This window comes from Xyrauchen texanus, chromosome 40 (assembly GCF_025860055.1).
Source record: "Xyrauchen texanus isolate HMW12.3.18 chromosome 40, RBS_HiC_50CHRs, whole genome shotgun sequence".
NCBI classification, from domain to species: Eukaryota; Metazoa; Chordata; class Actinopteri; order Cypriniformes; family Catostomidae; genus Xyrauchen; species Xyrauchen texanus.
Genome location: NC_068315.1, coordinates 16,334,384 through 16,573,308, shown reverse-complemented (window position 1 = coordinate 16,573,308; position 238,925 = coordinate 16,334,384). Strand labels below are relative to the sequence as shown.

General features: G+C 38.9%; 4 protein-coding genes across 9 annotated transcripts; 3 read left to right on the top strand and 1 right to left on the bottom strand.

The window, feature by feature from the left end:
* Positions 1-21,510: 21,510 nt before the first annotated feature.
* Positions 21,511-99,133, top strand: LOC127633284 (supervillin-like). 3 transcript variants are annotated; one of them, XM_052112279.1, is made up of 45 exons: positions 21,511-21,547; positions 42,023-42,083; positions 42,604-42,695; positions 48,204-48,264; positions 48,454-48,602; positions 48,756-49,440; positions 50,212-50,295; positions 57,732-58,613; positions 59,135-59,302; positions 59,863-59,897; positions 60,862-60,926; positions 62,193-62,329; positions 62,820-62,915; positions 64,004-64,289; positions 64,936-64,998; positions 66,405-66,786; positions 71,615-71,822; positions 73,534-73,666; positions 75,412-75,462; positions 76,327-76,395; positions 77,306-77,356; positions 77,878-77,913; positions 78,070-78,238; positions 78,373-78,468; positions 78,621-78,707; positions 78,810-78,987; positions 80,043-80,215; positions 80,465-80,620; positions 81,439-81,575; positions 82,297-82,444; positions 82,593-82,738; positions 84,155-84,330; positions 84,703-84,850; positions 86,477-86,670; positions 87,956-88,038; positions 88,514-88,662; positions 88,805-88,910; positions 89,541-89,748; positions 89,854-89,987; positions 90,289-90,444; positions 90,674-90,817; positions 91,988-92,109; positions 92,355-92,510; positions 92,901-92,921; positions 96,508-99,133. In XM_052112279.1, the coding sequence occupies exons 1-45, from the start codon at positions 21,538-21,540 to the stop codon at positions 96,592-96,594; spliced, it is 6,978 nt and encodes a 2,325-aa protein (XP_051968239.1). In that variant the 5' UTR covers positions 21,511-21,537; the 3' UTR covers positions 96,595-99,133. The 3 variants fall into 3 exon arrangements, with proteins under 3 accessions (XP_051968239.1, XP_051968240.1, XP_051968238.1); XM_052112280.1 differs by lacking the exon at positions 21,511-21,547 and adding an exon at positions 25,774-25,939; XM_052112278.1 differs by lacking the exon at positions 21,511-21,547 and adding an exon at positions 34,693-34,762 and having other exon boundaries at positions 71,633-71,822.
* A 2,562-nt stretch (positions 99,134-101,695) lies between these two features.
* LOC127633285 (proteasome activator complex subunit 4B) lies at positions 101,696-133,482 on the top strand. Of its 2 annotated transcripts, XM_052112281.1 has the most exons (47): positions 101,696-102,154; positions 103,718-103,858; positions 104,747-104,863; positions 105,365-105,418; positions 107,304-107,348; positions 107,446-107,595; positions 109,788-109,851; positions 109,993-110,067; positions 110,149-110,271; positions 110,383-110,475; positions 111,310-111,575; positions 112,564-112,750; positions 113,196-113,285; positions 113,375-113,439; positions 113,541-113,691; positions 114,282-114,380; positions 114,469-114,538; positions 114,621-114,688; positions 115,597-115,812; positions 116,212-116,369; positions 117,566-117,661; positions 117,754-117,809; positions 117,970-118,026; positions 118,126-118,181; positions 118,319-118,417; positions 118,779-118,841; positions 118,949-119,044; positions 119,142-119,273; positions 119,378-119,587; positions 122,284-122,420; positions 122,525-122,578; positions 122,681-122,810; positions 123,224-123,305; positions 123,447-123,600; positions 123,694-123,760; positions 124,791-124,916; positions 126,662-126,814; positions 127,772-127,876; positions 128,287-128,378; positions 128,500-128,631; positions 128,743-129,037; positions 129,179-129,307; positions 130,206-130,361; positions 130,459-130,621; positions 131,029-131,162; positions 131,281-131,419; positions 131,922-133,482. In XM_052112281.1, the coding sequence occupies exons 1-46, from the start codon at positions 101,958-101,960 to the stop codon at positions 131,413-131,415; spliced, it is 5,538 nt and encodes a 1,845-aa protein (XP_051968241.1). In that variant the 5' UTR covers positions 101,696-101,957; the 3' UTR covers positions 131,416-131,419; positions 131,922-133,482. The 2 variants fall into 2 exon arrangements, with proteins under 2 accessions (XP_051968241.1, XP_051968242.1); XM_052112282.1 differs by lacking the exon at positions 105,365-105,418 and having other exon boundaries at positions 101,697-102,154.
* A 286-nt stretch (positions 133,483-133,768) lies between these two features.
* Positions 133,769-136,816, bottom strand: LOC127633300 (putative glutathione-specific gamma-glutamylcyclotransferase 2). The gene is made up of 3 exons (XM_052112312.1): positions 136,331-136,816; positions 136,168-136,203; positions 133,769-135,130 (listed from the first exon to the last, which is right to left on the bottom strand). Exons 1-3 carry the CDS (start codon positions 136,463-136,465, stop codon positions 134,756-134,758), a joined length of 546 nt encoding a protein of 181 aa, XP_051968272.1. The 5' UTR covers positions 136,466-136,816; the 3' UTR covers positions 133,769-134,755.
* Positions 136,817-139,242: 2,426 nt separating this feature from the next.
* LOC127633294 (ankyrin repeat and SOCS box protein 3-like) lies at positions 139,243-145,871 on the top strand. 3 transcript variants are annotated; one of them, XM_052112304.1, is made up of 9 exons: positions 139,243-139,846; positions 140,061-140,219; positions 140,373-140,485; positions 141,862-141,994; positions 142,245-142,422; positions 142,800-143,006; positions 143,104-143,373; positions 143,513-143,646; positions 145,621-145,871. In XM_052112304.1, exons 1-9 carry the CDS (start codon positions 139,633-139,635, stop codon positions 145,782-145,784), a joined length of 1,572 nt encoding a protein of 523 aa, XP_051968264.1. In that variant the 5' UTR covers positions 139,243-139,632; the 3' UTR covers positions 145,785-145,871. The 3 variants fall into 3 exon arrangements, with proteins under 3 accessions (XP_051968264.1, XP_051968265.1, XP_051968266.1); XM_052112305.1 differs by lacking the exon at positions 140,061-140,219; XM_052112306.1 differs by lacking the exon at positions 140,061-140,219 and having other exon boundaries at positions 139,708-139,846; positions 140,220-140,485.
* Positions 145,872-238,925: the final 93,054 nt, after the last annotated feature.

Sequence of the window (238,925 nt, the reverse complement as noted above, 5' to 3'; positions counted from 1 at the left end):
ATATTTGACCTAATCAAGAACACGTCCAAGTTATTTTATGCAGTGGCCTAATTGTGTTCTTGAATATTGGAATTTAACTTCGGCATTTGATGATGACGTTGCACGAGTCCATGAGAACGTAAGAACACCTAAGAATGCACATTGAGAAACAGCCTAGATATGCTGGTAACCAACTATGCTGATCTTTTCTAAGTCTCTAGAGCAATTGTTTTCTAACACACAGTAAATTCCACATTTCTATCTGTTACCATGTAAATCATCACAAACACAAACTATATATGTTCACAGAACAATCTGCTTCTCTTTCCCTTGTTTCTCAATTATGTAATTTGACAATAACTCATAAAGTATAATTATTCATGTCTATGTTCACAGCTTATGTTACTTTTTTTATTAGATGAAACCAAACCAGAGCCATATCCAGTGTTCTGTTAATAGATCACCAATATCTTTCCTGGAACTATTTAAAAGTAGAGAGAGGGTCACTCTCTTGCTCATTTTCTCTCCTTTTTCAATCTCTCTATTATGTTCCTTTTTGTCAGTTTCTCTTTTTCTCCCACTCTAATTTTTCTATGATTAGTGAGTGGGTGGATGTCTTTAAATTATTTAGTGAGAGTAACCGGGGGCCACATACAGGATGAAGTCTCTCAGCCTCTCAATGGGCTTGACTGAATAATGTATATCAGAGAGTTGAAACTGGATGAGACTGTTTGACATAAAAACAATAAAGCCATAGGGATGCAATAACATTATTATGATGTTTTACTCAATGAAAGGAGGGGGTTCACATTCAAAGTCTTTGTATTCCTTTCTTTTGTGTTTTATTAGGTTAACGCAGGCTTTGCCTCGGCGGGGGCACAAGGTATTTGACGCTTAACAGCATCAAAACATAAAACATTTACTGATACAATTTTTATTAATTTTCTCAATCATGTGAGACATTATCCATTACAGATTCAGGCAATTTAGTCATCTAAGACATGGGGTGAATTGCCCATATGGAATTAACCTGCAGTTTTGTACTGTCTGTGTTTAGGTAATGTGTAATACTTAGTGTCATGTACCGACTGTTTTAAATATATTATTTCACAAATGTTTTCCATTGTTTTTAATATGCCATTGTATTTCTGTTTAAGTGTTTAAGGTTGTAAGCAGGGTTGTAGCTAGCGGGGTGAAAGGTAGTAACGATTCTGGTGGCCCACAGGTCCAGGGAGCCCCACAACAAATTCTAAACTGCAAATTTTAAAAGGAAAGGGGCCAGGATCAATGTACAGTCAGGGGGCCCAGATTACCTTGCTACGGCCCTGGTTGTAAGAATCAAAAGAGTTAAAGATTTTACTTAAATCCTCAAGTTGTAATGTGAAGGTGAAGTGTGTAATTTTTAAAATGTTACAATTCTTTCTCCTATCACAGTGTACATAGAAAACTCTAAGAAAGCCATTTGTATTCCCCAGATAAATGTAAACACTGTGGCTCCATAGCGCTTTCAAAAATAAATGTTTTGAGCGTCCTGACCAGCAATATTTACTCAACCAATGGCGTGAGTTTGGAATGGGGCATCTGTTCATGCGGCCACTTGAAAAGTGTTGGGAGTCCACAGGAAACCTGTTTGAAAGGTAATTTTTTTTGCAATTCGATTTGGTGATGTTTGTGGTGCAGAAATTACACACTTTACATTTAAAGTCAAGTTTAAACTAGATGGGTGGGACATCATGGTTCTTATCTCATTTTTATCTGTTCAACAGAGAACCTGAACAACGTTCAAGTTATTTTTTGGCCATGTGAGATTAATGCATCATAAAGTTGAGGCTAGCAGATGGGTGTGTATGCAAACTGCCAAGGACAAGCGGTCAACAAGACATACTCCATCAGGTTTTATATTTCTCAAGTCAACTAGAACCCATGATTCATGGTTTTTGCCCTCAAAGGAAGTATATTCCCCATTATCTGGATATTTTAGTGTGTTGAAACCTGGATCCATTAGGTTTTTTTTTTTATTAGGCTTTTTGTCTTCTCACTTCACTGTTATGCCTGATCTAATAGCATCGAACACCCATAAATCCACAATGCATGGCGATTCATTGTTGTAGGCAAAATAGAACTCCCATCTCTTACACAGTTTGTGCCTCTCATTCTCTCCTCTAACCCAGAGACTCATCTAATGCATGTAATAAGTTCTGTTGTTGTCACCCTCATTTCACACTTCATCTGTGCTTATTCATTCCTTTCTGCTTAGATCCCTTCCTCTTTTTCCCTTGTGCGCTATCTATCCCTTGCTGTCTTTCTGACATGCAGCCTCAAAACAAGGCCTCCTTAGAGCTTGGGTTGTGCAGTACGCTGTTTTCAAGGGGCTGTCACCGAGATTATCACAATGTGTAAAGCTAATGAATAATTCATGTTTGTCATTTTCTTTCTTTATATGGTGCTCCCAATCGACAGCATTCATGATTTTCACTGTGCTGCATGGAATTTTCAAGAGTTGCTTTAATTGAAAAATAAAGGCATCCATCATAGCCTTATCTCGCAATGACTTAGCAAGATGGCTAGTTTGTTGCTTGATTTTAGTATTCTTGCATTACACAGTGAAGTGAGTTGAGGCATTCAAGACTGAGAGTAAAAGTTGATCATTGTTTTTTTCAGTTTTTATTGGTGAAGCCAATATTAATACAGTGTAAATCTTATGAATGAATATGCGCTCTGTGTGATTTCAATTTCATCCAACGGCCGCGTTCTTGACTCATTTTTAGTCTGCTTCAGTCTCAGAAATCTAATCTGGTCAAGGTTATCATTAGCCAAGATACTAAATCATACACAATTACCACTTCTTAAAATGTCTGTTAACACATTAACACCAACTGCTGCACAAAATTCACACGTAAGGATCCATAAACCAACCTGAGCGTGATGTTGAATTCCTGACCAGAGTAGTGACATTTAATAGCGGAGCTCCTCTGTCCATCTCTTAAAGCTGACCACATTTATTTCCACATCACAAATGAAGATAATTGCATTTAGCCTTTATTCCCAAACAGTTGAAATCCTCCATAGATGTTTAAATACTTGTAAATTTAAATCGATTGCAGAGAAACAAACATGCCCATTGTCCCCACTTTTCTCTTCTATTAATCTATAGTGGCTTGCTCTTGCAGTTTATTCCCTTGCATTTAGCTAATTCTGCACATGTAATTTAACTAGATAATTATGTCATCCACATTATGTGCACACAAAATAAGCTTCGAGCATAGCCTATCAAAAACATTTCTGATATAAATGTACGGAGCTTTCACCTGCTTGTTGGCTTAATTAATTTGTTCACATTTATTTAATGTTTGCATTTGTATTTAATTGCATTTCACACCTCATTGATTGATTGACACATCATGCCTCCAGAATAACATTGGCTGTGTCTCATTTGGAAGGCTGCGTCCTCCGGAGGCCGCATACGTCATCGAGGCTATCTCGTTTCAGAAAAGCGAGTAGGACACTCCAAATGCAGCCTTTGAATGTGACCTTCTTTCATGGGAATTTGGAGGATGCATGAGGTGTATCCTTCGTGGACACTCACAACCCACAATTCTTTGCTTTAACAGAAATGTCTAAAATAATAACTCCAGGGACAGGAGTTGAAAATTAGCATTAGCTATAAACTCTATATGCTGCGCATCAGTTACAGGCTTTGTATTGTAACTATGTTTGACTGTATGGTCCCTGTTAAATAAATAAATAAATAAAATAAATAATAATAATAACGCCAATTTTCTCGTAAATATGACGTTCAAACGCAAGTAATGTTAATTCCCAAGATAAAGTACCTCAGTACATGGGTGTAGATTATATAATATGTATAATTATATTAATATATAATTAAAATAAAGTATTTGACTAAATGTACACCTGTAAATACAATTTTCTTTTCTCTCTACATCATTATAGCTCTCTTAAAATGTACCTTACATCCCCTTCTAAATGGACTTTGTTCCCTTCTCACTTGAAGTGCTCCTGCTTGTTAAAGAGCAGTGTGCTGTCATAGCAACCATGCTAAGTTCCATTTGTCCTAAGAAGGCCATCTCCTTTAAACAAGATTTGTTTTAAGGAGGATGCTCAGTATATTGTTGCCTTCAAAGGACATGTCCTACCTAGCAGGCAGCCTTCGAAACAAGACACAGCCCTTGTTACTTGCACACAGCACATAAACAAACATATACTTGCAAATTGCAGACATAAACCAAAATTCTGCTTCAGCAAATGTCAAAAATAACAGGAGAACCAAAAGCTATAAACAAATTACACAGTTAATGTAGCCTACATTTTCAGCTTCATCTGGTAAGAAAAAATAAAGAATATATCAATAATATAATTAAATAATAATAATAGTTATTATTATTACAATTATTATTATTAATAATAATAATAATAATAATAATAATAATAATAATTAAATAGGCCTATCCAAGGCATATTTTATTTACAGAAACTATAGATGTAAGAGAGTTACATTTCAAAATTAGTTAGAGGCACTTCCGGTTCAAGCCACACCCACATCCTGTTCTATCCGAATACAGAGACATCATTTTTTGGTCAAAGCAACAGATACAAAAACAGATACAGATAATGGCTTCGCAGCACACCCCCACTGACTCTGTCTGATTCTTCTTCATGACATTTGATTGCAGTTACCCTTTAAACTGGGTAATTTTCTACCAAGCTTTTACAACACTACTGAAACTGAAATAACATTGAATTAATGAGGTGGGCTTGCTCATACAGAACTTGTTTTCTGTCTGTTTGGTGTAATTATCTTTGCTGCACAAAACATTATTTCTCTGTACATGTACAATATGTCTCTGTGTGTCTGTGGCACTGTATGAAATGTCTTTGTTATTTGAGTTTATTTTTAGAAATGCATTATGTGTCGGCTTTGTCTCTGTCTGGCCATTTATTTCCTTCATAAATCAATTTCTCATATACTGAGGATATGAGACACTGCCCGAAATTAGCAAAACCTCTATGGCCATCATAGTACACTTGTGGCACAACAGTCAAAAGTCAAAAGAGCATTGTTAAACAGTTATTGGCTGAAAAACAAGAACTGATCTTATTGTATTCTTATTTATTTATTTTTTCAAATGTTTGCAGCTGATGGTTTGCCTATTTTAGTGTGTTTTGTTTCTTCTCTTTCTATTTCAACCTCTCTTTGTCTTTTCAGCTTTAAAACAGAACAGAAAACAGGAAACACAAAGTAATTTTTATGACATAGCACCATGCATTATTTAATTTATATTTATTTATTTTTAGATGCAGTATGTACAGTCATTTTTATGTATGCTTTATAGAGACTTCAGCAATGTCATCTGGTAAGCATAAAGACCAAAATCCCAGATCACAGAAGACCCAGATCACATCTGTTTTCTCTGTATCAAAATGCCAAATGGATTTGCAATCAGATTCCTTTCTGGTGCATGTTAGATGACAGTTTACACAACAACATTGTTTTCAGTGTTCAACAGCTGTATTTTGTTTATTCACACGACAAGGATTAAGGTGGGTCTCAGAGCTCAAGCCAGTCCCACACTTGAGCCCCTCTGCTTTGGACAGCACGTCAGATATGTTTACCTTAATACACTCCTGGACTATTTGAACCAGCGAACTTGTGAGTTGTAGAAAAAGCTCCTACACTAACTTGTCTGTTAGAACTTGTTAGAACTTATTATTTAAACTGTAAAGTTGTTTAAATCATAATTTACCATGATTACAGGGTTTACAGCATTACATTGTCATGGCAACAAAGTTGTAAAATTGGATTTAACTTTTCAGTTTGTTAGCAATTGTAACACAGGTTAAGGATGAGAAAGGAGCAGACGGGAACTGGCTGAACAGTCAAATGTTTTAATACGAACTTAAACAAAAAGACACAAAAACGTAAACACACGACCGCTGCATGTGGCTCTCTCTCTCTCGAACTGCCGTATTCCACTGCACTTTTCCCTCTCCACTGCTAATTAGCCCAATTGGGGGCTGGGCGTGTGACCTTCTGGCCCCATCTGCCAGCAGGCTTTTCCCTGCCTCTCTAGGGCTGGGGAGGGGGATGAGGGGTGGGGAAAAAAAAAAAAAGAGGAAAGAGAAAGGGCAAGGCGGAGCTACAGTGAGTGAGAGAGAGAGAGAGAGAGAGAGAGAGAGAGAGAGAAAAAAAACTTGCTCACCAGTTTCCAGACACGCTGTCGCCTCGTCCTAGATCACTCCTCCACCCTCTGGCGGATGACAGCCATTCCTTCTCGACCGCTGGTGGATGTAACGCCCCTCTGAGTTTTGGTGGCCGGTAGGGAACTAGTGGTCATTTGGTAATTTTTGGGGAAATTCTGTTTAGAACGTCCCTACAGCTTGGCTACCTTTATTATTCATCCATCGAAAACCTACGAGTCTGTTTTGGAATGTTCATAATTTCAAACTTCAGCTGTCAAAACCTACACACAAGCCCTTTAATCTTCTTTTAGATGCTCTCTTCTTTTTCTTTTTCTTTTTCTTTCTTTCTTTCTTTCTTTCTTTCTTTCTTTCTTTCTTTCTTTCTTTCTGTAAAACCTGTAAAAACGTCAAGAATTTAAAACTATTTTAACCTTTCAGACAAGGTTTTTGTCATTAAAGGGTAACTAAACCCTAAACCAACTTTTTTTTAAAGTGTTTTAATTCTACAATATATGGTGTAAAAACGTCTGAGTGCTGCCCTCTTCAGGTTGAACGGTGGCTACTGCAGTTGAATTTTCCTATTGGCTGTTGCGGTACTTCGTGACGTAAGCGGTGACAGCTGACGTAATCAGGTTCCAGCTCACCACGCCAGATTCATGTACATGTCGTCTTGCGACCGTGTGAGGAATAATAATAACATAGAGTCTGACAGCAGCTGTCAATTAATCCGTCACTACGAGTCTCAGGTGCCCCCCCCCATTCCCGCACTCGGTTCGTTCCCTCTGTCCCCGCCGGGGTCTGCCCACTTTTCCTGCATTTTCAAATATTTCTAGTGGGTGGAGTCAGACTCTGAGCAGGTGTTTAGTTACCCTTTAATATTTGTCTAGACAAATTTTACATATCTAGTTAAATCAATACTTGTGAACAACACAATCAATATTTTTTTTCCCAGCCACCTAAGCAAAGGTTTTTTTTTTTTTTTTTTTTTTGCAATGTAGGGCAAACATGCAGTTATAGCAATGAGTAGTATAATTCATGTTTTTGTTCACTAGCCCTTTTATACAATGAATAAAGCTTACCCAAATAAAGCCTAACATATGAAATAATAGACAGAAAATTATATATTTTTAAACCTGTTTAAACCTTTTTTTTTTCCTATAAAATATTATGACATTTTAAGCACATGTTGATTGAATTCAATAAATTGTCATTTTGAAATATCAGTAACAATGTAAACATTATTGTAAATTTTACTTGATCAAAATCAGCAAAGATTTCACATAAAAAAGATTAGTGCATCAAAACATGATGGTAGCTATTTTGGAAATTATATTACAAGCAGGGCTGGACTGGTAATCCGGAAACTTTCACCAGGAGAAAGTAGATATCTCATACACATCGTAATGATGATGCTAACTCAGAGGCTTTAGAAAGTCATGTTTCAAATATGATACATGCAGCGTTATAAGGTTAAAGATTTGCATTTAATTAGAATCAGGAAGGCAAAAGGGTCCTATAAGAGGGCTGGGCCCCTCATAGTCACATGGCCCTTTTGAGGGGGCCATGTATAAACTCTGGGGGCCACATATTTACGCATATATAAACATTTGTTTTCAAAGTTGATGGGACTCGAGACCTTGCAGCCCAGGGCCCCTGATAGTAATTCACCTATGCATAAGAATGATCACTTATGAATGGAACGCCCCCTTTGACTCAGGTTTTCTCCATCCATAGTCTCATATGAGGAAACCGCATGTTTTCCCTGATCAAATTTGGTTTGCTGTCATGATGTTTCAATTCACGTCACAGTTAAATCATTGTCTTTTCAAACTTCAGATCTCTGAATACAAAGACGTCTTTTTCTCTCTGAATTTGCATTGCAAAACCACAATGATGTATCTACCAGTATTCACTGAACATAATGAATAATGAGACTGACAATAAGGGAGAAACTGTTATGTTAATAAGGTTTTGGAGGCAGAAAAATTATATTTAGAGAATTTCTAGGAGTTCACATCAACGTCAAAATGTTCCTCTCATCACGATCAAGCAGGCGAGGTGGTTGTGCTCTCATGGTTTGGCCCTTTAAGAGTAGACTCACGTCGCCGGAAGCTGCCGCTCAGGACAAATGTAAGCAAGTTCGAGGCGCGCGCGAGCGAGTGTGAATGACAGGCTGACACGCGCTTTCTTTTCACGCAAATCATTCGTTTGTCCTTATATGTTTGTTTGTTGAGATAGTCTTTGACGACACTTGTTTATTCACAAACTACGGCTGGGAAATAACTCCGCAGGAAACATCGCTGGAAAGTTGCCCTTGGGTAAGTTGCCAAATGAATTAACAGCATGCGTGAATTTTGTTGGGTGCTTCGCCTTTTGAAACATTATTTCGCTCATGCGTCATTTCCCAGTTGACTTTTGTCATGTTTTTAACAAACAGTAAAACAGATAAGCAAACCATCAACAGGTCTGTGGTGGAACACCCTTAATTAATAAGGTGATTAATTGCCAAGGCTGTTCTCTACAAACAAAAGAGGTTGGTTTGTTTTTGTTTTGGTAAGTTTTCTATTCACTCTCAGAGTGAATTATTTTTATTTTATTGTACTTTAAGTTTCTAGAGTCTGTACTGTTGAATAGGACTATCAATTTGGAAGTGTTTCTTGAGTTTCCATAAAGGTGTCTTGAACAATTTGCGCGCAGTAATTTGTTCATTATTGCGCTCACAGTTGCAAAGTGTGCAGAATAACTCATAAAGTAGCGTAGTAAACTCTACTGAGGTATATCTGGAAAGCAGTAGGGTAAGTTTGAGAAGCGTTATATAAAGACTGCCCAATTCAATTGTTTGTTTGTCCACTTCATTGTGACTAAAGGAAGGGTCGCTCCCGTTACTTGATATACACTTTTTCTGTTTATGAGGCGCGCTCCTGAAGAGACGCACCTCACCTGGTAGAGCAACTAAAATGACACGTTTGATTTATTATTTTTTACAGTAAAATATAGGTTGGAGAAACACAACAACTGTAGTTTGTGCTCCACTGGTTCTGATTGTTTTATGATTCAGTCTGATCTGCATTGATCTGTTATAACAGAAGCAATGCTGCATCATCACTTGCTGTGGTTCCTTTTTGCATCTGGTTTTACAAGAAACAACTTCTGCTTCCACTTACAGAAATTGTTGATCATGCCAATGAGATTTGCCTTTTATTAAAAAAAAAAACAAAATAAAATATTGCAGTTTATGAAATGTGCCTTTTACTCTTTCCCCTTTATAATTGTTTATTTGGAGAATGTGACCTAAATGCAAATGGTTGATATTAATTTACATGTGTGATAGTGATAGTCCGTCCTAACATAGAGCTCTACTGTAATCCTATAGCAGCATTAAATAGATGTTTAATAATGTGCTCACATTTGAAATGGGCTATAAAACCTTGTTTTGCATGTCATTTATGCAGGTGAGTATAAGAAACAAATTCACAACTATTTAAGACTTATTGTGCAGTATTTGTTTTTGCTGACGTTTGTTTTTATGGACTCTTTATTCAGTTATAATTGTTGAGAAATGGCTTATTTCGAAAGATAAGCAAATAAGAGCATAATCCTATCAATTCCTTTACTTGTTTTCAGGGTGTACCTGGGTTAGCATTTGGAAGCCCTCTGTAGATCTCCTGCTTGGCCTTTAAAAGCTGTTTTTCATAGGTTTTGTAATGCTGACATTTAATAGCATACAGTAGATATTAAATGAGAGAGAGTGAGAGTGAAAGAAAGTGAGTGAGTGTTGGCCCAATAATGCAGATCTGTGTTATAAAAGGCAAAGAGATACTTACTGCATGCCAGTCTCACCAAGTGAGAGAAAGTAAGCTAAAATTGCTATTGATGAACTTTAACGATGCATCCTAAAGCACAATTATATTTTATATAGCTATATTTTACATCTATCTTTCTACTTATATAATGTGCTTCTAAATCTTTAGAGTTCATTCCTAGACTTTTTCAAAATATTCTCAAAATGTATATTTTATTGACACAAATGGCAGATGTTTTATCCAGTGCCGACTCCACTAATGGGCAGATACTCCTCTCTGTTTTCACTCTCTTAACTAGTCAAAAGGGACATGCTGTCCACCCATATCAGTGTTGATCACAGTGATCTGGAGAGATTTGCCTCGTGACTGATCATAGCTCTTATGTTTCATAACATAGCTCTTTCCATAAGCTGTTCAATATTTCTGCAACACCAGGCAGTGGAAGGTGCATGATGTGGATTAGTGCACAGGATGGCAGGTAAGTTTATGGTTAACCTCACTTTCTGTTGGCACCAATTAAGATATGTGGTGCTCATAGTCTGATGTAATGCAAGGCCTATATGATTTGCTCAAAGCTAATTTCTTGTCTGCTTCAAAACATTTTCAATATATTATTGTTGTGATGTTGCTCAAGTTAGGAAACATGTTTTCAAAGTTACATGTCAGGAACAGCAATGTATGTCTCGTATTTATCATTTAGGTGATTATGTGGACAGGCTTAACCTTCTCTTGTTCTTCCTTTTTTTAATATAAACCTACACTTTGACAAAATGTTTGATAAATCATAATTTAACATTAGCAATTAATTTACAGTGGGACTGTTGTTTGGCAATTTTATGCAATGTTTATTTCTTTTAAGTGAAATATGTTATATGTGAAATTGCACAAGATTAGTAGGCTCAGATTGTGTTCATTCATGTGTTTTGGTCAATCCCTATGCAGTAGTTCCACTTAATTGGTGTATGAAGCAGGTGCAGAGTTTGGCATGGTAACATAGGCCCATCATTCAGCAGGAATAACCTCCGGGGCCTTCTGAAGCAACTGCTCATTAAGCAAGAATCACCCTCTAAACAAGATTTGATAATAGCAACTTCAGTTCTGCTCTGTCCTGTACAGGGAGAGGCCACAGAAGCACCCCAGTGGGTCTCTGTTGTTTTCATTGAACCAACAGTACTTCTTGTGTTACCTTTTGATTAATATTACAATTTACTTCTCAATGGCTAACACTGTGCTATTAATATGACAGAAAGGCAGTACATATTACATACATTTGAGTTTCTAACATTACCTCTCACCTTTTTAAAGATTACTTTTTAGCCATCCCTTCAGTGCTAGTCGCTGAGGGGCTATTCCTCACTGACGTGGAATGAAAATGAGAACATGTAGACTACAAGTCAATATTTACTTTTAGTCTGCTCACATAATGATAAAAACATAACATGCACATATAAAGTTACTGATAAATTACAGATGTTTTGAATATTAGTCTTTTAAAAAAAAAGAGCTAAATGTTCCCTTTCTAGTATACCCCTGAACTTTGTTACACTGTCCCTCTGTTATCCCAAAGCAGAACATCCTTGTAGATCCTTCTGCTTTCTGTCTGAATCACAGCTGACCCTGTTGCATAAGCACAGGGGCTGACATCATTGTTAGAGACCCAGCACTGGGGTTACGAAGGCAGAGCGAACTGGTGTGGGGCCTCAATCTACCCCAAATCTCCCCCTGCCCTGGGATGAGAAACAGCTGGCACCCCTGAGATGTTGCCCTCACTGTTGTGTGTGTGTGTGTGTGAGTGACTGTGTTTGTGTTTGGCTTAGTCTTTAGTTTCTCCATTTGCTCGCACATAACCCTTGAGAAATACATAAAGTTTGTAGAGAAGAATGTAAACATTTAAAATGCCAACACATGTACACTTGTGGTTTACAAATTACAGACCTAAACACATTACATTACAAAATGCTCAGGCTACTCATTAGTCTTTGAGCTGTCAAAACTCTTTAATATCCTATAGCCTATACATAGAAATGCATAATTTTAAAAGGTTTTTCAAAGGCTGCCTGATCTCATTGAAATTATGTGACTGGATTTATTGCAAAATGACATGACATGTATTCATTACATGTATTGCAACAGTTATGTTGTAAAATGTCTGTGTGTAGCATTAAAAGTGAGTTAAATGCTATCTAAATTAGAAAAAGTATAATGCTCTGAGTTTAAATCAACAAAACCTACCTCCCTACCCTAAACCTGAATCTTCTGTGATGCTTCTGGCTCATGTATCAACTTGCATGCTCTTGAGGACTCATACCACAGTTCTTTGCATCTCAAGTGCAGTGCACTATCAGTTGAAGCTACTGTGCAATTTGATTGCTTTTCAAACATGCAGCGAGTCAGCACTGGAATTACTTGTCAGTCAATATACAGTTGTGACAAGTCTCTTGCTCTTTTATGGAGGAAGCAGGGGACATGTGAACAGTCCACGTATTTCTTTATTTTTATCACTTTTCAGCGTAAACACACAAAATGAGGCTTTTCAGCCATCGACTGAACACACACACGCCGTTTTGTGTGTGTCTTTCTCTCCCCTCTAGTGGTTTGAACTGCCCTTTTACTTCCTCCAGCTCTCGCTGCAACACAAAACTGCTGTTAGAGGTGATTTCCCACAGGTGTCAATCCTTACCATCTTGCAAGTTATTATGGATGTTTGCACATTTGAGTCTTACATCTGTGTGTGCTTGAAAGTTATTTTCCCTCCAAGTGGGATTTTTCAAGTGCATTGCCTCTGGTGGGTCAGGTCCCGTCTTTCACTGGACCACGTTGACATATTTATTTTGCTAATCAAAAATGCATGCCCAGAGTAAGTAGTCTAGAAAATTTATATTTTAGGTTAGGTAAGCCATTTTTTTTTTATTATTATTATTTTTACCCTGCTAATCAAGAAGGCTATTTTAAAAGATGTGCCGACTGCTTAACTTGTGCACATCATATTTAGAACATAACATTAGGTTTATTGTACATTTCTCACAGGCCTATTTTTTTCTATCCTTGCTGTTTTACTTTTTACATCATAACTGTTATTGTGATGTTAATGTCATAATGCACGTAGTGTAATATGCACACATTTTCAGCTAATTTTTTTTCTTGGCTTTCCTGTAGATTTTTTTCAGCTACGTCCTGACTGTTTAAAAGTAACTTTTACTTGGTGAAATTTGTTTAGAAAAGGCTGTTTGGGATGCTCTAATGGTCCTGCACTTTTCATTCAATTGTTTTCAATAAATATGTCTGTATTGTTGGCTGTATATGTCTGTAACGTTGATTCAGTAAATTCATGTTATGTTCTTTATTTAATGTACAATGATCATAATGCAAGGCAAGCATTTCACTGATAAATGCCCCCTTTCAGCTAACGTTAGTGTTGGATTTGGCGGTTTGAAAAGATTTTATTAAGTATTTTAAATGGGTCACATATACTGTACACACAATGTTTATTGATTTTTTTCTGAGAATTTCTTACTTTTTAGACTGATTGACTCCAAAATGTATGTTTAAACATCAATGAAATTAGTAATCCTGCACTTTCATATTTACAAGTCATGCGCTACAGTATAAGTGTTTTGATGTCATAAGATAGCTTTGTGTGAGGAACAGGGCGAAAATTGTTTATGAACTGAAAATATGTCGTTTTTCTCATAGTTTGTTTAAAAATTAATACAATTGGTTGTTGGTAGTGTCTCTAGTGTTGATTTATGTATGTGTAAATTCATCTGTCTTTGGCCGGAAAGTTGTGGAAATATGGAATGCGACATTTTTGCAGCTGAGTTTCAATTAGGGTTGCGTGTTTTACCGGTACTAACAAAGTAGTATCGTGATTAGGGCTGGGATAAACGATTATTTTTTAAACTATTAATCTAGCGATTTATTTTTTTCGATGTATCGATTAATCTAACGATTCATTTTTTCAGTCCGATTCGATTTCGATTAATCGACTTGTGACAACACCGGTAATACCGGTTTCATCGGGGGTGGGGGTGTATAAAATGTAAAAAAAAAAAAAACAAACATTTGCCGGGAGTTTGATTGACTGGCGATCTGATCAATCATAATACGCCATTTTTGTCCGACAAAGTAGTCAGGAGAGAGAAGATTAACGTCAGTGGATTTGAATTTGAATAATGGATTGTAGGCTACTGTACTGACATCTTTCCTACATCCTTCTGATGTAGGCTACATTCATGTTTAGCCTATTTGATGCTATAAATTAACCAAGGAAAAGATGATCGGTTCACGAGCAGCTTTAACTGAGGCAATCTGTCACGACACATTAAAGAGACACAAAATAGTAGGCCTATTTATGGTTTAATTTTCTTTGAATGACCAAATTTGAAAGTTGAGACTTTATTAAATGTTACCTGCTTGGTCCTGCCTGTCAGCGCGTTGTCAGTGTCCTCTATGTATTTTTCACGACATTCATAGCTATAAGCGCATTATTAATAGCTATAAGCGAAAACTTTAGGTGTCGACAATGTATTATAGCCTACTCCAACATCGAGTGCAAAGTGGGGAGTTGAAAAAAAACTTACGGTGCTCTGTCATCTGCAGCTGCAACCGGGTGGCGCCTCTTAAGGTGCTGGTGCATTGCCGTGGTGCTAGAGTGGAAGGCCATCTCCGTTTTGCAAAGACGACATATCACGGAATTGTTTCCTTTTAAATTAAAGAATTCCCATACTTTAGAGGAACGAGTGCATGCCGCCTTGCACTTCTGATAGTCTGAGGAGCCACTCATGTTTCTACTACTTGCCGGCGCCGCCATCTTTGTTTTGGGTCCGACGAATCAACGCTCATATTTTTTGCGTCGACGTCATCGATGACGTCGACGCGTTGTCCCAGCCCTAATTGTGATACCAAGAAAAATTAAAACGGTACGATATCATCTTGTTGCTGACTTCGGTACCATATTACATTATGCTGCCATTAGCAAAGTGATATAAGATGTGACAGTTTTGCGATGAAATCAATGACATTTTGAAAATAAAATAAGAAACCTCTGGATATGGCCAAGTGTGATCATTAAACAGCAGAAGGATGTAATTTAATGAAATAATATTCAGTCACATATGTTGCATGCTACAGAATGAACAAGAGGTGCCGTCCTGTCATCTGCCACACACACACACACACTATTGGTGCTTAATTTTCATGCAGTGTGTATAATGTATAAACTGCTTTTAACACTTAAATGAACTCCTCCGGTGCAGCTGGGAGATTTTAGCTAAAGAGTTGCGAGGGGAGTATCCAGCATTAATGGGAAGATTGATGTAACTAACCTGTCAAAACCAGGAAGAACTCAAAAAGTCTGTCAAAATACAAGTCCTGCTAAAATGAAAGCTCTATTCAACTGGATGCATGAAATTGAAGACAGAAAAATATATCAACTGTATACAAATTTTATATTCAAAAAGTAGCAATAATACTCTTATATATAATATTAAATGATTGTATTATTATTATTATTATTATCATCTGAAAGCAATATCACAAACACAAGTGTATTATCAGCATGTTGTGATTCAGCCATGGCAGCCTTGTGCCACAGGTAATCAGATTTTCTTTTCATTTATACTGTGAAGCTCTGTTGTGCATAATTGTTTTAATTTGTTTTTACCAAAAATAAAATGTTAGTTTTCTATTAAAAAGAAAACAAAAAACTATTATATTTTTATTTGATTAAAGCTGTTTGTATCAATTTGATTAAACACCATTTGATCATAACATTTAATTAAAATATTTAACATGGAATCCAGAGAAAAGGAGAATGCATAATTTGTGTCTGCTAGACTTTATTTCATAAAAACTCTTAGGCTTTTTATATTATTGTACCGAAGCAATATTTTGGTATCGGAGCAACCCTAGTTTCAATACATGTTCTTTTTTTTCAGTGGGGAGGAAGCTTTGAGTTCTGAAAGTTGCATATTTCCGATAATATATATTTACAGTAGTACTTTGAACTCTTTATTGGGGATATTAAATAAGAATTTCTCGTATAAGAAAAGATCACAATCAAATAATCCTTCACAAATAGAATAGCACTAAAATAGAAAACTGTCAATTTAAGAGATTAACGAGCATCTCGGAGACTCGCAGTGTTCTGGTTAATTAATGAGAGAGAAGTCTCGGTATATTTAGTGCATCTGTATTATATATAATTCAAATCATTTATAATAATTTGATAATTTTTATATGGCTGTAAAGAACAGAAAGGATATTAAAAGACAAAATAGACATGCCTATAAATTAGATCACTATTGAAATTCTGAATGTCTAAGTTGTGACCTCTCTAAGTCATGGATAGACTTAGCGCCATGAAACACCTTTGCTCCATCTGCTCTATCACAAACAATTTCAGATGTATACTCTGTGCACATGAGGATCACAGATGTGTTGTTCACTCAGGAGGCTCTCTGGCTGTGGGCCACAGAATCTTGGAGTACTAAAAAAAGCACAGCCTGTTTCTAAACTCTATAAAGACATAGTTTGCTAATGAGGACCATGACTATTTTTTTTTTGAGTTATTTTTTAAATGTTTGTTTGTAAGTGGGAAACATCTTAGAGGGAGCAAGGGTCATATCTCTGTTCTGTTTATTCTTTTGTTTATCACCCACCCATTCCTTTTGTTGTTGTTATTAGAGACAGCAGTGCTTTTAAGTTTATTCTTTATGGACACCATCAGCTGTACTCCATCAGCTGTTTGACTTCTTGCTTATTTGACCTGAGATGCCTTTAGGAGGTTTAAATCTGTGTAATCTGATGGTAAACATTTTTGTACTGTTTTCCTGTAAAAATATCTAAAAATCCTTAAAACGTGATCAATTAGATTTATCTTGTTTTAGAAACAACACTGCATAAGATATTTCGGTTTTTATTTTAGATATTTTAGTTTTTATAGTCAAAACAAGTGAAAAAAAATCTACGAGTGCTGAAGAAATAAGTATTTACAATATGTAACTGACCTTGAGTAATCTAATGGAATATGTTACAAATTACATTTTACAGCATATATTCTGTAATCTGTAGTGGAATACATTTCAAATGTAACCCTCCCAACCCTGTGTATACATTTATTTGTTGGATACAAATAGACATAATGCAGCCTTATACATGGGTTCCTTTTGCACTTACTAGTCACCTAGCTCAGACAACACACTGACTGGTCGACTGGTAGTTTTAAATTGGTAGTTTTGCACATTCCTACCTTTTTTATCTGCAAATTCTATAGTGAAAACAATTATCATTTCAGACACAACTGTTCTTCAGTAGACATTTCTTTTTGAGAAAAAGGCCTTTATTTGTTATCTTTGTATATCAAAACATCAAATTGCAATACGTAAAGGATTGCATATCAGGGCTGGGTATCGCCAGCCATCTAACGATGTGATGTGTATTGCGATATGATATATCACGATATGCACGATATTATGGTTCTATTTCTCTTTTAATTTCAATCTATTTGGGTATAGTTCAGTTATGATGTCCGTTTTGCTTGCATACAGTTTGAAAGAAATTATCTTTCAGCTAATGCTATTATTCCTCTTACAGGGGACCTTCTAACTTGTTCAACAGACATATAAATGTACACAATTTATTTTATCATTAGTTTTTCATCATTTTGGTGAGATTTTAGCTTTTTTTTTTTAAATGTATTAGATGTATTACATCAATAAATATGATGTATTGAAATTGCATATATTAAATAAGTGTATTGTTACTTGTTTGTTGTTTACATGCCTAATTTGTACTATTTAGAAGTACATACTTAGATTTTAGCACTTGTTTTACATATCTGTCTGTCTCTTTAAGACCTGTGGCAGGGACTTTGACAGTAGTGTTTGTTCGGTTGAATGGCTCCTTTACATGCAGATCTTGATGTTGAACTTCTATGCCACTGCACCACTCAAACACTGGTGAGTGAAATTACCAGCCAGTGGCTAATAACAGACATTTTTGTAGCAAATGGGAAGTATTTACGCACATCTGAATGTTGTAGATTGCAGACTGAAAGAAAGAGCGCTCTCTGCATTTTAAGAATCGACATTGGGATCGTACAAATGAGATTAAGTAGAAATGCAATATTTTTGCCTGACCCTAGATCCAAATGTGTGAGAGAGGTCCAGCATGTCCGAGAGAGAAACCATGAATCCTGCAGGATCAGTTTGTCTCTTGTGCCTCAGAAGCATCTCTGATGCACTGAAAATACCACATATATCACAATACATGTATCAATACAGTATTGTGAAAAGATTATTGCAATATATATTATTACAGCCCTTATACATATCGAATGAGCTAGGAAATATCATTGTAATATCGAATCAGGTGGTCTGTGGCAATTTCCAGCCCTAGTTTTCATTGGATCACAACCTGCATCTTTCAGGCTGCTTGTGCAATCAGTAGCAGCACAGAAAAGTAAACACACTTATAGTTAATGTAAAAATGTCTGATGGGGGATGACGTTTGTCAGCAAAAGAATGGGTCGACGTCTGGGTGGTAGCAATGTATCGAGTTCTAGTGTGATCATGTTGCAAGAAATACGAGCAAATTTTGGGCATAAACATATTCCTTCTCATATTGTGGCTCCATATGCATGATTGTAAAAAGAATGCTCTCTTCAGAATGCAATTCTCTTCTCATGTTTGTCAGTCGGAGAGAAAAACAAACAAAAACAACCAACATGATATTTCAATTAAGCTTTCCCTCAGAATTTTCTTTGTAAAAGTGCAAAAAGCCAGATCTGGAGGGAAATCAAAACTCCACCCGAGTTAGGACAGAGAGAGAGACACCCCATCACGATTAAAACGTTTTGCTTTGCCATTATTTTGTTGTAAAGTTGTTAGTGCCCCTCTTTTCTTTCTTACAGTAATGTTGCATGTTATTTTGACAGGTCTGTAATATTTGACAATGAATTTATACGCTTCCCAGTAAGCCAGTACCATACAATATTAATTATTAGTTTTGGATTATGCAATTTGTGTAACTAATGGGGTACCTTTTAAAAGCAGTTTTGTGTGTGAAACATGCTACTAAGAAATGAAAAGTGTGTACGAGCAAGGAGGCCTACTAACCTGACTCTGTTACACCAGTTCTCTTTGGAGGAATGGGCCAAAATTCCAGCAACTTATTGTAAGACGCTTGTTAAGGCTACCCAAAAAGTTTGACCAAAGTTGAACAATTTAAAGCCAATGATTGCAAATACTAACCAATTGTTGGTAAACTTCTGACCCACTGTGAATGTGATGAAAGAAATAAAAGCTGAAATAAATAATTATCTCTACTATTATTCTGACATTTCACATTCTCAAAATAAAAGTAGTGATCCTAACTGACCTAAGACAGGGAATTCTTTCTACAATTAAATGTCAAGAATTGTGGAAAGCTGAGTTTAAATGTATTTGGCTAAAGTGTATGCAAACTTCTGACTTCAACTGTATGTATATGTATATATATATATATATATATATATATATATATATATATATATATACATATACATATATATACACACACACACACACACACACATATATATATACATACATGCATGCATGCATGCGCACACACACACAGTATCTCACAAAAGTGAGCACACCCCTCACATTTTTGTAAATATTTGATTATACCTTTTCACGTGACAACACTGAAGAAATGACACTTTGCTACAATGTAAAGTAGTGAGTGTACAGCTTGTATAACAGTGTAAATTTGTTGTCCCCTCAAAATAACTCAACACACAGCCAGTAATGTCTAAACCGCTGGCAACAAAAGTGAGTACACCCCTAGGTGAAAATGTCCAACAGCAAATGTACACTCACTACTTTACATTGTAGCAAAGTTTAATTTATTCAGTGTTGTCACATGAAAAGATATGATTCAATATTTACAAAAATGTGAGGGTTGTACTCACTTTTGTGAGATACTGTATATATATAAAACCTCGCAGGGCTTTTCTCCCAGTAATGCTTATCAAAAGATTAGGCATTATGACAGCACAATATATCTGTCAGATAAAAGGCATTTATGGATTAGTTTTAAAACGGCATGTGGTTGATATCCAATATAAAGAGCAACAGTTTGTAGTGGAATAAAAGGATTGCATGGGGGATGGGGTACAAGTGTCTGTCTTTTTCACACTTTCTCTTCATCCACCTCTGTTCTGTTACTCTTGGCTGCTAACGGTTGGTCTTTTGAAAAGCATTCACAAAGAATACCCAGGGATACCACAATCAGCTGTCACACTGAACTTTGTGTGTTTGAATCTGCCATCCCCGTTGTCTACACCGTAATGTCAAACTCTAGATCTCTTACCAGTCTGTCATAATGACAATCTGACACTAGTGAAACAATGTGTGGTTGACATTTCAACATAAAACATAAAGAAAGATCATTTGGACTCCAAGATGTAAAAACATCTGAGATTCATAAGTATTTTTGTGTCTTCTCTGAACATGTTATACTGTACTTTTGTATATAATACTTTATATTATATTTTCAGCCTATTAGGCTTATTTATTTCAAGGCTAAAACCTGAAACTGTCATGATGTGGCAGATATAAAGCACTGTTGTTATAACAGTATTAATATAAATTGTATATAAATTTATATTTTAGGATAATTTACTATTTATGGCTCAGGCCTTTTTAAAAGCACACATATTGTATATCTATCTGAAGATTATTATTTTCCTTGAATGGCTTGTCATCTATCCACAAGACTCAGTCAGCAAGTCCAGGCAGCAGATACAATAGATTGAAAAGGTGTGATTATAAGTGGTAATTGACTTTTTTTAGTAATTAGTTTTTTACTAGTTTTGTGCATTTCTTATTGAGAGATCTCATTGGATTATATTTGGCAGGAGCTTAGTTTTCAATTTAATATTGTCATAGGAAGATTCAGATGTCCTAACGAAAAAAAGCCCTCATCGATTGTCTGTTTGTGTCCAGATGGACCAACTGTCATCACTCCATGTTGTTTATACTAAATGTTTTTCTACCGTGACCCAATTGTTACACTCCTGATTTGTGCCTCTGTCCATGTTGCAACACTGTTGAACTGTTGTCTCTTTTAATTTGGGTTGATGAAATTGCCAACTTTTCGTCATCCTTTGTGCCTCTGGCTTGGGGCAGTCATTGTTGCCTAGGAAAGGTCAGATGGATATGCATGCAGGTACTATCCTTTATTTTCTTTCTTTCTTACCACAAGCTCTATCTCAAATGTGTTTTTTGCACATTACCAGTTGGATAACCTCTAACAAAAGCACCCTGTGATGGCAAAGCCAGACTGGTGTAAAACCACATCACTGTTTTGGGCAAATGGTCCAGTCACGTGTTTCTCAGTTCACTGGGCTGTCCTGTCCTGTCCTTCCCAGACCATCCCATTTGGCTGTCCCAATGCCCAGCTCTGCACTGTCTTCTCCAGTCTTCAAGAATGGACAATGGAGTGTGTCTGTCAGATGTGCATTGTCTGAGGGGTTATAGACATTATGGTGTACATGTGAGGAGAGAGCATGCTTAGAGGTAAAGCGAATAGAGTCCTCAGACTCAACATTTGCAATCTTTTCACACTTTTTCACTACATGGTTTTTATTACTGTTTTTGCCTTTCCACTTCATGAAGATGTAAAATCTCTTTTCTTTGTTATTTGCCTTTGTTATTTGCCTTTCTTAGTATAGGCTTGGCTCTTCTAGTTGCATATCCTAGGTTGTATGCCATTTGTCCTTTATATCTGCTCTCTCAGTCCAAAATAAAGGTTTAGCTTCTCTTGGTTAAGCATGTAGGTCAGTGAGGATTGGCTTAGAGTTAATCAGCATTATGTTTATATCCTCATTAAAATGAGGAAAACCAGGTAAGCCAATTTTGTGTGTGTGTGTGTGTGTGTGTGTGTGTGTGTGTGTGTGGTTGTAGTATGATAGCAGGAGTATGTGGACCAAAGGGTCTTGGAAAATGGTGTTTGTGCAATGCTCTGTGAGGTTCTACTCACCTTGTAAATGTTTCTACTCTCCCACAAATATGCATAGATGTGGCAACCAAACATGTATTCCCTGATATTTTTTTCCTCCCTTCTCGGTACAGCTTGGTAACTCCCACTGTTAAATGTTTTGTTTATTGTTTTTCTGCTCATTACTTCAGACTGTGATGCAGTCTGTCTTTAGTGCTAGCTAGTTATACTGGCATTTATCACAGATTTCTCCAGGGTAAATACTGCCTGCAAAAATGGATCTAAAGAACATAACATCTTTTTATTTTTGTTATTTTTTAGTTATTTTTGATGTGCGTGTTTCTTTGTTGGTTTTTGTTTAGAGAGACAGAAGAAAGAAACTCACCATGACAGATAGATGGCCCTCCTTATGCAAGACTGTAATCCATGGTAACTTTTTGTTGCAAAGTTGCCTTTTAAGCTAAGCACAGGCCTCTGACTACAGAAGTTAATTAAGGGTGTTATCAGACTGGTAGCTTGCTTTATTTGTTCCAAAACAAATAAAGCAATAAAATTGTTACAATGTTGCATTTTCTTGATGATTCTATAAGGTAATTATTTCAAAATGGACCAAAACTGTGAGTCACATTGTGTGAGCAAACTGCCCCTCATTGGTCAGAATGTTTGTGCACTGTTCCAGACATCAATATTCCAGTTAAAATTGTTTACTTATAAAATTTGTCAACTGGCATAATATTTGAGTTCTGCTATGTCAAGGTTATGCAAAACGTCACCGCATGGTACAGAATGCATGCTCCTATTAGAAGTCGTGCTGCAAACAAACATCATCCAACACAAGCAAACTGCTCCAGAGACTGATCGTTTTTGTGAGGATCAGAGTGTGATTGCCATGTTCATATGTATATGCCTAAACGAACCGAAACAAGTAAGAAAACGCACCAGGTTCCGAAACAAATGAGCCAGGTGAAAAAATGCCCGATATGATAGTGGGGGTTATTTAGCCTATTTTTTTTATTTTTTCACCCATTATTGTCCTGTCACCCAACTTTTGCTCTTTGAAATACTGTAGTCCATTAATTCAGTTGCATAATTGTTTGTGTACATGAAAGGAGTTGGTTATGTTGTAGTTTGAGCGATGATGTGCAAGCGAAACATTGACTTAACGAGCAGACGAGTTACAGGACATCCCTTTTGTCCCTTTATCCCCTTTTTCTCTTACAGCATGTTCTAATGACATGACAGGATTCCTTCAATTAGTATTTTGTCTCTCCACATTAAAAGTGAAAATGCCACACACAACAGTGTATTCACAGCCTCACAGCCAATCAAAACATAATTGTTAAAAATAAAGTTATAAGAAGCAGGATTTTTAACATAATGGGTGGGGCCACTTGGCCGAACTCAGATAAACTTGGAATAAAAAGCTTTTATCATTCATTGCTTTAACATGTTGTGCACCTGGTTAGACACACACACACACACACACACACACACACACACACACACACACACACACACACACACACGCTTGCACTGTGTTGGCACAACACACAAGACTGGGATCCACTGATATATCTTGGCCTTTACCCAGCTAATTTACAAGTCACTATCAGATTAATGACTGCTGTTAATGACACCGTCCTAAACACATACATACCCTCTCCCTCACACACTTTTACTAGGAGTTCCAGTGAATGTATAATGCTGGATAAATGCCCACAACGTTGACTAATTCTAAAGTCTAAAGTTAACGTTCCTTAAAGGCAATTGAAGAGATGTTGAATTGACATAAGAGCATCATGGGGACAACAAGGAAAAAGAAGGAAAATATGTGTGAGCACACGTGTGTGTCTGTGTGAGGTTTTGAGAAAAGTGCACTAGGTGGAGCTATGTCCCTTTTCAAGAGAACAGGTGAGGCTCCCAGCTAAATTCACAGTTTCGGTGTTATTTGCATGAGAGATTGGGGCCAGTTGATGGAACTGGCACTCATTGGGCCAGTGATATGTTTTCACTAAATCTTATGTACAATCTTATGTTTTTGCCTTCAAAACCTAAAGAATATGTTGTCTGTGATGCATTGGACATTATTCTTGTGATGTCTGGTGATTTAAACTGAAGATAAGGTTTTGTCAAACTTATGAGAATGAATTGAATTGTCTGAATTTAAGAATTATTAGAAAAATTATAAACCTATCAGTTATGATTTTAATTGTTTGCCATTAGTTAATGTTGCACTCCATAATCGTTTTTTGTATGTTGACTGGACACTGACACCTAGAGGCATGGATGCATCGTCATTCAAATGCAATAGTTTTAAGTTACGATGTCGATGTAGCAATTCTGTACATTCAGCCATTCTGAATTTAATCCATGTGTAAAAGTGTCCAATAACAGTGGTTAATGAGATTAGGAGAATTTTATTCAGCTGGTCATGTGATCCTAACATGTTTGTTCGCTGTGTAGAAAAATAAAACTGATTATAAGGTTGCTGATATGAGTGGAGAATCTCAGGTGACTGTTCATGAATTAATACATATGTTTCAAAATGATTATTAAATGGATAGTTCACCATTTTCGTATTAACTCACTCTCATGCCATCCCAGATGTATATGACTTTCTTCTACACAACACAAACAAAGATTTTTCGAAGAATACCTAATTACTGTGTGTCCATTCAATACACTTTACATTGTTTTTCTTTTGTTTTTGTTGATTCACCTTCATCATATTGCCACCTACTTGGCAGGGAGGATAGTAAAAACTGATTTAAATATTGATCTGTTTCTCACCCACACCTATCATATCACATTAGAAGACATGGATTTTAACAACTGGAGTCGTATGGTTTACTTTTATGCTGACTTTGTGCTTTTTGGACCTTGAAAGTTATGGCCACCATTCACTTGCAAAATTCTTTAAAAATCTTTGGGTGTGATCAGCAGAAAAAAGAAAGTGCACATCTGGTACATGAGGGTGAGTAAATGATGAGAGAATTTAAATTTTTGGGTAAAGTATTCCTAATGTCTGTTGGAGCAAAACTTGATTTAATGAGGAATAAAGTACTGATTCATCTTTGCACAGGTAGCTGTATTGCTACTATCATAGCACATTCTAGTAAAAGCCTAGTATTTATGTATAAAAAAAAATCAAAACTCCTCTTTTAATTAAAAATATTGTTATTCTGGCACATAAAAACTACATTGCTAAATATTTTTTTTTCACATGTTTTTCATGTAAGTGTCCTTATTGTTGAGCCCTGTTGAGAAATTCTGAAATTCAGGTACTTTGATCAATTCAACTTTTCATTGAAATGGTTTTGCTTTTAATATAATTTGTAATGAAGTGTTGAATTAGAAAGAAAATCATTTTCACTAGTGATATCAAGCTGTTGGAACCCACTGTCTATGTATGTGTTCTTGGATGTCTGCCCTCCTAGACTCCCTAGAAAACGTTGTTGTGTCCCTGGCAGTGTTTTATTCCATATTTTTAATACTCCTGAGATCTGCTCTGTCATGTTTATGCTCGCTCACACCTCACAGTATTGGTGTGTCTGTAACATGAATGTTACAGGGCCTCTTTTCCACTACTCTCCTCTCTCTCTCTGTCAGTCTGTGAGGCCTGGCACAGCTATGGTGGGAAAGCACCGTGCTATATTTGAATACCTCTGATGTCTCTTCACATGGAGCTTTAGTTACCTCACAGCACTCCTGTAGAGGGGGTGTGATTGACAGTGAAGTGGAGCTTGGGTATGTATGTGTGTGTTTGTGCCAATACCACATTACCCCCCTGCTGTCCTACCCCTTTTTCTGTTGCTTGTTCCCTCTCTGACCTTCTCCAGAGCTGATATATCTCCTGAAGAACAGAATCCAAATTTAATCCTTTCATGATTAAAACAGAGTAAACAGCCCATTTTGCCCATTGAAGGCTAAGCTCAGCTGAAACGACATCAGAAACGAGAGTTGCTGCTACAGTAAGTTGTTTGGACACATTCCCCTTTATTGCTTATTTTTGCCTATGCTTGATTTAAGTTTTTGAAGGGTGAAATCTTGAAATGCATGTGGATAATAAATAGTGTGTCCTCTCATGGTTTAATAGAATTTAGTGTGTATGTGCGTGTATAGGTTTTGAAAACACAGAATTCCGGTATATCTGGTTTCCTTTTACTGTAACTAAAGTGGGTCAGTCTTAATGACCGAGATTGCAGAGAGACAGAGTAGTAGCCAAAAAGACTGAGTGAACCTTGATATGAGACAAACATGGAAAAAAAATGTGTTTGACAAGACAGTGACTGCTTGTATAGACTGCTGAAACTGAGTGATCTTATCCTAATGGGTGCTGACAAATTTTTGAATTCAATTTTCTTCTTATGATGATTCATCCTTTTATTTGTATTGTAGATTTGCATTTATTTAATGTCTGGATGTAAATACTTTTGCATTAAAAAGCAAATTTTATCGTGTTGAACAATAGTTTTATTGGCCACTTGCTGTTGCCAAGTTGCGCATCCTTTAATAGCGCACGCGCGTGTGTGCGCGTGTGCGTGTGCGTGTGCGTGTGCGTGTACGTGTGTGTGTGTGTGTCTGTCTGTATGGGCAGTTAGCCTAAATAACTAAATACTCATGCTCTCCAGCTGTCCAGTGACCCCACCTGCTCTCTCTCTGTCAGACTTTTCTGACCAAAATAGACACTTACAAATGGCAGATACACATTACAAAGAAAAATAAGCTTATAATCTTTTTCCCATATGCAGTCAAATATGAATAGAGTGTGAACTTTCTATTCTGCTGTAAAATCTTTTAATCTATGTGGCTATATTAGCTGCAGTTAAATCCATTTCCACACTGCAATATCAGTTTTCATTGGTCGAGTATTTGTGTCTGTAGTCCTTAATGGTATGACAGGCTTGAGTGTTAGCTGTAAATTAACTAGCCCTTTGCTAAATATACTCAATCTGGCTTTAGCTAAACTTAACAGGCAAACAATTATTTATGATTTGACTTAATAATGATAACCAGAGGATGTTTTGTGTCCTCTAATGTCACTGTATAACAACATTTGTAATGTTCTAACAAACCCCTATATGTGTCATCACAGAGAGTTTAATTTGAACATTTCTGAAATGTGTTAAAAAAGCCCTTCACTTTTGTGATGCCTGAGACTAAAAATGTTTGAACCTTTTAGCAGGTGTTCACACAGGGCACATTGTTGCATTAAAAATCTAGATGAAGTGCAGTGAATGTAACAGAAAGCAGGGTTCTCTATGTCTTTAAGTTAAACTTGACACACCATCTTTTAAATTAAGTGCACATGCTGCAATATGCTATAACAGTGGTTTCATGGATGGATACATAGACCAACAATTAAAAAACAGCACAGATAGAACACAAAAGCACACCATGTTTGAATAACCCTTATTTTTTACCTGTATGTGATGTTCGTTATTTCTGCCACTGATCCATATTTCACTCCAACCTAATTTTTATTGGGTTTTCAACTGCTGTCAGTGTTTATGTACCATTTGATATTGTGTATATCATGGGTGCTTGAGAAAATCAATTATGTTTTTGTACCAAACATACATGTGCACACACACACACACACACATGCACAAAACCTCCTAATGCTTTCAACACAAAGGTGACTCCACATCAGACACAGCTCAGCCATCCAGACAAGGGAAAGAAAGAAACAGTGACCCGCAGTTAGCCAGTCAGAAAGCATGTTCCCTTATTAGGATAGAGGTGTGCATGTGGTAATTTTAGGTAAATGTAATGTGGAGTGAGTGGAGAGTTTTCTGACCTTGTCTCTACTGCATAATTCTGATGACCAATGAGTGCTTGAAACAAGACCCCTTGAGAGTTTAGCACTCACCTCCCAATCTCAGGACTTTGATTTTTCTTCCCTGTGTCATATGTCAAGTACTGTAGAAGTCATACTGGTTTAATGAATCAGAATGCTGCTATGGGTCATTGGTTCTTCTCCCTGTGTCATGTAGTCTTAGAGCAGACTATAATCTTAGAATCTATTAATTCAAGGGGTGGGGGAAGCCAATGATTCACTGTTGCAATGTGAATTTTTTTTTTCCCCATCAAATGATTGATTATGTCAGTTTACAAAAGAAATTAAACTGATTTTCACATTTATTAATAATTGTTTTTACTGACATGGTTTTTACTGACAGGAATATGCAGGTCAGTAAAGAAGTGCTGTGATGGCTGGGATATCATCTGAAGGGGCACATATACCACAAAAAGGAACAGTTAAACTCTGGTGTTTGTGAATTCTGCTTTTGTATTTGCATGACACCACAACACAGAGATTGTAATGCAGAATAGAAGCGGCATAAATGTATTTACACTGCATTTGGCTTAGTCAGCTAAAATACATGGAATATGGAATACTTTTCTATTTATGCTTGGCTCTAAAATATTTTATCGGCACATGGCACTCTTTGTTGTATTCAAAGTAGCCCATGTGTATATGTATTTCATTTGTTTTCTTTCAAGCTTCTTCTGATACTGGATCTTTAGTAGTCTTTCTTTTTCTTGCCTAAGGCACATTATGGAAGGATTTAAAGAATTTTATAAATGGATTTAAAAAATACAGAATTAAATTGTTTATCAAATCAAATTAATTGTGTAGATCAAATTGAATAGTTCTGAATAATGCAAAACATTATTTTGGATCGAAACGAAACCCTAAGAAGCATTTATCAAATCGAGTGCTTTCAATCCAAAGATTTCCGCCTCTAATGATATGGCAATATAAACATAATGAAAATTCTGAACAAAACATTTAAGACTTGGCTGGTTTTGTTTTTGGTTACCAGAAATAAATCTGAACAGCTTACAGTTCCTTGCCAAGTTTGTTGTTCTGCCTTGAAACCTTCTGAAAGTTGAAATGTGGGAAAATGTGGGCCATTGTCAGAACAACATGAATAGTTTGATTGCTTACTTGGGAGCACAGTAACACCCTTGTTTGGGTTAGTTTTGTGCTAGTCATATTTAAACTATTCACATGCAGCTTGTAAATTGGTAAAATACTGTAGATTAGATTTTTTGTTCTAGTTACTGTATTTTTGGCTTTGCCCATGTTTCTTTTGATTGCAAAATTGTTTCCATAACTTAGAGCAGATTGCCTTTTTATTTATTGTATAGGAACTAATAGTGTTGTCACGATACGATACCAAAATGTTAGTCATTACCGATAATACCGATACAGAAATTAGCCTGTTTAAATTAACCTATTTAAAGTTAAACTATGGAGTAAATAATAAATGAAATAAATGTATGTTTCCTTCAAGTGTTTCTCAATTAAGTATGCATTGCTTAAGTGTTAAGTTGGGCCCTACTAAAATAGTTTTTATTTTCTTCTTCTTCAGAATTCTGTTTGATTTTATTTCAATTTTGATTTAAATTCATTATCAAAATGGCGTTAAATCAAATTAATTTTTTAAACCTTTTAACAAGTGAAAATAGAACAATTACTTTTCAACATACTGTACCATTGCATTTTTTCAATGCACTGTTTTGAATCATGCTTTTATTTTGATGAGAGCTTTTATTTTGACGCATTTTTGATAGAAGTTTTACTTCCCTGAATAAACGGTTTGCTACATGGACCAGTGTGATCATTAAAGCCCAAATGCAGTGATTCAATTATATAAATACATAGTGCAAATAATACAAGTGCTTCTCGCTTCACAGTGGATTAGTGCTCTTCTCTGTCGTACAACACACAGTGCAAATGATTGTCAATAACTGTGGAGTTTCCAGTATGTGAACGGTCTGCTTCACACATTCAATTAAAGCACGCATCTCATAAATATTTAGATTGCAGCCTTAATAACTACATTAGGATATATAATGATTTTAATTCGACTGATTGTGCTTTTCAATGTAAAAGTGTAAAAAACGTTTTTCCCTCAGGCTATCCATCTCATGAACAGTTAAAACCGCTCCATTGACCAATATTTATGTGCAATACACAGCTTAGTCTATTTATATTTATCGAACATATCCTACCTCTTCTAACATTATAATCCCTTGCACTATCAGTGTGTGTGTGTGTGTGTGTGTGTGTGTACAGCATCTCACAAAAGTGAGTACACCCCTCACATTTTTGTAAATATTTGATTATATCTTTTCATGTGACAACACTGAAGAAATGACAATTGCTACAATGTAAATTAGTGAGTGTACAGCTTGTATAACAGTGTACATTTGCTGTCCCCTCAAAATAACTCAACACACAGCCATTAATGTCTAAACCACTGGCAACAAAAGTGAGTACACCTCTAAGTGAAAAATCCCCCCCCAAAAAAAGATGCATTCACCTGAGAGGCACCATATAAGATATTATACTTGCTTTTAGAGAACAGATCTTGAATAATAAGAATATTTTGTCTTTACTGCACTCACAGAATTATAACCAAGTGAAAAAATACTTATATAGAAAATACACTTATTTAAGACACATTCTCTTAAAGCAAGTTTAAATATCTTATGCTGCTTCTCAGTGAATGCATCTTTTTTTAAAGGATTGTTAGACTATTTTAAATGGAAAACATGACAAAAACACTTGATAACAATAGGATTTTTTGCCGTGAATTTCTTTACTGAATTAAACCTAATAAAATATTTTTTTTCCCTTTTAATTCAGTGAATGTTATTTAGAGGTACTTTTAAAAGATGATTTTGTTTTCTGTATTGTTAGTAAGCACGTTTAATACAACCTTATAAGTTGGCACACAAGCTGAATAATCTGTTAAGTGCTAATGAATAATCGTTGCAATAATCTCTGAATAATTGTCCTAATAATCGTTAGATTCATCGATTATCAAAGTAATTGTTAGTTGCAGCCCTATTTTAGAATCGACTTATTACTGGAACTAGTTCTTCGTCTAACATTTAGCCTACTTAAACTCAGGATTTAAACTTAATTTGCAGCATCATAATTCCTCTATATTTCTGCTTGCCTGAGTTTTTTGTCACCTCTTGCCACTTTAATCTTTATTTACTACTGTAACGTGCAGATGCTGTTAAACCCAGCCCAACAGTTTAAGCGCTAAATACAGCGTGCATGTGTGTGAGACTGTGTCATTAGATGGTGTGTTTTGGATCAGGGGATGGTGTCATATTTGTGCTATTTGTCATCTGAGAAAGCAGCATGGTCTCTGAGGAATTAGATGATTACATGATGTGTAATGACAAGGCAGTGCACATGCTCTCCTATAGTCTCACACTGTGATGTCATCTGTTTTCGGCCTTTGGTTAGATCCTGAAAGAGACTCGAGCACAGATTATTTTAGATATTAGCTCAGTCTCTGGAAAGCCTTTTTAGTTTCCTGATCATGGTTTGTGATAGAGTCTGTTCTCTCTAGCTTTATCAGATGCAGATACTCTGGATCTGGCAGCGGCTCTAATTTGTTTTCTAGAACAACAGCAACTGATTTCTCAGGGCCACTGATACACTCACTGACACATTCTTGATTTTGATGGGTCTCAGTCTGATCTGCAGGCCATTCTTCATGGTGTGTGTGTGTGCACAAAAATAAGTAGTACAGTGGAAACATTGCAGTCAGGATAATAGAACAGAAATAGTGTGGGGCAAATGCCATTTCAGCATGTAAAGCAGTCCTTAAATGCCCTGCTTGTTTGAACACACTCGGGTATAGTTCTCTCCTGGGGTTTCTATACTCCCTCTATTCCACTCGACTGTTTCTCATTCTCCGATGTATTCTCTTTTTCAGTTTGACCCTGGTGTCTGTGCTTTTGTCCCCCACTTTTCTGCACCAAACAGCTGTAATTTAGTTAATCTGGGCGGTTTCTGTGAACAGCAACATTTCTGAATACTGGATTGACCTTTATATGGGTGGTCATATGTTAATGTGGGTGGTCATATGTTAATATGCTCATTGTTGTGATGTCATTTTGAAATTAATTATCAGTTTTAACTGCCTAGTTTCCATAATTGGGTGGACTTGAGAAGGTGTTTTGCATTGTGAACCTTTTTGGTATGTCTTTACTAATCCAAAAAAAAAAACGAGTGAAGGGAAAGAGAGGAAAATTGATTGGTATTACAGCCTTTTTAAAGGTCCTTTGGCAACTTTCAACTATTCTTTTTTTAGTTGCTTTTGCTCTTTAGATCTCTCAGACATTTTATCTCCATTTACACTTTTTCTTCTTCTGAGCCCAGCAAGTCAACTCTCTTGCTCACAGATGGGTGACTTTATAAAATTAGAATTTCTGAGTTTGGCTGAGTTTCTGAGTTTATCCCATTTGAACTCTGGAACTAACAGGTGTGCTCCATCTGAGTCTTTCTTTTAAAACTGGTTCCAATTCAGTGAAGAAACTTAAGGTGTTGGTGTCTTTTTTTTTTTATTTATTACTGCGGCCAGGATATTGAAAATAAAAAATCTAATCATATTTACCACAAATCATCATCTGTTGATACTGGAAAACAGGGGAAGGGATCTAATAATTTTATTAATCTAATGGTTTTTATACAATGGAAGTCTATTTCTTAGTCCCTCGTTACAGCTATATGACTTGGCAACTGTTCCCCATGGCAGCTATCATTCTTTTCCACCTCCTCTCTCTCTCTCTTCCACAAACATCTCATTGCTCAGAGATCGGTGGAATTTCTTGTTTATTTTCTCTTACTTTCTCACCCTTTCAGCTGTGCTGAAGCTTGGAGAAAACACACCAGCGAACCTGCACACATCTACGCAGCTGCTTGTGCACACAACCACTATTTTTTGTACGATTTGTTTTCCTTTCTCTCTCTCTCAATTCTGTTCAGTTTAAATAATTAAATATACAATTATTTAAATGCATATTAGAATAATATAGAAAAGATTAGAGGTTGATCGATATATCAGTTTTGCCGATTAATTGGCACTGATAACAGATTTCTGGAATTATCTGTTATCTACAAAAATCCACACCGATAGTTTTTGCCTGTTGTGTCCAATGCTGGAGTGGCAAACCCAAATGTTTAAATGTCATGATTGTTACCATCTATTTGCTGAATAAACAAAAACAAAGGGAAACAAAGATGTTCGTCTAGCATTTGAGAATATGGACTGACTAAAACAATTTATTTATTTATTTTAAGCACATTAGTTGAAAATGTAATGCTCTTTCTTTTTTGTTTTGTTTTTTGTTTTTTAAACAGCCAGGATAGGAATGTTCTATGCAATAATATAATGTTACTGAATGGTTTAAGACTTTAAAATTTTGAAAATTAGTTTATATATATATATATATATATATATATATATATTGGTTCATGGTTCAGTCAATACTGTTTATTTTTGTAATAAAGTTCAGCACTATTTTACTTTGAGTGTTATTTTTTCATTTCATATCAATTTGAAAAACTATCGGTTGATTAATCGATTATCGGCAGGTACTGCCTAACTTAGTTATCATATCAGTAAAATCCACAATCGGTTGACCTCTAGAAAAGAGGTAAAGAAATAATACAATAAGTAATAATGAAAAGAGTAAAATGTGTCAATAATAATAAATAATACATGGGTAGGAATTTTCTTATATTGTGAATGGCAGACACATATTTAGTGGCTTGTGTGGTTGTATTGTCATCTCCAAGTACATATGTGAGTTTCTCTGTATCATACGGTTTATATAATAAATTATCAAACTTGTTAAAGAATGTTTCTCTGAGAGTGTGGTATTTTGGGCAAATAAAAAAGGAAGTGTTTCTCATATTCTATTTGGTTTGGATCACACTGTCTGCATATCCTCTGCTTTCTCAATAACCAGGACAGGATGTGATGTCTTCCTCGTTCTATCTTAGATCATTGTCACTTAGTCTATATTTAGACAGAATCTTTCTTTCTTTAAATTGTTCAACTGATGAGTAATTTGCCAATTTGGTGGTTCTATTTTGGGCCGAATAGCACTGAAGTTTATTGTGGAAGTCAAAGTTTTTAATGTTTCATCATGATCATATTTTTGTCCATGTCTTTAACAATAAGTGTATATTTGTAATTGGAGTTAATATAAAATTTGGATTCATTAAGTTTCAAGAATATTCAGAGGGTCTCTCTGTCTGTCTGTCTGTCTGTCTCTCTCTCGCTCTCTCTCTCTTTCAGGTAGTTTATTGGTAAAGGGAATAAAGTTTTACATTGCCAAACATTAGATATATAATGTACACTCTTATAAAGTACACATAATTTTAAAACATTCTAATAATATTAAATATTTAGAATGAAATATCTCTTCTGAAATACCGCCCTCCCCACACACACACACACACACTCCTCAGCCTCATTATTTTTATGGTAATCTGATTAGTGTTCTGTGAGCAGCTTTAGCACTGTAGATACCTTGCTAGCATTTAGCAGTAGCCGTCAGTGCAGAGTGAGAGGCTTGAAGTCAACATAGTGTCATAGTGTTGGAGAAATCCTGCTCTCTTTACTGCTCTCCTCCTGCCCCTCTCTCACAATCTCTCGCTCTCTCTCCTCTGCTTGCTTTTTGAAATTCTTTCTCTATTACTCTTCACCTCCCTCCTCTGGTTGTCCCAGGACTGCTGCAGCTAACTCTGCATCACCTTGCAGTTCACACACTGCTGCCTTTCTGCAGTCCCCTCCCTTTACACTCCTCTCTCATTCTTCCTCCTCTCTTTGGTCCTTCACATCACAATCCCATCTCCATTTTTGTCACTTTCTTGCCCTATCTGTTGTTCACCAATACGTAAATTTTAACCAATATGTACTGGAACCCGTGGATCTCCAACTATCTGAACCATGTCAAGTTATGTCAAGGTGAGTGAATGGGAGATGGGAAGGGACGGGCACAGCACATCACTGAGAATGTTGCATGGGTTTTAATGGCTCTAGAGGCTTTTCAGGACTATCAGGAGAAGGCACTGAATACAGTAAAAAGAGCAGAGCAGAGTTAAAGCCGAGCATGTGTCCTCTTTGTTGAATAGTGTAATTTATAATCAAATATTTTTGGTGCTTAAAATTTTGCCTGCATGTGCGCCTTTTGTCTGTTTTAAGATAGTTTGTCAGACTTGTAGTTCTACCAAATTGCCTTTTAATAGTTTTGTTTTGGTCTGTGCACTTGCGCAATGGAACATGCTTTTCCTTGTGTAGTGGGTATTCAGTTCTTGGTTATATATGGTGTATTTGCACATTTACAGTAGGTGCATGGATGTATTTTCTGCAAAGTACATTTTTAGCTATCTTTGACTTTCATAGTGGAAGTATCCAAGTCAGTGTTTTCTCGTGCTATCAAAGTTTATTTAACATTTTCCTAGAGTTTAGACACCAGCTGTCTCATTTAAGATGCTTAAGATCTCCCTCTCTGTCTGTGCATCAATAAACTACAGCTTTTCACTGCTTTGAAAGGTGTTGAAGAACATTTATGATTTGCACAGGCATTAAAACATTGAAGCTTTCAAATCATGAGACCATAGGTATGCAATAGGGCTGCAACTAACGATTATTTTGATAATCGACTAATCTAACGATTATTATAATGGATATTCAACTATTCATGCGATTATGGCAACAATTAATTATTAGCTCTTAACTGACTATTCAGCTTGTGCCTCGATTTAAAAGTTGTATTAAACGTGCTTACTAACGATAAAGTGTTAGCCCATTGATTAATGGGCTAACACTACACTCCCATCTTTTTGTGTGGCTTAAAAAAACTTTCTCTTCTCAATAGAACTTGAATCGCTGATTTTCTTCATGATAAGTTACACACTGTGACACATATATTATGATTCACTTCGTGACGAGCCATCATGTAATAATCTAGCTGCAGCAAGTGCACACGATTGTCTCTGCGTGATACGGTGTATCAGCCTGGAGAAGTTAGAAACTCACAATGTTTTTCACGTGACCCATATAAGCGGCTCTGACCGCACGGAGAAATGCCAGTTTCGGAGTGCGTGCTTCTTTATACAACCTGCTTCCTTATTATTTGAACTTTTAATAAAGAATGCATTAAAGATATTATGCCTGGGTGTTTCCTTTTTAGATGCTTTGACAGGTAAGTTTTGCTCAAGTGGAAGGCAAGGTACAGCTCCGCTTTATTACACGTCAAGAAGATACTGAGGATATATATTTTTTTAATATATTTTTTATTATAATTCCCTAATTTGAAATCTACATCACCTTAATCTGTTTGCAGTGCGTCTGGACTCTAAGATGTTCTTTCTTCCTCTCCTCAATCAAGCGCGAGCTGAAGTGCTGCTGTGTCGTCATTAGCATTTCAAATGATGTTGCATCAACCCTCTTGGGGTCTTAGGGTGTTTTGGGCCCTGGAGAAGTTTTGACATGACTTGACATTTGTGCTTTTTTTCAGTTGCTTAAACATATTAATGGCTAAAGTTTGATAACACTGTATTCAGCACAAACTGGGCTACAATAATATGTGAGCAACATGTATGTACAGGTTTGTATTTTTGAGAAAATAATGTTTATGCATGGTTTTTGACAAAACTAAAATAAAGTCATTGAAATAAGGTCATATAACACATACTAAACATTTGTCCACAAGCCTTTTGGGAACTGGATCTTGTAGCCTAGAAATTTTGCTACAAAATAATGTAAAAACCATCCTGATCACTCATTCATACAAAACAATATACTAATTATATATTCATGAATATTGAGGTGATTTACACCTGAGAAGACAAAGACCCTCCCCTGGGCCTATCAATGAGGAATGTGACACAAAGAGCATGAATGTGAGGAGACTTAATGATCAAAATCAAGTTTTAAGTTAAAAGAAGTTATATAAAGACTTTACTTAATTTTATACCAACACTACCATTTAAAAGAAGTCTCTTCTGTTCACCAAGACTTGAGTTATTTGATCCAAAATACAGTAAAAACAGTGATATTTTGAACTATTTTTACAATTTAAAAGAACAGTTTTCTATTTGAACATATTGTAAAATGCAATTTGTGATCAAAGCTGAATTTTCTTTCATTACTGTAGTCTTCAGTGTCACGTGATACTTCAGAAATCATTATAATATGCAGATTTTCTAATATGGGCATATTTAAAGTGCATTTTACTAATTTAACCTGAACACATATTTGCAAGCACAAGCTTTGTTGATGATAATGATGTTGTTGATGATAATGAGGCAGCATAAACACTAGATAACATATATTCTAAACATTCATATTATTTTTATACCATATTACATATCATATTAATATCATACAGCATACAATTTAAATACCTGCTTTATCCGAAACAGCATTTAAATGTAACTAAAACTTGCTTATTAGGACATATTTCAAATGTCAATACTCTGAATCCTGTCTGGAAACAGTCCCACTAGTAAAATATGTACATGTTTATATAAAATAGCATGTCAACTAATGAAAAATAAATGACTTACTCATCCGAAACTGTATCCTCGGCTGGATCAAGTCTCTCTTCAAAATACAAATGTTCATCAGACTCCCGCTCTTCTTCTGAGAAAAATGTTAACTCTTCCTTACTATCCAGGAGTTTCCTCACCTGTGAAAAATTTATGAAATGTGTTTAAATCAAACCTCACTGTCGGGAGTGTTTACCATTTGCATTGATCGCCTCGGCACATTAGTCCATTGTAATGATGAAAATATCCAGCAGGACTCGCCGGCACGTCCGTTGACTCCAGATCTGTTTGCAGTGCATCTGGACTCTAAGCTGTTCTTTCTTCCTCTCCTCAATCAAATGCGAGCTGAAGTGCTGCTGTGTCATCATTAGCATTTCAAATGATCTCATGTTGCATTAAATGAGACCATAACATTCCCACCACCATGCTTGACTGTAGGCAAGACACACTTATCTTTGTACTCCTCACCTGGTCTCGGCCACACACGCTTGACACCATCTGAACCAAATAAGTTTATCTTGGTCTCATCAGACCACAGCACATGGTTCCAGTAATCCATGTCCTTAGTCTGCTTGTCTTCAGCAAACTTATTGCGGGCTTTCTTGTGCATCATCTTTAGAAGAGGCTTCCTTCTGGGACGACAGCCAAGTGGACCAATTTGATTAAGTGTGTGCCGTATGCTCTGAGCACTGACAGGCTGACACCCCCCTGACACCCACCCCTTCAACCTCTGCAGCAATGCTGGCAGCACTCATACGTCTATTTCCCAAAGACAACCTCTGGATATGACGCATCGCACGTGTACTCAACTTCTTTGGTCGACCATGGCGAGGCATGTTCTGAGTGAAACCTGTCCTGTTAAACCGCTGTATGGTCTTGGCCACCGTGCTGCAGCTCAGTGTCAGGGTCTTGGCAATCTTCTTATAGCCTAGGCCATCTTTTATGTAGAGCAACAATTATTATTTTTTTTTTCAGATCCTCAAAGAGTTCTTTGCCATGAGGTGCTATGTTGATCTTCCAGTGACCAGTTTGAGGGAGTGTGAGAACGTGACAACAAATTTAACACACCTGAGACCTTGTAATACTAATGAGTCACATGACACCGGGGAGGGAAAATGGCTAATTGGGCCCAATTTGGACATTTTCACTTAGGGGTGTACTCACTTTTGTTGCCAGCGGTTTAGACATTAATGGCTGTGTGTTGAGTTATTTTGAGGGGACAGCAAAATTACACTATATGTGTGTGTGTGTGTGTGTGTGTGTGTGTGTGTGTGTAATAATATATATATATATATATATATATATATACTCCTGTATAGGAGTGGTGGTGGCGTAGTGGGCTAAACCACATAACTAGTAATCAGAAGGTTGCTGGTTCGATCCCCACAGCCACCACCATTGTGTCATTGAGCAAGGCACTTAACTCCAGGTTGCTCCGGGGGGATTGTCCCTGTAATAAGTGCACAGTAAGTCGCTTTGGATAAAAGCATCTGCCAAATGCATAAATGTAAATATATATATATATATCACACACACACACATACACACACATACCTACCTACCAACCAACTACTGAAATGTTCATATTTTGATCACCCTAATGCAATGCATGATGGCACACTTCCTGTATCCATGCTGGCTAATCCTATTCCTCTAGAAGACTAATCCTTTATTAGCTGAGACAAGTGCTACACTAACACCTGGCTGCCACATTTTGCCCCTATTCTTTCCTAGTTAATAGGTTTAATTCTCTCATAAATGTTTTGAATGTACTACTTCCATTCACAGTTGCTTTCACTCTTGTCATTGTAATATGCCACTTATTTCAGAAATGTGTTCATCAATTCCTCTCTTTATCATTATTTGTTTGTTAGTTTTAAATCAATTCTTATTTATTTTACTTGTGTTTTGAAAGTTTCTTGTCAGTTAATTATACTCATACACTAATGACCTTTTAGTTTATATTCATAAACTGTAACTGCCTTTTAATTTGAAGGCAAAGTGTCTCTAAAATGAGTCATTTTTGTGAGACTTATCACTTTCAATTTTGTGAACAAGCCATGGATTGCTTCATCTGTTTTTAGCACCTCGATATGCTTTATTCTGACTAACAGCAGATATTAATGACTGAACCCTAGAGTCATGCAAGAGGATCTGTCACCTAAATGACTCCTTAGTTTATTGGGTGCTCTGCACAATATCATGCAACACACATAATGAGTGCTTATTCAATTAGCTAGTTTATCTGCATTATTAGCTGTCAGTTTGTATGATGGAAACATTGTCATTAAATTTTAATGTACTCTGTCTGTAGTGATAATAGTTACTGTATCTTCGTAATTGGTAAACTATTAATAATTGGAATAGCCTATCTGGCAAACCTTTGTTTTTAAGGCTGACATTATACATAGTTTTTTCCTCTGCAATTCACTTGAACTGCAGTGGCTTTGTAGTTTTCCACACTAAAATAAATCCAGCATTGGTAAAATAATTTGCCACATATGGTACAGAATAATGTCCTCTGAGGAAGGTAACAGATTAGAGGGTCTACTGTCAATGTGGATGGTTGAAAACAAGAGCACCATTTATTCAGAACAGATTTTTACAGGAACAAAGTGATTTCCATGATTTTTGGTCTGTTAATGGATCTTGAACATGTTTTTCCACTGATGCGGAACATTGCACTAAAATGCTCTGACAGTGTTTCCTCTGTTGCTATTTAGCAGTGCTGCACCTCCACTTCTGAATTTACAGCATGAACAGTGGAGCCCAATTCCCAAACAATGTACTATAATGAATCAATTCTTTTGAATATACAGTGTGAAACACAGTGTAGTCCAATTGCCAAACAAATGACACTTATTTGTTGGTTCTTTTGAATCTAAAGGGTGAACATGCTTGACCAGTGGAGTCCGAACGATTGACTCATCAGTCAATTATAATTTTAGTTTTTTTTTAATGAAAATATTACATTAACTGCCTTACTAAAGTAATTTCACCTTGTCCATGTCGTGAGACTTAAATAAAGAGTATTTACTGACTTTTTGTTCATGATGATGTGTGTAAAATCCACGTTGAGGTTTGTTGTATTAAAGCTATTTTATATTAATGAATAAAATCTTTATTAAAAGGCCTTTGTAAACACACCTTTTGTGAGAATCTGTTTTATTCTCATGCAAGTATAAAATAATCTCGAAATTTGCCAACAGGCTGCTGAGGACAGGAAATACAATACGATTGCATTTTTCTTTAAATTACTAAAAGAATCATCATTGCAATCTTATGAGGAATCATTGAGAGGAATTGCAATCTGAGCCAGAATCTCTAAATTCCTTAGTTCACTACTGTGAATTCAACGTTCTTTGATATTGGTCCATGCTGGGCAAGCTAAATATGCTTTTTGGATAACAGCAGAAAAAGCTATATAGCTATTCCCCAATCAAGTGTTCCTAAGTATATTTTTCTCTTTTCTTTCAAAGTTTTTCTGTTCTCACTCTTTCCATCTCCCTCCAGCCACTGTCGTTTTGTCTGTTGGCCCTGTGACTTGTTAAGAGAGAGGAGATTTTTAGGCAGTGAGGAATGTTTTTAGCAGATACTCATCCCAGCTGTGAAAACTCTCCATAACAAAACACAGTCTGTCAATTGACTCTCTCGTTCACTCTCTTCTTAAATTATGTTTGTGAATATAAAAGGGGGTACTGTTATGGAACGTCAGTCCTTGATGTAGATGAACAGATTTGAATATTACAATTTTGGATGTTTGTGTTGCTCTGTGCGGGTGAATCTGCTGAATCCGGTATGGTCAGGCCATTGATCTGTGGGTAAAGTGGAAACACATGTTCCTCTCCTCAGATCCTTCTGTAAGGCTCAGATGTCAAATCTCCATGTGTTTATTTAGAAAATTGATGTCACACCTAGATAACAACACCAGTACTAGTCATCTCAATACATTACTTACATGAGTGAAATTGAAACATTACCATGTTAAAGGTGCACTCAGTCATTATTTCCTCAAACAAGTTTTACCACTAAACAAAGTGAGTTTAGAAAATGCACACTCCTATCTCATGAGATGCAGAATATCAGTGCCCTAAAAAAGCTGTTTTATTTTGCATGGAGCTGGAAATGACCAGCCGGATACTACTTTTTTCTTGGCGACCTACTTATTATTAGACACTTTTGCTCACAGCATATAAAAGAGTTATGTCCGACAGCAAAAAGCAAATTTTCTGCTATTGATAACCAAAAACGTATGCTTTAGCATGATGCTACGTCTATGCTGCTTGCTTTGTGTATAAACCAGTGCAACATAAAAAAAATAAAGTGAGTGCAACTTTTGAACTCTTTTCCATCTGACCTACGACCGAACAAAGCAGATAAGATACAGATGATTTAGTGTGTTTCATGGTGGTCTTTTTCACTAATAAATACATTGAAACAGCCTGAAGCACATAGGCCCAGGTAGTTGGCTCTGTGAATACAGATGTGCCTGTTTGCAAACAGGAATAAGTCTGTTCAACTTCGGAGCACCATGTTGACATCCATGAAATGTATACTATTGTTTTAGTTCCTGCCCTTCACATGGGGCTTTTCAAACATTTTCAGCTGATCAAGCCTGTCACCAGCAGAAGTGTTTGTAGTCTAAAGGATATATTTTCTTTTATATGCACAGGCCTCACAGGAGAGACCGCCACTAAGGTTGGCCAAAGCAAGCTACAAAGGAGAGCTCTTGGGTAAGATCATTATCTTTAATGTAAAAATAGATCATTTAATCAAATTTCTTTACATTCTTATAATAATAACTTGGTTTTTATTACTTTTGTAAACCTGAATGGTGTAGAATGCATGTTGTACCAACAGACCGTTTGCATTTTTTCTTCTACTTGATCAAATTCAATAGGTCCATGTAGAGATTGATTGATTCAGTGACCATTGTGGTTGAACTTCTATAGGCTTAGCTCCAGAATCAGATATAGTAATGCTTTTTATAATTGTTTATTCACTTATGAACTTTTTATGAGTCTGCTTGACTTGTTATGCTTAAAATTTACTTTTTCCAGTGATGGAAATATTACATTTGTATGTGAAGCAATTACATTCACATATTTGAATAAGGTTCCTGCCAAGGTTCACCTTTTTTGGGGTGATTGATGTTTGCTGCTCTTCCAAAACTTAGCCTTCTTGTTTCCATCATAACCCCAACATTATCCACAAAGTGCATTTAAAAATTAAAGCCAGTTTCTGTCTGTCCAGCTACCAAAGAGAGTTCTCGTTTGAAGATAAAGTCGAGGTAACCAAGAGCAACAAAGAAGTAGATGTCAATCTGCTGGCAAATACACCCAAGGGTAAGTACGGTATATGTACAACGCTGTGGTTGTAACACCTTATTATGGCCATTATATACTAGTCGAGTTGGAAGATTTTGACTCTTACTAAACCAGCAGTCAGCACATACTTGGCAAGTATTCATTTATATCTGTAGATTTCTCATGGAGTGATATTAGCCGAAGGGATGAGTATCTTAATACAAAGGTTGAAAGTTCAGTCTCAAGAACGATTTAGACATTAAATTGTCACCGTGATTAAAATCCTGCTCTACCACTTGTTATTTATTCTCTTAAGCAAAGCTTTTAACCCCAGTTAACTTCAAGGGTGCTCCGTGTTACAGTACAGATGTGCTGCGTTCACATGTTCGATGACAAGGGTCTTTTAAATGGCAAGCGACAGACTATATACAGGGTTCGTACAAGATGCTTGAAGTACTTGAATTTGGCTTTTTTAAATTGAAGTCCTGGAAAACCCTTTAAAATAGCAATTTTTACCACGAGGTGCTTTAAAAGTTCGTGAATTATAGATAATCTTAAAATGCATTGCTTAAATCATTTAATAAATGAAATTTATTTATTTTTGGAAAACCACGACGATAGACCACTGCTAATCAGGCAGCACATAGACAGCACTATCACGTGACGCCTGTTATTTTTGACAGCACTGTTCAGAATGGGCTAATCACAAGCAAGTGTTACTTGAGGATTTAAAACATATATATTTTATAGATACTGCTGTGGTGGATTTAGCTAGTAAGAATCCTTGCAACTATCAGTGTTAATTACAATTTACTCTCCAGAGTGAAACATTTTTAAAGTTTTGAATGATTTGAAAGCAGATCAATAGAGGATTCAGTTTTGTGAACCGTCTAGTGCCCCCTTCAGTAAAGAAATCTTTGCTTCTCACAAAATAGGTTATTTCTGACAACATGTGTGTCAATATCAAAATATGTATACAAACATGTCTCTTGACTTTTTTTAGTCATGGAAAAGCTTTCAAATAGCGAAAATAAATAATTAAATTTGATATGAAATGGCTTGAATATGTTTTGCAAATTTGTTTTAGAAAATATATATATGAAATTGTTAATTGCCTGAAATAAATCCTTGTTCCCTTCAGCTGGTACACCACTTCTATGACATTTAAAGTTATTTGTTTATTTATTTTGTACTTATTTTAAATAAAAGCATTAGTGGAAGGCCGAACAAGTGTGCAAAAAAGCTAAATAAAATCATTAATAATAATTTATTCATAATGTTTGTCCTTTGATTTCATGTTATTGGTTTTATCAACATGAAATATATATATATTTTTATGTTTTAAAATTTAAATATAAAATACAAAAAGTTGTGGAAAATAATTAAGGTCAAAGTTCAGAGGCTGCGTAAAGATGCATATAGTTATTTTTCCCAGCATATTAAAAAGTTATTAATTCACATTTTAACTAATATTTTCACTCAAAAATATTTGGTGTTGTACCCCACTGAGCCCTCAAAATATGGTGGTGTAACCCATTTAACTCTTGTTAGTGTTAACTTAGTGTTAACTTGCTTTGTTCGTGAAACAAAATTAAATAATAAAAGAAAGAACACAGGCAAGTTGTCCTTTTATGAATAAAAATTAACATTTTACAAAATATTTACCCTCAGCATTTTTTGGCTAAAACAGTTCCACACATAAATCTGTTGTGTGACTTTAGAAAACATGGAACACAGCACAGGAGTTTACGGACTACTGTTTATGGACCCAGTTATTCACTTTTGTTGGAAAGAGAAGTGCATTTTAAGGTAGCACACTACAATTGCACATCAATTTCATCATGAATGAACCAAGAATTGTTACTGTGAGAATATGTAGTTAATGATGCTCATTGTTGTACAAAAATAATTTGTTTTAATGACAGCTTATTGAAAACAAATAAAAATGTTCTTGAAAAGTCCTTGAAAGTCCTTGAATTTAACTTTGAAGCATCTGTACGAACCATGTATATAATGCTATCCATAATCAATTAATCCAAGAGGCAGACATTTGTTGTTCAACTGTTTTTTCACTTGGTATTGTCTTGTTGGGTCTTGGACACATGGGGTTGGAGGATGGGCTGCTGATAGCCTATATCTGGTCTGCTGGGGGCCACCTGTTGTTGGGCAAGTAGTCTTGCTTTACTGGCCCTCAATATGTCAAAGTTGTGTGAAAGAGAGGGGAGAGATCATTTGTAAAACGTGTAAGCCAGAAAATGGGTGGACAGGATTTTTTTGGAGCTCGCAGGAGCAGCCTCCCTCTGGTAAGCCCCAAAAGATATTTGTGCATTTCTCACCTTTTTTTCTTGTGATATTATGATTTGAGCCTGACCGATATGGGATTTTTTGAGACCGATTTTAGAAGTGGAAACTTCACAGATTACCGATATTGTGGCCGATATAGTTAATTTTTGAGCTGGAATGAAAACAGACCTTTTTCTATGTGGATTGTTCACCGATTTTGCACCAATATGACTATGCAAATGTGCTCTGAAGGCTGCTTACTTAAATATTTTTATCAAAGAATATTTGACATTTATTATTATGTGTTGTCACAAATTCTAGAAATGAACACTGAGAAAATAAATAATAAATACAAATACAATAAATAGCTCAAAAAGCATCAGTACCGTATGTTCAGTATCAGTCAGTTGCTGACCATTAAAATAAATAATACATTTAAATAAAATATATAGCTAAATAAACATCAGTAGAAGTATCAGTCAAATGCTGACTATATTAATACTGCCTGTCAATTATTGGCTTGTTGTAAAACAAGAAGCATTTACACCTGGTGTGAGAGGTAAAAAGCGGTAGTGCTGTTACACCGTATTCTGCTATACAAGTTATGGGGAAACTTTCAACAATGGAAAACCAGACTTTTAAATATTAAATTTTATAAATGCAATGACTGGAATTGTTCAGTTGAAGGGGGTACCAAACTGTGAATCCTGAAAAACAGTTTGGTGAATACATGTTTATACATTATCTTCCACTCAGATGGAAAGCAATGAAAGTAGCTACATGGTAAGCTAGTTAGCTATAAGCATGTTGTCACGGAGAGTAAAAGATGGACATTATTTACTTTCCAGCATTGCGTCTCACCAACTAGGCAACAGTGTGGCATGAAATCCAGACTCAACAGACACAATCCACCACCGCACCGTTGTCTGCTGAGCTGCAAATAGATGCTATGATGTTTACCTTTCAATCTGCTACATAACTGACTGCACTGACAAACTATAGCTGGCTAACAGCAAACAGATATGAGTGACATGGTTGTCAGGGACAGGGTTAATGTTATATTCGTTGTATTGAAAAAGAAAAATGGTCATTTTTTATTAATTTCCATGTATGTATTTCACAAGCTATTTAGCAACTTACCATGAAGACACCACTTAACTGTGCAGAGCCAGCTCTGTAAACAATAGAGTCGGAGCACACTCTGCTGGACAAACTACATAATGACACCAATTATAAAGCATTGTTTTCTCCATTTATATGTTCTGAAAAAAGTTTCCACATCTGTGCATATCAGTAAACATGTACGCAGATACTGATATATCGGTGAAAGGCTAATACGATGTATGTGGTCAAAAACGCTTATGACCACATCACATTTGATGTGTAAAAGCTAATCCATCCTGTGTGCGTCCTGGCAGCAGCGAAGCACCACCCCTCACTTGTCAGTCAACCACTGCACTAAAACAAGTGTTTAAACTTTGCTGGTTATGAGTGGTTTAAAAGGAAATAACTGTCTGATCGAAAACATTTTAAAGTGGAAATATACGCAAGCATGAGAACTTCACAGATCTTCTTCAGTGTGTCTGAAATCAACATGTAGAGACCCTTATAAGAAGATTAGAATGCATTTCATTTGCATCTGGGATGATAAATAAATTATTTTCGGAATTTGTTGTGGTGTATTATCATGCAGTAACTATCTGACATAGTGATTGATGTCATGGAACAGAGTCCCTCCCCTCCAAATCTGAACACAAGTGATCACTGGAGACATTTAAGCAACCAGGTGTGAACAGTGATTTTTCTCACCTGGCCACCTGTGATCAGATCACCCGAGACGCATCTTAATGTGTAAACGGGGTCTATAGTCAGAATGTTAGTGTTTTGGTAATCAACTTTCAGGAATCATTTTAACGCTTAAATGCTTCAAGATTCATAACGTAAAATGTTGATGCTCCATGCCATTTGTGTACATTTTAGGTATTTTTGTTGGTAGGTACCAGGCTACAGTAGGCGTTTTCTGTTTCAAAAGACTCTTTGAAGTGGTTAGTCTTGGCTTACAACTTCACTTTAACGGCATGACTCTCCTTTATTATTGCAATCCTAGCTTATTGGAATCAGGTCTGTCTACTGTCTGTCTCTCTCTCTCGTCATCATCGCCTGCCTACGAGTTGAGCCTCATCTGCGCTGTCATTAAAATGCAGAACGCGCTTCTCGTGAAGCCGGTTTCTATCTCCTCGTGTGCACAAACTGACATCCTCACAGATCCAGGTTTAGATGCGTGCCGGACCCTTGGATGCCGCCATTCCCCTCACACACCGTTCCCTTGGTAAGACATGCCACCAGAGAAGCTGCCACCCCTCGCGTCCCGGAGGGGAGCCTGTGGCTGTCGGACCCCACCCACATCCTGGACCATCCTATGCACATTAACCATGCCTACACAACCCATTCACCTTAAGTTTTTCCCTTTTTGGACATTTTCTGTTTATTCTTTTCAATAAACTCATTGTAAACCCACTGTGTCTGTCTCTTGCTCACATCAGAAAGTCACAATTGCATCACTGATATATTTGCTTTGAATCCCAGAGAGAACGGACTCAAAGAATTGTTTGAAACTGTGTGTGCCATGTGTACACATGCCCATGATGGTTTCCCTCTCCATCTCTTCAGTGGTATTCTTTGCGATGGGTCACATTTGAGTGTATGGTTAATCGGATTTCCATGGTTACTGCTGAAACTGCTTTGACAGAGGATTTTTCCTATGATTGACTAACATTTCTGAAACGCAATGATCCTAGCTAATGTCTTAAATGACGACTTAAGGTGTAAGAAGCTTTTGTTTCCAAGAACAAACTGGATTTCTGTCACCTATACAGTTATCGGAATTGTCACCTCAAGGACATGGCAATATCCTCAGTGACACACTTAACATAGATAAAAATAATTATAAAGAGAATGTGTTTTATTAATACATAAAGAAACTTGTTTGGCTTGTGAGAGCTCTCAGAAGCTCTCAAATACATCTGATCACCTCTTGAAACCTGATTTGTTTTTAAAAACCAGTTAATTATACAGAATTTTGTTAAGTCTTATATACAGATGCTGTGATGCAATAGTATGTTGTGTATTAGTATAGTGTGTAATTTTATATTTAATAATAGTTACAATCTAGCCTTTAAATTGCGCTCATTTGACCGTATCGGTGCAAGACATTTTTGGACTTCTTTTGAACTCCCTTGTCTTCTTGCTCTCTTCTCTCACTAGTCTCAGAATTAAGGAAACGTTTTGAGAGTCTAAGCACAAACCAGATTTGGGACATGAACAGGTGAGAAGAAACTACATAAAATCATGATAGTGGAGACTAATCTGAAAAAGTGTTTATACGCTTGGGAACAATTTTTTTTTTTTTTTTTTTATATATGTGTTTTACCATTTATATATTGTCTATTTTGCCAGATTAAGAATACAGATTTGTATCCTGGTCAATATTCTCCTCTGCCACTCCTGTTCATAGGAAAGAGCGAATTGCACGGCGTCTGGAGGGTATTGAAAGTGAAGTTCTCCAAAATCTCCCAAGTTGTCCTGGTCTAGTGACCAATCGGCTGCTAGAGGAGGACACTCCAAGATACACCCGTGCAGCAGACACCTGCGACCCCTCCACAGGTCAGAAATGTGCTAAATATTTTTACACTTTGATTAGATTTGTCCACTTATCTATAACACTTATTATCTTTTTTTTTTTTAAATATAATTAAATGGTGTTTATTAACAAATTTGTTAGTTAGTTTGTTAGTGAGTGGATCTCTCTTATTGCAGTTGCTCTTCAGCACTATGGCATTACAGATCCAAACTTCACAGATCTGCACAAAGCATACGTACAATCCAGAAACCATACCGTATACTCAGAGTCTGCCTACAGTTCTGGCTCAACTCATGTAGCAGAGCTGGACTCTAAAGCTGAACGGATTGCCCGCTACAAGGCCGAACGTCGACGACAGCTAGCAGATCGCTACGGTATCTCTCTGGATCAGGAGACTGAGACCGACTATACCACTCGCTACTCCAGAACCTCTAGAGAGCCTGTTGGGTCAGACCGACAACACAGGATAAAGGTGGAAGGGGAGGAGGTGGGGCATAATGTTTACACCTCTAGCCCTCCTGTAGATAGGGCCAGCTCACACACTTGCACAGATCAAGAGTACAGCCGAGAACGTACAGACTCCTTGTCTGAACGTGAGAGGATGATGAATCTAGAGAACCAAAGGAGGGCACAGGAGAGGGATAGATCGCATGGAGGTGGAGGGGTTGCACCAGACCCATCTGCAGCATATATGGATGTGTCTGGGTCTGCCATGGTCCCAGGGAGAGAACCAGGGATGATTGGGATTCACAGCTCACCCATTGGAGGCAGAAGTGCAGCAATGCCATCTCCCAAACAGGGAGCATCTCCTGGTGATCTGTTTATTGAGCAGCAAGCTCAAAACATCCTGCACAGACATGGGTGAGTCTGCAGATCACAATAGCTGTTTCTTTCCATCAGCATCTGTCTTTCTCTCTCTTGCTCTGTGTCTTAAAGTCACAAGATAGTGTCCTCCTCACTCTGTAGTTATGTCTTAATATATCAGTCCCTTTCTTGGAAAGAATGTTGGCCTTTATTACTCTCTCACAGGTATTTTTTGCAGAATTTGGCTCAAAAACGTAGGAGTATTTCTGCCAGTCCCTAAAGATGGGTGGGCTCTGCTCAGTATGACACATTGTCCATTAGCCTTGACCTTTAATTCACAAGGTTGTCTTTTTTTTTTTTTTTTTTTTTTTTTTTGGCAGCTGTTAATGATATATTATGGGTCATTGCTCTATTGAGACACATTTGAACTAAAGTGTTGGCCAAATTAAGCAGCAAAGGATTCCATATGAATTAAAATTCCTAACATCAAGATTTACAAGCCAAGCCAGAAATTATATAAATCAGTATGATAAAAAAAGTATATCCAGGAAATACCCAGTGCACACCCATAATGTCAGTATAAATACTGAATGATTAGTTAGTTAATGTAAACAGTTGAGGCCTTTAAACTCCAATTCCCAGCAGGATAAGCTCAATTTTCATAACTTATCTGAGGCCCTGCTTTACATCAGGCTGTTGTCTGCAGGAACCTGCTTTCAGATTGTGTGCATATTTTTATCCCCCTTTTTTAATGAATTGCTTTTTTCCCTCTGTGCATAAATGCTCATTGAGTGGTTCACTCTCTTGGGTGTTTCTCAACACATTTAGCTCCCATAGCCAATCAGCCAATAAATGGTCACTCCTGACTGATTCAGAAGGAGACACCCTCTCTTCAATCAACTGGCCTTCCAGGTACTTTCCTTTTGGGATTTATGGGTGTGTTTGACACCTTTCCCTTAACGGTGGTCCCACCTAACCTCATGGCCCTCTCTCAAACCATCATTTGTTGTGTCCTTTAAAACCTCATTGCTGGAATACAAGAATAACAATGCAATTAGATACTTGTGTTTTCTGTAGTTTCTCGACTGTGACCATCGGCATGAAATCTGGTTACATTTGCAGCTTATATTGATTATATGATGGCAAAATGCTGCGATTTTATTAAATAAGTGCATGTGTGGATGTGACAGCCCATTTTCTACACAGCTAATAAAAAGATGACCTGTCTATAATGATGACACGTGAGATGAGAGGAGCGCTGCAGCTCGAGTGTCTGATAGAAACACAGATCACAGCATGGTGATATCTTTATTTCATCCTTAATTAAGCTTCAAATAATACGGGAGCATGACATGTAAATAAGCACAAACTCCAAAATTGTCATTCTCTGTGCGGTCAGAGCTGCTTCAACCAGTCGCGGAAGAGACCCAACCTGAGCAGGAGAGATTTAAAATTCCACCGACTGATGCACACTAACACGGAGACGCTCGTCTCTCACCACCGCTGTCTGCAGCTTGCAACGTCAACATCATGAGATCATCATGATAAGATCAATCTTGTGTGAAAAATAACACTAAAATTACAACAATTATATACAGTGAGGAAAATAAGTATTTGAACTATTTTGCAAGTTCTCCCACTTAGAAATCATGGAGGGGTCTGAAATTGTCATCGTAGGTGCATGTCCACTGTGAGAAACATAATCTAAAAAAAAAAATCCAGAAATCACAATGTATGATTTTTTAACTATTTATTTGTATGATACAGCTGCAAATAAGTATTTGAACACCTGAGAAAATCAGTGTTAATATTTGGTACAGTAGCCTTTGTTTGCAATTACAGAGGTCAAACGTTTCCTGTAGATTTTCACCAGGTTTGCACACACTGCAGGAGGGATTTTGGCCCACTCCTCAACACAGATCTTCTCTAGATCAGTCAGGTTTCTGGGCTGTCGCTGAGAAACACGGAGTTTGAGCTCCCTCCAAAGATTCTCTATTGGGTTTAGGTCTGGAGACTGGTTAGGCCACGCCAGAACCTTGATATGCTTCTTACAGAGCCACTCCTTGGTTATCCTGGCTGTGTGCTTCGGGTCATTGTCATGTTGGAAGACCCAGCCTCGACCCATCTTCAATGCTCTAACTGAGGGAAGGAGGTTGTTCCCCAAAATCTCGCAATACATGGCCCCGGTCATCCTCTCCTTAATACAGTGCAGTTGCCCTGTCCCATGTGCAGAAAAACACCCCCAAAGCATGATGCTACCACCCCCATGCTTCACAGTAGGGATGGTGTTCTTGGGATGGTACTCATCATTCTTCTTCCTCCAAACACGGTTAGTGGAATTATGACCAAAATGTTATATTTTGGTCTCATCTGACTCACATGACTTTCTCCCATGACTCCTCTGGATCATCCAAATGGTCATTGGCAAACTTAAGACGGGCCTTGACATGTGCTGGTTTAAGCAGGGGAACCTTCCGTGCCATGCATGATTTCAAACCATGACGTCTTAGTGTATTACCAACAGTAACCTTGGAAACGGTGGTCCCAGCTCTTTTCAGGTCATTGACCAGCTGCTCCCGTGTAGTTCTGGGCTGATTTCTCACCTTTCTTAGGATCATTGAGACCCCACGAGGTGAGATCTTGCATGGAGCCCCAGTCCGAGGGAGAATGACAGTCATGTTTAGCTTCTTCCATTTTCTAATGATTGCTCCAACAGTGGACCTTTTTTCACCAAGCTGCTTGGCAATTTCCTCGTAGCCCTTTCCAGCCTTCTGGAGGTGTACAATTTTGTCTCTAGTGTCTTTGGACAGCTCTTTGGTCTTGGCCATGTTAGTAGTTGGATTCTTACTGATTGTATGGGGTGGACAGGTGTCTTTATGCAGCTAACAACCTCAAACAGGTGCATCTAATTTAGGATAATAAATGGAGTGGAGGTGGACATTTTAAAGGCAGACTAACAGGTCTTTGAGGGTCAGAATTCTAGCTGATAGACAGGTGTTCAAATACTTATTTGCAGCTGTATCATACAAATAAATAGTTAAAAAATCATACATTGTGATTTTTGGAGTTTTCTTTTTAGATTATGTCTCTCACAGTGGACATGCACCTACGATGACAATTTCAGACCCCTCCATGATTTCCAAGTGGGAGAACTTGCAAAATAGAAGGGTGTTCAAATACTTATTTTCCTCACTGTGTATATATATATATATAATATCATATCATATTTAGTCAACCTTATCATATTTATATTTATTGTTTTTAGTCATTTTGTTTGACAAAGTCTGGACATTTTTTATGTAGTTTAGTCAATGAAAACTATTGACATTTGAGTCATATTTTAGTAACGTTTAGTCATATTGATATTTTAGTCACTGAACACTGTAAATGTGTGTGTATGTATGTATGTATGTATATGTATATATATATATATATATATATAGGTTTTGGATAGACAAGATTGACAAATGCTTATCAATAATACTCTTATGGCTAAAATGTTTACAGTGTTCAGTGACTAAAATATCAATATGACTAAACGTTACTAAAATATGACTCAAATGTCAACAGTTTTCATTGACTAAAACTACATCAAAAATGTCCAGACTTTGTCAAACAAAATGACTAAAAACAATAAATATGATAAGGTTGACTAAATATGATAAAAACTAAAAAGGACATTTGACACAGGATTAAGACTGATTTAAAAAAAAAAAAAACAGCTGGCAAAATTAACACTGTTTACAGCTCATAAATTCTAAAAGCTCTCTCTGAATACTAGTTATCTTTTATTGTGTTTCACTTATAAATTCATGAAACACAAACAGAAGAAAAAACAGCAGATGCTCCCAATTGAGACAATTTCTTTAATGGACATGACTCAAAATACAATGCGATATGATGCATGAATATTAAAATAATCTTGGATAAAATGTGACACTACCTCAGACGTTGACGCGGCTCGCAGTTACATTTTTGAAGAGGTGTACGTCAGGCTACGCCGTAACCCCCGTAGCTAAGCATAGCCTATAACGTAGGTTCGACACGGTATAAATTATATATAAAAAAGTTTAAATCAGCCTTTAGGGGCAGGTACAGTATATAATGGCTTGTGTGTATATATACTTGTGTGTGTGTGTGTGTGTGTGTGTGTGTGTGTGTATATATACTTGTGTACAAAAGTTTGGAATAATGTACAGATTTTGCTCTTATGGAAAGAAATTGGTACTTTTATTCACCAAAGTGTCATTCAACTGATCACAATGTATAGTCAGGACATTAATAATGTGAAAAATTATTATTACAGTTTATAATATATTTATATTTTCTCCCCAATTTGGAATGCCCAATTCCCAATGCGCTCTAATTCCTCATGGTGTCGTAGTTGCCTCCGCGTCTGAGACCCTAAATCAGTGCATCTTATGGCTTGAGTGCATTACTCCGGAGACTATTCTCCACGGCATCCACGCACAACTCACCATGCACCCCACCGAGAGTGAGAACAACATTATAGCGACCAAGACGAGGTAAACCCAATGTGACACTACCCACCTTTGCAAACGGGCCAATTGGTTGCTTGGGAAGCCTGACTGGAGTCACTCAGCACGCCCTGGATTCAAACTTCCGACTCCAGGTGTGGTAGTCGGCGTCTTTACTTGCTGAGCTACCCAGGCCCCCATGTTCAGAACTTAAGCTACTCATCAAAATATCCTCCACATGCAGCAATGACAGCTTTGCAGATCCTTGGCATTCTAGCTGTCAATTTGTCCAGATACTCGGGTGACATTTCACCCCACACTTCCTGTAGCCATAGATGTGGCTGTCTTGTTGGGCACTTCTCACGCACCTTACAGTCTATCTGATCCCACAAAAGCTCAGTGGGGTTAAAATCCATAACACTCTTTTCCAATTATCTGTTGTCCAATGTCTGTGTTTCTTTGCCCACTCTAACCTTTTCTTTTTGTTTTTAAAAGTGTATTTTTCTTTGCAATTCTTCCCATAAGTCCTGCACCCCTGAGTCTTCTCTTTACTGTTGTACATGAAACTGGTGTTGAGCGGGTAGAATTCAATGAAGCTGTCAGCTGAGGACATGTGAGGCGTCTATTTCTCAAATTAGAGTCTCTGATGTACTTATCCTCTTGTTTAAGTTGTACATCTGGCCTTCCACATCTCTGTATGTCCTTGTTAGAGCCAGTTATCCTTTGTCTTTGAAGACTGTAGTGTACACCTTTGCATGAAATCTTCAGTTTTCAGTAGCCTTCATTCCTCAAAACAATGATTTACTTTTCTTTTTTTTTTTTTTTTTTTAACCTAATATTGACCTTAAAACATGCCAGTCTATTGCATATTGTGGCAACTCAAAAACAAACACAAAGACTATATTAAGCTTCATTGAATGAACCAAATACCTTTCAGCTGTGTTTGAGATAATGGCAAGTGATTTTCTAGTACCAAATTAGCAATATAGCATGATTACTCAAGGATAAGGTGTTGGAGTGATGGCTGCTGGAAATGGGGCCTGATTAGATTTGATCAAAAATTACTTTTTTCAAATAGTGATGTGTTGTTTTTTAACATCAGTAATGTCCTGACTATACTTTATGATCAGCCGAATGACACTTTGGTGAATTAAAGTACCAATTTCCTTCCGAAACAGCAAAATCTGTACATTACTCCAAACATTTGGCTGCCAGTGTATATACAATAATGGGGTAATATCCTGTTTTATTTGCAAAGTACCTCAAAGAAAATGCCTGAATATCTTTAAAAAAAAATACAATACCCTGTGCCTCGCAAACTTTGTTGAATCCAGCAACTGTTAAATCCAGTAATCATTGTAGCGCACTGGTAGACTTGTAGACAGACAGTCCTTGAGCGTGCAAAGTCCCAACCAGGGGTACATAATTCTTATAAAAAAATGTATTACAATTAAAAGTAAGAATAAATAAAATAATAAAATAAATTAATGTATAAAGATTTTTATTGTAATATTGACATCATTTCAAATAACAGATGGTGCTTTAGATAAATTAATCAAATTATAGGGGTTCAGCTGACAAAAAAATTTGGAACCCCTACCTTATTCAATCAGATAGTTTGGAACCAGCAAGGTAGAGAGCTCAGGGTGTGGTTTTTAGCTGGGCCCATCATCTTCATAACAAAATGGCCATCCTAGCACACATTTCTACCACCTGTGTCACACTTATATTGAGTGCTATGAGTTTGAATTGGTTCCTGTCATTGCCATTTACATTTAGTCCTTTTCCACCATCTGGCCGAATGGTTTTGAGCACAGGGAGTAATGGTTCCAGTAGCATTTCCAATTGAGCACAGTCTGGTATGGTATGATTACAAAAAGTTCCAGGTGGATTTTTATTTGCGTTGTTAGCTAACCATACACAGAGACAGGAGAAGCATGCTGGTGGAACTGCTTTAGTGACATAGCGACTTAAGATTGGTTACTTGCTCAGTCAGTCCATTCTAATCCTGATTTATAGCACCACAGTGGCAAAAGAAACTATAGCAATGCCAACGAGCCTAGATCGGAACAGAACGGCACTGTTCTGCAACAGGCACTGTTTGACCTGATGATGGAAAAGTGGCTTTTAACTTTTGCTAATATACTTTAATAGTCACAGTCCACTCTGCAGTGTTGTGTTCGTGTGCGTGTGTGTGTCATTTATCCTATTGTCCTCTTTGTTTGTGCATTTTCATTACGTGGCTCATGTCAGTTAAATCAAGTGTGACTTGTTTGACTTTGGGTACTGTGCTGGAAGAGAAAATTGTGGAGCTATGAGCCACCAAGCTCGACAAGAAGGTAAACACAGATAATTCTGCCTGCATTTGCTCAATATCCCAAATGGAGAGTGTGATAACTTGATTAGTCATGCAAAAACATTTTCTGGAAATCATTTCACTGGTGAATTGTTCCAAAGTTTTCTCTCTACTTTCCCCTCTCCCATTCCCTCTTTTTCTCCCTATCACTTCAGATTTTTTGAATACTATAGTAGTCTTGTGGTCTCTGCTGACTTCAACAAACCCAAACATAGATAAAGAGTATTATAGAGAGAGATGGAACAAGAAGTATGGCATTTACATTATGGGGATTTCACCCAATCCTTCTTACTTGAGTCAACAGAGAGTTTAACTTGCATTAAACTAGTGTTATCAATTAAATTGAAGTGTAAAATGTCCTTTTGTTAGTTATTTTTTCCACTTGTTCTCTTAATTATCAATTGTGTCTGCTGGAATGTAGATGCTCCATCTTTCACTAGCACAATACTTTTTTATCACCTGCTGTAAATTTGCATTTAAAGTTAACTTGAAATCAAAATTGTGCCCAATTACTTTCTTAATACATGTTCCTTGCCTTTTCATGAACGATTCATCCGTATAAGTTATTATGAAAATATGTGGCTGATGTCAGTGGACCATCATATTTTTGCAACCAAAGGAGAGAACAAGAAAATAATTGTCAACAGACAACAGGAATTGACAGGAAAGGAATTTACTTTTTACCTTTCCTCTTGTAAAGAAACAGGCATTCCTCAAAAGCCCACGTACATAAGGGAAGTTTTTAGTTTTACATCATTGTTAGTGCAATAACCGCAAAAGGGTTTGGATGAGATTCTTGTGCAATCTGCCTCCCTCTGCTGAGCTCTTGGTTTGTTTTGCTGAGTCTGACCTGAAGCAAAAGACCCAGTCATCAAAAATTAAGCTAGTTTATCAGCAAACCTCTCTCACTCAGACCCAGTGCTAGCATTAAAGGAAACGCTGTGAAGTGTGAAATTAGCTGGATGTTAAGGATGCAGCTATTTTGGAGAAGCGGACATTATTTATCATAATGCTTAAATTGGTTTGAGGATTTTTTTTTCCACAAATCACAAATGTATTTTTGTAGAATCAACAAAAAGCAGATTTTCAGTCAATTGTCATCTGAAAATCTGACAATTTTTCTTAATGGTTTGGTAACAACCCCTATTCTGAGATTGTTTCAATATGGTTCAACTGGTTTGTCATGGTTAATGCGTTCAGTGTGTGCAATATTTGTTCACATGTTTCTACTTATGTTCACTGAAAATATGGTATTAGTGTTTCAGTGGATTTTATTCCAAACATTTTCAAGGTAGCTTTTTGACCACATTATAATAGAACAAACCATAGTGAGATGCTTCAACTGGGTTTCTGGCTTAAAGGTTTGTTTTGGTTGGATCAGAACTCTCTATCACTTCCAGGCCCTTGAAATACTTCTATTATGTTTGTTGTTTTTTTCTTTCTTTTGCAGAGTCAGTGAATCTCTAATTCTTTTCCCTTTAAATGAGTGTTAACCCTTTTCTCTTCTCCTGAAGAATCCGAGTTAGGGAGAGAATGGTCCGTGAAGAGCCTTTACCAAGGAGTCCAAAGATGGGCTCCACAAAAGAGGGGCCTGCAAACAACCAATTTCTGCAATCATACCCTCGATATCATCCTCACACTCTGACACTCCCAGACGCTCCAGTCAAACAACGACTTACCAATGCAAGGCAAGAGGAACGTCACGATCCTGGGTACCATAGCTACTTTTCTATGGGCAGTGAACCTTTTTCAAGGCATAAACAGGAGAATGAGGAGCTTGCAGAAGTAGAGTGTAAGAGGGAGGGACAGCACGATGTGAGGACGGAGGATCTCCTGCGGAGCAGAAAGGCTGTTTTACCCTCTGAGATTCTATGGAAAAAGAACAGCTCAGAAGACCTACACCATGGATGTGCTGAGAGTGTGGAGGCAAGCCTGAGCATCACTGGGCATGGAAGGAAAGGTGTTGTAGATGACCCCAGAGGGTTTTGTGGAGGTCGGTCAAGGCGTGATGTGTACACGGAGCATGTATCCCGACTTCAGGCTGCAGAAGCTTTGCATGCCAGAGCTAGAGAGGGCCAAAAGAGGGCTGATGCTATCCTCAGTCATCGACAGTCTGGCTATGCCCCATTCCAAACCTCTACCCAAACCCCTGCTGCATTCTCCAGTAGAAGATGTGTTCCAGGTTCATCTAAACCCCTCACTCATTCAATGTTTGATGCTGGAAATGTCCAAATGACTGTTCCTCCACAGAACCTCATCCAGGAGCCAATCAGAGAGGCTGATCTTCAGGAAAAAGTGCCCAATATGGAACACCTATCACATGACACCAGGGTTTCAGTGGCCCAGCTCCGCCACACCTACCTGGAAAGTGTTTCAAGCCCCCGGAAAACCGAACTGTAGGTGGTGGTACATTATCGTCTTTTCGACTTACTAACCGGTCTAACGCTGCAGTTCATCTAACTAATCTAACTGCTTGGAGAATGAAATTAAGGAAAAAATTGCCACTTTATGTAAGAATCACTCAGAGTTCCATCAAATCTTCCTTCAGCTATTATGCTCTTGGATATATTCAGCTGAGCTTGTCTAGTGCACATACTGTACTTTGTCATTAATAATTAACCATTTCTCTTCTGTCTAACCTTGGCTAAGCTTGGTATTATTAAACTTGTCTTTCTGTATGTAGATTGCTGCTGTGTTTACCAATTTTGCTGACAGACAAGTGCAACCATTCTTAATTGTTTTTTTGATGTTTGTAGGGTCTCATTAGTTTACTTAACACAATTTAAGGATGCCAAAGATAATTAAGCACTTTCCAGTTTGACAATGAGTTTATCCTGTTTATCTCTCACACCCACACAACTCCATTCATCCTTGAATGTTGCTTCATTCAATCATTCTTTGTGACGTACTGTAACAGGGCAGAGGGGTTGCCTGCAATTACAGAAGTACCCTGGAGAAATGAGAGAGGCAGAGATCAGTCATCTCGTCGCCCTCTGCGGTATATATGTCCCTCTGAAAGTAGAAAGACTTCCGAGAGGTTTAGAACTCAGCCGATCACATCAGCTGAACGTGAACATTCTGACCGGTATGGCTTTGAGTAGACTCATGCACGGTATTGTGGAGTGCAAATTACAATTACACAAAGCTGATGATAACCCAGGATAGTTTGTGAGTGACACCTCTGAGGATTAGAAATGTACTCTTTCTAACTGCACTGTAATTCCAAATGCACTGATTACTTAATACTAGTTAGATTTTCCTTCACTGTATAATTCTGCCATTTTACTAATTTACAAACAGCATGTTTTCTTTTGTAGTGGATTCTAATCCAAAGATTTGGTCAGTGGTTTCTATGAAAGGTTCTTTGTTTTTTCCCTCCTGTGGCATGTGGCAAACTGTAATTCCTTTTAACGCTATGGAATAAGCTGTTCTGATTTTGCCTTTTCTGCGTATTCCCACCAAAGCATTTTGCCTCTGTGTTTCTTTCCTTTTCCATCAATTTCTCAATCCTAAATTTGCAATTTGTCCATTTACTGTCACAGTCTTTGTTCAAATCAGCTGGTTGACCTAATTGTTATCCAAGCTTGACCAGTCTGACTTTGGATTGTTACTGTTCTTTGAAATTTCAACTTTTGCATCTTTTAGGTCTTGTCGAAGCCCTGAACCACCGAGCCCAGAAGGTAAGTTGCAGATATTTTGCATACACAAACTTTAAAGATAGCATGTCTTCATTGTGTAATTTTAGAATGGAAAGTTACTTTTGCACAGAAGGTATAATTGATGTTTAATTTCAAATAAGGTCTTTAGATGCTCTTTAAAAGAACACAGTGCTGAATTGCAAGGTGGTTGGATGCAACTTTCTATAGACCTTTTTTTAAGTCAAACATTTGCATCTGTTTCAAATCTTTGCACTACAGTAGTGTGGCATAAACCACCACCTTTATAAACTGACAAGTTCTCTTGAAATCACATGCATTAAGTTATTATCAGTTTGACTGAGCTGGGAATAAGAAGAAAAACTTATGGAGATGTGCACTGTGACCTTAAGCACAGTTAACTGTGCTGTTTTCCTGAGTATCTGAATGCTCCAGAGAGCAATAGACTTAGTTTTTAGGGCATCTGTATCCCTATGTAAGCTAGAAGCTTTTCTTTTCAGTTCTATGTGTATGGAATCTAATTTTGTTCTTGTGCTGACTAATACAAACATGTTACTTTAACATGTAAGACCATAACAAAATATGTGAAATTGTACAGTAAAAGTATAATATTATGTAGTCTATAGACCACTTTGCAAACAGATTGATATAGTATACAAATTGCATTCTGTAATAATTGTTTGGCAATGCTCTTGTGCTTTTTTTTTTTAATTTTATTTCTGCTCCTCAATTCTGCTTGTTACAGTATCGACCATTGGTTGTAAATGTCCTTTACAACCAATGAGTGTAGAAAGTAGTGGGGTATCTTTCAGAGAACATTCTCAATAGAGGATTGCACAACTCTATGATCTAACCTGTCTGCACACATGTCGCATAATTTGCTCATGTTTGCAGATTAGTCAGAGTAGAGAAGGAGAAATGCATTTTGTGTCTGTGAAGGCTTCTGAATCATTCTTGTTGCTCTTTTTGTTTCTTTGTGTTTTTCCAGTGGATGAAGAGAAGATGGATGATAGAGCTAAACTGAGTGTGGCTGCCAAGCGCTCTCTCTTCAGGGTACGATGTGCCTGAGTGTGTCTGTGGCTCTGTTCTCTAGTGAGATGCCTCACTGTCTACATACCACGCTGAAAAGACCAGCTGAACCAGCATGCAATTCCCATGCTGCTTCACACTGGTTTATTCTTGACAGTGCCGGTTTGATGGTGGATCACCATAGCCATGTAGTTAGCTTAGCTAGTGTAGCAGTTCAACCAGTATGGTTTTCCTGGTAATGCTTAGAAGTCTTGCTGGTTAAGCTAGTCTAAAAGCCTTGTTGGAAAACCAGCATACCATGTTGTGTACCAGTGTTTAAAGTGCATTATTCTGGTGACCAGTTATGCTGTGGTTTTTTTTTTTCCAGCAGGGTAAGCCTTCCAAGGCAGTATCCTAACTGAAATGGAACATCATAAGTGACTGTTTTACATGTGTGCAACTCTTTTAGTAGTCACTCACATGCCATGAAATGGCACTTTTCACATAAATCGCACAAAAGACCTGACTAATTCTCAGTTTATTAAAATAGAGTCTAGCATTAGCATGTTTGCTAATCTAATCTAAAACTGTGCCCTGATAAGCACAACATGCATAGCACACACATATTGAGGGAAGTTTCTAAGTTGATTAAGAAGTATTTTCAATTGTAACTTTTCAGCACTGAATAAATTATTACGGAATATAATTAATGGATACATTTCGACCGCTTTCGGCAACTTGTATTAACATTTTCACCATGCTTGTTGCAATGCAAGCTGCAGTTTTGCAGTATATTCTGTGAATTTGCCAAAATGAGGTATCTGCTGTTTGTAACCGCTTTCAATTTGGGAGGTTCATTGATGTCAAAGATTTTTACTTATGTTGGCAGCTCTCTTGAGTTTGAAACACAGCTTGTCTGTCTGTCTTTGTTTGTACGTGTGTTTATTAGTTTTTGTCAAACCAAAGAGTATGTATTGAGGACATGTATCAATCCATTTCCTCAGAACACTCATACACAAATGTAACATTTGAGACCCCAGATACTGAGATGTACAGTAAGTATAGAGTGAAATCATACAGCAGGACAAAAAAAAGAATAATTTGGTGAGTCCAATAGAAACCTGAGCAAAAGACACTAATCATAAGTAATATTGCATTCAATACGTGTAACGCAATTTAGAAAAAGCTGCTGAAGTTCCTTGTTTGCAAATTTCATTGTTAGCCAAATGCAGTATTATAATACTATCTATGTTAGATTTAAAGGTTATTTTATATTTAAGCTGTTACTTGTGAAATCTCTTTGTTTCTTAGGAGCTAGAGAAGACCTCAGATGGTTTGGCTGTGAAAACATGTAGCCGTAACGCAGCAGTGGAGCGGAGACTGAGGAGAGGTCATGATCGCTCCCGCACTCAGCCTGTCACCTCAGAGGAAGTGGTCATTGCTGCTTCGTAAGTTCATACACTATGGGGCCTGTTTTATAAAGCAATTGTAGCAGTTTTTCAGTCAGAGAAAAAAAAAACATTGTCTGTGTTGGATGGAGAGCCATTTCATTAACCATTTAAGAGCCAGATGTTCAACATCTACAGTCAACATATGCATTTCAGTGATACGCAAACAAGATATAAGCATATTAGCATGTAACTGGGTAGTGAACTCCATGATATACTGTACAGTATATGCCATAGTACAAGTTTTACACCATAAAATAAACCGGTATTGCACAACCATTAATTATTCAACAAATTAACATTATTTCAAGGCAAATTGCAATTTGTACATTTTGCTTCTGTGATATTTTTCCTACAAATATCAATCCCTTCCTTTTCTTTCATTTGGTGTATTTGTGATCTGTTTTTTTTTCTTCTATTCTTTCACTCATTTTCTTTCCATGCCCTTTTTTCCTATGTCTCTTCTTTCCCTCCTCTGTGTGGTTTAAAGTGTCCCTGGCCATTTGTCACATTCCGTGACTGTACAATCTTCTATAGCGCGTGTTCCTAGTCCCACTCTAATCAACAGCTCTGTGACCAAGTACAGGTACCCAGGACACTCTTAAAAACTCACATAAGCGTATGTTTAAGACTCTCATCAATACTAATTTTTGTCAGTCTCTGCACTCCGAGCATGTTTGTCCACAGTTGTGTGTAATTTTTATTATACAAATCCTTTTTCTGGATTCAAGTTTCATAAGGAAAGTACTCAACCATCTCACTTGTGTGATGGTCTTGTATAATGAACATATTGCCCAGAAAATAGATGAACGTATAGTTCTTCAAATCAAGAAACAACACCCTCTTGTGTCACTGTCAGGCTAACACACATAAGTCTTAAGTCTCACCTAGAATTATTTACTTTTAAGAGTAAGGCATTCGAAGCAAGACCAAAGTTTCAAGACTATGCAGAATGCCACCTTTGACATTAACATAAAGCACTCATTTGTATACACATGTTAATCGTCTTAGCCATCAAAACAAGTGTCTTATTGACTTGTCAATGTATGTGACATTGCAACATGTTGAGTATATAAAATGCATGACATGTTTGTACGCACACGCTACTGTAATGTTAATACGAAAATATGTGTGAACACAGACATTTATTCATTGCAGTGAATAACTGGACTCAAGAACAAATCAAAAATGTTCTTGCCTATTTCTGGGTGATTGCATTGATATGCTTTGTTCATGTTGAAACATGATTCATAATCACTTGTATTGTCTATGCATGCACACATGTTTAATCTAAATTTTATATGTTGAAACTTGATAAAATGGTTAATTGTTTTTACAAATTGTGCAGATGATAATGGATACAGGTGTTTAGGGTTGGGTGGTGTGACCAAATCTTATATTACAGTTTGAGTCATTTTAAATCAAGGTAGCAATATATATCGCAATGTAGTTATTTTTGTTGGAAATTAATTGAAAACTGTTTATCTATTGAAAGTACTGTATGTGGTAATGCATAGTTATTTGGATAATTCAGTGAATTAAATTCTTAAATTCAATATATGCAATTAATGTAAAGCAGACCTGCCTACTGATAACTGTCCTAGTAGTGATGTATAATTATTATTAAACAATTTGAGCATTCCTAAGCTGAATGGGTATGGATCTGTCCCACAGATTGCAGGCATCATCTCAGCAGAGCTCCATGGTGAGGGATCAGGCCAGAGAAGTTCGGCTTGCCGAGGTAGCTGCTGAGATGGATCGAGCTTGCCATGCATCTACTAGTGAGAATGGCCAAGAGGAGCCAGACCTTTCCACTCTCCCTCTGGCAGAGAAGATGGCACTTTTTAACCGCCTGGCACAGCCGCCCAGCCATGGCACTCGGGCCAGAGGAGACACTCGAGCACGCAGGAGTAACGCCCGCTACCAGACACAGCCAATCACACTAGAAGAGGTTGAACAGGTACGCATCATATAACTCTGTTCATTCAATAATTATGCCATGGGAATTGTATTAGTTTTGGACATTACTACTTCATTCAGTGTTTCCCAAACAGCTGTTTTGTTAACTTTACCCCACAAATTGTGCTGTTAGACTGTAATGCCAAACACACACAGAACTGCTAGGACTACTAGCCCTTCTCAAGAGCACAGCAAAGATGAATTTTCGTCCTGTCAGAAAAAGGTTGGCAAAAAAGTTGGGCTAAGATATCAGCCATTAAATTGGTCTCATTAAATCCCAAATATATTCAGTCTCTTTTTCTGATGTTAACTATTGTGGAGACCTATCCCTAACACTGAAACATTGAAAAAGGTTCCTTTCCACAAATTTCCAGTAGACACTAACGGGTATTTTAAACGTTTTGCCGATTGACACCCAGGTACTCAACAGTAGAACATACTGAATGAGTTCCCAAAGCCTCATTTTCATTAACATCAAATTAAAAGTGTCTACTCTGACTATTGGTCTGACTAAGGTCCATTGGGTGGACATAAGGAGCTGAGCATATATTGAAATTTCACACCAGTTTACAGTAGGCATATAATCAATCTCATTCTTGCTCACACAGACACATTATTTAGCTATTAAAAAGGGTTTGTCTCTGCAGGATGGTTCTGAGATGTTTGATGAGGAATCAGAGTTCTCGGAGAGTCTGAGTGATCTCAAACATGTGAGGGTGCCTGAGTTCTTTAGAACAGTATGATGTTTTATAGAGCCAAATGTTTGCTCTGCTTGCAGTAAAGCCACTGGCCTATGTTTTAGCAGCAGTTGTCCTAATGCTATTTTTCCTTCTGTGCCAGTCTCCTGAACATAGGCCATTTTTTTAACATCCTGCTAGTTGTTGCTCGTAAAACCCCAGTCTTTAAGGCATGGGTGTTAATGCCGCTCTCTATAATACTTCAGATTGCTGGTAGTTGAAGCACAGGCCTTGTTTTTGCAATAGAGAGGAGAAATGTAAACATAATGTTTTGTCTGTGTTTCTGTTCTAGTAATATATCTGTATTTTTAAAATTGGGCGGTATGATGCTAAATACTGTGCGACGGTGGAAATTTTATTTAATCTAATACGAATTTATGGTCTGAACACTCCATTTTATAATATTACTTTTACTTTTGAGTCATGTTTTTATATCAAGAGTAAAAATGTTAATCTGAACTGCTACCTATTTATTTATTTATTTATATACAATATTTGTACATGTGATTAATTAATCGAGACACCATGTAATAAAATTGTAATCGATTAGTATTAAACCACGCATACCATCAGAATTTGGTCATACCGCCTACTATGCATTAATCGTTTATACTTATTTTATGAATGCCTAAGCTTCCAAACCGTCCATGCATGGTGTGACCAAGCAGTTCTCATGGGAAAATCCTTTGAGGTTCAGATGGGATGTGCCGAAGTGTGTGAGGGGGGTCTTATAAGAAGAGGGGAAGTGAATCGATGTAATTGAGATCACTTTGCTAATTGATTTCCCCATTTTACTTTTAGTGATCTTGTTTTGAATGTACGCAATGGCTCTGTTTAAATGCCAGTGGAGCCACATTTACAGTAGAGTTTATTGTGAGTGCCATTGTGTTCTTGTCTTTGTGAGAGCATGATGGGAAGAGATGGATTCAGAGTATAATGGGCATGGCTTTGGAATGGATTTGACATTGGCCAGTTTGATGCTTGCCTTTCAGCAGCAGGAAATGCTCCGAGTCAGCTTCTGATTAGTCCGCAGTGTCAACACCTCATTGCTGTTGAACTGTTGATGATTGTGCTGTTTTCTGCCCATGCTGACCTACTTTTTATTCTTATTCCTCCCTTTTTTTTCCCCCTTCTGACCCTCAACCTCTCCCTTCTGTACCCTCTCTCTCCTTCCTTTAAACTATCCTTCACCTACCTATTTCTGCCTTCCATTTATATCACTGCTCCACTTTCTATAAACTCAAATCCTTCCAATCTCACTGAATCTAACTTCCCTCCACCTGAAATATACCATCTTTTCTCTCCACTCTCTCTCTCTCTCTCTCTCTCTCTCTCTCTCTCTCTCTCTCTCTCTCCCTACTCTTGTTCTACTCTTGTAGCTGCAGCCTGCGGGTGAAGGCCATTTTGCATCAGCCTCTTCCTCTGCCCTTAGATCCTCCACCGTTTCCACTGAACATGCCGGTGACATCCACCTGGCCACACCCAATGTGTCTGGCCGTGCCTACTATGAGCAGGCCCTTTCCCTACCGTGCCAGTCTCAACTGGCCCAAGAGTTCCAGCCACATCATGGACCAGACAAGACACCGTTTGCCCAACGCATGGGGAAGAGAAAGCTCCCCTCTCCAGAGAGCGTGAAACAGACACCTCACGCTCAGCCAGTCAGAGAGTGGGAGGAGCATAACGGGCACAATAAGGAGCTGGTGACCTCTCAAGACCTTTCAGAAACAGATGGAGAGCATAATTCCAAGGCAACCATGTCAGGTAGAGGAATATGGGTGGTGTGTTTGTGTCTGTTTTATGTGCTATTTTTCCCCCAGACTTGTTTTTGTGTGTTTGTACTTCCAGTTTATTTTATTGATTTATATTGTGTTTTGTCTTATTTTCTCTAGTCTTTTCCGTATTCTAGTTAATACTATTAATGCATGCCATTTCTGCTAGCTACCAGTCCATGATATTCATGGTTCTGGATCCTTTTGGTCATGGAAAATCTGTAAATATCCTGTAAATATAAGTTTTGAAATTGTGATTTGTAGATTAATTCCAGATTTTTTCTAGTTTTTCTCTGCTCTAAAATATTTCATCTGTGAGATTGCTTGTTATGAGAACTAGTGTAGAGAAAAACTTGCAAGTCAACATGACATCGGTCTTATTGGGGACATTTGTACCATGGACATGCTGTCCAAATAAGCAAGGTAAGCTATATTTTCCTAAAAGAAGGGGAACAAATAAAAAGGACATGGAATATTCAAATAAATTTCTTGCAGCAGGACAAGAGGTCATTTATTTGCATTGGTGCCTCCCTAAGGTTGAAGCACTTTGTAAAGCTCTGACTCATATTTGAAACAGTGTTCAGTATTCAACATTGTATGACACTACAATGTGCTGTCAAATAACTTTTATTGGATCGTAAAGTGTCCAGTTCATCCGCACTTAAGAATCTTTCCGCAAACAGTCGGTCATCAAAGTATTTCTCACATACTGTTTTATGAATTCTAAGGAATCGGCCATAGTACTCCATTGACATACTGTTTTTGGCATACTACAATTGAAGTCAGAAGTTTACATACACAGCCAAATACATTTAATCTCAGTTTTTCACAATTCTTGACATTTAATCGTCGAAAATATTCTCTGTCTTAGGTCATTTAGGATCACTACTTTATTTTAAGGCTGTGAAATATCAGAATAATAGTAGAGAGAATGATTTATTTCAGCTTTTATTTATTTTATTACATTTGTAAATGCAATGACTGGAATTGTTCAGTTGAAGGGGGTACCAAACTGCGAATCCTGAACAAAACAGTTTGGTGAATACATGTTTACACATTAGCTTCCACTCAGCTGAAAAGGTATGAAAGTAGCTATGTGGTAAGCTAGTTAGCTATAAGCTCATTTCATGGATGGTAAAAGATGGACATTGTTTATTTACTTTTCAGCACTGCGTCTTACCAACTAGGTAACAACTTTGCGTGAAATCGACACTCAACAGACACAATCCACCACCTCGCTGTTGTCTGCTGAGCTGCAAAAAAATGCTCTGATTTTTACGTTTCAATCTGCCAAGTTACTGACTGCACTGACAAAATATAGCTGGCAAACAGATGTGATAAACATGGTTGTCAGGGACCGGGTTAACGTTATATTAGATATATGGAAAAGGGAAAATGATTGGGTGATTTGTTTATCAACTTTCCGGAATGTATTTCACAAACTAGTTAGCAACTTACCGTGAAGACACCACTTAGAGCACTGTCTGCAGAACCACCGTCAGCTCAGCTCTATAAGCAATGGAGTCAAAGCACGCTCTGCTGGACAAACTACTTCATGACACCAATTCTAAATCAACCCATGCATTGTTCTTTATGTTTTGAAAACTTTTTTTTATATATCTGCACATATCGGAAAACATATACGGCGATACAATATATCTGTGAAAGGTTAATATTGGCAGATAATATTGTCCGAACAATAAATCGGTCGGGCACTAGTCATTATGCCCAAACAGTAAAATTTTGTTTCATCAGACCAGAGGACATTTCTCCAAAAAGATCTTTTGTCCACATGTGCACTTGTAGCACTGTAGTCTGGCTTTTTTATAGTGGTTTTGGAGCAGTGGCTTCTTCCTTGCTGCACAGCTTTTTAGGTTATGAAGATATAAGACTTGTTTTACTGTGGATATAGATACTTGTCTACCTCTTTCCTCCAGCATCTTCACAAGGTCGTTTGCTATATTCTGGGATCGATTTGCACTTCGCACAAAACTACATTCCTCTCTAGGAGATGGAATGTGTCTCCTTCCTGAGTGATATGATGGCTGCGTGGTCCCATGGTGTTTATACTTGCATACTAATGTTTGTACAGATGATCGTGGTACTTTCAGGCATTTGGAAATTGCTCCCAAGGATGAACCAAACTTGTGGAGGTCCACAATTGTTTTTCTGAGGTCTTGGCTGATTTTTGTCTTGGCAAAGAGGCATTGAGTTTGAAGGTAGGCCTTAAAATACATCCACAGATACACCTCCAATTGACTACAATTAGCCAATTAGGCTATCAGAAGATAATTGGCTAATTGCCTGCAGACATAATTTTCTGGAATTTTCCAAGCTGCTTAAAGGTACAGTTAACTTCTGTATGTAAACTTCTGAACCACTGGAATTGTGATATAGTCAATTAAAAGTGAAACAATCTGTCTGTAATCAATTGTTGGAAAAGTTACTCATGTCATGCACAAAGTAGACATCCTAAACGACTTGCCAAAACTATAGACTGCTAATATGAAATCTGTGGAGTGGTTCAAAAATGAGTTTTAATTACTTCTACCGAAGTGTATGCAAACTTCTGAATTTACTGTACAGTATATAGGGAAGTATAGATATTTGGATGTAGCATCAGACTCGCTAAAATGGTTAGGTTAATCATGCTTACCACAGTAAGTAATCCAATCGGCATTGCTTTTGCTCAGCCACTCCTGTTCATTGGCTGGTATTTGCAGTAACACTTATTGATCCATGTATGACGGACAGCTAAAATGAATAACTTTACACTAAGCATTGACAACCTATGGGTATTTAAAAGGAAAATATTGTCTAAATGCCACCCAAAACATGCTTTAAAATGGTGGTTCTCAACATTTATTACTCCCAAGGCCCCCCTTATTTAAGTGCATGCTCAGCAGCGCATTTTCGCCAGAGTGAGAAACATGACGTTCAGTTATTTTGAATCTGTGAGGGTTAGACTCGGTCTCTTTTAGTGGGTTGTACTGTTGTTTGAAGTGTTTTGATCGTTCTGTTGATGAAACACTAAGGTGGCCTCACATATAGTCCGATTTAAATTAACCAAACCCAGTTCAGTTTAAGGGAACCAGCTGCAAATTACCTTAGTGCTTTTGGCATTCTAAGTGTAAGTGGACTTAAAAGAGGACCCAGTTTCTTTTTTGGTCCTTTTAGCATTTATTTGGTCTCAGAAACCTTGTTGTTAACACCACAACTCCTTAAGAATTCAGACCCCATGGCTGTAAAGATTTTTTTTAATAAATACTTCTAATTGTGATTTATGATGATAAATTGTCTTACTACTAAAGGTGTATGTATGCTTAATACACATACACCTTAAGAAGTAATTTTTTCATATTTAACATGGAATCTTTTAATAACATAGGGCTATGTGATCTCTTTATTGCTTTAAAATATAATTATTGAACTGTTTAGTATATAAAAATACTGCACAGGGAGGATATAATAGCGTGAAAGTATTATTTTAAATGATAAAACATTCCCAAATACTTATAACATATGTCCCCCTTTGGTCAACTATACATTTACACTGTTATTTATGAGAGCAAGACAACCCGGCCAGTAATACTATATTTCTGTCCTATATTCTTCACTTTCACACATTATGTTAAGGCTCTCCGATAAAACCCATGAGCTCTTATTTCGCATGAAGGAAAACATTTGAGATTCTGCATGTATTAGATAATATGTTTCTTCTTATATCACCTCCACAGAAATCGCGCAAGCATGTCCTCCTACATGTATGAACCAAGAACATTACTCGAATGATAAGTTAAAGTGAAACTATCAGAATCCTCACTTGTAGTTTTGCTGGAGTTTGGCATGAACCTCCGCAAACAGTGAGATCATCAGGGCGCTTCAAAGCGGCTTCAAACGCTCTGCTTTGCTATGACTACAGCCAGTCTGTGATTCATTTTGAGTGCTCATATTATACAACAAGAATAAAAATGAGACACAAAAACACAGTTATGTTAATCATGGTATTTCTATATTCGCTTAAAATTCCCTTATTTTGACAGTAAAATTTTATTGGAATATTAAGTATGATAAACATGGTTAGATTAAATCGCAGACAGGCGATTATGAAATGCAACTTTGTGTGGCAAGCCTCAAGGTACTTAATGAAATGACAAGTAGACTGGTACCTCTTTGTTTTACATCGCACAAATCAATCGAACCACAAAAGGACCCACAAACGAACCGTAATCAGACCACCTCCTGAGCTTTTTATGATGGTTTCCTGTGGTGTTGGTAGCGGTGGTAGTGTTTATTTTTGCTCAGCTGTACATGTGTTCTGTGCTGATATCAGTGTGACTATAATGTAGAGGTTTCGGCAGAGTAATAGGATGTTATCACTGTCTTTTCAGTGGAGTGTTCTGTATGGTTGTGTGCCTGAGCTGTCCATCATGTAGGCTCATGATTTTTAAGTTTTCTTCATCTGAACAAACAGTAAGATGTCTTAACCTTATACCCAGACAGAGAGATTTCTGTATAACCCACATTCTTTATGAAGAAATGCACACTCACTTCCTGTGTTGCCTTGCTTACATATTCATCACATAATTTGCTGTGGATGTATTCACATGATTAAGGGATGTATGTGATAGAAATTTGTGTCTGTTGTGGCTTCGCCTGTCACAGTCACTGTTATTGATTACATCACTGGGACTGCTCTAACCGCGTGTGTGTGTGTGTGTGTGTGTGTGTGTGTGTGTGTGTGTGTGTGTGTGTGTGTGTGTGTGTGTGTGTGTGTGTGTGTGTGTGTGTGTGTGTGTGTGTGTGTGTGTTTTAAACAGATCTTCCTTTGCACACAGTCGCAGTACGTGCAGCGGTATCACAGGGCTCATCCTCATTACAGAACGCCTCTCTGACACAGCACACACACACAGAGACTACCAGACACATCCCTGAGGACAAGAGAGAGCAGGAGACAGACTTTAAAACAGAGGAGGGAGACAAGCTCTCAGACATCATGTCTGCCAGACAGATGTCCATCAAAGAGAGGTGTGTGTGTTTACTTAACTATACTTTGGGGACAAATCTACCCAGATGTTAGCTAAATAGGTCAGAATATCCCTTTGGGCACAGATTTATTTGGAACAATTTATAAGTATGATTGATAAATAATATGCAATTTAAAAATGCAATCAGCCTATTAGGGATTGGAATAAAATGTGGGTTAAGGTTAGTTTGTTAGTTTAAAAACAACAGATGTCTATGGTACCATTTAGATGGCCAAGTGAACAGACTTCTGTGTGTATAAAAAATTACTTATTCCAAATTACATCTCTGTAGGTTCTTGAAAGTTTGTGTAGTATTTGATTCATATTTTTAAATTTTGGCTTAAAATTCTGCAGGATGGCAAATATTTTTGTGTTATGCATAGGAAAACTAATACATTATATAGTATGCTTATTTTGGAGTCAACTATACCGAACTTAAATTGCATTGTAAAACTTAACGTTATACAGTATACTTATTATACAGTCACCGATACAGTAAACTTATATCATATAGTATAGATGTACTCAGGGCTGGACTGGGAAGAGAAATCGTACCGGGATTATACATAGCAATTAGCCCAAAAGCTGTTGAGTGGGGTGTTTGCTGGCCTTTGTTGTATATCGTGGCGGCGTTTTGTGGTCCGTTCTGCATAAAACATTTTAGCTTATCGCGGCCTGTTTCACGGACAACCCACCAGCCTGCTCAGTTCTCCGGATGGCCAGTCCACCCCTGATCGGCCCCAAAGTGCGTTGGCCCCCCGGGAAAATGCAGATTACCAGTCCAGCCCTGGATGTACTGTAGATCTTCAGAATATTATGAGGTCTATCCAAAAATGCCCCAATATTGCCTCCAAAGCTCAGTATTATGTAGTTTGTTAATCATTGAGGATGTTTCTTGATTCTTTACCTCATTTGAAAGCATAAAATACTTTTCACAGTATTGTGGAGAATGAAGTGTAGTTTGGAGAAAATTATATTAGCAATGAGAACAAACAAGATGCTTAAAATCATTATAACATTTTTGGCTCTAAACTAGATCTTTGTTGAAATTAATGATGTTGCAGTAAGCTTCAACATCAACCTTAGTGTTGTCTGACTACATCCTTTTGTTGTGGTCAGCATACAGATGGTTAGATATAATAATATCCTTTTATAAAAAGAACAGTTCCAGTTACAATGCTTTTACGAAGCATATTCCAGTTCAGTATAACTATGTATTATGGTCCCTTGATCATTTCCATTTATTGGCTTATATTTGTTCAGTTAAGTTAGAGTTGTATTGCTGTGTCCAGCAAAGATCAAAGTATTGTGTAATAGATGGACAGCTGGCTGATGCCATGGTAGGCAAGCTGACGCAAACAAGATGGTTTAATTGATTTACGACATAATGCAAACTGCTGATCTCAGAGTGTGTATGAATGTGTGTACGTTTGTGTATACAGTGTATACCCTTTCTTTGAATTAGTTAGCTGAAGTGTGTGGGTTTACTTTAGTTGAAGACAAATTTGTACCCAGAAGTTAGCTAAACATGACAAAATCACTCTTTAGGGACATTAGAATATGAAGGGTTATGAAAATGCCTATTGCCTATTTGTTTTCTCAGATTTTTTTTTCCTCCCAACATAGATATATTTGCCATTTGATTTTCCATTTGTGTCATGAATGTTCAGATGTATATAATAATTCATTTAATCTGTCTCTGTCCCTTCTAGGCTGGCTCTGTTGAAGAAGAGTGGAGAGGAAGACTGGAGAAACAGGATAAATAAAAAACAGGATGTGGTGAAGGTCGCTGTTTCTGAAAAACATGCTCAGCTATGGGAAGTGGAGCAGAGCTTCAAGAAGAAGGTAACCTCTAAACCTTGAGCTGCCTCACCTGACCATTTAGATCACAAGTTACAGTGAATTGTCTAATTTTGTTTACTGTAGTCAACCGCTATTATGTTGGTGTGATGAATGGCATCTTATCAACTCTAGTGGATCAAATATCATGCTACTGGTTAATTATGTGATGTAGTAGTTTTCTTTGCTGTGTAGTACACAATTTCAGAAACATCTTTATCTTTTAGCTAAATGCTGAACTGAAAAAGTTTAAACTAAGAATTGACATTAGTGCAGTTATGAGTAACGTTAAACAGAGAAGGGTATGTTCTGTCTATTATTTTAGATTCTAGTCTTTCTATTTATTCAATCCTTTCTGCTTGGATGTTCTTATTGTGTGTATGGGTCACACTAATGCGAACAGGTTTCAAATGTATGCATTTATTTGTCTGTATGAAATTGAGGCGCACTTCTGAATTAATCAACTTGACAAACTCTATCCCAGACAGTTGTAGTGATGTTTTCTCAGTGGAAGCTGCCACATTCACATGTATTTACCTTTAAAATATTGCAGACCTTGTGACTGTTTCATTGTTGATTACAGCAATCTTTTCAGACTGTTTGTGTTTGAAATAATATTTGAAAGGTATTTAGGTATCTAGTTAGATTGCTAAGTGTATGCACTCACAGTGACTGATAGCAAACAGTCATGTCGGTACAGTATAAATGTTTGTCTCAGAGCAATAACAGGTGCTCTCTTAGATGTTGTTTTTGAAAGGACCTGTAGAGGTCATAAGATCGCAAGTTTGTATTATCATCTTTTTTATATATATATATATATATATATATATATATATATATATATATATATCTGTTCTTTAGCTGCATGTCTATCTCTTTCTGCTAATCCACATCTTTTTTTCTTTGTATTTATGTTGATAATTATTATAAATAATTATAGTAAAAGGTTTTAAATCTTTGCATGCTTGATAGTAATTCTCTAGTGCCGTGAGGGACGGGACGAGGTTTCACATGCCTTTCTCTGTTTGGATTTATTCTATCCTGCCTTTTAGTATTTTTACTGCATGGTTTTTATATAGCCTAATTCTGCACTATAACATCTTTTACCATGTGACTCAACTTATTTTGGACATGTTATTGGCAATCATTAGTCTTCGTGAATCAAAACCGTTGCTTAAATGAGTTTTAGATAAAAAACACATCTTGCTCAGCAGGTGTAAAGCATACTGGAAATAGACACATAATTGGTTTGACATACCTTTTAGAAATATTTTACTACTAGTCGGTTATTTGATCAATATTTAATGTTGTTATACTTCTACCTATATGTGCCACCATTGATTCTCAACTTAGTTTAACTATTTACCAACTTTTTGCATAAATATAATGGCATGAATTAATATATATTTATTGATTATTTTGTCAAATTCAAAATTACAACAGTAGTTCTTAATCGGTTCTGCATACTGGTTATTGGACACCGTCAAACCTAAAAATAATTGGTATCGCATTGGCTGTAAAAAAAAAATATCTATGAATATTGATGAGAATTCCAATGTATGAATTGAGCACCTAAGTTAAGAGAAATTAGTTCCATTGGAAAAACATATCAGGATTTTTCTTTTGTTGTAAACATTTGCAGATTCAATGTTTATTCTGAACCTTCACAGGGTCAGGGTTAGGATAATTTACCAAGCTGTTAGTGGGGGGGGGGGTCATTTCTCCCCTGTTCATTTTACCCCTCTTTCTAGGAGGATAGCATGATGATGATCGATGACTTTGCTGTGTCTGATCAACTCTGGGTAAGGCTGTTTGCAGTTAGCCACTGTATATGTTTTAGGTGGTGTACAAGGGTTATGGTTTTGTGTTTGTGTTTAATTAATCTCTGACATTATAATCACGGTGATGTCAGTGTGCTGTCCTGGTGGTTTTGTACTTTGTTATTATGGCTGGCAACTCCAGATGACCCCGTTGCTTGTGGTGGTATTTTTGTATTTGCTTTCTCTCTCACATTGCTACCATGGTGAAAGTAGGATTTTTGCAATGTTATAAAGTATTTTTTAATGCAATTTTATTTGAACACCAATGTCACAATGGTGGCTTTGTCATTTTAACTTGTGGTGACTTTTTAGTTATGGTGTGTTATTAATGGCCTTGTTCAACCTTTACATATACAGACCCACATTTTAGGTCTAATTTTATTACAACCAGTTTCTATTCTTCTTTTCTGGGACCACATCAATTGATGACAATGATGTTCCTTTGCTTTAGTAATTAATTTTGCAACAACATCTTTGTAGCTGCATGTTTACCAACTATTGCATGTTTGAGTTCTGCATTTCTTCTTGTGATCAGCTTGCTGAACCTATATGATCGGTCCCAACAGATTATTTGGGCAGAACTGATTCAGTGTTGTCATATTCAGGGTGGTTGTGCATTTTACTCTAGATTTTACTTTACAATTATAGTAGATTACTTTGACGTGATTATTTTCTCTGTGGAGGCCATGGTGGTATTTAGATTTTGTTTATGCATATTGTTTTATGCTAGAGCACTGTCCCCTGCCTGCTGTCTGTTATTGGACTTCCTCTGCATTCCCTCCTTTGCTGTTTTTGTCTCAATCTTGTCATCTTTTGTCTTGCATCCCCTCTCCATCATTTGTGTAGGATCCTGTTTTTTCCTCCTCCATTTCGTGTGCTTCTGAACCGATGGATCAAATAGCTATCCTACCCCAGGTGAGCAAGACCACCCAATGGAAACTATCTTTCCCTTTACTGCCTCGAATACTGACAATCTGCCTCTCCTCTTTACCCATAATTGTTTTATTTTTTCTGTTTTTACTTTCGAACTTTGTAACTATGTGCAAAGACAGCCCTCCTGAAGTTTTTGCTCGGTGGAAGGAAGTTAGGCTGGAATGTGATCATAGTAACATCCAGTCCAGCTGATTAGAAGGTCATCCTTACTTAGGATTGATGCTACAATCTTTGTGTTATTGGACCAGATTATTAACCATTATGAAACAGTCCCATGGTTTATTTTATTTCTTGTATTGTTTATTCGTATTCTTGAATTAATGTGACAAGCACCAATGATGCTTGTCTAAAAGACTCTTGAGGTATCTTGCTTACAATTTCTTGTCTTCTGTAAAAGGCAATTAAAAAAAAAAAACATTTGCCTTGCCATATATAGTAGCCCTCTGACGAATTTCCGTTTGATATTTATAGTATTTTTGATATTAGAATGGCTTTTTTTTGATTGTTGAACTTTGCCATCTTTGAAACTTATGATTGTTAAATGTTTTTTTTCTTCAAATACTTCTCTAAAACCTTTGCCTTTAGTCATATGTAGTAAAATAGAGTGTAGTCATGGCCAGTTCATCTCATTTATTAAAACTCTGAATGATCATGCCTCTAGTCAGTATATCAGATCCATCCAATATAATTGCATTATAGCGCAAACTGACAGACTGTAAAACTAAATGAAGAGTCTTTAACGGGTCAGTGGTGAGGTCTTTAGTGAAGTATCATCTTCCTTTCTCTATAAATAGTAACCCCTGTAGGCTTGGCAGCATCCTGTCATATTTCATCCTTTCTTTTCTCATCCCTCTCTTCCCATCTGTTTTCCTGCTCTTCCCTCCATGTGAAGGCTACCCCCCTGCCCCTACAGGTGGATGAGCGTCACCCCTGGAGACGGAAGGTGCATCCCACTCCCCACATCCACACACATCCACTTTTCCTCTATAACATAGAACTCCCCTGAGGCTGTTGGTGTAATGCCTGTTTTGGGTGTTGTTTTGGTGTCTTCTTGTTGTATCATGTTTACGATTAATGTGTATTTTAAAACATTACGTTTTAATCACTCACTTAATTACTAGATGTTATGAGTCCATATAAATTCACTATATTTTAGAGACTTTTTGGTTTGTTCCCAGGTTAACATTAGGAATAACATTGGCTTATTTTAAGTGTGTTTTAAGACTTATTTTCACATATTAGAATATTGTTTTATTTGACTCACTACACTTCTTATTAAAGTTTTTATGTCCTTGACAATTTGCACTCCTATTGTTCCAAACCCATATTACTTTCTTGGATCACAAAATGTGTTGTTAAGCAAAATTTTAGCCTCGGTTCATTTTCATTGCATCTTTTTCCATACAATGAAAGTGAATAGTTAATGAGACTAACATCCTGCTTGAAATCTTTTGTGTTCCACAGAAGAAAGAAAGTCATACGGGTTGGAACAACATTATGGTGAGTAAGTGATGAAAGAATTTTCATTTTGGTGTGAACTATCCCTTTAATGCTTGTTTGAAAAACTTCTTATTTCAAGATAAACAGTATGTTTTGTCCAGACAGTTATGTGAGCACTTGTTCACAAGTTTAATGTACTCTCTTTTGTCATCTCAGAAAATGGGGAATGAGGTGATTGAGAGCCAGCAGATTGAGAACATAGAGATGTCCATTCACGAACGCATGCATCTGATCACCACGCAAGAGGATGCCTGGAAGGTCAAAGGGCATGGTGCAGCCAACGACTCCACTCAGTTCACAGTGGCTGGCCGAATGGTCAAGAAAGGTTGGTGAAAAATGTTTACGTTTAAATTCTTTGTTTTATACCAGCCTCCAGGCAGAGATTGAGCATTCATAAAAATAGTAAGACAAAGAACAAAGTGCAGTTGAGAATTTCTCCCTGTGTTTTCTCTATTCGAGGTCTGGCAGCCTCCACTGTTCCCTCAAATCCAGTGCTGTCCCCTCTGTCCTCTAAAAACAAGAATGTCTCACATGCCATCACAAAGCCACATGAAGGTTAGAATCCATTCACACACAGATTCTAACACATAACCATCCATTAACCATCACATTGTGACACTTTTCTTTTTCTACAATGTCTATCATTAAAAGTGGAAAAAAACAAAGGAAGTGTATTGTGGTTTATTAATGTATATTTTTTAATTCAGAGATTGAAGTCAGACAGGACATGAAGCTGGAGTCGGATAAGAAGCTGGAAAAGTTGGAGACATTCCTTGGTCGGCTCCATAGTAAAGGTGAGTGTAATAATAAAGTGTGTTAGATTTGTTTTCGTATTTGTATTGTATTTTTGTTTGCGTGTATATTTTTCTGTAAATGTACTCTTTCCTTTATCCTAGTGTCAGGACTTCAGGATACCACAATTGCAGTCACCGAGAAGTCTGTTAAAGAGGTGATGACCCTGGATGATGAGATATTTGATAAGTTTTATCGGCACACAGATGATATGGCCAAGACCACTAGCAGTCTAGAAATCAATGATGATTTTGACACCATCTTTGGAAAACAACTTCCCAGGTAAAGCCAACCAAAATATTGTGAAGAGCAGTTGGTCTCAGCTGGTTTCACTTAAAGGGATTGTTCACCCAAAAATGAAAATTCTCTCATCATTTATTCACCCTCATGCCATCCCAGATGTGTATGGCTTTCTCTCTTCTGCAGAACACAAATGAAGATTTAGAAAAATACCTCAGCTCTGTAGGGCCTTAAAAGGCAACTGGGTCCAAAACATTGAAGCTCCAAAAAGCACATAAAAGTAATCCCAACGACTCCAGTGGGTTAGAAACAGATCAGTATTTAAGTCCTTTTTACTAGAAATTCTCGTCCCTGCCCAGTAGGTGGCAATATGCAGAAAAAAAGAAATGCAAATCACTAAAAACAACAGAAGAACTCTTTGGAGAGAAGAGCGCCATTTCAAAGTGGAGATTTGTAATAAAAAATGACCTAAATATTGATCTGTTTCTGTTCACCCACACCTATCATATTACTTCTGAAGACATGGATTAACCACTGGAGTTGTATGGATTACTTTTATACTGCCTTTACCTGCTTTGAGCTTCAATGTTTTTGACACTGTTGATTTGCAGTGTATGAACCTTCAGAGCTGAGATATTCTTCTAAAAGTATTTGTGTTCAGAAGAAAGCCGAAGAAAGTCACATACATCTGGGATGGCATGAGGAGTAAATGATGAGCATTTTTGCATGAACCAGTCCTTTCAGGTCCCAGATTTTATATTCCACCCAAGTGGCCAACCAACAGAGTAACAAATGTTTATCATACAAAAGTAAACAAAAATTACATCAGTATCAAACACTGAAATGTATGAGTATTACTCCACTAATAGTAATGATAATGTAATAGGCATAGGCAAAATGATTGAATGTTTGGATTCTAAATATCTCTTGAATTTTTCTTGTTTCATGCTCTTGATGGCTAATAATTTACTGCACAAAACACACTGTGGTTCGCACAAATCATAATTATCCTGGCTGCAAATGAACCTGTATTTAATGTTGGAAATTTGGCTAGCTTCTATGGATTTTTTTAACCATCTCACTACGGTGTTCCTCAGGTTGACCTCAGAGATGGTGCAGCACAAGCGAGCAGTGCGGCCAACCAGGAATGTTCAGTCATCCAGGAACCCCCTGAAACTGCTGGCTGTTCGGGAGGACATCCGGCATGAGTACACAGAACAGAGACTTAACATTGGTGTTTTGGAGAGCAAGAGGATGAAACAGGAAAAGAGTAAGTGATAGAAGAGTCATCTGTTCTGTGATGGGAACCTGTTTCGTTGAATGAGTGTACATTTATTTTAAAGAAAGACGGCATAAGCGCACTTTCAGGAAGATTGTTAGGTTTTAAATTATAAAAAAATAGAAAAACTTAATAGAAAATAATTTGTGGGTTGTTTTTTTTCCCCCACCTGTGTGAACTTAAGTGGAACTGACTTTATACTGTATATCCACAACAAATCTTTCTTTCTCGCATTCATAGTGAATAAGAAAAGTGGTTTCTCTGAGGTTGCTCTCGCTGGATTGGCCAGTAAGGAAAACTTCAGCAGTGTGAGTCTGCGAAGTGTGAACATCACGGAGCAGAGCTCCAACAACAGTGCCATGCCCTTCAAAAAACTCATGCTTATTCAGGTCAAAGGTGAGTGACCTCACTCTGCCATCAAAGTTATAGAATGGAAGCATGCAGACTTGAGTGTTATTTTAACAAGTAAGCCTGCACTTTTAAGGAGGAACTTTGTTTTAAAAGGACTGTAAGCACAACTATTTCTGTTATAATCTTGAATTAACTTACTAGTACTAACTTGAACTTGTTTGGGCATTGCTCTGTTCACAACTGTGCTTGATAAGAGGAATGGTCTCTGATTAGTAGCCAGCCATATAGAGTATGTTGCATCTGTGCGTTTCTCTAGAGATGGCCCTTATTTTACTGGGAAAGCCATGAAAGGCTGTGTGATTGCATGTTTACTTTAAAGAAGAAAGGAGAACTTATTTTGTCATGTAGCACAAGGAGACCAGCTGCTGTTTTTAATGGGGGCAGCTGCTGTAGGAATGAAGGGTGGCTGTGAATACCAATTCGTCATAAGGTATACTGCATTACCCTCTCTCTCTCTCTCTCTCTCTCTCTCTCTCAATCTAACCCTACATCAACATTCTACACTTGCCCTAATTGAAACTGAGAGAGAAAGAAACCAGATAGGTTTAAAAAATAGATGGCAGTGAGTGTGCAGTCTGAGAAAAACATCATGTCCCACTGTAGTAATGTTCTGCTTTACAGAAGATTTATGCAACTCCTTTGAACTGTTTTCAGTGCACATATAACATCATTCTCCACATAGTTTGAAATTAAACTTCCTAATAGGAAGCATAGCACTTCCTATTAATTTTTGTTCTTGACAACAGGGGGTTAAGCTTGTGACACATTGATAATGGCCCAATTTCCCCATGCATTTTAATCAGGTCGTCGGCACATCCAGACCAGACTCGTCGAGCCCAGAGCTTCCTCCTTGAACAGTGGTGATTGCTTCCTCCTCATCACACCCCATCACTGCTTTATATGGATTGGAGAATTTGCAAATGTTATCGAGAAGGCCAAAGTGAGTATGTGTTCTGCTACAAATAAATACACACATCACACATTGTTGTTTATTCTGCATCTGTTAATGTCAAAGGTTGTAAACTATTTTAGGATTGCCACTCTACTCCTGTGTAATAACCTGTATTACAATTAAATCTGTCATGTCCTGTTTTCAGTCATGGTACATGTTAATATTTGGATTGTGTGGTGTCCCACATGCAGGAAGTAAACAGAATTAACCACCAAAGAAATTTCATATTGTTGTACAGGAAGCAGGAGGTGGTTTATACCAGCTTCAGTGTTGTGCTCATCACACAAACTGAAAGCTTCTATTGTTCAAAGCCAGACGGCAGGTCATTGAACTCTGAGTTTGACCTACATCTTAACAATGATGTGTGATGCTTGTGTAGGCTATAGGGCATTATTTTATTGCTAAATAATAGCTGTGAATTTAATAATGATGGAATTTCTAATGTCATCATTTGCATTCAACCATGCTTCAGTACAATACATTTCCTAAAGTATGTGGACACACCCTTCTAATTAATGGGTTTAATTATTTTTGCTGAACCCATTACTAACAGATGGATATATTCAAGCATACTACAGCCATGCAATCTCCAGACTCTGCATTTAGGCTCTTTAAAAATGAATCCTTTTAAAAATAAAATAAATTGCTTGCCCACTGTCATTGTCTCTGCATTTGTGATGCAATTGATTTTTAATTTTCAATCCTGCAGGCTGCAGAGTTGGCCACATTCATTCAGACAAAGCATGACCTGGGCTGCAGAGCCTCGTATGTACAGACCATTGAGGAAGGCGCCAACACTCACAGTCATGCAGCCAAAGAGTTTTGGAAGATTATTGGCGGACAAGCCAGTTATCAATGTAAGTTGCATTTGCTCCTTCCTTAAGTGATTTCGCATACAATAATTGCCACACAGCCACACAGATTTTTGTGTCCAAGCATAATAAAAAGGCTGATCTCAGCAGTATTCTGCATTTCCCATTTAATTTGTCCATCCATACCTTACAGCCGCAGGCACTCCAGAAGAGGATGAGTCCTATGAGACTGCTGTAGTGGAGACCAACTGCATCTACAGGCTTATAGAGGATAAACTTGTTCCTGAAGATGACTACTGGGGTCGAGTACCCCGTTGCTCTATGCTCAACTCTAAAGAAGTAATGAAAATATTACATACGAAATAGTTTGGATAGACTGATGTAGAAAATTTGGACTGTTCAGATTAGGGATGTGCAAAACTAACAATTTTCATAATGGACTAGTCGGCTTGTCAGAGTTGAGGATAATAATGAATAATTAGGCTCCATTATGTTCACAATATGGCACCAATTAGACACGATTAAGCGGGATGTACTGACGCTAATGCAGCACTTCAACATGGTAACTAGCGGAGATTCATATCATCTTGATGTAATGTATTGTTGATACAGTGCTTTGATAGCTGAAACAGCAGCGGTGCATAAATGAACTAAACAAAACATTAAAGAGATTATATTTTTTATATCTTTTAAAAAAAGACTTCAAAAAAGTTTTACTGAGTTGACTATAATTCACTTTTAAGCAGAGCAAGCTATAATCACACAAAAACTCTTCAAGAACTTGCGTCTCTCAACTAATTTGATAATTGCGTATCCCATTAAAACCATCACCACAAAAAAATATGAATGTAAGCAATCAACCCCACTAATCGACTAGTCAGTTGTTTGACGACTAGCCGATTAGTCGACCATTTTGGCACATGGTTATATTTTATAAAAAAAAATTAATACATTCTTTTTTACCTTATGACTTATTCCTGATCTAATGGCCAATATTGTATATCTTTTATAAATTATTCCCATTATAAGATGACATTATGTTGTGTTCACAACATAAGCTCCAGTCATCAATTTTACATGCTTCAAGTGGAATCAGACATTGTCACGGCCGGCTCTGAGCCGCGACAAATCAGGGAGGCAACGAGAACAAAGTCAGTCAAAGAATCTTTATTAACAATAAAGAATAAACTACGTAATCCCAATAAACACATTCCAAAAACACAGGCCTGCGAACATAACTTTCCAAACTTAACTAATACACAAAGCAAACAAATAACAACGAAAACAGCAACCCAAATTAACAGAAAACCAGAGGGTAACCGAAGGCCCTAAAGTCAGAGAACCATTACCTTTTATAATCCTCTGCAGGTGTTTCACATTAATCCCTCAGTAGGACGGCCTAGAGGCACGTCACAGCATTAAAATATTATTATGTTCAGAACAGATAGATAAATGTTTAGTACTTTAGAAACCTGACATAGAAAGAGTTTACTGTTTGTATTATTTAAAAAGCCCTGCTATTACCTGCTTCAGATATCAGCCTTCTCAGGTCAATACTGATAATTAAAAAAAAAAAAATTGCTGATTTTGATATGGTCAACAATATACTGTGTTGTGCATCCTTGCTTAATACTCAGAAATACCTTGCAATGTGAACTGCACTAGTTTGAATGTTTTCTAGTGAATGTTGCAAAATTACATCACTACAACTGAATATGTTGTAAACCAACAAATTTCTTGTTGTTTGCCATCTAGGTGTTAGTGCTTGATTTTGGTAGCGAATTGTATGTGTGGCATGGTAAGGAGGTGACGCTGGCACAGAGAAAAGTGGCTTTTCAGCTGGCAAAGCACTTGTGGAATGGCACCTTTGACTACACAAACTGTGATATTAATCCTCTGGACCCTGGAGAATGTAACGCACGTATACCCAGGTACAAAAACACACGCAGATGCACAAACACAAACAGAGCTGAGTATTTTTTGCTCTGCTTATGCACACTGTTCCATTATAGATCATGTTTTGGCACTTGAGACCTTTTAAAGATTCCGGTCAAAAGTGTGTTAGAGTTGCCTCAATGCTGTGTTCTAAAGCTTAATTTATTACACCTGTCACAACAGCAGTCAAGTGTCTTGATGTTCATAAACAGAGTTCAGAACGTCTGACACTTCTATACTGGACCAATGCTCCTCTCCCTTTATTTATTTATTTTTATTCTGTTCTAGCACAATATGACTAAAACCTTACTTTCTGTGATTATGTATTAAAATGTTTGTTTTTCTTTTGCTGTATCTGTGTTTCGTAGGAAAGGCCAGGGGCGGCCAGACTGGGCTGTGTTTGGCAGGTTAACTCAGCACAATGAGACTACTCTTTTTAAAGAGAAATTTTTGGACTGGAGTGAGGCCAAGAATACATCCAAGAAGAATGGCCACTTACATGCTGATGAAAACAAGGTAAAGACATACAGCTTAAAGGCATAGTTCACCCAAAAATTTAAATTTTCTCATCATTTACTTACCCTCATTCCATCCCAGGTGTGTATGACTTACTTTCTTCTGTAGAATACAAACACATTTTTTTAGAAGAATCGTTCAGCTCTAGAACGTGTCAATACAATGCAAGTGAATGGGTGCCAACATTTTTAAGTCTCCAGTAGGTAAATCTATATCTTCTGAAGCGATATTATATGATGGTGTGGGTGAGAATCTGATCAATATTAAGTTTTTACCATAAATTATCCTCCCCAGTAGGTGGCAGTTTGCATGAAGAATGTGAATCACCAAAAACAAAAGAAGAATGTAAAAGTGATAGTAGAAAAGGACATGCATATTGAACTGTTTCTCACACACACCTATCATATTGCTTCTGAAGACATGGATTTAACTCCTGAAGTCTTATGGATTACTTTTATGCTGCCTATGTGCTTTTTTCGGAGCTTCAACATTTTGGCACCCATTCACTTGCATTGTATAGACCTACAGAGCTGAAATATTGTTCCCAAAATCTTTGTTTGTGTTTAGCAGTAGAAAGAAAGTCATACACATATGGGATGGCATGAGGGTGAGTAAACAGGGTTGGGAGTGTTACTTTTGTATTCCACTACAGATTACAGATTACATGCTATAAAATGTAATTTTTGACGTATTCCATTAGATTACTCAAGGTCAGTAATGTAATCTAAATACTTTGGATTACTTCTTCAGCAGTGGTAGATTTTTTTCACTTGTTTTGAATATAAAACTCTGCCATTACAGTAAGACAAAATACAAAAAGTTAAATACATTCATGAAAAATATCTTATGCAATGTTGTTTCAAGATAAATCAAATTGTTCTCATTTTAAGGGATTTTTAGATATTTTTACAGGAAAACAATACAAAAATTATCATCAAGAATACGATTTTTGTCCTAATATCAAAGATCTTACTAGAAAAAAGAAATTATGATCCAACATGAATTTTTTTTTTTTGATAAAACAAATATGATTGTCCCTGGTAACGTCCATGTAAAATGGCTAGAAATAGCATTTTATCTTAGCGTAAAGATGACAATTTACACAAGGTTTATTTCTATTTCTTCTGCTCCAAACTTACTTCAAGCTTACTTCTCTGTCTGCTCGTATGAATGTAACACATCAAAAGAAAGTCTTTCACCGCCGTTCAAATGCACTTTGGATCACATCATTTATATGTATAAATGTTTTCCATCTGAAAGGACTAAATATTAAACAAATGACAATAAAATGCAAAGTAATCTCTTCAGTAATCAAAATTCATTTTGAATGTAACTGTATTCTAATTACCAATTATTTAAATTGTAACTGTAGTGGAATACAGTTACTTATATTTTGTATTTTAAATACGGAATCCCTTTACCTGTAATCCGTTACTCCCCAACCCTGTGAGTAAATGATGAGAGAATAAAACTTTTGGGTGACCCAAGTTCCATGAATCACTTCTCTGATCTCCACAACTTGATGCTTTGTCAGCTTAACCGCAAAAAAATTATGCATTACACACTGCAGATAATATTTCAAAATTCTGCCATATTATGAAAGTATTTATTAATTAATTTCTTAAGGATTTTCGGAGTTGGGAATGTAGGCCTTATGATGCATCTCTGATGTTGCCAATGGTTCGGACATCAGTAAAGACCATTTTGGATGGTGTAGACGTTGGACGAGGTTACGGATTGGTGGAGGGGGATGAGCGGCGGAATTTTGATATCAGCACACTATCTGTTGATGTCTGGCATATTCTAGAGTTTGACTACAGGTAGGGTTTCTGTATGAAACCTTTTGTTCTAGCACCACTATTTCCTAAAACATATTGGCATGAATAAGGGAATTACATCTATATGTACACTGGCAGCCAAAAGTTTGGTATTATGTACAGATTTAGCTGTTTCATAAGGAAATTGGTACTTTAATTCACCAAAGTGCCATTCAACTGATCTCAAAATATAGTTAGGACATTACTGATGTAAAAAACAGCACCATCACTAAAAATGACTAATGTCATTTTTGATCAAATCTAGACAGGCCCCATTTCCAGCAGCCATCACTCCAACATCTTATCCTTGAGTAATCATGCTATATTGCTAATTTGTTACTAGAAAATCACTTGCCATTACATCAAACACAGTTGAAAGATATTTGGTTTGTTTAATGAAGCTTAACATTGTCTTTGTGTTTGTTTTTGAGTTTCCACAGTATGCAATAGACTGGCATGTCTTAAGGTCTATATTAGGTCAAAAAAGACAAATATTTTTCTATAAACTCGTCAGCCAATCAATATTTTGAGGAATGAAGGCTATACAATTCTTGAAATTGCCAAAAAACAGAAGATTTCATACAAAGGTGTACACTACAGTCACTGGACATCTTGCACTAACAAGGACAGATAGAAAAGTGGAAGGCCAGATGTACAACTAAACAAGAGGATAAGTACATCAGAGACTCTAGTTTGAGAAATAGATGCCTCACATGTCCTCAACTGACAGCTTCATTGAATTCTACCCGCTAAGAGAAGACTCAGGGGTGCAGGACTTATGGGAAGCATTGCAAAGAAAAATCCACTTTTGAAACAAAAAAAAAGAAAAAAAAAAAATGTTAGAGAGGGCAAAGAAACCAAGATATTGGACAACAGATAATTGAAAAAGAGTGTTATGGATCTTAACCCAATCGAGCTTTTGTGGGATCAGATAGACTGTAAGGTGCGTGAGAGGTGCTCAACAAGACTACAAGAGTATCTGGACAAACTGACAGCTAGAATGCCAAGGATCCGCAAAGCTGTCATTGCTGCACGTGGAGGATTTTCTGAGGATTACTCTTTGAAGTTGAAAAAAAAATTCAAATTGTAATAGTAATTTTTCATGTTATTAATGTCCTGACTATACATTATGATTAGTTGAATGCCACTTTGGTGAATAAAAGTACACATTTCTTTCCATAAGAGCAAAAGCTGTACATTATTCCAAACGTTTGGCCACCAGTGTATTTGCAAGAGATGCACAATAATGTGAGGTATTAAATGTATGGGTCTCTCATGCTTGTTCTAGTCGCCTACCCAAACTCAGCATTGGTCAGTTCCATGAAGGTGACACATATGTGGTTAAATGGAAATACATGGTCAGCACAGCAGGTGAGTTTGGGTGGTTTACGAGGAATTTTTTTTCTAGGATACAAGCTGGTAATTACAAGGGTATTATGCTATAAATTTGGTTTGAGAACATTTCTAGTGCCCCCATAATTCTAATTGTGTAAAAAAACATACTACCGGTAAATTATGTTTTATTGAAAATGTAAAAATGCAGAAGGTTTTTTTGTGAGGGTTAGGTTGTGTGCGTGCGTGCGTGCGTGCGTGCGTGTGCTGGAGGTGTGCATGGACATATAAGAGAGCACACTAGTGTGTGTAGCAAGTGTTCTTTTGTTATTTCCCCCTACTCTGTCCATTCTTAGTGTTCAGATGTTCTTTGCTGCTGATATAACAGTCTGTTTATAAACTGTGATGAATCCGCGGTTATCATAAAACCATAAGATACTGGGTGCCATAGTATGTTGCTATGTTTCACAGCACCATTGCCACCACTGATCTTAATCTCCGCTTTTTCATGTAGTTGGCAAGAGGCTGAATTCGGAAAAGATCATCGGTCCAGGGAAGGAGAAGTGTTGTTATTTCTTTTGGCAGGGTCGTAACTCCACAGTGAGTGAGAAGGGAACTTCAGCACTGATGACTGTGGAGCTAGGCGAAGAGAGAGGAGCTCAGGTATTTACTATAGATTGTTTTATACTTTAAAACGTACATTTTAACATGCTTTTCTTGTAATTAATTCTCTAATAATTTTGGCTGTAACTTGGTACAGTATGCATAGAAACAAGATGTAGTCTACTTAATGTGTGTTATGCAGGTCCAGGTACAACAGGGAAAGGAGCCTCCATGTTTCTTACAGTGCTTTAATGGAGGAATGATTGTCCATGCTGGCAAGAGAGAGGAGGAGGAAGAAAATGCACAGAGTAATCTCTTTTACAAATTTTACCACAGACAATCCTTTTTTCTTTTTTTTTTTTGCTTTTGTTTAATTTTAACTGAACTTTTTCTTAATGAAAACATTTAAAAAGAAATGACTCTTTTGAGCCAGTTCTTTTACTAAACTGATCAAAAAGACTTAACGTGGCGCTACACTAGCCGATTGTTTTCAGTGATTTTTCAGGCGTGTGTTTCATTAACATAATTGCCAGCCAGTAGGTGAGAGACGGCGCATATTTAGCATCTGTCAGCGAGAGGTCGCTAATCACTTGACCGTTGGGAATCCTAGCTGAGTTAATGTTCCAGTAACAAAAACATTACTGTCAAAAAATCGTTCTGTTGCCAAGGTGGGGTCTTGTGATTTCTTCAAGTCACAACTGAGCTTTTATTTACTGAAGAACTGACAAGAAGTGAAGCTGATCTGAACGTTGTCATCTGCGATGGCACTAGAGCTGCATATCTTCACAAACACTGATTGTAATCCATAGTGATTCTGTCACCAGAATATAAAAAAATAACATTAGACCGTGAACAGCATATTTTAAACGATCAAATCTCATATGGACTTGAGGCTGTATAAAATGACATGCTTATGACCCGATTTTCTCCATGTGCAGATGACTGGCACTTATACTGTGTCCGAGGTGAGAAACCGATAGAGGGCCATCTGCTGGAGGTGGTGTGCCACTGCAGCAGCCTGCGGTCTCGCACTTCTATGATCCTGCTGAACATCCCTAAAGCCACCATGTTCCTGTGGCACGGCTGCAAGTCGCAGATGCACACACGTGATGTGGGGGGGACCACTGCCAACATGATAAAAAAAAAGTGAGAACTTATGCACATAAACTCATAACATTTCAGAGATACTCGCAATACCTGTGCACATTACAAATGTGGCACGATCACATTACTAGAGTTTCTGATCACCAGGTGTCCTCTGGAGGCGGGGCTTCACAGCAGCAGTAAAGTATCTATTCATGAGTGTGATGAGGGAGCAGAACCGCAGGGTTTCTGGGAGGCCTTAGGAAGAAGAGATCGAAAGGGTTATGACTGCATGCTGCAGGGTGAGTAGAAAAGTCAGGGTGTGCTTACATGTGGAGTTTGTTTTTTGTTTGCAAACGTGTCATGCCCATTCAAGATTTCTGAGCCGAATATATCTTGTTAAAGCTGTTCTTTTCCATTCAAGAAAAATAATTATTATATATATATATATATATATATATATATATATATATATATATACACATCTTACACCAAAAATAATGTCTCACCTAGCCTACAGAGTTAGCCAAGACTGCCACTGATACCCCCTTAAAGAAAAAAAAAACTAGGAGCATGACACCCCTTTTTGTTTGTTTATTTCAGATCCAGGAAAATTCAACTTTACTCCACGGCTCTTCCAGCTAAGCAGTGCTTCAGGGGAGTTTGTGGCAATGGAGTTAATGTATCTGTCCAGAGAACCAAATATGGTCAACTCAATGCCTTTCCTACAAGAAGATTTGTATACAGCCACTCAGCCAGGTGCCTGACACATTCATGTTCACTAAACACTGTTAAGAGTGCTCTTGTCAACTTTTACTAATATGAGGTATTTAGGGTAAATAACAGTTACCATTTAATTACACTTTTACTTATCACAATACATGCAGAATGTATAAAGGAAAAAGTATTCTTAATCATTCATTACTACAAATATGAGCTATGTCTGTAGCAGGATCATGGTGTCACTTGTGTTTGATTTCCTTTTTAGCCCTGTTTTTGGTGGATAATCACCATGAAGTTTACCTATGGCAGGGCTGGTGGCCTCAGGACAGTGAGAGCACAGGCTCAGCTCGCATACGATGGGACTCTGACAGGAAGTGTGCCATGGAAACTGTGCTCCAATATTGCAAAGGTGACCACACACACACTAAAAAAAGCGATTTGTTTGCTCAACCATAACATATGAAAAAAAAATAGCTTCTTCTCAGAAAACTGACATTTTTATACAAAAAAATTAGCTTTTCTTAATTTGCATTCATGTGTACTATTCAAAATATGAATAGTTTGATTGTACATGCAGAGGGTTCCCTCATGGGGTGCACCATGTTCTGATCACATGACCAGCAAAATACTACTCACATTATCTCAGCAACCACCTTGATATTGGACACTTTCCCTCACGGATTAAATTAATCATGACTGACTGTGAAATTCTGCATGGGCATCTTTAACTGAAAAATATTGATTTTGAATTATGCTGCATTGACTCCACTAGGGGTCAGTGTAAGTCCAAGACTACGTACATGAACAAAAACTTATTGCACCTTTAAATAAATATAGTTAAATGAACTGTATTAACAATTATGTATATCTCAAAGTTTTCTAGTTATGATGACATAAAATAATCATAAATTGAATTTACTTTAAATATACACTCATCAAGCACTTTATTAGGTACCCATGTACACCTACTTATTCATGCGATTTATCTAATCAGCCAATCATGTGGCAGCAATGTAATGCATGAAATCAATCAGATATGGGTCAGGAACTTCAGTTAATATTCACATCAACCATCAGAATGGGGAAGAAATATGATCACAGTGATTTCGACCATGGCATTATTGTTGGTGCCATACGGGCTGGTTTGAGTATTTCTGTAACTGCTGATCTCCTGGGATTTTCACGTACAACAGTCTCTAGAATTTACTCATAATGGTGCTATTTTTGCAAATATCTCAATCCCTTTTCCTCTTCAACCAATTTCTTGCCTGGTCTTAACTGTATTATCATTGAAGACAAAAAAAAGTCCCATAAACAAACAATTTCAAAATTGCTGTTGAATGGCTGGGGTGAAAAACCTTGGGTGGCACCCTTCTATGGAAAGCATACCTATTTTTTAAAGTTTGCTATTAGAACCTAGCTAAACCTACTAGCTAAATAGCACTTAATTAGCCCACAAACTAAAGGTTGGCTACATTAAACAAGTCTGACCTTGAAATTGACAATGGATAGAAGTTTATATTCTTTGAGTAGCTGGCAAAATTACATTGGCATGAAAATTCACTTTTGTCTTTTGTAGAAAAAAATGAGAAGAATCCTCCAAAATCATACTTGATCCACCCAGGGCTAGAGCCTCTTACATTCACTAACATGTTTCCCAGCTGGGAACACCGAGAGGACATCGCTGAGATCACCGAAAAGGTGAGATTATAGTTAAATGCACTTACTAATATTGGTTTCTTGTGCACAGTTACTGTATATGAATGTGATTCAAGTAACAAAATGTCTACAAACACTTTATTACAATTTAATAGAAGTAGCACTTCTAATAATAGAGCACAGGGATGGGGTTTATGATAAGTTTGACTATTGAATATGGTTACTGGTCTTGTGGTCTTTCTCATTAGAGGACATCATCTTTATTGTTTATTTTCTATGATTTGTAGGAAGCTGAAGTATGCAATCAGATCATTCTTGTTGAAGACGTCTTGACTAGACTTTGCAAGACCACTTACCCGTTGGCCGATATACAAGCACGTCCCCTACCAGAAGGCGTTGACCCCCTACGTCTTGAGATCTACCTATCAGATGATGACTTTGAGGTGAGAGAAAGTTTCAACAGATCTTTCATTTGATCATTAAAGATGTGGTGTTTAAGCTGGATCAATTTAGTAAGTTGTTATAAAGTCAATCTTATTCTGATCGTTCTGAATGCAAATAATTAAAATACAGAAACTTTAGGACACAGACATTGCTGAAGTATGTAATGTAGGCTATTTGTTTTGTAATGTATGTCTGTCTGTGCATACATGTACTTTCTGAATTCTTTCACCTTTTATATATGTCTTGTATATTTCTCCTCCTGCTCCCACCATGTCTTCAAGTATCCCCTCTTAACCTGTCTCCCCCCCCCCACCCCCCTATCTGCTTTTCCCTTTTTGCTGGTGTAGTCTTGCATCTGACTGAGGTTAATTTTTCCCTTCACATGCCAGGGTGTAGGGGCTTCTGGGAAGGTGAGTTTAATGAGGAGCATTGGTGTTTTCCCACTAATGCTGCATCCTCCCTGTTTGAACTGAATCACCTTTTGCTTGTGCATCACATCCCTCTGCACAAACTGTCTGATATCTAACAGTATGTGGGTCACCGTGTACCACTGAAAGCTCACTTTTGCAAATCACAGGCATGGGGTTGAATTTAAGATTGTCCTCTGTGTCTACACAGTAGTATAGTGTAGTACTTTTGTATTCATGATTCTTTAAAATCTTTATTGTTTTCTAAACTGGTAAAAAAAATAAAAATAAATGGAACGGTAATGGCCAGTACCCTTCAACTTTTGTATATGTGTGGGTCAGGTTTTGGTTTCATTGTTGGTTTATCCAATGGTTCCCACGAGAAGAACAGCTTAGTAAGCATTTCATGTAATTAAAAAATACAAAAATGGTTTCTGTGAGTGTTAGGTTTACGGATCTGGGTAGTGTTAGGGAATGGACCCTTTTCACAGACTATGGCGTATTTCTGTCTTAATTAGGAGTGTGAATCTTGCAAATGTTATTTTCAATTTTTGTAACTATTTAATGTAAATTTATTACACTATACTTTGTTATATTATCCTGACATTAATAAAAAAAACTAATCCTTCTCTTGCGCTCTCTCTCTCTCTCTCTCTCTCTCTCTCTCTCTCTCTCTTAATTTAATTCATATAGCTTTATTGGCATGACCATATACAATGTACAATGTTGCCAAAACATTCATTTACAAAAATAAATAGATATAAAAAAAACATGTATTACATACATTAAAAAAAGGCAAATAATAAAAGTCAGATATGATGTCAGTTTATATTCTGTCTTAATTTTTGAGAAATAGGTTAATTTGTTTATTTCTTTGAGAGTTATTTGCCAATGATTATTATATTCTTCTCGAGTATTTGTTTTAATTCTGCCTGCCTGAATTGAATTGATACATTTAGCTGGTGCTTGTCCACAAAGTACTTTAAAGGGTCACTCTCTGGGTGTGCTTCTCTCTGCATAAACACACAGTGATGGTGATTTTCTGGGGAAGAGTCTGATAGGTGGAACCAGAATTTACTCTCTTTAGATTGTCAGTCAAGAGAGGGAATCTGCCCTGGTTAGAAGCACTTCTTTGAACTCCCAGGATGTTTTTTCAAAATTCAAGGTGGAAAGTTTCAATTTAACTTTTGTCCCAGGAGTCATAATTTAGTTTATATTTGGGTCCCCAGATTTCACTGCCATACAGAAAGGTGGGTTTGACACTGTCAAATATTTTCAGCCACAGTTTGATTGGGAGGTTAAATTTGAATCAGTAAATACATTTTACTTCATACATTTTTATTTTAGGAATTATGTCTGTAAGGTCCTTTACAGCCATGTCAAACTGTCCAGAAGCCAAGATTGTCAGTCCTAAATAACTGTAACTGGTAACATGGCTAAGAATTTAACCCCCCAAATGTAAAAACTTATATGTTGTCTTTAACATGATTTTTCTTTTGAAAAATTATGACTTTATGTCCATGTTTATTGGTTACTGCAGTAATTTTCTAGAATTTCTAGAGAGGCTTTCACTTAATCCCTCTTCAGTAGGTGAGAGCAGCAGTAGGTCATCTGCTTATAGAAGACAATCTAATTTTTCTGTCCTGTAATGTGAGTCCAGGGCTAGAAGAGATTTATAGCAGTGTGGCCAATTCATTGATATAAATATTAAATAAAGTTGGTCTTAGGCTGCAGCCTTGATGAACTCCCTTATTCTGTCTGATATATTCAGTTCTTTTGTTATTCATTTTAATGCAACATTTGTGGTCTTTGTACATGTCCTTAAATAATAAATCTTTCCTCCTATTCAACTCTGAATCAGTTTTATGAAGAGTCCGTTATGCCAAACTGAATCAAAGGCTTTTTGAAAATCAGTGAAGCAATCAAATATTTTTCCTTGTTTTGTTTGATAGACATGTTTGTGTAAGTGTGAGTAGATGTGATCAGTTGTTCTCTGTTTTGTCATGAATCCAATTTGACAGTTGTTTAAAGTCTTTTGTTCTTGGACATAGTGGACTAATCTGTCATTCATTACACGACAAAATAGTTTGCCAAGGTTGCTGCTCAATGAAATGCCCCTGTAGTTGTTTGGGTTAAATATGTCACCTTGTTTGAAGATTGGAGTGATTTGATTTTCTTTCCAGTTCGCAGGAAAGTGTCCTGATTTTAAGAGCAAATTTAATAATTTGAGAATGCCTCATTCAGTTTGGATCTGCCGTGTTTCAACATCTCATTTCAAATTCCAAATTATTTAATTGATCCTTTATTATGTATTCTAGTTGATGTAGTTGGCTGGTCATATTTTGTTTGGATGGGGAAGAATTCCAAAATGTTCTGTCCAGGTGTTTCGGTCACAGAAGGGAATGTGTTCTTCTTTTTTTGATTTATTTAAATTGCTACATAATTCCCAGATACAATTTTGATCAACTGCTTCCTCAATCTTGTTGAGTTTTGTTGTCATATGTTCAGCTCTTTTGCTTTTTAGCTGTGACTTACGGATAAACACAAGATTTTGTTGATAGGTAACACGTGTTTGGTTTGAGGGTGTTTTTTATTTGATAATTGAATAGTTCTTTTCTTGATATTTGAAATTATTTGTCATGCCAGTCAGTTTAAAAAATATATATTTTTACTCTTGTTCATTTAGATTTTTTTTCAGTGATTTGCTGGCAAGTGTGAAAAAGATTTTATTGCTCTTCTCATCTTCTCCAAATGTGGTGAAGAGAAATGCATCTATCATGTTTGGGAAGGGATACGGTTTAGACTTCTGATCTGAAGATGGTAGAAGACTGGCTGACTTGTTCAGACTAATGACAATGCGACTGGTCTGTGAAAGGTAGCTGTTTTGATCTTATTTTGGTCTAGATCTGTGATCCACTCATAGTCCACTGTGCTGCTGCCTAGAGAGGAGCAGTTGGTAAATAAGCCCAGAGAATCACCCCGTGCTCTGGTGTTCAATATATAGAGACCCAGGCTTTGACAGAGCTGCAGAATTTGCTTTCCATTTTTTGTTTACTGTGTTGTCATAGCTCAGACGTGGTTTAGTTGGATGTTTGTTTTGATGTATATTTGTATTATTAATTATAAATGTATCGCCAACTGAACTAATATAATCCAGTTCTTTAAGATGTTCTTTAAACCAAACTATAATTCCTCCTGAATCTCTTCCATTTTTAACATAGGTGTGTTTCACTGACGGTAGTATGTAGTTTAAAGTAGTGTAGGTTTTAGATTCTCTCTCTCTTGTTGTTGGAGCAAATGGGAACACAAAAATAAAATTGGCTATGGTCTACAATGCTTCTGTTTACTTTATTTCAAACACAGAAATGTCTAAAGGGTCCAAAGAAACTATCACCACCTAGGTATAAAAAGATGTCCCCAACATGATAGAAGAAATGTGTGATGTGTGTGTGTGGTCATTATTTTCTACTTTTTTTCAGCATTCTGGTTTGACTTTGAATAACATGAGTTTTCAAACTCATGTGCTTTTTTTGTTGTGTTGTTGATGGTTTAATCCCTACAGTAAATTATGTTTGTGTGCTCTTCACAGAAAGCATTAGAAATGACAAGAAGTGAGTATGAGATGTTGCCAGGATGGAAGCAAGTGAATGTGAAGAAAGCCAAAGGATTGTTTTAGAGGGACACACATTTTAGAGTCCTCCCAAGAAGAACTTGACTGCATTGGAACCGCTGAGGTTTAATCTGCAAGTGGAGAACTTTTTCATTCCTTTTAATCCACACAGGAAAAAAACAGAAGACTAGACCTGTGTCAAACCACACAGGCAGGTCCAAAGGAGGAAGAAGAAAAATACTGGCGGGGGTTTACCAGCCTCATGCAGTGCATTTCTTTCCCATATTCTTCTTTTTGTTTTCAGTTTCTTGGGTCTTGTTTTGATGTTTTGTTTTTTTTTTGTTTTATCAGTGAATCAGCGAGATCTGTTGGATGTTTCAAGAGCTCCTCAGCTTGTTTCTTTCTACTTGATTTAATTTTTCAATATTGCTCTGTGTCGACATGACAGAAGCCATTCAGCTGTCCCTAATACACAATACAGTCCTCATGCACTGCCTAGCTTTTTATATAGTGTAAATACCCAATAAATGAAAAGCTTTTTAGTATTATGTGAATTCAAGAAAGCTCAACTGTGTTCTTGACATTAGGAGAGCCCTGGTGTCACATTATGTTATTTATGTTCTTCACTTTCATACTTGCTCTACTAAATGGCCTCTAAAGTGTTTAACCTTCCAGGTAGGTTTTTGAACTTTGAGAGGCCTGTGTGTGTTAATGGGGATGTTTGTGAACCTGTACAGTGTGAGATAGTGTCTCTTCAAACTATTTGGATTGAATGAAATGGAAAATGTTAAATGTGGAATAAGAAAGAAACTCTTTCTCTTCTGCATTGTACAGTGCCTTGCCTTCATGTACAGTTTATATAAAGATAAATACTAGTCTGCTTTTTGGAGACTTATTTGTGATATATATATTTGAGCAAAATAAACACTGAAAAATGTAGATTAAAAAATAGTTTGTCTGTTGCTTTGTTATTATTGCCTTAATTGATTTACTAACACTGAAAGCATTACTTTTTATTGAATGGTTTCACTTTCACATTTAAATGGATGGCGTAAAGACATTTTATGAAATACAGTTTGAATTTCACCGACAATACGTATAACCCCGATTCCAAAATACTGGGACCGTATGCAAAATGCCAATAAAAATAAAAAGGAGTGATTTGTAAATTATATTCACCCTGTGCTATATTGAAAGCAATACAACAACATTATTTGATATTTTACCTTGTGAATTTAAAGCTGAAGTTTTGAGTTGAACTTTCTCCTATGCAACCTTAATATGCAGAGGCAACTATGAGTAAGCCAGAAAAAACTGCTTGTCTCTGTGGCACTATGAAAATCCTCTGTTTTGAGCGACCGGTCTATACAAACACAATGACATTGACTCAACCAATGGTGTTAGTTGGGGCGGGACCATCTCTTTGTTTGACCAATAGCAGACGGCGGGCGTGTTTAGAATATTGTTTTAAAAGGCACTAGTGTTGTAGAAATTACATACTTGGCTTTAAATGTTTTTCTTCTAAATATACACTCATTTCAAATGACATGATTGCAACACCATATAAAAAAGTTGGGACAGTCGAGTGTGTACCACAGTGTAACATCACCAATGTTTTCTAATAACAGTTAAGCATTTATGCAATGAAGAGACTAGATTAAGTTTTGCAAGCCGATTTTTTTATTTTTTTTCCACCATTTATCCATTATGCTGGTCTTTAACTGCACAATTGTATGGGGCCATTGTTTCCGTATTTTATGGTTAATAATGCACCACACATTCTCAACTGGAGACTGGTAAGGACTTCAGGCATGCCAGTCTAGCACCCGCATTCTCTGCTTACACAGCTGTGCACTTTTTTATTTTATTTTTTTTACTGTTGGAAAATACAGGGGCGTCTTTTGGACCTAACGCTTCTTTTTGGACCAGAGAACACGATGAAGTGTGGACTTGTCAGACCACTAAACATGATTCCACTGTTCTACTTTCCATCTCAGTGAGACTGAGCCCTGAGAAGTCTTTGGCTCTTCTGGACAGTGTTGATGTATTGCTTCTGCTTTGTATAGTAAAGCCTTAACTTGCATCTGTGGATGTAGTGGTAAATGGTATTGACAAAGTTTTCCCAAGCCAATGTCATGATATCCATTACAGATAGTGACGTCTATGGATCGTGCCTTTACTCAAAGAGGTTTGACCAGATTCCTTGAATCTCTTATCTACAGGGCTGGACTGGTTATCTGGCATATCGGGCATTTTCCCGGTGGGCCGTCACACTTTGGGGCTGATCAGGGGCGGACTGGCCATCGGGAGAACGGAGCAGACAGGTGGGTCAGCTGCGAAGGGGGCCGAATGGGCCACAATAAGCTAAAATGAGCCATTATGCAGAATGGACCACAAAACCTTGCTGAGATATGCAGAAAAGGACAGCGAACCCCCCAACATTGGGAACATTGTTCTCAAAGCACTGGACTGTTTGCTGATGCATCTGTTAGCAAACTGGCAAGCCTCGACCCCTCTATGCACTTGGCCCGTTATATACTATAACACGATTGCTTCACCTGTTTAACATCACCTTGTTATTTCAACTCGTCATATTGTTATTATTGTATGTATTTGTGAACATGAACTTACTGGTACTATTATTAGTACTATTTGCTAAGTACTAATTTAATAAAGAATCTAATAAGTGAAATGCCTCTCTAAGGGTTTATATCTCAATCATTACATTAGACAGACCAGCAGGGGACGCAATTGCTACAAATGCGAGAGAGCAAGTACTACTACATCACCAGAATGTCCATTATCTGATATCTGAATATCTTCTTCTGCATTTTTCTTCAACTTGCCTATATAGCCTAAACTTAATTCAGTTTTAAAGTGGAAACAATTTTGTTCTGTTACTTCAATAATAGTTTCAAATAATTAATACGTTGTTTTTTGTATTATTTTTTTCACAGCTAAACCTGTGACTACTCTTCTCTATCTGAAATGGATTAGGAATACTCATGATTATTGACACAAACTAAAAGCAGTTACAAAAAGCAAATGAATGGTGCCATTGGCCCACAAGGAGGCAATCATGCATGCAGGGATAAGGAGAGTGAACATCTTGAATTTACTGGGTCAAATGGGATTTACAAGTCACATGATTCAATCAAAGTCGAAGCTAAAACTGTTGTATCAAGTGATTGGTGATGACAGTGTGGGTCTTTAGTCAAGGAGCTGCTTCCTGCCTTTAAGCAGGATTGAGGACAAATAACTAAAAGAAAACAACTCAAGATAAAGGAGTGCAGCTATTGCATGAGAATTTGTCACTTTGGCATGTGTGTGTGTGTGTGTTGGCGTGTGTGTATATATATATATATATTTATTATTAATCCAGTTTTAAAAAATGAACAGCTTTGATCATCAAAGGAACAAGCATTTTACACACGTGCTGGCAGGATGTTTCCTATGAGTAGCTTGGGGGGGGGGGGGTATACAATTTGCAGTGATTATTCTGATTTTATGACATGCATTTAATTTACTGGTTATTTTAATACGTTTAGCTTACTGTTACAACCGACAGAGACTCATAACAGACTGGTAAGAGGGCCTGGTTAATCCAGGATCTTATTAACGATACCCATGATCAGGGAAGACAAATCTGCTTTTAGCTGGAGTGCAATGACTCTCCATGCAAAGAATTTGGTTGAATGCTAAGAGGTTATTTCATCTGATTAGCTGGAATTTCTGCCCTGAAAACCCTTGGTTGGAAAAGATGTAGGCTGTATGGTTGATAAGAGATCTTAAGGAATATGGAAAGCATTCATGTCTGCATTTGTTCCTGATTACTCATCTGTTTTACAAGGAGCTGAAGGGAAAAGGCATATTTTATTAGAATCCACGAATGTGCTCATATGATGTGTAGATCTGGAGATAGATGCTAAAATGAAAATGCATGTGATTGGGGGAAGGCAATCATTTGAGCGCTGAGTACAAAAATAGCTGTTTTAGCTCTGATCTGTATCTTTTAGAGACACGTACAGAATCCATGCTAATAAGATGCACTCAATCAAATGCTTATGGGAAATGAGAACTGTTGAAAACTCTTCCCTTCTTCTGCCATGACACTAGGTCAAATGTATAGTGGCGCATTGGGTCAGCACACAAGGAAAGAACCAATGCAGATTTAAGTTATCTCATTAGTATCATTGCCAGGGACAAACCGTTTATACAAAGTGAAGGGCCCGATATACAAACAAAGCATGCATCATTTGGATGTTCTCAGCATTTCTTTGGTTAAAGGATGTTGAAAGGGCAGGAAAGGGCTGGTTTCCCCCACAGAACTATAATAGCAATCATATCTCTAAACTTTGGTGTCTTTATAAATTAATAACATATATATTTTATATATATATATATAGCCTATACAGTACACTAACTAATGTAAAAAAAAATAAAAAGAATACTTTGGGTATAAAACCCTTCATAAAACACACAGTTTTTAAAGAGGGCAAATAGATTTGAAGGGGGAAAAAAATCAAATTGGGCTCACATTGACTGATCAAATCACGATGAAGATTAATTTGTTTATAAAATACTATAATTTTTATAAAAATTCAAATTTTATTGAAATTAACAGGAAAATGTGCATCTTTATTTTGAATAAGCGTTACCTTAATTTGTTTCTTAAAGCATCTTGTGAAAATTGTAAAATGTATAAATTGTGAAGGCCCCCTCACCACCTTTTATTTATTTATTAATATATTTATAAGTTTAATAAAAATAAAAAAAAAAACACTTATTAGAACCGTTATTTATTTCCACACAAATTGTTGCTCTATCAATATTAAATAAAAATACATTTATTTTTTGTTTACCCTTCCTTTTCCCATTCAACAAAGTAACACATCTGAGACATCTGTAAAACTTCCAGTAAAATTTCTTTATAAATAAATAAGACTCGCACATTTACAAACTAGCGCACACACAGGTTGGCACACATCACAAAGGCTATATCGTTATCATACTAGATTGAAAATGGCACTAGAGAATGCCGGAAGACACTGTTGATGCGGAATGTGCACCAGTAGAGGGCGCGCCGCTCATAGCTCATTGTTACACTCACCGGTGTGTGTATGTGAGTGTGTGTCTGTCCGTGTGACTCGTAATATGTGTCAAGAGAATGAGCGGAGACTTGTCTATGTAGGTTACTGAAGCTAATGTGTTTAACAACATAGGTCAGCAAGAACGAGATCGTTGGAAGTAACACGTTTTTGTATCTGAATCCCACACCAAACTAGCAGGACTTGTGCGAAAGTAGCGGATTTGTTTTTGAATAAAACCTAGAGTAAAACAAAGGTTTATCAAGGGAACTTCTGTCAAGAGGGGAAGGAAATTAAGCCGGACAAGTCAGAAGAGGATATTCCTTTTCGGGAAATAGTAATATGAAAAAGGCGCAGGCCGAGATATTAGGTTTTGTCCCTCAGAAAGAGATAGTCTACAACAAACTTCTCCCGTACGCAGAAAAACTAGATCGCGAATCCAATGACATTTTGGCCCAGATTAAAGGGAACTTGGGTCGGGCTGTCCAGCTACGAGAGTTATGGCCTGGAGTTTTATTCTGGACCAGGAAACTCTCCACGTAAGTATTTAAATTAAGCTAAAAATGGATTGCTGTGTGAATCCAACGTATTTTATTGATAAGTAGCAAGGGTAGTTGAGTGACTCGGACAGTATTAGCCGTTAGCTCGCGAGCTAGTCAACTGTCCTTGCTCGTGTATAAACATCCCATATTAATTTTGTGTTATTTTGTAATGATCTTTAGGAATTATTAACGCTACATTAGTGTGTTGTATAGCTTTTGTCAGTATGGTTTCAGCCGGTTAAAGTTTCGAAATGTGGGTTTGTTGTAAGCTCATTTCTAAGCTAATCAGCTAACGCAGGCTAACATTAGTGCTGGATAAGCAGCTGCCAAATACATCACTGCAACTAGTGGTTAGACGTGGAGACTTTCAAAATACAAATGCTTTAAGATTGTAAAAAAGGACGGATGAGAAAGGGTTATGTCTACATTATGATTTGCCTTATTCATGGCGTTTCCTTCAGTATGTCTCTTATCGAAACTTCAAAGTATTTCATATCATACAAACACATTTGCATATGGCGTCTTTTAATAAAAATCATAGAAGACAAACCTGCTTTAACAGTATACAATTGCATAGACCAGAAAGAGATGATCTTGTTTCATTGAAATACCTTATGATGACTTCTATACTGAAAAACTTGTGTATTTATGTATGGGACACTTCAGTTTAGCAACACCTGTTAAAGTGTATTACTATGCAAACTGATATTACTGATACAGGAATCTCTGCCACTGTTTTTTGTTATAGTTGTTATGGAGAAGTTTAACAGATATGCACAGGTTGCACATAATTGAAAACAATGATATCACTCATCATGTTTATTGTTAAGGGGAAGCCTTGCCAATAAACTTAAACCAAACTACAACAATACAAGAAAAATCTAAAACAATAAAAGAAACAGAACACTTGACCAAACGTCTGCTTACATGGTATTTACAAACCTGACTTCTCATGCCTTTGGCCTCTGACCCCATCATCATTTAAAAGTCAAGGCCATTCAAAATAGGAATAAGTGAGATCTGTTGACATTTAGGTGAATGTGTCGAAAGCCTCTCTGAAATAATCCATTTAAAGTATTGCTCTATGTGTGCCACATTAGCCTGACTCAGCATTAGTTTGACTCACAGCCTCTCTCTCTCTCTCTCTCTGTTGTTGCATGATCACATGGTGGCCTTCAAGCATACATGTTTAGCGATAATTTCAGAATTGCTCCTGCAGATAAGCGATGGCCAAGTCAAGTGTGCTTCCCACCCAAACAAAAAAAGCTACTTTTTTTAGGCTCTCTGAAGAGTCACTCTAATACATGTTGTTTTGATGAGATAGATGTCCACTTCTATATGTTGACTGTGTTGTTATTTGTATCAGTGGATTAGCATGTCAGCTTGTATATAAACTTATTGATTATCAATTATCAATATCATTTTTGAACTTGTGTGTGTTCAGTAGACTTTTTTTAATTGTTTGTTTTGTTGTGAATCGTGGCGTTTCTCTCCTTTTTTTAATTATTATTATTTTTTTATTATTTATTTTTTTCTTCTCTTGATGCTATGACATGGCAGGTACCTGCGTCTGTATGGGAGAAAGTTCAGCAAGGAGGACCATGTGCTCTTTATCAAGCTTCTGTACGAGCTGGTAACCATCCCCAAGCTGGAGATCAGCATGATGCAAAGCTTTGCACGACTCCTTGTCAATTTACTGAAGTACGTAAAAGTGTATCTGCTAAACACCTGCAAAACCTTGCAACAAAATTAAGTTTTGTACAAAAACTTAACCCCTTAAATTAAGATTTCTTTTAATGATTGCCTTACAATTATATTTGAGTCTTTTCTTAAAGGAATGTTCTGGGTTCAAAACAAGTTAAAGGAATAGTTAATCAAAAAATTAAAATTCTGTCATCATTTACTCACTCTCATGGCATCCCAAATGTGTATGACTTTCATCTGCTGATCACAAATTTAGATTTTTAGAAGGATTTCTAAGCTCTGTAGGTCCTCACAATGTAAGTTGATTGGTGCCAAAATTTTGAAGCTCTAAAATCCACAACATGGGCAACATAAAAGTAATCCATAAGACTCCAGTGGTTTAATCCATATCTTCAGAAGTGATATGATAGGTCTGGGTGAGAAACAGATCAATATTTAAGTCATTTATTACTATATATTCTCCTCCTTGCTCAGTCATTCTCCACTTTTACTTCCACATTCTTCTGTTTTTGGTGATTTGCATTCTTCATGCATATCGCCATCTACTGGCAGGGATGATGATAAAATGACTTGAATATTGATATGTTTCTCACCTATCATATCATGTCTGAGCACATGGATTTAATCACTGGAGTCATATGGATTACTTTTATGCTCCCTTTATGTGGATTTTGGAGCTTCCGAAAGGGACAAGGCCAAATTCTTTTTGTGGTAATCAACATAATGCCACAAATGCTGTCAATTGAGCTAAACTTGTGTTGAACCCAGAATATTCCTTTAATTTAAGGGGCTTGTTGAAACTGGGCCCTGACAATTGCCACATATTTGATAACATCTAGTAGTATATAATGTAATGAATGTTTAATTTAATCCTCTAACGCACAGGAAGAAAGAACTGCTTTCCCGAGATGATTTGGAGTTGCCTTGGAGGCCTTTGTACGATCTCTATGAGAGTATCCTGTACTCCAAAACTGAGCATCTGGGTCTTAACTGGTTCCCCAAGTAGGTTTCTCTCCTTTTTGTCTTTCTGCTTATCTGTAATCTTCTCACAGTCTCTGATGTGAACTGTGGTTAAAGGTCTAATGTCAATGGAACAGCACTTTCTTTGTGATTGGATACCATTTCTCATTAAAGCATGGCACCTCATGACACATTTGAGCAGAGAGGGCTAGAGTGAAGTCTATTAAAGTGGGTCAGTGTACATGGCAAGGTGAAGTCATGGAAAAATAAAACTTGTCTGTGCTGTGTTTGGTTCATGGAAAGCAAGGGCTCTAATATACTGCCAGATATGTACATTGTTTTTCATCCCACGTTTCAGTATGTGCCTTTTAAAGATGCTTGCTGTCTCTTGTAACACAACTTTACCTAACTAGCCTAATACATACAGTACAGTATTCGACAGGACGATTATAACCGTTAAACTGTTTCTAGTACTACTGTTAAGATCAAAGTTGTTGGGATGTTTAGCGTTGGCTTATGCATCTTTCCTTTTCCCACATTCAGTTATCGAGCTGAAGCCTCAACAAAACAAAAAATGCTTAATTATGTGCGCAAGCGGTAAGCACAGTTTTACATGTTGTTCTGTATTATTTCAAGGGCTGCCGCTTTTTTTGCATGTGTCCAAAATGAAAGTCAATCAATAATTTAAATGAAAGATATCACACAGCCTACATCTGCATCTGTATTTATAATCTTTGTTCCTATTGTAGCCTAGCTCCTCAATTACATGCTTTACAAACATATCAGGAATTGGTGCTATTTTGAAAGATTCTGGCATTTCATCTTTGTCTGTCAAACACAATTCTGGGTCACTCAGAGGTTCCAGTCAGCTCCTCAGTGTAAAGAACTTAAATTGCAATTTTATCTTCATGACAGAAAATATCAGTATATGTTTTTTGACAACTGTAATTTTTGTGATAAGTCATTGGGATTTTGAACATGAGATGGTTGTTCTCAAGCACACCTCTTCCAGGAATGGGATAGACCGGTCTCCCATGGCTTCGCTCGCTCAATCTAAAAACCTTTTGATTTGTCTTCCTGTTGAGCAGAGGTTGTGGATTCTGAATCTCACTCTTATCTTTTATTAAAGGGATAGTTCATCCAAAAATGAATCATAGATCATCATTTACTTACCCTACTGTTTTTCTAAATCTGTATGACTTTCATTCTTCCACAAAAGGAGATGTTAAGACAGAATGACAGTCTCAATCACGTTTCACTTTTATTTTATGAAAAAAAGATTCAATGAAAGTGAATGATGACAGACTAAAATACTGCCTAACATGTCCCTTTGTGTTCTATGGAAGAAAGCATGATGGAACAACAACATGATAGCGATTAAAGGTGCTGTAAGCGATTTTTAGCGTTCTGAAGCTTTCACGTGACTCAGCCGTTGACTTAGCCACGCCCCCTCATTCAAAAACCCCTGCCCTCCAAAGATAACTTTGAGACCAAAACTGGGCAAAGAGCCGCATTGTTTGTTCCTGTGGCTGTCAAATTCAACAGTGGCACAATAGCGCCATCAACTAACAAACGTTATGAATCTGAGCCTCAATGATCCACTTCAAATACAACTATGAGAACGAGCTAAATGATTCACAGGTGAAAAACGTATTTTATTTTTTTTTGCTGTTTACAAAGTCTACAGCTGTCACAGAGACCGTCGAGATGTCTATGCACTCTTATTTTGTTAATATCTTTAAGGGAGTAGGAGCATTTTTTGATAAATTATTAAATGTCTTACAGCACATTAAAATGATGACAGAATTAACATTTTTGGGTGAACTGTTCCTTTACAGAGAATCCAAACTAAGCAGCCTGGTGTATTTATGTGGGATCATTTGGGCTCACTTTTTAAGAGTGTGGTCTCTCGTCAATTTTCCCTTTGGTTCTGGTATCGCTGTGTTCTATTTTAATCTTGCCTGAACTGAGGTGTTTGTTTACACCTGCACAGAGAGGAAGATCAACAGCTGCTGTGTCTTGATTGCATCGATGACTCCATAGAAGTTTGGCTCGGAAGTGTATTTTTAGAACGTTTAGTAACACTGCGGTTTTGTAAAGGCAGTAATGCACAGCCAATTGATCACAAAACAAGGCCAACTGTGATATGGTGAAAATATTTAGGAGTAGTTTCCTGATTTTAATTGGCTATTAGTGCTGTGTGACTGTATTCAGTGTTTTGAAGGTCAGTATTATAGAAAGCACACAAGGAAAATCCGAAAACCTGACTTGTTGTACACATGTTCCCAGGCTCTGGTGTTGGGAAACTCTCATTTAGACTGTCACAAAATGCACCGTAGTTGGGTTTCTGCTTTGCACGTGGTCTAATCCCTTAACCGTCAGCACTTCAATCTCAACTGAACCTAGCTTTTGATATCATATTAATGTACTGTTTGTTTCTCCCTCCATTCATCTCTCTCTCTCCCCAATTCCCTCCCTCTAGCTCCGTGGAGAACGTGTTGAAGATGCTAGTCAAGAGCTGCAGACTGTGAGTGTTCTTTCAATCCTCCATTATAAAACTGGAGCTTTGTTTCACAATGTCATAAAGTTTTTTTGCTTTTGCTTGTGCGCTTGTGTGTGCGTAGTTATTTCCCTGAGTCTGCCACGCAGGAGATGCTTGATGAGTGGCGGCCATTACTGTGCCCATTTGATGTCACTATGCAGAAGGCAATCAGCTACTTTGAGCTGTTTCTGCCCACCATCATGCCCCCAGAACAGCACCACAAAGGCTTCAAGTAAGATCCTGTTGTGTAACCCAAAAATAAACTTGCAACTTGCAAATATTACACCTGAAGTTTGATACGAATAATTTGATTAAGCTTATTGATCATCAATTAATTATTTCACTACATGCGTTTAGTATTCAAGCCAGCAGACATTGATAAGTCTGTCTATACAGTCACTTGCCCCTAGAGGGTGCTTACACGCTGCGTGATGTCACGTCTTCGCATAGAAGATGATGCACAGATGAAGCCAGAGAATCTTTTATTTACTGAGATAACAACCTCTATCTTAGGAGAGAGCATAATGGTCAACTGGCGTGTTACGACATTAATTCACCGTTTGCGTATACCCTACAAATGAATGGGCAGAGGTGGCCTGGGTAGCTCAGTGACTACTGACGCTTACTACCACACCTGGAGTCACGAGTTCAAATCCAGGGTGTGCTGAATGACTCCAGCCAGGTTTTCTAAGCAACCAAATTGGCCCGGTTGCTATGAATGGTAGCGTCACATGGGTTAACTTCCTCGTGGTCACGATTCATGGTTCTCATTCTCAATGGGGCACGTGGTAAGTTGTGCGTGGATTGCGGAGAGTAGCATGAGCCTCCATATGCTGTGATTCTCCACGGTGTCATGGACAGCAAGCCACGTGATAAGATGCACGGATTGACGTGTCAGAAGTGGAGGCAACTCAGACTTGTCCTCTGCCACCTGGATTAAGGTGAGTACATGCTCCACCATGAGGACCTACTAAGTAGTGGAGATTGGGCATTCCAAATTTGGAGAAAGGGGAATTAAATAATAATAATAATAAATGGGGAGACTCCTACGTGTCCCACAATATTCTGTGTCTTCTCTTAGAAAACATGAATTTTATCGTAGTAAACTCCACACATAATTCATTCCAAAAGGATTGATTATTGTCAGGCGGTCAATTCATTAAATGATGTGCTGTTTCCTCACAAAAGCAGTTTATTCATCGTACTGAAGCATCTCCTCCTTGGACATCCATTCATAAAGAACAGCCTCTTGTCTCCTCACAAGTGTACTGCCATAGAATGTTTATTGGACTGCCACGTTGTGCTTTTTTTAAGCATAATGCTTGTAGGCTCCTCTTTTAGAAGGGTTTTGATGAAGCAGGCTCAATTTAATCAGTGTTGGAGCATTTTGCTAAAGATTAACATGTTTTCTGTACACACCATGGTAGTGTGTTGAAGTACAACATGAAAGCAAAGACAGTTGATCTGCTGGACTCCTTGTTTCATCCCAAACATGTGTTTGCCAGTAAAGCACATACAGCTGATATATCATCACCTGAGAAGCGGTATTTATGCATCTTGTTATGATTTGACTTAAAGGTGCTGAAACATTTTCCTACTCACTTAAAGATATTAATGTAGTGTCCTGAGATATCTCACAAACAACAGCAACAAAAATGTGTCCACAGAACGCGGACATTGACACTTTGCACCTGTCAATCATTTTGCACGTTCTCATAGTGTATTTGAAGCGGATCATTGAGACTATGATTCATAATGTTTGTTAGTTGAGGGCACGATTGTGCCACTGTTGAATTTGACAGCCACAGGAACAAACAATGCTGCTCTTTTGCACTGTTTTGGTCTAAAACGTATCTTTCGAGGGGTTTTGGAATGAGGGGGCATGGGTAATTCTACGGCTCAGTCAATGGCTTCAGAAAGCTAAAATCGCTTACAGCACATTTCATTTCAAATTAAAAAAATAAATAGACCAAATGTTAGAATTATCACACGATGCACAGTTGAAGATTTAATGAACTCATATGTATACAAGAATACAATATATCTTGTATACAAGTTAGTATTAACAGTAATTAAATAACAGTAATTAAATAATTCACAAATTCGTACTAAACAGGCTAAATACACTGAACGAAGAATATTTTTGAGAAAGAAATATCAATTTCTTATGTGTAATTACATTTAAAGAGTTGGCAGCATGCACATATTATTTGGAGTCTTCCACATGCGTTTTGCATTATTAACGTTAACGATTAATTAATTGTTAATTTCCACGATAATTGATTATGAAAATCTCTGAATATTGACTACCCTATTTGATACGTTGATTTAATGTGAGGTACAAATCTTTACCTTGAAGTTGACTGTAGAAGTGCTTCAAACAAGTATGACCCTGTGTAACAGAAGGATTCATTTATGTTTCAGGTTATGGTTTTATGAACTGATGGATCTCTGGGTCTCTGTGCAAAACTTGCCTGCTTGGGAGGGTGTAAGTACTTTGATGTTGCTTTGCCACTTAATTATTATAGTTTTATTATTGTCATTTTTGCATTCATTAATTCACAGTTTGAAACTGTCAGATTTGTTAAGCCAATGTGCTTTACTGTTCTCTGAACTGCTGTTTCCTCAGAATCTAGTGAATCTTTTTGCACGTTTGGCTAATGACAACATTGGCTATGTGAACTGGGATCCATTCATTCCCAAGGTACTGATCTGCACTGCTTGTGCTGATGGTCTGAAGATATTTTGTTGTCAGAGCTTGTTTTGATATCTTGATTTGCCTCAGATCTTCACCAGGATCCTGCGTAGCTTCAATCTTCCTGTTGGCACCAGCCAAATGATAGTTCCCAGGTACTTAGCCAATGCCTATGATATTGGTCATGTGGTCCTCTGGATTTCTTCCATGCTTGTAAGTGTCATGAGTCTCACTCCTTCTAATAAAGGTTTATTATTAAAGGGTGCATTTGTTTTTGGATGACTTTCTGTATTGTTTTATAATATTCTTCAATTACTCTATCAGGGCGGCCCACAGAATCCGGCCCAGAAACAGCTGTATGGGCTCTTCAGCAGCATAGCGTCCTTCTACCATCCCTCCAACAATGGACGCTGGCTGGTAAGATATAGCACAGCTGTTACCAAAGGAACTTGCTATTGTTTTCTATTAACATAAACTCCAAGAGCATAATGTAACATTGCCATAGCTCCTTTGTGATAATTTATACAGAAGTAAATGCTCCTCTCACTTTTTCGTATCAAATTCACAGTCCAAACAAGTTAATTGATAGATTAACGCTGTAGTGTTGTAGTCCACCCCTGCTCCTAAAATCCATTCCAGAACTGTCTGCATCGTGTGTTGTCAGCTGAGGTTTATGTTTGCATGTCATGACACTTTTAGTTGGCTATATGCAGTGAACGGGTGATTCTCTGGAAGAGGGAGGCCTCTCCTAGTGTCATTCCAGCTACTGTAACACCAGTGGCAGCTTTCCAGTTATCTGCCACTTACCTATACTCATGACACAGTAAAATACCATACGCTATGATCAGGGTTCATTATTTTATTCAGTGTAGCTATAAAGTCTTTGAACCAAATGCTATTTAAAAGTGTTGATGCAAGAAGGAAGATCTGCTTCACAATTTCAACTGCTCTGTAATCAACTTTTGTCAGAACCATATTGCAGTGGTTAGTGCACAAGCCATGGTGCTTCCCATGCCATAACTTCTACAGATGTCTACTACATTTGTTTAATAAAAAGGCAAAAAAATCTCAGAAATGAGTGTTTACAATCTTCCTAATTTTCATCATAATAATACTTCTATTTTTATATTCTCCAAGCTTGCACATGTCTATATACTGTATGTAATAACAATTTTTATGTCTCACTGTATCTGAGGCGTCTGTGTCTATCATATTTTAATATCTATGTTGTTGCTCTGTTTTATTCTTTAGATGAAGCTGATGAAACTCCTGCAACGACTCCCTGCCAGTGTAGTTCGACGGCTACATCGGGAACGATATAAGAAACCCTGCTGGATCACACCTGTCCCTTCCAGCCACAAACTCACTGACCAGGATGTGACTGACTTTGTGGAAAGCATGAAGCAGCCAGTGCTGATGGCCATGTTCAGCAAGACAGGCAGCATGGATGCAGCCCAGGCCCTGCAGAACCTTGCCCTGATGAGGCCAGAGCTGGTCATCCCACCTGTGCTGGAGAAGTGAGTGTGTAGGACTACTGGAGATGGTTATTCTTGCACAATTGTTATTATATGGACCATTTTCACAGAGTTTGATGGTGCATTTCTGACTATATATATTGTGGCAAATCTGTTTTTTGCACATAATTTAATGCATAACACCACTGTACTTGCGTTATATTACTTCTATCTTTAAAAAAAAATCTAGTAAACTAGTCAACACTGCTACAATGGGGTTTCAAAAACAGCTGCTGAGGGATTCACTGTAAATTTGGCAACTCCCTCTCTTCTGATTGACGTAATTCATCTTTCTATTTATTTTTCCTGAAAGTTGTGGAAGTGTAACAATGGAGAATGACACAATTATATTTGTTATTGTCTCCTATTTACCTTCTAACACCAGCATATTATTTACACTGCAATAGTTTACTTTAGCTTACCAAACCTGGAAATGTTTAAAGGGTCCATTATTTAATGGATATCTGAATTATTTTACATTTGCTTAAATGAATAGTTCACCCAAAAATGAAAATTATCTCATCATTTAGTCACCCTTATGCCATCCCAGATGGACTTAAATGTTGATCTGTTTCTCAGCCACACCTATCATATCACTTCTGATGATATGGATTAAAACTGGAGTTGTATGGATTAATTTTATGATGCCTTTATGTGCTTTTTGCTAAGAATCATAATTTGAACTATTCTTTAATTATATAGGATTCAAACAGTTAGAAATGTGTGTGTGTGTGTGTGTGTGTATATGTATGTGTGTATATATATATATATATATATATATATATATTAGTTTGTTTTTGTTATTACAGCTTATATAGACCATATAGGGGCTTCTTAGTTTCACTGTCAGAGTTTGCAAATCCAATCTTTGTAAATAGGTTTTGTAAGCAGTCTTCTTAGAATCCAATATAAGCAGGAGCTAGACTGTTCCTAGAGGAGGAACAAGCTAGCAGTCACTTGGTGTAATATGTCAATGTGCTGCCACCTACAGGACGTATCCTGCTATGGAGACACTGACAGAGCCACACCAGCTCACAGCCACACTCAGCTGCATGATTGGAATGGCGCGCAGTCTTCTCAGCGGTGGCAGACATTATCCAGAAGGGCCTGCGCACGTCCTGCCCCTGCTTATGAGAGCACTGCCTGGTGTTGACCCCAATGACTTCAGCAAATGCATGGTGGGTAAATTCCATAGATGGTGCCACCAAATGGAATTGCAAAAATAATGACTATTTTCAAAAAATGTTTCCCAAAGCTTATCAACAACTGCCATTGGTTCGCAAAACGAAATGCTGGGGCAAACACACAGCATTGGTTAAGCCAGTGCTGCTGTGTTGGTCTGGTTAGGATGCTCGAAAAACAAGAGCAATGTTTTGATAGTGCTAATGAGCCACATTGTTTACACGTTTTGGGGAAATAAGCTACAAATGGGATAATTTTAAAAAAGTATGTCTTATAGAATGCCTATGAAGCTGGGTTAAGTATATGTATTTTAGCTTTGAAAAATTACATCACCTTTAAACTTTTAAAATTCTGTCTAGAGACAGAGTTGTTGATCTCCCCATGGCAATGGTTGTGTTTGATAAAAATTCTTGATATCCTTTATTTATTTATTTATTGTAGATCACGTTCCAGTTCATTGCTACTTTCACTACTCTAGTGCCTTTGGTGGACTGTTCATCAGCCCTCCATGAGAAAAATGACTTGACAGAGGTAAGGCCCATTGCAGAGATTTAACAACAATATTCGTTCTTGAGTCTTGTGTGATTAAACTGACACATTTTTGTTGTTTATTATTTTAGATGGAGAGAGAGTTGTGTTCAGCCTCTGCAGAGTTTGAGGACTTTGTTCTACAGTTTATGGACAGGTGAGTCATGGTGTCATACATGTGTGCTTCAACAATTAATGTCTTGTTCAAAATAAACAACCCTGTATTGTTGGTGTATGCCCTCTTTTGTGTGTCTATAGGTGTTTTGCACTGATTGACAGCAGCACGCTGGAGCAGACACGCGAGGAAACGGAGACAGAGAAGATGACTCATTTAGAGAGCTTGGTGGAGCTGGGCCTTTCATCCACCTTCAGCACCATTCTGACACAGTGCTCCATGGAGATCTTCAAGGTCTTGCATATGATCAAACTCGCATTTATACCTCTTTTAGTTCCCCTTTTAAGTTTCTTCACTTTTTTTTCCATACACCAGTGTTTGCTACAAGATTTCTACATATTTTACATTTTTCTTTAAAGACAATACCATTAATTTGAACAACTCTGAAACTCTGCTGTTGTATCTTTAACTTTATTACTAAATTAATGACCTTTAGACTGATTTAAGTTTTACTCACCTTACAAATTAGAATGTATAAAATTCAAACCATTTTAAAAAGTACACCTAGTACATTTTGAGTCGGACGTAATAACCTGCAATTGAGGAATCCAAACCGATTCAGTGAGGAAGTGAGTTGCCTGACTGATTTAGTCCATGATTCAGACTGATGATTTGTGTTTGATTCTTACTGATTTGCCATTTGGTTTGACTGATTCATTAATAAGAACCACACTAATAGAGCGATTCATTCATAAATTGGACTGCACTTTTCTCTGTAATAATAGAGAACACCTAACTTTATTTGCACCTAACTAGGTGTTTGAAACACTGTCTTACAAAAACAGTCTGATATCAGGTGGTCTCTGCTCTGGTTCTCTCTATAGGTGGCTCTCGAGAAAGTCTTTAACTTTGCCACCACAAACATCTTTGAGACTCGAGTTTCAGGCAGAATGGTTGCAGACATGTGCAGAGCAGCTTCTAAGGTAATTTGCCCCAACACACACACACACACACACACACACACAGCTGTAAGACTGCATTGACTCAACTCTTCTTTCTGCTTTCTTTCAGTGTCACCCTGCAGAGTCTCTCAGACTGTTTGTACCACACTGCTGTAGCGCCATTACTCACCTTACTGCCAGTACGTACATGAAAATAAATGACTCCCTCATCTTAAGTGTGTGTCTGTGTCTACTTTGTTCATGGTGAGTTATGTGTTTCAGATGAGGATGTTTCGAAAGAAGAAGAGCTGGATAAAGAACTGCTCTGGAATCTTCAGCTGCTGTCTGAGGTGAACACAACACTAAAACTGCATTAAGGCACGCTAGAATACTGCACATGATTCTCCATTGAAGAGTTCTAAGTTATGTTCCAAACAAACATACATACAGTGTCTGATTTAAATTGGGGTTCTCACAAAATATAGCTGGGATGAGTGACTGATGAGAGATTGAGAGCATGCATGTTTGATTTACACTGTGAGCGTGCATAATCACTCAAACTGTCTCAATCGTTTCATACACCGTCTGTCAAACTCACGTTGCATCACATATACTCTGATTTGTGTTTGCATGTTTATTTGTTAGATTTGTTTTTTTACATCCTTTTGCAGTATCTTTGTCCTATCCATGTCCTAAGTGTACAGCAAGTCACATGAAATTCATACACATTTTTAAAACAAACATATTTATGTCATATTCATCAAAGTATGTCTTAAAGTGAAAATGTGCCAATACTTAGAACTGCCAATATCTCACCCTCCAGTGGCTGCAATTTTATGCTTTTAAGGCTGAGCAAGTGCTCATTCATTGGAGTAGCTGTGTATGTGTGATTTTGTGCGAGCTGCAGTTAAAATCAACCCTGAATCGAGAGATTTAAGATGAAGATTGACAGATCTAGATTGGTGACCGATCGAGCTGTACATCCCTATTTGTTAGCTTAGTAACATTATTATGGCAGCCTTATAAACTGGACTCAACTATCAACAAGTGCCTCCTGTGCACTTAATTCAAGGAGCATTTTACTGAGTTGCTGTCAATGTAGAATGTTTAATATCAGTCACTTGTGAGGTTCCAGTTTGGCTGGATACTGTCTTTCAAAGTAGCTGCCTGGGAAGACAGTAGGCAGCTCACTATGTTTTGGACAGATATTAAGTGTTGTTTAATATATTAAGTGCCACCCACTTTTGCTGATCTGCAGGTGACTCGTGTGGATGGAGAAAAGCTCCTCCCTTACCGCACACAGCTTGTGCAGATTCTGCAGCTGACCCTGCGGCTGCGCTGTAAGCAGGGCTACACTCTGGCCTGCAACCTGCTGCACCACATTCTGCGCTCCACAGCTCTTACCTACCCCACAGATTACTGCAGTGTGCCAGGCGGATTCCGCAGACTGCTGCAAGATTACCTGCCCATTAAGGTACTGCTAATGTTTGCAAATGAATATCGGTGTAAAAACTATCCGTGTATAAACCAGTGGTTTGTCTTGATTAGGGTGCAGACAGTTCTGTAATGCTAAATGCTAATAAATAAATTGTAACTAAACTTATGAAAACACTTATCAACAAGGAAGGAGAAATGTCTGATCCATTTTGAAATGTTGATGTCAAAGTCTGTTTTTCAAAAAATTAATCTGTACATATTTTGACCCATGGTAATGTGGCTATTACAACATTTGTTTGCTTCATTTGTTTATCTGTATAAATCATAGCCCTGCTGTTGTTTGTACATTTACAAAATTGTCAATTGTCCTATGCGGCCTAAATAAGAGTCTCTGCTCATGCGTTCTCTCTTCCTTCCACCTCGGCTCTCTCAACAGGACTGGGGTCGTCCAGGAGACCTGTGGAAACTAGAGATCCAGTGGCATGTGCCCAGCACAGAGGAGACGGCTTTCGTGTTCTACATCCTAGACCTATTGCTGCAGCCAGAGCTCCAGCGCCTACAGAGATATGCACACAGAGAGCAAGACATGAGCAGGTCAGATGTCAAGAGATAAAGCTTAAGGTTTCAATGGAGACTGAGCTATGTAAATACAATTACATATTTATAATAGCATTTTTCAGGCACTAAATTAGCATCTCCAATAATATTTTACATTGATGTTCTAAATGATGAATGAATAATACAGTGACAAATAGCATCAATAAGGATTGCATTGATTGCGACAGTCTTGAGTAATTTTCCCTGACTAAAGTTGTTGACTGATTTAAAATGCTAGGCAACAATTTATTTTACAGTGTCACAAATATGTTGCATAGATATTACATGTTACTATCATTAATAATATTATTAACTATAGTAATAACAAGCAGCACCACTAAATAATTACACAGCAAGTATACTGTATATAGTAGGGATATCCTGATACCGATACTGGTATCGGTATTGGGTCTGATTCCGCACTCATGTACTGGTATTCGTACATGTAAAAATGGTCAGATGCCAAAAACCGATACCATCTGACATACAGACTACATAATTAATTAAATAGCAGCCTTTTGCGATTTAATAATCACTTTGAGTCACATAGCGACAGGCTTTTCCAGAGTGGGAAGCTGCCGTTATAACGTCAGAGCTCCTTGGTCAAAACAACACAGAAACGCTTCAAAATAAAAGCTCTGTTAAAATTAAAGGTGAATTTATATGAAAAAAGTATGACAGAAACAAATCACTGCTGTAAAGTTATGTGATAGTCACTGTAATTCTGCTACTACTACTACTTATAATAATATTAATAAATCAGTTGTAATTGCATTATAATTAAGCAGTATCTAACATGTGATGCTCTATTATGCAGCACATTATTTGACAAAATATAACTCCAATGTTGTGTTTTGGATTGTGTTGTGAAGTTCTGTATGTAAGCACTTCAATTGATCTAAAATAATAATTATTAATTATGTTATATTTTCATTTGATGAACATTTTAATAAATGAATTTATTTAAACGCTTTTTTTTTTTTTTTTACAACATTTGTAAAAAAAAACTGTTGAAATTGAGATTTTGGGGACAAAAAAAAAAAATAAAATAAAAAATAAAAGGTATCGGGACATCCCAAGTATATCATTTATTCGTGTTTCTTAGTAATTAGGTAAATATAGAGTAAAATAAATAATACTAAAATAAAATGTGACCTTTTGCTAATGCTGTCCCATTTCTGCACTTTAACCAGAGACGATGTTCTTCAGAGTCTGTGTATAGTCCAACACTGTTTGCTGGGAGCTGGCAGCATGCTCCCCCCTCTTGACGGACCCACAGTTACTGGCCTGTAAGTGCATAAACCCACAGAGTATGTATACAAGTATGCATTCTTTTCATTTCTGTACAATATGCTCTGTTTGTTTGATCTGTTTTGCACAGTGTACCCAGTATGGTTAGCCTGGAGGAAACAAAGCTGTACATTGGGGTTGACTATGGTAAGCCACAAATGAGGAAGTTCAGTGTGTAACTATGCTTCTGAAACCTGTTGTGTTTCATGAATGATGAATGAGCAGTTAAAATGACACATGATGCATTACGGTCTTAGATAATAGCATGTCAGTCTCTCAGTAAGTCATTGCTGATTTTTTTTAACAGATGGGTCCAGAGAAAACTACCGTGAGGCCATCTGCAAAGTGATGAGACAGTTGCTTCGTGAGTGCTCCTCATTTAGAACCCAAAACTCACTTAAACTATGTTACCCATAACTCTTAAGGCAGTGACTCATCAGCATGTTTTAATTCTTCTGTATAGATTACATTCTGGAATGGTCAGAGGATGACACCAAATCCCTCTTCTCCATTATTAAGGTAAGGGTTTGCAGGAGGTGTTTGAGCAAAAACAAATTGATTGTTGGTCATTGAGGTCTCAAATATATTGATTATCTGTTCACATTTCTGGCTCATGGCTGACATTGTGACATTGACATTTGTTTTGTCTTATGCAGATAATAAGCGACTTGATGCATTTCAAAGGATCCCACAAACATGAGTTTGACTCCCGTTGGAAGAGTTTCATGTTAGTGAAGAAGTCAATGGAGAACAGGGTGAGTAGTTGGGTCTGAGAAACCTTCCCATCTCCAGCCGCGAAGCCCATTTTTTCTTCAAAAAACAGCTAAAAACACATCTTTTCCAAGAGCACTTAACCAGTCACTTAAAATTTTTTTTTATAATTCTTGTTGCACTTAAATCTGTTTTGAATACTATTCTGATGCTAGTGAAACTTTGTAGTATGGCACTTTTTCATACCAATGTCTCCTTAAGATGATTCGCTTATGTTTTCCTCTTTTGTAAGTGGCTTTGGATAAAAGCATCTAAATGTCAAATGTAAATATAAATCCCCCTTGAGTCACTGAGACATTTTATATTTGAAATGGATAATTTTCTCATGAATCTTGTTCTCTCCAGCTTCATGGGAAGAAAAAGCACATCCGAGCTCTTCTGATTGACAGAGTTCTTCTTCAGCACGAGGTATGAGCTTACACTAATAACCTTGAATGGTTGAATTGCATATAATTGTTGTGCTGTTACAGTTGGGTTGAATTTTTTTTAAAGGAACATTTCTGCTCTCTTTTTAGATGCGCAAGTTGTTGGTAGAAGGTTGTGAATACAAGACTGTTCATCAGGACCTGCTGAGGGACCTTTTGCGTCTCTCCACCAGCACCTACAGCCAGGTTTGATTATACATCTGTCGTCCTACCATTTTGGTTTAAAGAATTTCCACATATTATGTAACAATTATAAATATTTTGCCCATTTTTGGCCCCTTAGGTTCGCAGCAAGGCCCAAAATGTGTTGTTCACAGCACTGGGGACGTATAACTTCTGCTGCAGAGATATTACCCCACGTGTCCTAGAGCTTTTGGAGCCTACACGGACTGATGTCACCCAGCAACAGTTCAAGGTAAAGAGCAGTGCACAATTTGCCTTTTACAATTAGCACCAGCTCTGCCACTTTATAAATTTTATTGCTTAAATGCCATTGTTTGAAATCCTCTTCTGCAATAGGGGGCACTTTACTGCTTGCTTGGGAACCATTGTGGAGTGTGCCTTGCTAACCTACATGACTGGGACTGTATCGCTCAGACGTGGCCAGCCATAGTGCGCTCTGGCCTCAGCTCAGCTATGTCCTTGGAGAAACCATCCATTGTCAGACTCTTCGATGACCTTGCAGACAAAGTCCATCGGCAATACGAGACCATTGGCATTGATTTCACTGTAAGAAATTGCCTTTTTAGCTTACGTTTTAGTTGTAAACATAGGGATGTTGCAACTGTAATGTATCATTTTGTGTTTTTAATGACATTTATTCTGTACTGTATGTGTAGTAAGGCTGGGCGATTAATCACATTTTATTTTCAATTACAATTTTGACTTCCAACGATTACGAAATCAAGATAATCGAGATAAAACTATTATTGTGCCGCATTTCGTTTTGCAATGAAACACCACAGTGTTATAGCTTTAAAGCATAATTTATTAAAGGTCAAATAATAAGGAAGCGGGTTATGAAAATTAACTCAGAAACTGGCATTTCTCTGTGCAGTCAGCGCCGCATTTATGAGTGAAGTGTTGAATCTTCTCCCGGCTGATGAACACACTGGTGCGGAGACGCTCTTCACTCGCGTGCATTTGTTGCAGCTAGATTTTAACGTGATGGCTTGTGACGTATTGAATCATAATATATGTGTCATGCTCACTGTGTGAATCTTATCATGAAGAAAATCTGCGATACGCAACTCTAAGAAGAGAAAGTTTTTTTTGTAAGATAAAGATGGTTTGAAGTGAACATAAAGGTGAGAGTGTAGTCTTAGTCCATTATACACTGGAACAAAATGTGTTTTTGATTAGTCTTTTTTTGGCTTGTTTTCCAAAATAATATCTAAAACTTCTTTAAACAATGTACATTTATTATAGGAGCTATACAGCAGAAGAAAATGTTTTTAGCAGAGAATGTTAAATACTATATTTAATCAGGGCTCGACATTAATGCTTGTCCGGGACAAGTGGATTTTTGAAGGGGCAAGTGAAAGAGAATTTTACTTACCCGACCAGACAAACAGACAGATTAAAATATCAATAACAAAAATAAAATAACTGACTATATTTGTGATAGCTTAGGCCTGTGCCACTTATTAGAAAGTACATTTTCTAATTCTGCTGTTGAAAATAATCCAGAGTGAATAATTTTATAATTCTTGGTGAGGTATTCATGTAAACACAGAGAGTGTCTAAAGTGAACGTAAGCAGCAGAGAAAAAAGCGGATTTGTATTCATATGTCGGACTTTTAAGTGTAAATGTAAGCTAATAGATCTGCTGCTGTCTAGTGTGTCATTATAATAATCAAACAACCATAACAAGAAAACACTAACTGCTCTTGACTGAGTAACTTTAGTAGCTTTAAAAAGTATTAATGTATAAATCTTATATTGAAGACCAGTAGAAGTTTTATGTTGCATTTCATTCTGAATGTTTACTTGATACTGCTGTGAAAAATGTTTAAAGCGGTTAAAAAAAACACTGAATTTTCTTAATTCTATTATTTTTAATCTATTTCTATTCATTGCTCTTTTTTTATAGTTATTTTATTATTGACTGTTTAAAAGTCTTGAATAATTACTTAAGAACTTGAAACCATTCTTCCATAATTAGTTAGTGTTATTATTTGTTGTGGTTTTGAAACTGGTATTGAGAATCCTTAAATTTCACTACCGACTACTGAAATTTTGGTATTGTGATAATGTATAGCCTTTATTGTACATGGTAGATCTTGCTGCAATAACATGATGAAAAAAGTAGATCTCATTCCTTAGAACTATGAGCATCCCTGCTGTTAATGGTGGCTTATCTTTATTTCACTACCATACATAACATCATAACAATTATCAGATGACCCATACCCAGTGCAGTTTACATCTCAAGTTCAGGGAAATCCACTGTTAAAATAAATACATAAATAAATGTATGCGTGTGTGTGTATATAACATATATAGATTATATATTTTTTTTATATATATATATATTTTTTTAAGTTCAATAAATGCATGATGTTTTCAAAGTCAATGAGTAATCGTGTTAAATAATCGTGATTTCAGTATTGACCAAAATAATTGTGATAATGATTTTTGCAATAATATAATGTGTAGAGTAGCGATGTGCATAGAGCTGTCACAATTACTCAATTTAAATAGATAACTTGATTAAAAAAATTCCTCGATTACAAAATTGCTGAATCGATAAATCGCAAATTAATGCGGTCCACAGACGAGGGTGTGAACACACAACGAAAAGAGGTGTCAGCTGTGTGACAGTGCTTCACTTTATATTTGAAAAACAATGCAGGACCTAAAAAAACATCACTTCAGCAACGCAACACCTTGACAATTTATGCAATCTGAGTTAAGAAATATTCTTTTGATTACTCGATTAATCATCAGAAAAATGGTTTGATTACTTGATTACCAAAATAATCGATAGTGACAGCCCTAGATGTGAAAAACTGGTTTTAAAAGTTGACTAGTCGTGTGCTGCCTGAACAATTGGTCAATAAATTGGTCTTAACGAAGCCCTATATTTAGGCTGGTTTCGTGTTCACCTAAACTTGATTCTGAAAAGGCAAAAACTAAAGTTTGACTAATAACACTTGTGGTGGGATGCTAAACAATCGACGTCAGATGTGACGCAATGACCAAAGACTGTATAGGTGATCAATTTACAGATTCATCCTTTCAGAGAGGGTTGTATCGAACAAACTGTTTAAAAGCTACAGCACTGCCAGCGTCAGCATGCTAATAACAAAAAATATAAAAACTGAATGTTTGCACGGTGTAAATCCGCAACAATCTAGTGTTATCTGATGACACTCACAATCATGAATGCTCATCATCATGTGCATCTATTGATGAATCTGTAGGTACCTGAGAGTGCTGCATTACTGGGCCAGAGCATCACAGAATCAGGCCAACCCACTCCACACATGGGCACCCCCACAGATCAGGAGCTGGAGCTGGGACTGGCACTTCAGAAAGACAAAAACCATCAGGCAGAGCAGTGAGCACTACACACATACACAAGCATACACAACGTTTATTCGCTTTGATGCCGTCCACAAATTCAACATGGTGTAACAAATATTTGCTGTGTTTCCCTTTCAGAAAATATGAAAAGCTTGTGAGAGATCTGTTGGAATGTCTTGATGACAGAGACTTGTAAGTATACAACAGATGTTTAAAAGTGCTACACAGTGAAGTTCCAAAATTGAACACATAAAAGCATTACTCATTTGTGAATGTTATTATGTGTATCCTCAGGCCTTGGAAGTTTGAGCAAATTTCTATTGGTTTCCTGTCTCTTCTGCTAAGAGATGACTATCCTCTCCCTGCTTCTGCCGTGCTCTTCTTTGTACAGAGCCTCAACCACGATGCACTTGTTGTTCGCAAGGTATGTGGTCATGCTGGTAGCTTCTTGCTTAAATATTAGTACTTCATACATGATATAGATACGGCATAAAAATGCTGTTTCTCATGTCTGTGTACTTGGTCGTGTTATGGTTAAAAAGGTTTGTCAATTTAATTTGTTCATTTTGTATGGTTACATATAACAAAAAAAAGCAATTAAAGTCTTGTACATAAATTACTTAATAAGGAATTTCCCTATCATCTGAGCAAACTCAAAGTACTTGCAAGTACCTTGCAAATCTGCAGTTTGCACAGCCTCAGAACAGACAAAGCAGTTTACACTTGCATTCAGCACAGCTAGACAGTGTGCAAGAGAATGGAACAGAGTGCAGTGATAGGTGGAAAACAATATATTGACTTGTTACATTTACAAACATTACATTTCCTGGTGTGTAGATGGCGATTGCAGCTGTGGCAGGCATACTGAAACAGCTGAAGAGGCCACGCGAGAAATTAACCATTATTCCCAGTAATATAAGTGAGTAAATAACGCTGTGCATACAAATAAATAGTACAATGAAATGTTAAAAACAATGATGTTACTCTTCATCATATCCATCTGTTGTGTAAGGTTTTAGCATCTATGGAAGGAACTAATTACACATGTGGTGTGTTGCAGGTGGGGTAACTGAGCCCGAGGGACTGGTGGCAGGAGACAGGCCAGGGAACGACTGGCTGCAGTACCACAGCGACAGCCTGCCCCGCACCCAGCAGGACTGGGACAGTTGCTGCTTTGTAGAAAAGACACACTGGGGCTACTACTGCTGGCCGAAGTAAAAACTCTCAGCATCTGGTCACTGTATGAATCAATCTACAACTGACAATCTGTCCTCTTTTCTCACGCTCTCTGTTTCTCTTGTTTATAGAAAATTGATAGTGTATGCCCCACAAGAGAAGCAGCCAAATGATCTTGCCCCTGGGAACATGATTGAGGTATACTTACTAAGGATGGACAGAATTACTCTTAAAGGTATATTCTGGGTTCAATACAAGTTAAGCTCAATCAACAGCATTTGTGGCATAATGTTAAATACCACAAAAATATATTTTGAATCATCCCTCCTTTTCTATTAAAAAAGCAAATATCAAGGTTACAGTGAGGTACTTACAATGGAAGTGAATGTGGTCAAGTTTTGGAGGGTTTAAAGGCAGAAGTGTGAAGCTTATAATTTGATAAAAAGCACTTTCATTCTTCTGTTAAAGCTCATGTGTAATTTGAGCTGTAAAGTTGTTTACATTTTTATTTTTACAGTTGTTTGAGGTTTCAAGGTTTGTTGACATTGCATCGTCATGGCAAAGTTGTTGTAAAATTGGCTAAAACTTTACACAGAAAAGGTTAGCAAGTGATTTTATTACACTTAAATAATGTTAACACACACATTGTCTGTACAAAATTAGCATAACATTAAAAAATTAGCCCCTATTCACTTCCATTGTACTCGCCTCAGTGTCTCCTCATTTTTTTGGGAAGGGCAAGTCAAAATGAATATTTGTTGTAATCAATATTATGCCACAAATGCTGTCCACTGAGCTTAACTTCTGTTGAACACGGAATATTTATGTTAAGTAAAATGGGACATGTTCTTGCTTTAAAAAAAAAAGAAGAAAAAAAAACTAGATCGAGCATATGAATGCAGATATAGAATGTAGATGTCTTGAGATTAAATTTGAAAAGTTTAACTGATTTCAGTTTAATGTGAGACGTTGCAAAGAACAGCATGACTGCTGTCTGTCTGACACACATGTATATAGACCAACAAGAAAAAAATGGCACTGATGGAACTTGCTCTTTTGTCTCTCGTCTCACCCCAAGTACTTGAACAGTCAAAATGACATCAACTGTAATGTACTACTGAGCTTTCATATCTCAACCGTAATGCCATTCTTATTCAGTAAAATTGCTGCTGATCTACTGCCAGACTTGACACCACTTATACAACTACTGCATATAATTTTCCTACAGAGGGAGCAAATCATCTATGACCATTTCACAGACCCCATGTTCATCAACCAGCTCATCGAGTTCTTGTCTCTTGAGGATCGGAAGGGCAAAGACAAGTTCAATCCTCGTCGCTTCTGTCTCTTCAAGGTACCCTCATACTATGACAATTATTATGAAAATGGAGATAGATGTACAAGTGTAGTTACATTATCTAAAAAAAAAAAAAATGATGTTCTGCTGTAGGTTAGAAAAAGAGAATATACATATAAACTAGGGATACTGAAATCGGATATTGGTTCGATACTGACTCAGATAGCTGGATCAGGTATCAGTGACAATGGCGCCAATCAATCCAATGTTATTCTACGCATGATATAGTATGTTAGAAAGTGCCCGTACAAAGTCATGTGTCAGCAGTGCGCTGGTAGACATGTACATTTTACTAGAAGGAGAGCTAGCTAACATAGCATGGAGGGAGCTAACTACAGAGGGTCTGCAGTTTGGAGATATTTCACGTTTGCTACGCCAGCAAGTTCTACTGCTACTTGCAATGTTTGCAAAGCCAATGTTTCGAGGGGTGTAAGTAACTCCTCCAGAAGCATCATGCTACAGAACACAACGAATTCAACCAAACAAACAAAGCAGATGCTTCGAAGAATCAGTTAACTAGTTTCAAAGACAAGAGAATCTTCCCATTGATAGTGTGAAAGTGACAAAAATAACAGAAAGGTTCTCAAATTCATTGTTCTGGATGAGCAACCCCTGACAGTTGTTGAAAATGACTGCTTCCACCGGCTGATTGAACACTTGGAACCACAGTACAGTTTGCCATAATGGAAATATTTTTCTGAGTCTACTCAACCTGAACTCTACAGGAAAGTGTACGAACGCTTATCAGAAGCGTTAAAAGATGTACCAGCTAATATGAGCTTCACCACAGATATCTGGAGCTCCAACGTGTGCCCATTGTCACTATTTAAGTTTAACAGTACACTGGTTGGACGAGTTGTACGCCTCACAGTTCAGTGATTTAATGTTTACATTTTGTTCTCATTTGATGCAGTTTTATACTGGAATTTTAATTCCTGACCAATTTGTTGCTGCATTAAATGGCTTACACTTGAATTGTAATTCCTGTACATTTTTTATTTGTATTTTTTACCAGGTTGCTGGTGCATGATTATTTTAAAAATGAATAAAATTTCAGTAAATTTTAATACATGTATTTATTTGTTACATTTGCTTTACTGTTAGGAAAACAATATTTAAGTCAAGCCACACAGAATAATTCCCAGTCTCTTCCTCACAGAAATACATCTTATTAGCACTTTAACACTGGTTTCGGATTGGTACTCTATATCAGCCGATACCCAAAGCCCAGGTATTGGGATTGAAAAAGTTGGATTGGTGCATCCCTAATATAAACAGACATTAAACATCACAATTTAGACTGTATTACAATAACGTCACATTTAATGGACTATTATAATATACTGCCATATTGATAGAATTGTAAATATGTTGAATTTCCATAATGCAAGGTGTAGAAATGCATCATAGATATGCTTAAATAACTTTCTGAAGGGATAAGTGCATTTATATATCGCAAAGGATGTAATAAGTCCCCCAATAGTTCTTCTAGCTTCCTTTTTTTGGGTCCTCAGCAGAGTTCAAACATTTTATTATGGTGATTCCCAAATCAGTTTGTGAGGACCCATTCAATAAATGATTTGTGGAAGGAACTTAAAATGGTTCACTAAAAATCCCAGCAACAATTTCCCCCTGCAAATCTCTGCATTTTAACAAGCTCATAAACTTGCCTCATTCACCTGTGCTACGTGTAGATTTATGACAGAATACAGATGGCTTGCTTTCACATTTCACATCCACAGGGACTTTTCCGGAACTACAGCGATGCCTTCCTGTCTGTGCTGAAGCCTCATATGGAGCGTCTGGCAGATGACTCTCATGAGAGCACCCAGCGCTGTGTGGCAGAGATCATTGCAGGTCTGGTTCGAGGCAGCAAACATTGGAGCTTTGAAAAGGTGAGCACCACTGCTGCAAGCCTGAGGAACACACTAGAACAGGGGTTATTTCCTGATCAATGGCTGTGCCATACTGAACTTGAAATTGTGTGGAATTTTAATTAATATAATAATATTTCTTTTATTATGTCATATATTTGTCAAAATCACACAGAGGGGTAATCACTAGCAAGCAACGGTGAGAGTAGGAGGCTATTTTATTTATATGAAGTATTTCGCACCTGCATTACAATCTACACCTTGATGTAATTCTTCCTCATGATCACACGCATTTTTGTCCGCTTAAATGGGAGTGTGACGAATCTCGTGCTGCATGTTTTCAATGAATCGCACCCGCAAAATCCTAAAACCTTATTTCCAGGTTTAATTTATATTTTGAATAGGCTCTTTGAACCCCACAATGTGGGTTTATGTTTTTTCTTTTAATGTAATTTTGAATGTGACCATGGTTTAAGTACAGTGCTGGGTTGGAAATCTCAAGGATTAATAGTGGTGTTTTCCTTATTACATGATGTGGTGTTCTGAAAGCAAAAAGAAATAAATGAAACATGGAATTTTGGCTTTCATCCATGCAGCCTCACCAAAGAAAAGTAGGCGCATTTACTCGTGCGATTAACAGAAAGTGAATCACTGATGGCTTGCACGTGCTTCACGAGTCTGTTGGGTAAACTGCAGTCTCGTCATATTTTTACTGTTTGTATAGCCTCCCATTTATCTGATGAAAACATGCTGCATGATCACGAGGAAGGATTATATCAAGATGTAGATTGGAATATAGGTGTGGAATTTCGTATGAATTAAATGGTCTACTCCTCTCACCGCTGATGTGCCAGTGATTACCCCTCTGTGTGCCAATGCTGGCACACATGCCATAGGTTATCGACCCCTGGACTAGAAAGATGGTGCCACCTGAGATGTTTAACCACATTCATGTCTGAAACTTCCTCTCTCACTTAGGTGGAGGCACTATGGCAGTTCTTGATTCCTTTGATGCGAACAGCATTGTCTAACATCACTGTTGAAACCTATGCTGACTGGGGAACCTGTGTTGCAACTGCCTGTGTATGTTCTCACTAATCTTTACTCTGTTAAAGGGATGGTTCACCCAAACATGAAAGTTCTGTCATCGTTCACTCTCCATCGTGTGTTCCATGAAGAAAGTCAGACCACAGCATAAGGAAATCTTAGAGAATGTTATCTTCTTTTCTCCATACAATGGAAGAGAATGGTGACTGAGGCTTACATTCTGCCTAACATCTCTTTTTGTTGTGCAGAGATTAAATAAATTCATACAGGTTTGGAACAACATGTGTAAAGTATGACGGAATTTTCATGTTTGTGTGAACTATCCCTTTTAATCGTTTACCAGCTGGGCTTAGAATTCCCAAGTTGCCGTCTTTCAATGCCAACGATGAATTTCTTTGGGTTCTGAAGCTATGAGAACAACTCCTTGTTGGTGTTTGGTGTTATAGGAAAGTAGAGACCCACGAAAGCTCCACTGGCTGCTTGAGATGCTGATGGAATGTCCTCTCAGTGGGGAAGGAGGATCTTTTGTAGATGCCTGGTAAGTGGACATTAAGAGCAGGCTTATGGGGAATGTTTGAGACCTTTTTATTGTTTTAGTTGCAAAGGTATATTTGATGCTTACATTGGAAACGTCTCTCTCTCACTCTCTCTCTCTCTAGTCACTTGTATGTGCTGCAGGGTGGTCTGGCACAGCAAGAATGGAGGGTCCCAGAGCTGCTGCATAGACTGCTGAGTTACCTTGAGCCAAAACTCACTCAGGTTTATAAGAATGTTAGAGAGCGCATTGGCAGGTAGGTCTGGGACTGGAATTGCAGTAGTTTAAAAATCCTCAAATCTTAATTCTTAAAAAAAGCAGACAGATCCCCTGAATCTATACTTTGTCACACTCTCTTCATTTGCAGCGTGCTGACGTATATTTTCATGATTGATGTCACCCTGCCACACACACTGCCAACGAAGTCCCCCCACATCGCAGAGTTTACAGAGAGGATCCTGTCTCAACTGAAGCCCCTGATTGAGGGAGATGAGGAGATCCAGAACCACGTGGTAGAGGAGAATGGAGTGGGAGAGCAGGACGAGAGGACCCAGGCCATCAAACTCCTCAAAACAGTTCTGAAATGGCAGATGGCCAGTGCGGGGCGCTCCTTCTCCACTCCAGTACCCCAGCAATTACAGCTGCTGCCCCTGCTTTTTAAGGTCTTGCATGCCATCTATCTCTCTGTCTTTAGTGCATGCTCTTTGTATCTCATCATTTATCCATTTGTGTGGAGTGCTCTAAGTGGCTTTTTTGTTTTTTTTCCTGATTTTCACTCGCTGCCTATTTCTCTCCATCTGCAGATTGCTCCTGTAGAAAACGATGACAGCTACGATGAGCTAAAGAGAGACGCAAAGACTTGTCTGTCCCTCATATCTCAGGGGCTTCTCTATCCTGAGCAGATCCCTCTAGTACTGGGTGTGCTACATGAGGTTAGATATCAGCCATACTAGACACAACCTCTTAGATCAGAACATCTGTTTAAAAGCTGCATTTGACCTCGACTGATCCTAAATATGTTGAGGTTTACAATCTGATAATTTGCTGTACTTTGAGGGGCTGCTAAGGCTAGGGTAAGATAAGGAATATGTATGTATTCTGAGTAAATTCTAGAGACTGTTGTGCATGAAAATCCCAGGAGATCAGCAGTTACAGAAATACTCAAACCAGCCCATCTGGCACCAACAATCATGCCATGGTCCAGATCATTGAGATCACATTTTTTCCCCCATTCTGATGGTTGATGTGAACATTAACTGAAGCTCCTTTCCGTATATTTATGATTTTATGCACTGCAGCCACACGATTGGCTGATTAGATAATCTCATGGCATGATTGCTGGTGCCAGATGGGTCTTTAGAATGTACAAAACAGTCTTTAGAATGTACTCCGAATGGTGCCAAATACAAAACACATCCAGTGAGCAGCAGTTCTGCGGACGAAAATGCCTTGTTGATGAGAAAGGTCAACAGAGAATGGCCAGACTGGTTCAAACTGACAGTCTATTGTAACTCAGATAACAGCTCTGTACAATTGGTGTGAGAAGAACTGCAATAACTGGTGTTTTTAATATCAGTCTCAATGTTGTTAACCTGTTTATTTGGATCATGCACACTTGTGCAGCTAATCAGATAGGGGGTGGTGTCAAGCCATTAACGTATCTAACTATAGCAGTTGCTAATATTTTTATGCAAAACCACGATTAAAAAGAAATGATAATAAAAACAGTGTCAAAATGCAAATTCTAATTAATTGAAAAAATTGCCCAGGACTATGCTCAGTGGTTACTGTGATTGCTCCAGAATAATGAGATTAATGTTGCATTTTCAGATTGCCGGCAGCAGCTCCTGGCATGCAAGATACTCCGTGCTGACATATCTACAGATAATGGTGTTTTATAACCTGTTCACCACACTGAGCACCAGTCAGGCTGTTCAGGATGTTAGAGCACTGGTCATTAGGCTACTAGAGGACGAGCAGCTGGAGGTACCTGCCGTGTCACATTGGCATGCTGGCATCATCATTCAGTTTAACGCATCTGTTCATTCATAAAACCTGCATCTATCTCTTTTCTGTACCTCAGGTAAGGGAGATGGCTGCAACCACTCTCAGTGGCTTCCTGCAATGCAACTTCTTGAGCATGGATGCCTCCATGCAGACTCAATTTGAGGCTCTTTGCAAAACCAGACTGCCCAAAAAGAGGAAAAAAGAATTGGGCTCTGTGGTGGACACCATTCCTTCAGTTGGTATGATACCCACTTTAAACTCATTTAGAGCTGTAATTATGTTTATGTTGGAGCCATGGCACATCAGTAGCACATATGCTTGCAACATGTAAGAGCCTTGATGTGTTCAGGCTGCATGAGAAGCAAATCTTCCCTTAAAATGTCATTAAAAAAATGCAGCAATGATGTCTATGTACAAATTGCTATTTGTATGTATTGCAAAAATGCAGTTCCTTAGCTTGGTTGATTGACTCATTGAATTGTTTTAGTTGAAGAGTAGCAGCTTTTAGGAAAAACTTAAGCAGACACCAAAATGAAAAAAGATCCAAGTACACAAGTTGTCATTGATGAGTGACATCTGTGCTTCCTCATGCCTGAAAAGCACTAGCTGCCCCTGGCATGATCCATGTTTGTTCTACTGTTCTCAGATCTGGTACGGCGTCATGCAGGAGTGCTTGGACTCAGTGCTTGCATCTTATCCAGTCCATATGATGTCCCTACCTGGATGCCTCAGCTCCTTATGGATCTCAGTGCACACCTCAATGACACACAGCCTATCGAGGTATACCAGTCATCACAACAGAGACACGTTTGCTTTCTGTCTCCTCCTGTGCGTCTCGCTCTTAGGGCCCATTGAATCTATTAAAAATCAATACAAGCTTCTCTTTGTCCTATTTTAGATGACAGTGAAAAAGACTCTGTCTAATTTCCGCCGTACTCATCACGACAACTGGCTGGAACACAAGCAGCAGTTCACGGACGACCAGCTCGTGGTGCTCACAGACCTTCTTGTGTCACCCTGCTACTATGCATAGACGGGTATGGAACAGAGCCACTCATTAAAAAGTAACAGCTGGTGTTGTCTTCATAATCACAAATTGCAGGGTTCCCAATGACTTAAAAAAAAGAAATGTCAGGGAATTTTCAAAAAGTGGTTTTCAGGCCTGGAACAGTCATGGAATATAATGGCAACACTTTATTTTACAATGTCCGTGTTACACACGCTCACGTGTTACATGTTACTATTATAAATTAATATTGCAAAAACATGTACAAGTACAATCAGGCCTAAAAGTAATTACACCGCAATTACATTTACCTTACACAGTAATATGGGACACTTAAAATAATGTGTGACCAAATTAATAGTCTCAAAAGTCATGGAAATTTAAGTTGTTTTATGTTTTGCCCTGCTCTAAAATATTTAATTGGCTAGATATTGTATGTTGCCATAGTAACTTGATAATGAATGCTGTTTTTGAATGTTCTTTCCGTTATGTTAGTGTGACCTGATGCATATTTTATCTGTGTTTATTTTTAGGTTGTGACAATGTTGCTACTGGTTTTAGTTCATTCTTTTTTTAAATTTTATATTCAAACAAATAAAATATATATTGCGCATTCATGAAGATGTAATGGGAGGACAAGAGATGCTCTGGCAACAGCATCTAGAAAATAGTGTCTCGAGCCCAGTAAACCAGGAGCACATGGAAGGAGAGGAGGCGGCATGTGTAGGCATGAAGGAGTTGTATGGAGTTCGCAGACGTGGGATGAGTGACCTATAAATCTATCTGTACGTACTGTTTGTATGTATATATCTAGCCCATATTTTTGCATTTCAACTATACTTAATATTTAAGGTTTACCAGTGCAGGGATATATGGCCTGCAGTCTGTAATATTATTGTACAGATAGAATATGTCTTTTCTTGGACTGTGTGTTGAAAGACTGAATGCCTGTGAATTGCCCCCATTCCAAGACACAAGCCTCTCTTTCCCAGTCATCCTCTCTGAACTGAGCATCTGAAGATAGGGTCTTCCATAGCCCAACAACTGAATCCATTTCATATCAAAATTGTAAATAATTTTACCTCCCAAACATTTCAAGTATTTACAAAGAATGTGCGGCCACCAAATTCCATTAGACTAAAACTGATTTAACTGGAAAATATACATTTTATCTGTGCTGCTTTTTTCTTTTTTTTTTAAGCATTTTGTTTCAGTAAACACCTCAGCAGTTCTAGGAGCATGTGATTCTTGGTTTAGTGATACACTCGGACATCATTGGCATGTCAGCGTCTTTTGATCCATGAGGCCTAAATAGGTACAGTATATTAAAACCTACATGGCAGTCTGATGCGCCATGGAAACATCCAAAAGTTGAAGTGTTGCGATGGTTGCGCAAAGCTAGACTGGCATCAAGAACCTCAAGACAAAGTATATATTTTGACTGAGCCTATATTATTTACCATCACATAAGGATGCAAGTCTATGTACTGTAACGTTTTTGTGGTATTTGTGTTTGAAGGTAGCTGTTAGTGTCTAAAGAGACGCAGATATGTATTGTTCCGTAGCACTCTGCTCACAAGGCATCATAACAGGGTTTTGTTCTGTGTATTTATATATGTACATGTATGTATTTATGTACTGTACATATGCATTTATCTATGCATAAAAGACAGACACTTCTGCTAGCAAGAACAGCCTGAACCGATCTGAACGGTCTCGTAGGAGTGTCTATCCTGTCATGGAAGCCAATAAGATACATTTGCATGTTGGTGTGAGTGTGCATGTTTGTAGTCAATCATGTTTTGAGCTGTTTCTTATTGGCATGCAACAATCATCATACATTTTTTTTCTGTCACCCTTTACTCCAGTAAGGGCTTCAGGTTATACTCTGGTTAGTTCTGCTCTACATTTTGGAGTGAACCTAACAGAACGATAATTTAGGATAGTGCCAAAACTGCATTGATTTTTCCTCTATTTTTTTAAATGCTTGCTTTGTTTTACTCATAAGGCCAATAAATGTATTGTTTATATCAAATGATATGGAAAGGCTTCTCTGTTGCCATCTTTCATCTAGGTCCAATAATAAATATACCAAAGTAATTGTTAATATTATTACTATCTATTTCTTTGTATGCATACTTATATTAACTTTTACATTACATGTTGAAACAAAGTGGTGGTGATCTGTGAATACAATATTGTACACACAATTGTAATAATGTCACAACAAGAACAGACTTTGGTAAAGTTGATGAAGTCTCCTTAAAGGTGCACTCAGTAACTTCTAAAGACAATGAATTATGATTTTGCAATACATGTAGGAAAGCATGACCACTCACATTAAAATGAAAACTCCAGTCATATCAGTAACCTTTTATTCTATATTAGAAGGTCCGCACATAGAGGCTGCCATGTTGGAATCACATGACCAACAAAATACTACTCAAAGGAATGTTCTGGATTTAATACAATTTAATCTCAATCAACAGCATTTGTGGCATTTTTTATATATAATAAAAAAAAATCAAGGAGGCAGTGAGGCACTTACTATGGAAGTTTTACAACTTTGTTGCCATGACGATGTAATGTCAACAGACCCTAAACCCCTAAAATGACACACATGCTGTCAATTGAGCTTAACTTGTATTGAACTTGGAACATTCCTTTAATCTCCGTAACTGTCCTGTTATTTAACATTCACTCAGTGATTAAATTAATCATAATACATTTCTACAATGGCACCTGAAACCAAAAACTACTGATGTAAAATGATGCTGCATTCAAACTGCTAGCTGTCAGTTCAAGTCTAAGACGACAAAGACAAAAGTTACTGAGTGGACCTTGAATACATTAAAAGACAAAAGCTCTGTTTGGGTAAATCACATGAAGCATGTAAAGAACATAAATGCAATTACAGTGGCTAGAATAAAAAAAATAATATGAATGCAAATATATTTAATGATCCTAAAACGTGTTTAATTTTATTTATGCAAAATATAATTTTATAGGAATTACATTCAAGGATCCTGAGTAACATAAATCAGCCTCCAGTTATGAATTATTCATTCATTAAATTTTCATGGACGTAAAGGTTATGACAAACTTTCATCTACAATATAAAAAAATGAAACATACTTTATACTGCAATCCATTTAGTTCCTGATTGGATTCCTGTAGAACACAAGACAAATGTTCTGGCATGTCACATCAGATCATATACTAAAGCCAATTTTGAGAACTGCTAATCTCTTAAAGTTATCCATTTTGAATTGCATCAGCTGTCATAGTGGATAATCTGACAATTTAAAAAGTGGACTAAATTCTTGAGTCGCTTCAGAGGATTAAGGACAATGTAGACTAGGGCAGATCACTCCAACTTCTCCTCCTGTAGCTCCTTCACAAGGCGTTCCAAAGAGAACAAGTGATCATCGAAGTCTTCAGGTACTAGTTGCCGAAGGGCATCAGCAAGCTCAAACAGGTAATCTGTATTCTTGCCACTGGGACCTACAGATTTGACAATCTGCTGAGCAATTGTCTCCAAAGGCGCAGGGCCAAGGTAATTTGGGTTGTTGCAGGACCCAATGTAGAGTAAAGTGTCCTGCATTGCCTGATGTTCTTCATCTTTGGGATAAAATGTAACGTTGATCACCACATAACCACCCTTTTCTCTGTAGTCTAGGTATTCTTTTACCTCTTTTTCTCGGCCTGATGGCAATTTATATGCAACACCCCATACACAACCCTGCAGGCAAGTGGAGTGCAAATGAGAAGAAAGAAAACTTTGGATTAATGAAGTCATCCAGTCAGGCCGATTATTTGGCGAATATTGCTTGCTTGGCTAGATTAGTAAAAACATAAAATTCAAAGTGCACATAATCTCTTTTGAAATATTTAAGAGTTAACTTAAGCAATTATTGAGTAGAAGTTATATTTAATAACAATGCAAGCCTATATTCTACATAGTATAAGATTTTATTTGATTAAATAAATATTATATATAAATATTATAATTATGAAAGAAAATTTGAAACGTGTGAACATCTCGCATGCCATCATTAAATAACTTATCGGCCATGTTCTCTTGAAATTGGTGCTGTTGTTGTATCGAATTGTGTTCCCGTCGGAGTCTGTATCCCCCTAGCCCCAATAGTGTATGAGGTTAAGGTACTGTAGGGTTAGGGTAGGTAGTGTATGGTAGGGAAGGGTTAGGCTTAAGTTTGTGCATGGGGGACCAATTCTGACAGCGGAGAATGTTACCATCAGATACTGTTCCCCCATACAGGTCCATCTTAAAATCTTAAATCTATCTTAAAAAAAGAAAAAGCAAAACATGGGATACAATGAGGCACTTAAAATGGAAGTGAATGGGGCCAATCAGTAAACTTTAAAATCATGTCTACATGCATATTGTTTATGTCTTGTGGTTATACTTTTGAAACTGAGTATTTTAGTGTTATAATATTGCTAAAAGTTATAGCCAATTGCCATGACAACAAATAACTAGTCGTTCATCCCACAAGAACAGTAGTCTGCAGCAAAAATAACGATTTAAACCATTTTACAGATCCAATATTACATGAATTTACAGAAGATTAAATGTTAGTTCTTCAACCAAGTTATAAGCTTCATGTGTCTGCCTTTAAACCCCCCAAAACATGGCCCCATTCACTTTCATTGTAAGTGCCTCACTGTAACCTCGATTTAATCAGCGTTATGCCACAAGTGCTGTCGATTGAACCTAACTTGCATTTAACCCGGTCCTTTAATCCGTAAAATTACCTGATTGTCCTCTATTAATGTCACCACGCGCCCAGGCTGAAATACAAAGAAAATAAGATTTGTGTTAAAGGCAATAACGTGCACGGTCATCATGACTCTGCACCAGTCTCTCTTGTTTGATCAAGTCCTCTAAGACTTTCATAATGAATAATAGAGTCCATACCTTTCCAGGCACTCCTCGATGATCGATGCTTCCCTGCCAAAACCTGCGACTGAACCCTCTGACGAAACCAACACGTTTCTCCTCGTATGGAAAGTCAACTTTCCAAATCAAAGATCCGTATCCAAAAACCCACATGTCTCCAGCTCTGCTGACAGCTCACAGCCTTTCGTGTTATAGTTTACACCCATGAACGGCTGGTATTTCGGCCCTGTGTGCCACTGATGTGTCTGGTTAAGTACCTCTCCAGGGTTGGTTTAGATGATTGGTAGACATCTCAAAACAAAGATGAATTTGTCTCAGGCAGATACAATAACAGATCTAGTAGACGGAAAATGCAAACGGCAGAATTAACTCGCTCTGCATGTTAAATTCGTTGACAGTTGATTGATTTACAAACTGTCATGAAACTACATCGTTTACTGACGTACTTTCATTAAAATATCAACGTAAAATTGTAGCGTACATCTATTTAGAGATGACTGCTTAGCCGCAGCATGGTAAGACTACTTTTTCAAAATAAAAGTCAGTAAACCACAGGCTTTAAAAATGAACCCTTGCTATTTACCATGGTAACCATAACATTCAACGAAAAACGACTGTAGTTACTTGCTTTTTTCACCAATCTCATCAAAAAAGAAAAACTAAGCAAAATGGCAAAAAGCTTCTAACACAGACTGAACGAGATCTATTCTACTGAGTTATAATTTTACAGTACTAACAATAATTATAGTAGTAATTAAGGTATTAATGAAGTGTGTGTGTGTGTGTGTGTGTGTGTGTGTGTGTGTGTGTGTGTGTGTGTGTGTGTTTAAAGGGAGTAAACCTGCATCTTTTATATCTTCTGAACATTTGACATTGCACATGACAAAACATGCTATGCATCACCTCTCTTCTATATGCTGCTGCCACATGTAGGGATTTTATTATAAGATCAAAAGGAAAACAAAAATAGCTAAATATCTACAGTTGAAGTTAGAAATGTACATACACTTAGGTTGAAGTCATTAAAACTCCACCGATTTCATTATAGCCAACTGTAGTTTTGGCAAGTCTTTCAGGACATCTACTTTGTGCATGACTCAAGTAATTTTTCCAACATTTGTTTACAGACTTTTAATTTTAATTGACTATTTACAATTTCAGTGGATCAGAAGTTTAAATTCACTAATTTAACTGTGCCTTTACGCAGCTTGGAAAATTCCAGAAAATTAGGCTATGCCAAGCCTTTATACAATTAGCCAATTAGCTTCTGATAGGCTAATTTGAGTCAATTGGAGGTGTACCTGTGGATGTATTTTAAAGCCTACCTTCACACTCAGTGCCGCTTTGCTTGACATCATTGTAAAATCAAAAGAAATCAGCCAAGACCTCAGAAAAAAAACTGTGGACCTCCACAAGTCTGGTTCATCCTTGGGAACAATTTCCAAATAACTGAAGGTACCACATTCATCTGTACAAACAATAGTACGCAAGTATAAACACCATGGGATCACACAGCCATCATACCGCTCAGGAAGGAGACGCATTCAGTCTCCTAGAGATGAATGGAGTTTGGTGTGAAAAGTACAAATACATCCCAGAACAACAGCAAAGGACCTTGTGAAGATGCTTGAGGAAACAGGGAGACAAGTATCTAGATCCACAGTAAAACAAGTCTTATATCAACACAACCTAAAAGTCTGCTCCGCAAGGAAGAAGCCACTGCTCCAAAACCGCCATAAAAAAAAAACAGACTACAGTTTGCAAGTGTACATGGGGACAAAGATCTTACTTTTTGGAGAAATGTCATCTGGTCTGATGAAACAAAAATATATCTTTTTGGCCATAATGACCATCGTTATGTTTGAAGGAAAAAGGGTGAGGCTTGCAAGCCGAAGGACACCATCCCAACCGTGAATCATGGGAGTAGCAGCATCATGTTGTGGGGGTGCTTTGCTTCAGGAGAGACTGGAGCACTTTACAAAATAGATGGAATTATGAGGAAGGAAAAGTATGTGGATATATTGACCATCTCAAGTTAAAGCTTGGTCGCTAATGGGTGGGGAAAATATCTGAAGGAAAATATCTCCCATTATATTTTAATGAATTCATTGGGTGGAACTAATAAAAATATGCTTTATTTACTTTATATTTATCAAGTTTGTATCCCCTGATGATTCAACTTAAAGGGATGGTTAAAGGAATATTCCGAATTCAATACAAGTTAAGCTCAATCAACAGCATTTGTGGCATAGTATTGTTTACCACATAAAATTATTTTGACTTGCCCCTCCTTTTCTTAAAAAACTATCTGGGTTACAATGGTGCACTTACAATTTCAAAATTTACTTTATGATAGTACTTTATGTTAAAATACTCCGTTAGCCACAAGACATAAACATTTTATGTGTAAACATGATTTTAGTGTAGTAAAATCCCTTAATAGCCTTTTCTGTTTAAAGTTTTAGCCAATTTTACAACTTTGTTGCCATGACGATGTAATGTCCGTCATCTACTGGTCAGGGCTGGTCAAAGGTGTAGATTTATAGTAAAAAAAAACATAATTAAATATTGATCCGTTTCTCACCCACACTTATCTCACTTCAGAATGTATGGATTTAACCACTGGAGGATTGGTTTTATGCTGACTTTATGTGATTTTTGGAGATTTCAATTTCTTATCACCATTCACTTGCATTGTAAGGACCAACAGAGCTGAAATATTTTTCTAAAAATCTTAATTTGTGTTTTGCAGAAGAAAGAAAGTCTTACACATCTGAGATTTCATGAGAGTGAGTAAATGAGAGAATTTTCCTTTTTATATGAATTATCCCTTTATTCCGGCAATGCACGGAACGCACAAGCACGGCTGTTTGTTACCTAGCCGGAGCGTTGAACCAGCCAATCAGAAATCACCATCCCGGAAATAACCGTCTAATGTATCCGGTCCTATGGCTACCATATACACTTCGCAAATTAATGCCATCCTCATTCATGTATGTATTTATAAATGGGTTAGGACCGTAAAATGATTTACGCGTTATTATTTTGATTACGCCTTTATAGATACAATGTGTTTCAAAGTGAAGTAGCTACTTCTAGTGACAGTCAACTCACTATTTTCCCATCAAACTACCGTTATCTGTCCAGCTTATCATAATTATTGATCTAACCTACAGTACAGAAAGAACCTGCGCACTTGTTGTGCATATACTGTTAGGTGTTATTCAAAATCTGGAGCTGTCAAATTACACTCCAACAGAGCCACTCTGTACACGAGAGAACAGCCGTTGTAGTAATGTTTTGGAAAAGTGTTTGTTTTAATGGAGAATAACCAGATGGATTTCAACGAATGCTATGAAGACACCTGCTCAGCCGTCGCGCTAATGGCCCGGGAGGGGAAGTGTCGACGGGTGCAGAAGCTCATCCAGCGAGGCTTCGCCGTGGATGTGAGAGATAACCGGGGCTGGAACGCCCTGCACGAGGCTGCGGCGGCGGGGTCCGCGGAGTGTGTGCGCCTTCTGCTCTCCGCAGTAGGTAAGCAGCTTCAGCTGGTGGGTTTCAGCTACTTGTGGGTCATCAAATAGTGTGTTTGAGAAACTCGTGTCAGACCTGCAGTGTTCAGGAAACTGAAGTCATACAATCAGATAATTTCTGATAACATTATCTGTAAGTCCACATGTGTCAGATTTTTTTTCTCTTATATTTAATAAGTTTAAATAATGTATCTCTATGCCCCTTTTCACTACAGTCAGCTGTGAAGACTATGTCAACAGTTTGACACATAACTCAGAGACTCCTCTTTACTTTGCTGCAAAGAATGGACACCTCCGGGCAGTGAAGTGGCTCATTAAGGGCCGTGCAGACCTTAACAGGACAACCAATGACCTGTCCTGTCCCCTCTTTGCAGGTAAACCCAAGAATCTGGGATCATGACGGGCAGTATTAGGATGTGAACCCAGACCCAGCCATGGATCATGATCTCAGATCATGTGTACAATGTGTAATGTTTCTCACAAATCTGTAGTTGTTGTACTCTTTGTCTTTTGTTTCATGTTTCAAGCGGTAGAGGGTGGGTACAAAGATGTGGTGAAGCTGCTGGTAGACAGTGGGGCAGAAGTCAACGGGACTCACTCAGTGTCAGGCTGGTCTTGTCTCCATCAAGCTGTTTACAAGGTATAGCTCTAACTCTTTGTGACCTATGAACCGTTTATTATCTTGAAACTTTTAGATTTGCAGAAATACTACATGCACATTACGTATAAAGAACAGTTCTTTTTACCATGAGTCTGGAGTTAAATCGATTAGTTGGTCAAAGTAAAAATAAGAAGATATTTAGAACAACCAAATTATTATTTGTGTTGTTTGTTGTTCGTTTTTGCATTTATACCTATATCAATAAATGTTATACATTTAATGCGCAATTAAACACCAAAACAATTGAAAGCCCAGGGCTATTTTGCTTTCATTTTAGTTTTAAATTATAGATCTTAGATTGAAGGGTCTAAAATGAATTTGTTTTTGTCACACCGGCCAACAGTGGGTGAGATGAGAACATTTATCAGACATGAAATGATTTTGTTAGACCGTAGAATTAATGAGCTGTTTTTCCTTGCATATATATGTGGGGGTGGTGGTGGTATCAATTTGCAGCATTATATACAGTATATTAGCCAGCCAATCTTTATGTGAAACCTAAAAACTTTGATACAACTTTTTTGGTGGCTTAATGAGACGAATATTCCACAAATGTGCTGCCACATTGAGGTCTGGAGGGGGAAAAAACATTAGGCATCTTTGATAAACTTTTAATGGTAAATTGTCGTTATTCCAATTAAAACCATGCGATATGTTGCAGTTCCTTATTAAAGGAATATTCCGGGTTTAAAACAAGTTAAGTTGATTCGACAGTATTTGTGGCATAATGTTAATTACCACAAAACCTAATTTCAACTCGTCCCTTTTATTTAAAAAAAGAATGAAAAAAGCAAAAATTTAGGTTACAGTGAGGAACTTGGAGAAAAGCAAAAATATCAAGCTTATAATTTTATAAAAACACTGATGTTAATTCCTCAGTTAAAAACTGTGTATTATTTGAGCTGTAAATTGTTAAAGTCATTGTTTTTACAGTCGCTATAGGGTTTACAGTGGTATTTCGTCATTGCAACGAAGTTGTAAAATTAGATATAACTTTACACAGAAAAGCAATTTAATCACACTAAAATATTGTTAACATGCATATAGTTTAGGTTTTGATATGCCCCATTTAATTCCATTGTAAGTGCCTCACTGCAGCCCAGATTTTATTTCTTTTTTTTTGGAAAGCGAGGGACTAGTCAAAAATATTTATTCTGGTAATCAACACATACCTCTATGTCAGCAATGCTATTGAGTGAGCTTAACTTGTAGTGAACCCAGAGTTTCCTTTATGTTACCTGCCAAACAGCCAGTAACATTTATATAGTGCTTTGCAAATGTCAGTTTCGTACCCTGTCAGACAGTCATTAAAATCTTTCATCAAGAAATTGAATATCTCTTAATGACATTTTCAGGGCCATACTGAGATTGCAAGGTACCTGGTGGGTGTGTGCTCTCTTGAGGCAGGGGATGACTATGGGATCACACCGTTATTTGTGGCTGCACAATATGGACATCACCAATGTTTAGAGATTCTTGCAAAGGCTGGTGAGGCCACTTTAATAATTAACCCGTATGAGCTGCATCTAGCCAATCATATGCTTTTTTTAGATACTTGCTTGCTTTGGTTAATGTTTAGTGCTGCCCCTTACGACATCAGATTTGCATTTAAATATTCTTCAGAGGCAGATAAACAATTTAATGTAAACGGTTAGGCTATTAAAGAAGGAAAACGACAGTGGCACTGCAGTCATATAGTAGAGTTACGTTGCCTAAGCACAGGTTGTCTTTGCCACAGGGGCGAATGTGAACTGCCAGGCAAATGATCTGGCCACACCACTGCTCATTGCCGCTCAGGAAGGCCACGTACGTTGTTTGGAGCTTTTACTGGCTCATGGAGCTGACCCGAACCTGTACTGCAATGAGGACAGCTGGCAGCTGCCCATCCATGCTGCAGCCCAGTTCAGTCGGCTTAGGTATGGCAGCATGGTCAGAGATGAACTGTGTTCCAACTTGAACTTGTGTTAAATAGTCCTTAAGACTGAAAGGGATAGTTCACGCTAAAATGAACATTCTGTCATCATTTACTCACCTTCATATTGCTCCAAACCAGTATGACTTTCTTTTTGCCATGGAACAAAATATATCCTTTTGTGTTTCACTGAAGAAATATGGGTTTGGAATAACATAAGGGTGATTAATGATGACTGAATTTTAAAAATGGTCAACCGTGTAACTGTTATTTAGTATAATGATAACTATTAATGAAAGCTAACCTTTCATTTAAATGAAAACAGTGTAACAGTGGCCTTTATGAAACAATGCTGCATTAATTTCTTGTCATTCTGTTTAGTATTCTAGAAAAGCTGATTCCAGTAACAAACAGAGAATGTGACCGGGGTGAAGGAAAGGTCAGTCCGGTTTACTTGGCAGTACTTAGTGGACAAGCGGACAGCCTTCGGGCCTTGCTAAAACAGGGCTACAGTCCAGACGCTCAGAGCTGTCGACAGTTTGGCTACAGCTGCCCTTTGGACATGGCTCTGTGGTGCAACTCTTGGAAGTAGGACATTAATTTACATTTGTGGCCAGCTTTTCACTTTAAACACTTAAAAATCGGACAGTTATGACACATTTTACTCTTTCCGCTTGTTTCTCAGCTTGGACAGTGAGTGTCACCAGACACGGGAGATCACTCTAATGCTCTTGGCCGCAGGGGCCCATGTAAGCATGGGCATCTATACGTTTGCAATACAGGGCCATGTACCTGAGCACCTGCCTTTGATTCTGGAACACGCTGGCCTACCTCAGGGCAACCGACTCAGGGAGCTGGTCCAGAGAGCCCTTGATGAGATGCAGAGTGCCTCCTTCTGGCTCCCACTGCTGCTCAAAGCAGGAATGGACCCCATGCTGCTCCTACAGGACAAAATGTATTGAATTGTTTTTAATCATCAGTGGACTCACCATGCATGGTTTTTAATAAATGATTGTGCTTTATTAATGTCAGAGTTAAAACAAAAGTGTTAAGCTCTTCATTTGGCTCTTCCTGTGTTTTCTAATTGGGTGCAGGCTTGAAGAAGCTGAGAACAGAGTGCTTAATTTCTTTCTGGAGTTCATTAATTGGAAGACTTTGCCCTCCGTGATGCTGCATATTCTCTCTCACCGCCGAGCAGATGGCACATGGACGCCATGGAAGCATTTCGGTAAAGAACAGGAATGACATATATAGTGGCCTTAGAAGTATTTGGACAGCCGTGTCACTTGAAAATGTATGAATATCATCGCATTAGATAACAAGATATTAAACCAAGTGGTATCTGAGAAGAAATGAAGCTAAGCTTATTTGAACTACACTTTTCTTAGCCATTTTTGCAATTGCTCTCAAGATGTTTAACAGTACATCTATTATCTGTTGTGTATCTAATAGCTATTGTTTTATCATTTAAAAAGAACAAGCTTCTTTTTGTTAAAAGATTTGCTTGAGAATTGTACCTGTGCTATCTCTTGTTAAAATAAATAATTTGTTTGATATTTTATGTAATGCAGTGACACTCATAAATGTTGTGGCTGAATTGTCCAAATACTCTTTGGGTGAACTGTACGTTCTCAATCAAATATTGATTTGTCTTTGTGTTTGATCAAAAAGTTCATGTCACCCTACCAGTGTTGGGGAAGCTACTTTGAAACGATAGCTTCCTAGCTACAAGCTATTCATAAATTCAAGTAGTTAAATTCCAATCAAGATGCTCTTTTAAAAATGTATTTAACTACACTACAATTACTAAAAGTAAGTAGCTATGGTAACTACATTGAAGCTATTTAAGAAAATATTTGTACATATACTGTACATAAAAATATATTATAACAATCAGCGCATATTTTTTAATTCTGCAATCTGCATTTGTGAGTGCAGAATTTTATATCACAGGATATATATTTAATTATGTTGACATTACATTGAAGAATACAAAATAATAAAAATAGAAAATGCCTTATTTTATATAACAGAGTTGAAGTATAGTGTTAAACAGCAGCAGTTAAATTTGTATTTTTTTAAAGTCTATTTAAATGAATAGTTTACCAAAAAATACATTCTTTCATGTACTCACCCTCATGCCATCCCAGATGTGCAAGACTTTCTTCTATTGAACAAAAGCAAAGATGTTAAGTTAATTTACTTGGCTCTGTTGGTTCTTTCAATGCAAGTGAATGGTGGCCAGAACTTTGAAATCCCATAAAAGCAAATAAATGCAGCATAAAAGTAATCCATTCGGCTCCAGTGGTTAAAATCCATGTCTTCAGAAGAAATATGATAGGTGTGGGTAAGAAAAACAAATCTATATTTAGGTGCTTTTTTTACTATAAATATCCACTTTTACTTATAGTTGTTTTAAAACTAAGTAGGGAAGAGAATTTATTGTAAAAAAGGATTTAAAATTGATGCTTTCTCACCCACACCTATAATACTGCTTTTAAAAACTTGGATCGGAGTGGAGTCGTATAAATTACTTTGATGCCTTTATGTGCATTTTGGAGTTTTCAAGCAGAGCTGAGATATTCTTCTAAAAATCTTAATTTATGTTCTGCAGAAGAAAGAAAGACATGCACATCTGGGATGGTATGAGGGTGAGTAAATGACAAGAGAATTTTATTTTGGTGTGAAATATCCCTTTCAGGCTCAAGTGAATTAGTGAATCATTTATGTGATCTCGTTCATTTACATGAACCATCCGAATAAACCAACTCACTGAAATGAGTTCTCAACATCATTAAATTGCTTATTATAACTAGTTAATTTACATGAACTGTCCAAAAGAACCGATTCCCTTAAATTATTTGGATTTCCCATCTCTACATATGAGTAAGGGAAGACGGTTTAAGTACGTATGTTTGCCTTGGCTCCATTGCTGCAAGCACAATACAATGTAACTACACTGTTGGTTGGAAAACATAGCTCATTTCTGGGAAAGCTGCACTATTGTGAAAATAGCTGAGCTATTGTCACGCTACTTATAAATGTAAGTTTAGTAGTGTCACTGCTTTTAGCAAGTTACTCGCCAACGCTGCACCCTGCATCAATATGACTCTGATCAGGCATTTTATAATGTACTGCATTCTATATATTTATCATCTGATGTGATAATTGCCCTTAGCTTACCCTTTGCTTTTGTTTCCAGAATCAGTCCCTGCTCTCACTCATCTGTGCAGACTGGCAGTGCGGGCATCGGTGGGCAGTAATGTTCTGTGTAAGACCTCTTTTGTACAACAGCTGCCTGTTCCCACTCTGCTTCAGGACTACCTCCAGTTCAGCGACATATCCCTTGCTTACACAGCAGGCTGACTGTCAGCTGCGGCTAAATAAGTTGTTGCAACTTGTTCCAATGCAGTATTTTGCACATAACGTTAATAAAAGTATAATGATGCTGGACTCGGGCTCTTATCATTACCTTGATATTTACAAAATGTGGGAGGACAAACGGTGAATTCCACCAATTTATCTTCGACCGTAATGTTCCCCTCTTACACAGCTGGCCTTCATACTGAGTTGGTGTAGAAATTCACCTCTGCTCCGTGTCTTTGGTCTGCTTCGTTATCTTCACTCTCTCAGCAGCTCTGCTCTGGGTCTCTCTCCAAGGTCACTCTGCTTCAAAGATGCATACACTCTGTGAATGTTAATTGCTAACGTTGGCACGATCATTCAGAGATGCTGCAATCTGCCTTTGGCCACACTAATTCTTTTTATACTGTGTATTTTACCTTTCAGGGATGTGCATTGCACACTGTCAAAAGCTTACTGTTAATATAAAATTGTGCGCATAACTGCGGTATGATGCTTTTTCTTTTTCATTGTTACTAAGTTTTGGCTTTTATAAGAGCAGAATTGTCTCTTTTATTTTACATTAATAATGGACAAATCTGCTAATGCTGCAGTTATTGTACCTAAAATCCTATTATATAACGTAAGGAAAGATGTTCCTTATTTTAAGCCATTCATTTTAGAATTTCTCATACCATGTGCAAACTGTAGGGGGAGAACATGTATAAACGAATACTAGCAGCCTACAACCAGTTCAATACACAGCACCTTGTAGCTTGAATACATAAAAACATTTCTGCTCCCTCCCTGGTATTTCACATTCAGAGCAAACCAGAGGCTGTGTCTCAGCAACTCTGTGCCTTGTTCTAGACAATCAGGCCACCTCTCTGTGGGAGTCTCTGGAAAAGCAAGGCTTCAGTAATCATGTGCATTAAGCTTTCCTTGTGCTGCAGGTAAGCGCAGGTCCAACGGTTAGGCTTTGATTAGCAATCAGGCTTTTGAAATACAGCCAAAGGACTGACTGACTTTTGGTATTCTTTTTTTCCACACATTCTTTCATATAAAATGTAGTTATACTGGTAGAATTTTTTTTTTTTTTTTTTTATCGTTTTTTAACCACTGTTGTTGAAAATGCTGCACATTTTGAAAAGTTATGACCACATCTGGATTTCATCCATCCTCTAACAGTAAAGTTTAGCTTAGATATGCTCAAAATACAAAGAAACCAGGGCTGGCATTGTGACAAAATATAACTCCCTGCTACTTGATTGGTCCTTATACCTAAAGCCCACCCCTACACCGATTCCTAACCCTTAGCATAATAGAGTCATTAGTCCCTATCCATAAAGCCCACCCCATCATGATACCAGTACTAGGATGTGATTATTGGTGGGGCACTTGTATGTAGCAGCCAGCAGACATATTACCCTGTAGCTCTAGACTGGTTACCCTCTGAAGCTAAGCAGGGCTGAGCCTGATTAGTGCCTGTATGGTAGACTGCCTTGGGAAAACTAAGGTTGCTGCTGGAGGAAGTGTTGGTGAGGACAGCAGGGAGTTCTCACCCTGTGGTCTGTGTGGGTCCTGTATAGTGACATGAACACTACTGTAAAAAGTCACTGTCCTTCAGATGATATGATAAAATGAGTTCCTGTCTTTCTGTGGTCATAAAAAATACAAGGGCACTTCTCCTAAACAGTAGGGGTGTAACCCCAGTGTCCTGGCTAAATTCCCCTCATTGGCCCTTATCAATCATGGCCTTCTAATAATCCCCATTAATCTACAAATCTCCATTAATTGTCTCTATAACTCTACTCTCTCCTCTCCACCAATAGCTGGTGTATGGTGAGTTTACTGGTGCACAATGGCTGCTGTCTCATCATCCAGTGGGGTGGGGTTTGAGGAGAGTCCCCCTGGTCTCTATTTAAAAGTGCTTTGAGTGTAGTGTCAGAAAAGTGCTATATAAATGTAACATTCATTCATTCATAAATGTAACATTCATGTATGGGGGTTAGGGGACAATGACGATTGTTTCGCTGTCAGTCAGGGTGGGAACATCAGAAGTTTCTAGGAGGACCTGAGGCAAATCTAGGGGGGCCCTTCTGGAACTCTACCCCCACCACCCCCAAGACCTGTCCATGGTGAAAACAGTAAATTCTACACTAAACCAAGGCAAACCGCAATACTTTTAAGCCATTTTTCTCTGTATCAGTGTTAGCGAAGACTGCGTTATGCCTTTGTAGGGCAACAAAATTGACTCTGTTTATATCATCAGTTGTTTACAATAAACTTTTACAGACATTTTAAAAATGCAACCCCTTTGATTTGGCTCCCCTGATTAAAATGTGACAGCGGTACAAAGAAACGATGACTAGAATAGACCACGTACATAATTGATGCAACATAATCTAAAATGCATCAGTTCTGAAATGTGCCACACATGTGCTATAAAAAGCCATTCTGACGTGCAGCCCAAAGACAGTCCACCCAGTTGGAGCTGTAAGCCTGAATTGTTTAGCAGCCACCACCTACAGGTACAATTCTTGTTGATTTCAGAGAGGCTCAGGATTTTGGGTTAGCAAAAAAGAGGCTTTGCTCTTATGGAAAAAATCATAATCTCTTTATTTAATCACATGGCACATCTCCCATTGAGGAGCTCAAACTATTCAGAAATGTGGTACAGAAGTATTCTCTAAGCTTCAAGGGCTGGAGAATTACATAGATACTGGAGTTGACCATGACTCTATTTAGTCATTTAAATGAATACACATCTTTTTTGATGATCTAATGTTTTCTCTGTGAATTAGCTAGTTTTCCAATTTATGCGGCACATAGGGATTTAGATCTCAATACAAGATCTAGCTAAGAAACACGGCCCTCTTATCACTGGCTCATTGTGCTGTATTCTCACCATGGACCTGAAAAGAGGGGACACAGTTGCCTGGCGACCTGCTGATGGGAAATATCTGCTAAAAACTACTAGAGTAGTTTTCTCTCTCTCTCTCTCTCTAGAGTCTAGATCTTCTAGAACATCCTCAACATTTTTACATCCTCCTTGGTGTTATTAAAAACTAACATGCATGTTAATGAGTCATAGCCTACTGTATAGATTTCAATCATTAAGAAAATGAAGAACAGAAACATTAAAGATGCTTTGCCTGCGCACATTACATCACCTGTTGGGAATGGTCCAACTTTGCTGCTGCACGAATGATTTATTTGCCTCTGTGTGATTAGATAATTCTTGCCTTTTTGATGGAAGAGTACGGCACCTTATTGCATTTGTGTGTAGTCTGTTACCCACTGCTAACCCACTCCAAGGAAATAAACAAGGGTGTTGCGGCTTCTGTTTGCTTTCACTGAACATGAGATTAATGTGTTTTTCTGAGTCAATTTGTTGTTTTATCTTCCAGGTCGTACATGTCTCATCTCATTGATTTTACTCTTTGCCACCTCACAAACAGGTCATTATGTATTCGTTTGCTTGTGTTTGTGTCAGTGTGTTTGTTTTGTCAGGAGTAATCTGGACAGAAGAAATGGGCCATTTCATTTCACATTTGTTTCAGGGAGTAAAGGAACGGTACTGCAATGTAGATATAAACCTTGCTGTTGAGTGGAGATTTGATTGTAAATGTTTTGTAATAGAGACAGTTCACCTAGAAATTAAATGAATTTATATGTTAAGCAGCTCTTTTAAACACAAATAAATAAAATGTGTAGTTATCAGGGGCGTCAAGCTCCAAAAAGGACTAAACATTTTTAATAAAGAAGTCGAGACAACTTGTGCACTGTTTTCCAAGTGTTCGGAAGCTGTTAGACAGGTTTGTGTGAGGAACACACCAACATTTAAATCATACCTAGAAAATCTCTCTCTCAATCATAAATATAAAATATCATGTGCTCTTGTGCATTTTCAGTTTTGCCACGTGAAACACTAAGTTTGATGACAGCAAACATCTGATCTTGTGACCAGAGTAAAAATAAAAAAAATTGATAATATTGTCAAATACTTTTTAATATTTGACTGTGGATTTGTAGGGGCATTTTTTTTTTACTTTTATTAGGACATATTTTTTAGGACATTCTTCAATTTATTCAATTCATTAAACAAATTCTCCAAATTGACAATTTATTACCTCTTATCCTAAAACTCTAATCAACTATATAACAATATAACTAGGACTATATTAGAATATTAAGAACAATATCAGATGTTAAAAATAAAGTTATTGCCATCATATTTCTGAATTGGGGCATTTCTGGGGCATTTTTCGTTCCATTTTATGCCCTGGTCCCTTTTTGTTTTCTGACCTTGCTTGTGACCGATGCGTAAGTGTAAATGGGATTTTAGTGCTTCAGCAAATGGGAAGATTTTCAGTGAATAACAACTTCAATTTAAGTTTGTTCCTCACACAAAGCTATCGTATGGCTTCAGAAGAATGTTTCTTTTACTGAGCTTTTTAAACTTGAGAGCCCCTTGTCACAATCTCCTTTCTTACAAATGGAAAAGAGCAGTGTGAACATACTGCAAAACATCTTTTGGGGACTGTGGAAGAAAGAAAGTAACTGCAGTGTGTTATAGCATGAGGGCGATTTGGTGGAACTCTTCCTTTAAAACAACAATGTAAAAAAGCAACAATGTAAACTGTGTATCTGTGCTCCTTGTTACTTACAGAAGCAGATTAGCAGAAATAATTGGTGTGGATCGGTACTTGCATCACATGGGTGTTCCAGATGTGAAACAGTCTCTGATTGTGTGAAGAAGTTGCTGATTGAGAGAATTTGAACCTCCCTGGTGAGGTAACCGTCCGTTTAAATAATGACTGCAGTCAATCACTTAGACATTGTGTTAATCAGCGAGGTACAGAGCCCAGCAGAAGAGAAGATGGAGGGGATTAATTCAGAAAAGTAAGGACAGAGAGAAGCTCTGGACACAGACTAATCCTCTATGGTCCTATAGTCTCCATTCAGGCGTTCATGTTTATCCATTTTGTGTGTGCGTGTTATTGTCTTTGCATGACTACATCAACCTTATCAAAGACTCCAAAATAAAAAAATTAATTAACCTATATTAAAAGCAGGCCACTCTTTTTAATGAGTTCCCCAAATAATTAAATAGGCAACCTGCCGAATTTTCACACTTCACATGCTTTTGTTTGCTGAGGATGTCCACAGGCACTCAACACCTGCAGTGACCCTGCTGAAATGATGCACCTCTGCTCTTATTCCCCAGACAAAGAATCAGTTTTAACCTTCTATGTGATCTCGGTGTTTGAACAGTCTGCCTTTCTTAACATGCTTATTTTTAACAACTTTGCCACCGGTCGGAAGTCCATAAGAAATGACTCCTCGGTGACCTCCACACCCGAAGACTGAACTAAGTCACAGACCTGCCAGTCCCCCAGCCAGACAAACATCAGTGATATCTGATTAAAATGCATCAAAAAAGGTTACAGTGACAGCCGCAGCAGAGGAAAAAAAACACAAGTGTTAGATCATTTAAATGCTAATTATCCATTTTCAATCCCTCATAAACTTTAACTGTGAGCCTTTGAGATTTGAGCAAAAATAACATCTTGAGAGAGAACGTCCCCTTGGGAGGCGATGTCTTTTCACTCCTCCTCTTTTTAGCTGCAAAAAGAAATGTATTACTCACAAGTGGAAATTAACATGACTCACTATTTTAATCCATATTATGCAGATCAGAGTATGTGCTTTCACATTTCCAATCTGTACAGGTATTATGTATTTATGTCACAGACAACTTTGTCCTTGATATATAAATATATATATTTATTTCAGCCACTTATGGAGCTGTGCCATTTGAGGTAATCACAAGCTTCAAGGCCATAACATGTGAACTAAAATTAAAGGATTTTATTAACGACATAGAATCATGTCAAATGTACAGTTTAAAATGGTACAATCCACCCAATGCTGAGTCATTGTCCAAAGCCATTAGTTCGAACTCCAAACTTTTTTATTTTATTTTATAACAATACTTTTAATTTCCTGCCCTGCTCTTAGGCTTTTGAACTTCTTTTCATGGATGTTACTTGATTTGAGAAACCATGAAAAAAGAACACTTGAAATGTTGCCCCCTCAGAACTGTACTAACTCACTTCCTCAAGAATCAGTGAACTGTTCTGTTGATGTTGATCGGATGAATGGTTGTGACTAGTTTGTTGATTTATGGTAGATGATTTATGGTTTTGTTTAGCAATCATCCTTCATAAAGTTGCCTTTAAGGGATGTTCCAGGTTAAATACAAGTTAAACTCAATCGACAGCATTTGTTTTTTGCATTTGCAAATAATTTTGACTCGCCCCTCCTTTTCTGTGACAAAAGCAAAAAAACGAGGTAACAGTGTGACACATACAGTTCAATGGAAGTGAATGGGGCAATTTTGGAGGGTTAAAAGGCAAAAATGTGAAGCTTATAATTTATAAAAGCATTTATATGAATTCTATAAAAACTAGAGTATTATGTTATGGTCATATACTGTATCGTTTTTATTTTTTGGTTGTTTTAGGGTTTACAGCATAGCATCGTCATAGCAACAAATTTACAGTATAAAATTTAACATAACTTTACACAGGAAAAGTTAGTAAGCGATTTTATCACACTATAATCATGTTAAAATGCATATTGTTTTGTCTGGTTGCTATACTAACAGTAAGTATTTTAGAGTTAAAGGATTAATTCACCCAAAATTGCTCACCCTCATGCCATCCCAGATGTGCATTTCATCTGCTGAACTCAAATGAAGATTTTTAGAATAATTGCTGTGCTCTTTTGGTCCACACAATGCAAGTGCATGGGTGCCAAAAATTTGAACACATAAAGGCAGCATTACAGTAATCCATAAGACTCCAGTGGTTAAATCAGTGTCTCCAGAAACGATATGATAGGTGTGGGTGTGAAACTATCACATTCTTCTTCATGTGTTTTTGGTGATTCACAATCTTCATGCATATCACACCCTACTGGGAATGGAGAAGAATTTCTAGCAAAAAAAAAAGAGCTTAAATATTGATCTGTTCCCTTTACAAAAAGCTTCACTACGATGCTGCGCTGCTAAGCGCTACGGGGAACAACTCTAGCTGTGAACCGAGCTGAAATAGTGTGTGTAACACGTCAATGAACATTGACCAGAATTTATAGCCTCGGCTGATGTAATCATTAGATGCACCTGCGGCCAGGCTATAAATGGATACGTCACCAGGTGTCGTCAGAAACTCTTTTTTCAGAGCGATTCTGTTTCTGTGTGTTTCACACACCCTGTCAAAACGTTCTTTCCTCTGTTAGGAGTTAGAATCAGTTAGGCAGTGTGCAGTGAACATTGTTCTCTTTTCTCTTCTGTTTAGAAAATATTATATATATATATTTCTAAAAAAGAAAGAAAAAAAATAGAGAATGACTGAAAGCCGCAAACGGTGCGTGTTCCCCTCTTCTCACGCTATAGCTGAAGATGACACACATCAGTTTTTGCTGTTTGTTTGGGGGTAAGAGCATGCTGCTCTCGCGTTGCAGCAGGGTGGGTGCGAGCACTGCGATTTGCTTTAACAGGCAGAGTGCGTCGTGCTCGCCTCACTTGCTTCCGGGAGTCAGCACTCACGTAAAAAAAAAAAAAAGATCGTTCGTGGGGCTCTTGCATGGATTTGGCTGAGGAGCAAGAGACGGGTTGTTCCCTTTCTCTCACTTTCTCCCCAAACCCAGCTGGTCCTTCACATGATCTCGAAGCGCGTTCCGACGCTTCTTCGGATCATGAGGTGGATCGCGATTCTCTTCCCGCCTCCGAGCTTTCCGTCCGCAATAGAAAATCTACGGAGGAATTGCTTGATGTTGTTACTCCTGCGGTTGCCAGATTGGACTGGCCACGTGAAAAAGAGACCCCCAAACGCTCCAAATTAGGGGACAGATTTTATCTTCCAGTCTAAGAAAGGGAATGCCTCATGGGTCCCTTCCCTTCTTTGATAACCTCCATGAAGAGCTTTTTCGCTCATGGAGAACCCTCGACATCATTATATTCGACTATCGTGGGTGCTGAGGCACGGGGGTATTCAGTGATGCCACCGGTCGAAGAGACGCTTGCGGGCTATCTCTCGCCGGGCTCGGCATCGTCACTTAAGAAGCCCTCTCTCCCTCAAAGCCTTGTAGGACAACCTCCACTTTAGTGGGAAGGGCTTATCAAGCAGCAGGTCAGGCTGGTGCTGCTCTGCACACTATGCTGTTTTACAGGCGTACCAGGCTGACCTCCTGGACGACCTGAGTGTGGGTTCTGCGCTTGACGAGCAAGCCTCAGACCCGCCTCCGTCCTGACTGAAGGGAGGCTCAAAAGCAAAGCGTGGCGAGTCGTGCTCCTCCTCCCAGGGATCGGGGACAGTCTCGCTGCCCTCGCCAGCCCCCGAAGCAAGACCTCAGGACTATAAATTCTAGTAAGAGAAAACCCTGACGGTCTTGCGCCTAGATTAGGGGTAGCTCCCTCGGGACGGGCGCGTGCTTCACTTCACCCCTCCGGTACCCCCTCGAAGCCCCTCCATTCCCGCCACCTCTTGGTGTTTCGGGTTGCAGAGGCTTCCATCAAAATTGGGTGTTTTCGCTGTTCCTGCATTTTATTCAGGACGCGAAACACTCGACAACCCCTCAACAGGAAGTGTTAAAATATAATACCCATCTCAGAGATCCTGGTAGCGTGGAAACTTCTGCCGGATATATTCTTTTCTGTGGGTCTTATAAGGGCGTCAGGATTCAATTCACTCGCCGCTTTTCCGTGTTTCAACGGCGTGTTCTCACTACCGTGAACCGGATTTCTTTTTATGTAAAAACAAAAAAAACTAAATCTCCTGGTTAAAGGGGCCATGGTATGTGTTCCCCTTCCAGAGAGAGAGTTAGGTTATCACACGAAATACTTCCCGTTTCCCATGGAGGGTGAGGGGTGGCATCTGGCTTAGATCTTAAAGCTTGAACAACCCGTGGGTGTTCAAGTCCAAGATGATGCCTGTCAAGACTGTCTTGTCTCAAGCCCTACAACTCGTTTGGCTGGTCACCATCGGTCTTTTGATGCACTTCTATACTTCATTTAGAAGTTCTGTCACAACATGGAAAGTTCCTGAGGTTCACTTCTGGGGGCGAAGTCTTCCAGGGTCAGGTTCTTTCACTCAGCCTAGCCCTTTTTAACCGCACATTCACAATGCATGATGTAGCGCTGGCTCCTTGTGACTCCAGGGCATCTGCATTCTGAATTATGTAGACGACTGGCTGATCCTAGCGCAGTTCCAGGAACTGGCAGTTCAGCACAGGCACATCGTCTTAGCTCATCTGTTTATCTGGGGTTGAGGCTCAACGCCAAGAAAAGCGTCCTCTCTCCCACTCAGAACACTGTCTATCGGGGCATCGTATGGAGTTCAATCACAATGCGGGCACAACTGTCTCCCGCTAGGATTGAGTCCATTCAGATCACCCTGAGCAAAGTCAGGCCAGGTCAAGGTTGCACTGTTATCAGTATCAACGATTTCCAGGTCTCAGTGCGACCGCGTCCACGGTGATCCCTCTGGACCTTCTGCTCATGAGACCGTTTTTGTTGTGGCCAAAAGCCAGGGGATTTCTTCCAAGGGCCAAAACCCCTAGGCTAAAAAGGGTTCACGCCTCAGGCTTCGTTCCCTTTCTATGTGGTTCAGACCCCGGTTTTCTGCCTTGGGTCCCACTCTAGGTGCGTCTTGTTGTCGCAGACTGCTAACGACAGACGCCTCCCTGACGGGCGGGGTAGCGGCCTTAATTGGTCGTCCAGCTTAAGGGGATAGGAGGGTCGTCAGCTCGGTTGTCACAGTCACTGTCTCAGGTTGATGGCTGTATTTCTGGCCCTGAAATACCTCCTCCTGAGGCTGCCATGTCTTGGTGCGGGTGGACAATACAGCGGTAGCCTCTTACATAAATCATCAAGGAGACCCACGTTCTTGTCAGCTGTATTTCTGACACGTCGGATTCTCCTTAGGGCCCAGGGTAAGCTCCTGTCACTCAGGTCAGTTATATCCCTGGATGCCCGTATACGGCAGCAGATTTACGGTCCAGACAGAAAATACCAACGGGGAGTTAAGAACTCCACCCTAAGGTAGTAGTTGCCCAGAGTTCAGCCAGCAAGGGTTTTTGCCTCTTACTGATAGCACCACGCTGGCCGAACAGGGCTTGGTTCTCGGAGCTAATCTCTTCCCTCGACGACTCGCCTTGGGCGATTCCGAACAGGAAGGATCTTCTATCTCAGGTACAGGGCAATATTTCATCCCTGCCCCGAATTGTGGAATCTTTCATGTTTGGCCCCTAAGGGTACCAACTGAGGAACACAAGGCTTTCTCCTGAGGTTATCGAGACCTTTTTAAATTCTGGGATTTTTCCACTTGGAACAAGTTTGGGTGAGATCTTAGGGCAGAAGTGCTCTTCAAAAAGAAGTATCTGACGACACCTGGTGACGTATCCATTTATAGCCTGGCCGCAGGTGCATCTAATGATTACATCAGCCGAGGCTATAAATTCTGGTCAATGTTCATTGACGTGTTACACACACTATTTCAGCTCGGTTCACAGCTAGAGTTGTTCCCCGTAGCGCTTAGCAGCGCAGCATCTCGTTCCGTTTTTTTCAGGGAACAAGGGTTACACATGTAACCCGAGACGTTTCTCACACTCACCTGTCATATCACTTCTGAAGATGTGTATTAAAACACTGGAGATATATGGATTACTTTTATGATGCCTTTATGTGCTTTTTGGAGCATAACAATTTTGGCACCCATTCACTTGCATTGTACAGGATGGACCTAAATAGCTGAAATATTCTGAAAGATCGAAGATTGAAAGATCATAATATGTGTGCTGCAGAAGAAAGACATACATATCTGGTATAGCATGAGGGTGAGTATGATGAGAGAATTGACATTTTTGGGTGAACTATCCCTTGGATTGGCCCATTGACTTCCATAATTTGTGCCATACTGTAACCCAGATTTTTGCTCTTTTTTTTGTAAATAAAAGGAAAGACAAGTTGAAATAATTTTTTTGTGGTAATCAACATTATACCACAAATACTGCCAATTGAACTTAACTTGTATTTACCCCTGGAGTATACCTTTAAGAACAACATAACTTATGATTACTTATTTTGTGCTGCTGCTTTTTCTAACATCTGTTTAATTACCTGTGCGGATGGATAATACGTTTTAAATGTCTGATATATGTGTTACCAGTGCTAATCAATAATGGCTATACAAGTCTGATGTCTGACACACATGAACTGTGTATGAGAAGTCTGAATTTTGACACATCATCAATCAACCAGTTGCCACTAGATGTCACAGTGTAATCATCCATCTTTCATCATCGTTGTTGCTGACAGCATCACCCATTAAGGCATAATAGACAACATGATGTCAGTCTCATTCCATTCCTTAAACGCCTAATTTCTTTGATGTGATGACAACTGCATTGCTATTGTAGCAGAATGTTTAACTAACAAAAATAATTTATGTATACCCAAAAGATCTTCTGTAAGATGCAACACCGCCAGAATAGACAAAAAAAAAAAAAAACAGTACACTTAATTTCGCCCTCATCCATATTTTTTCTCTATAGGTAAATGGTAAAACATAGGAACCCACTGGAGATGTCTCATGATAGTGTATTGTGTTATGTCTTTTGTTACTGTGATTTTCTTAGCTCTGTTCCTTCGGGGTGAGCAGCAATTCACAGAGCTATTCCTTGGGACTGCACAGAGCTTTGCCTGATTGAGACTGGCCTCAGGAGAGAACCCCTTGCTAAAGTGTGACTGCAGTCTTCTCAAGGTCCTCTAAAAGTCAAAGGCAGAAAATCAACTTGGCTCGCAGCAAGCCTTTCACAGTCTCTGAGGCTCTGATGAAAGCAAGATGCTTTGAAAGGCTGTTAAACAAAAAATGCAAGCTATGGATCATAACTGCTCCTTTGTTTCTCGTTTGAATGTGTAAAGATGCTGCCTTTGGCCTACAATGTAACAAATGCTATCTTGATAATTGTATTTGCTGTATTCCTTGCTTAATGTTTTATCATGGATTCTAAATGTCATCATCTTGGGCTTGTTGCCATGGTGCCATTCCCTCCAGAAGTCAGCTCAGCCCTTCCATAAAATGGAAAAGAGTGGGCCATTTGGAACTACATATGTCACATTTTACCAGTCTTTGATGCTTTGCACTGTGGGAAATGTGGTTTCATATACCTTCACTTATGGGTTTACGATGAACTTCCATGGGTTTGAAACTGGCAGTCAGTCTCCACAGACAAAGAATAATTGACCTCTGTTCCATTTTTAGCACTTGGAATATTATCATGCATGATGCTGATTTTTCAAAGGTGATAAATATACTATATTAAGTTTTCCAGGGACCAAGGCTCTCAGACAGAGATGCTTGAGAGAGATAGGAAATACAAACCCTGTAATCATGGCTCATTAAAATAATCTCAACTTATCAATGAGAAAAGCCATGCACAATCAGTTGTCATCATCCATTAAATTATGGCCTTTGTCTGTGCCAGATTTGAATACTTTTACCCAGTTGCACTCTCAGCTTTGTCCTCACTTGTCAAGAACATTAAGGTGGATGGTTAAAAAAAGAGAGTAGACCTGCATACTGAATTAAATATATATATGCTTTAATGTAAAATGCAGTTTGTGACAGGTGTGTCAGATAGGGATGGAGATTGATTATAGCTCTGACAAATGTTTAAACAAATCACATGCATTAGATATAACATGGTGGTGCAGTTGATAATGGACAGTAAACATTGGTGAAAAAAATAAAGATTCTAAGGGGCTGACTGCTCAATGAAGGCACACAAAATATCCAAACAAATTGATGTTGACTATATTATGATTCATTCTATGTATTGTACATAGATACACAAATCAAGCATTCTGTAAGTAGAACATTCTTTTTTTAAATCCACGGCCACCCCTCCCCATTTTTCAAAAATGGTTCGACCTTCTCATTGGTTATTATCAATCATGCTTCCTAATAATCCCCATCCATTAATTGGCTCTATCACTATACTCTCTCCTCTCCACCAATAGCTGGTGTGTGGTGAGCGTACTGGTGCACAACGGCTGCCGTCGCATCATCACGTAATTGGGAAATATCAAACATCTGGATGCCAAAAATGAAAGGAATGAAGAGAAGAACAGCACAGGGCATGAATGGCTTCGTTCTTTCAGAGACTTCAATGTTTTGGTGCTGCTCATGTGGAGAAATAAGCCTCACACTTTGAAAAACACACATTACTCTATGGTACAAATTCACTAAGACCCACCGTATGGTTTAAAATGTGGATCATTTTGAACAACATAAATATAATAATATAATAAATAAATGTAATTGAACTTAATATTTGTTTTGCTATGAGTTATATGAGCTTTTATGTTTAATATAGGCCAATCATTATGCTTATTTTGGACAGGTTAGATTTCACTCCATGGCAAGCACGACGAGATAAAAGCAGACGTTTGAAATTGTTCATGTGATGTTGTAAACTTGTTATATTAGGAAAGCTCTGACTTGACATTGGTGGTGGTGACGTCATTTATGATAGCAGTTACCTTGGCAGGTAGAGGAAGTCATTTCTGTTTGATTAAATTTTGTATGGCCAAAACATTAAACATTAAACATTGCAAAAAACATACAGGTGAATTAATGAATCGATGTAGTAATTTTTTGCTGTTATCAATTAATAATTTTGGTGCTATGGTGTAGTTATGGTGTTGAGTCCACGAACAGAAGTTCTAAGTTGCCATATCTGGGGTGTTTTCCAAATGGCATTTATGTGCACTTGAAGGGGATGTCAGGAAGGGGAACCACTCGAAAGGTTGTGCCAAACATAAGTAAGGAAAGTAATCTTTTTCACAAAGGGCCTTTTCACAAGATTTTAGTGAAGGCTACATTTAAACTGTGATGCCATGCTCCCTTCAGAGTGCCCACATCAAGAGCTCTGTCTTTTGTAGTGAGTAAGGAATAAGGATGATCAGTTTTGATTGGAATTTGCCCCTGGTTGGCTGGTTAGTGCAAAAACTGATAGAAGACAAAGTATTTATCACTTACTGCTTTACACCTGGTTAGGTCATGGTGTAAGAATCCTCAAGTTTTTGACTGAAAAAGAAGATCATCGACAACGATATTAGTAGCACAGACCATAATTAAAAATGAACGTAATCAAATGTGAATCCGTTCTTGTATTTATTAATATTCCTATTTTTCTTTATTTATTTCTTATTTGTTTATATTTCTATGGTGTAGTAACACAGAAATACGCTTTTGTTGAGGCAAACTACTTGTTAGGAATGCAGACGATGGCAGATGAGGAGTGGGGATCTAACTGCGGGTTCTTTATTTTTAATCAAAGTGAAGACAAAACAAAAGGAACAAAAGAAACATACATGGGGGGGACTGAAACTAAAACATGACACAAATGTTTTACAAACAAGACAGGCAATGGCGCAAACATCTGAACATAAACACATCTGAAACATTAAACAATCGACAAAGGAATGGAGAAATAAACAGGGTTTAAATACACAGACACAGGATGATCAATCGACAAACGACAATCAGGTGCGAACAATGACAGAGTGCTGGCAGTGATGAGGGCCGGGAATTGTGGGAAGTGGAGTTTTCTACAAAGATTAGTGAAACACAGGGCAGACAACAAGGGAATCGTGACACTACTGTTCTTTTGGTTCTTGTGAATTCATGTCTTTTAATAGGGAATGCCACCATGTTGCAACCATGTTGCTTTAATGGTGAAACATCTTTTTATTGTTATTACTGCAGCAGCAAGTCCCCCTGGACCATCAGAGATAGGGAAACATTATGGAGCATATCTAATAATAAAATTGTGCAATTAAATAAAAATATAAATTACCATCCATCCATTCATCACCCAAACTTCCTTCCTTGCTTCCTACCTTCCTTCCATCTCAAACTTCCTTCCAAACATCATTACTGCCTTTCAAACTTCTATTACCCAGCACTGAGCACCTGATATGGTCTAACTGATGGGTTTTTCATTGAAAAAAAAAGCATTATTCCTTAGCTATTCAAAGGTTGTTTCTCTTTGCTGTTCCTCCAAGGAATGGTTAAACATGTCTGAAAGCATAATTCCCATTTTCAGCTGCAGAAAGGGGAACACTAGTAATGACATTTTTAAATTGAGGAACCTGTGGTATTTCTCTTTAATTATCCTTAAAGAGAGAGCCGAAAGGCACTGGAGAAATCAGCTTTTGCATTACATACTTTGGCAGAGAATGAAAATGAGCACAAGGTGTGAGAATGCCCAGGAGAGGCACTTTGAAATAAAAAAATCACATGATTCTTTTGTGTCTTTGTCAAGGGAATACAATGCAAAGGTTTTCAGAGTGGTACGCAAACTGGTCTGGTTGCAAGGTGGTCTAAGATTTGTACACCTTTCTATTCTCTTCGCTTATTATACGCAGCTACTAGAAATCAGTCTTAATGAGGCATAAATGCCCTTCTTCAGCTGTTTCTGGCCTTATTATGTTGCATTTTCTCTTTCCACTTTCTAGTTATACATATATATTTCTAGTTATGCCTGTGTTTTGACACAGTGGTTGATGTCCATGGTCCTGAAAGCAGCACAATTGCCACAAGCACAGATTGAGTAATATTCACAATAATTTTCTGTCACTATCCAGAATTTGACCTAATGTTACAGCAGATAATGATATGTTTCCAGTTTGAAGTGCTGTGTTATATGCATGTTCTTGTTATTCATGGTTAGCAGGGGTGTTTAACTCTGCAGGCAATGCCTGCGTGTAAAATTAGTTTAATGCTATGCTTTATTTCTCTCAACATGATGTGGTTTGCTGAAGAAACACATGTAAGCTAACATAAAACAACTGCAGAGAGTGCTTATCATCAGCTGTGGACCAGAGAAGCTTTATATATGTGCAGTGCCTGGCATTGTGATTAAATATAAGCTATAACTATGCACACAACAGTGTGACACTCTGACTTTACACACTATCTTGTCAATCGGCCTTCAGGATATCATGGTTAACAGGTACAGTATGCAGAATGTTATACACTTTGAATAGTTTTTCTCCATCGTCTGTACAAAATCCATATGGAGAAAATAGCTTTGTAAATGTTAAGAGCATTGTTTAAAGAGAAAGAACATTAGGTTTGAAGGATAAAATATCATGACATGTTGACGTGTATAACAAATCCTTCATCTTCCAGTGTGGTGGAAATCTTACTAGAGTGGTTTGATTTCATTAAACATAATGTTACTAAAGGGATGGTTCACCCCAAAAAAATCAAAATTCTGTGACAATTTACTCACCCTCATGTTGTTCCAAACATCATACATAGTCAAATGACAGTATTTAATGCATGGACTTCGCACTTAAAGTTTTCCCTCAATACTTGGATCTACACTGGTGACCAAAAGTTTGGAATAATGTTCAGATTTTGGAATAATGGTCATATGGAAAGAAATTTGTACATTTATTCACCAAAGTGACATTGAACTGATCACAATGTATAGTCAGGACATTAATAACGTGAAAAATTACAATTACAATTTGAAAAATGAAACTCCTTCAAAGACTTCTCATCGAAATATCCTCCACGTGCAGCAATGACAGCTTTGCAGATCCTTGGCATTCTAGCTGTCAGTTTGTCCAGATTCTCAGGTGACATTTCACCCCACGCTTCCTGTAGCACTTGCCATAGATGTGTCTGTCTTGTCGGGCACTTCTCACGCACCTTACAGTCTATCTGATCCCACATAGCTCAATGAGTTTAAGATCTATAACACTCTTTTCCAATTATCTGTTGTCCAATGTCTGTGTTTCTCCAACCTTTTCTTTTTTTGGTTTTCTGTTTCAAGAGGGGATTTTTCTTTGCAATTCTTCCCATAAGTCGTATGCCCCTGAGTCTTCTCTGTTGTACATGAAACTGGTGTTGAGCAGGTAGAATTCAATGAAGCTGTCAGCTGAGGACATGTGAGGCATCTATTTCTCAAACTAGAGTCTCTGATGTACTTATCCTTTTGTTTAGTTGCACATCTGGCCTTCCACATCTCTTTCTGCCCTTGTTAGAGCCAGTTGTCCTTCGTCTTTGAAGACTGTAGTGTACACCATTGTATGAAATTGTTTAATAGCAATTTCAAGCATTGTATAGCCTTCATTCCTCAAAACGATGATTAACTGACGAGTGTCTAGAGAAAGCTGGTTTTTATTGTGCCAATTTTGACCTAATATTGACTGACCTTATGTCATGCCAGTCTGTTGCATACTGTGGCGACTCAAAAACAAACACAATGTTAAGCTTCATTTAACAAACCAAATAGCTTTCAGCTGTATTTGATATAATGGCAAGTGATTTTCTAGTAACAAATTAGCAATATAGCATGATTACTCAAGGATAAGGTGTTGGAGTGATGGCTGCTGGAAATGGGGCCTGATTAGATTTGATCAAAAATTACTTTTTTCAAACAGTGATGATGCTGTTTTTTTACAGTAGTAATGTCCTGAATATACTTTGTGATCAGTTGAATGTCACTTTGGTGAATTAAAGTACCAAGTTCCCTCCGAAATAGCAAAATCTGTACATTATTCCAAACATTTGGCCGCCAGTGTACATGATCCCAATAATGGGTCCAAAAGATCTATTTTCTTTTAAGAGCATTGCATATTGCATTAACCAACTCGCTCAGATGGTTAGCGGATGCATAGGGTATTGTTGTTGAAATTAGAGGGTCAGTATCAGTATAACAGTGAATAGTTAACCACAATATGAACCTACGGCTGTAATATCATCTGATTCTGCTGGAATTGTGAGCAGTGAATTCTGTCCTTTGTTTCCATGTTTTTCAGTTATTAAATATATTATCAAGTGCATTACAGATAATGCTATTACAATGCAGGAGCAAAGCCAGCAAGCTTCTCATTCAACATCAAATTAAAGATTTAAAGGCTGAATATATTATTGCATTTTAACATTCATCTGACATTTGACATCTTCATTCCTCCCCCTTGAATATATGCTAATGTTACTGTGAACACTGTGGCCCGTCAAGTCAAAGTGTGTCATCACCGATGTTTACAGAACAGCTGGGAATGGACGAGATCTAGATTTGACTGAGCAAATATGTGCCTTTGATTATGGGTGGAGAGAAAGCCTGCCGTGGAAACCTTGCTGTAGGATATTAGGAGGCTGCTGCCATGGTAACAGTACCTCGGAATTTGAGTGGAAAGCAGAGGTGCTCTCTTCACCACTGTTTGTGCTGTCAGATTTGTGCCGGAGGTGTATTTGATGGGAGTTCATCAGCTAAGCACTTCTGAGTAGCTCCTCTGAAGTTTCCCATCCAAGATGACTAAAACATCGATTTGTCTGTGTATTTAGAGCATTTTTGTGTGTGAAATGTGTGTGTGTGTGAGCACATTTAGGGTCAGTGTGTTTCTTGCAGTCATTACGCTTCTTTTGTTCATAGCTTCACTCTGCCTTCGATCTTTGTCCCAGCCCCCTAGCTACTCTGAACGACCTGGTCAAATACCTGTTCGATTCAGTGAGTATGGACCGAAAGCCCCAGTGGCTTCTCAGTAAAACGGTAAAAACCTTGTACCATTTTGACTGGGTATCTTTAGGGCTTTAGACCAACAATTATTTTACTATTCATTCATTATACCTTTCACTTTGATGGCCATTTTGGTCTTGGACAAACACTTTTTGCCTGCATCCTCCAAAAAGACACCCTTTGTCCGTATTTTAAATTCCATATTCAACTAATTTCTGAGGATTTCAATACTTTCCTGAAGGTACAATTTTTTGTCATCATTAACTCATTGCTTTATATATTTACTGCTTATTTGCTCATTGTTTTGTTTAGTTTCGAAGCTATTGTGTGACTTTTGAAGACTTGCTCATAAAATACGGGAGTGCCTCATATTTAAACATGACATGTGTCCCGTATTGAATCAGTTATCACTTAATAAAATATGCATTACTCTGCACAGCCTGTACAGCTGAAAACAACTCTCTACACAACTTGCGTCTCCATGATCCTTACACCCGGAAAATGGAGCTCACATGTGCCCATATGCCCAACAACACTTATCGCTTTGGCGACTTGGGGCAGTGTTTTCGGTAAGCACATACAGATTTTAGCTAAACAGAACTCAACTTAATTTTTCCGATTTCACTGTGAGATCAGTCTGAATTAAACATATTGTTGTTAAACATGCATGGTAAATCCTAAGATTGCTGACCTTATGATGGAATTGTCCGAACTGAGGTGAAAACAGAATGACAAGGAAGTTTTCATGAGACAGGCAAAAATTGGCAACGTTGATGTTGATGAGACCGCCCTGTCTGGGACTGCCTTTCTTTTATTAATAAACTGTCGCATCTAATTTTTGCATGTTCTCTAGTCATTACACGTTGCTCTATGCACCATGACGTATTCTAGAACTTTATACTTTAAATAGTTGCAGGACTGTTCAGCCAGCATGCATAAAACAGCCCCATCAAGATATGGTCACAGAGGAGTTCACGATTACACATCCTATATGGGGGAACAGTCATACACAAACAAGCATATGAATTTATAAAGCAGTTAGCCTTAATTGCCAGTTAAAATAAAATCATAAACTCCCACTTATGTATCCCTCATATTTTCTACCTTCTTTCATGCACTCAGTGTAGTGCTAGGAGATGGCAAGTTCCTTGCTCTCTCTGACACACAATCCCACCAGATCCTCCTGTGCCGTCTGTAGCTATGGTAAGCAGAGCAGTGGATTGTGGAGACGGGCTGATTTACAGAAAACAAAGTCATCCTCCCTAAAACTAGTCCAGCTCATAAGGCATAGTGTTGTTGTCTTTTCACTCAATATTGAGTAGTTTAGAGTTTGGTAAAAAGACAAGAGACATCCAGAGGAGGAAATCAAAAAGTACTTGTAATGCAGATTTCTCAGCAAGCAGGAAAGGTAGCATATCTACATAACTCTATTTTAATTCAACAAGAATATAGACTGTTAAAAAAGGGAGAAACCATGAACACCAAAACTTACCAACAAAAACTGTTGACAAAATTACAAAATCTGATAAAGACAAAACCAAACATGAGGGCATACTGTATACAGTATGCACACAAGGTACTGTATAGTGCCCAAATGCAATCATCTGTTCATCCTCATATAGTTCTAAACCTATATGACTTTCTATCTTCCATGGAACTCAAAAGGAGATGTAAGACAGAATTCTAGACTACTAGAAAATTTACTTTTATTGTATGGAAAAAAAGATGTTATGAAAGTAAATGGTGACTGAGGCTAACATTCAGCTCAAAATGTCTATGTTTTACACTGAAAAAAAAAAAGAGTCATACAGCTTCGAAGCAACATAAGGGTGAGTAAATGTTGACAGTTTTTTTGGATGAATTACCACTTTAACGAGACTAATTAACCAATAATAAGACATAACGCACCTGGACACAAGCTGGAAGGAACAATGCACCCAGACAAAACAAGAACATACTATAAGAACAAAAAGAAAAAAGAAAAAGACATGAACAAACTAAACCATTACAGTTATTTCCACAGCTTGTCAGAAGTATGAAACTGACCTGTTGGTCTTTCCCTTAGGCTGTGCAGCTCGTCATGGACACGCACGGCCTGTAGGTTACATGAAACTCAACTCTTGACCTCTCAATGACTCTTGTAAGGTGAACAGAAAGCTGCCCTCCGGCGGGACAGAGGTGTCTGCACTCTCTCACAGTACTTCTTGCCTGTTAGAGGTACCATGCTAACCTCAGGGGAAAACCTTGACCGATTTACAGTGAGGATGGAGAGCAGATCACCATTTTGCCTTCATTACTGTATTCCAGACATTGATTTGCATACACTCACACGCACGCACACACACACGCACGCACACACACTGGGTTGCTCTCGCTTCAATTTAAGCTTCAAGTTTGCTCTCGCTTCAGGTTTATGAAATTCTCCTTGTTGAAATATTTCAGACTTTGAATAAGACCAATTAGAATTTTATTTCTCAAGAAATGTTATATACTTTCCAATAATTAGCCAATAATTAGCTGTGAAATATAGCGACCTTTGTGATAAAGACACAAAGGTTAGGACTGTAGGGGCAGGAGGATGTGACGTTATTATGCTAAAGTTCACACATACAGTAAGTGTGTGGAAAGTAAACCGTTTAGAGAAACTCTGAACCATCCAAAAATTATCTTAAGTGTTTATATATATCTCTGTACAGTAGGGTATATTATGAGTGATTTGTTTTATTTTTTCACAAAAATGAACTTCTGTAAATGTAAGATTTTATTCATCCAACATGTTTTCCACAGTTGTATTAACCTCATTATATTGTATACAGTATATTTTGAAAGCTAGAATTTCAAAACTTAATGTTTATTCTGATTTTCTATTCTTTCTCATCCTACTTAGTGTATTTCCGAAATACACTAAATAAAGTGATGCCCTCACTCATCAGAGCATCTGCATCAGGTAAAAGATACCATTTAAGACCATTTAAGCCTGCCTCCCACTGTCGTATTCCATGGCTGACCATGTACAGCTGCTGTGGTTGAAAGCAGTAAATGCATAACTGGCTGTGCCTAAGCTGCTTTATATTTGTGTTCCCTGTTATCATTTCCAAAGGCTTATCAAAGGGCAGGGAATTTAGAGTGGAAGATGTAGTGGTGGACCAGAAATGGCCAGACCAAACCTTGAATGGCAGATCTTGAGGAGCTGTTGGCAAGCCCTCACTGAAACCTGCTTGAAAGATCAGACATGGGCTCTGCTCCAAAACCTAGAGAGCTGCCTTGTAAGGCAGCATCCTAATGAAATCGAACTTCATTAGTGACTGATTTGGAATGCTCTACACTGGAAGCATCTATATTCAAAGAGCATTTTTCAACTCAACAATTTTTTTCAATAGAGCGCAACAGTGCCTGTCCACTTTTTCAGTGTATTGGTTCTGAATGTGTTTTTTTTCTTGTTAAAATGAGGGGATAAACAACAATCCCATGTTGCCTTGCGAATGATGTAATTGAATTAAAAATGATAAAAAGTATAAAAATATTGATTTAAAACTGTTTGTTATAAGCAAATAAACAATATATTTTAAGTTTATTGCTAAAAATGTATATACATGCAAATATATAAGCAGGGGTGGCGTAATGTGTGCTTTCCATGGCGTGTGTCTAAACGCTTTCAGCAAGAGATGCAGTTGTTGTCACGGAGATGATGCGCAACTGCGAAAGGAATCCGTGTAGAGCATGTTCAATGCAGAACTTAAGCTCAGGGGAATTGTTGTGTTAAATAGATACTAACATCTTTGAGAGCATGTTCGCCGTTTAGATGAGAGTCTCTTGAGGTTGTGCCATCTTGTGTCTGAAGATTCTGACACCATCTCAAGCATCCACCTCAAGGATTCTTTATTCTGGGGAGTGGAGTAGATTTTGTCATTGGTGTCAGTTAAAAGGGTTTCACCTAGTGAAATATTTCCTTAGCATTATTTTTCCAGTGGCAGTTGCCTGGAAGAATCTGTAAGGCTTTTTGGCCACTGTTTAAGGCAAATAAAAGAAGGGAGGGTGCCTTATGCCCATTTGCAAATTATTTTTAAATATGTTTAACATGTGTAAACTAGTTTATTGATGCGTGCTTTCTGCCTGAAGTTTTAAAAATGCGTAGCCTACTCTATGGTCTTGGTTAAACCAGTTTGTTGTTTCAGAGCACACTGTCTTTCAGGGTCAGCCTCTTTTAAAGCATATGTATTGCACTTAAATGTCAGACTGACAGTTATTTGACTTTTTTTGTGGAAGATCACATTTTTTCAAAATAACATGTGACCATAGTGACCAATGGACTGAGGGCACACTTGGTTTCCTACATACAATTCTGTTACAGAACTGCTATGAAAATGTTTGAATCTGAAAGCAAAATCAGTGTATACATTCATTCAATTTCAGTGTATTTTACTGCTATTACACATTTCATGATATCAGCAGTCCAAGAGCAGATTGACTAATAATATCAGTGCCTTACAAAGCCCCATTGCATAAGTCAAAAATAACAATGGCAAGGAAAAATACCCTAAGATGCTGGGGGTAGAAAATGAGAGGGAAATCTAGTCAAATGTCTGTATTCAATTAGAGAGAAGCATTTAATTAATCCACTAGATTTTGTGTGTATAGAAGTGGCTTCTTAGGCTATTCCAAACTTCAGGATCCACATAAGAGAGGGTTATGAAATGTAGCTATTATTAGTAGTGATAAAACACCAGTGCAACACTATAAGACATGAAAGATCTCTGGGGGCAAGATTATTTAGAGCTTTACATATCAGAAACTGTATTTTGTTTAGTCAATAAGAAGCTTTTCACGAAGGGAGAGCATGGATATAAAAGGACTGTCATGCTCAAACTCTCTAGATTTGGTTAGAACTCTGGCTGCTGCATTTTAAACAAGATGAAGCTTTATGGAGACAGTGGGATATGCAGCCTGTAGTATAATAGTATAATAACAGTTTAATATCCCAAGCAACTAAGTTATAAATGTATTCATTCAATGCTCATAAGGTGCACACTTTTTTTCTTCTTATATTGGCTGTGTAAGGCTTTTTTTAAAACATCATTTTACAACAACAGCTAGTTCCAGTTCCAGTTCTTTAGTCTGATTGGGCAAACGGCATTCCACAAGCACTCATATGTAGAATAACAGCACAGGAACGCTTCACATTTTGTATCACTCCACTTGTCTGTGTTTGTTAGGTGATACTATATTATACTGCAACGGTTGACTCAGGGTTGAACCATTTTCATTAGAGGAGCCAAAACAGACAAAATATCTGACCATACTGTATATAAAATGTAAATTATGCGATAACTTCTTGTTTTATAGAACTGTCAAACCAATATCACACTTGCATGCTGTTGTACATTGTGAGTGTGATATTGATCAATTAATATGGCATTTTAACTGACAGTTATTACAGTTGGTTATAACCAAGTAAGTACTACATGAAACCATCAAAATAGATTGTACTTGTGTACGTAGTAGTCTATTCAGATGTTAATTTTAGGTTCAGTGACTCGTGATATACTTTTGTTATATCATAGATGTGGTGGAGAAAATTACTCTATCTTGTCTATAATGACTATAATACAGCCAACTAATGCAAGATAAAAAAAGAAAATTCATCTTGTTCCATTCATCATTCTGAATTCATCAGTCTAACTGATGAGATCTCCAAGCAAGCACTTATTCAAAAATGCCAACATACTGTGCAGTATATCTCAAGGCTTTCAAAAGGATATTATAATCTATAGTGTCAAACGCAGCGGCAAGGTATAGTAAAAGAAGCACAGAAGTAAATCCATGGTTAAAACTAATTAAGTTACTCCAACAAGTGCTTTGACAAGACCTCAATCCTGTAGATCTGCAGTGAAGCCCGTCAATAACATTTTTCTGTAGGAAAGTGTACAGCTGAGGGGAAGTTTTTCTACAATTTTAGAAATAATTGGAGAGTTTTAAAAGATTTTGTACTTGACTTTATAGTTGAGTGTGTTTGACTGTGAAATGCAATATAACATTTTTAAATGTCCATCCATACTGGGAAATTCAGGTTGCTTTAGGTTTTTTTCAAATCTGAATTTCTTATTATGTGTGTGCCACTTTTGCATTAATGACAGAGTGTGCATGAGCTGGCAAGTTTGTGCAAAACCTGATGAGCCATGTTATCTCTTCTATACTTGTGAATGTTCCAAAGAGCATCTTGTGTGCTTTAGTGGAATCAAGGAAATCGGACCTACAAAGTCGTCATACAAGGAGTTAACATGGTAAAAATGATATTCTTAATCCCAGATTTTCAATGTGGACTCAGACTTTTGAAACACACTGTGTATATACTACATGCAGAGCTCATACAAATCAACCCCCTCCCCCAAATTTTTTTTTTTCATATAGCAGGGTGGAAATATTTTGCCCACTGATTTACTGTAGACAATAATGCTATAATTATTATGGTCACATACATATACAGAAAATCAAGTTCCTTAATGCATTTCTTTCACATTTCAAATCATGATCAGGCCACTGTTATTTCTAGCATCATAATAGACTTTAATCTAGAGGTACTTAAAGCTTCTTATCAAGCACTTAAGCTTAAGTACAGAGTTCTAAATTAACTTAAACCAAGGTTATTATTCTGCACTTTCAAATGTATTTTTATTATAACGCTGTTTAATATTATATTATGGTTGTGCCATTAATTTATTTGACAACAGTTATATGTAGCTGCTTATGTTTTTAAAGCATGCAAAATGTATGCTTTAGCTGACTATGTGTAATTTATGTTGTAGAACAAAATGTGAAAGTATATATATATATATATATATATAACATCATTCAAGCACTAATTAAATGAATGAATCTGGTTTTATGGTCTGGTATTTTCCCCATTCCTGATTTCTGCTATTTTTGTGTATTTTTCATACTAAATTGTTTTAGATCTTCAAATGAGATATAACATAAAACAAAGGCAACCTGTGTAAACACAAACACAAAGTGAACAGAATAAAAAAGGATGGGGGCAAATACTTTTTCACAACACTCTATATACAAAAAAGGAGATAAATTTGACCCCAATAATAATTTCTTTTTTTTTTTTTTTTTTTTTGTGTGTGGGCAGTGGCCTATCTGCAGTATAAGTACTTAAATAATCACATTCCTAACAAACACACAGAATATAAAATCACAAACTGGCTTTTTACCAAAATAACGCACGTCAGATAACATCTACTCTCTTCATAGACAAAAACATCAAGGGCAAACAAAGACAAATATTTGCATGTTTTTTTAGATAAAAAATAAAAAAAAGTATTTGCCCCAATTGGCATGATTGTTTACTTTACAATCTCCTACAAATTGGCATTGGTGTAAATTTTTTATTATTTTTGACTTCATTCAACATATTTATGAAAGATCTTTTAGAAGCTCTAGAGCAGTCCAGCATTCCTGCCCTCACTCTATATAACACTAAAGTGAAATATCTACTGTGTGCAGGTGATCTTCTGCTGCTTTCCCCTACAGCAGAGGGGCTTCAGCAGAGTCTCACCCTGCTGTAAAAATATTGTCACTACTGGGCACTCTCAGTCAACCTGGATAAAAAACAGAGTCATGTTGTTCCAGAAGAAGGCCAGCTCTCAGGGAAACTGATTCTAGTTCACTCTCACAGGAGAGGTCCTATAACATAGCACCACTTTCAATTATCTGGGTGTTGAAATAAGTGCATCAGGAGGATTTCATTTGGTTGTAAAAACACTGGGTGAAAAGGCTTGGAAAGCATTTTATGCTATCAAATCCTGATTCTGCCAAATAAAACTACCAATTAAAATATAGACACAATTTTATAATAAAACCAATCCTATAATAAGGATGTGAAATAGGGAGACCTATGACAAAAAAAAAAAAAAAAAACATTTTAGGTGTACATAGAAGCACTTAAAACTGTGCCTGTAGGGCTGAATTAGGTCTATGCCCCTAATTTGAACAGTACTGATACTATTCTATCAAATATAAAGCCCTCCTTGCCAATGAAACCCCTACAGCATCACACCCTCTATATATTCTTGCTCTGAAACCTGTTAATGAAACCAGTTTTGATATCAACTCCAATTACAAATCTAAAATGTTAAAGAAATTGACAAAAATGTAAAACATGACTTCCACAATAAACTTCAGTGCTATTCGGCCATAAATATAACCACCAAATTGCCAAATTACTCATCAGTTGAACAATTTAAAGAAAGAAAGATTTTGTCTAAATATAGACTAAGGCTGCACCCAAAACATAGGCAACTGACTTGCTGTCTAATCAGTTTATGGCTTAACAGCTGTTTTGAATGAATGGAACTCTTAAGGATACTTGTTTCCAAACGGTGGGAGAAGCACCTTATTTTCATCCTGCCTCTGTATACAGCCTCTAAAGGCATAATTTTCCTGTTTTCGGATGCAGCCTATGTGACCATGATATAGTGATGATCAAGACATCACAGATCCTGGTTACTGAGATATGCAGACAGTGTGATCCAAACTGTAACCCGCACAAGAAGAGACAGTCACAATGTAAGTCAAACTGCATTTTATTGCAGGCAGGCAAAAGTACAATCAAGGGGCAAATCCAGTGAAGAATGGTCAGGGTGAGCGTTAAACCGAAGCCGGGGAATCAAGATAGGGTAAAGGGGCAAATCCAGGAGAGAGTGGTCAACGAGAGCATAGGGGGTCAAAGCCAGGGTAATCAGAATCAGCGAGACGGGACTAGAGGGAGCAAAAGACAGGGGAACAAGGGGAGCTCGAAAGCCGGGGAATCAAGAGGAAAATGACGAGACTAGTAGGAGCAAAAGACAGGGGAACAAGGGGAGCTGGCAAGCTAAGAGGTGAACGAGAGGAGGTCAAAACTAGACGAGACTAGCGGGGGGCAAAGACACGGGAAACTAAATACAATAACCAACACCCGTGAAACGGATGTGCTGTGGTATTTATAGGGGAAGGTGCAGGTGTAACCCATGACAGGTAATGAGATGAGTGCAGGTGAAACTAATGTGCAGGAGTGCAGATGACGCGAGTGCAGGTGGTCATAATGTTCTGGGGGATTGGAAACGCGTGAGAAACTCGAGGAAGGGAGATTGCCTACGAGCATGTGAGCGAGTAGGAGCAAAGTGGGCGTGAGGGCTCGAGCGAGCAAAAAGAGCGTGCGAGCTCGAGGGGGCGGAACGAGTGTGGGAGCTCGAGGGGGCGGAATGAGCATGGAAGCTCGAGGGGGCGGAGCGAGGGAGCGGGGTTCGTGACAGTACTCCCCCCTCTAAAACGGACGGCTCCTGACGGCCGCGCTCGGTTGCTAGGAAGTGGTGCTGGACGAACCCAACAAACAAAAACCCTGAACAGACAACCCACAAAACACACAAACAAAATTGAGGGCAGTCCAAGGGGCACAGAGGGAAATGAGACACTCCATGGGGTCAATGGGCAGTATCAAGGCAAGGTCTGGGGGAACATAGCGTACAGGCGGGTGGTCGGGAGATCTAGGGGGCAGCCGTAGGGCAGAGACAGGGTCAGGGGGTCTGGAAGGCGACTGGAGGACAGGGACTGGGTCCGGGGGTCTGGAAGGTGACCACCGGACAGGAATAGGGTCCGGAGGCCAGGGAAGAGGCCACAGGACAAGGAGAGGGTCAGGAAGTCCGGGCTGAGCCGTGAAAGGCAGTGCCGTCAGAGGCGGCACTGTAGGCGGCTCTGGAGGTGGGGTTCTGGAAGGCTCTGGAGGTGGAGCCGAAGGAGGCTTTAGGGGCGAAGGCCTGAAAGGCTCTGGAGGTGGAGCCGACGGAGGCATTAGGGGGAAGACCTGGAAGGCTCAGGAGGTGAAGCCAATGGAGGTGGCGCCGTGGGAGGTCCCCGAGGCGACGACCTGGCAGGCTCTGTAGTCTTGGGGGGTAGAGCCATAGGAGGCCCGAGAGGCGGAGCCATAGAAAGCTCTGGAGTCTTTGGGAGCAGAGCCGTGAGGGGCTCGGGAGGTGGAGCCGTGGGAGGCTCGGGAGGCGGAGCCATAGGAGGCTCGAGAGGCGGAGCCCTAGGAAGCTCTGGAGTCTCTGGGAGTAGAGCCGTGAGAGGCTCGGGGAAAAAGGTCGTGGAAGACTCGAGAGGCTCTAGAGGTGGGGCCCTGGAAGACTCGAGAGACAAAGCCCTGAGAGGCTTGGAAGGGGGTGGAGCCCTGAAAGACTCGAGAGGAGAAGCCCTGAGAGGCTTGAGGGGAGGAGGAGCCCTGAGAGACTCGAGAGGGGAAGCCCTGAGAGGCTTGAGAGGGGGAGGAGCCCTGAGAGACTCGAGAGGCGAAGCCGTGAGAGGCTTGAGGGGTGGAGCCATGAAAGACTCGAGGGACGGAGCCCTGAGAGGCTCGAGGGGAGGAGGAGCCCTGAAAGACTCGAGAGGGGAAGCCCTGAGAGGCTGGAGGGGGGGAGGAGCCCTGAGAGACTCGAGAGGAGAAGCCCTGAGAGGCTTGGGAGGGGAGCCCTGAAAGACTCGAGAGGAGAAGCCCTGAGAGGCTTGGGAGGGGGAGCCCTGAAAGACTCGAGAGGAGAAGCCCTGAGAGGCTCGAGAGGAGGAGCCCTGGGAGGCTTGGGAGGAGGAGCCTTGGAAGGCTCGAGAAGAGGAGCCCTGGGAGGCTTGGGAGGAGGAGCCTTGAAAGACTCGGGAGGAGAAGCCCTGAGAGGCGGCGCTCTGGGATGCTCGAGAGACTTGAAAGGAAGAACCCTGGGGGGCTTGGGAGGTAGAGCTCTGGGAGTCTCGAGAGGAGGAGCCTTAGGAGGCTCGAGAGGAAGAGCCCTGGGAGGCTTGAGAGGAGCCCTGGGAGGCTTGGGAGGAGGAGCCTTGGGAGACTTGAGAGGCGGAGGCCGCGAGGGCTCTGAGGGGCGAGCAGAGGCTGGCAGAGCCGTGGAAGACTCTGAGAGCGGAGCAGAGGCTGGCAGAGCCGTGGAAGACTCTGGGGGCAGAGCAGAACCCGGCAGAGCCGTGGAAGACTCTGGGGGTGGAGCAGAACCAGGCAGAGCCGTGGAAGACTCTGAGGGCGGAGCAGAGGTCGGTAGAGCTGTGGAATACTCTGAGGGAACCTCTGCGGTCTTGAGCACAAGACGAGACTGGGGAGAAGGGGCCCTCTTCCTTCTCTTGCGTCCTCGGCCAACAGGGGACGTGGCCATGGGGACGGTCGAGGCTACAGGCGCTGGCTCGCCGACCGTGGCGGGTATGGGCGCTGGCTCGTTGGCCGTGGCGGGCATGGGTGCTGACTCGTTGGCCGTGGCGGGCTTCGAGACTGGGGCCGTGACAGGCTTCGGGACTGGGGCTGTGACAGGCCTCGGGACTGGGGCCGTGTCAGGCTTCGGGGCTAGGGCCGTGTCAGGCTTCGGGACTGGGGCCGTGACAGGCCTCGGGACTGGGGCCGTGTAAGGCTTCAGGACTGGGGCCGTGACAGGCTTCAGGACTAGGGCAGGCTTCGGGGCTAGGGCCGTGTAAGGCTTCGGGGCTAGGGCCGTGTAAGGCTTCGGGGCTAGGGCCGTGTAAGGCTTCGGGACTAGGGCCGCGACAGGCTTCGGGACTAGGGCCGCGACAGGCTTCGGGACTAGGGCCGTGGTAGGCTTCAAGACGGGGGCCGTGGTAGGCTTCAAGATGGGGGCCGTGGTAGGCTTCAAGATGGGGGTCGTGGTAGGCTTCAAGACGGGAGCCGTGGTAGCCTTCAAGACGGGGGCCGTGGTATGGAACGCTGGTTCAGTTTCTGCCTCCCCCACAGTAACCGAGGAACCAGCGTACAGTAGGGCGAGGTCAATAAACTGAGCCAGGTTGAGAGAGCAGCGACCACCAGGCATGAATGATGAGGCTGGCTCATTCAGTCCAAATTGAAAAATGTCTTTCAGAGCCACCTCATCAAAATTCACCTGGTACGCCAGGGCACAAAAATCCATAATATAAGCCTCCAAGGGTTGGCTCCTGGCGCAAACCCAAGAGTCGGGCCGCTGGCTCCATAATGTCAAGGACGGGTTATGAGTTACATAACCACTGCCTTGCACGGAAAACCCTTGGTTCAGCGTCTGATGAGCCATAAAACCTCTCCGGGATGGAGAGCATACGGCGCCGCAGATGCGTGGAAAGCATCAACGGGCTCAGGGGCAGACACAGGTGAAACAGGGTGACATAAATCAGACAAAGAACATACCTGCTGCCCCTGGGCCGTGAGCCCGGTCCTGGCTCCAAACTGTAGCTCCTCGCGCCGAATGTGACGTGCACCTCCGCTCTAGTGAGCTGCGCAAATCCTCAGCGTGGGCATTGTGACTGTCTTCGGTAACGGTTGGTTATTCTGTAACCCGCACAAGAAGAGACAGTCACAATGTAAGTCAAACTGCGTTTTATTGCAGGCAGGCAAAAGTACAATCAAGGGGCAAATCCAGTGAAGAATGGTCAGGGTGAGCGTTAAATCGAAGCCGGGGAATCAAGATAGGGTAAAGGGGCAAATCCTGGAGAGAGTGGTCAACGAGAGCGTAGGGGGTCAAAGCCGGGGTAATCAGAATCAGAGAGACGGGACTAGAGGGAGCAAAAGACAGGGGAACAAGGGGAGCTCGAAAGCCGGGGAATCAAGAGGAAAACGACGAGACTAGTGGGAGCAAAAGACAGGGGAACAAGGGGAGCTGGCAAGCTAAGAGGTGAACGAGAGGAGGTCAAAACTAGACGAGACTAGCGGGGGGCAAAGACACGGGAAATTAAATACAATAACCAACACCCGTGAAACGGATGTGCTGTGGTATTTATAGGGGAAGGTGCAGGTGTAACCCATGACAGGTGATGAGACGAGTGCAGGTGAAACTAATGTGCAGGAGTGCAGATGACGCGAGTGCAGGTGGTCATAATGTTCTGGGGGATTGGAAACGCATGAGAAACTCGAGGAAGGGAGATTGCCTACGAGCATGTGAGCGAGTAGGAGCAAAGTGGGCGTGAGGGCTCGAGCGAGCAAAAAGAGCGTGCGAGCTCGAGGGGGCGGAACGAGCGTGGGAGCTCGAGGGGGCGGAATGAGCGTGGAAGCTTGAGGGGGCGGAGCGAGGGAGTGGGGTTCGTGACACAAATCAAATAGAATATGAGAAACACTTCCTTTTTATTTGCCCAAAGTACCAGACTCTCAGAGAATTTATTAATACATTGTCTGATACAGAGAAACTCACATATGTATTTGGAGATGACAATACAACCACACAAGCCGCTAAATATGTGTCTGCCATTCACAATATAAGAAATTGATATTTCATTTAGTGTGCTCCCTTATTTTATGCAATATTTACTAATATTCAAAGATTCACTTCTTTTTGCTTTCATTATTACTTGTTATCTTCTTGAATTATGTTCTTGTGTCATATTTAAAAATCTGTATAGAAATAACTTTATAATAATGCTTTAGCAATACTGTCCTACAACTGTTATGTCAATTAAGCTGAATTGAATTGAAGAGAGAGAGAGAGAGAGAGAGAGAGAGAGAGAGAGAGAGAGAGAGAGATAATTAGCTTAAACATAATCATAGACCATGTGTCTGTTTTGTATTCTGTTTTGGCCAGAACGGACTGCTTGACCTCTAGCTGAGGGCTGTGCTAATGGGCCAGTTGCATACAGCAGATGAGTGCTAAGGGCATGTGTGCCAGTGTGGACTGAATCCAGCTCGACAGCCGGGGAAAAATGACAATGCTAGTCAATGACATCATTTAAGAGGCCATTAAACCTTCATTCCACTGTGATAACGACATGTGATGTAACAGAGGACAAAGGCCTTTTTGACATGAAGCTGCATGTCCTTTTAAACCTTAATGCATACAGACACTGAAGGACAGATGATAAACAGACAATGTTAGACCTAGATGGATTAACCATTATAAGTGTGTCTTTTGCATGGCACTATATCTTTTTCTTTAGGGGGGGGGGGGTTTCTCCCAGTTTGTAATGTCCAATTCCCAATTTGCTCTAAGTCCTCGTGGTGACGTAGTGACTCGCCTCAATCCAGGTGGTGGAGGACCGTCAACCCACGTATCTTATCACGTGGCATGTTGAGCGCATTACCAAGGAGATATAGCACGTGTGGAGGCCCATGCCATCCACCGTGGCATCTACACACAACTCACCACGTGCCCCACCGAGAGCGAGAACCACATTATAGGGACCACGAGGAGGTTACCCCGTGTGACTCTACATCCCAAGCAACTGGGCCAATTAGTTTTTTTAAGAGACCTGGCTGGAGTCACTTAGCACACCCTGGGATTCGAACTAGCGAACTCTAGGGGTGGTAGCCACTGGTCTTTACCACTGACTACCACACCTGGAGTCGCAAGTTCGGATTGAAGGCATGCTGAGTGTCTCCAGTCAGGCTTCCTAAGCAACCAATTGGCCCGGTTGCTAGGGTGGGAAGAGTCCCGTTGGGTTAACCTCCTCGTGGTCCCTATAATGTGGTTCTCGCTCTCGGTTGGGCGCGTGTGAGTCATGTGTGGATGCCGCAGAGAACAGCGTGAAGCCTCCAAACGTGCTATGTCTCCGTGGTAACGCGCTAAATAAGCCACGTGATAAGACGGATTGACTGTGTCAGATGCGGAGGCAACTGAGATTCGTCCTCCGCCACCTGGATTGAGGTGAGTCACCATGCCACCACGAGGACCTAGAATGCATTGGGAATTGGGCATGCCAAATTGAGGAGAAAAGGGGAGAAAAAATCCAAAAAAAGAAAAAAGAATAGTTATTACTAAAAAGAATGTTCTGTTATCATTTACTCACCTAGTTCCATACCTAAATGGATTAAAATCTTTTATGGAAGTTTTTGAATAACATTCTGGACAGAATTTTTCAGATAATGAAACTAAATGTGAAAAACCCATAAAAGTATTGTTAGGGGTATAACAGTTGTGACCCGGACCAGATATGGAGAAAGAAGACCAGGAGTCGAGGAGTGCAATTTAAAGAATCCAAAATTTACTGAAGTATAGTCTGCAGTGAAATTGGTAGAGCCAGCGGCAAAGTCTCACGAGGAGATCGAAAGCCAACTCGTACCTTACACAAAATCTTACATCAATTATACCATTTGCAAGGACGTACATTCCATTATTTTACTCCTGATTGGCTAAAAGAACATACAGTCACAACATATAGACAGCTATGCGGCCTATCAACATTAATCAGCGCACTTGTCGTCCAAGCCCGAGATTTACATCTGACGTGACCTCGCAGATGGTCGCGGGGCGTCTTCGAGTCGGCCTGGTGTGCATCCCTGGGTTCAAAAACTGGGTAGAAGGTCAAACGCACACACAAAACACTGACGAACGACAGTTCTTCTCTGGGCACAAGAGAGCCAGAGCACACATTATCAGGCCATTTGAACCAAAACAGAGAGATAAAATATTCACTCCTCGGGCAGAGGAGAGGGTTGAAATAACATACATTTCTTCCCTAAAGAAATAATACGAGAAAATCACACTTCTACTATTCAGGTATTATTACATAGGACTTTAAACCATATAATTAGTCATGGAAAGGTAACAATCAAACACAGAATACATCTGGAACACATGTTTAACGCATTCCCCCTGACCCCTCCCCTGAGAGGCTGGAGAGCGTCACAAATAAGCTTATCCCCCAAAAGACCTTCAGCCGATGTGCAGGACAGAGAGACTCTGGAATGTTCCTAAAAGAGACTAATTAACATTCAACACACATATGATTCAAAGTATATTTCAGTTATGCATAAGAAAATAGAATTGATTATGTGATCATGCATATAGTTAATTCATCACTTTATTAAAGAAGTTAAGCAACAGAATACGGATAGATATTGATATAAAAGGATATATATATATATGTATTGATATATCTGAAGAGCCAAGGGATGTTGACCCTCACCCTTCAGTATCATAAAAGAAGTCCATATGTGCTATATTCCAAGTCCTCTGAAACCACTGTAATTCTCAAATGGAATATGGCACCATTAGAAACACATCGTCATTTTACGTCAAAAACATGTGGTCACAAGACCAATGGTGTTGGGTTGTCAATTGCAGTCCATTTTAGAGCATTGGCAGAGGGGAAGATTATTAGTTAACAATGACTTAGATTTTGTTACATTTGGTTACAAAAGTGATTTTGGTTACATTTTGAGCTATTCCATAGACAAAGTGTCTTCAGAAGACTTGGAATACAGTGTTCAAGTCATATGGACTTCTTTTCTGATGGGGGGGCATTTTGGAGCTTGACTATATGGCTGCACAATCAAAATAAAATAAAAATTGTGATATTATCATGTGCGATTATTAAACCACAAATGTCTGTGATTTAATCAAATAAATAAATAGACTTCACGTGGCGCTCTTCGAAGTTTATATACCCTGCTCTGTCCTGTTTGAGTGCATTATAACAGTGTTTCCATTTATTTATGTGCAATGAGCGCATGATACGGATCTGTATCAGACGATCAGATGAAAATTAAATCTGTGAATGGTATGGGCTGTAAAAATCCTGATCAGATCATTGCTAATATTCAGGTTGGCAGAGTTTCAAAAAATAATTATGTTGAATAGTGGGCTCAAACCCTATCACAAAGTAGACAAAATCAGGTACACAGTGAACAGGTAATTTTTTGATATTAAGAAGTTTTGTTGTTGTTGTTTCTTTCACCGTTTTATTTAATTATTTGTTTGCAGCAGTAGTGCAAAAGTCTTTTTTTTTTTTTTTTTAAAGAGGGGTCAAGAGTGATCCCTCAGTATCATAAGTCTTTTATTGGTACTAGAACATCTGTAAAAACATGGTCAAATTTTGGTCAAAAGGAATTACTTAAAATGTTTTAGTTTATCATATTGCAGTTCCAATCGCAATCGCAATATTTTTCAAAATAATCGTAATTTGAATTTTTGTCATAATCGTGCAGCCCTACTTGACAGCCCCAGTCTCCAAGACTTTCTTTATATGTAAAAGAGCGGCAATTATATTTATTAAAAATTCCCCTTTTGTGTTCCACGTAGGAAAGAAAGTCATACGCATTTGTAATAAGGTGAGCAGGAAAATGATGACATCATTTTCATTCTTCAAGGGTTTCAAGGTTTATAAATAAAATGTTACTAATGAGATGAGAATGGAAACCATTTATCCAGGAAAGTGTAAAGAAAAGCAAAAAGGGGTTAAAGGAATAAGTAAGTAACAATGAGTCAGACACTATGTGATGATATGAGGGCTGACAGGACAAATGCCATGAGCTAAAGAAGGGTTAAATCCACAAAGTTGTGATAAGGATCTTGGGGTGGGCAATATGAGTAGAAAAAGGATGGATGTCTGAAATAAGTTAGTAATATTCTCAGCCAGTTCTCTCCCCTCCTGTGGAGAGAGACCTTTGGTGAATATTGAATGATGCTAATGCTAGTCTGCCTCCAAAAGTCATTCTCATTTTCCATCGACCAAAGAGAGAAAGACAATTCTGACCGACCAGCAGAGCAGGCAGTAATGAAGCAGGGACGACAAATTAGAGCTGAAATTAAATAAAGGAGATTACATGAAGCAAGAGTGTGGGAGCATGAAATTCCATTGAAAGACTGTGTGCAATGGAGAGAGGGAGAAAATATTAACACAAAACTCTTATGGTGTTTTTATTTCTTTTTAGTTGGGAACATTGCTTTCAAATTGCTTTTTCACAACAGCACTATATATATATATATATATATATATATATATATATATATATATATATATATATATATATATACCAATCCTTTGTTCACTTTCTTGAATTGGTTATCTAGCATTGGAGCATCAATGGTGGCCAGCAACAATCCTGTGAATGGATATCAAATAGAGTATGCCTTAATTACAATGGTTATGCCTAAAGCTTTGGCTCTTTGTGTTGTGATGTAGAATTCCTGGTTCAGATCTGAGGAGAGAAGAGAAGTCTCTTGAACAGTGCTGCATTAGGGCTCATTAATTACAGTGCAAATCAGTTACGCCTGGCCAAGTCACACATCTGTTCAACACTCCTGCCTGTCTCTATCTAATGCACTACTGATCACATTGAACTCAAACCTTCACATATAATGCTCCATTTATGTATGTGTTTTAACAACATTCACTCTCTGTCTCTCTCTGTCTCCTTCACCCTCTGTTTCTATTAGATCTGGATAATCTGATTTCTCTATCTTTCTGCGTCACCCTCATTTCCTGTATAAGCTTTCATAGAGAATAGCAACCTGAACAGCCAAACGTCTCATATGAGAAGCTCTAAACAGTCGAGTTAATTTATACTGAAGTGGCACTTGCTTGAAGCACTTGCAGAAACATTTTAAATCTGACTATAATTTTTTGGTAAAAAATACACAAGCTTGAGATTTGTAATATCAGCCTATTGTCCTCTCCTGTTTGATATACACTGAATGCCCCTCTAAAGATATATATATATACACACTACCGGTCAAAACATTTGACCGGTAGTGTGAAAACACTTGAAACACTTGACTGAAATGTTTCTCATGATCTTAAAAATCTTTTGATCTGAAGGCGTAGGCTTAAATGTTTGAAATTAGTTTTGTAGACAAAAATATAATTGTGCAAGCATATTAATTTATTTCATTAAGATTTTGAAATTGATGACCAAATATTAAAGAAAATCAGCCAATAAGTGCCCAACATAGATGGGAAATCCTTCAATAGGTTCGCAGGGTGATACCTCAAGAAGTTGATTGAGAAAATGTCAAGAGTACATGTCTGCAAATTATAGGCAAAGGGTGACTACTTTGAAGATGCTCAAATATAACACAGTTTTGATTTATTTGGATTTTGTTTAGTCACAACACAATTCCTATTGTTCTATTTCTATTATTCCATAGTTTTGATGATTTACTATTATTCAAGAATGAGTAAGTGTTTAAAAACATTTGACTGGTAGTGTATATATATATATTAATATATTATTTAGCTGCTAACTAGGTATTAGTGACTAAATGTATTATTACCTTCTTTAGTTCCTCAAAAATACTGCATGGCTTTCTTAGATACTCTATACACTATAATCATATGTTGATAATTATGTCACTCTAATGTTCCTCCAGCTTTTAAACAATTGGAACATGCTTGTTAATGTTTAACTTAATTAAAAAATGAGAGAGGGACGTATTAACACTAACAACTTTTTTTAATAACCATAATGAGGTTTAGAAACATAGCCATCACAGCTGAAGAGTGCAGGACTAAAAACAGCAAGCCCTCTTCAATGTCTGTTTGATTTGCTCTTGGCATCAGTGTGCTTGTTAAATATGCTAGAAACAGATGTCTAAAAATAAAGTTGGGATTTTCTTACTGGCAGAGGTCTGATTAACACTATTTCTTTGGAAGCTGGGAAAGCTGATAATTCCGGTTTCTCTCATTAAATATATGTGTTTGTGACACATCCCCTAGCTACATTGTTGTTCAGTTGTCTGACTTGTTTGCTGCCTGCTGGATAAAGATGTCACAGCAATCAATTTACACAGGCCATGCAATTTATTTTCTGTTTTTCTCTTTGATTTTCCCCCCATTAAAACAGCTGTCAAAGATCGCTGCATAAGCTGTGACATTTGAAATATGTGCCCTGGTGGTTAGTGCACATGCTGTGACATGCTGCATGGTGGAGTTTATGAGTGAGCGACCCAAGTTTGGGTCCTGCTCAGATAATTTTCCGATCCTAACCCTCAAACTTTCCCTGCTTTTCTTGTCACCTCAGTTCTGTCCTGTGAATAAAAGGGGCAAAAGTTCATTAAATAAACTGTAAAATACATTGGGTTCCTGTGTGAAGTATACACGACTATATATTTATACTGTAGTATAAACTGTATAGTATTAGTTTGTTTAAACTGTTTACAATACTAATAAAAAATTGGTTAGATCATTTGAGTTTATAATTATTTGATGAGCAGAATTAAGGCATCAATAGAAAGTATCAAACATGAGTCCAGCCAATCCATATTTCTTCCCTTTCATTAAATCCAAGCACATTTTTAGGTCTCCAAGAGTCAAGATTTTGGGTGAACACAGTGCTACCCTTTCATCAATGAAAATAACACAAGACATGACGCAGAAACCAAGTAATATCTAAAAATATTATATAATAATCATTATCCTTCACATAGCTGTTAAATCGAATACAGATCTACAGTGTGTGTTGAATGTATTTTAAGTGGGATTTATTGGTGAAAACCACAGAGTAAATTGCGAGTGTGCAATTATAATGATAATAGTACCTGGAATGTGATTGATTTAATGCATTTGATGGGACGTGAGCCCATCAAATTCATTAAAACGACTTATTTGTGATCATGGAAAATGGGCCGATAATAGTCTGTAACTCAAGAAAGTATATCAAGTGAATGATGGCCATGCCTTTGAAGCTTCAAAAGTGGTTAAAGTCAGAATTAAGATAATCCTTAAGACTCCAGTGTTTTAAACTCTTGAGACCCCCGAGTGAGTGCTATGTACATTTTCCATTTCCCTATATGATTTGTAACTAGCAGCACCTAATAAACAAACAAACAAAAAAATTCTTGAGCAAATAATTTTCCTAAAAATTGTTGTCGACAGCAGGACTAAGTTGTGAAATTTTAGGCAATACCAAGCTATAGAAAGTCTGACTATGTGTCCAGAAGTGTTGGTTATTCATGTTTTTGAGATGTTATAGCAGCTGATTTTCTATAAAACTGAATAAATAATGTGATTAAAAGTAATGGCCAGCATCATCAAATGGTAAATGGTCTGCACTTATAGCGCCTTTACGGTAAAACCTTAACGGTATTCAAAGTGCTTTATACTGTGACTCATTCACCCATTCACACACACATTCATACACCAATGACGGCAGATCTGCCATGCAAGGCACTAGCCTGCCATTGGGAGCAACTTGGGGTTCAGTGTCTTACCCAAGCACACTTCAGCATGTGGAGCCGTGTGGGCCAGGATTTGAACCACCAACCCTGCAATTAGTGGCCGAACCACTCTTCGAACTGAGCCACAGCCGCCCCAGCAAATCAATGCCAACCATGTTAAAATACAATTTTGCATTATAAAATTCTGAATCTATGTACTGATTATCATTGTCCCATGTCTGCCACATAGCCCACACAAGTTAGTTGAAAAATATAAAAAAGTTTTTTTTGAACATTTGAGGGAATGCGGTCCTAATTTCCACATGAAATTCATCTTTATCTTTTACTGATGCACGAAAATATCATTTTTAAAGCAGCATATTTTTATTATTTACATCTGTTAATTTCTTTGGTGTAGTGGTCTAAGCACATAACTCGTAATCTGGTAATCAGAAGGATGCTGGTTAAAGCCCCACAGCCACCACCATTGTGTCCTTGAGCAAGGCACTTAACTCCGGGGGGATTGTCCCTGTAATAAGGGCTCTGTAAGTCGCTTTGGATAAAAGCGTCTGCCAAATGCATAAATGTAAATTTCTAACTAAAAACTCCCCTTTCCCGCCCCATAAAAGAAAAATATGAGAAGTCTCAAACCTGAAATGTTCTAGATGCACTCCATACATACCTAGGTACCAAATTTGAGATTAATCACAACTGAGTGCAAAGCAATCACATTAAGAATTGAAAGCAATTTATCCAAAGCATAGTGCAATGGCATATGTGAATATGAATCAGGACCAACTGGCAAAAAGCAGCACACCATAAGACAGACATATGACACAGATATGTAATAATTTCACCTCAGAGGATCCAACTCTGCCTCCTCTCCAGCCCATGATTGTATTTGCTGCCATCATCTCTATCCTAATATCTGTATCCTCTACTCCAGATCCAAGTTATTTCTGTTCTATTAGAGACTGTTTACCTTAAGATTGGCAATGTCAAAGCATGCACTTGTGGGGTTAAATTGCCATTAATTTTTTTTTCCAGTGTAACCAAACTGTTTCATGTTGTATGACAGGTAAACAAACAGATACTGCTGAATAACTGATATTAGGCATTTAGATAACTATAGTAGATTTTAGCCTATGTGAGCCATAAATTATTTTTATAGTAATGTAGTAATGGGGATTTCTAGTATCATAAATCCCTCATTGAAGCAAAATGGCAAAAAAAATTTTTAACTTTGGATCCTACACTACCCTTAAAGGGATAGTTGACCCAAAATGTAAATTCTATCATCATCGACATACCCCCATACTGTTCCAAACCTGTATGCTGTTATTTTCTTATTGGAACACAAAAGGACTGTAGACATTAGTGTATCATAACATTGATTCATACAACATGATGGGTTTGTGTAAGTAACAGACTAAAATTTAAGTAATTAAACACAAAGCTATCTTATCTCCTCAGAAGACTTGGAATATCGTTGTACTATGGACTACTTATAAGGTGGTTCTATGGTATGCTTTTTTATTTTTTATTTGTGGAACTTGACAGTCCCTTGGATGCTTAGAAATATCATTGTATGGCAAGAGCTGTGTTTTGATTATTTACAATTTTCACAGAATAAATAACAGCATACTGGTTTGGAACGATATAAGTGTGAACTAAAAATCCACTTTAAGAGCTGACAAGCTCAATGCGTTATGCAACACGTTACACAATTGCCACAATAGGGAGTGATTTCAGAATGTTCTGAAAGGAACCAACCAGTTGATTACAATCACCTGTGATTGGTCAATGACATGAGGCAGTCACGAAAAGATTTTATCTTGAGCATGTCTCGTATGGAGCAGTGAACAGTGACAGTCCTATCCCAAAATGAATAACTCATGGTTACCATATCCAGTGTATAATAACTGCCTTTACAAGCTACTAATTAACACCTTGGGTAAAAGGCCCCCTGTGGGGTTATATTGATATAGTATAGATACCGTTGCAATAGTTATAGGGCATTGTTTGTCAACTGTCAGCTGTGATTTGTCCGCACATATGAGCCAATCTTCCTTGGTCCTAAATGCATTAGTGAATCTAGTTATCAAGTGAGGTGCATATATGTGTTGTCTAAATTAGAAATGTTCATTAAAAAATATTTTTGAAAATACTTATTAATCGTTCCGAAATAATCTATCAAATTGGATCGATTTGAATCGTGACCAAATTTCAGATTTAGCCATGCATCGTTAGCGTAAAGAATAATTATCATATCGAATCGTTGTCAGAGCAAATAATTACCCTCCTAATTCTAGTCACTTTGTGTTTGTGTTTGAGAATGTTAAGCAACTGTGGACGCACACAGTCTCTCGGGTTGGTTTGTGCCAATCCAAGACAGAGCTGGTAACAAACTGTTTCACTCCCTCTTTGTCTCTCTCTTTCTACACCCTCACAAAAAGCTTCTTTCAAGAGAAGACATGTGGCTTCAGGTATCTGGCTGTGCATTCAGGGACACCGTTTGTTTCACTCTGTGGTTTTCATGCATCGTCCCTAATCTGCAGAGAACAATCATTAGCAATTTATTTCCAGCTTTACAAATGGTTATGACTGTAGACTACATAAACTGTGCCATAAAAAGTTTGGCTAGAGTTGTTTTCTGCATTAATGACCATTTAATGGTTCTCCTCCCACCTCCTCCAATTTGTATTCTGCTCAGTATGTACAGGGTCCCATCCCTTTGCTAAATCTCTCCCCCCTCTCTTTCTCCAATGCTCTACTTGTCCGCTGAATGGCAGCCTGATTTTTTTTACACAGGCCCATTAAGCTCTGGAATTCCACTTTGCCAGTGAACCAAATCCCTGTCTCCTGTCTCTTCTGTCTTTCCCTATGGACCATCCTGTGAATATACAAGATGGTTTGTGTCACCGTGTGGCCCTGTGCTCTCACACTCTGAAATACTGTGCAATGGCCTGCCTGCAGATCTCACAGCCTGTCTTTTTTATGAACTGTACACTCTAGATTTCATTGCTTTCTGCCTTTCTTCTTCAGAATATCAATTTAATTAGCTCTAGTTTTTATCATCTCGAAAAGAGGTGGTTTAATGTGCACATCTTCACAGAGGGTATTATGTTCTTTTGTCTAGAGAATAGATTATTTATTTATTGAGCATCCTAAAATGCATGTATATTTAGAGAAAATTACTGTATTATTTGATATTTCTTTATAATTTGGAAATTGTATAAGGGACTGGTACAGAACTGCTGAACTAATTCATAATTTATTTATTTATTTTGACCATCTGATACATTAGGGACAGCGTGTCTTGTTGTCTGTGGGGAAGTCGTCATCAATAATGGTATGGTTTTGAGTCAAAAATCCAATTACATAAATGGTAGTTTTCTCTGGCAGTGGTTTTGTATGTCGGTTTCAAATATGCAGATCAAAATCCTCATTCACCCTCAATCAAATTACTATTATTTGTTATTAATAATTGTTATTGATTCTTGTTAAAACAAAACAGAATAAACAAAATGTATATATACAGAATCAACTTTAACCCCCATTATTCCCCCTCCCCCTCCCCAACCCCACCCTGTCAACAAACATCTCTGTGGTCAAAGCCTTCATTACACAATGCACACATATAAACAAACAAACAAAAAATATTTGAGAAAATAAAAACTTAAAAATCAACAAAGATGAAAAGCAAGAATTCCACAAAGAACAGAATCCACAATTACTACCAAATTTTGTTTCTCTCCACATGGTCCTCACTGAGAGCCTTCCAGAAAGGACAAATACCTGGCCAAGCTGCTTATATGACATCTTTTAAAATGCTGCCACCCTGCCCAATTCGGTGAACCACTCTTGAAATGAGGGAGCACCATCCTCTAAGAATTATAAAATAAAAAAATAAAATTCTGGACTCTTACCCAGAATTCTTGAATCTAAGAGCAAAACCACATATCATGGGCTTTGTCTCCATCCTCCAAATTACATCACCAGCAGGTAGGTGTGTATTTTAAACCAAGCCTAAACAATCTAGGGGGAGTCCAGTAGAAACTATGCAAAATCTTAAACTGAATAAGGCGTACCCTTGCATCCCTAGACATAGTTTTATTTATTTTTTAATCTCTTTCCTACTCCCCATCCTCCAATACAATTTCAAATCTCATTCCCATAACATCTTAAGAGCTATTAAGGCCCCATCACCAAGACTCTGAATCAATGTAGAATAATAATACATTGACACTTCATGCCCCTTTCCAAAGGCAGTGAGCACCATACAGAGAGTGTCTGCAGCTTTATGGGCCGGTGTACTACACCCCCCCCCCACCAAATAATACAAAGTAGATGGCTCAACTGTAAATATCTGAAATATTGAGGCCTAGAAATCCAAATGTGCTGTGTTATATTTTCAAATGATCTCAAGGCTCAGTTTTCATAAAGTCACCAAGTGTAGCAACACCTCTCTCCATCCATTCTTTCCAGCAAAAGGGGGACTTGTTAATACACAATTTGGGGTTCAGCCATATGCTTGAGGAAATATGTAGGTAAGTAAAAGTGGGGAAATACGTTGAGTTCATTCAGGATTTTTCTGAGGAGCCGGAAATGGTCCGGCATCCACAGTGGCTCGGCTCAGCGACGTGGCCGGGAGGACACAATGTCTCGTTCCCTCCATCAGGGAATGGAGGTTACATACGTAACCTAGACGTTTCCTGTCTTTCGCTCACTTCGATGTTGTGTCGAAGAAGCGACACAGGGGTCCAATTTAAATCACGCCATGCGCTGAGCCGTGTATGTGTACTGCTGGCACAGGAGTGGGGAAGGTATTTGACGTGCAAAGGCGACCAGCTGTGTCAGACTGCATTTACCCTTCCCCAATGCCCCATAAAAGTCATCAGAATCCTCCTGGTTGCCCTAACAGGGGAACAAGGTGATGCTTGCCAACCTGGGAACAGGCCGAGCCTCGCCGGGCCTCTTTTCTCTCTATATTTCTCACATAGAGTGGCTGGGGCCCTTACACGCATTGTGGAAAGTGCCAATGAAATGGCATCCAATACCCAGTGGGAAAGCCTATGTTTGGAGACAGCGTTCCCATTCCGCTGTCCACCAAAGCAGACAAAGAGCTGCTCAGAACGTCTAAAGCTCTGCGTGTGGTTCATGTAGGTATGCAAAGCAAGTACCGGACACAGCAACGAAGGGGCTGGGTCTGCCTCCTCCCGGGGCAGCGCTTGCAGGTTCACTACCTGGTTCTGAAGGGTGTGGTAGGAACCTTTGGCACGTAGCCCGGTCGTGGTCTTAGGATCACATGTGTGTCTGCCAGACAAGTGTCGCTGACACTTAGAGAGAGTCCAGTCCAACTGATTCTAGCGGCTCGAAGGGGGGTCTCTGAAGGCCCGAGAGGACCACTGAGAGATCCCAGGAGGGGAACAGGCTTGGCCGGGAAGGATTTAACCTCCGGGCACCTCTTAGGAAACTGATGATTAAGTCGTGCTTACCCAAAGACTTGCCGTCTACTGCGTCGTGGTGGGCCGCGATATAAGCAACATACACCTTCAAGGTGGATGGGGACAGCCTCCCCTCCAGCCTCTCCTGCAGGAATAAGAGCACTGACCTAACTGCGCACCTCTGTGGGTCTTCAGCCCGGGAAGAGCACCAATTCGCCACCAATGTTTGGTACCAATGTTTTATGTGGGGTTTCGTTAACTAACGGAGATGGGGAAATGAGCTGTATCATCCAAAGATCCAACCACTGTCTTCCACTGGAGCTGCTCATCGCACGAGCTGCACAACACAAATGCTGTGCTCTGCACTTGGTTAAAAAGCATTCAAAGCCGCTGTCGGTTAATTATGATCGGATGGATTAACTTGCACCTCAATTAGACTCATGGCAGCAATTGTGTTAAGATGCCGGTGTTATGGATGTTGTCATTTTTTTGTCCCCTTCAGGTTACAGCTTTTAGAATGCAGTTGTGACTTCGGTTGTTTGTTCATACAGACAGTATTCAAACTGCTACTGTAAGCTGTTGTATGAACAGGACATTTCATGACTCATACCTGTAGTAGATAAAGTTGTCAATCCCAAACACTGACTGTGTGAACGTAGCCTTACTTTTTTTCTGTGGAACACAAGAAGATATTTAACAGAACAGAGTGTATGAATTAACATTCAAGGAATATTCCGAGTTAAGTTAAGCTCAATCGACAGCATTTGTGGCATAATATTGATCATCACAAACTTTTAGCCAGCGTACATCATTAATTTTCACTTATCCCTCCTTTTCATTAAAAAAAGCAAAAAACTGGGTTACAGTGAAGCACTAAAATGTAAATGGGGGCCACATTTTGAATGTAAAAATTTTGACTTTTTCAAAAGTATTGCCACTAGACTTAAACAATATGTGTTAACATTATTTTAGTGTGACAAAATCACGCCATGACAATGTAATGTCAACAAACCCTAAACCCTAAATTTTTTAGAACTCAAATAATTCATGAATTTTAACAGAATAAGGAATGTAAGTACTTTTATAAAATCATGAGTTTCAAATTTCTGCCTTTTTAACCATCCAAAAATTGGTCAATTAATTTGCATTGTAAGTGTATAACTTAACTTTAAGAAAAAAGCAAAACAATTTGTGATAATCAACATTATGCCACAAAAGCTGTCGATTTGGCTTAAATTGCATTAAACCTGGAATATTCCTTGCATTTTTCATGTATGAAAAAAAAAAAAAGATGCATTAAAAGGGAATATTAATTTTGTGATCCATGGAAGAAAGAAAGTAATATGGGTTTGGAACAACATGGGGTTGAGTGAATGATGACATCATTTTTGTGTGAACTATCCCCTTAAAAGCAGAACTATATGTTTTGTTTTGTTTTTAGAGTTTTCTCTATTAAATCATTTTAATTTCTTTAGGGTGGACAAAAATTCTAATCACAAACTCTGCACACACATTTTATGCTAATTTCCCCCTTTTTTTCTGTACAATAATTTGCAGTGACTGTGGTGCTGGTCTGTTATACCTGCCCCAAAACTGCACGTAAAAACAAAGGTTGGTTGGTCACTTTACATGCCGGTCAGACTGTCTCTTCCTTTTTTAAGAAGGCAGTTCTTGCCAGACGAAGCTGCAAAGTGCACCATACTTTATGCTGCATGTCAAGGGCTAGAGTTTTGACTTGTGAGAGTGAGATCAGTAAGAGCACATTGTGGAAGTAGATATCAGAGGACTTGGATGAAGATCCATTAGGTTCAGACATTCAGTGAGGCTTCCCTCCTGTGTATGACCTATCCCCTTCTGTGGTCTTGCCTCCCTCCTGGATATCACAAATAGAGTACAGATAGGTTCTTTGATATTTGTGTAGATTGAGTTGTAGCTGCAAATGTGGTTTGAAACATTGGATATATTTTGTTCCCCTTCTGTCACTCACTCAATGTTGTGTCGATGTAGTGATACTAGGGGTCACTCTTGGGTACCTCAAACACCTCCAATCTTTGAGAAAATTCCAATGAGAATTGGCGAGTGGAATTTACATGCCATTCCCCCGGACATACGGGTATAAAAGGAGCTGGAATGTGGCCACTCATTAGATTTTTTCTTGGGAGCCGAGCGGTTGTGTGTCCCTGCTGGTCCATTCACCTCTAAACGAAGAAGCTTATGCTGTTGGATATATGGCACATTCCAGCAGCTTTCTCTCCTTCTGCATGATCAGTGCAGAGTACGCCCCTGGGCGCTTCGACAGTGCTAAGATGTATATATTCCTGACAAGAGAGTATATTATCTCTATTAGAGAAAAACACATTGACGGGAATGTCTTTTTAAAGACGCATCTTTTTAAAGATGCCTTTCTGTCTTTGTGTAGTTCCTGGATGTGGTCATTGTTTCACGTGTCTGGGCAGCGATCACATTGAGGCAGCCTTCGTGGATTGTGGCAAAGTTGCGATCGTTGCTTTCCTTCTTCCGCTGGAATGCCGCTCAAGCCACCCCCAGCACCGCGCCTTCTAACTACGGGTACGAGACCTGCTCAGCTGGTGCTGGAAGCGATTTGGATATTTCAATGTGCGCGGTCTCGCTGGGTAAACCGCCGTGAGGCCCAACCTCCAGGTACATCAGATGCGATTGTCTAACCATCCGATTCAGCTATGCGATTCAGTTCGCCAGATGCCCGCCCCGGTTCGCCGGCATCCACTTCACCTCGGTGCAGGGACGAGAATGCCGCCACCCTGCATGCGGAGATCACAACCCTTCTGCGCAAGGGCGCGATAGAGCCTGTCCCTCCAGCTGAGATGAGGAAAGGGTTCTACAGCCCTTACTCCATCGTACCAAAGAAAGGCAGTGGGTTGCGGCCAATCTTGGACCTGCAAGTTCTGAACCGGGCCCTGTACAGACTCCCGTTCAAGCTGCTGACGGGGAAATACATTTTGATCTGCGTCCGGCATCAAGTACTTTCTCGCTTTTCTCGATTTTACCTCGTCACAGACCCTTCCTATGGTTTGCTTTCGATGGCCGGGCGTATCAGTACAAGGTACTATCCTTCGGCCTGTCCCTGTCCCCTCGTGTCTTCACGAAGTTTGCAAAGGCAGCTCTTGCCCCATTAAGGGAAGTGGGCATCCGCATACTCTACCTTGACAACGTAGGGACCTGGTGCTCAGGCACCCCAGCCGTTTAGGGCTTCGGGTCAACTGGGAAAAGAGCAAGCTCTCCCCAGTTCAGAGCATCAGTCATACTCAGTCTCCATGATAGCGTGCCTCACGAGTGAGTGCACGCTCGGTGCTGAACTGCCTGAAGTCATTCAGGTGGTGTACGGTGGTCCCACTGAAATGGTTTCAGAGGCTCCTGGGGTTGATGCATATGAGACCGCTCCAGCAATGGCTTCAGACTTCAGTCACGACTGAGGTCGCTGTGGGCCACTCACATCCTGAGCAGCCTCAATGCCACAACGGAAGTGCTGTCATTGCAGGCGATATTCAGTGGAGAGTGGAGACACCACCCCCAGGAGGTACAGCTGATTTGGAGTCCATTCATCAAAGAACAGAGGAACATGTTGCTCCTTGGAATCCTCCCACTGTCCACTCTGGTATTTCCTGACGGGAGCCCACCTCGGGACAGATGCGCTGGCACACAACTGGCTCTGGGGGCTGCGCAAATACGTGGTCCCCCAAGTGAGATTACATGCACAGACCCTTTGCAAGGTCAGGGATTACGAGGAACAAATCACCCTTGTGGCCCCCATACTTTCCCACACAGACTTGGTTTTTGGATCTCACGCTCCTCGTGACAGCGCCTCCCTGGCAAATTCCCCTGAGGAAGGACCTCCTCTCTCAGGAACGGGGCACCATCTGGCACCCGCGCTCAGACATCTGGAATATCCATATCGGAGGCCCCTTGACGGCCCGTGGAAGATTTAAGTAGCCTACCACTGGCAGTGGTAGACACGGTCACTCAGTATAAAGCTCCCTCTATGAGGCAGCTAATTGCCCTGAAGTGGCGTTTGTTCACAAATTGTTTTTCTTCCTGAGGGATATGCACAGTTGGTCAGAGCTTTTCCTCCTGTGGTAGAGGCTGGAGAGGCGGCTGTCTCCCTCCACCTTGAAGTTGTATGTGGCCGCTATATTAACACACCATGATGCGGAGGACGGTGAGTCCTTGAGGAAGCACGACCTGATCATCAGGTTCCTCAGAGGTACCTGGAGACTGAATCGTCCTAGGCCATGCCTCTGTCCCTCATGAGATCTCTCCGTTTAAGCCCCGTTTGAGCAGCTAGAGTCAGTCGAGCTGAAAGCCCTTTCATTTAAAGACGAAGGCGTGAGGCGAAGATGTGCGCTTCTTTCCGATGCTAGTTCACGAACCAGTGAACCCTGGATGCCTTCCTCCCTAGCCCTGTAGCTCGCAAATTTGCAGCTCTAAAAACACAGCGACCGGGGCAGAGAATGCTCTGCCCAAAGGAGATGCGGGTCTACCGACAGGGAGACTGTACTGCGGAAAATACATCACAGGGGGTTACTGGAGAAGTCAGCACCTGTGGAGCACCTATACCAGTACAGGGCATATTAGTACCCATAGTGGGTTTGGCAGCAAATTCAAAAACGTCCCGACACAACGTCGAATGAGTGACACAAGGGGAATGTCTTGGTTACTGTTGTAACCTCCGTTCCCTAATGGAGGGAACAAGATGTTGTGTCCCTCTTGCCACAATGCTGTACTATCCGCTGAAATGGCCGGGTCTGAATGAGTGGCAACATTCCAGCTCCTTTTATACCCCTATATCCAGGGGAGTGGCATGCAAATTCCACTTGCCAAATCTCATTGGCCTTTTTGATTGGAGGTGTTTGGGGCTCCCAAGTGCGACCCTTAGTGTCACTACATCGATACAATGTCTTGTTCCCTCCATCAGGGAATGGAGGTTACAACAGTAACCGGGACGTTTTTTAAGCAAGTGCAGTAAATGGTTGGAGATTTTTTGAAGGTGTCACAGAATAACAATCAGACTGTGTAGTACTTTAGAATTATAATACTTATCTTGTTGCCTTAAGTTGTTTTGTTGCCAGATTAATATACTTATATCTTCATAATTTCGAACCAAGTGACTGGCAATCACAATAACTAACCAAGAAACAAAACATGGCTTTTGTGGTTCAAATGTAATTAAATGTAAAAAACAAAAAAGTTATTTTGTCAGTGTGTCTGTGAAGATGACCAATTGAAGCAGGGTACTTACAGATGTAATAATTTATATGCAAATTATCACAAGAATTTCTAGTAATGAGATGACATTGTGAAAAAGAAAAAAAATGACCCTGATGCAAAAATATTAGGAGTCTTGGCAGCGAGTATTTAATTAATGCAATCAAAGAGCTTGGAGGTAGATCAGCTGGGTGATGATTTTGCTGTTGCATTAGACTAAATCTGGACCTGTGCACAAAAACAAGTATTTTTTTTTCTCAGTCAGTAGAACATTAGGTAAAGGTTGTGTTGCTTGAAGCCTAAGGACATTCATGATTTCATTTCAATGCATATTCCACCCCCTTTCCTCGTTGTTCTGCTCATATTAATAATGTAGGAAGGATTCATGCATGGTGACCTTGCTTTTGCTATGTATGTCTTCTCCCAGTATAGCTTAATTATTCAAAGATGTAAAGCTCAGCAGTGACAATGACTCAGGGGCATACATCAGGGACACAGAGAGTGGAATGGAATACATCTGATTCTGGCCTTTGTATGGTTCAGGTGAGAGATGAATAGATGCAACTGCAGATTGGAATGTACACTCAGAAATTGCATAGAGAAATGAATACATGCCAAGCACTCTAAGGTTGCTTCAAGATAGCATTTAACTCAGTTTTGAATGTGAAATTGAGATCCTTTTCAATATTTCTGTCTGATGTGTCTGTATTACCCTCCCTCATCTGTCATATTCTATTCTCTGAAATATGCTGTTTGGATGACTTTGCACAAAAATCTTTGTCTAGCCTTGATATCGCTCTCCCCTGAGAGTCTGATGATCTTGGTTATCATACTCACAGTTGTTGCTTTGTTTTTCAAAAAGATGTGTTGATTCAAATCCTGGATGCAAACTATGGAGTCAGTGGCAAGAAATGGACAGCAGGTGAAAAAAAATGGTTGCCTGGGACTGCTATCGGCGATTGTAAAGCTCCTTGTGCATTTACCACCCTGTGAAGCATACCATTCTTCATCATTATCAGTGGTTGTTAAGAGGCATCCTCATCTGTATGCTCCTCATTCGATGCATGGCTTGCTCACACAGCACACACTGACATTCACACAAGTCCAGGTGTGGCTCAACTACAAAAACGCAGCCCAGTGCTACAAGATCAGAGCCATGTGCGAAAGATTATAGAGCTTTGATATGTAATATCTATGGTCACATTGACATATCAGTGTTTGGAAAAGTTGGTCTCTTTTATTCCTTTTTATTCCCTTTTTCATACAAATCCAGTGATCTTCTGTAAAGCTGCTTTGAAATGATGTGTGTTGTGAAAGGCACTATACAAATATAAGTTGACTTAAAAAGGGCAGATTATTAGTTAATTTTCATTCCACACACAATGCCATAATATGACATTAAAACACTTTTACTATAGCGCAGTAAGGTAATATATTTTAATTACGCAGTAGCTCAACTGGTAGTCTTGCACTTGTGATCCAAAGGACCAGGGTATGAGTCCAAAAAGCACACAAGCACAAGTCAACACTTGAACTGAAATTGTTATAGAAGATTCACAAAATGACTTACTGTAGTTACTTCAGCAATTGTGTTTTCAATGGCATATTTGCTTTTTAGGACACTGTCGGTTAGATTTTAGGTTTAGGGTAGGGAGGTGGGTTTTGTTCATTTAAAACTCAATAGAGCATTAACCTTAAGAACCTTGTCTGTTTGGGAGAAAATGTAAGTCACTTTTTGGTAGAGATATCCCAATACAATTTTTTTGAGAACGAGTCCCAATACTTTCTATTTGGTACTTCCCGGTGCAAATACAGATACCTTTTTTCTTTTTATTTTTGAATTCCATTTCAACAGTTTATTTAAATTATATCATCAAAATGATGTATAAATAAATAACTTCACTAAAACTTTAATCAAATGAAAATAGAGCAATGAGTTTTCAACACAATATTGTATTATTTTTATCAAATGAAGTGCTTATATACAGAACCTCACAGCACAATCCAAAACACAACATTGGATTTATATTTGTCAAATAAAGTGCTGCTTGATGGCTTAAATATAATACAATTACTATTGACTTATTGTTATTATTATTATTATTATTATTATTATTAGTCGTTGATTTACAGTGAATATTTCATAACTACTGAATATTGTAGTGATATATTTCTGTTTTTTTTTTTTTTTTGGTGTGAAGCCCTTTTTGTTTCTGTGTGTTTTGCTACAAGTAGCTAAGTAGCTTCTCACTTCTGGAAAAGCAGGTTGCTACACGACCCAGTGTGATTATTAAACCGCAAAAGGCCACCATTTAATTAAATAAATGTGTAGTCTATATGCGACTCACACTACAAAATGAATTGCCGTTTGGCTCACTGTCATCTACTACAAACAGAGCATGCAGCACATGATGTGTTTTCCAAGCATGCAACACATGATGTGTTTTCCAAGTATGAGCCAAGGAGCTCTAAAAAGTATTAGCAGCCAGTTTCGGCACAACATCACGACACCTCCACATATTCAAAAGCGCTCACATTTGATTAGTGCAGCACATGCAAACTATATATTTCTGTCATTAAATCTTTGTAATTTAGGCTAATAATCACACTAGGGCATACCTTCTAGACGTTGACCAATAGTGGGTTTTGCTGATACAATTACTAAGGTGGGAAAACAGACTGATAGCCGATTTATTGGTTGATAGTTATTACAATTAATATAACAAATGTAAAACACTCAATGTAAAATAGTGCTGAACTTTAGTAAGTATTACTTTCCAATGCAATATTTAAAAAAATTCTCCCACACTGGTACCTTCTTCAAAGCCTTTGCCATCTGAAATTAATGAAAATATGAAATAAAATATTACAGGCCAAATGTGTTTGCTGTTCAGCAGTAACATAAAACACTGCCTTACAAAGCCAAATAGCAACTGTATGATTCATCACTACTGACAATATTTATTATATAATTTTATTGCCATTTGAAATCTATAAATTATGTACAAGACATGGAGAGAGAATAAGGGATAGAAATAAAATGAACTCAAGCCTTGTCTTTTTAAAGTAATTTTAGAATGGCATTGTCTATAGTATATGTGCCCTCACATGAACACACTGTATTATATAACAACGTGCCCTCTCATGAACACACTGTATTATATAACAATGTGTCCTCTTATGAATATCAAGTTCATTTCAGATAGTTACAAACTATTTTACCATGCTTAGTTTTTATTGTACATAACTACATCATAAAATTAGGAAGCTTGGACAGAAGTTCATTTTGTCAGAATGGAGATAAGTTTGGGAAGCTTTTTAATAAAAAAAAACTATAATACAGAATAATATATAACTGTTACCCTGTGCGTGCATTCACACAATGTACTGTGATCATGCTTGGTCTTCTGAAGCATACAAAACTCATAGGCAGAATATTTATATAAGGTTGGCATCAGTGATTGATTTAATACTGATAATTCACTTATAAATTCACTTAGTAACAAAACATCTTCGGAGCGCTCAGGTTTATAATCTGACTGAAACAAATTGGATGCCCCTCAACCCCAAGTATAGGTATACTCAACCCAAGAAATAAACTCAACAGATCTGCACAAATTCACAAGTGACTTGTTTATATTCAAAACAGCATATTAAGAGGAAAGGTAAGCAGTTTCCATCCTTGTCTCTATAATACTGTTCTAACATTCGAACGGCTAATGTTGGCATCTTCTCCACCTTGTCGGCAATCCATAGCCGATTATGGGAATCATACTATTCTACAAAGCCGACGCAACTATTGGCCCAATTAATCAGTAAATCCGATATATCGGTTGACCTCTAATACCTGCCAACATTGGATTGTGGAAAGCTGGCACAGCTGAGGAAGGCTGTCTATGTTAGTGCTCGCAACCCACATTGCAATTTTTGTGTATTTTATTTTGTTTTTTACCATGTTTTTTTGCACTATACTTGAGTTAGCCCATGGACATATAACACACGACTGACTAAATTTAATCAACACTGGAATAAACTTTACTAACCACTCTAATTCCAATTTTTATCCCGACCCAGACTGGCCTCGGGATATCACTCTGAGCCAGGTAAACAATGGATTTACTCTCCTGAGGCGGCGATGATGACGAGGAAAAAGAGCCAAAGTGACGAACCGGGTATGAGCCAGGGCACATTCCACACCAATGCCCAGCATATTGTTAGCTTATGTCCAGTCCATTGACAACAAACTGGACAACCCCAGAGCCCGGATATACTGTAGTTCCACGCCAACCATTCTGACCACACTGTACAGCTGCCTTCTCCCTTCACTGTATGGCATCAAACGGCATATGGGGCAGTGCAGGGAACACCCATCGTCTTATGAAATTATGCACACTGTATTTGGAATACCTTGGCATCAAATGCCATCCTCTGTATTTACCCCAATAGTTCACCTCTGTCATCAATGTGACGGTTTATATTCCACCTCAGGCCCACACAGATACTGCTTTATTGACACTACACAGAGACATTGAACTACTACAAATATCAAATCTGGATGCACTTATTATACCTGCAGTACACAGGGAGAAAGGATGCTGGATCATTGTTATACACAACACATGAATTGCTAGAAGGCAATAAAAACACAGCCACTTGGTTAATCAGACCACACCGCCATTTTACTACTCCCAAAAAATAAGCAAAGCCTCCGGAGGGAAAATCCAGTGATGCGGGAGGTGTGGCGCTGGTCAGACCAATCACAAGCCTAGCTACAAGATGTTGTGGAGGACGCAGGCTGGGAGATGTTCCGGTGCAGCTCTGATGACATCAGTGAGTTTACAGCAGCGGTGCTCAGTTATACAGAGTTTCTGATAGGAGAGACTATTTCCACATGCTTCCAATATTCCAATTAGAAGCCATGGGTAGATCGATCTGTGCAGAAGGCCCTGAACGCGCACGGTTACCTGTAATGCAGCTGCAGACCGGCAACATGTATGAATATAAAACGGCTTCCTACAACCTGAGGAGAACAGTGAGGGAAGCCAAAAGGAAATATAAGGACAGGATTGAGACCCTGTTTGAGCAGTTTGCTGCACACCCGGCCCCTAATCAGGTTAATCAAGCCCTCGAGAGGGATAAAGGCATGTGTTTGTGTTTGTCTCTTTGTTTGTTTGTTAATAACTGTTATGTATATTAAGCTGCTTCTCGCCTTTCCATTGAACTTCCTTACACTGGTGTTGCAACCCAGGAATGAGGAAGGATGCACCGTAGTAAAGTCCTTGCCACTACCATCCACCCCAATGGAGCAGCCACAGCCATTCCCCAGGGGAAGGAGGAGCCTGGTCACCTGAGAGCAGAGGAACGGCCACCGAATTACAGAGTGACCACTCTCCGCTGAACATCGCCAGGTCCTCTGTGGAGATCGTCAAGAGTACCAAATTCCTTGGTGTTCACCTGCCGGAGAACCTCACCTGGTTCCTCAACACCAGCTCTATTACCAAGAAAGCCCAGCAGTGTCTTTACTTTTTTCGAAGGCTGAGAAAAGCACATCTCCCACCCCCCATCCTCACTACATTCTACAGAGGGACTATTGAGAGGATCCTGAGCAGCTGCATCACTGCCTGGTTTGGGACTTGCACCGTTTTTGACCGCAGAGCCCTGCAGTGGATAGTGAGGACAGCTGAAAAGATAATCGGGGTACCTGGCTGCTACCTCAATAACTGCTGTGTCCATAGAACACTATTTCATAGTATGTTATGTTTACATTTAGCATTTTAGAAAGTGTCATCTTTTTGCTCTACTCGATTACAAATGTGTACTGGTCGGCGCTGCACTGTCTCTAACTGTGCCTATTGTCCTGTTCCTTTTAGTAATTTATTGTACTGTCTCGTACTTTTTGCACACGTTTGCACATGCACTTTATGTGGAAATGTTATTTAGTCTGTGTAGTCTCATGTGGTTCTGTGTTTGTCCTATGTTGATTTATGTAGCACTATGGTCCTGGAGGAATGTTGTCTTGTTTCACTGTGTACTGTACTAACCGTATATGGTTGAACGACACTATAAACCAGTTGACTTGACTTGACTTGGAAGAAGGGGGCTCCTAGCCGACTGCCTGGAGCAGTCAGGGCCACTGCCAGGGGCAGAGGAGACCCCTAGCATCCGGGTTGAGAGGACCACCAACGAGTGGGGAGGGGCTCCTGGTCGACTGCCTGGAGCGGGATAACCGCTGCGAGGGTTGGGGGAGACCCTTCCATCCACCGAAAATATGGCGGGGCATTCCATCATCCAGGGGCCAGAGGATCCGCCCGGGGAGGCGTGGCTGTCGTATATTGGAGGGTGGTTGAGTGGCCGAGGACCAAACTACGGCATATCGGAGAACCGGCTAGTACATTTTATTTTTCTCTCTCTCCTCTCTCCGTGTTGGCCTTTACCTCTTGTATTTCTTTGTTGTTGTTGTTTTTTTCCCTTCCCTTGTTGCTTCCAAACCCCCCACTATAAACAATAGCAGTGCCTCCCTAGTCAATGACTTGAATATCTTCTATTCACGGTTTGAGGTTACCAGCACCAGCACAGACCAAAATTTTTTTGCATATGAACCATCTGGTTTGGCTGGGGAAGAGGAAAGACTGGTCATTTCAGAACTGGATGTGAGAAACATGCTATACATAGTTGACACCAGAAAGCATGCAGCCCGGACAACATCCCTGAATGTGTACTAAAAGTTTGTGCTAACCAACTAGCACCAGTCTTCACGACCATTTTTAACCTCTCCCTCAATCAATGTGTTTAACCTCTCCCTCAACCTAACATCATTCCCACATGATTCAAGTCATCCACCATCAGTCCTGTCCCCAAAGCTGCCCATCCTGCCTCCCTGAATGATGATTGTCCAGTAGCACTAACTTCTATAGTGATAAAGTGCTTTGAGAAACAAGTCAGAGCCTACGTCTGCTCCTCCCTCCCCAGCTGCCTGGACCAATTACAGTTTGCATACCAGTCCAACAGGTCCACATAGGACACCTTAATCACACCTGACACACTGCCCTCTCACATCTGGACCAGAGGAAAGGGAACTACATGCAGATGCTGTTTATGGATTACAGCTCCGCATTTAACCCCATCATACCTTCACACCTCTGCAAAAAGCTCCAGAACCTGACGCTGAACTCCTCTATCTGCCACTGGATACAATACTTCCTGAATGGATGCCCCCAGGTGGTCATTTTACACCACACTCATCCTCAGCACTGGAGCCCCCCCAGGGCTTTGTCCTCAGCCCCCTGATTTACTCCCTTGACACAATGATTGCTCGGCCAAACACAGCCCCAACAAGTTGGTGAAGTTTGCTGATGACACAGTGGTGGTAGGTCTTATCATTAATAATGATGAGAAGGCCTACTTAGAGGAAGTGGGTGTCCTCTCCACATGGTGTCAACATAACAATCTCTGCCTGAAAGACCAAGGAGATGGTTATTGATTACAGAAGGAAGCAAGTGAGGAATTACAGCCCCCTGTTGATCGATGGGGGCCTCAGTTGAGAGGGTGAGGAGCTTCAAATACCTTGGGGTTCACCTCACAGAAGACCTCTCCTGGACAAAACACACAAACAGCTCTATCACCGACGACGCCTAGCAAGGTTCAATGTCTCCCAAAGGGTGCTGAGGGCTTTCTACACTAGGGCTGTAGAGAGTCTTTACAAAGGGAGCATCACCGCCTGGTTCAGAAGCACCACAGCCCAGGATTTAAAGGCGCTGTCCAGAGTGGTGAGGACAGCGGAGAAGGCTCTCCCATGCATCACAGACACCTACACCCAGCACGCAGCAAGGGCCAGGAGAATTTTCAAAGACTTTCACCACCCCGGATACAGACACTTATCAGTGCTCCCATCAGGGAAGCGCTACCGGATCCTGAGGAGCAACACAGAGAGAATCAGGAGAAGTTTTTATCCTCAGGCAAAAATGGCTACTGAACAAGGACACTTGAGAGAATCTGTATATTCCTGCTTCGCACAGACACACATACACAAAACAGTTTGAACTATAATTTTAATTAACTAAACATTTTGCACAATGTATAGTTCTGTATAATATGCACAGTTCTGAATATTTAGCATTTTTTCTATTATATTTTGTTTATTCACATAATATTTCTATATTTTATTCTATTTTTAATCATTAAGTGGGTATATGTCCTTATTTCGTTGTTGGGTCTGTTTGTTGTTGCTCTGTGGGATGAGGAACTAAGGAAAAACATTTCAATACATTACATCACATGTATGTAATATGTATGTGACAAATAAAAATAGAACCTGAACCTGAGGACCTAAATAAAATATAGGGAGGTTTTTTTTATTTGACATAATTTGTATGAGGAATGGCAGCCGGAAAAGCATTTATTGCTCAAACTGTGATGGATGTGGTAAGGGGCCATCTGATCTGAATACATTTCTTGGTATTATTCGTCTTCTGTGTAGTATTACTGACCGGTACTACCACTCCCTAAAGGAATAGTTTCTCTCATTATTTACTTACCCTGATGCCATCCCAGATGTGTATGACTATCTTTCTTCAACAGAACACAAATTAAGATTTTTAGAAAAATGTTGAAGCTCTGGTCCTCATAATGTAAGTAAACGGGTGCCACCAGGCTTTTTGAGTTATTAATAATAAAAAAGTATATACCCTTTCTTATACAGTATGTTGAGAAATTTCCTGACCCATGACTTATATTAATAATATTATTTGTATTTCTTTGATTATTTATTTTCTTCATCTTATGTACAGTACACATCTGTGTTGGTTTATATGTATTAAAAAAAAAATAATAATAATTCTATTTATTTTATAATTTTTCCCCCCCTAACATGTACTTCTTGTCTTTATGACAAGAAGTTTTTCATACATTGTTGGATCTGTGTAATTTTATTGAACATTTATATTGAACCTTCTGTTTTTCAATAAAAAAAAAATTCACAGTTTTATCAAAATTCAGACGGTCACGTACACCCTCCACAGTATTAGCATTTTCAGCACAATGTGTGGAGTTTTCAGATGACCTCTTACCCACCATATGAAACATTTCCTACTTCCAATGTTACGATCTGGAACGATATTTTCGTGACGCCAATCTGCCCAATTTATGGGACAAATTGTGTCCCGTATTGACTCGATAGGGGACGCACACATTCATATTAAAATACGTGACTTTCCTTTAATTTTACGGAGGTCTAATACATTTTCATGAGCAAAGTGTGGATGCGGAAAATTGTGAGTTTATCGGAAGAAACTGTAAAATGGTAGTAGGCTACATTGGATGGAGGGGTGGAAAAACGGGAGAAAACCTGTAAAATCGGGAGTGTTGGCAGGTATGCACTGGGGCATAGCGTGGTTTTAATTCGTTTGCTACTTGTTTACGGAATGACATTTGTTTGTCAGATGGTATTGTTTTTTGTTATTGGAGCATTTTAACAAGCACAAGTAGCCTACAAGTGCCTGAGCGCACCAGGTATCGGGACATCTCTTTTAGCATGACTCTGGAATTTCACCTTGGAACTGATGCAATAGTAACGAGCCACGTAATATAATGTTGCATCATGTTTGAATATATGCATCACTATCGTATCATTTTCATGAAATCAGCCTCTGTTTGGGATTGACAACTCAAATTGTCCTGTGCATACAACAGCTTACAGGAGTGGCTCAAATATTGTCTGTCACCTTTTTTATTCTCGTGATAATTGTGAATGACTCCTGTAACCAAAGTAAGTGACTAATGTAAACAAAGATAACGACTTCCATATCATCGTAATGTCTGATAACAACTGAGACAATTATATTTTAGAAACAAATCCAATCAAGGTGCAGTTCATCAGTCAAATTTTAATTAACTGACAACAGCAATAATATTTACATTTTTAGAGTTTGAGTGCAGAGCACAGCATTTTGGTCGTGTCAACCCAATGATTGGGTCTAAAACCTTGGGATGACACACAGTTCATATGTCTGTCTCTTTGAGTTACTAGAACCACATATGGAAAAAAGCAACACATGCAACAAAGTGTGTGCCCAGTTCTCAATGATCACTGTAAGACATTATAGATATTACAGTTAAAAAAAATTGTATGCATGACTTTCTATATAGCTGCGTTGTAAAGATGTGTGTTGTGAAAAGTGCTATACAAATAAAATGACTTGTCTGTTGAGAATAGCCATCATATCATATGACATGACAGACAACTAGTTGTCCAATGCTATTCTGTGCTCAAACATGACCGGTTTACCAAACTCTCTTAAAACTCAGTTGTGAATCCTGACAATTTAAAGAAGTCTCTTTGGTTATAGAATGCTGTTGTAATAGTCTGAGTGCGACCAGTACAGTAACTTGATTTAGCACTCTAAAACAGGATTGACAACTGTTTCATGCTATTGTTTGAATATAGTTTATGATTTTCTTTAAATAAGTCTATAGTGCTAATTTCATCCAATCATGATTAATTATTTATTCCTCAACAGACATGCATTGCTGTGAAGCAGAGCCATAACTGGGCACATATTCCTTACTTAAGGAGCTGGCATGATGCAAAGACTAGACGCAGGCTTCAGCAAAGGTAGAGAGTCTAGCAACTCAGTGAACAACAGAGACTTACTTTTCCACTACGTGCTGATACTTAATACCACTATGTGCCAACCAACTAATTATATGTTAATGAACCTGTCAAAATAAGGCTGCTATTTATGAGCTCAGGCCTGGTGCTCTTGACCAAACAGAATGATTCTGTATTTTTTTGAAAATCGTGATGTATCTACCAACAAGACTATAAACTGGACATGACTGTAAAACTCACCAAAGTGGTCGGGGAAACAACATGCAATGGGAATCATTCACGCTTATTCACGCTAGCGACATCTTTGACTTTTAATTGCAGTGACAACAAAGTTGTGGGGGATAGACTTACAGTGTCTTCAATGGGCTGTACTGCTGTTTAAAGTGTTTTTGGATTGTTCTGTGGATAAAACATTGATAAAATATATGTCCAAGTGTATGCGTTAAACTAAGAACTCCAGATAACATGAGTTGTGGAAAATCAGATGTGATCTAGGAGCTTTATACACCTTTATACAGTTTGTGCCACTGAAGTGATGGTAGATTTTTCCTTCACAGTTTCATTGTCACTGCAATTAAAAATCAAAGATGGCACTAGTGTGAATAAGGTATATTTTTGCACATTTGTCACTTAATGTTTGTCAATCAATTAAACATTTTAATCAAATTAATTACATGGTTAATTAATCGCGATTAATCGCATATACAAATATTTCCCTTATATTTGAGAATTCCCTTATATAATAATAATTCAATATATAATTATACATAGTTATCTTTTAAATATTAAAAAATTATATATATATATATATATATATATATATATATATATATATATAAATAAATACAAAATATTCAGATAATTAAAATGCATTAAGTTCTTGTGGCAGAAGAGTTCATCATTAATAAGACAATACAAAAAGTGGCTTTAGACTACAATGTATTGTTTACTACCATATTATTGATCATAAGTCAATCATTGACACACAGTTCACAGCAAACCATTTCACAAGTGAATTTGTCAATCAGTTGGAGATTTATTATGAGGGCTTGTTTAAGGACCGTCAGTTTACACCCGCATCAGACATTTTTTTAATAACTTTTTTTATTAATGCTTACGAAACTTTTACATCTAGAGCCAAGAGGTATATTAAAACAAACAACAACAAAAGGAAAATAAATAAATAAATAAACAGTTTATTAAAAATATCAAATTGTTTACATATTTCAATACACTTTACAGAAAATAATTAGTGGGGTATTACTTATAAATAAGTTTGAAGGAAATTTCTTTGATTTTATTCGTGATTAAATATTTATGGGTAACTTCCAAATTTTGCACCATCTCAGTCCAGCCACACCCTGTGTCAGACATGCTTGTGTAGTGTCTCGGGTGCGTTGCTTCATAAACAACGCATGAACGTAACGTGTGTTTGTGACAGTTGTGCCTATTGAAGTGTTTTCTTCACTGTATAAACTGTGTGTTGCTCATACAGCTGACATTTCACTTACTGCCCTCTTGAGTAAACAGGTGGTACTACAAGCTTGCATTTCTCAGGATCTTCCTTATTATGGTCTGGGGGAAGTGCGATTATTTGCGTTAATTAATAAAAAGATTTGCACTGAATTAACACGTTAAATCGACAGCCCTAGTTTGCCCTCAAAGATGCATTCAAGATTGAGTGCCTTCGATCTGTATCATGTGCTTATGTTCTTCCAAATCTATATGAATTTCTTTTTCTGTGGAACTCAAAAGGAGATGTTGAGCAGAATGTTAGCCTTAGTCAGCATTCACTTCATTGAATCCATACAATGAAAATGAATGGTGACTGAGGCTATCATTTTTCCCACCGAAGAACATGAAGATTGGTGAACCCTTTTACAGAACAACCCCCATTACACAAAAACTTTTACACATGTGAAGATGCCTGTGTGTCTCCTGACTTTAGGAGTTTCCTCTGTATGAGTGTGTGCGTTTGACTGAAAACCCTCAGAGTGCTTAGGGATCCTGTACTACCTCTGATTGATAGAATGAGAGGTGAAGCAGCCCATTCAGCCTGTTCTCATCTAACAGATTCATGAGTCAATCACACGCCCGCAAATAACTCTGACCAGCAGCATTTCTGCAGGAAAAAACGCCTGCAGGAGGTGACATCCTGCCCAAGATGAAATAAAGGCAGGCCTGCCTTATAGACAGAAATCCCATGAGCCCTGTTGGAGCTGCCATTGTGCCCTTTTAAAGGTGAATTTAAAGCCTGACCTCAGGAACAGTAAAGGTTAAGTAGAATCCGCTGTGAGGCCATATACTATGTGTTGTATATGTGTGCGAAGGTAACCCCCCCAGCCTCCCATCCCATATGGAATACACTCAAACCTTCCTCCAGTAGGGGGAGGGAAAAACATCACACCACATCAATATCGAACGGAGGGAAGATTGTATTTTAAAATTCAATTTACTGAAGCAGAATGAGGTGAAAACATGTTGTTAGGCTTTAGCTGACCTGATATGAGGGTGGCAGCCTTGCTGGTGGAATGAGGTAACACTCTGATAGGGCAGGGCTGGTGGGGGGTGTGGTAACCTGCCCCAGGCCTTTGCGTGATCCACAGCACTGCTGCATGAAGAGGCTCTCATATTAGTAGTTCACTTCTGCCAAATGAGCATAAAGTATTGTCTCTTGGTATGAATGAGGAAGACTGGTTAAGACCTTAGAAAAATTATTGAAACATTAGGAAACAATTAGGGGAATTACTTAAGCACAGTTCTCTCCAAAATCTTACACTGGTGATACATTCCAGTGGTTCTCAACTGGAGGGATGAGACCCAAAAATGTGTTTGATGTCTGTTCTGATACCCAGGGTAACAGTGTAATGCACACAAGTTGAGACAGTCACAATGTCGGGGTAAAACAGCTTTATTCCAAAAGCAGGCAATAGTACAAAGGGGCAAATCCAGAGAAGAGTAGTCAAGGGGAGCGTGTGGTCGAAGCCGGGAGATCAGAATATACAAAGGGGCAAATCCAAAGGAGACTGGGGCCGTGGCAGGCTTCGAGACCGGGGCCGTGGCAGGCTTCGAGACTGGGGCCGTGGCGTGGAACTCTGGTTCAGTGTCTGCCTCCCCCACAGTAAATGAGGAACCAGCGAACAGTAGGGCGAGGTCAATAAATTGAGCCAGGTCGAGGGAGCAGCGACCACCAGGCATGAACGATGAAGTTGGCTCATTCAGCCCACATTGAAAAATGTCTTTCAGAGCCACCTCATCAAAGTTCACCTGGTTGGCCAGGGCACAAAAGTCCACCACATAAGCCTCCAAGGGTTGACTCCCCTGACGCAGAACCAAAAGTTGGGCCGTGGGTCCACAATGTTAAGGGCAAGGTTTCTAGTTCTATAATCGCTGCCCTGCATAAAAAACCCTTGGCAAGCGTCCGAAGAGCCACCAGACCTCTCGGGGGGTTGAAGGCTTATGGGGGATGCGTTGGGAGCATCAACGGGCTCAGGGACAGACACAGGTGGAACAGGGTGAAATAAATCAGAAATAGCACGTACATGCTGCCCCTGGGCCGTGAGCGCTTGGTCATGTCTCCCAACCGTAGATCCTTGTGCAGAACGTGCCGTGCAGGTCCGCTCTAGTGAGCTGCGAAGGTCCACCGGGGGATCCATTGTGACTGTTCTGTAGGGTTGGTTATTCTGTAACGTACACAATTTGAGACAGTCACAATGTCGGGATAAAACAGCTTTATTCCAAAAGCAGGCAATAGTACAAAGGGGTAAATCCAGAGAAGAGTAGTCAAGGGGAGCGTGTGGTCAAAGCCGGGAGATCAGAATATAACAAAGGGGCAAATCCAAAGGAGCGTAATAAAGGGAAGCGTAAGGTCGAAGCCGGGGAATCAGAATATCACAAAACAAAACAAGCGAGAGGAAAAGACAGGGGAAGCTAGGGGAACACTAGAGCTGGCAAAGCGAAGGGGTAAACTAAACAATAACCAACAAGAGTGAAGCGAAAGGGCAGCGTATATATAGGGGAAAACGAACAGTGCAGGTGAGACTACTAATCTAGTGATTGGAACGAGTGCGGGTGAAACTAATACTGTGGTGATTGTGAGCGAGCGCGAGAGCCAGAGGGGGCGGGTGCAGGTGAAACTAATAACAGAGAACATGAATGCTAACAAGGGGACTGTGGAGCTAAACAAGGGACAAAAGTAAAACCTACGGAAGACGAAAAGGGACAAAATGGGCAAAGAAGAGGTAAGGGCAAAACGAGACAAGGTAACTGTTACAAACAGACAGCAAAACGCAAATGCTAAATGCAAATTGTTTGTGTTCGGTAAGAAAAAAGTCATACACATCTGGGATGGCATGAGGGCGAGTAAATGATGAGAGAATGATCCCTTTAAGACTCTAATAAAAATGTTCTTACTTTTGTAGAACAAATAATTTTGGTTCTGTATGTAGTCACCACTTGGTGTTCAGTTTAAAATCTGGGTCCAGAAGAAAAAACAGCTAAAACCCACTAATATATCCCAATGGAGCTCATGAAGAGTACATTGTATTTTTAAGCCCACAGCACAAGAGGAGATGACGCGTGCGAGCCGGATTTATGAGGAGAGATGGAGGGAACTTTGATTTCGTGCTCACACTTAGGCAGGTGTACCTCCCAACCAGACAGATCCTGTCTTCCACCATATCTGTCCTTTTCAGCATGAATACATGCACACAGGCACATGGATGTGCTAATTAACAGATCTGGATTCTGGGTGCAAAAGTCTGAATGATGCTTGGACATGCACTATTGGTCATCATTTTCCAGACAGCTTAGAAGAGGATGGCAAAAATGGAGACCTTAGTCAGTCTTTCTCACCAGACCCAACCGTACACATCAAAGCACCTTTTAAAAATATCTAGCAGTTCTGTTCCATGACTGCTTTACTGTACATGGCTTTGGCTCTAACTCGTATATTCCTTCCGCTGTAAGAAGCACTGGCTCGCGTTCACAGAGGGCTGCAAATAAACACTGTATATTGTGACCCCTTGACTCTCTGTCCGGCTGCATTCAGCAGCCTGATAAATAAAAGATTTGATTTAGCTTTACTACTTTTTTTTAAATTCCACTTCTGCTGGAGCTAAAAGCTGTCATAGCTGTGCCTGTAGCAGCCAGTAAGTAGGGTGGCAGATTCCTAACATATTATTTATAGCTCTGTTTGCTCAGACTTTGCGTCCTGCACTTGCAGAAGAAGAAAAAGGCCAGACTCACTCCCAAAGTGCATGCTGAATGTCAGAGACTGGCTATGAATGTTAATTCTACGTATTCCTCACTGGATCTATTGAGCTCCTCTGAACATTTTGCACCGATTTATCTCCTGCTAAAGGTGCTGCACAACATTTCATTTGTACTGTAATTCAAGAGTGGCCTTCAAAAATACAGTGGCTCCAAAAAGTATTTGGATTCTTAAGCCACAAAACTATATGGATGTCATTGCATTATATAATGAAATATCAAACCAAGTGTAATTTATTACAAAAAAAAAGTATAGCACAAAACACACTTTCATGCTCATAATTAAAAAAAGTGTTAGGTTTCAAATGAATACACAATTGAAATATATACAATATATTGTTTAAAATGTAATGTTTTGATACTTTCTGGTAGCCAAATGTCCACAGTTAATGTGATATAACCACATGCGATTACCCTGCTAGGACATCTGTGTAAACTTAAGAGGAACTAACCTAAACATCCACTAAAAAAAATCATTCTAACACCAGTAGCTACAAGTCATTGCAAAAAAGAAAACGTTAAGTTTGTTTGGAAGAAATGCATCTTGTGTCCAAACACTTTTTGGAGACAGTGTATGTTAGAACTGCTAAAATGTTGTTGTTGTTGCTTTGTCTGATTACCAAAAAGCACATGGTATCTTAGTATTTTGTCACAACCAAAAGGAAATCAAAGGGAAGGTTAAATTAAATCTATCACACAACTACAGAGTGACTGTGTAGCCGAGGCTGAGAAGTGTAGGGATTAGGTTAGGTGGAGGAGTTTAAGGCCTTGCCTGTTGATTGGTAGAAGTACAGTATGTTTCTTGATTCAGTGACAGCAACAGACAGAAGAGTAACAAATTCAGGTTCTACCTTTGATGAGTGTGTTGGAAGTGAATAATGGAGAATGATTTTATGCACTGAACATGTACATAAACATCAGTAGAATATGACATGTGGAGAAATAATGCTTCAAATGCACTACGACAGATTAGGGGCACAAAACCTGCCAGATTGTGTCAATTAAAAAAAAATAGCTCAGTGTTTTCAGTCTAACTGAGTCAGAGTATGTCTGCAACTCTAAGTTGCACCTATACTTCACCCTCTTGAAAATTCCTTGAAAACCTCATCCAGATCTCATACTGTACTGAATGACTAAACTCTCAGGTAAGCAAAAGCAGTTATTTTTTTATATTTTCCTTTACTACAAGGCTGTTTTTATAACCATTTTATAACCCTCTGAGAGGTACAAAAATGTACTATTGTGCTATTCGGAAGAGATGGTCATTAACATGTTTAATAAGTGAGCAATCAACACAATTTGAATATTCTTGTTGACCTTTATATCATGATACATGACAGTGCTTATGCCTTTAGTGTTTTAAAGGGATGATTTCATGAAAAATTGACCCAGCAAAAAATAAACTTTCCTTTTTCAGGACACTGTATAAAATACAAATAACTTTACAGATCTTTATTGTAAAGGGTTTAAACAATGTTTTCCATGCTTGTTCAATGAGCCATAAACAATTAATGAGCATGCACCTGTGGAATGGTCGTTAAGACACCAACAGCTTACAGATGGTAGGCAATTAAGGTCACAGTTATAAAAACTCAGGACACTAAAGAGACCTTTCTACTGACTCTAAAATAACACCAAAAGAAAGATGCCCAGGGTCCTTGCTCATCTGCGTGAACGGGCCTTAGGAATGCTTCATGGAGGCATGAGGACTGCAGATGTAGCCAGGGCAATAAATTGCAATGACCATACTGTGAGACACCAAAGACAGCCCTACAGGGAGACAGGAAGGACAGCTGAACAACACCTGCACAGAATCGGTACATCCGAATATCACACCTGCAGAACTGGTACAGGATGGAAACAACAACTGCCCAAGATAGACCAGGAACGCACATTCCCTCCATCAGTACTCAGACTGTCTACAATAGACTGAGAGAGTCTGGACTGAGGGCTTGTTTGCCTGTTGTAAGGCATGTCCTTATCAGACATCACCGGCAACAATGTCGCCTTTGGGCACAAACCCACCTTCGCTGGACCAGACAGGACTGGCAAAAAGTGCTCTTCATTGATGCGTCATGGTTTTGTCTCACCAGGGGTGATGGTCGTACTCGTGTTTATCGTTGAAGGAATGAGCATTACTCCGAGGCCTGTACTCTGGAGCGGGATCGATTTGGAGGTGCAGGGTCCGTCATGGTCTGGGGCAATGTGTCACAGCATCATCAGACTGAGTTTATTGTCATTTATTATAATTAAAGTACCAATTTCCTTCAGAAACAGTAACATATGTACATTATTCCATTATACCACTTACTGTTATAATTTAGATAAATTACAAATACATAATAGCAACACATAGCTCCAATGCCATCATTAAGTTTGCTGACGATACGACGGTGGTAGGTCTGATCACTGACAATGATGAAAGAGCCTACAGAGAGGAGGTGCACACTCTGACACGTTGGTGTCAGGAGCACCACCTCTCCCTCAACGTCAGTAAAACCAAGGAGCTTGTAGTGGACTTCAGGAAGAAAGACGGAGAACACAGCCCCATCACCATTAATGGAGCACCGGTAGAGAGAGTCTGCAGTTTCAAGTTCCTCGGTGTCCACATTACTGAGGAACTCACATGGTCCGTCCACACTGAGGCCGTTGTGAAGAAGGCTCATCAGCGCCTCTTCTTTCTGAGACGGCTGAGGAAGTTTGGAATGAACCAACACATCCTCACATGGTTCTACACCAGTACTGTAGAGAGCATCCTGACTGGTTGCATCACCGCCTGGTATGGCAATAGCACCGCCCACAACTGCAAAGTCCTGCAAAGGGTGGTGCGAACTGCCAGAAACATCATCGGAGGTGAGCTTCCCTCCCTCCAGGACATATATACCAGGTGGTGTGTGAAAAAAGCTTGGAGGATCATCAGAGACTCCAGCCACCCGAGTCATGGTCTGTTCTCACTGTTACCATCAGGCAGGCGGTATCGCAGCATCAGGACCCGCACCAGCCGACTACATGACAGCTTCTTCCCCCAAGCAGTCAGACTGTTGAACAACTGATCTCTCACGATCAATAATTTGCACTGCACTTTATTAATCTATAATCTCACACTGGACTGTCAGCATATTCTCCTCAATACAACTACTTTATATATATATATATATATATATATATAATGTATACACTTTACTTATTGTATTGTATTTTGTATATTGTTTACTGTACATTGTATATAATTATTGTGTTGTGTAAGTATGTGTACATCTGATATGTAAATTGTGTTGTGTAAGTATGTTGTTTATTGTAATTGGTATATGTCTCGTCACTGTCATGACTGCTATGTTGCTCGGACCTGCACACAAGAATTTCACCTACATGCACTTGTGTACATGGTAGTGTGACAATAAAGTGATTTGATTTGATTTTGATTTGAAATAACTAGATTATTTAACTAGAAAATTCTCCACCATTAAAATCATAATTCAATGCCTCGTTGTATCAGCTCACAATTTCTACTATAGGGAATTAGCTTTAATTAGAGAATTATGATTAATTCAATACAATAATATTACACATATAGGTATAGCTTTGAAGCAAAATCTTTTAGAAACAGGGATGATTAGTTATCAAAATATACCACAGTCAAAATATATTTAAAAGGGAAATATGAATAATTAATCATAACTCATTTAATTAATTATGAACATTTGGATCGATTAACAGAATTAACTTGATGTAGCTGAATTAAAATTATAATCAATGTATCTTTTCGTCCTGCGAACACTAAGTATTGATTGTCTAGCGATTCTCAGAAAGGATACTTTTCGTGGCCACACAAAAATAATTCTTTCTAAGCATGTAGCTGTGATCGAATCATTAAATTTACATTGATTTACAAGCAGCCCATCAATCAACTCGCAAGAATGTACACAAAAGTTTATTTAACTGAAATATGAGCACATAACTAATCTAAACAAAAACATATACACAAAATCACTCATACATGGGAAAGGGAAAAGGGAAAATAAAATGAAACTGGAACACAATAGGGGAAATGCAGTTATGGAAAAGTCATCTTGACCATCTGCGAGAACCACACGTTTCTTAAGAGCACCTTTGTTACAAAGTGGTTTTCAGCTTACACTAAAACTACGTTCTGTTAGTTACTGGTACAATACTTGCAATTGCCTTGGCTGTTGAGAGAACGCCCGGATGCAGTCGCAGGAGAAAGGCTTGATGGTTACTTGGGTCAATGGTGTTGAAGTTGCAGCCAATTTCTTCTGTGTTGAATGAAGAAATGATGATGAACTGTGGTGTTCATTGACTCTATGGTCGAGGTAGTTGCACATGGCTTGAGGTGTTGAGGCCTGCCGGCCTGTGACCTTGTGGTCAGCATGACCGGGAGCAGAGGGAAGAGAAGAGTCAAGTGTAAGAGCATTGTGTAAGAGGCGGGATGTGTCTTTTAAATTCTGATGAAAGTCCCTCATCTCGAGTCTGGCTTGACCAATGAGAAAGGTGCCATTTCCAAGCTGGAAATGTTCCTTTGTTTGGAAGCTGACTCATTTGCATGATTGGTGTGTAAGCTGTTAATGTGTGCATGCAGATTAATATAGCAAGCATACAATGCATGCTATCAGAATTATATATACCACTTTGCAGTGTGTCACACAATGATTCATTTGATAGGAAACACGGCAGAACTAATTGTACATTATCTGGTAGTTCTGTCATAAGGCATGCATAAAACAGTATACAGTAAAATAAAAGGCACTTTACAAGACAGTAATGATCATATATACAATGTCCTGGGGATATACACGTGTGAATTTATAGTTTGTCTATAAATGAATGAAGAAAAGTCTGTGTTCTGGGCTTTATGACCTTTTCATTTGTGGGAAAGGATTGCTCTGGAAAGCAGCTGACCTCCCCTGCTTGGAATATCACTGATGTCCACTAGTTGCTGGACCTTGTGAAGACAGTGTAATTGCTTGATAATGATCAGTGAGGGTGCGGATATAACGGAGTCGGCTTGGGAAGCCTTCCACAAGCTTCTCACAATAAGAATTTTGGCCCATTCCTCCAGACAGAACTGGTGTAACTGAGTCATGTTTGAAGGCCTCCTTGCTCGCACATGCTTTTTTAGTTCTGACCACATATTTTCTATTGGAGGGAGGTCAGAGCTTTGTGATGGCCACTCCAATACCTTGACTTTGTTGTCCTTAAGCCATTTTGCCACAACTTTGGAGGTATACTTGGGGTCATTGTCCATTTGGAAGACCCATTTGCAACCGAGCTTTAACTTCCTGGTTAATGTCTTGAGATGTTGCTTCAATATATCCACATAATTTTCCTTCCTCATGATGCCATCTATTTTGTGAAGTACACCAGTCCCTCCTCCAGCAAAGCACCTCCACAACATGATGTTGCCACCCCCATGATTCACGGTTGGGATGGTGTTCTTCGGCTTGCAAGCCTCACCCTTTTTCTTCCAAACATAATGACGATAATTATCATCAAACAGTTCTTTTCTCAGATTTTTGTCCCCATGTGCACTTGCAAACTCTAGTCTGGCTTTTTTATGGTGCTTTTGGAGCAGTGGCTTCTTCCTTGCTGAGCAGACTTTTAGGTTGTGTTGATATAAGACTTGTTTTTACTGTGGATATAGATACTTGTCTACCTGTTTCCCCAAGCATCTTCATAAGGCCCTTTGCTGTTGTTCTGGGATTGATTTGGACTTTTTGCACCATACTACATACATCTCTAGGAGACAGAATGCATCTCCTTCCTGAGCAGTATGATGGTCCCATTCTATTTATACTTTTGTACTATTGTATGTACAGATGAATGTGGTACCTTCAGGCATTTGGAAATTGCTCCCAAAGATGAACCAGACTTGAGGAGATTTTTCTGCTGAGGTCTTGGCTGATTTCTTTGATTTTCCCATGATGTCAAGCAAAGAGGCGCATTTGACGGTAGGCCATAAAATACATCCACAGTTCCAAATGACTTCAATTAGCCTATCAGAAGCTAATTGTCTAATTGTCTAAAGGCTTGACATAATTTTCTGGAATTTTTCAAGCTTCTTAAAGGTACAATTAACTTAGTGTATGTAAAATTCTGACTTATTGGAATTGTGATATAGTCAATTAATAGTGAAACAATCAGTCTGTAAAAAATACAAGTAGATGTCCTGAACGACTTGCCAAAACTATAGTTGGCTAAATTTAAATCTGTGGAGTGGGTAAACAATGAGTTTTAATTACTTCAACCTACTGTAAATGAATGTAAACTTGTGACTTCAAACGTATATCTTATTACATGGTTTTACAGAATACTTGATTCTGATCGGTCAATTGTGGCATTCTGTAGTCAAATACAGTGTTTGTAAAAGCTGTATTAATCTGTTGTCCTTGGCAACCAATCTTCTCCACTTTCAACTCATGTCTGTTTATTTTATTTATTTGGTTTGTAGCTGTGTAATAGCAGTAGAATGCACAGTCAGACGGTCATTATAACAAAATAAACCCCATCAGGTTGATACAAGACCCCACCACTTTTATTTTGAGATTATTGGCTGCTCACTGTACATTACCCCTTACATATTTCATTTGATGTCATTAAAGCCCTGCACTGATTGTGATTTTTACATCTTGCTTCAGCCATTGCTAACTTTGACTATAAAAAGATAAATGGTTGTAGATGTTGTCGATACACAGCGTCAGACTAGAATACTCCTTCATCACACAGTTTTGATGATAAGATGACAGAGTGGACATCCTCCATTGAATTTTAAATAATACAGAGCTCAATTTTATTGACATCACTGTTTTGCTTTTTTTTTTTTTTTTACCCATGTTAAGTAAAATATATGCTGATTGATGTGCATGACATATTTATAGACTTTCCCACTTCCTCTTTCTCTGATTTTGTGGCACAGCAGAACAGCTGTCTCACAGAACTGTTCATTTATTCAAGTTCTTTTCCCCAGGAATTTGGAAATTCCCAGGCTGTTAATTAAAAATCATGAATGAGAACACAGTACAACGTGCTGCTTCCGCCACCCTGCTGTCCCCAGCAGCCCCAGCAGGCATTAATTCTCTCTCTCTCTCTCTCTCTCTCGCTCTCACTCTCTCTCTCTCTCTCTCTCTCTCTCTCTCTCTCTCTCTCTCTCTCTCTCTCTCTCTCTCTCTCTATATATATATATCTCAGCACACAGTCTGATCTGATCTTCCCAAATCTTTATCTTACATGACGTTGCATTACACAACTACAAAGTGATGTATAAATTCATGTTTGTTTGTTCGTATGTGAAATAATCAGTATGATGGAACAAGAAGTCACATGTGGTAAAAGGTAGAGATAGAATGATAATCAATTCGACCAAAAACTGTTTTGTATTGAATTGGCTATCAATTATTTAATATCAAGTCTTAACAGCTGGGCAAAGCCCAATACGGAGCTGAAAATAAATTTTCAACCATTTAGATGGCAAAACAACTGTGGACAAAGGTAATACTAATGCTAATTATTTTATTATTAAAATAAAATGCATATTATGATTTTATTGTTGTAGTCCAATGATTTCGTTATTGTGTCAAAAAGCAGAAATAAAATAATAATGAAACATGGTTCTGGTTGTCAAATCAAAACTATTGCTTGGTATTTTACATTTTGATCAGTATCGATATTTCAAACTGAACATCATGCCATAATTTGTATCATTTTGTCATTTGTTGGTTTTCACCTTCTGAAGTTATTATTTGCAGAGCTTAAATAAGTAAACAATAAGAGATAATTACTTACATTTTAAACAATTTGAAAAATTGTTAGCAGAAAGCAATGTACTGTGCGTATTTCTGTCAACAACACACACACAAGCACATACATGCTCTCTAGGTGATGGAAGTTATGAAGTGGAAGGTGACATATTTAACATGCCTGGAGTTTATTTTTTCTTTCGTGGCATCATGTGCTTTTAAAAAAGCGTGACGAGTGGAATATTTGACATGTTTCCAGTCAAACTGCTAAAATGCTCTCAGTGTGGGAAACAAAATTTCTATTTCCTTCCATTTATTTATTTCCATATGGTCATTTGCAATCCTTAATGCCTTTACAAATTGCACATTTAGTCTTTTAAGGTGCACTCAGTGTTTTTGTTTCTCATTAAAAAGTTTTACGCCCTAAAACAATAAAATCATATCATATCAGTCTGCATATCCGGTTACTTTATCAGTCTCTCTCTCTCTCTCTCTCTCTCTCTCTCTATATATATATATACACTATAGATTGAATACAAATCTCAGCCGACTATGAGCTGACAGGTTTGTTCAATATGCCTTCAAGGCTTATGCCATCCCATTATTTGAATTAAAAGTGATGCCTGGTGTACCCCATTATTACACATAATTCAGTTTAATCAGTATTTGACTGTCACACTGAATTAAGTGCAATATGATGGAACTGTTATTAATAAGTATGTAACTTTTGAATGGGTTTTATTACTTGATGCACCTGACATTATCTCACTGACATTATATCAATGTGATTTAGAGAGAAGATAATTTAGTTAACATTTTAATCATTCAATTTAATATTTTAACAAGATTTAGATCCGTGATTCTCAACAGGTGGGTTATGAAATGAGTCCTAGGTCTGTTCTGAGAGGGTCATAGACAAAAGGAAAAACAGTGCTTAATGGAAATAAAATGTTAGCTCATTATCAAAATAAGGTTACAAAAATACATTTTCAGTCATTACTATTTTTTCAAATAGTCAAGGAACCCCATTTAAAATGCTTCATTCTATAACCTAAACTTTTATTAAATAATGTGAAATGGTATTCACATTCACAAATGGCTCTATTGTTATACATTAAAAAAAAATACACTGGCGGCCAAAAGTTTGGAATAATGTACAGATTTTGCTGTTTCGGTAGGAAATTGGTTCTTTAATTCACCAAAGTGGCATTCAACTGATCATAAAGTATAGACAGGATGTTATTTTTGATCAAATCTAGACAGGCCCCATTTCCAGCAGCCATCACTCCAACACCTTATCCTTGAGTAATCATGATAAATTGCAAATTTGGTACTAGAAATCACTTGCCATTACATCAAACACAGTTGAAAGATATTTGGTTCATTAAATTAAGCTTAACATTGTCTTTGTGTTTGTTTTTTAGTTGCCACAGTATGCAATAGACTGGCATGTCTTAAGGTCAATATTAGGTCAAAAATGGTAAAAAAGAAACAACTTTCTCTAGAAACTCATCAGTCAATCATTGTTTTGAGGAATGAAGGCTATAAAATGCTTGAAATTGTCAAAAAACTGAAGATTTCATAAAAATGTCTTAAACAGTCTTCAAAGACAAAGGGCAACTGGCTCTAACAAGGACAGAAAGAGATGTGGAAGGCCAGATATACAACTAAACAAGAGGATAAGTACATCAGAGAGTTTGAGAAATAGATGCCTCACATGTCCTCAACTGACAGCTTCATTGAATTCTACCCGCTCAACACCAGTTTCATGTACAACAGTAAAGAGAAGACTCAGGGGCATAGGCCTTACGGGAAGAATTGCAAAGAAAAAGCCACTTTTGAAACAGAAAAACAAAAAGAAAAGGTTAGAGAGGACAAAGAAACAGATCATTGGAAAAGAGTGTTATGGATCTTAACCCCATTGAGATTTTGTGGGATCAGATAGACTGTAAGGTGTGTGAGAAGTGCCCGACAAGCCACATCTATGGCAAGTGCTACAGGGAGTGTGGGGTGAAATGTCACCTGAGTATCTGGACAAACTGACAGCTGGAATGCAAGGATCTGCAAAGCTGTCATTGCTGCACGTGGAGGAGCTTAAGAAGCTTTAAGAAGCTCTGAATTTTTTTTTTGCAAATTGTAATAGTATTTTTTCATGTTATTAATGTCCTGACTATACATCGTGATCAGTTGAGTGCCACTTTGGTGAATAAAAGTACCAATTTCTTTCCATAAGAGCAAAATCTGTACATTATTCCAAACTTTTGGCCACCAGGGTATATTTGAATTTGTCAATTGCCTGAAAAAAACCCCATGTCCTCTCACCTCTTCTTTAACATTTAGCCTTCAGTTATTTATGTTTATTTTTTTTTACTCATTTCTTTTTCTCAGGTCAAGCATTAGTGCAAGGCCTAAAAAGTGTGCAAAAAGCAAAACACAATAAGTCATTCATAATTTTTATAGTTTTAAAAGAATGTCTGCCCCTTTCTGTCATGTTATCGGTGTTATCAATGTTAAAAACATAAGTTCAGAGAAAGAAGAGGCTGCTCATTAATGCAATAGGGATTTTGCAATCATGTTGAAAAAATGTTTATTTACATTTTAACTTTAAAGTTTATTGGTATGATTTATAGATTTTAGTGTATGTTTTGTGATGCTATTAACGTCATCTTCGAAAATGAATCTTTTAAGATAATTTGTCACTGATGTTACAACCCACGTTTCATTCGTGAAAGAAAATTAAATAATGAAAAAACAACAGTCAAGTTGTCCTTTATGAATAAAAATAATGCCAAGATGTTTAAAACATTTTCATGTTTAACTTCCGCTTTCAACACTAAACTGAATTGAAAATTTCAATATGTTGTAAGTCAGAAAGTCAAAATATTTTGTGAATGAGCCAGTTAGGACAGCAAAATAAATGGGTGTAACAACTTAAAAAAAGAAGGAGAAAATGCCTCCAATCTTTTGTTGTAGGTGCCAAAGCCAGAGGATCCAGTCAAACTATGATAAACTCATCTTTCTCACTGTAATATGGCTAATACTAAGACAATATTTGTTGCACTGATGGTTCCATGTGTTAGGCTGGCAAATCATACTTCTGTGCTTAATACATTTACAAAATTGTCAGTTTGTTTATTCAGCCTACTCTGTCATGTTAATACATTTTCAAATTTTTGGACATAGTTCATAGTAGTATAATAATAAAATTAATAATTGATTTTAAGGTGACTTTTTTGTACGATAAACAATTTTGGTACTGTGTTGGGTCGCCACTTGATGTTCTTAAGCAACACCAGCTGAAAAGCACTACGTTGGATTGTAATGTGATTTTGTAGTGAGTAACAATGCAGTAACCTCTTTTAGTTTCTCTTTTAAGTATAGATTTAAAATGTTTAAACATATCTGCTTATTGCTTATCAGTGACAACATTTTGGCGAAGACTCAATGCTCTAGCTTGTAATGATTTGATACCGTAAGAGACACACAAAGAAAACGTTCAAGGAATCCCAAATATGTCTCCTCCTAATCTTCAAAACACAGGCAGTGCAATATGTCTGAAGATGACGCAGTGAAATAAACACTGACTGAAAACATTTCATGCTAGTATGCTGAGTACGTTAGGCTTGTACATAGACTTGATGCAGTTTGTCACAGCTCAGACCTTTTAAACAAAAAATAGAGTCCAAAGCCGTGATTCAAAGATTTCTGCGACACCAGTGCAGAGCACATTACGCTCATATTCAAAGTGACCTTTTGATGGAGATTAACATGGCATACCTCCTCAGCTAATTCAGTTAGTCATTCTGACACGCCATTGATCATCAGGGAGAACTGAGCTGTTGAGACATTGTCACGGCTATGCCGTGCATAGAAAACATCATAGAGCAGGTTCTCTCTGATGGGAGAGAAAAGAGGGGAGGGGGGTGCAATGGTTAGCATTAAAGGCACGAGAGAGTGAGAGCGTTCTCAAAATGGCTTCCCTTTGACAACTTCATTTTCTCTGTCAAAGACCTGTAGGCTATCGCTGTATCCTGCTGTTTTACATTTGCTCTCATCATTCATAAATATGCATACATCGCATATGTCCATTACACAAATCTCTCCGTCATCAAAATCAAGTCTCAGTGGTGCTGGATACTTTGAATAGTAGCGTGTTGAGGGTGCAGACATTGTTAATACATCACACGTCTAGCCATTGTTGGCGGTGAAATTTCTCACCTCCTTTCTTTGCGCGTGTCAGCGGTTCACTCTGTGCTGAACACAGAAGCGGCGGTGAATGTACGGCAGGATATAGAAGCAAAATAGAGCCTTTATCTTCTCTCCCACTCTCCCTCTCCCCACCTCCCCCTTTTTTTCCTGCTCTGTCAGCTTTATTAAATCTGTGTAAAAGTGCATGGAGAAGGAAATGCACGTTTATCTTTACAAATTACGCTCTTTGCATTAAGTATTTCATCTTCTGATGAATTATCTCCAAAGCGAATTGCTGCCTGTGCTAATTTTTTGGCCATTTGACAATTTTGCATGGGGGTAATGCTAGCTGAATTAATTTTCCTTTCAGCCTTTTGCAGCCAGTCATGATTGCAGCACATAAAAACAGGAAAACATGTGAATGAAAGGGAAATTAGGAAAATAGACATGTGTCCTAGCAACGTTTCGTGAAGATGGACAGAAAATGGCAATGTTGTCTAACCACTTGAACAACTGCCATTCTGTGGCTAACGGAAAGTAGCGTTACTAACTAGAAATGTTTGTAGAATGGCCATTTTAAAAAGAGTAGAACAGCTTTTTTCCAACAAGTAGTCATGTAGTGTGACAAAACGCTACACCACTGCATGAATTATATATATGCATGCAACTTTTATAGCCGAAGTAATTGAGGTAATTAATTGATCTCTCTTTTACATTGAGAAGTAGGATTAATTTCAGGGAATCGGTTCGGTTGGATGCTTCATATATTTAGTTAAATGCTGCTGTTTTTCCAGACCGATCACACAATGAATTTGGCGACAGTAGGTCAGTCTCAATTTCAATCCCTGCTCCCCAGTGGACAAAGGTGGAAGTTTTGTTGAATGTATGGACATGTGTGGGCTTCACTTTCTGAATGAAATGTCCACAGAGTGGTGCTGTATTTTTTATTGTAAATTATGTAATACAGTCAACAGGAATTCATATTTTATTAACACTATACCCCAAACCCCAACCCTGAATCTAACAATCAGTGAAGTAAAATTGAATCACGCTCACCATTGTTTATGTGACCATAAATATTGCTCTGATTGTAAAAAGTTATATCATCTGATAGATATACTGTATGTTAAAAAGGTAGTGCCTCCTTGAATAGGTTTAATTTAGTTAGCTACTTTTTTGTATCAGCTTGTAGCTTCCCCAATACTTTTCTACAGAGTAGGTTATTCTCAGAAGTATCTTGGAGTATTATTTTTAATTGCAAAGTTCTTTGAGTTGACAGGGGCATTATCATCAACATATGATTCATGGTCTTTAAATTTAGCCATGGTTTATTTGTTTCATGTGCTGTTTTTTTAGCACTACCATTATTGACTAAACTAATGAGCTGATGCAGATAGGAGATGAGCTTTAAGAAAAGGAAGTGAGATTGGAGCACAGCGGCACAGCAGCCCCTCGCCCAGGTTGGCAGACAGACAAAGAGTAAGAGACTGAGACAGAGGGGTGAGGAAGAAAAACGATGCATCCTGCTGCTGTTTTGTCAGAGCCTTTGGCACCCCATTAGGTAATTGGTGTTTTTGGCTCTGTGCACTAAGTCTCTCTGCTCTTGAGACAGCGCCACAGAGGAGGGCCCCGGGATGCAGGGGCCATTGGGCCAAGAGGGTCTGAGGCTTGCAGAGGCCACACACAGCCCCCTCAGGGGCCGTGCTGCTTTTTGAAGTTGAGAGCAAAAACTGCAGTATGGATCAGAGGGAGGTGGGTTACTGCGTCTTCACGGCATGGTACATTATCCAGAATTCAGACATTGCTGTGTAAACCTCACTTGATGGGGGACCATCTAAAATGGTTGTTGTGCCCTCAGAACTTTTCCCATGAAGTTCTTGCGAGACAATTTGTGTGTGGGGGTGTTTATACATTCATGTTTTTCTCTGCTGTGCTATTGTGTAGTTCAATGGTATAGGTTTGGTTTCAACAAATGTAGAGTGTAACAAAATCTCTTGGTGGATACAGTATAGTAAATGAGCATGTGTGCCCAAATTTTTGTGCAATGAGACTAAAATTATCTGTGATTAGCCACCGGCTGGTAAAACTTCAGATTTATCTCACTAGATATCAGGGGTGTTATGCACCTTTTTTTGAGGGGGCACCAATGTCAGCCACCGCAACCCCAAATCATTTAATCACATATTATATACATATTTTATATATAAAAATGTAATATGCAGTTGTTTATCAATAAGTGTTTTATCAGTAATGGTTGCATTTCATTACATTTTATGAGGTGGAGTGTGTGTGTCTTCAGGGGGTTTTAAATCACTTTTTTTGTGCTCTAAATGAGGCAATCTAAAAGAATTTGTATTTCATGTTTTGTGTTATAGACAGGTAGTAAAACGAAGTCAATTAACTTAATAAATTGGTTCGTATTTCTTTCAAGAGTGTGTTCTTTCTCCATATAATAATTTAACCACCAATAGAACTCAGTAGAACCCAAATTGGGAAAACGCAATGCAACACTGACATGCAACAGCTGTAACAAGATAATTTTTTTTATCATTCATAACTGTAAGTAGTCATGCAAGACTTGGCTAATGTCTCGTGAACACAAGCATTGCTGTTCCGATCCATTCAGACGTCCGCTGCCTTTCTCACATTGAAAATACAGAACCTGCGGCTATGTTGGAACCATGTAAGACCGCCTTTCATGACCTAAAGTTTTTGTAATGACGGGAAAGGAGTGGATTCACATTAAAATAAGATAAAAAGCTGCTGTGAAATTTCCACACATGGTTGGAGAAAGGGTTAGGTTAGGGGTTCTGGGGTCCCTAGTATATACTGTATAAAATGATGTGCAGTATTTTAAGCCTGGCCTATTATAAAATGATTTTAGTACCAATAATTTATTTACATGCTTAGTTATTATGCTTATATTGGAAATCCATTTAAATAATCATTAATAATGTACAGTTATAACAGTATACTGTTGTTCAGGTCTGGGCTTTCTACAGGCCAGCCAAGTTCTTCCACACCAGACATAGTACATTATTTCTCTATGTGCACAGGTGTATTTTCATGCTGAAACAGAAAAAGGCTCACCCCAAACTGTCACTACAAGGTTGGTATCGCACAATTCTTTATAAAGCCACTGTATGCTGTACCATTAAAATTGTATTCACTGGAATTAACTGAAGAGCCAAACATGTACTGTATTTTATTTTTATATTTTTAGCTCAAACTGTAATTGGTGGATCCCCTGCAGTGCTGCCACTGACCCCAAGGTATGTTGAAGGCCCCTGCTCTAGATGGCAATAATGCCATTGTGTACAAGTGATGATAACTATCATATTATCAACTATCAAATAAAAAGATCAGTAGGTGTCAATTTGTCCTGCTGGACATAGGAAACTTCTGTTCCCCTTCTGTCACTCACTCGACGTTGTGTTGATGTAGTGACACTAGGGTTAGCCCTTGGGAACCCCACACACCTCTGATCTTTGAGAAAAGACCAATAAGAATTGGCGAGTGGAATTTGCATGACATTCCTCCGGACATACGAGTATAAAAGTAGCTGGAATGCAATCACTCGTTCAGATTTCTTCTTCGGAGCTGAGCTCTGAGATTACTCTGCTGATCAATTCACCTCTGAGACTCTGTGAAGCTGTTGGATTTTACGGCACATTACAGCGGTTCTCCCCCTCTTGCACTGGTGCCCCTGGGCGCTTCAGCAGCAAAAGAAGAACCTTCTTTCTCAGGGACGGGGCACCATCTGGCACCTGCGGCCAGACCTCTGCAATCTCCACATCTGTCCCTCTGACGGGATGTGGAAGACCTAAGTAGTCTACCACCTGCAGTGGTAGAAACAATCACTCTACGAGGCGCCTGTATGTCTTGAAGTGGCATCTGTTTGCTAAGTGGTGTTCAGAGAAAAATGAGAAGAGGCCGCGGCTGGATCAGCTGGTCCTTATTTTTGGCAGTCGACTTGTCCCTGAGGTGCAGGGGATTGCTTTGACGCCTGTGAGAACGTTGGAGGAGGTTATGTGATGGCCTGGTGGGCTGGCCACGAGGCACTCAGAGGGCTGCCTGTCTCTCACTGCCAGTCCACGTAACACAGTTCAGTTAGTTGTGGCGTTAGTCGTTTCCATCATAGAATGGAGGTTACGAAAGTAACCGAGACATTTATTTTGCGTAATTGGTGAAATTGTCCATTTGAGCCAAGTGTCTTCCTTCACTCTTACATTGCCTATTACTGTATTATATTTGCCGTGCACTATCATAATGAGTCTAACATTACGTAAACCATTATTATAAACCACCTGTGGCCCCATTGTGCCATCTGCAATGCTGATTTGATTGCCTTGCTATTCATCTAAATGAAAAATATGTGGACTGTTTAGATAACATATATGATTGCTTCATTAGCAAATTATTTCGACCACTATTGAGTTGCAGCTAAACTACAAATATATGCAGCGTTCACACAGTCATTGGAAACCTGTAAACATTAGGGAAATTAGGAAAGTCATGGAAATCATTAAAATGTCAAATTAGATCTACTGTATTGGAATTTCTATAAGGAATGTTTCTCGTTTAGCTCTGCTCTAAAATATTGCATTGGCTAGATATTGAGTCAAACTTGCCCTCAGGCGAACATTATAACATTGTGTCAATTGAGAGTCTTATGGGAGACATTAGTGCACTAATAAGTCTAAATAAATAAAAAATCTATTAATTAAATTTTTTTTTTACATACAAATGGACAACCCCATGCAATCTCTATAAATGTATTTTAAAGAGCCCTTATTATGCTCATTTACAGGTTTATCATTTTATTTTGGGGGTCTACTAGAATAGGTTTACATGCTTTAATGTTCAAAAAGCACATAATGTTTCTCATAGTGTTACACCTCTTTTCACCCTCTCTCTGAAACGCTCTGTTGTAGCTCCTGTTTCCGAAAAGCCCAGTCTGCTCTGATTGGTCAGCTGGCCTAGTCTGTTGTGATTGGTCAACCGCTTAGAACGTGTGTCAGAAATGTAACGGCCCTTACCATAATCAAATTTCAGCTCCTGAGGCTTCCTGAGCAGCGCATTCCTCAGGCAGGCATTATGCAAATGTATTACATAGTGACGTAGTTATGACACAGTATTAATGGCTGGACTGCAAACCAGGTCTTTCAGGCAGTTCAGGAGCAGTGTTTTCTGTGGGCGAGAGTAACTCCCTTTGGCGTGGACTTTGTGTAACTTTGCAGACCTTTTCCATGCACAAACAGCTATATTACACACTAAAGGAAAGGTAAAATCACAAAAATCATAATAGAAGCTTTGACAGCGCTTCTGTTTAAAAGAGTGTTCCTTCCTAAAAGAGTATATTTATCTAAAAGAGTTTCATTTTCACTCACAAAAGAACAATACACAGCAGACGTTGAACGTCCATTTCAGGACAATTCTTTTTAAAGCCTCTCTGTGATTCCAGGATGGAATTGGATGATGACGTCGCCACTGCATCAGAGAGTGTTCAGGCATCTGACGCAGAGGACTCGAATGGGCTGCCACTTTCGGGTCAGCCCGCCCAGTCTGAGGCCGACATGCAGATGGCCGACATGCTTGCCTGGGCCGCCGTGAGCGTGGGCTTGGACTGGAAACCTCCGTCCTCACGGTTCATGGTTTAACGATTGGTACAACATCGTCCAATTGCAATCCAGACGATACCTTTTTAAAAGGTTGATGTCATAATAATATTCCAATACATTTTTTTTAATGTGGATTGACGACAGCAGGAATGCTTCAGATCGTTTGTGAGTCACGCTAAATTTCCACGTTTTGAGCTACTTTTAGCATTACGATTTTTTGTGAATGCAGGCCCAGAAATCTCCGTTCTATCTCATCAGGAAACATGTGTTTACCCTTACTATATATTTGGCAGTGGAAAAATACTTTCTTAATAAATTACAATTCTTGCCAGAGAGTTTCTTGAAAGAGGTTGGGACATGACCTACTGTCTAAAGTAACCCAAATCTATGCCTATGATGTACGGTAGATATCTGGTCTTATCTATAAAGAATTAAGTATCCTTGGGCACCCACATGCTTTGTAGGTTAAATCTGTGGGTTTTGTGTACAGTATGTGAGATGTTACACCATATAAGTCTGTTTCTCTATAGGAAGCTTAACACCTTATCCTCTCTTTTAATAGAATAGAGGTAGGGCTGGAGTACTTGGTTATTATTTAAGAAACAGACATTCATCTCACCTCAATTTTAACTTTCATTCTGCATTTAGCATTGCTGTGCAATGAAATCTCAAAAGCCTTAGGGAGATCTATTGCATTTAAACTTAATTCCTTCCCAAAACAATCTAATTAAATAATAACAAAATAAATCAGCTAATGTGCTACTAACAGAAAGATACTAACTGTTTGATTTGCTATTTTCATCCTCTGCATTTCAATGCAGTAGTTACCGTAATGATCCACTTGGTATAAATGCTATCATTAGGTTATAATTACACTCTCTTTGGTTTAATGTAGATTTGCACCTTTGCTCTTGTGCTTGAATCCTCCTGGGTTGGAGATGCTCTGGGGAAGTGATCTAACTAAATATGATTAATGGTGTGGTAGTCCAAGAGGGTAGGTACAGGATGAAATGTAGAGGGCAGGGCGTGTTCACTATGTTAAATCTGCAGAGGTAGGCTTTTTGTAGAGTCACTTTTCACTCATGACACCTTCCTCCCCTTTTCTACCCAATTTCCCTGGAATCCAAGTTTTGCATGACGATCTTCACACAGATACCAAGATAATTCAAACCTACAGTTACATGTATTCTTTTGGCAGACGCTTTTATCTAAAGGGGTCATTCACACAGGATTTGTTCTTGCATTCAAAAACAGTGAGACATGGTGCAGAGGAATAGAATAGAATTTATGTGTCTTGAGACGTGAATTTATGTGTCTTGTTGAACTTTTTTAACTTCACAAGTCATCTTAAAAAAAATCAGCATTCATGCTGCAAGACACTGAACAAAACAGTGATACAGGTCGCAACAGTCAAATATGTCTGTCTAGTGCATGTTTACATTAAAAAAACAATGTGTAGACTAAAGTGCATCCAGACAAGACATGAATGCATCTAAACTGAGTTACTGTGTACATTTGGTTAGTATGTACATTCCAGTAACTTTGGCATTGGGAGCGCCAAGCTTTTAACAATCTTTCAAGGGATAGTTCACCCCAAAAAAATTCAAATTCTGCCATCATTTAGGCCTACTCACCCCCATGTCATTCTAAATCTTTTTTTTTTTTTTTGTGGAACTCAAGAGAAAAGTCTTAACATCTTTTGTATTCCACTGAAGAATTAAAGTCATACAGGTTTGGAACAACATGAGGGTTAGTAAATAATGACAGAAGTTTCATTTCTAGGTGAACTATCTCTTTTGAAAATTGTTTTTGCTGAAACAGTTGCAGTTCCACTGGGGTACAGTACGGTCATGCCATTTTGTGGCTGTTAAAATACCACATCATTCACATTAATGATTAGCATCAAATGATACCATTCTGACGTCTCTATGATGTCATCTGCCCAATCAATCTTCTCATTACTGTCATTGTGGGTCTTATCATAAGGATTGCTTCTGTTGTTTGGTTCAGGAAGAAATCACAGAGCTCACTGAGTTTGGACCTAATTAAGCTTTTTGAAGTAAATACTCCACAATATTGCATCCTAACTACTGCTGTGGCTCACTGAGAGTGTTCAAAGCTTCCATGCTTTTGTCTCTCAGCTGAGGGGAGGGAAGGAGCTTACACTGTCATTAGATTCTCATTTGTTGATCTCCCCCATGAGCCTGTGTGCTGGCTGCCATTGGAAGAGCTTTAGAGGCTGTTAATATGGTTAATTAAGACAGACATCTTCAGTGCAACAACTGTTTATTAAAAAATGTCAGCACTCGAGATTAGCTCAGTGTATATAAAGGTCTATGCACTGTTCAAAGCCATTCTTGCTTAGTTTGTGTTTAAACATTCCGGGTGTAAAAGTTAAGCTCAATCAACAGCATTTGTGGTATAATGTTGATTACCTCAAAATAAATTTAGACTCGTCCCTCATTTATTTATTTAAAAAAAAAAAATCGGTAAATATTGAAATTCACATGGTCTCAAAAGTATAGCCACAAGATTTAAACATTAAATGTGCAAACATGACTTCAGTGTGATAAAATCAGGGATTTACCAGCACTACTGAGTTATAATATTGGATATAACTTCAGAGCAATAAGGTTAGTAAGTAATTTTATTACATGAAATGAATGTTAACTTGTATAATGTTTATGTCATGTGGCTATAGTTTTGAAACCGTGTGAATCGTCTAGGTTACGTATGTAACCTCCGTTCCCCGATGGAGGGAACGAGACGTTGTGTCAGAGAAGCGACACTAGGGGTCTCTCTTGAGCGCCGATATTCACCTCTGGACTATGAAAAAAGGCCAATGAGAGTTGGCAACCAGTATTTGCATGTCCCGCCCCCGGACATACGGGTATTTAAGCGGCGCAAATACGGGAGTTCATTCAGGATTTTTCGGAGGAGCCGGAAAAGGTCTGGCCACAACAGTGGCTCGGCTCAGCGATGTGGCAGGGGAGACACAACGTCTCGTTCCCTCCATCGGGGAACGGAGGTTACATACGTAACCTAGACGTTCCCCTTCTGTCGCTCTCTCCACGTTGTGTCAGAGAAGCGACACTAGGGGTCCACTTATAAAAGTGCCATGCGCTGAGCCGTGTATGTGAACTGCTGATACAGGTGCGAGCAGGTATTCTTACGTGCAGGACGACAAACTGTATCAGGCTCCACGTACCCTTCCCCAATGCCCCATTTAAGCCATCAGAATTCCTTATCGTTACCCTGGAGGGGGGAACAAGGTGCTGGCCACCAACCTGGGAACGGGCCAAGCCTGGCCGGGCCTCTTTTCTCTCTATGTTTCTCGCATAGAGCAACTAAGGCCGGGGCCCTTACACGCATTGAGGGAAGGGGGTCTTAGCCCTTATTCAGGGCGGAGAAGACCCTGCGGAGGCCACGCCTACCCGAGAGGGGAGGAGAGTTTAAGTGGCAAACCCATCAGAGGCCTGACTCAGGGCCTATGTGGAAAAGTTGGTGCGGTGGTGGATCCAGCCTCATAGAGGGGGGAACATACAGCACAGCAACCGAGGCAGCTGTGACTGCCTAAGGGAAACACGGGAGTCAGCTCGCCAGAGGGGACAGAACCGTGGTGTTACACACAGGGGGAGTCCGAAGGAGGCCTTACCTGTGGAGCACCTATACCAGTACAGGGTAGCTTGCGGTACCCGCAGTGGCTTGGGTTGGCGAGTTCCTCTGCTGAACTGCGACCCACGAGGGCTAGGGAGGAATCAACCAGTGTCCCAAACCTGAGATCTCCTGGGAATGAAGGCGCACTGTTTCCCTGGTTAGGGGAAGAGCTAGGTGCAAGCGATTCACCCGGTCAGATCATGGAGCGTGCTACCGAGTTCCTACGGGCTCGGTACCTGAGAAAACACGGGACGATACTGACTCAACTCGGAGATTGTAGAATCTCGCAAAAGTGTTAGGTGTTGCCCAGCCCGCTGCTCTACAAATGTCTGCTAGGGCAGTGCCCCTAGCCAGTGCCCATGAGGGCCTTAACACTCCTGGTGGAGTGAGCTCGGACCTGCAAGGGGGGCACGGCCTGGGTGTGATAAGCCATGGGAAATGGCGTCGACAACCCAGTGGGCGAGTCTCTGCTTGGAGACAGCGTTCCCTTTCTGCTGTCCCCCAAAGCAGACGAAGAGCTGCTCAGAGCGTCTGGTGCTCTGTGTGCGGTCCAGATAAATACGTAAAGCACGTACTGGACACAGCAGTGAAAGGGCTGGGTCTGCCTCCTCCCGGGGCAGCACTTGCAGGTTCACCACCTGATCCTTGAAGGGCGTGGTAGGAACCTTGGGCACATAGCCCGGTCGCGGTCTTAGGATCACGAAAGTATCTGCCGGACCGAACTCCAGGCAAGCGTCGCTAACAGAGAACGCATGCAGGTCCCCGACCCTCTTGATGGAAGCGAGCGCTATCAGCAGGGCAGTCTTGAGAGAGAGGGCCCTGGGTCCAACTGAATCAAGCGGCTCGAAGGGGGGTCTCTGGAGTCCCGTAAGGACGACCGAGAGATCCCCGGAGGGGAACAGGTTAGGCCGGGAGGGAGTTATCCTCCGGGCACCTTTTAGGAACCTGACGATTAAGTCGTGCTTACCAAGAGACTTGCCGTCTACCGTGTCGTGGTGGGCCGCGATAGCGGCGACATCCACCTTGAGGGTGGAGGGGGACAGCCTCCTCTCCAGCCTCTCCTGAAGAAACACGAGCACTGACCTAACTGCGCACTTCTGCGGGTCTTCGGCTCGGGAAGAACACCAGTCCGCGAACAGACGCCACTTTAGAGTGTAGAGATGCCTGGTAGAGGGGGCTCTGGTTTGATTGATTGTATCTATGACGGTTGGTGGTAGGCCGGCTAGATCTTCCGCATCCCGTCCAAGGGCCAGACGTGGAGGTTCCAGAGGTCTGGGTGCGGGTGCCAGAGCGTGCCCCGTCCCTGAGAAAGAAGGTCCTTCCTCAGGGGAATTCGCCAGGGAGGGGCTGTCGTGAGGAGCGTGAGGTCCGAAAACCAAGTCCGGGTGGGCCAGTAAGGGGCTACCAGAATGGCTTGCTCCTTGTCCTCCCTGACCTTGCATAGCACCTGTGCAAGAAGGCTCACTGGGGGAAATGCGTACTTGCGCAGCCCCGCCGACCAGCTGTGTGCCAACGCGTCTGCCCCGAGGGGAGCCTCTGTCCGGGCATACCAGAGCGGGCAGTGGGAGGTTTCTTGGGAGGCAAACAGGTCTACCTGAGCCTTGCCGAACCGGTCCCAAATCAGCTGGACCGACTGGGGGTGGAGCCTCCACTCTCCGCCAGGCAAGCTTTGTCTTGACAGCGCGTCCGCTATCACATTGAGGTTGCCGGGGATGTGAGTGGCGCGCAGTGACTCCAGTCGCTGCTGACTCCAAAGGAGGAGACGACGGGTGAGCTGTGACATGTGGAGGGAGCGTACTCCGCCTTGGCGGTTTATGTAGGCTACGACCGTGGTGCTATCTGTCCTGACTAGGACGTGTTTGTTCCGAATTAACGGAAGAAACTTCTGCAGGGCCAGAAAAACAGCCAGCAGCTCTAGGCAGTTGATGTGCCAGCGCAGCGGGCCTCGGTTCCACCGGCCTGCGGCTGCGCGCCCGTTGCACACAGCACCCCAACCCAGTTTGGAGGCCTCGGTTGTGACCAGAACGCGAGGGGACAGAGACAGGCCGAAGGGGAGGACTTTGTACTGATACGCCAGGCCGCCGAAAGCGAACCTTAGGAAGGGTCGATATCGAGGGCGAATTGAGACGTGGAAGTACGTGTCCTTCAGGTCTACCGCTGCGAACCAATCTAGATGCCGGATGCCAGATAGAATTTGTTTCTGGGTGAGCATTTTGAATGGGAGTTTGGACAAGGTCCGATTGAAAACTCGCAGGTACAAGATCGGTCGTAAGCCGGCGCCTTTCTTGGGTACAACGAAGTAAGGACTGTAGAAACCCTTCTTCGTTTCGGTTGGAGGGACAGGCTCTATCGCGTCCTTTAATAGAAGGGAGGCGATTTCTTCGCGCAGGGAATGGGCATGTTGGCCGTGTACTGCGGAAAAATGTAGGCCCACGAAGGGGGTGCGGAGACCTGGCAAACTGAATTGCGTAACCGAGTTGAATGGTCCGGTGCAGCCAGCGTGACGGGTTGGGCAGTGAAAGCCACGCCTCTAAACTCCGTGCTAGGGGCACCAAGGGGATGAGTTTTTTGGATGTACCCGGCGGGGCTTCGCAGCGGTGCGGAACAGGTAACGCGGCGTCGAGAGGCAATGTGGCGTCCCGAGGCTCTGGTGCTGAGAATAAACTCAAAGCACTTACCTTGAGAACGGCATTTGCGGGCCAGGTGACCCCAGAGACAACAAGGAAAGAGCTCTATAGAGTGTAAAGAATTTAACAAAAAATTCTCCTCCCGGCCCTCCACCGGGGAACGGAGTGGTCTTACCAGCTCCGGAGCTAACGTCTCGGTCTCTGGGTCTGTCATCTCAGGAGCGCCTGGGAGCCTTCTGGGTACTCAAGGGGGTCCGTGAGACGATGGCCGTCCAACTTCTGTGGGGAGCTCAACGCTGGGGCTGAGAGCTGGGCCCACTCACTTGTTAGTTGAGGCGGAGCACCACTTTCTTTCTTTCTTGAAAGCCGCAGGAGGACGCCCTCGGTGAGCAGACAGGGCATGGCCCCTGGCGGCAGGTTTGCGGCAGGGCAGGATGCTCTTTTTTTGCTTGAAAATAGCCTTCGTCCGTTTCTTCACCACTAAGGACTGCTGGGTGAAGTCGTCAAGTGGTGTCGCCGAATGGACGGAGCTGGGAGACGGGGGCGTTTGAGAAAGCGTGCTTTGTCTGCCTCCCGTACTGCCTGTCCATCGTTGCGTTTCTGGACCACGGAGTGGCCATCGCCTGTTTGAGTGCAGTTCCTACAGCATGTCAAGAACAGGACCACCCAAGTGCAGATTTGAAGTGCCATGGCATGCAGGGGGGAGCGGTCTGGGACCGTTCTACCACCGAGGGTAGCGAGAGCGGAGGAGCGAGGAAGCTGGGCTTGCTCAGCTCGTCATGCACATCCGGGAAGGAATCCGGGGGCGGCTGTGAGCGGCGCACATGCCCGCGGAACCAATTAAGCCCTGGGAAGCATAGCGGAACTTCTTGCGTCAGGCTCAGACTGGGCGGAGACCCGAAGGTGGCGGCCCAGGCGAGTTATCCGCATTCGGCGCCACTGTTACGCTCTCCGATGCAGCGGTGATGTCATCATCCAATGCCGGGGAGCTCGAGGGACCGGACGGTAGGCTGTTAAGCGGACCGCACTAATCCCGAGCTCGGGGGAAGCAGGCAAGCGTGCCGGGGAGGCGGGAGGTTTTCGAGGGGATTTACTCTGTGAAAGCGTCCCGTTATTCTCCCCAGATCGTTCTCCATCGCCTGCGGCGCCTGCCTCAATCCTGTAGGAAGGAGTCGAGGCGCGGGGGGCGGCTGAAATGGCTCTCTCTCACTACAAGAGAAAGCAGAGATTGCAACGCTGCCGCGGTTATGTTCTCACACTGAAAACATAACCCATTGGAGAGAATGCTCATCCCGAGCTCGGACAGAAACAAGCAAGCGTGACGGGGAGGCGGGGGGTTTCGAGGGGGTTCACCCGGCGAAACGGGGCCCGTCACTGTCCCCAGATCGTTTTCATCGCCTGCCTCAATCCCGTAGGAAGGAGGCGAGGCGCGGGGGGCGGCTGAAGCGGCTTTTTCTCACTACAAGATAAAGCCTACGACCGCAATGCTGTCATGGCTATGTTCTCGTACTGAAAACATAGACCATTCATAAAAATGCTGCGTGTGTGTGATCGCAACCCAGGAATGCAAGGCAGATCCAACAGCATGCAGAGCGTCAGAGGATTAAACAGGAACTTGGTGTGTAACTGGCAGCAGACTGCATGCACGACCATCGGCTCCGAAGAAATTTTCTGAATGAACTCCCGTATTTGCGCCGCTTAAATACCCGTATATCCGGGGGCGGGACATGCAAATACTGGTTGCCAACTCTCATTGGCCTTTTTTCATAGTCCAGAGGTGAATATCGGCACTCAAGAGAGACCCCTAGTGTCGCTTCTCTGACACAACGTGGAGAGAGCGACAGAAGGGGAACTTAATGTTTATGGACTGCCCCCTTTCACTTCTGTTGTAAAGGCAAACCATTGAAACATTACTTTAAAGGGTTAGTTCAAAAATGAGCATTTTGTCATAATTTACTCAGTCACTATTAACTTTCATTGCATCTTTTATCCATACAAAGAAACTGAATGGTGACTGAGACTGTCAGTCCCTAACATTCTGCCTAACATCTCCTTTTGTGTTCAACAGAAGAAAGTCATATGTGTTTGGAACAACATGAGAGTGTGTAAATGATTATAGAATTTTTATTTTTGTAAATTATACCTTTAAGCTCATGTGTTGATATGTTTACTGGTCTGGTGTTGTGTCAAGACTCTCTGACAATGCTGCAAAGTACACCCCTCCTTATTGCACTGAAAAAAAAAAACCATCTGCATGCCTTCTGGAACACGTTAATTACTGTTAAACTCTCCTCCAGAATTAAAAGGAGAGAAAATGGATTCAGCCAATTAATTTTTTGCTCAATAACAGGCAGGTTCATTAAGAAAGAGAAAACTTGGAGTTTGGAGTAGCATTAGCAGATATCTCTTGCCATGTGAAATTATGAAAAGCTCTTCATGTCTGTGCCTGGAGAGGATGATTCTACTAATACAGTTGTTATGGTAATAGTGAGCATGAACTATAACAAAAACTTCTGGACTTCTGATCTGCTGCAAGGTGTGTTCTAACCACTGATATATAAATAGAACTGGATCGCTGACACAATGTTAAACTGCCAGCAGGAGGTGAAGCCACCGGAAGTGTTCGAGCGGCCATTTTAGGATGCCCAACCTCTCATAGAGCCTCAGTGACTGACAGGAGAAAACACCCGTTTCACCTGCAGATACGACAGTTGCATTTCACCCTCTAGTGTCATTCATGTTTAATGTTTGATTTACTTGTTATGGATAATATTCGTTACGAGGGAGAAGATATATGCATATCGCAATGTCAGAGCATTCACCTGCAACCTTCTAAAAAATTATTTAACAATGTCTCTTACTCATTAATTACCTTCATTTAAATAATAGAATATTCAAGTATTCATTTTTTATTAGCTTAAATATTCGAATATCAATTTATTGATGAATGCCCATCCCTAGTTTTCATATTGAAGTGCTCTCTGTAGTCAGTTTAATTAATTGTCCTCCAGTCGAACCCTTATAATTTTAACCAGCTTTGCTTTGCTTGTCTTGCTCAATCTCAGCGCCTGCTGTGCGAATAATAGAGGGAGAGTACACGCTCTTATTCAAGTGACCACGTGAACAAAGCACTTTTTTATAAAAACATAAAACAAGTAACTGAAGCAAACACTTTTGATTTGATTATCACAGTAAGTCTAAAAACGTCTCGGTTACTGTCGTAACCTCTGTTCCCTGATGGAGGGAACGAGATGTTGCATCGATGTAGTGACACTAG

Coding starts and splice junctions, on each gene's coding strand:
- LOC127633284 (XM_052112278.1), top strand. CDS start 34,708: ATGTACTGGAACCCGTGGATCTCCAACTATCTGAACCATGTCAAGTTA. Junction 76,396..77,305: donor AAATAGCTATCCTACCCCAG/GTGAGCAAGACC, acceptor CTCCATGTGAAG/GCTACCCCCCTGCCCCTACA. Junction 89,988..90,288: donor TTATGACTGCATGCTGCAGG/GTGAGTAGAAAA, acceptor TGTTTATTTCAG/ATCCAGGAAAATTCAACTTT.
- LOC127633285 (XM_052112281.1), top strand. CDS start 101,958: ATGAAAAAGGCGCAGGCCGAGATATTAGGTTTTGTCCCTCAGAAAGAG. Junction 112,751..113,195: donor ATGACTTCAGCAAATGCATG/GTGGGTAAATTC, acceptor TATTTATTGTAG/ATCACGTTCCAGTTCATTGC. Junction 118,182..118,318: donor CCCTCTTCTCCATTATTAAG/GTAAGGGTTTGC, acceptor TGTCTTATGCAG/ATAATAAGCGACTTGATGCA.
- LOC127633300 (XM_052112312.1), bottom strand. CDS start 136,465: ATGTGGGTTTTTGGATACGGATCTTTGATTTGGAAAGTTGACTTTCCA. Junction 136,204..136,330: donor ATCGAGGAGTGCCTGGAAAG/GTATGGACTCTA, acceptor TTTGTATTTCAG/CCTGGGCGCGTGGTGACATT. Junction 135,131..136,167: donor CATTAATAGAGGACAATCAG/GTAATTTTACGG, acceptor ACTTGCCTGCAG/GGTTGTGTATGGGGTGTTGC.
- LOC127633294 (XM_052112304.1), top strand. CDS start 139,633: ATGGAGAATAACCAGATGGATTTCAACGAATGCTATGAAGACACCTGC. Junction 140,486..141,861: donor TCCATCAAGCTGTTTACAAG/GTATAGCTCTAA, acceptor TGACATTTTCAG/GGCCATACTGAGATTGCAAG. Junction 142,423..142,799: donor GCCCAGTTCAGTCGGCTTAG/GTATGGCAGCAT, acceptor CATTCTGTTTAG/TATTCTAGAAAAGCTGATTC.